The sequence below is a fragment of the Narcine bancroftii genome, chromosome 2, assembly GCF_036971445.1.
Source record: "Narcine bancroftii isolate sNarBan1 chromosome 2, sNarBan1.hap1, whole genome shotgun sequence".
NCBI lineage: Eukaryota > Metazoa > Chordata > Chondrichthyes > Torpediniformes > Narcinidae > Narcine > Narcine bancroftii.
Genome location: NC_091470.1, coordinates 176,299,603 through 176,575,200, shown reverse-complemented (window position 1 = coordinate 176,575,200; position 275,598 = coordinate 176,299,603). Strand labels below are relative to the sequence as shown.

General features: G+C 44.0%; 7 protein-coding genes across 7 annotated transcripts; 6 read left to right on the top strand and 1 right to left on the bottom strand.

The window, feature by feature from the left end:
• The first annotated feature begins 13,296 nt into the window (after positions 1–13,296).
• Positions 13,297–57,126, top strand: LOC138754640 (microtubule-actin cross-linking factor 1-like). The gene is made up of 8 exons (XM_069919188.1): positions 13,297–13,656; positions 26,064–26,273; positions 29,409–29,637; positions 29,870–30,186; positions 31,044–31,211; positions 33,886–34,009; positions 35,539–35,634; positions 51,514–57,126. The coding sequence occupies exons 1-8, from the start codon at positions 13,459–13,461 to the stop codon at positions 51,519–51,521; spliced, it is 1,350 nt and encodes a 449-aa protein (XP_069775289.1). The 5' UTR covers positions 13,297–13,458; the 3' UTR covers positions 51,522–57,126.
• A 184-nt stretch (positions 57,127–57,310) lies between these two features.
• On the top strand, positions 57,311–64,626 carry LOC138754639 (uncharacterized). Its single transcript, XM_069919187.1, has 2 exons — positions 57,311–63,921; positions 64,027–64,626. The coding sequence occupies exon 1, from the start codon at positions 63,193–63,195 to the stop codon at positions 63,733–63,735; it is 543 nt and encodes a 180-aa protein (XP_069775288.1). The 5' UTR covers positions 57,311–63,192; the 3' UTR covers positions 63,736–63,921; positions 64,027–64,626.
• Positions 64,627–79,702: 15,076 nt separating this feature from the next.
• LOC138754638 (microtubule-actin cross-linking factor 1-like) lies at positions 79,703–125,860 on the top strand. Its single transcript, XM_069919186.1, has 8 exons — positions 79,703–80,062; positions 92,525–92,734; positions 96,587–96,815; positions 97,048–97,364; positions 98,222–98,389; positions 101,068–101,191; positions 102,722–102,817; positions 120,244–125,860. The coding sequence occupies exons 1-8, from the start codon at positions 79,865–79,867 to the stop codon at positions 120,249–120,251; spliced, it is 1,350 nt and encodes a 449-aa protein (XP_069775287.1). The 5' UTR covers positions 79,703–79,864; the 3' UTR covers positions 120,252–125,860.
• A 258-nt stretch (positions 125,861–126,118) lies between these two features.
• On the top strand, positions 126,119–133,316 carry LOC138754636 (uncharacterized). Its single transcript, XM_069919185.1, has 2 exons — positions 126,119–132,726; positions 132,832–133,316. Exon 1 carries the CDS (start codon positions 131,998–132,000, stop codon positions 132,538–132,540), a length of 543 nt encoding a protein of 180 aa, XP_069775286.1. The 5' UTR covers positions 126,119–131,997; the 3' UTR covers positions 132,541–132,726; positions 132,832–133,316.
• A 14,768-nt stretch (positions 133,317–148,084) lies between these two features.
• Positions 148,085–190,390, top strand: LOC138754635 (microtubule-actin cross-linking factor 1-like). The gene is made up of 8 exons (XM_069919184.1): positions 148,085–148,421; positions 161,075–161,284; positions 165,065–165,293; positions 165,526–165,842; positions 166,700–166,867; positions 169,543–169,666; positions 171,196–171,291; positions 186,027–190,390. The coding sequence occupies exons 1-8, from the start codon at positions 148,224–148,226 to the stop codon at positions 186,032–186,034; spliced, it is 1,350 nt and encodes a 449-aa protein (XP_069775285.1). The 5' UTR covers positions 148,085–148,223; the 3' UTR covers positions 186,035–190,390.
• A 1,462-nt stretch (positions 190,391–191,852) lies between these two features.
• Positions 191,853–199,084, top strand: LOC138754634 (uncharacterized). Its single transcript, XM_069919183.1, has 2 exons — positions 191,853–198,486; positions 198,592–199,084. The coding sequence occupies exon 1, from the start codon at positions 197,757–197,759 to the stop codon at positions 198,297–198,299; it is 543 nt and encodes a 180-aa protein (XP_069775284.1). The 5' UTR covers positions 191,853–197,756; the 3' UTR covers positions 198,300–198,486; positions 198,592–199,084.
• A 31,889-nt stretch (positions 199,085–230,973) lies between these two features.
• LOC138754633 (uncharacterized) lies at positions 230,974–240,170 on the bottom strand. The gene is made up of 4 exons (XM_069919182.1): positions 239,159–240,170; positions 236,467–236,751; positions 235,351–235,806; positions 230,974–235,001 (listed from the first exon to the last, which is right to left on the bottom strand). Exon 4 carries the CDS (start codon positions 232,672–232,674, stop codon positions 231,952–231,954), a length of 723 nt encoding a protein of 240 aa, XP_069775283.1. The 5' UTR covers positions 232,675–235,001; positions 235,351–235,806; positions 236,467–236,751; positions 239,159–240,170; the 3' UTR covers positions 230,974–231,951.
• Between the last annotated feature and the right edge of the window lie 35,428 nt (positions 240,171–275,598).

Below are 275,598 nucleotides of genomic sequence, written 5' to 3'. Positions count from 1 at the left end.
GTGCTTTTTCTGAGAGTTCCTGTTTCTGGCTCATTCCTTGAAGAAGGGCTCAGCATTGAAATGTTGGGAATATATCTTGATCTCCTATGGACACTGAAAAGCCGGGTTGAGCTCCTCCAGCTTAACGGTGGTTTTTACCACAACATATAGATGCACATCTTGAAACCAGGCCACTACGATGTGCCACCTGGGGCAACTGAATAACAGGGGCATCTTGTGGTTCCACTTGGCTCTTTCTTACATTATTTGGCCAGGACTTTCTTTCTTTGCAAAATTCCCAACACCTATTCTGTGTTTTCTCCAACCTGTCAATTCAAATATACTGGTTTTCTTACTTTTCCAGTTCTTGGTTTCTCTGCTTTTAGACCTGTTTTACAAGCAGTTTTGTATAACTTATATTCCAGCAGTTGCTGTGGTTGAAATTTTACTGATTTAATGAGTTGTTTTCATCATAATCGAAATGTGCTTGAGTCCACGGACAGCCATGTAAGCAAGGGAATGGGATAGGGCATTGAAATGGGTGGCCATTGGGAGATCAACCCTGTTGCAGCGGAAGAGCTGAGGTGCTGAACAAAAGCACCTCCTGGCCACTGATTATATATGCTTCCTTCTGCTCGCTTTTATTGAAGAAGGTTTGTATTGTTCATTGGTTTCCAGAAAAGTTAAGCTGACCTTTGAGCTCAACTTTGTAAGAAGTGCTTTGCTTTTGAAGAGGTGAAGTTTTGGTACTTTCAGGAATAATTTTATCCACAAGGTCCTTAGCAAAAAAGAATGGCGTGAACCTCGATCGACTGCAGACACTGTAATTGTAGTCAAAAGAGCAAAATGCTGTAGGAACTCAGCTGGTCTTTTCAGCATCCATAGGAGACAAAGATATATCGCCGACATTTCGGGCATGAGCCGTTCATCATGAAAAAGAATTAAATTTAAACACGAGACTGTGCCGCCCAATTTACAGCCCATTAACCTACGGTATGTTTTGAATAGCCCCTGAAGAAAACCCGTATAGATACAGGGAGAACATACAAGCTCCTTACAGACAGGACAGGACTTGAACCCTGCTCTGCTACTGATCACTGGCGCTGTCAAGGTGTTATGCTAAGCACCACATCAACTGTACTGCCCTAGTTTTGGCAGGATTGAGTGGAATACTTTTTGTATGGTGTCATTACATTTCTGCAAAACCTTTCTCTGTCCACGTGGCCAACAAAAGGCAGGCATAGTTGGGGCCCATGCGGATGCTCATGGCTACCCCTTCGTTTTGGAGAAAGAGGGATGAATGAAAGGAGAAGTTGTTGGGGGTGAGGTCAAGTTCTGAGTTCTGCCACATAGAGGGGGGTGGTGGTGGAGGGGGACTGGTTGGGTCTGTTGTCGAAAAAGTAACAAAGGGATTTGGGGCCTCTGGTGTGGGGGATGAAGCTGGATAGTGAATGGATATCTATGGTAAAGGTGAAGCTGTTGAGTTCAGGAAACAGGAAGTTGTGGAAGTGATGGAGGGCATGGTGGACAAATCATCAGGGCCTGAAAAGATATTGCCTTGGATCTTGAGGGAGGCTCATGTACAAATAACAGGGGCCCTGGCAGATATGTTTAAAATATTCACAGCCAGTGAAATCAACCAGGGTGCTAGTGTTCCCCTCAGCAGTGTGGGTACAGGAAGAGGTGATGACACCTAGTAGAGGCAACATGACCCGAGGCCTCTGCACAGTGTGAAGAGAGGTTTGGGAGTTATGATTGATCAGGTAAGAGACAGTGGGATATCAATCAGGACTCCTCCAGCATGTTTAAATTGCTTATTAACCCTTCGTCACCCAACTCCTCTCCTACAGCTACATTAAAATCATAGAAACATAGAAGATAGGAGCAGGAGTAGGTAATTCGGCCCTTTGAGCCTGCTCCACCATTCAATGAGATCATGGCTGATCTTAAAGTTGTACCCCGTCTCCGCCTTCTCTCCGTAACCCCTAATTCCCTTAGACTGAAGAAATATATCTAATTCTCTCTTAAATATTTTCAATGAAGCTGCCTCTACTGCTCTCTATGACAATGAATTCCACAGATTTGTGACCCTCTGGGTAAAGAAATTCCTCCTCATTTAGGTTCTAAATGGTTTGCCTATTATCCTCGAACCATGGCCCCTGGTTCTAGACTCCCCCATCATCGGAAACATCCCTTCCACATCCATTCTGTCCTGTCCTGCCAGAATTTTATATGTTTCTATGAGATCCCCTCTCAATCTTCTAAACTCCAGCGAGTACAATCCCAATTGGTGCAATCTTTCCTCATAAGTTATTCCTGCCATTCCAGGTATCAGCCTGGTGAATCGCCTTTGCACTCCCTCCATTGCAAGAACATCCTTCCTCTGATAAGGTGACCAAAACTGCACACAATACTTCAGATGTGGTCTCACCAGGGCTTTGTACAACTGCAGTAAGGTATCCTTATTCCTATACTAAAATCCTCTTGATATGAAGGCCAACATACCATTTGCCTTTTAAACCACCTGTTGTACCTGCATGCTCGCCTTCAGTGACTGGTGCACAAGAATCCCTCGGTCTCTCTGCACTTCCCCATCTCCCAATCTATTGCCATTCAAATAGTAATCTGCCCTCCGGTTTGTATTACAAAAGTGGATAATCTCACATTTATCCTCATTGTAGTGCATTTGCCATGTATCTGCCCAGGCCCCCAATTTATCCAAATCACACTGGAGCTTCCTGACCCCCTCTTCAGTGCACACAACCCCTCCTAGCTTAGTGTCATCTGCAAATTTGGAGATATTACATCCAATCTCCTCATCTAGATCATTTTTTAATTTTTAAAAATTTTTCACACTATGAACCACACTGACCAAAATACATACCGACATTTTTCTCTTGAATATATACAGCGTCATTTTCTCCCATTTCCCCCCTCGTTCCCTCCCTCCCCCTCCCCATTTATTCAAAGTTCAATCTATATGTTACATTAAACCCGTTAAACAATATCGTCACAAAATAAAAATAAACAAGAAATTTGTATCTATTACTTTTACATACTGGGTCAGTTCATAACGTTGTCTTCTCCTTCTGTCATCTTAGGTGGTGGAGGTCTGCGTAGGATTTCTCTATTGTGTTTCGTGAATGGTTCCCATATTTGTTCGAATATTGTGATGTTATTTCTTAAATTTTATGTTATTTTTTCTAATGGAGTACATTTATTTATTTCTAGGTCCCATTGTTGTATTCTCGAGTTGTCTTCTAATTTCCAGGTTGACATAATACATTTTTGTGCTACAGCTAGGGCTATCATAATAAATCTATTTTGTGCTCCATCCAAATCGAGTCCAAATTCTTTATTTCTTATATTACTTAGAAGGAAGATCTTTGGGTTTTTTTGGTATATTGCTTTTTGTGATTTTATTTCATATCTGGTTTAAATCTTCCCAAAATTTTTTCACTTTCTCACATGCCCAAATTGCATGTATTGTTGTTCCCATTTCCTTTTTTACAGTGAAAATATCTCTCTGATACTGTTGGGTCCCATTTATTTAACTTTTGGGGTGTGAAGTATAGCCTGTGTAACCAATTATATTGTATCACACGTAACCTCATGTTTATTGCATTTCTTATAGTTCCGGAGCATAGCTTTTCCCATGTTTCATTCTTTATCTTGATCTTGAGATCTTGTTCCCATTTTTGTTTAGGATTACAGCTTGTTTCCTTGTTCTCCTTTTCTTGCAGTTTGATGTACATGTTTGTTATACATTTTTAAATTATCATTGTGTCTGTAATCACATCTTCAAAATTGCTTCCTTCTGGTAACCTCAGACTGATTCCCAATTTGTCCTTCAAGTAGGTTTTCAGTTGGTGGTATGCAAACATTGTATCATGAATTATATTATATTTGTCCTTCATTTGTTCAAAAGATAATAATTTATTTCCCAAGAAACAATTTTCTATTCTTTTGATCCCTTTTCTCTCCCCTTCTCTGAAGGAAAGGTTATCTCTTGTGAAAGCCATTAGTTGATTTTCTGTCAATATTAATTTTGGTAATTGATAATTTATTTTATTCCTTTCTACATGAATCTTCTTCCAAATATTGAGCAGATGGTGCAATACTGGTGAATTCCTATGTTGCACCAATTTTTCATCCCACTTATATAGTATATGTTCAAATATCTTCTCCCTTATTTTATCTAGTTCTAATCTGGTCCAATCTGGTTTTTCCCTTCTTTGTTCAAAAGCTGATAGGTATCTTAATTGTGCTGCTCTATAATAATTCTTAAAGTTTTGTAGTTGTAAGCCTCCTTGTTTGTACCATTCTTTAATTTATCTAGTGTAATCCTTGGTTTTCCCCCCTTTGCATAAGAATTTCCTTATTATTTTCTTTAGCTCCTTGAAGAATTTCTCTGTTAGGTGAATTAGTACTGATTGAAATAGGTATTGTATCCTTGGGAAGATCTTCATTTTAATACAGTTTATCCTTCCTATCAGTGTTAGTGGTAAGTCTTTCCAGTGCTCTAAGTCGTCTTGTAATTTTTCATTAATGTATGATAATTTAGTTTGCATAGATGGCCAAGATTATTATTTAGTTGTATACCTAGGTATTGAATTGCTTGTGTTTGCCATCTAAATGGTGATTCTTTCTTAAACTTTGTGAAATCCGCATTATTCATTGGCATTGCTTCACTTTTATTTGCGTTAAACTTGTATCCCGATACTTCTCCATATTCCTTCAATTTCTTATGTAATTCTTTTATTGATATTTCTGGTTCTGCTAAGTATATTTTTACATCATCTGCAAATAGACTGATTTTATATTCTTTCTCTTTTATTTTTATCCCTCCTTTATTTTCTGTTCTTATCAGTTCCACTAGTGGTTCAATAGCTGACGCGAACAGTGAGGGAGATAGTGGACATCCCTGCCTTGTTGATCTGCTTAATTTAAATTGATTTGATATATATCCATTTACTGTCACTTTCGCCAATGGTCCCTTACATAATACTTTAATTCAATTAATATATTTCTCTGGTAGGTTGAATTTTTGTCATACTTTGAATTAATAATTCCATTCTACTTTGTCAAAGGCCTTCTCTGCGTCTAAAGCAACCGCCACTGTTGGAGTTTTGTTTCCCTGTGCTGCATGGATTAAGTTAATTAATTTACAGATATTGTAAATTCATCTGTTTTTAATAAATCCAATTTGATCTAGTTTTACTATTTTTGGTACACAGTCAGCCAATCTGTTTGCTAATAGTTTAGCTATTATCTTATAATCTGTGTTAAGTAGAGATATTGGTCTATATGATGTTGGTGCAAGTGGATCTTTCCCCATCTTTGGTATTACTGTAGTTATTGCTGTTTTGCATGAATCTGGTATGTTTTGTGTTTTTTCAATCTGGTTGATTAATTCCAGGAGAGGAAAAATTAATAAGTCTTTAAATGTTTTATAGAATTCTATTGGAAGTCCATCCTCTCCCGATGTTTTATTGTTCGGTAGGTTTTTTTAATAACTCCTGTAATTGGTTTTTGTTGTGGCTGTGGTTTAGGGGCTAATGTTCTGTGTGCCCTTTCTCTTTCCATTCCTTCCTGTAATACTGGCATTGCTCGGACCCTGGGGATCCATTCTTTTATAAATTCTTTCATATTTTTGCCTTCTTCATCTCCCTTAAAGCCCACTATCTTTATATTGTTTCTCCTATTAGAGTTTTCCATTATCTCCATCTTCTGAGCTAACAGCTCCTGTGTTTCTTTAACTTTTTAATCAGATTCTTCTAATTTCTTTTTTAAGTCATCTACCTCCATTTCTCTGGCTGTTTCTCATTCTTCCACCTTGTCTACTCTTTTTCCTATATCTGTCATGACCATCTCTAATCTATTCACTTTTTCTTCTGTACCTTTTATTCTTTTTTTTATTTCACTGAATTCTTGTGTCAGCCTTTCTTTTAACGTTTCTATATATTTTTGAATTTTTTTTTATCCATGTACTTTCCCTTCCCTTCATGTTCCATTTCTCTGTGTAGGGTTTGATGTTCTCCCTCCTCTTCTTCTGAGTCCACTCCAGGATCTGTGTCCTTTACCTGATTTTCTTGTTGGGTTGTTTATTTTATTTTGTTGGGTATTTTTGTTTTATTATTTTTATTAAATGTGTCTTGGTGTTCGTCTTCTTCCTCTGGGTTGGTCATTTGCTGTTTTTCTGATTTCCTTTCTTTATTCTCTTCCTTCTTGTTCCCGTTATTTTCTATTTTCTCTGTTTTCCTGTTCAGAGTCTTGCTGTCATGTTATCCTTGTGTATGCGCGGTTGCGCACTTTTGTTTGGCTCCGTGAGCCATCTTTTTTTCTGACGTCTTTCCTTCTTCTTTTCTTCCTGTTGTTTTTGGTTTTTCTGTCTTTGCTGCCATTTTCTCCACACTTTTATTTTTAATTTTTTATGGTTTCTGTGTTTGTGGCTTTGCTTTTCCTTTCCTTTTTTTTAAACTTTTTTGGAGCGGATTGGTATTTTCTTACCGGTCACTACTCCATCACGTGACTTCCCCCTCATCTAGATCATTAATGTAAATTGTGAGCAGCTGGGGTCCCAGTACAGATCCCTGTGGCACCCCACTGGTTTCCGGCTGCCACTCAGAAAATGAGCGGTTTATCCCAACTCTCTGTCTTTTATCTGCCAGCCAATTCTCAATCCACATCAATAACTTGCACCCAATCCCATGAGCCTTGATTTTGCATGCCAGTCATTTCTGTGGAACCTTATCGAAGGCCTTTTGGAAATCCAGCTACACCACATCCACTGGCTCTCCCCCATCTATTTTACCTGTTACCATCTCAAAGAATTCCAATAGATTTGTCAAGCTCAATTTACCTTTTGTAAATCCATGTTGACTCTGTCCGATCCCTTCTCTGCTGGTCATATGCTCTGCTACTCAACCAGTTTACCTATCTCGGCTGCACCATTTCATCGGATGCAAGGATCGACAACGAGATAGACAACAGACTCGCCAAGGCAAATAGCGCCTTTGGAAGACTACACAAAAGAGTCTGGAAAACAACCAACTGAAAAGCCTCACAAAGATTAGCGTATACAGAGCCGTTGTCATACCCATACTCCTGTTCGGCTCCAAATCATGGGTCCTCTACCAGCATCACCTATGGCTCCTAGAACGCTTCCACCAGCGTTGTCTCCACTCCATCCTCAACAATCATTGGAGCGACTTCATCAACAACATCGACAGCATCGAATCCACGCTGTTGAAGATCCAACTGCGCTGGGTAGGTCACGTCACCAGAATGGAGGACCATCGCCTTCCCAAGATCGTGTTCTATGGTGAGCTCTCTACTGGCCACCGAGACAGAGGTGCACCAAAGAAGAGGTACAAGGACTGCCTAAAGAAATCTCTTGGTGCCTGCCACATTGACCACCGCCAGTGGACTGATATCGCCTCCAACCGTGCATCTTGGTGCCCCACAGATCGCCGGGCAGCAACCTCCTTTGAAGAAGACCGTAGAGCCCACCTCACTGACAAAAGGCAAAGGAGGAAAAACCCAATACCCAACCCCAACCAACCAATTTTCCGTTGCAACCGCTGCAACCGTGTCTGCTTGTCCCGCATCGGACTTGTCAGCCACAAACGTGCCTGCAGCTGACGTGGACATTTCGACTCCATAAGTCTTCATCCACGAAGCCAAGCCAAAGAGAAACATCCTTAATAATGGATTCCATCATTTTGCCCACTACTGATGTAAGGCTCACCAGCCTATAATTCCCCACTTTTTAAATAGTGGGGTAACATTAGCTACCCTCCAATCCATGGGTACTGATCCTGAGTCTGTCGAGTTCTGGAAAATAATTTTTAAAGCATCTGCTATCTGAATGCCCACTTCTTTAAGTACCCTTGGATGTAGATTATCAGGCCCTTGGGATTTATCGGCCTTCAATCCCATCAATTTCCCCAAGACAACGTCCTTAGAGATACTGATTTCTTTCAGCTCCTCCCTGACATTAGTCTCTATGTTTCCCAACATCCTTGGGAGGTTATTTGTATCCTCTCTTGTGAAAACAGAACTAAAGTAAGAATTTAATTGGTCTGCCATTTCCTTATTCCCCATGATATATTCCAAAGATTCTGACTGCAAAGGACCTACTCTGGATTTCATTAATCTTTTCCTCTTGACATATCTATAAAAGATTTTGCACTTGGTTTTTATGTTTGCCGCAAGCTTACTTTCATAATTTATTTTTGCCCTCTTGATTAATCCCTTTGTCCTCCTTTGCTGCATCTTGAATTGTACCCAGTCTTCGGATTTGGTACTTTTTTTGGCCAATACATATGCTCTCACTTTGGACCTAATGCTGTCTCTAATTTCACTTGTTATCCACGGTTGAGTCACCTTTTTTGGTTTATTTTTATGCCAAACCGGTATAAACAATTTCTGCAATTCTTCCATGAGATCTTTGAATGCTTCCCATTGTCTATCCACCATCAACCCCCCCATAAACATCACCCAATCAATCTTACTCTACTCCCGTCTCATACCATCATAATTCCCTTTATTTAAATTCAGGACCTTAGTCTCGGTTTTAATTTCTTCACTCTCCATGTCAAGTGAGAATTCGATCATATTGTGATCGCTCCTACCCAAAGGGCCTCGTACAACAAGATTCCTGATTAGCCCCTTTTCATTGCATAATATCCCGTCCAAAATGGCCTGCTCCCGAGTTGGTTCCTTGACATATTGGTCTAGATAACTGTCCAGTAAACATTCAAGGAATCCCTCCTCCTCAGTATTTTTACTAATTTGGCTAGTCCAATCTGTATGTAAATTAAATTCTCCCATGATGACAGCTGTTCCCTTATTGTACGCTTCTCCCTCATTATGCCTTCCCTCACCTCTACATTACTATTTGGAAGCCTATATACACCACCCCCACCAACGTTTTCTGCCCCTTGCTATTCCTCAGTTCTACCCATAGAGATTCCGCATCTTCCGAGTTGATATCCTTTCTGTCAATCGTGTCGGTCCCTTCAATACTACCCCACCACCTTTTCTTTCTTGCCGATCCCTCCTAAATATCGTATATCCCGGGATGTTAAATTCCCAGGCTTGCCCACCTTGCAGCCATGTTTCTGTAATCCCAATTAAATCGTATTTGTTTGACTCAATTTCCACAGCCAATTCATCTACCTTTTTTTCGAATGCTTCTTGCATTAAGATATAAAGCCTTCAGATTTGCTTTTTTCACCCTCCTTGCTCTTTCTGATTTTTTACTTTCGCTGCCTAACCCAACTTTTCCTATTTTATCTTTCCTGTCCTTTGCCCCATCATACAGGTTCCCATCCCAATGCCAAATTGGGGAACAGCTGGGGAATAGAGGGATAAATGGGGAACAGTGCGAAACAGGTGGGGAACAGTGTGGAACAGTGGGGAACACTGAAGAAAAATGGAGAATGGAGGGGAATATTGTGGAACAAGGGGAACAGATGGGGAACTGGTGGGGAATACTGGAGAACTTCAGGTAACAGGTGGGAAACTGCTGGGAAATAGTAGGGATTGGTGGGGAACAATTGGGGAAAAGCATAAGAACAGTGGGGTACAATGAAAAACTGTGGGAACAATGGAAACATAGAGTCACAGTGGCCAACAGTGAAGAACTGTGGTAAACACTGGGGAACAGTTGAGGACAGTGGGAACAGTGGTTAATTCTGGGCCATGGAGAACCATAAAGCACAGTTGGTAACAGTTGGGATCTGTGGGGAACAGTGGGGAAGAGATGTGGAACAGTAGGGAAAAGTAGGAGAAATGGAGAACAGTAGGGAACAGAGGGTAACAGTGGGGAACAGTTCGGTAACAGCTGGAGAAAAGTGGGGAACAGTGAAGAACTGTGGGGAACAGAGGGTAACAGGGGAGAGCAATGGGGAAGAAAAGGCGAACATTGGAGAATGTGTGGAACATTGGTCAAAAGTGTGTGACGGGTGGGGAACAGTGAGGAACAGTGGGGAACAGTTGGGGTACAATGGTGTATTGAGGGCAACAGCGGGGAAAATTGATGAATGGATGGAAGAGATGGGGAAAAGTGGGGATCACTGAGGAACAGTGGAGAACAGAGGTGAATAGTGGGGAGCAGTGGGGGACAGATAGCGAACTGTGGAGAATGGGGGAACAGTAGGGAACAGATTGGGAAATGAGTGGAACAGTGGGGAAGCATGGGGAAAAGTGGGGAACTGGTGGGAAATAGCTGAGGAACAGTGGGGAATAGCAAACACCTTTAACGCTGATGTATGGCGCACTGAGACAGAAACTGTGACACTGGATTCAAATCAATGATAAGGATTATCAGTGATGAACGATAAATTGTGTCAGATACAGTGAAAACCAGGTTCACACTGGGGAGGTTCATCAGTGGTTCAAAATAAATTCTGGCATATATTGTTATACCGGGTTCATAGTGGGTAGAAGGATTAACAGTGAGGTATGGTAGGCTGAGATGGATACTGTGAAACTGGGTTCACATTAGTGAGATGGTTTAACATAGAGGTTCAATGAACTGTGGCAGGTACTGTGACACCAGGTTCACAGTGGGAAGGTGGTTTAACGGTTTTATACGATACACTGTTGCAGAATCAGTGATACGGTTAAACAGTAGTGAGAAGGTTTAACAGTGACGTACGATAAACTGTAGCAGGTTCTGTGACACCAGGTGCACAGTGGGGATAAGGTTTAACATTGATTTACTGTAGACTGAGACCCATAGTGTGACACCAGGTTCACAGCAGTGAGAAAGGTAATGTATGATAAACTGTGTCAGATACTGTGAAACTGGGTTAACAATCGGTTGAAGGTTTATCAATGCTGTATAATTAACTGTGGAAGATATTGTGACCCCAGATTCACAGTGGGGGAAGGTTTAACGCTGATGTACGGTTGACTGAGGCAGATACTGTGAAACCAGGTTCACAGGGGGAGAAGCTTAAACGATGATGTACGTTAGACTGAGACTGTGACACTAGGTTCACAGCAGTGAGAAAGTTTAACAGTAATGTACGAGAAACTGTGTCAGATACTGTGACATCAGGTTCACAATCTGAAGAAGGTTTAACAGTGATGTATGGTAATTTAAGATAGATACTGTGACACTAGGTCCACAGTGGGGATAAGGTTTAATGGTGATGTACGGTAGACTGAAGCAGATACTGTGACACCGTGTTCATGGTGGGGAGAATGTTTAATGATGATGTACGGTAGACTAAGGCAGATACTGTGACACCAGGTGCACAGTGGGGATAAGGTTTAATGGTGATGTACGGTAGACTGAAGCAGAATCTGTGACACCGTGTTCATGGTGGGGAGAATGTTTAATGATGATGTACGGTAGACTAAGGCAGATACTGTGACACCAGGTGCACAGTGGGAGAAGGTTAAATGATAGTGTACAGGAGACTGAGACCGATACTGTGACACTGGGTTCATAGCAGTGAGAAAGGTAATGTACGATAAACTGTGTCAGATACTGTGACACCAGGTTCACAGTGGGGAGAATGTTTGAAGGATAAATGGTGGTAGATACAGTGACAACGGTTTCACAGTTGAGAGAAGGTTTAATGGTGATGTTCGGTAGACTGAGGCATATACTGTGACTCCGGGTACACAGTGGGTAGAAGGTTCAACGGTGATTTACGGATGTCTGAGTCACATACCGTCACACCAGGTCATAATGGGAAAAAGTTTATAGGATGATGAAAAATAAGCTGTGGCAGATAAACTGACACCAGGTTCACAGTGGTGAGTGGTTTAATGGTGATGTACGGGAGACAGAGGCTGAAACTGTGAAACCGGATTCACAATGAAGAGAAGGTTTTTCAGTGATGACCAATAAAGTGTGGAAGATACTGTGACCGCAGGGTCACAGTTGGGAGAAGGTTTAACTATGGTGTACGGTAGACTCAGGCAGATACTGTGACACTAGGTACACAGCGGGTGGAGGATAAAGAATGATGTACGGTAAACTGTGGCAGATAAAGTTACACCAGGTTCACAGTAGGGAGTGGTTTAATGCACGATGGAAGCAGATTCTGTGACACCTGGTTGACAGTGGGGTGAATGTTTAACAGTGCTGTACAATAAACTGTGGCAGATAAAGTGACATTTGTTTCACTGTTGGGAGAATGTTTAATGGTACATAGGAACATAGGAACATAGGAAGTAGGAACAGGAGTAGGCCAAAAATGGCCCATCGAGCCTGCTCTGCCATTCAATACGATCATGGCTGATACAATAGACGGAGGCAGATACTCTGACACCAGCTTCACAGTGGGTAGATTGTTCAACGGTGATGTACGATAGACTGAGATAGATACTAAGACAATGGGTTCACAGTAGGAAAAAGGTTTAACAATAATGTACGATAACCTGTTTCAGATACTGTGACAGCAGGTTCACATTGGGTAGAATGTTTAAGGGTGATGTACGGTAGACTGTGGCAGATACTGTGACACCGAGTTCACAGTGGGGAGAAAGTTTAAGAGTGATGTTCAAGAAACTGTGGCAGATACTCTGACACTAGGTTCACAGTGGGGAGAAGGTTTAACCGTAATGTATGATAAACTATGTCAGATACTGTGACCCCAGGTTCACAGATGGGAGAAGATTTAATGATGGTGTACGGTAGACTGAAGCAGAAACTGTGACACATGGTTCACAGCAGTGAGAAAAGTAATGGACAATAAACTATGTCAGATACTGTGACACCAGGTTCGCATTGGGGAGAAGGTTTATCAGTGATTTATTGTAAATTGAGATAGATACAGTGACCCCAGGTTCACAGGGGGACAAGCTTAAATGATGATGTACGATAGACTGAGACTGTGACACTAGGTTCACAGCAAGGAGAAGGTTTAACAGTAATGTACGATAAACTGTGTCAGATCCTGTGACACCAGGTTTACAGTGGGGTTAAGGTTTAACAGTGATGTACAGTAGACTGACGTCTTATCACACCCCCTTATAGAGGAGGATATCAATCACTTCCCCTAACCCTAACCCGATCCAGGTGGGTGCAGACTACCTGGGAGGGAGGGGCAATGACAAGAGGAGTCCACCTGGTTGCCCCGACAACAATGGTTGGCGGGAGACGCTCAAATATTAACTGCCCCTTGAGTACATTCATTCCGAGAATATGGGGGGAGTTGGGGTCTCATTGTGACATGAGAGTGAGAGAGTAAATATTAGGAGGTTGCCATGGTTTCACTGGTCTTTCTGTATTATTGTGTAACAATGAACCCATTGGTGACATCACGCAGCCAGCAAACCCAGTTGCTGAGACTGCAGTCGTGTTCATTGTGAGGGTTGCACGTGGTGCGAGTGCGTGGCACAGTCTTTGCCGAATACCAGGGCTCTTTGGGCAAGTGAGGCTCACGGTGGTGACGTATTTGAATTACTACATCATACGTCACTGAAAACACCTGGCGTGTGACTTGCAGGAGAATGGGCAACGCCTTGGGCTGTCTACGAGTGTCACGAGTGGCTGGGGAAGAGGAGCAGAGTAGGAGATCCCTCACTCCTCGGAAAAGAATGACGTGTAACTGCTGCAAGAAGATCAGAGGCAGATGGTTACATTCCCGAGTTGCTGCGGAGGAATCGTCAGACTTCAATGTCGACCGCAGGGAAGAAAACACGCAGCAGGTACTCTCGGTCACGTGTGAAACCTTTTAAGAAACAATGTAGAGATGAACATAAGTTGTACTGTGTGTCCAAGGTTCATTACTCACGTAAACATCAGACACTCATCATATAAGGAGAGATTTGTGTTTCGCAGCTAATTATCTCCAATTCAGTGTTGGTAAATCATTTATGCTTTGTCTTGTCTTTTCCCAAAGCATGTACAGATTGGGTGCCTCATTTATTCTGAAACTTAAACAAGGTCATCAACAAGTGAATCCTACTTGGAATTTATACATTCCTACTTTATAAATGGGTCCAGATAGTCTTATTTTTGTAAATTAAAATGAAAAACATTCACAGCCCAAAGGAACCCCAAGGTTGAAAGTGTAAATGATAAAACTGGAATTACTGGATATTTCAATAAAAACTGAAAAGGCTGTAAACTCCCAGCAAGTCAGTATGTGTCCAACCTGCTGACTATTTCCAACATTTTCTGTTGTTACATTTGAAGTATAATTATTTTTAATATTTCTTCTGGGAACAATTGGCTGTCAAAAACAGGAATAAAATTCTCTTTATTGTTTCGGGGTAGGGAGAGTTTAGTGCTTTTTTTAGTAAGGAATATATGGGTTGGCACAACATCAAGGGCTGAAGGGCCTGTACTGTGCTGCAGTGTTCTATGTTCTAAGTTTCTGCGTGGTGATTTAAGAGTAAATATTAACCAAGGATCCCCAGAAAAACGTGCCCTTTACTTTGGTTTCTGCCCTGGAATGAGATGAGATGAAAGACGGGAGACCTGTTTTTGTGGATGAATCCAAATCAAGAGTGTTCTTCGTAAAGATGCACCAAGATGCACCAAGAATCAAATTCAAGTCAGAGGCCTCAGCCTTGAGTGTATTGTCCATAGGTGTGAAATCTGAATGTCTCTGGGGATTGACCCTGTGCCATGTGTTCAGTTGCAATGCCTTCAGCAACCCTCGAACCAATGTTCATTGGACCAATCCTGTAAGGTGTTTGCCTTGCTTTTTCCAGATACTTTTGTTCTGTTGACTGCCATGGTTCACATGATGAAGATAATGCTTTGCAGTGGATTTGAAAATAGTCATTAAGTTTTAACTGTGCTTTTTACCTGCAAGACCACATGCTTGTTCTTTGTAAAATGTTTTTATTGAGTTTAACATATAAGCATGCATACAGAAATCTGAAAACCACGTAACAATTCATTCATTTACAAGTGAGGACACGCGAAGAAAACAAATTCCATGAAACTACATTGAGGATTACTTGTTAATCTTCAAAACAATTACACTACAACTCCAAACATCCAAAATCAAATTCCCTGAAATCCTCATTTATCCAAAATTTAAAAATAAAATCAGATAAATGAGGCTATCCGAAACAAATCAGAAATCCTCATTTATTTGAAATATTTTCAGAGACAAACTAACCTCTCAGGTTGAAAAAAAATTCATTGCACGTGAAATTAGAACAAGGATTGTTCTTGTTTCAGGTAACTCCCTCCCCTCTCTTTTTCTATTCCTTCTTTACCTTCCCCTATTGACTTTTCTCTCCAACTCTCCCATCAAACTGCGCACCACTGACTCCCAGCAAGTGGTTGGAAGAATCCCTTGTCCTGTCGTCATCCAAGAGAGCGGCCTCTCGGCAGTAGCCGGTCGGTCACCGGCCTTTCAAATAATCGGAGTTGTATTGTAATAAGATATAATCTATATGGTAAACCCATATATTGAAATAAATTGTACAAAACAAAAGAATAAAAAGAAAAAGAAAAAAACTCAAAAAATAAAATCTAAAAAAGACATCTAATCTAACCCCTCTCATAAACAAGGTTACCTTGTAGACAGAGTGGAATGGGGATTTTTGTTTAAGGTATTGGAAAAATTTAAATTTGGGCCACTCTTTATTGGTTGGGTGAAGGCCTTATATAAAAATTCATTGGCTAGAGTGGTGACAAATGGACAAGTATCTTCTTCCTTTATCTTATCCAGATCAACTCGACAGGGGTGTCCTTTGTCACCAGCTTTATTTGCTTTGGTTATTGAATGGTTAGCGCAAATGATTAGACAAGATAGTGATATTAAAGATATTAAGGCAAATGAAGAAGAGTATAAAATGAATTGATTTGCCGATGATGTTTTGATATATTTAACAAATCCTACGCAGTCATTAGGAAGGTTACATGCAAGGTTGGAACAGTATGGTGTGTTACCAGGATATAAGGTTAATTGGGATAAGAGTGAAATGATGCCTTTGACAAGATTGGATTATGCATATTGTAGAGATATTGTCAAATTTAAGTGGTTGGATAAAATTAAGTATTTCAGAAAAATGTAGATGATAATTATAATATGAGTTGAATTATACAGCATTATTGCATAAAATTAAATTAGATTTAAATAGGTGGAAAGATTTACCGATAACTTTAATACAGCGTTGTGGCGGCACAGTCTCTCATGGCGTGTAACGCCACATGGCGGAGCAGCCATGGGAAGATGGTGCTGTCAAGCTTTTCTCCCTGCCTCAAGTCGCCTGCCCAGCGCACGCCTGGGGCAACGATTCTGATGTCACAATGCACGAGGTGACTGAGCTGATGCTGCACTTAAAAGGGTGCGCGCTGAATTTGAATAAAAAACATCATTAATGGCTTTCAATATGGTGGCTGAGTCTTTCTTGGTTGTGTCCAGCATGACAGTGTTTTAAAATGAATGTTTTCCCCCCGTATTCAGTATTTTTGTCAATCAATTCCATGTTGGAATCCTAAAAAGTTTTAAAAGGATTTCCATGTACTGGGATGATCTTTATTATGGAAAGGTAAATTGGCAAGTGTGTCTGTACAAAAATTGACGGAGTTTTATAATTACCACATTTTCAGAATTATTATGAAGCGGCACAATTCAAGTTTATTAATAGAATGGTTGGATCACAACAATCTTTACGTTGGGCTAAAATCCAAATGGCTCGATTCATGAACAAAGAATGAAACAGTTTATTTATAAATGGAATGCTCAACTTTTCCAAAATTATCCTTTACTGGTGTTAAAACATTTGATGGAATTATGGTATCGGACCAACGTTGCTATTGGTGCTGAGGGTAAAATTTTGGCTAAAAACCGTTTGTATTATAATAAGCTTTATTTTCTTTTTTAATAAATCATGTATTCCTGAATATTTTGGAAAAGAAAGATATTATATTTGTCGAAGATTGTTACGAAGTTGGAAATTTTGTTTCATATCAATGATTGAAGGAAAAATATGGAATTCCTTCAAATGCATTGTTTACTTACGATCAGGTCCATACTTTGTTACTGGATAATTTTGGACACAGTTTGAGATTACCTAGAAGGATGAAATTTGAATGTTTAATTATTGAAGGAGGGAAAAAGGGATTGATTACAGAAATGTATGCTTTATTACAAAATAAGGTGTCTAAGTCAGATATTTATAAAGCGAGAAGTAAGAGGAAGGAGGATTTGTCGGTTTGAATTTCTCAGGATGTTTGGATGACAATATGTGAGGACAGTGTGACTAAGCCAGTAAACGTAATATATAGATTCGTTCATGATAATTTTATTCATCAACTTTACTTAACTCCTGAGAAGTTGAAGAGATATGGATTTATCTCTTCGGATATGTGTTTTCAATGTGGGGAAGATATAGGGTCTTTTTTACATTCAATATGGTTATGTGAGAAGGCGAAACTCTTTTGGAATGGAATTCTGGAATTTTTGCTGTGGTTGTTTAAATTTAAGCTTTCATTAGAGCCGTTAGCATTTTTATTGGGACATATTAAATAAAATGGAGTTTGGAAATGAAATTGGATTAATTTCAAATTGCATTTATTCGGTTGGCATTGGCAGTAACGAGAAAATGTAAAGCTATAACCTGGAAAGATGAAATTGAATTAAGTATTCAGAGATGGTATATGGAATTGCAATCATGTACTCCATTTGAAAAGATAACTTACAATTTACTCCATCATTCTACCTTTTTTGTTAATGTGTGGGGACCCTCTGTGAAATGTATGGGTCTAAATATGTCATGGTTGATTGGTGACATCAAACACGACAATGAAGGCTTGGTTTTTTAGTTTGAGGTTGTAGGGGATGGGAGGGAGCTAAGAGAGGGGGTGGGAGGGGGTATATATGGGGGAAATTTTTGTATGTTAATATAAAGTATTTTATTGTGGATTTTGAGTTTCATTTTAAATAAAGAATACAAAAAGAAGGTTACTTTGTAGACCACGTGCTAATAGTTCTTTTCATTGTTGTTCAATAACAACTGATCCTTTCCTGCTTCTAAACTGTATTTCTGTGAAATCTCCACACAGCGGCTTCTCTGTGTATTTGCGGCACAACCTGATCCAATGCACTAATTCATAAGGTGGTGTCTGCAGCCTATCTTAAGGAAGGCTGAGTCGAGCACAGATCGCTTGTGATTGTTGTTCACTTTCAAGCAGAATTTTGAAAGTTGGCTCGGCCAAGGGTTCTTCTCAGATCTCTGAATTTGCAGTGTGACAAGAGTTTTCGAGGTGGATTGGAATGAATTACTAGAGCACCTTGCACACACACATTTGAAAACCCAGAAGTTTAGCAGGACTTTTGCATCCTGCTCTTTGCAGAGGAGAAACAAAGTATCAACATACAGCTCACCTAGGAGAGCATGTGACTTTAGCAGGGAGAGTCAGAACAGCTTTGCTCTCAGAGAGGGAGGGAGTGAGAGAGAAGGAGTCAGAGAAATCAGTTGCAGAGGGACAAGCTGCCAAACTTTGGAAGGCTGCCTGGTCAAAGGAGAAGACTGGTGGTCTGAAAGATGATCTGAAAGAAGGAGGATCATCCGGAGAACCCTGAAGGGGGCAAGTTTTGTCAGAAAGACTGATTGAGAAGGAATCAGTTGCAGATGCTCTGGAAATGGAATCTCTCTCTCTGAAAACCAGCAAGAACCCTCCTGAGTGGTAACCATTTGCCTGTAAAACACCAAAGCCTGGTGAACTTTGTTAATGCTAACTTCTGTGCACAGTACAAGAATTGCCTGCAACCAGTGCGATTGGACTGTGATCCAAAGAACTTTTCTAGTCTTCAATACACATTACACACACCTGCACTTAGTATTTGAAGGCAGATTAAGTGGGTTAGGTAGGTTAAGCAATAAGTTAAAGTTCAATTCTGTTTTCTTGTTCAAATATAATTCTAAACCACTTTTGTTGAAATAACCCAGTGTTGTGGTGCATATCTCCTGCTGCTGTTTTTGGGGTCGTCTGGATTCCGTTACATTTTATGGGGGCTCATCCTTTAGCATTTGAACATTGCAGTTTTATGATTTATTAGTTGATTGGGTTGTTTTTGCAAGTGATTTTTGCAAGCTAACTTAAAGCTTGTATCTGGAAAAACAGCTGCAATGGATGTTGATACATTTTTGTTCAAACCATCACCTACAGAACTGCACAAGGTGAGAAAATAGGAACTGATGGGTATTTCTAAGGCATTAAAAATTGTTGAAGTTAAACATTGGATGAGAAAAGTACAAACGTAGCGGATTATAATAGTGAAATATTATATAAGTGAAGGAAAATTTGTTCAGGAAGACATCAAAAATTTTCCAGAGAATAGATCTTTTGAATTGCAATTAGAATTGGAGAAATCAAGGGTGCAAGATGACCAGGATAAACCTAATTTTGAATTGCAGAGACAACAATATGAAGCAGTCCAAGCTGGAAAGCAAAGAGAAGAGGCCAAAAATCCTAGGAAATATGAGTGAGAGGAAATTGAAAATGACAGACAGTTTCAATTAGATAAGTTCAAAATGGAGATGGAGAGAAGTAAGAGGATTGAGGCTGTAACTCCTGGGGAGAGGTTGTTGGCGAATGGAGAGGTAAATCGAGGGCCTCCTTTTGAAAAGGTTGCTGAGAGCTCAAGAGGTTGAAATAAAAGTGGCCACTCATGCTTCAGGGTGTATTGAAGGGAAAAGCACAAATTGCATCCTGGAGCTTGACTGCAGAGCAAGTGGCAGATTATGATACTGTTAAACAAGCAGTAGTGAAAGCTTGTTGGTTCCGGAAGCTTATAGACAAAAATTTAGGAGTTTGGTGAAATCACGAAATCAATCTTCTATGGAGTTTGCTCTGAAAACATTCTGTGTGTTTTGACCGTTGGTGGACACCAAAAGGAATAAACAATGATTTTATCAGATTGAGAGAATTAATATTAATAGAGGAAATTAAAAGGTGTATCCCAGAGGTGATTAAATTACACCTGGGTGAGAGAAACGTGGGGACGTGACAACAGGTAGCTAGAATTAGCAGGAGAATTTGCTTTGATTCACAAAAATACATTGCAGAATAAAAGGCATTTTCAGAGAGCTGATGTGGACCAGATTAATAAACCTATTCATAAGGTTAGGATGGAGCAGGATAGTAGGCCTGAAATAAAGTCTGGAGAAAATGTTAAGAGAAAAGATGAAGGAAAGGTAGGAAAGGACAGAACTTCTGCATTTATATGCCATTTTGGTAAGAAAGCTGGTCATGTGACTGTGAATTATCTAGTCTTGAAAAAGAAAAGAGAAAAACAGGTTTAACCAGAAGTATGTATATACAAACAGTAGAATTTAAAGAGAGCAGAGGTGCATAAACTGGTAAGGAGGTTATGGATGTTTTCAAGCCTTTTGTGTCAGAGGGCTTTGTCTCAATAAAGGAGGGAGAACCACAGGTTCCAGTTAAAATTCTTAGAGATACTGAGGATGCTCAGTCATTGTTGTTAGAGAGCGTTTTAACCGTGGATCAAAGGACTGACACAGGAGAAACCACTTTGATTAAAGGTGTTGGAGGTGAGGTAGAGTCAATATTGCTTTACAAGATTGTGCTAAATTCAGAATTAGTCAAAGCACCTGTTGTAGTAGGAGTTACCCATTTAAGGTGTCTTGTTTTTGTTGCGGAATGATTTGGCAGAGAATAAAGTTGGGTCAGTTTTAAGATTGACAAATTGGCCTAGAAAGGATGTGGTTAGAGAGGATGGTGAGATGTATCCTGCATGTGCGGTAACTAGGGCTGTGACTAAGAAAATGATGACAGCTGAAGATGATCCAGTTACTAGAGATTTGCCCAGTAGTTCTGAAGTATTTTTGAAAGAGCAGGGTCATTGTGAGAGTGAGGATTTCTCTTTGTCAAGGAAAGAGTTAATTCAGCAATAGAAAATAGATGCAGATCTTGTTAGCTTAAGGGAGAAAGCAGTAACTGAACAGGAGGGTAAAGAAATGGCTTGTGGATATTACTTAAATGGTGAAGTGTTGATGAGAAAATGAAGACCTCTTGATATTCCTGCTAGTGAGGAGTGGGGAGTGATCCATCAGGTGGTTTTTCCTAGAAATTACCAGAAGGCAATATGAGATCTAGCCCACAGTACACCTTTGGGTGGTTATCTTGTTGTAAAAATAAACATGAATAAAATTTTGAAACAATTTTTCTGGCCTGGTTAGAGGAAGGATGTTATAAATTGGTGCTGGACACGTCATGTTTGTCAGGTAGTGGGGAAACCTAACCAGGGTCCTCCAGTGGCTCCATTACAATCTGTTCCTGTAGTTGGGGGACCTTTCACTAGGGTTATTGTAGATTGTGTAGGTCCCCTGCTGAAAACTAAGTCTGGTAATCAGTACATTAACAATTATGCGTGTAGTGTTGAGATTTCCAGAGGCCATACCACTGAGAAATATTAATGAGGATGTCCAGTTGAATTTTCTAGATTATGTTTCTAAATTTAAGGATAGCATACAAAAAGTGTGGACTTTGGCTCAAGAGAACGTAGAAATTGCTCAAGGTAAAAGGAAGCATTTATTTGACAGGAAAACTCAGGTGAGAAATTTTAAGACAGGAGATAAAGTTTTGATTTTATTTCCAACACATGACAATCCTATGAAAACTAGATTTTCTGCACCATACACAATTAAATCAAACCTGAATGATGTTAACTCTGTTGTTAACACTCCAGGCAGAAGAAATAAAATTTAGGTTTGTCACATAAATATGTTGAAACCTTCTTACGAGAATAAGGGTAGTGGAGAACAATCTGTCTCAGAGGTCTTGGCTGTTTACAGAGTGGAGGAAGTGGAAGATTATAAGATTATGGAAACAGAATCTTTTGATGGTAACCTTAAAGAAACCATGGTTCCTGTGCACCTGTCAAACTCAGCAATTTTGGAAAATTTGGAGGAAAAGTTATAAGAGCAGTTGCAGTTGAAAGAATTACTTTTGAATAACACAAATTTGTTCCCTGATGTTCCAAAAAAAGACATCAGTGATTTACCATGATGTAGATGTAGGAGAAGCAAATCCCATAAAACAGCCCCCATATTGAATAAACATTCAGAATAAAATCATAGATCAGGAGGTGGAATATAGGATGATGAATGACATTATTAGACCTTCGAACTCAGTTTGGAATTGTCCTTGTATTCTGGTATGAAATACAGATGGAACTGTTAGGTTCTGTTCAGATTGTAGGAAGGTCAATTCAGTAACTAAAACAGATACTAATCCTATTCCGAGAATAAATGACTGTATTGATAAAATTGGCAAAGCTAAATTTCTTACTAAGTTGCATTTGTTGAAGGGTTATTTATTGGTGTGTGCCTTTAACTGAGAGAGGAAAGAATATTTCAGCTTTTGTAACTCCAATGGTTTATACGAGTAAAATGTGTTACCTTTTGGCATGAAAAAGGCCCCCTGCCACATTCCAGAGGATTATTAATCCTGTAATCCAAGGGTTGACTCACACAGATGCTTATATTGATGACTTGGTCACAAAAAGTGACACATGGGAAGAACATCTAAGAGAATTGGACAAATTGTTTGCAAGATTATCTAAAACAAACTTAACTGTTAATTTAGCAAAGAGTCCATTTGCAAATGCCACGGTAACATATTTGGTTTATGTAGTTGGTCGTGGCAAAGTTACACCTATTCAAGCTAAGGTGAATGCAATTTTGGAGTTTCCTACTCCCAATGGCAAGAAAGCAGTGAGAAGGTTTTGAGGAATGGCAGGATGTTAATGGAAATTTGGCTCAGGTTGCTCTTCCTTTAACCAATCTTTTGAAGAAAGGGGAGAAATTGGTGTGGACTAAAGATTGTCAGACAGCTTTAGAAAATTCAAAGGAGATGCTATGCCATTGCCCTCTGTTAAAATCTCCTGATTTTGACAGACCATTTTCTGTAGCAGTGGATGCCAGTGAGGGAGCAGCAGGTGCAGTTTTATTGCAAAAACAGAATGAAAGGTGACCTGAAAGAAAGAGGATCATCTGAAGAACCCTGAAGGGGGCAGGTTTCATCAGCAAGACTGATTGAGAAGGAATCAGTTGCAGATGTCCTGGGAAAGGAATCTCTCTGAAAACCTGCAAGAACCCTCCTGGGTGGTTTTTGGAACATTTGTCTTCTCCGCACCAAAAACTGGTGAACTTTGTTAATGCTGGGCACAGTACAAGAGTTGCATGCAACATGAGAGATTGGATTTTGATCCAAACAATTTTTCTAATCTTAAATACATGTTATATACACCTTCTCTTTGTATTAGAGGGGGGATTAAATGGGTTAGGTAGGTTATGTAAGTAGGTTAACTAATAAGTTAAAGTTTAATTCTGTTTTCTTGTTCAAATATCATTAAAAACTACTTTTGTTTAAATAACCCTGTCCAGAACAGCAGTGAAAGCTTTTTTGTCTCTACAAGTCACAGTTTCTGAATTTCGAATTGGCTGCAGGATGCAACAATTTTCTTTCCATCTTGCATGAATTAGGAAGTTGGTTGGGGATAAGAGGGAGGCCTATGCTCAATATAAGAAACAAAAAATTGATGAGATGTATGATCCTTACTTAGATTGCAGAAAGAACCTTAAGTGGGAAATTAGAAAGGGAAAAATAAGGTATGAGGTGTCCAGAGCTAATAAGGTGAAAGTGAATGGTGAGGGTTTTTAAAGGTACATGAATAGTAAAAGGAGGGTTAAGGATAGAGTAGGTCCACTGGAAAATGGGAACGGTGGACGATGTGAGGAACCGTATGAGATGGGGGAGATATTAAATGATTTTTTTCTCATCTGTATTCAGGAGGGAAAGGGACATTGGACTATGTGAGATAAGTGAGGCAAATGGCTTAGTTATGGAAAGGATAGAGGGTTTTGGAGCTCCTGGTCCTGGTGGGATTTTTCCCAGGATGTTCAGGGAGGTCAGGGAGTAAAATCTGACAGTGATTTTAAATGATCACTGGAGAAGGGTGTGGTGCTGCAGGATTGGAGGGTTGCAAATGTAGTTCAATTGATTAAAAAAATGGCACAAGGTGCAGGCCAAGTAACTATCAGCCAGTAAGTTTGACTTCGGTGGTAATGAAAGTTATCGATAGTGTGTACAAATATCTGGATAGACATGGATGGATCAAGGACACCCGGCAGAGGTTTGTGAAGGGAAAGTCATGTTTGACGAATTTTGTTGAGTTTCTTGAAGAGGTAACAAGGAAAGTGGATGATGGTAGGGTGGTTGATGTGATCTATTTGGATTTTAGTAAGGCTTTTGATAAGGTTATTAAGGAAGGTTCAGTCACTAGGGATTAATAAAGAGATGGGTTCAGAGGTGGCTGGAAGATAGGCACCAGAGAGTCATGGTGGACAACTGTCTGTCAGCATGGAAGTCTGTGACAATCGGTGTGCCTCAGGGATCAGTGCTAGGTCCCCTGTTGTTTATCATTTATATTAATGATTTGGATGAGGGGATGGTTAACTGGGTAAGCAAATATGCAGAAAATACGAAAATAAGGGGAGTGGTGGATAGTGAGGATGGTTTTCTTAGATTTCAGAAGGATTTGGTTTGTTTGGAAAACTGGGCTGAAAGATGACAGATAGAATTTAATGCAGACAAGTGTGAGGTGCTGCATTTTGGAAAACAAATAACCAAAATAGGACATATCTATTCCCTTCATAATTGTAAATACATCTACCAAATCCCCTCTCAACCGTCTACATTCCAATGAATAAAGTCCCAGTCTCCTTAATCATTCTCTGTACCCTAGATGTTAAGGAAAGAGCATTGAGCAATGCAGAGAAACAGAGGGATCTTGGAGTTATGGTACAGAGTTCCTTGAAGGTGGATTCCCATGTAGAAAGGGTAGTTCAGAAAGCATATGGTATGCTGGCCTTCATAAATCATAGCATAGGAGCTGGGAAGTGATGCTGTGACTGTTTAAGGTATTGGTGAGGCCAGGTTTGGAGTATTGTGTTCAGTCCTGGTCTCCAAATTATAGGAAGGAAATAGATAAGGTGGAGAGGGTGCAGAGAAGATTTACAAAAATGTTGCCTGGCTTACAACATCTCGAGTGCAGAGAATGATTCAGGAGGCGGGGATTTTAGTCATTGGAGTGTAGACGGTTGAGAGGGGATTTGATAGAGCTATTTAAAATTATGAAGGGAATAGATAGACTAGACTTAAGTAGACTCTTTCCCTAAGGGCAGGGGAGGTTGGAACAAGAGGGCATAAGTTGAGGGTAAGGGGGCGAAACTTTAGGAGAAATGTTAGAGGATGCTTCTTCACTAAGAGAGTGGTGGCAGAATGGAATAATCTTCCAGAGGAGATGCAGCAGGGTCCTTTCTGTCATTTAATAAAAGGTTTGATGTGTATAAGGATATGAGGGGGTTGGAGGGTTATGGGCAGAGAATAGGAGGGGGGCAACTAGTGGAGGTGTTGAAGTGAACCGGCATAGACACAAAGGGCCGTTATTGCCTGTTTCCTTGCTGTCAATTGTCATATGGATATATGTGACTGAAGATTTTTCCAACATTTTCTGGGAGACAGTCATGTCTCACAGATTTTGGGAACAAATCTCACAGATGTTGGGAACAAGCGGCTTGAGGAGTGGAGTCGTTGTAAGAGTGATTGCAATGAGGGAGTAAACCTGAAGGGGGTGGTGAGAGTGGTCTCGCACTAGAAGAATTCTGGGCAAGTGGGAAGACAGCCTATTACGATGGTAAGGAAGGAGCTAAGCGGAGAGAGAGTCAAGTGAAAGGGGAGGGATTAGACAAAGGGGCCCGAGAAATGAAGGCAGTGTTAGGGAGACATGAGCAGAGAAATGACGAAGCGGAATTCTGTCGATACCAGTGTGTGTTCGGTTAAAGAGAGTCGGTGGGCCTGTCAGTGTACATGAGGCTGGTCTTTAGTATTTTCCATCCTTTTCCTATTGATCCAAGACTGGGCAAGACCATGTGTTGCCCATCTGCATAGTCCTATGAAATGGTGTGGAATGGCCACTGTTTATAAACAGGCATCTTCTACTCAAGTGGTTTCGCATCCTCCTCTATCTCAAGGGTTTGCAAATAGATGAGGGAATATGGAATTGCTGCCAGGAAAAGTACAACATGTCTTCAAACTAACAGGATTTTGCAATTTGTAGGCAACAACAGAGGAGAACCTACAAAAACATCAGAAGGAAGTAGGTGATCTTCTGAAATGGTTGGCAGTCGAGGGTCACTATGGAGTTCACATCACCGAAGACGAATTCTATGCTTTAGGTGATGGTTTCCAGCTGGAAGAAGAGGACGATGCGATGTGGTCATTTGCTGAGATGGGCGAAAGACTGAATGACCACCAGCAAGGCCTGAAGGTATGAACAGTTCCAGGTGTTTTGGATAAGTGCATGTTCGAAAAATTGTAGAAATATTTTGGATTGGACTTTTCATCAGAACCTCTGATCAGTACAGATTTGATGAAAGGTGACTGACTTAATTTACCTTAAATAGTGACTGACACAATTTCCAAATAAGGTTGAATTGAATTTTAACGGTCTTCTCCAAATCATATGCAAAGGTCTACATAATCCTCTTTCAAACTCAGTCCTACTTTCTGTTCTTTGCTCTGGCCCAGTCATGCACGTGATGAGAGATGATGGGAATATGATTAACTCACTAGAGAAGGGACAGTGATTGACGATGGTCACAGAGTCCCTGCACTAACAATCTCAGCATGGCAGCATCTTAACCAAAACTCTTCACCTCAGTAATGCTGTTTTCACATATAATGTGCACATTGATGTTGTAAAGAGATGAACCACCTCTCCTATTTTGATAACTCCAGGCACCCACTCATGTGATTAACTCTTTATAACCCATTGAATTGGCCATGCAAGCTATTCAGAACCAAAAGGGGATGAGAAAGCATACACCAACGGAATGAATTCTGACGTAGCAACATCACTTTTCATCCACTCAACCAGGCCAGATCCTGTTGTTGAAGCATCTGTTGGTGACAGCAGGAGCAGAAAGATCCGTCCCATGTTACTCCAATGGCTCCCTCAATTCTGGTGTGTGGTAGCACCATTGTGCCAAATGGGCTAGATTCAGAATAAATTGACAGCTGGAATCACAGTGGCCATAAGGTACGATGGGCCTTTAACATTTGCAGCAGGAAAGTGTTACTTACCATCATTAGTTCTCCCATTACAACCAAGCCAAGTCATCACATGAGGTGCCAGACTGATAATTTTACAATACTGGACAATGGGCCTGCAAAGCAGAAAAAAAACCATTCCAGTGACAAAATGAACCTCAGATGAGATTTGAGCTCTGTAGTCCTTCCGGCTGGGTCATGAACAGTAAACAGGAAAAGAGGGACCAAGGGTCTCCTCATTCTCAGTGGAGGAAGGCCTCAGCTTCTGAATAACAAAGTTGGGGTTAAGACACTTTCTAGCATGTTCCATCAGGTTCTTCCGACACCATCACAGAAATCCCCTTCACCCCATTTGATTTCCTCAGGAACACCAAGTGCAGTAGAGAAATAGGACCAGACTCCATCACATTCGAAGTACTGAAGAAGTTCAGTCTAGATTTTCTTGCACCTCTTGTCACAGTCGATCCACTGACATCCTTCTGACAAAGTGGCAAATTCTTCAGGTATATGGTCCATCTACCAAAAGCAGGACAAAGCCATACTTTATTTACTCAGCTGCCCAATGGAAAGTGTGGCCCACACAATGTGTCATAAAGTGGCATTGTTCACCAATAACCTGCATAATGGTACTTCAATTGGGTTTTGTCACATGACTCCAGGTCTCCTTCTCACTGTGGTCCTAACATGGACCAGCCACTTTGAGTACCGTGATAACCAAAGCAGATCAGAGGCTACCTGTCAAGCAGTAGGTGGCGAACCATTGCTCCGCACTTGACTGGATGAGCACAATTTCCAAAGGGCCCAAGGAACTCAACAGCAGAGCAAATCAGTTGGCTTGAATGGCTTGATGTTGAACAAAATAGTAAAGATAAATACAACAAAGTCACTGTTATGTCTCTGTGTGGGAGGCTTCTGAAATAACTTGGAAATGCAAGATTCAAAGAGCAGAAGAGATTTTACTTATTGATGCTTTCCACCATGCAAGGAAATGTTCATACTCACATAGACATGCACCCCACAGCGGTGCACGACAGTTACGACAGTGAGAAGGGTGTATTATCTCATCAGGATCATGTGAACACTTTTGTAACTTCCTAGGAATACACCCTTCTCACTGTCGTAACTCGTAGATTGATTGGAAGTCACTGAAATGTGAAGGGGAAGAAGAGAAAAGGTATACCTGAAAATGAATGACTGGTGCAACAGCAGTTCACCCAGTGATGGACGGGGAGGCTGAAGACATTGTTGAATCGTAGAAAATGTTTGAGCAGAAGTGCAATTTAGCATTCAAAAGCTATTTTATAAATGCAACAGCAGAGGAGAAGGTTAGTTATATACATGTCTGGACAGGGGAGCGAGGCCGAGACTTATATAATAGCTGAGAGCTTACGGAGTGGAGAAAAATGATCCAGAGCAGATGTTTGCAGAGTTTGTTTCTCTACGTGAACTCAGCTCTAATCCGAGACTTGAATGCAATGAATTTCAAGGTTTTGTGTAAGAGACTGATGAGACTGTTACTAACTTCCTTACTACACTAAAAACTAATGCTGCAAAATGCAGATGGAAGGATATAGATGAAAAATTAGCTGATCCACTAATAGGCCTATCCTGAAGTGCAAAAGTCTCTTATGGGGAAGGATAGCTTGAAACTGGCCAAAGACTCTGATACAGCCAGAGTCTTCGAAGCCACAAGGACACAAATGAAATCCCTATCAATGCAGACCCACCCACAGCAAAGAGAAGGAAGGGTTGATGCTATAAAAAATACAATCAGAAAAGTGCCACCTCCAGGACCTGTAGGAAGGGCAGAAGACAACACCGCTCCGTGACAGATACAAAATAGTTCACATTCTCCTGACTAGATCACAGTCACTTCTAGATTTCACGTGTTCTCTTTTACATCATGAAAGAATATTAAATCCCTGAATGGAAAGATAAGGATGAGATCATTCAGATGACAAAAGTTTAATGTGCTTAAGTTTAAATAAAAGCAAGTCTGTTTGACGGGGAAGGGACTGTGTACAAATACTGTAGGAGAGGATTTATTTTCTTGTCAGTCAAATTAAATATGGAATATATTCTATTCCATCTCAGCAGCATTCATCCTTTGACACAAGCAAATAATTGTAGATCAAGGTAGTTGATTAAACCTCCGAAAGGATAAAACCATTTAGGTTTCTAGACTTGAAATACGTTTCCTGTGTGTATTTAAGGGTGTTTTGGTGCACTGATTTTTAATAAATTGGGAAACCTGAATATTTTATTTCAATTGCAAATTCAATAAATAGAATCCTTACCTCCCCCAACACAACTTGGAGCAATAAAAATGAACCTAGGATTGTTTCTTTTCTAGGAACATCGCCAAAAGTTGTCCCAGAAAGAGCAAGAGTTGGTTTTGGCCACAGAGGCAGCTCAGACTTTCCTGGAACAAAATGTCCAGGACCCTTTGCAAGACGAGGAAGTTGTACTGCAGGAGAACTTGAATGTCTTGATGGAGGAGTACGAATCTGCTTTATCAAGTGCAGATTCTCAATTAAATGTGATTGAGGATCTGCATATAGAATTGCAGAAGTTCCGAAAAGGTGAGAGAAAGTATTCATTTATTTTCCAGATTACTATAAAATACTATTTCCTGAGAGTTGAAAAGAATTCTAAGTAAGACAACAGAAAGCTACATGTGGTTTGGAATAACCCCAACTTGTAATTATTACAGGATCCTGTCAATGTGTCAAAGTCTATATAATCTGGTATTTTTTGACCATTTTGAATGCTTGAAAACTTTTAAATATTTGACCATTATATTCCTTTGAACAGATCACGATGAATTTGAAACATTTATGATTCATTTCGAGAAGGAACTAACAAAGATTAAAGCTGGGGAATTTGACTCCAAGTCTTTGACATTCAAACTGAAGAAGCAACAATTCCTCTTCAAAGATCTTCAATTTCACAAAGGGGATCTAAGACACCTCAGACGATCTTGGAAAAGTGTCTTCGATGCTGCCTTTCACTTTGAAATCAGGAATGCAATTGAAAGCTACAAGATCCAAATTGATCCTGATGACATAAGCCAACGTGTGGAGGAGACGGTTGAAAGCGCCGATGCTCGCTTCAACACACTTCGATCAGAAGTATGACATATCTCCATTTTTTTTAGGCTAATAGCATTTAAACTCCAATTTTACTGAAGATCAGTAACTTGAGAGCATTTTGATAGACTGAGCAACTTGTGTAAGTTTTAGTCTTATAAGAGTGGCTCTGGAAAATGTTTGCGGCTGTGATTAATAATACCCATGAAGAACAGGAACAATGATCAAATCTTTCCAGTATTGTGGAGCTCTCTTGGTGGCTGCACTCACTCGAGTTCGACAGAGACCATTGCAGAAAATAAGTCGTGATCTCATTTCCTTTTAATAAAATCAAATGTCGAACAGATCGTAACTGGTGAAGATTTTCCAGACTGCCCTCCCACGTGCATTTGTCACTGAACAAGGTGCAATGTGTCCAATCCACCAAGGTCACCTCGCTGGCTCAGTATGTCCTAAACCCAAGGGTGAAGCTTGAATGGCATAACAGAAATGCAGAGAGTTCGGCTGGAACAATCCCAGCCCAAAGAAATTCTGTCAAATCTTCACTGACACTCTAAAGTTGTGAAGGTTTTCAATGCTTCTGATATATTCCTGACCATCAGTTTATTTTAAAGCAAACTCAAAATAGTAATTTTGATTTATTGACTTAACAAGAACATGGAACAGTATGGCAGGGTAACAGGCATTCCACCTTTGGTGAGGAGTGAACATTGCCTTTTTGTCTGTGACCCTCAAAAAACTTGTTGCAGGAAACAAAAAAATGATAGTTGGCATAAGTAATGGACAAGTAATGTATCGCTTGACCCATTTTGGATCGATTGGACACTTGATATTTGATAGCATCACAAAATCGTACATTTTAAAAATCCACATACTCATTCATTTCTTTCACTCTCTAGTGCATTGGACTTGGATCCCGTCTTGGCACAAAATTATTTAAACAATGGCAAGAGAAGGCAGTTGAGCTGCGTTTGTGGCTCGAATGTGAAGAAACAGAGAGAAGAATGGTTCAGGTGGAGGCCATCTCTAATCCAGAAATCTTGCAGCAAGAACTTGAAAATATCATGGTAAATTAAAGTTGTTATTTCATAAATCACTGTATAATGTTGCTTATTCTAATTTACGTGTAGAAAGATGAATGCTTTGAAATAATGTTAATGTGCACATCCAATAACAGTGGTTAAGGCCACATGGGAGGTTTGTAAGTTTGGCACCTGAAATAGGAAGTTGGGCTCCATCCATTCCAACTTGATCAGGTTTTAATGGGGGCCTGATGAAGATCCAACAGCCAATTTGCTTCCAGATGGTGAGGGCGAGATTGGAAACTGTAACAAAGAAGACAAACAGTTCTGCTCTCATTGTGTGTCTGTTTTCAGTATGGGTTTCCTCAGACCTTATGTTGCCTGTATCCATGTTTAATGGGGGCCTGTTGACTAAGGATATGGTGGCAGAATTTTGGACGACCTCCAAGATTATAACAGCAGAGCAAAGAAAGTCAGCAAATCATTAATGGGATCATCAAGGACAGAGACGATAACTCCATAGATGGGGGTTTCAGGAACAGGTGAAGGGTGGTGGGAGGAAAGTGGTGATTTGGAGCACATTTTGAGGGAAGATTTGTTTGCAAGGTTGCAGAGATTGATTTATTCCAAAGTATTCGAACCATAGAAACTTACAATATTACAGAACAGACACAGGCCCCTTTGGTCCTTCTAGTCTGTTCCGAACCCTTTTTCTGCCGAGCCCCTCCGACACCCAGTCCATAGCCCTCCATACCTCTCCCAACCATGTACGTCCAAATTCTTTTCAAATTTAAAATTGAGCCCACAGTCACCACTTCAGCTGACAGCTTGTTCCACTCTCCCACCTCTTCACTCTGTGTGAAGACGTTCTCCCTCACCTTACCCCTACATTAATCCCCTTCACCCTTATCCCATGTCCTCTGGTTTGTACTTCACCTGCTCTCAGTGGAACAAGCCGACCTATATTTACTCTGTCCCCCACATCGCTTTAAATATCTCTCTTAAATCTTCCCTCATTCTAGACTCCAGGGAATAAAATCATAACCTGTTTAACCTTTTCCTACAACTCTGCTCCTGAAGTCCAGGCCCCATCCAAGTCAATCTCTGCACAAATGCCATCCTTCCTGCAGTTAGGTGATCAAAACTGCACACAATAATCCAAATTGGGTCTCACCAATGTCAATTCTACTTTATACTTTGATTGATCAAAGTCAATGTGCCAAAAGTTCTCTTTTCAACCCTATCCACATGTGATACCACTTTCAGAGAATGAGGTATCTGTATTTCCAGATCCCTCTGTTCTGTCGTTCTCCTCAGTGCCCTACTGGTTACCATGTATGTCCTTTCTTGGCATGTCCTTCCAAAATGCCACACCTCACACTCATCTGCATTAAATTCTATCTTCCATTTTTCAGCCCATGTTTCCAGCTGGTCCAGATCCCTCTGCAAGCTTTGAAAACCTTCTTTGCTGTCCACAACATCTCCTATCCTAGTGTCACCTGCAAACTTGCTGATCCAATTTACCGCATTATCATCCAGATAGCCTTACTGGTTTCTTTCTTGAGGTTTTTTTTTGCATTTTCTATACTCTTCAAGCACCTCATTTGCTCTGTGATGTCTATACGTGCTGCTGACCTCTCTTCTTCCAAACCAGATTTCTGAGCCTGCTTATCTTGACAGGAATATGCAAAGTCTGTACTCTCCAAATTTCACCTTTGTAGGTCTTCCACTGACACCGCACATACTTTTCCAGGTCAACACCTTCTCAATCCTTTCTCATTTCCTCAAAATTGGCCTTTCTCCAATTTAGAATCTCAAGCCGAGTCCCAGACCTATCCTTTTCCATCATTGACGAAACTAATGGCATCATGTTCACTGGAGTTGATGTTTGAGGTATTGGAATTTGCATCAGAAAGACAAACCACTAGTTCCCATTTTGCTTTATTGAGGTGGAGGGCATTTCTCCTCATGCAGTCAGAGAAAAGTCGGACCATTTATTGCAGTAAATGGCCTGGGATTGATGGTCATGGAGAAAAGCTGTGGGCCATTAAGTGCTCGTGGGGATAGGAGTTGCAAACGGGTTGGATTGCTGAGGGAGAACACATTTTTACCTTTGAAGGATGATGGATTGGGGAGAGGGGTCATCCGGAGTAAAAGTAGACGGGCAGAAAAATGATAATACAGAATAACCCTCTGCAGCCAAATCTATGTCCATTAGTAGTGAAGAGCCAAATTAGTTCTTCAGCATTATTTTACCAATACTGATGCAAATCTAAGCTTCAATTACTGCATCAGAACATTTCTACACATTTTCTTGTGACCTTGATTGTTTGCAAGGGGACTTCAGGGCTGGTCAAGAGATGTAGACAAGTTAAAGATGATGAGCTCAACAGCATCAGAAAATGCTCAAACATCAGGCATATTAAATACCTCAAAGCATTAATAAGTAATGGTCAATAGAAAGTTTGATCTGGTTGTTTGAGAAAATCCCAATATCCTGTGGTTATTGGATCCTTGAAAATGTTCGCCTCCTCACCCCAAAGCAGGCCAGTGAGTTGTTGGTATTTATGATCATTTATAGAATCGTCTTCACAGGCTGTTTATCTCCTTGACACCAAGACAATATCGAAATTAACCAAGGCATCGGCGAATCTAAGATATACAGAAAGAAATATTAATTTTATTGTGAATGAGTCATTGTGTCATTTTGAAATCACAGGTCCTTCAGGGAGAAATTTCTGAACATGAAGATGCTGTCGAAAAGTTACAGGAGGCAGCAAAGTGCCTGCTGTCCTTGAGCAATGACGTTGTTCCAAATGTACTCCAGCTTCGAAAGACCACAGGTACCCTTTCAACATTTGCTGCTTAGATCAAAAAGTGGGTCTGTAATTCCAACAAATACAAGTGATGCTTCCAGCTGGTAAATTAGACATTTTCAATATCTGCAAATTACCAGTGGGGACCCACCAACCTCTTTGAACCATTCTAAACTATTTCTTGCAATTGATTGGATTTCAGATGTTGAATCATCTTTACCTAGCACATCATAAATATGCTATCATTTCATAAACAGCTCTGAAAACTCTAAAATAAATGGAATGACCATTTACTAAAGAATTGTGCACACTTAAATAAATGTTTGAATAAAATGCAGTTTTTAAGTAAGTTCCATAGAACTTTCTCTACTGAATTGTGGTAAGTGATTCAGACTCGTATGCCAGAATCGCAATAGTATTGCAAAATGTGTGTTTATTGAATGAAATTTCTGCTCGAGTGATGCATCTTAGAAGTGTTGGGCCTTATAAAATTGTTTCATTAATGGTACTGAATTAAGACCATATTTGGAGAACTGGAAATTAAAATGGCAGCAAATGGGAATTCTTGCAGTGAATTCGTTGAAAATGATGCTCTGCCATTAATTTAATAAAGCAGCCAGGCTCCAGTCATGCCAGACTTGTTCGTGGCTCATCAATTGAAGAGGAGATTGATTGATTGGAAACCAGACAACTTCCAATCATAGAAAGAAGACTGGAAATGGGAAACAAATGTTAAAATATTCCAGCAGGACAGTGAAGTCACGAGTTGCACCGAAATGTTAATGTTGCTTTTCTTTTTTCCAGATGCTCTATCAGCTCCTTTATTTTTCTACATTTTTGTTTTCTTTCCTAAATCTCAGAAATTCTATTTTTTCTGAAGAGTGCGTTTGTCTTGTTGATCAGTTATTAATAGAAATAGAGGGTATGTGGAAATGGTAGAGGGTTAAGCAGCGGGAATTTGCCAAGTGTGAACATATGGCAAACATGCAGCCAAGGAAGTGTTTAGGGCTGTGATGGCTCAAAGACCCCCAATGAGAGGGGATTTCTCGTGCTGTGCTGCGACGGCACTGAAGATCCATGCATCTGAGCACCCGAAGGGCTGGATGCCGTTCTGGTGAGCACGGTTGCTCTCAGTGTCTTCTCTATTCACCAGAGTATTCTTTGTTGTTCCTGCTCCTCCCCGGCCCCAGGTCCCCCCACTTCACCTGCTCCTCTCGATGAGGAAAAGGCCTTGAAGTCAACATGTTTTCAACAAAGAGTTGCACAACTGTCCCTCTCTTTCTCTCTCCATTTCCTTTTGCAAATGTCCCTTCCTTTTCACTGTTCTTCATATCACTCGTCTGCTATTTCATGCTGATTCCCTCCAAACTTGTTTCATTCCTTGCTCACCTTTTTGCCCCTACTTTTCCCTTGTCATCTTCTGTTCTGCATTGCTTTAAATATTACTAAACCCACAGTTCTCCTGTGTTTGTTGGGCTGAAAACACCGGAACCTTGTGGTAAATCTTTGAAGACACTTTTAAATGTATGTGTAACAGAACCTTGTGTTCCTTTTAGCTACCATTGAACAGAGATTCCAGCGTTTGCGTCAGGAGGCATCAGAAAAGAAGAGGAAGTTGGAACGGTCAAATGTTCAAGAGGAAGATCTCGAAGGTTTACTTTTACCTGTCACTTCTCACAACTGCGATTTCGGAAATATTTTATTTCTGGATTGATGAAGCAGGGTCGTTCATGTAGTTGAGAAACATTGTTATTTTACACACATAACTGGTCCCTAAAAGCAATGCAAGAATGACCAGATAATGTTGATTGCAAGATAAATCTTGGCTTGGAGAATTACAGTCCGGATACAGGACATCTCGGCCCCTCTAGTCCACACCGATTTAAGTGAGCTCCTCTCGACCCACTTACTGGCTCCCTGTCTGTAGCTCTCCAATACCTTCACATCCATGCAGCTATCCAACTTGTTCTGAAATGACATGAAAAGTTACATCCCAGACCCTGGCACCAGTGAGGCAAACTACCAATCTGTTTCCTTAATCGTATCCACAGAATCCCCGATCTGTCCTCCTGACCATCGAATTCCCTATAACTATTACCCTCCTCTTCCTTTCCCTACCCTTTTGGGCAACAGATGCTGACCTTGTGCCAGAGACACAGCACTGATTCCTTCCCCAGCCTGAATGCTCCTCAAGGAGGAGTACCAATTATTGAGTGCTTCAGTCACAGGGGCCCCCTCCTGTATCTGTCTCTTCCCTTTTCCCCCACCTAACTGTAACCCACTGATCCTCCTCCTGTAGCCCTGTTGAGACCACCTGGCTATAGCTCCTATCTATGACGGCCTCACTCTCACTGACCAGGTCGAGGTCATTGAGTATGGTGGGTGGGTTGGAGAGGCAGCAGTGTGACTCAGATGTGTGGGGGGTGAGACAGCAGCACGACTCACGTGGGCAAGGAGAGAGATTGACGGCAGCGCAACTCGGGTGGATTGGAGAATGGTAAATGTAGTCCCCTTGTTTAAAAAATGTAATAGGGAGAATCCTGAGAATTAGGGTTAGTCTGACATTATTGGTGAGTAAACTAATGGAAGAGATTCTTAAGGATGGGATCTATGAATATCTGGAGAAATACACACTACTCAAGGATAGTCAGCATGTCTTTGTGAAGGCAAACATGGGCCTCACAAATCTAACTAAGTGTTTGGAGGAGTTTACAAAAGAAATTAATGAGGGTAGGGTGATAGATGTGGTCTACGTGGATTTTAGCAAGGCATCTGACAATGTCGACCACAAGAGACTCCTTCAGAAAATCATGAGTCGTGGGATGAGTGAAAAATTACCTGCATGAAATAAAAGCTGTCATGTCAGAAGAAAGCAGAGAGTCGTAGTGGAAAGAAAGTATTCTGCCTGGAGGTTGGTGACTAGTGGAGTGCTGCAGGGATCTGTTCTGGGACCCCTGCTCTTTGTGATTTTCATAAGTGACCTGGATGAAGAGGCGGATGGATAGGTCAGTAAGTTTGCGGATGGCACGGAGGTTGGATTGGAGGAGTTGTGGATGGAGATGAAGGCTGTTGAAGGTTGCAAAATGATGAAGGTGGGATGCAGAGTTAGGCAGAAAAGTGGTAGATGGATTTCAATCCGGATAAGTGAGAGTTGATGCATTTTGGAAGAACAAACCAGAAGGCTGAGTCCAGACTCAATGGTCGGTTGTTTAAGAGTGTGGATGAACAGAGGAACCTTGGGTTCCAAATCTACACATCTCTCAAGGTTGCCACACAGTTTGATAGGAGAGTTAAGAAGGCTTATGGTATGCTGAGATTCCTTCATAGGGGGTTTGAATTCAGGAGTAGAGAGGCCATGTTGCAACTCTACAAATCTTTGGTATGACTCACTTTGAATATTATGTTCAGTTCTGGTCACCTCATTATAGGAACGATGTGGAAGCTATGGAGAGGGGACGGAGGAGATTTACCAGGATGCTGCCTGGATTGGGAAACAATTCTTATGAGGCAAGGTTCGCAGAGCTGGAGTGTAGAAGGATTAGAGGACACGTGGTAGAGGTCCACAAGATTAAGAGAGGCACCAGTAGGGTGGACATACCAGCTCTGTACATGGATAGCCATTAATTCTACATTCTGTCCATGTCAATATTTCCCTCATTATATATTTATCAAATTTATTCCTGAAGGTTGGTTCACAGGCAGTGAATTCAAATTTTGAACCTCAGAGTAGAAACATCTTTTCTTTTGATCATAATTTACTCTTTTCCCCTTTGTGACTCAGGACTTACTGATCCCTCAAGCAGCACGAACAGGCTCTCGTCCATTTTGGAAAAACCCGCATTCTTTGATGCAAATTTCGATATTGTTGCGTCTACTTCCAAATCTAGATTTAAAAAATCAATGAGTCCAACAATGAATCCTCAAGGAATACAGTATTTCCCATCTTTTCATCCATAAAACCATTATCTGAAGCCACCACTCGAGCATGCATGTCGACAGTCATCCAAAGATATTGCTTGCATTCTTATATTCTTCCCTCAGCAAAAACAATTCAATCCAAACCTCTTCAATCTCAGCAACTTCCTGGTAACGTCTTCTGAATCCTCAACAATGCTTCGCCATCCTTCCGTGAATTCAGGGACAGGAACACTACATAATGTTCCAAATGCAGCCGACCCAAAATTGACTTGACTCACCAACTTTTACAATCAGTGCCCCAAATCACAACGTCCAGCAGGCTGGATGCTTCTTTACCATCCTCTCCACCACGTTGTGTCTTTCAGGGAGCAATGAACGATCAGCTCCAAATCCTTCTCTCCATCAATGCTAGGAAAGGTGTATTGTCTAATTTCCTCTTGCATTTGACCCCACCAAAATCCAGCACCTCATTCAGGGAAGGGGGAGGTGAAGAGGAGAGAGAGAGCGAAGAATAGGAAGGGAGAGTTGTCGAGGAAGGGGGAGGGATAGTGGGAAAGGGTAAGGAGATGGAGGGAGCGTTGTCAAGGAAGGGGAGGAATAGAGGGTGAGGGGAAGGAGAGGGAGAAGGAGGGACAGTTGTCGAGGAAGGGGAGGAATATATGGAGAGGGAGGAATATATGGAGAGGGGAAGAGGAGAAGGAGAGGGAGAGGAAAGGGGAGGGGGAGAGTTGTCGAGGAAGGGGGAAGGAAATAGGGAGAAGGTGAGGGGAAGAAGAGAAAGAGAGGGAGTGGGGAAGGAGTGGGAGGGAGAGTATTCAAGGAAGGGGAGGGATAGATGGTGAGGAGAAGGACAGGGTGAGGGGAAGGAGAAGGATAGGGGAAGGAGAGAAGGTTGTCCAGGAGGGGGAGGGATAGAAGGTGAGGGGAAGGATAGGGAGAGGGGAGGGAGAGGGAAGGAGAGGGAGATGGAAAGAGAGGGAGTTGTCGAGGAAGTGGGAGGGATGGTTGGAGAGGGAGACGGAAGGAGAGGGAGTTTTTGAGGAATTGGGAGGGATATTGGGAGAGGGGAAGAGGAGAGGGAGAGGGTGGGAGAGTTGTCGAGGAAGCGGGAGGGGTATGAGCGGATGAGGGGAAGATGAGATGGAGAGGGAAGGAGAGGGAGATGGAAGGAGTGGGAGGGAGAGTTGTTGAGAAAGTGGGAGGGATATAGGGAGAGAGTTAGGGGAAGAGGAGAATGAGCGGAGAGGGGAAGGAGAGAGAGTGGAAAGGAGAGGGAGGGAGAGTTTTTGAGGAACTGGAGTTAAAGAGGGAGAGAGGGACGAGCAGAGGAGGGAGAGGGATGGAGAGTTGTTAAGGAAGGGGGAGGAAGGGAGAGGGTGAGTGGAAGAGGAGAGTGAGAGGGGAGGGAGAGGGAGGGGGGGGATAGTTGTCGCTGAAGGCGGAGGGTTATAAGAAGATTGTGAGGGGAAGGGGAAGGAGACAGAAGGAGTGATGTAATGGAATGTTCGGGGATAGTGGGAGAGAGGGAAAGGGGAGGAAGAGGAGAAGGAAAGGGAGAGGAAAAGGGAGTGAGGGAGAGTTGTTGAGGAAGGAGGTGGGATAGAGGGAGATGTTGAGGGGAAGTGGAGAAGGAGAGGGTGAGGGGATAGAGAGGGAGAGGGAGGGAGAGTTGTCGAGGAAGGGAGAGGGATATAGGGATAGGGTGATGGGAAGAGGTGAATGAGAGGTAGAGGGGAAGGAGAGGGAAAGGAAATGAGAGGGAGGGAGAGTTGTCGTGGAAGGGTGAGGTATAGAGGGAGAGGGTGAGGAGAAGAGGAGTATAAGAGGGAGATGGGAAGGAAGTGGAAAGGAAAGGAGAGGGAGGGCGAGGTGTTGAGTAACGGGACGGATAGAGGAAGAGGGTGATTGGCAGAGGGAGAGCAGAGGTGGTAGGGAGAGTTGTGGAGGAATGGGGAGGGAAAGAGGGAGAGGGTGAGGAGCAGAGGAGAGGGAGAGGGAGGGAGAGATGTCGAGGAAGGGGCCAGGATATAGGAAGAGAGTAGGGGAAGAGAAGAAGGAGAGGGAGAGGGGAAGGAGAGGGAAAGGAAAGGAGCGGAAGGGAGAGTTGTGGAGAAAGGGGAGGGATAGAGGGAGAGGGTGAGGAGAAAAGAAGAAGTAGAGGGAAAAGAGGTGGAGAGAGAGGAAGAGTGGGAGGGATATAGGGAGAGGGTTAGGGGAAGAGAAGAATGAGCAGAGAGGGTAAGGAGTGAGAGAGGAAAGGAGAGGGAGGGTGAGTGGTTGAGGAAGGGTTGGGAAAGAGTGAGGGAGAGAAGCAGAGGAGGGAGAGGGAGGGAGAGTTGTCGAGGAAGGGGGTGAGATATACGGAGTGATGGGGAGAGTGAGAGGGAAAGGAGAGGGAGAGGGAGGGAGAGGAGTTATCAAATGGGGAGGGAGAGAGAGCATGAGTGGAAGAGGAGACTGATTGGGGAAGGTGAGGGAGAGGGAGGGAGAGTTGAAGAGGAAGGCAGAGGGGAAGGAGAGTGAGATAAAAGAGGGAGAGTTTTTGAGAAAAAGGGAGGGACTGTGAGGGGTGGTGGAGGAGGAGTGGGAGAGGGGAAGGAGAGGAATGCAGATGGAGGGAGAGTTGTCGATGAAGGGGAGGGATATTGGGAGGGGGAGGGAGAGTTGTTGAGGAAGGAAGAGGGCTATAGGGAGTGTGTGAGGAGGGATAGGGTGTGGTGGAGGGAGAGCTGTCAAGAAAGGGGAGGGAATAGAGGGTGAGGGGAAGGATAAGGAGAGGGGAAGGAGAGGGAGAGGAAAGGAGGTAGGGAGACTTGTTGAGGAAGTGGGAGGGGGTGATTGGGAGAGGGAGAGGGGTAGGAGAGGGAGAGGAAATGAGGTAGGGAGAGTTATTGAGGAATGGGGAGGGAAAGAGGGAGAGGGTGAGGAGGAGAGGAGAAGGAGAGGGAGAGGGATAGAGAGATGTTTTGGAAGGGGCGGGATATAGGGAGAGGGTGAGGGGAAGAGGAAAATGAGAGGGAGAGGGAAAGGAGAGGAGCGTTGTTGAGGAAGGGGATGCATAGAGGGAGAGGGTGAGGAGAAGAAGAGGTCAAGGAAGAAGTGATGGAGTGAGAGAGGAAAGGAGAGGCAGGGAGAGTTGTCGTGGAAGGGGACGGATATAGTGTGGGGGTAAGGGGTAGAGGCGAAGGAGAGGGGAAGCAGAGGGAGGGAGAGTTGTCGAGGACGTGGGAGGGATATCGGGAGAGGGTTAGGGGTTAGAGGAGAATGAGCGGAGAGGGGTTGGAGAGAGAGAGGGAAGGAAAGGGAGGGCGAGTGGTTGAGGAAGTGGGGGGGAAAGAGAGAGGGGAGGAGCAGAGGAGGGAGAGGGAGGGAGAGTTGTCGAGGAAGGGTGTGGGTCATATGGAGTGATGGGATAAAGAGAGGAAGAGGGAAAAGAGAGGGAGAGGGAGGGAGTGTTGTGGAAGGGAGAGGGGGAGGGAGAGGGTGAGTGGAAGAGGAGAGTGAATGGGGAAGGTGAGGGATAGGGAGGGATAGTTGACGAGGAAGACGGAGGGTTATAGGAAGATTGTGAGGGGAAGGGGAAGGAAAGGGAAGGAGTGATATCATGGAATGGTGTGGGATAGAGGGAGAGAGGGAGAGGGGAGGATGAATAGAAGGTATGTGAGAGGAAAGGGGAGTGTGGGAGAGTTGTTGAGGAATGGGGAGGGATTGAGGGAGATGGTGAGGGGAAGTGGAGAGTGAGTGGAGAAGGAGAGGGTGGGAGAGTTGTCAAGGAACAGGGAGGGATAGAGGGTCAGGAGAAAGAGAGGGTGAGGGGAAAGAGAGGAAGAGGGTAAGGAGAGGGAGGGAGTGTTGTTGAGAAAGGTGGAGGGATAGTGGGTGAGGGGAAGGATAAGAAGGGAGGGAAAGGGAAGTAGAGGGAGACAGAAGGATTGGGAGGGAGAGTTTTCGAGGAAGTGGGAGGGATGTAGGGAGAGGGTTAGAGGAAGAGGTTAATGAGTGGAGAGGGGAAGGAGAGAGAGGAAAGTAGGGGGAGAGAGAGTGGTTGAGGAAGGGGTAGGGAATGAGGGAGAGGGGAGGAGCAGAGGAGGGAGAGGGAGGAAGAGTTGTCGAGGAAGAAGGTGGGATATACGGAGAGGGTGATGGGAAGAGGAGATTGAGAGGGCAAGGAGAGGGAGGGAGAGTTGTTGTGGAAGGAGACGGAGGGAGAGGGTGAGTAGAAGAGGAGAGTGAATGGGGAAGGAGAGGGAGAGGGAGGGATAGTTGTCGAGGAAGGCAGAGGGTTACAGGAAGATTGTGAGTGGAAGGAGAGGGAAAGAGTGATGTGGAATAGAGAGGGAGAAGGAAAGGGAGGGGAAAGGGTAGTGAAGGAGAGTTGTTGAGGAAGTGGGAGGGATAGAGGGAGATAGTGAGGTGAAGTGGAGAAAGAGAGCAAGAGGGAGGGAGAGTTGATGAGGAAGTGGAGGGATATTGGGAGAGGGTTGGGGAAGAGGAGAACAAGCGGAGTGGGGAAGGAGAGAGAGAGGAAAGGAGAGGTATTGAGAGTTGTTGAAGGGGGAGGGAAAGAGGGAGAAGATGAGGAGTGGAGGAGGGAGAGGGAGGGAGAGTTGTCAAGGAAGGGGGAGGGAAGGAGTGTGAGGGGAAGATGAGGAGTGGAGGAGGGAGAGGGAGGGAGAGTTGTCGAGGAAGGGGGAGGGAAGGAGTGTGAGGGGAAGATGAGGAGTGGGAGAGGGGAAGGAGAGGTAGAGGAAAGAAGAGGGAGGTTGTTGAAGAAGGGGTAGTGATAAAGGGAGGGTGAGGGGAAGAGGAGAATGACATGGAAAGGAGAGGGAGAGTGAGGGAGAGTTGTTAAGGAAGGGGAGGGATGGAGAGGGTGAGGGGAAGAGGAGGAGTGGGCAGGCGAAGGAGATGGAGGAAAGCAGAGGGAGGTTGTTGAGGAAGGAGGAGTAATAGAAGGTGAAGGGGAGAGGATGAGTAAAGGAGAGGGAAGGAGTTGTCGTGGAAATGGGAGGGACAGAGTGTGAGGGGAAGAGGAAGAATGGGAGAGGGGAAGAAGAGGTAGAGGGAATCAGAGGGAAGTTTTTCAGGAAGTGGGAGTGATAAAGGGAGGGTGAGTGGAAGAGGGAGAGGGGAAGGAGGATGAGAGTAGTTGTCGAAGAAGGCGAAGGGTTATCTGGAGATTGTGAGGGGAAGAGAGGGAGGGGGATGGAAAGTTGTCGAGGAAGGGGGAGGGATATAGGAAGAGGATGGTGGGAAGAGGAGAGGGAATGGAAAGGAGGGAGTATTGTCGAGGAAAGGGGAGGGATATAGTGAGAGGGTGAGGGGAAGAGGAGAGGGAGTGGAAAGAATAGGGAGGGAGTATTGTCGAGGAAAGAGGAGGGATATAGTGAGAGGGTGTGGGGAAAAGAAGAAAGAGAGGGAGTGGGGAAGGAGTGGGAGGGAGGATTGTCGATGAAGGGGGAGGAATAGAGGTTAAGGAGAAGGAGAGGTGGGGGGAAGGAGGGGGAGAGTTTTTGAGAAAGGGGAAGTGATAGAGGGTGAAGGGAAAGATAGGGAGAGGTAGGGGAGAGGGAAGGAGAGGGAGACGGAAGGAGTGAGACGGAGCGTTGACGTGGAAGTGGGAGGGATATTGGGAGGGGAAGAGGTGAGGGAGGGACAGTTGTTGAGGAAGGCAGAGGGGAAGGAGAGCGAGATAAAGGAGAGGGTTTTTGAGAAAAAGGGAGGGACAGAGTGTGAGGGGTGGAGGAGGAGGAGTGGGAGAGGGGAAGGAGTGGGAGAGGGGGAGAGGGAGAGGAATGCAGAGGGAGGGAGTGTTGTCGATGAAGGGGAGGGATATTGGGAGGGGGATGGAGAGTTTTTGAGGAAGGCAGAGGGATATAGGGAGTGTGTGAGGAGGGAGATGTAAAGGAAGGGTGAGGGACATAGGAAGAGGGTGAGGGGCAGAAGAGAAGGGAAGGAGAGCCAGAGGAACGGAGAGAGAGGGAGAATTGTCGAAGAAAGCTGAGGGATGCAGGGGGATGGTGAGGGGAAGAGGAGTGGGAGAGGCTGGGAGAGTTGTCAAAGAAGGGAAGGGATAGGGGAGAGGGTGTGAGGAAGAGGAGATGGATAGGGGAAGGAGACGAAGAATGAAGGAGAGGGAGGGAGAGTTTTCGAGGAAGGGGGAGCAATAGAGGGTGAAGGGGAGGTGGTGAGTAAAGCAGAGGGAGGGAGAGTTGTCGAGGAAATGGGAGGGAAGGAGTGAGGGGAAGAGGAGGAGTGGGAGAGGGGAAGGAGAGGTAGAGGAAAGAAGAGGGAGGTTGTTGAAGAAGGGGTAGTGATATGGGGAGGGTGAGGGGAAGAGGAGAATGAAATGGAAAGGAGAGGGAGAGTGAGGGAGAGTTGTTAAGGAGGGGGAGGGATGGAGAGTGTGAGGGTGAGGGGAAGAGGAGAGTGAGTGTGGAAGAAGTGGTAGAGGGAGGGATAGTTGTCGAGGAGGTCGGATGGTTATAGGGAGATTGTGAGGGGAAAAGGAGAGAGTGAGGGAAAGTTGTCGAAGAAGGGGGACGGAGGTAAGAAGAGGGTGTGGGGAACAGAAGAGCGAGTGGAAAGGAGAGGGAGGGAGTATTGTTGAGGAAAGAGGAAGGATATAATGAGAGGGTGAGGGGAAGAGGAGAGGGAGTGGAAAGGAGAGAGAGGGAGTATTGTTGAGGAAAGGGGAAGGATATAGTGAGAGGGTGAAGGGAAGAGGAGAAAGAGGGAGTGGGGAAGGAATGGGAGGGAGGGTTGTCGAGGAAGGGGGAGGAATAGAATTAAGGAGAAGGAGAGGTAAGGAGATGGAGGGGGGAGAGTTGTTGAGAAAGGGGGAGTGATGGAGGGTGAAAGGAAAGATAGGGAGAGGTAAGGAAGACGGAAGGAGAGGCAGACGGAAGGAGTGGGAGGGAGAGTTGAAGCAGAGGTGGGAGGGATATTGGGCGGGGAAGAGGAGACGGAGGGAGAGTTGTTGAGGAAGGCAGAGGGGAAGGAGAGCGAGAGTAAAGGAGAGAAAGAGTTTTTGAGTAAAAAGGAGGAACAGAGTTTGAGGGGTGGAATAGGAGGAGTGGGAGAGGCGAGGGAGAGGAATGCAGAGGGAGGGAGAGTTGTCCATGAAGGGGAGGGATATTTGGAGGGAGTTGTAAAGGAAGAGGGAGGGACATAGGAAGAGGGTGAGGGGCAGAAGAGTGGGGAAAGAGGCAGAGGATCGGAGAGAGAGGGAGAGTTGTCGAAGAAGGCTGAGGGATGGAGGGGGAGGGTGAGGGGAAGAGGAATGGGAGAGGCTGAGAGAGTTGTCAAAGAAGGGAAGGGATAGGGGGAGAGGGTGTGAGGAAGAGGAGAAGGATAGGGGAAGGAGAGGACGAATAAAGGAGAGGGAGGGAGAGTTGTCGAGGAAGGGGTAGCAATATAGGGAGAGGGTTAGGGGAAGAGGTGAGGGAGAGTGGAAGGAGAAGAAGAGGAGTGTTGTCGAAGAAGGGGGAGTAATAGAAGGTGAAGGGGAGAGGGTGAGTAAAGGAGAGGGAGGGATTTGTTGAGGAAATGAGAGAGACAGAGTGTGAGGGGAAGAGGAGGAGTAGGAGAGGGGAAGGAGAGGTAGAGGAATGCAGAGGGAGGTTGTTCAGGAAGGGGGAGTGATAAAGGGAGGGTGAGTGGAAGTGGGAGAGGGGAAGATGAGGGTAGTTGTCGAGGAAGGCGGAGGGTTATCTGGAGATTGTGAGGGGAAGAGAGGGAGGGTGAGGAAACGTTGTCGAGGAAGGGGAGGGATATAGGAAGAGGGTGAGGGGAAGAGGAGAGAGAGTGGAAAGGATAGGGAGGGAGTATTGTCGAGGAAAGAGGAGGGATATAGTGAGGGTGAAGGGAAGAGGAGAAAGGGGTGGGGAAGGAGTGGGAGGGAGGATTGTCAATGAAGGGGGAGGAATAGAGGTTAAGGAGAAGGACAGGTGAGGGGAAGGAGGGGGAGAGTTTTTGAGAAAGGGGGAGTGATAGAGGGTGAAGGGAAAGATAGGGAGAGTTAAGGGAGAGGGAAGGAGACGGAAACGGAAGGAGTGGGAGGGTGAGTTGACGCGGAAGTAGGAGGGATATTGGGAGGGGAAGAGGAGTGGGAGGGAGAGATGTTGAGGAAGGCGGAGGGGAAGGAGAGCGAGATAAAGGAGAGGGAGAGTTTTTGAGAGAAAAGGAGGGACAGAGTGTGAGTGGTGGAGGAGGAGGAGTGGGAGAGGGGAAGGACAGGGAGAGTAATGCAGAGGGTGGGAGAGTTGTCGATGAAGGGGAGGGATATTGGGAGGGGAAGGGAGAGTTTTTGAGGAAGGCAGTGTGATATAGGGAGTGTGTGAGGAGGGAGAGGGAGTGGGGAAGGAGAGGGTTATGGAGGGAGATGTAAAGGAAGGGTGAGGGACATAGGAAGAGGGTGAGGGGCAGAAGAGAGGGGAAGGAGAGCCAGAGGAATGGAGGGAGAGGGAGAATAGTCGAAGAAAGCTGAGGGATGGAGGGGGATGGAGGGGGAGGGAGAGGGGGAGTGGGAGAGGGTGGGGGAGTTGTCAAAGAAGGGAAGGGATAGGGGAGAGCGTGTGAGGAAGAGGAGTTGGATAGGGGAAGGAGAGGAAGAATGAAGGAGACGGAGGGAGCATTGTCAAGGAAGGGGGAGGGATATAGGGAGAGAGTGAGGGGAAGGAGAGGGAAAGAGAGGGAGATGGGAGGGGGGGTTGTCGAGGAAGTGGGAGGGATATAGGGAAAGGGTTGGGGAAGAGGAAAGGAGAGGGAGGGAGAGTTGTTGAGGAAGGTGGAGGGATAGAGGGAGAGGCTGATGGGGAGAGGGAAATGGGAGGGAGAGGAAATAAGGTAGGGTGGGTTGTTGAGAAAGGGGAAGGGTTAGAGGGAGAGGTTGAGGGGAAGTGCAGAAGGAGAGGGAGAGGGAGGGAGAGTAGTCAAGGAAGGGGGAGGGATATAGTGAGAGGTTTCGGGGAAGAGGAGAACGAGTGGAGAGGGAGGGGAGTTGTTGAGGAAGAAAAGGGAAAGAGGGAGAGGGTGAGAAACGGAGGAGGGAGAGGGAGGGAGAGTAGTCAAGGAAGGGGGAGGGATATAGTGAGAGGTTTCGGGGAAGAGGAGAACGAGTGGAGAGGGAGAGGAAAGGAGAGGGAGGGGAGTTGTTGAGGAAGAAAAGGGAAAGAGGGAGAGGGTGAGAAACGGAGGAGGGAGAGGGAGGGAGAGTTGTCGAAGAAGGGGTGGGATATAGGTAGAGGGTGTCGGAAAGAGAATGAGAGGGAGAGGGGAAGGAGAGGGAAAGGAAAGGAGAGTGAGGGAGAGTGGTTGAGGAAGGGGAGGGATAGAGGGAGAGGGTGATGGTGAAAGGGAGAGGGGAAGGTGAGGGAGAGTAAAGGAGGTAGGGAGACTTGTTGAGAATGGGGAGGGAAAGAGGGAGAGGGAGAGGAGTGGAGGAGAAGGAGAGGGAGGGAGAGCTGTTGAGCAAGGGGGTGGGATATAGGGAGAGGGTGAGGGGAAGAGGAAAAGGAGATGGAGAGGGCAAGGAAAGGGAAAGGAAGAGTGGGAGGGAGAGTTGTCGAGGAAGGGGGAGGGATAGAGGGAGAGGGTGATGGGGAGAGGGAGAGGAGTAGGAGAGGGAGAAGAAAGGACGTAGTGAGAGTTGTTGTGAAATGGGGAGGGAAAGAGGGAGAGGGTGAGGAGCAGAGGAGAAGGAAAGGGAGAGGGAGGGAGAGATGTTGAGTAAGGCGGCGGGATTTAGGGAGTGGGTGAGTGGAAGAGGAGAAAGAGAGAGGGAGTGGGGAAGGAGTGGGAGGGTGAGTTGTCAAGGAAGGGTGAGGGATAGAGGTTGAGGAGAAGGAGAGTGAGGTGAAGGAGAGGGAGACAGAAGGAATGGGAGGGAGAGTTGTCGAAGAAGGGGGAGGGATATAGGGATAGGGTGAGGGGAGGAAGTGAGTGAGGAGAGGGAGAGATGGAGGGAGAGTTGTCAATGAAGGGGGAGGGATAGATGGAGAGGGTGAGGGGAAGAAGATAAGGAGAGGAAGAGGGGATAGATGGAGGGAGGGAGAGTTCTCGAGGAAGGGGCAGGCATATAGGGAGAGGGCTAGGGGAAGAGATCGAGCGGAGATGGGAAGGAGTGGAAGAGTAAAGGAGAGGGAGGGAGAGTTATCGAGGAAAGTGGAGGGATATAGTGAGATGGTGAGTGGAAGAGAAGGAGAGAAGAGGGAATTATATATGTCAAGGAAGGGGGAGGGGGAGGGATAGAGAGAGGGGAGGGAGAGGGAAGGGGAGGGAGAGGGAAGGATAGGGAGAGGAACAGAGAGGGAGGGAGAGCTGTAGAAGAAGGGAGAGGGATAGAGGGGGAGGGGAAGAGGAGAAGGAGAGGGAGGGAGAGTTGTCAAAGAAGGAAATGGAAGGAAGGAGAGTGTGTGAGGAAGAGGAGGTAGATGGATAGAGGAAGGAGAGGAAGAGTGAAGGAGAGGGAGGGAGAGTTGTCAAGGAAGAGGGAGTGATATAGGGAAAGGGTGAGGGGAGGGAGAGTGTGGGAGAGTTGGTGAAGGGGCAGGATTAGAGGGAGAGGGTGAGGGGAAGTGGATAAGGAGAGGGAGAGTGGATAGAGAGAGCGGGAATTTTTTTGAAAAATGCTGAGGGATGGAGGGGGAGGGGGAGGGGAAGAGGAGTGGGAGAGGCTGGGAGAGTTGTCAAAGAAGGGAAGGGATAGGGGAGAGGGTGTCAGGCAGAGGAGGGATAGGGGAAGGAGAGGAAGAATGAAGGAGAGGGAGGGAGAGTTGTCGAGGAAGGGGGTGGGATATAGGGAGAGGGTGATGGAAGAAGAATGTGATGGAAAGGAGAGGGAGAGGGAGGGAGAGATGTTGAGGAAGGGGGTAGGAATGGAGAGGGTGAGGGGAAGAGGTGAGGGAATGTGGAAGGAGAGGTAGAGGGAGGGATAGTTGGTGAGGAATGCAGAGGTTTATAGGGAGATTCAGATGGGAAGGGGAAGGAGAGAGAAGGAGTAACGGAAGGGTGAGGGGTAGAGGGAGAGAGTGAGAGGGAGAGGAAGAGGAGTAGGAGTGGGAGAGGAAAGGGGAGGGAGGGAGAGTTGTTGATGAAGGGGAGGGTTAGAAGGGGAGGGTGAGGGGAAAAGGAGAAGGAGAGTGAGAGGAAAGGGGAGGGAGGGAGAGGGTGTGTGGAAAAGGAGAAGGTCGGGGAGAGTGTGAGGAAAGGGAAGGAGAATTGTAGAGGAAGGGGAGGGAAATAGGGAGAGGCTGATGGCAAGGAGAAAGAGAGGGAGTGGGGAAGTAGTGGGAGGGAGATTTGTCAAGGAGGGGTAGGGATAGATTTTAAGGAGAGGGTGAGGGGAAGTTGGAGGTGAGGGGATGGAGTGGGAGGGAGATTTGATAAGAAAGTGGGAGGGATAGAGGGTGAGGAGAAGGATAGAGAGAGGGGAGGGAGAGGGAAGGACAGGGAGACAGAAGGAGAGGTATGGAGAGTTGTCAAGGAAGTGGGAGGGATATTGGGAGAGGGAAGAGGAGAAGGAAAGGGAGAGGGAGGGAGAGTTGTTGAGGATGGCAGAGGGATAGAGGGAGAAGGTGAGTGGAAGGGGAGAAGGAGAGGGAGAGGGGAATGAGAGGAAAGGAGAGTTGTCGAGGAAGGTGGAGTGTTAGAGGGAGAGGGTCAGGGGAAGTAGAGAAGGAGAGGGAGAGGGGATAGATAGGGAGAGTTGGCGAGGAAGGGGGAGGGATATAGGGGAGGGTTAGGGGAAGAGTAGAATGAGCAGAAAGGGGAAGGAGAGGGAGAGTAAAAGAGAGGGAGGGAGAGTTGTTGAGGAAAAGGGAGGGACAGAGTGTGAGTGGTAGAGGAGGAGGAGTGGAAGAGGGGAAGGAGAGGGAGAGGAATGCAGAGGGAGGGAGAGTTGTCGATGAAGGGGGAGTGACAGAGAGTGAGGGGAAGAGGAGGAGGAGTGGAAGAGGGGATGGCGAGGGAGAGGAATGCAGAGGGAGGGAGAGTTGTCGAGGAACGGGGTGTAATAAGGGAGAGGGGAAGGACGATGAGGGTTAGTTGTGGAAGGCGGAGGGTTATACGGAGGTTGTGAGGGGAAGAGGGGAAGGAGAGGGAGGGAATGTTGTCAAGGAAGGGGGAGGGATATAGGGAGAGGGTGAGGAGAAGGAGAGAGAGGGAAAGTTGTCAATGAAGGGGGAAGGATAGAGGGAGGGTGAGGGGAAGAAGAGAAGAAGAGGGGATAGAGAGGGAGGGAGAGTTGTTGAGGAAGGGGGAGGGAAAGGGAGAGGGTGAGGATCAGAGGAGGGAGAGGGAGGGAGGGTTGTCAAGGAAGGGGATGGGATGTAGGGAGAGGGTGATGGAAAGAGGAGAATGAGAGGGAAAAGAAAGGGAGAGTTGTTGAGGAAGGGGGAGGGATAGAGGGAATGGGTGGAGAGGGAGAGGGGAAGGAGAGGGATAGAAAAGGAGGGAGGGAGAGTTGTTGAGGAAGGGGTTTGATAGAGTGTGAGGAGAAGAGGAGGAGCAGTGGGAGAGGGGAAGGAGATGAAGAGGAAAGCAAAGGGAGGGAGAGCTGTTGAGGAAGGGGGAGTGATAAAGGGAGGGTCAGGGGAAGAGGGAGCGGGTAAGGAGGATGAGGGATAGTTGTCGAGGAAGGTGGAGGGTTATAGGGAGATTATGAGGGGAAGAGGGGAAGGAGAGGGAGGTAAAGTTGTCGAGGAAGTGGGAGGGATATAGGGAGAGGGTGAGGGTAAGAGGAGAGGGAGAGGAAAGGAGAGGGTGGGAGAGTTGTCGAGGAAAGGGGAGGGATATAGTGAGAGGGTGAGGGGAAGTGAAGGGGAGGAGGTATAGTTGTCGAGGAAGTTGTAGGGTTATAGCAAGATTGTGAGGGGGAAGTAGAGGGAAGGAGTAATGTCATGGAATGGTAAAGGATAGAGGGAGAGAGTGAAATGGAGAGGGGTAGGAGAGGAAGAGGAGGGAGAGGAAAGAGCAGGGAGGGAGAATTATTGAGGAAAGTGGAGGAATAGAGGGAGAGGGTGAGGGGAAATGGAGAATGTAAGGGAGAGGGGTAGGAGAGGGAGAGGAAAGGAGAGGGAGGGAGAGTTGTCGAAGAAGGGGAAGGGATAGAGGAGGAGGATGAGGGGAAAAGTAGATGGATAGGGGAAGGAGAGGAAGAATGAAGAGGGAGGGAGAGTTGTCGAGGAAGGCGTAGGGATATAGGGAGAGGGTGAGGGGAAGGAGAGGGAGAGGGGAAGGAGAGAGAGGGTGAGTTGTCAGAGGGATATAGGGAGAGGGTGAGGGTAAGAGAAGGAGAGGAAGAGGGGATAGAGAGAGAGAGGGAAGGATGTTGAGGAAGGGGGAGGGATATAGGCAGGGTGAGGTGAAGAGGAGAGGGAGGGAGTGTTGTCAAGGAAGGGGGAGGTATATAGGGAGAGAGTGAGGGCAAGGGGAGGGAGAGGGAGAGGGGAAGGATAGAGGGAGATGGAATTAAAGGGTTTCTATTGTCTCTGAATCTAGAGGAAAACGTGAAGATGATTTTGAGCTAAAAACCATTGGTCGTCTTCGCGTGATCTTCCTCAACTCTCTCTTCATCTCTTCCCTTGAATGACTTTTGTTTTCTTTGCTTGTAGATTCGTGAAGCGCAGAAGGGAGGACAACAACTTGTACTGGAAGTCGACAACAGTCAATAAGGCAGCGACACTTGGAAAGACAATCAACATGTTCAGGTATTTTTACATCCAGTCCTGGAGGATCTCAACAAAGTTCAAGCAAGATTTGTGCCAACACCTAAAAATTCGACAACTCCAAGGAAAATGTAGTGAACAGATCCAACCTTTGTACACGTCATTCATCACCTACACCAATGCCTTTAACTCTGCATGAAGGAAACTACTATGGGACGCCCCTTCTAGTATTAGATGAACTGAAAAGTACGTACGGATCCTGAGACTCTTCAACAAAGGCATATGACCACAGTCATCTTCAACAAGAGTACGTGGGAACCTTTTTGCATGGTGAAGAGTAAACAAGGATCCGTGTCAGGTCACTCGCCTGAGTGCTACTGGTACCATGTAACCCAGTACGACCTGTTGCATGGTCGAGTGGTCGGCGACTAAACCGGCTCCCCCACCGGGCTTGCCCGGTGAGGAGGGTGACTAGACACCCTGCAGGATGAAAAACAAGACCTGTCAAAGGGCGGATGAACCATGGATAGGTAGGTCTGGCAAACCATCATCTGAGAGGGAACAACAACCATCGAAGCCAGCAGATGTGCAGAAATAGAAGATGAGAGGAGAGGCCATACCAACCCAAGCCTGATCTGCCATCTGGAACAACCTGTCCTGAATGCAGAATAACTTTCAAAGGCAAGATTCGTCACAGAAGCCACTTGATAGCAACGAGGATGAAAAAATTATGACAGACAGTGCAGAATTCAAACTGAGGTCCAGTCCTGACCACTGGCCATGTAAAGGCATTGCCCTAACCAATAAGCCAACCATGACACCCTGTCGCCTCAGAGAAGCCGGCTGGAATCTCGAGCGTCTGGAGGATCGACAGTGTCAGGCAGCAGTGGGGAGGGGTCGGGGATCAGCATCGGCAGTGGGAAGGACTCAGGGATCAGCAGCGGCTCCTCCCACACACCCCCACACGCAACCCCTGACACATATACGCCCCCCACACACACTCTTCCACACTTATTCTTTGAAAAACTTTATTGAATATTTTCAAATTACATAAATTAAATCAAATACACATAAAATAACTATAAACTGAATCCTCTCCCCCTTACTAATACAATAAAAACCAAAAAAATTAAAAAATAACCAAGATAAAGAAAAAAAAACAACCTCCTCTCCCACAAAACCTTAGAGAAATGTATCAAATATTGCCTGATTGGTGTGTCAACCTTTCAACAGTGATTTAATTTCTATAGCCATCTGTTTCAAGTATAAACCCCACATATCAATAAAAATGAGTAATTACTTCTTAAATTATATGTTAATTTTTCTAAATATAGACAAGACTTCAATCCATTTTGCCATCTTTGCAAGTTTATATTCTTCCATTCGACAGCTATACATTTTCTCGCTTCTGCTAACCCTAATCTTAAAAAAGCCAAATATGGTTTAGGCATTTTTGAATCAACAAATGGAACATTAACATAACCCAACAAACACATTTTTGGATCCATCGAATATCCCTTTTAAACAAATCCCTCAAAAATTTTATAATTCCCTCCCAAAAATGCTTAATTTTCTTGCACAACCAAACTGAATGTACAAAAGTAACTTTTTGCTTTTTACATCTAAAACATAAATCTGTTAAACTGAATCCATATCTCTTCAATTTCTCAGAGGTTAAATATAAATGACGCAAAAAATTCAAATTGACCATACTTTATACCTCACATTAATTCACTTGGTAACACTGTCAACACACATTTTTGACCATTCCTCCCATGTGAAAACAATATTTAACTCTTTTCTCATTTCTCCTTTACCAATTTCTCCTGCAACAACCTATACATATCAGAAATAAAGCCTTTTTCACATTTATCTGCAATTAAAAATTCAAATTTCTTTTGACCTGATAAATTTATTTCCTTACCATAATTCCTCTTTAAAAAATCTCAAAGTTGGTAATAAACAAAGAATCTGATGCAATACCTTATCTTTCCTGCAACCTTTTAAATGAACAAAACCTCCCTGCTTCAAAACAATCTATAACATTCACTCTTCCTGTAATTTCCCAATCTTTTAAGTAAGGATTCTATCATGAAAAGGGAATTAATTTATGCTGACATAATGGTGATCTTATCAAAACTATTCAGAGAGAATCTAGAATTAAATTGCGATTGTACCAATTGTTCATTATATGTCAAAAAATGGATAATTTAAATTCTTGTAACAATAAAGAATTCCATTTATAAATCAAATGATTAATATTTTCCAAGATCTGACCCATCTCTATCTTTGCCAACCTAGGAGATTGTTCAATATCAAATAACCAATTAATAAACTTCATCGGTGTCACCTCATAATACTTAAAAACAATGTAATTGCAAACCACCCAATTCATAATGCCAAGTCAATTTTTGGAAAGAAACCCTCGATAATTTACCTTTCCATAAGAATAACCCAACTATGCAAGGAATAGATTGATAAAAGTATTAGACTCAAGGATAAATGTTCATCTTTCTGCAATTCACTCTTCCCATTAAGGTCAATGGTAAATCTTTCCACTTATCTAAATCAATTTTAACCTTATTTAATAAAGGGACATAATAAAAAATAAATAATTCATGATCATTTTTATTTACAACTACTCCTAGATATTTAATTTTATTTGACCATCTAAATTTAGTAATTTTCATAATTTTTTAAAATTCATCAGTAATATCTCGTTTATATAATTTCTCCATTCTTCCTAATAGCATTAATTGTCCTTGATACTTGCTCAGTTTTAAGTGGCCATGCCAAAACCTTATGCACTCTTTCTCCCAATTGATAATAACATTGTTTAGACTGCAAAATCATTTTCTCTTATTTATATGTTTGTATGTTATTATTACGTAATTTCAATTTAGATAATTTTAGCTTATCATCGTCTGTACAATTTTTTTGTAATTTTTTAATCCAAGCCTTCGATTTCCTTTTCTAAATTTAAACTTTTGAATAAATACTGTTTTTCTATCTTAGTTGGATAGCTAATAATTTGTCCCCTCAAATATGCTTTTAAAGCATCCCACAAAATAAATTGACTTTGAACTGAATTTTCTTTCATTTGTAAATAAAAAATAATTTGATCTCTCATATACTTAGTGAAATCTGGTCTTTTGAATAACTTTTCATTAAACCTCCATCGATAAACTGTCTCAGTTAATTCAGATCCTAAGCATTGAACCAATAATAACGAATGATATGAGAATAACCTACTTTTATATTCTGCAAAATTAAATCTTCCTTGTAAATGCGCAGAAATCAAAAATACATTTATCTCGAGAAAGAATTTAGCCGAGATGAACAAAGTGAATAATCTTTCTCAGTTGGGTTTAATTTCCTCCAAATTTCCACTAAATTTAAATCCTTCATCATCTTAAGCTGTCTTTTTACCATTTTAGTTCTTTTAACAACTTTTGGAGAATTTGTCCAACAAGGAATCCAAACAACAGTTAAAATCTCCTCTGACTAACACATTCCCTTCTGCCTGATTCAAATTTTAAAATGTCCCTGAAATAAATGTCTGATCATCTTCATTTGGTGCATAAACATTCATTAAAGTCCAACTTTCAGAACAAAATCTTGCAGTTAACTATCAGTACTCTTCCAGCATTAGCAAAAGAAGAATCCACAGCAACGGATATTTTTTTATTAACTAATATCGCCACCCCTCAAGTTTTCGAGTTTAATGAAGGCGAAATTACATGTCCTACCCAATCTCTCTTCAACTTCAAATGTTCTTTTTCGGTCAAATGAGTTCCTTGCAAAAATACAATATCTACTTTTAGCTTCTTAATATAATCTATAACACGTTTCCTATTTATTGGGTGATTTAAACCCTTAACATTAACAATTGCAAAACTTAAATTACTTATTACAACTTACACAATGGCACCCAATCTTTCACAATTAACAAACAAAAACCTTCAACAAACAATAAAAAAAGACTTAAACCACCCCCCCAAAAAAACTGCAATACCCATACACACTCCAGACACATACCCCAACGCATCCCCCCACAATCATACTCCTCCCATACACACACCCTACACTCAACCCCCAATACATACACCCCAAACAATCACTTCACATATACAAGCCCCGACTCACACCTTCCACAATCACACACCTCCTACATGCAAACCCCACACACACATACACATCCAGGAACACACCATCACACTCACAAACTCCCACACATACACTCTGCACACACACACACAACACACACACACACACACACACACACACACACATCCCCCATACACATACTCCCCCACACACAACCTCTGACAGATATACACACACCCTCCCACACTCACGCACACTCCACAAACAACACCCAATGCACCCACAGTCCCCCTCCCACACACTGCTCACCTACACATATACCCCGACAAACAACCCAGAAAAACCGCCCACATACACCCCTCACACACACCTTCAAACATGACCACCTCCCACACAGAACTCATACAAAATCATCACCCAGCCACACACACCACACATACATGCACACTCACACTCACCCGATACAACCCCTAGACAGATAAACCTACCACACACATAGCCCCACATACACACCCAGCACATGGATGCCCCTCCAAATATGCACCACCGCACTCATACCCCTGCACTCACATCCACACACTCGCACCCCCCCACACTTGCAACCCCCACATTCTCACCCCAGCACACACCCCCCACACACACCCTCACTCACAACACATTCCCAATCATGCCCCCTACACACTCCCTCCCTCAGTTACACTGCCACACTTATTTCTCCACACACACACCCTTGACACAAACATTGCCAGACAAATCCCACCATGCACACCCGCTAATGCGACCCAGCACAAACACCTTCCCACACAAGTCCCTCACGCATGCACTCCCACTCACATGGCCCTACACACACATCCTGACCCACATACCCCTGCACACACACCCCATAAACACACCCACACACACACACACTCCCTCATACAACCCCCACACACACAAACCCGCAAATCCACCCACCCACAACACCCCACACATATTCCCCCACACTCATGCGCTCACACAGACATACACATATTCCCTCCACATATATCCCACACACACACCAACCCTCCATATGAAAATCTCACACAAACCAATATCCCAAACCCACACACACACCCTCTATATGCAAACCCCACACACACACAAACCCCACACACAAACACCACACAAGCACAAACACCCCCAACACACAATCCCATGCACAAAAACACCACACAAACACAAACAACCCCCACACTCAAATTCACCCCACACATAAATCTCCCCCACACAAACCCACCACACACACACAAACCACCCACACATAAACACCATACTCGCATCCCCACACACCAGAGGCTTACCCAAATCCCCCACACACACAAATCCCCCCCAACACCCAAAGCCAAAATAGCGCCCATGGGGGAAGTGAAGGTGTTGGTGCAGTCGCTGACCCAGGGGGAGGGGGGGTTGATGCCATCGCTGATGCACGAAGGGGGGTTGGTGCCGTTGCTGATGGAGGGAGGGGGGGTTGGTGTCATCGCTGATGGAGGGAGGGGGGTTGGTGTCATCGCTGATCGAGGATGGGGGGTTGGTGCCGTCGCTTATGGAGGGAGGGGGGTTGGTGTCATCGCTGATGGAGGGAGGGGGGGTTGGTGTCATCGCTGATCGAGGATGGGGGGGTTGGTGCCGTCGCTGATGTGTCAAGTGGGGCGAGATGACATCGTCATTGACAAGGATGGGGATGGAAGCAGCGCTGACAAGCGGTGTGGGGGCGCACGTAATGCCTGCCATGCCCTATATACATTGGTGCCCCACACAGACACTGTCACACACACTCACCCCCCCATGCACATCCACACACTAACACACACCCCTCACACACACACACCCCTCACACACACAATACACATAAGCCCCACACACATGCCTCATACCTACCCACACACATGCCCACCCCCATACACATCCCTCATACATACCGACACACACGCCCACCCCCACACACAAACCAACACACCCACTAACACACACCCATCCCTCACACACACCCCACACTAACATACCATACACACACCCACCCCCCACTCACCCCACTCCACACACACCCAAGCCCCACAAACACATGCCCCTCACAAACTCACACCACACATAACCCACACACACTTTTAATACGCACACCCACACACACACCCCACTACACACACCCCTCCACACCACCCATCCCACACACATTCTCACCCACACACTCAGACACCACTACACAACCCACTACACTCATCCTCAAATACAACATACACGCACCCCCCACACACACACTTATACTTACACAAACTTCCCACACATACCCCCCACACTCCCACTTACACACACACCCCACACACCCACTTCCCACACACACACACCCCACACATACCCCCAAGCACTCATCCACACACAGTCACCTCCCATACTGACCCCCTGCCCTCACACACACATCCAAACTCCAATAGAATCTATTTCCTCCCTCTCCCCTTAATCCGTCTCCGAGCCGGATTCTCGAATTAAAAGTAGACTTTGTTCCTGGATGAATATAATATAGGTCTGGAAGTCGGGTTTTAGAATGAAAGGTTCTGAAAATCATTCAGGAAAGATCCCCCCAACTATTTTGCCACAAATTGGAAGATGGGCTTTTATATCAGCGACATGTTCTATCAGTGAGATAATTTTGTCAAGTTCCTTCCATTTGATGTCAATGTTGTGCTTTGTACCAATGTTCTGTATATATTTGTTCGTAGATGATATATTTGTACATGTTTGTTCGCTCTTCTGTATATATTGTATATATTCTGTATATACCTTTTCACTGTAAACAAAATCCCCACAAACGTGCACACACACACACGCTCCCACACAAACACGCCTACACACACTACCACACACACCCACACACATTCCCACACAAACCCACAAACATACAGACGCACACACACACACAAAAACACACCCTCCCTCACACACCAAACACACGCCCACACACATACCCACCAAGCACCCACGCACATATACCCCACACACATCCACCACACAATCCCACCCACACACACCACACACATCCCCTCACACATTCCCTCAAACACCCCAATACCCCAACATGCAGCCCCCAAGCACACACCCCAATCCCACACAACTCCACACACACACCCCAACACACACACACAGCCCCAACTATTTTGTGGCAAATTGGTTGATGAGCTTTTATATCAGGCACGTATTCCATAAGTCAGATAATTTTGTCGAGCTCCTTCCATTTGACGTCGATGTTGTGTTTTGTACAAATGTTCTGTATATATTTGTTCGTTGATGATATATTTGTATATATTTTTTCACTGTTCTGTATATATATTCTGTATATATTGTATATATTCTGTATATACTTTTTCACTGTAAAAAAAAGCCCCGTATACATGCACACACACACACTCTCCCATACACACATGTACACACACGTACACACACACCCAAATACCGACAGACACTCCCACACCCTCACACAAACACACACACATTCCCTCCCTCACATTCCTTCTTTCACACACCCACACACATACACACCTACAAGCAACCACGCACATATACCCCACACACATCCACCACACATTCCCACCCACACACACCACACACATCCTCTCACACGTTCCTTCCAACACCCCAATACCCCAACATGCAGCCCCCAAACACACACCCCAATCTCACACAACTCCACACACATACCCCCACACCCACACACAACCCCAACTAATTCGGGGCAAATTGGAAGATGTGCTTTTATATCAGGGACGTATTCGATAAGTGAGATAATTTTGTCGAGTTCCTTCCATTTGACGTTGATGTTGTGTTTTGTACAAATGTTCTGTATATATTTGTTCGTAGATATATTTGTATATATTTGTTCACTCTTCTGTATATATTGTATATATTCTGTATATACATTTTCACTGTAAACAAAACCCCCGCATACATGCACACACACACACACACACACTCTCACACATGCACACACACCACACACACCCAAATACCGACAGACACTCTCACACCCTCACACACACACACACCATCCTTCACACCCCTTTTTACACACGCCCACACACACACCCACCCACAGGAACCCACGCACTGTATATATTTCTGTATATATTTCTTCGTTGATATATTTGTATATAGTTGTTCACTCTTCTGTATATATTCTGTATATACTTTTTCACTGTAAACAAAACCACCACATGCACACACCCACACACACACACAGACATACACACACACACACGCACGCACGCACGCACGCACACACACACACACACACACATACACACACACACTCTTCCACAAACACACCCACACAATGTTCTGGGTCCATCCAAGAGGGCCAGTACAGGCAACTCAATATTCTGGGTCCCTCGAAGTGGAGCAGGACAGGGAGGTCAATGTTCTGGGTCCCGATAAGAGGGGCAGGACAGGCAACTCAATGTTCTAGGACCCTCCAAGAGGTGCAGGACCGGCAGGTCAATGTTCCGGGTCCCACCAAGAGGAGCAGAACAGGGAGCTCAATGTTCTGGGTCCCTCCAAGTGTAGCGGGACAGGGAGGTCAGTTCTAGGTCCTACCAAGAGGAGTAGGACTGGCAACTGAATGTTCTGTGTCCCTCCAAGAGGAGCAGGACTGGCAGCTGATTGTTTTGGGTTCGATTGTTTCAGTGGGGAGGGGGGAAGAATGAGGGTTGGTTACATTGCAAGTCAAGGAAAATATCCCAGCTTTCCTCAGTCAGGATAAATTAGTGGGCTCCACTGCTGAGGATTTGTGGTTGGAGACAAGGAATGGAAACGGGATGACCACATTAATGTGATAGGAAGGGAAAATTGGAGGAGCAAATTTGCAGAGAGACAGAAGCATCTGTAGCAAAGCAAATTCTGGCAATTGGTGGGTTAAATTTTCCCCATACTGACTGTCCTCCCATACTGTAAGAGGGCTGGATGAGTTAGAATTTGTCAGATGAACGTTTTATAAATCAATATAGAGGTCGGAACTCGAGAAAGTACAATATTATATCTCCTATGAAGGAATAAGACAGGATGGCCCCTTACAGCAGTCACTCTTTGCGAGCAGCTCTGAGAAGAATAATCAAATATTCCCATTTAGAGCTCCTAAAAAATCAAACCAAAAATGAGAAACATTAAATCAGACTGACCCAACAGGACGGAGGGCCTAAGGTCGCTTGGAATCAGCAGAAGCGATAGAATAGGCAATCTCCGTCAGGCTGAGGGACCTTGAAACACTTCACGCTAGTACAAAGTAAACTGGATGAGAGGGTCCTTGCAGAGTAATGGATTGGAGTCAATCCACAGGACCATCAGAGCAACAGAGAGGATCACTGGAGTCTCCCTCTTCCCCATCAGTGTGATCTAGCAGGATCCTTGTCTGAAGAGGACATGCCAAATCCTGGAGACGCCCTTTGACCCTGCCCACAGCATCTCTCAGCTGCTCCTTTCAGGGAAGAGAAAGGAGGATCAGAGCCAACAGCACCAGGATGAGGAACAGCTTCTCTGTAGGGGTCGTGAGAAGGTTGAACCACCAGAGGAACTGATCCCACTCACCATCCGAGGCTCTCACTGGGACAAAACAAGACTTACTGATCTATTTTTATGGATGAAATCCTTGTCCTGCATATGGATTGCCTTATGTCCAGTTGTGTGTCTGCGGGTTTTGCTCTTTCCATGGGTTGCCCTTGTACAATCAGATGCCAATAAACTTGACTTTTCATGCTCATCCCCAGCAGCAGAATCACAGAGGTCTCTCTGATCGATGGGCTTTTCCTGGAGATACACCCACAGGCTGACATCCAGAACAGCTGGAAAAACCATCATTTCCGTCTTTGGTCTGCCCGAAACTTTTGGCGTCTTTTAACACCCCAAGATGTCAGTGAGGGATCGCTGCTAACTGACACATTCCAGACTGCAGGGGGACATGCTGAGCGATGCACTGAGGCTTAGTTCAACCGATGCGAGTAGGTGATGGGGAAGGACTGCAGTCCACTGTGCATTGAGGATCTGAGACGAAGGGAAAGCCCCACATAAAACAGAGGAGGAGGAGCGACAAGGTGACAAGGGTGCAAATAAAGAGCGCATGTAAAATGTTCAATGATGGAAATGTATGGACATGATATGAAGGGCTGAAAGAGACTTGGAACGGGGTTCTTTCTTGTCGATCATTTATTGCGAATAAAGTCTTACACAAAAGGCCCAGAAGCAGCTAAGGTTCTTCTTTCCACACAGATCTACTCTTTCAGTCCTCTTATTCTATAGGCACTGTCGCAGGGTTGTAGCTCCCAGTTGTTGGATAGGGTGACACCAAGTGGTAGCTCCAGGTACTAATGAGGATGCCATCAGGTGGTTCCCCTCACCAGCGCCAACATCAGTTCTTTGTAACACAAATAAAGATGAGTGAAACACAGAAGTCTGCAGACGCTGTGATTATAGTTAAAAACACACTGACATGCTAAGGAAGTCAGCTATTCTTTCCAGCATTCAGGCTGAGCCCTTCTTCAAAGAATAAATAGAATAAGCCAGAAGCAGGAAATCTCAGAAAGGCTCAGAATTCTGGCTAGGTGACTAATCCAGCCCAACAAAAGGTGTTAATTGGATGTGATAAGGGATGAGGTTTTTCATAGCAGGCCGATCGACCACGGTCAGGTGGGCCGAATCACTGTCCCAGTCAGTTGGTAGAAGATGGCGCAGGCCCCCCTTCCCTTCTCAGGAGAAGCATGCGTTTGGCAACACACGTTGCCTGGGAGATGTCGCCACATCCTGTTTGCACGTCGCTGGGTAGGCAGCGACTCCGCAACACACTGACATCACTCCCCTAGACCAGCGCACCCCAGAGAGGAATGAGGTCGTCCCCTAAAAGCAATCGAGAGGTTCACATAAAGTCAGTTACTGGTTCAGCTCATGCTGTGTGGAGGTGCTTCATTTTAGGAGCACCACCATTCTCAGCCACTACAAGACCATGAACAGGCTGGCAGCAAGAGAATGGGATGGGGAATTGAAGCAGGTGGCCACTGAGAGATCCCCGCTCTTGCGACGGACATGGAGAAGTTTGTGTTTATAGGATAGCTATAAAGCTCGATGAAAATGCAACCAGTAGAGGTTTGACTTACCCACAGGCTTCCAGAGAACAGATTGGGAGAGAAAATACAAGTCTTTAGGCTAGCAAATCTTCCAGACAGGGATCAATGATCAATTCTTCCCAACAGGGTCCCAGGCCCCAAAATCTGTGAGGCCTTCCTTGATATTTTTAACACAGTAGCGCTAACTGATACCGATCGAGTCAATGAGCTGCCGAAAGGCAGCCCATTCATAAATTGGTTTCCCACCCAAACACAGCTGATTGAGATGTGAATTGTCAAAAACTATCGTAAGCATTCAGTAACCTTAACAGCACCAGCCCAGTGCCAGTTTGACATTGTTTCTGCCCGGAGTTTTCGCCCACCATTGTTCACAGACGAAGGCGAATGCTGCTTCTCAGTCATGGTGACACATGGGTCTCTCTGGTGGTTGAACAGATCCCAGGGCGCTGAGTTCTGGAGTAATGACCTCACCAAATTTGATGATGATGAATGGAGGAAATGCTTTCGTATGTCGCGTGGCACCTTTCACTTCGTGCTGGAACACTTAGAACCTCACCTGAAGTCGCATAGACCAGGCGCAGTGACCATGGAGCCAGGATTTCGATCAGCTGTGGCCCTGTGCTGGTATGGCACCCCTTGTGTGTATCGATGCATCAGTACCATCTTTGGAATAGGCATCAGCACCGTGTGCATGGTGGTGCAGGAGGTGATGGCCGCCTTGAGGAAGTTCCTAGGTAAACGTCTCATCTCCCTACCAATGGGAACACGTTTCCAGGAGACCAATGACAGCTTTGCGCAAAGGGGATACGCAATGTGTGTTGGTGCCATTGATAGATCATATATTCCCATTATTTCCCCCAGCGTGCAAGCTGTAGCCTACTACAATTGCAAAGGGTGGCATTCGGTGGTTCTGCAAGCGGTGGTCGACCACAGATTCTGGTGAGCTAATCCCTTATTGGTCTTTATCACATCACATCTCAATGTTTATAACTTCACTGTGCTTTCCATTCATGTTGCAGCTTCTCAGATGTGTTTGTTGGCCGAGCAGTACCCATGATGCCCGAGTGCTTGCCAACTCTCCTCTATATAGAAAGGCAGAGGACCAGGGCGGATACCTATTCCCTTTGACGTGAGTGTTCATCCTACAAAGCTCCATGTGTCAACCTTATGAATACTTATTGTGTCAATGTTCAGATGTATGAATTAACGACATTCTGCATTGTTGTGCCTGTAGGTGTCCAAGGATGTTAATGGAGTGGAGGTTCCTGCGCATCTTCTGGGTGATCTGGCATATCCCCTATGAACCTGGCTGATGAAGGGGTTCACACAGCACTGAGTACTGGATCTGGATCAGCTAAGATGTAACAAGGCCCTTAATTCTGCAAGGATAGTGGTGGAAAACGCGTTTTGCCGTGTAAATGGCTGCTGGTGGTGCCTGTCCAAGCATCTGGATATCTCTACCACCTTAGTCCCAGATGTTGTGTTTGCCTGCTGTGTACTGCACAATATATGTGAGATTAACAAGGAAGACTTCCTGTCAGAGTGGACATTGGTTGAAGCAGATGGTCCTGCACGCATTAGCACAGATTGTCACGATCTGCAGGTCCATGGGCACCAGGCCATCCATTCTGCCATTTTGTCCATCCTGTAAGGGTATGTCCCTGCCACCCAGCTCCCTAATTTCCACAACTTGTTCCCCCCTCCACCCTCCCCACCCAATGCGGCGACATGACCCTGCTGCCTGGCATGTTATGTGTTCTCGTGAAGTAACGGTTGCATATAAATGAGACTTGTGTGCTTGTCAAAATGTAATTAAAAAACGTTTTTTGAGAAATCTTATTGCTTCATAAATATCTGAGGTAGATATCACAATGTAAACATTTCACATTATGCTTAAACTAGATGGAAACCATGGAATGGACAAATCACAGTGTAAATCCACTCCACACTTGAAAAACGCAGAACAAAAACGGTAAACACAACAAACACCTCACGTGGCACCACTGCATCTCTGTGCTGCACTGATTATTCCTCTCGGAGGAGGGTTACCAAGTTCGCATCCTGCACATTCAGGTGGCCTCCCGACATCCCATATTGCCATAAAATGCGGCTTTACAAGCGAGGCATTTGGTCACCTAAAAGTGCCTTTTCTGAGAGTTCCTGTTTCTGGCTCATTCCTTGAAGAAGGGCTCAGCATTGAAATGTTGGGAATATATCTTGATCTCCTATGGACACTGAAAAGCCGGGCTGAGCTCCTCCAGCTTAACGGTGGGTTTTACCACAACATACAGATGCACATCTTGAGACCAGGTCACTACGATGTGCCACCTGGGGTAACTGAATAACAGGGTCATCTTGTGGTTCCACTTGGCTGTTTCTTACATTATTTGCCCAGGACTTTCTTTCTTTGCAAAATTCCCAACACTTATTCTGTGTTTTCTCCAACCTGTCAATTCAAATATACTGGTTTTCTTACTTTTCCAGTTCTTGGTTTCTCTGCTTTTAGACCTGTTTTACGAGCAGTTTTCTATAACTTATATTCCAGCAGTTGCTGTGGTTGAAATTTTACTGATTTAATGAGTTGTTTTCATCAGAATCGAAATGTGCTTGAGTCCACGGACAGCCATGTAAGCAAGGGAATGGGATAGGGCATTGAAATGGGTGGCCATTGGGAGATCAACACTGTTGCAGCGGAAGAGCTGAGGTGCTGAACAAAAGCACCTCCTGGCTACTGATTATATATGCTTCCTTCTGGTCGCTTTTATTGAAGAAGGTCTGTATTGTTCATTAGTTTCCAGAAAAGTTAAGCTAACCTTTGTGCTCAACCTTGTAAGAAGTGCTTTGCTTTTGAAGAGGTGAAGTTTTGCTACTTTCAGAAAAAATTTTATCCACAAGGTCCTTGGCAAAAAAGAATGGCGTGAACCTCGATCGACTGAAGATACTGTGATTGTAGTCAAGAGCAAAATGCTGAAGGAACTCACTGGTCTTTTCAGCATCCGTAGGAGACAAAGATATATCGCCGACGTTTCGGGCCTGAGCCCTTCATCATGAAAAATAATTAAATTTAAACACGAGACTGTTCCGCCCAATTTACAGCCCATTAATCTACGATATGTTTTGAATAGCCCCTAAAGAAAACCCATATAGATACAGGGAGAACATACACGCTCCTTACAGACAGGACAGGATTTGAACCCTGCTCTGCTACTGATCACTGGCGCTGTCAAGGCGTTATGCTGAGCACCACATCAACTGTGCTGCCCTAGTTTTGGCAGGATTGAGTGGAATACTTTTTGTATGGTGTCATTACATTTCTGCAAAACCTTTCTCTGTCCACGTGGCCAACAAAAGGCAGGCATAGTTGGGGCCCATGCGGATGCTCATGGCTACCCCTTCGCCTTGGAGAAAGAGGGATGAATGAAAGGAGAAGTTGTTGAGGGTGAGGTCAAGTTCTGAGTTCTGCCACATAGAGGGGGGTAGTGGTGGAGGGGGACTGGTTGGGTCTGTTGTCGAAAAAGTAACAAAGGAATTTGGGGCCTCTGGTGTGGGGGATGAAGCTGGATAGTGAATGGATATCTATGGTAAAGGTGAGGCTGTTGAGTTCAGGGAACGGGAAGTTGTGGAAGTGATGGAGGGCATGGTGGACAAATCATCAGAGCCTGAAAAGATATTGCCTTGGATCTTGAGGGAGGCTCATGTACAAATAACAGGGGCCCTGGCAGATATGTTTAAAATATTCACAGCCAGTGAAATCAACCAGGGTGCTAGTGTTCCCCTCAGCAGTGTGGGTACAGGAAGAGGTGATGACACCTAGTAGAGGCAACATGACCCGAGGCCTCTGCACAGTGTGAAGAGGGGTTTGGGAGTTATGATTGATCAGGTAAGAGACAGTGGGATATCAATCAGGACTCCTCCAGCATGTTTAAATTGCTTATTAACCCTTCGTCACCCAACTCCTCTCCTACAGCTACATTAAAATCATAGAAACATAGAAGACAGGAGCAGGAGTAGGTAATTCGGCCCTTCGAGCCTGCTCCACCATTCAATGAGATCATGGCTGATCTTAAAGTTGTACCCCGTCTCCGCCTTCTCTCCGTAACCCCTAATTCCCTTATACTGAAGAAATATATCTAATTCTCTCTTAAATATTTTCAATGAAGCTGCCTCTACTGCTCTCTATGGCAATGAATTCCACAGATTTGCGACCCTCTGGGTCAAGAAATTCCTCCTCATTTAGGTTCTAAATGGTTTGCCTATTATCCTCGAACCATGGCCCCTGGTTCTGAACTCCTCCATCATCGGAAACATCCCTTCTGCATCCATTCTGTCTAGTCCTGCCAGAATTTTATATGTCTCTATGAGATTCCCTCTCAATCTTCAAAACTCCAGCGAGTACAATCCAAATTTGCGCAATCTTTCCTCATAAGTTATTTCTGCCATTCCAGATATCAGCCTGGTGAATCGCCTTTGCACTCCCTCCATTGCAAGAACATCCTTCCTCTGATAAGGTGACCAAAACTGCACAAAATACTTCAGATGTGGTCTCACCAGGGCTCTGTACAACTGTATCCTTATTCCTATACTAAAATCCTCTTGATATGAAGGCCAACATACCATTTGCCTTTTAAACCACCTGCTGTTCCTGCATGCTCGCCTTCAGAGACTGGTGCACAAGAATCCCTAGGTCTCTCTGCACTTCCCCATCTCCCAATCTATTGCCATTCAAATAGTAATCTGCCCTCCGGTTTGTATTACCAAAGTGGATAATCTCACATTTATCCACATTGTAGTGCATTTGCCATGTATCTGCCAAGTCCCCCAATTTATCCAAATCACACTGGAGCTTCCTGACCCCCTCTTCAGTGCACACAAGCCCTCCTAGCTTAGTGTCATCTGCAAATTTGGAGATATTACATCCAATCCCCTCATCTAGAGCATTTTTTAATTTTTCTAAATTTTTCACACTATGAACCACACTGACCAAAATACATACTGACATTTTTCTCTTGAATATATACAGTGTCATTTTCTCTCTTCCCCCCCCCTCCCTTCCCTCCCTCCCCCTCCCCATTTATTCAAAGTTCAGTCTATATGTTACATTAAACCCGTTAAACAATGTCGTCACGAAATAAAAATAAACAAGAAATTTGTATCTTTTACTTTTACATACTTGGTCAGTTCATAACGTTGTCTTCTCCTTCTGTCATTTTAGGTGGTGGAGGTCCGTGGTAGGATTTCTCTATTGTGTTTCATGTATGCTTCCCATATTTGTTCGAATATTGTGATGTTATTTCTTAAATTTTATGTTATTTTTTCTAATGGAGTACATTTATTTATTTCTAGGTACCATTGTTGTATTCTCGAGTTGTCTTCTAATTTCCAGGCTGACATAATACATTTTTGTGCTACAGCTCGGGCTATCATAATAAATCTATTTTGTGCTCCATCCAAATCGAGTCCAAATTCTTTATTTCTTATACTACTTAGAAGGAAGATCTTTGGGTCTTTTGGTATATTGCTTTTTGTGATTTTATTTCATATCTGGTTTAGATCTTCCCAAAATTTTTCACTTTCTCACATGCCCAAATTGCATGTATTGTTGTTCCCATTTCCTTTTTTTACAGTGAAAATAAATGAGTCCCATTTATTTAACTTTTGGGGTGTGAAGTATAGCCTGTGTAACCAATTATATTGTATCACACGTAACCTCATGTTTATTGTATTTCTCATAGTTCTGGAGCATAGCTTTTCCCATGTTTCACCCTTTATCTTTATGTTTAGATCTTGTTCCCATTTTTGTTTAGGATTACAGCTTGTTTCCTTGTTCTCCTTTTCTTGCAGTTTGATGTACAGGTTTGTTATAAATCTTTTAGTTATCATTGTATCTGTAATCACATATTCAAAATTGCTTCCTTCTGGTAACCTCAGACTGTTTCCCAATTTGTCCTTCAAGTAGGTTTTCAGTTGGTGGTATGCAAACATTGTATCATGAATTATATTATATTTGTCCTTCATTTGTTCAAAAGATAATAATTTATTTCTCAAAAAACAATTTTCTATTCTTTTGATCCCTTTTCTCTCCCCTTCTCTGAAGGAAAGGTTATCTCTTGTGAAAGGGATTAGTTGATTTTGTGTCAATATTAATTTTGGTAATTGATAATTTATTTTATTCCTTTCTACGTGAATCTTCTTCCAAATATTGAGCAGATGGTGCAATACTGGTGAATTCCTATGTTGCACCAATTTTTCATCCCACTCATATAGTATATGTTCAAGTATCTTCTCCCTTATTTTATCTAGTTCTAATCTGGTCCAAACTGGTTTTTCCCTTCTTTGTTCAAAAGCTGATAGGTATCTTAATAATATCTATAATAATTCTTAAAGTTTGGTAGTTGTAAGCCTCCTTGTTTGTACCATTCTGTCAATTTATCTAGTGTAATCCTTGGTTTCCCCCATTTCCATAAGAATTTCCTTATTATTTTCTTTAGCTCCTTGAAGAATTTCTCTGTTAGGTGAATTAGTACTGATTGAAATAGGTATTGTATCCTTGGGAAGATCTTCATTTTAATACAGTTTATCCTTCCTATCAGTGTTAGTGGTAAGTCTTTCCAGTGCTCTAAGTCGTCTTGTAATTTTTTCATTAATGTATGATAATTTAGTTTGTATAGATGGCCAAGTTTATTATTTAGTTGTATACCTAGGTATCGAATTGCTTGTGTTTGCCATCTTAATGGTGATTCTTTCTTAAATTTTGTGAAATCCGCATTATTCATTGGCATTGCTTCACTTTTATTTGCGTTGAACTTGTACCCCGATACTTCTCCATATTCCTTCAATTTCTCATGTAATTCTTTTATTGATATTTCTGATTCTGTTAAGTATATTATAACATCATCTGCAAATATTTTATTTTTATCCCTCTTATTTTATTTTCTGTTCTTATCAGTTCTGCTAGTGGTTCTATAGCTGACGCGAACAGTGAGGGAGATAGTGGACATCCCTGCCTTGTTGATCTGCTTAATTTAAATTGATTTGATATATATCCATTTACTGTCACTTTCGCCAATGGTCCCTTATATAATGCTTTAATCCAATTAATATATTTTTCTGGTAGGTTGAAATTTTGTTGTACTTTGAATTAATAATTCCATTCTACTTTGTCAAAAGCTTTCTCTGCGTCTAAAGCAACCGCCACTGTTGGAGTTTTGTTTCCTTGTATTGCATGGATTAAGTTAATGAATTTAGAGATATTGTAAATTCATCTTTTTTTAATAAATCCAATTTGATCTAGTTTTTCTATTTTTGGTACACAGTCAGACAATCTGTTTGCTAATAGTTTGGCTATTATCTTATAATCTGTGTTAAGTAGAGATATTGGTCTATACGATGCTGGTGCAAGTGGATCTTTCCCCGTCTTTGGTATTACTGTAATTATTGCTGTTTTGCATGAATCTGGTATGTTTTGTGTTTTCTCAATCTGGTTCATTACTTCCAGGAGAGGAGGAATTAATAAGTCTTTAAATGTTTTAAAGAATTCTATTGGAAGTCCATCCTCTCCCGATGTTTTATTGTTCGGTAGTTTTTTTTAATATCTCCTGTATTTCTTCTATTTCAAATGGTTTAATTAATTTATTTTGCTACTCTGTTTGCAATTTCGATAGTTCAATTTTAGTTAGAAATTCATCTATTTTGTCTTCTTTCCCTTCGTTTTCAGTTTGATATAGTTGTTCGTAGAATTCCCTGAAGTTTTTATTGATCTCTGTTTGGTTATACGTAATTGTTTGTCCTTTTTTCTTGTTGACAATACCTTTCTTTTAGTTTGTTCTGTCTTAAGCTGCCACGCTAGTATTTTGTGTGTTTTATTCTCCTAGCTCATAATACTTCTGATTTGTCTTCATTATGTTCTTCTCCACCTTATATGTTTGTAGTGTTTCATATTTTATTTTTTTGTCTGTCAATTCTCTTCTTTTAGTTGTATCTTCCTTTATTACTAATTCTTTTTCTGTATTTGTTATTTCCCTTTTCAACTGTTCTATTTCTTGATTGTAGTCCTTCTTCATCTTAGTTACATAACTTATTATTTGCCCTCTGATGAATGCTTTCATTGCATCACATAGTATAAACTTATCTTTCACTGATTCTGTATTTATTTCAAAGTACATTTTAATTTGTCATTCAATGAATTCTCTAAAATCCTGTCTTTTATGTCGCATGGAGTCTAATCTCCATTTATACATTCTCGGTGGGATGTCCTCCATCTCTATTGCCAATAACGAGGGTGAGTGAGCCGATGACAATCTAGCTTTATATTCTGTTTTCTTAACTCTTCCTTGAATGTGGGCTGATAACAGGAATAGGTCTATCCTTGAGAATGTTTTATGTCTACCCGAATAATATGAGTATTCTTTCTCCTTTGGGTGTAGTTTCCTCCATATATCCAAAAGTTGCATTTCCTGCATCAATATAATTATAAATTTGGTTACTTTGTTCTTTCTGTTAGTCTTTTTTCCAGTTTTATGCATGTATGAGTCCAAATTAAGGTTAAAATCCCTTCCTATTAGTATATTCCCTTGCGTATCTGTGATCTTCAAAAAGATACCTTGCATAAATTTTTGATTTTCTTCATTAGGTGCATATAGATTCAGTAAATTCCAAAATACTGAATATATCTGACATTTTATCATTACATACCTCCCTGCTGGATCTATTATTTCCTCCTCTATTTTGATTGGTACATTTTTATTGATTAATATAGCTACTCCTAAGGCTTTTGAATTATATGATGCTGCTGTTACATGTCCTATCCAATCTCTCTTTAATTTCTTGTGATCCACTTCAGTTAGATGTGTTTCTTGCACAAATGCTATGTCAATTTTTTCTTTCTTCAGTAAATTTAACAGCTTCTTCCTTTGGATTTGGTTATGTATCCATTAATATTTAAAGTCATATAGTTCAACATGGCCATTTCATACTTTGTTTATCTTTCCTTTCAGTTTCCTCATCACCACCTTCCTTTCTTTTCCATTTCTGTTTTATTTTTTTGAACACATTGTAAGACAACATTTCTGAAACATAAAATATTTCCATTATTTTCATATCTAAAATTCCTTTAACCCCAATAGTCCCTCCCCTATCTGAGTTGCAGTTTGGCCCTTGTCGGGCAACCACATCTCCCCTCTCCATTTGGATTGCGAACCCGCCCGCAAACGTCAACTGATTTCGCAGTGACTGTTATTCTTCCCCACCCAGCACCCCCGAAAAGATTTTAATCTTCACATATAACAAAGCTCACTCTCTTAATTCCCTCCTTATATTCTTTCTTCCCTTTCTCTTCCTTCTTAGTTCTTACTTATACTTTATTCTTCTTTATATATAGTTTGTTGTCATTTTTGTTCTTGTTACATCTCTTCATCTCTCTGTCTGTGTTGTAAGTGTTCTGCAAATTTTCGTGCTTTTTCTGGATCCGAGAACAGTTTGCTTTACTGCCCCGGCATAACTATTTTAAGCACCGCTGGATATTTTAGCATAAATTTATAACCTTTTTTCCATAGGGTCGATTTTGCTGCGTTAAACTCCTTCTTCTTCAGGAGTTCAAACTTATGTCTGTGTAGAAAGAAAATTTTTGACCTTTGTATTCCAGTGGTTTTTCGTCTTCTCTTATTTTTTTCATTGCCTTCTCCAATACATTTTCTCTTGTCATATATCTTAGGAATTTTACTAGAATGGATCTTGGTTTTTGTTGTGGCTGTGGTTTAGGGGCTAATGTTCTGTGTGCCCTTTCTCTTTCCATTCCTTCCTGTAATACTGGCATTGCTAGGACCCTGGGGATCCATTCTTTTATAAATTCTTTCATATTTTTGCTTTCTTCATCTTCCTTAAAGCCCACTATCTTTATATTGTTTCTCCTATTAGAGTTTTCCATTATCTCCATCATCTGAGCTAACAGTGTTTCTTTAACTTTTTTATCAGATTCTTCTAATTTCTTTTTTAAGTCATCTACCTCCATTTCTCTGGCTGTTTCTCATTCTTCCACCTTGTCTACTCTATTTCCTATATCTGTCATGACCATCTCTAATCTATTCACTTTTTCTTCTGTACCTTTTATTCTTCTTTTTATTTCACTGAATTCTTGTGTCAGCCTTCCTTTTAACGTTTCTATATATTTTTGAATTTTTTTTTATCCATGTACTTTCGCTTCCCTTCATCTTCCATTTCTCTGTGTAGCGTTTGATGTTCTCCCTCCTCTTCTTCTGAGTCCACTCCAGGATCTGTGTCCTTTACCTGATTTTCTTGTTGGGTTGTTTATTTTATTTTGTTGGGTATTTTTGTTTTATTATTTTTATTAAAGGTGTCTTGGAGTTGGTCTTCTTCCTCTGGGTTGGTCATTTGCTGTTTTTCTGATTTCCTTTCTTTATTCTCTTCCTTCTTGTTCCCGTTATTTTCTATTTTCTCTGTTTTCCTGTTGAGAGTCTTGCTGTCGCTCTATCCTTGTGCATGCGCGGTTGCGCACTTTTGTTTGGCTCCGTGAGCCATCTTTTCTTCTGATGTCTTTCCTTCTTCTTTTCTTCCTGTTGTTTTTGGTTTTTCTTTCTTTGCTGCCATTTTCTCCACACTTTTATTTTTAATTTGTTATGGTTTCTGAGTTTGTGACTTTGCTTTTCCTTACCTTTTTTTAAAACATTTTTGGAGAGGGCTAGTATTTTCTTACCGGTCACTACTCCATCACGTGACTTCCCCCTCATCTAGATCATTAATATAAATTGTGAGCAGCTGGGGTCCCAGGACAGATCCCTGTGGCACCCCACTGGTTACCGCCTGCCACTCAGAAAATGAGCGGTTTATCCCAACTCTCTGTCTTTTATCTGCCAGCCAGTTCTCAATCCAAATCAATAACTTGCCCCCAATCCCATGAGCTTTGATTTTGCATGCCAGTCATTTCTGTGTAACCTTATCGAAGGCCTTTTGGAAATCCAGCTACACCACATCCACTGGCTCTCCCCCATCTATTTTTCCTGTTACCATCTCAAAGAATTCCAATAGATTTGTCAAGCAAAATTTACCTTTTGTAAATCCATGTTGACTCTGTCCGATCCCTTCTCTGATAGTGATATGCTCTGCTACTCAACCAGTTTACCTATCTCGGCTGCACCATTTCATCGGATGCAAGGATCGACAACGAGATAGACAACAGACTCGCCAAGGCAAATAGCGCCTTTGGAAGTCTACACAAAAACAACCAATTGAAAAACCTCACAAAGATTAGCGTATACAGAGCCGTTGTCATACCCACACTCCTGTTCGGCTCCAAATCATGGGTCCTATACCGGCATCACCTACGGCTCCTAGAATGCTTCCACCAGCGTTGTCTCCACTCCATCCTCAACATTCATTGGAGCGACTTCATCACCAACATCGAAGTACTCGAGATGGAAGAGGCTGACAGCGTCGAATCCACACTGTTGAAGATCCAACTGCGCTGGGTAGGTCACGTCTCCTGAATGGAGGGACATCGCCTTCCCAAGATCGTGTTCTCTGGTGAGCTCTCCACTGGCCACCGAGACAGAGGTGCACCAAAGAAGAGGTACCAGGACTTCCTAAAGAAATCTCTTGGTGCCTGCCACATTGACCACCGCCAGTGGATTGATATCGCCTCCAACCGTGCATCTTGGCGCCCCACAGTTCGGCGGGCAGCAACCTCCTTTGAAGAAGACCGCAGAGCCCACCTCACTGACAAAAGACAAAGGAGGAAAAACCCAACACCCAACCCCAACCAACCAATTTTCCCTTGCAACCGCTGCAACCGTGTCTGCCTGTCCCGAATCGGACTTGTCAGCCACAAACGAGCCTGCAGCTGGCGTGGATATTACCACTCCATAAATATTCATCCATGAAGCCAAGCCAAAGAGAAACATCCTAAATAATGGATTCCATCATTTTGCCCACTACTGATTTAAGGCTCACCGGCCTATAATTCCCCACTTTTTCTCTACCCCCCTTTTTAAATAGTGGGGTAACATTAGCTACCCTCCAATTCATGGGTACTGATCCTGAGTTTGTCGAGTTCTGGAAAATAATTTTTAAAGCATCTGCTATCTGAATGCCCACTTCTTTAAGTACCCTGGGATGTAGATTATCAGGCCCTTGGGATTTATCGGCCTTCAATCCCATCAATTTCCCCAAGACCATGTCCTTAGAGATACTGATTTCTTTCAGCTCCTCCCTGACATTAGTCTCTATGTTTCCCAACATCCTTGGGAGGTTATTTGTATCCTCTCTTGTGAAAACAGAACTAAAGTAAGAATTTAATTGGTCTGCCATTTCCTTATTCCCCATGATATATTCCAAAGATTCTGACTGCAAAGGACCTACTCTGGATTTCATTAATCTTTTCCTCTTGACATATCTATAAAAGATTTTGCACTTGGTTTTTATGTTTGCCGCAAGCTTACTTTCATAATTTATTTTTGCCCTCTTGATTAATCCCTTTGTCCTCCTTTGCTGCATCTTGAATTGTACCCAGTCTTCGGATTTGGTACTTTTTTTGGCCAATACATATGCTCTCACTTTGGACCTAATGCTGTCTCTAATTTCACTTGTTATCCACGGTTGAGTCACCTTTTTTGGTTTATTTTTATGCCAAACCGGTATAAACGATTTCTGCAATTCTTCCATGAGATCTTTGAATGCTTCCCATTGTCTATCCACCATCAACCCCCCCATAAACACCACCCAATCAATCTTACTCAACTCCCGTCTCATACCATCATAATTCCCTTTATTTAAATTCAGGACCTTAGTCTCGGTTTTAATTTCTTCACTCTCCATGTCAAGTGAGAATTCGATCATATTGTGATTGCTCCTACCCAAAGGGCCTCATACAACAAGATTCCTGATTAGCCCCTTTTCATTGCATAATATCCCGTCCAAAATGGCCTGCTCCCGAGTTGGTTCCTTGACATATTGGTCTAGATAACTGTCCAGTAAACATTCAAGGAATCCCTCCTCCTCAGTATTTTTACTAATTTGGCTAGTCCAATCTGTATGTAAATTAAATTCTCCCATGATGACAGCTGTTCCCTTATTGTACGCTTCTCCCTCATTATGCCTTCCCTCACCTCTACATTACTATTTGGAAACCTATATACACCACCCCCACCAACGTTTTCCGCCCCTTGCTATTCCTCAGTTCTACCCATAGAGATTCCGCATCTTCCGAGTTGATATCCTTTCTGTCAATCGTGTCGGTCCCTTCAATACTACCCCACCACCTTTTCTTTCTTGCCGATCCCTCCTAAATATCGTATATCCCGGGATGTTAAATTCCCAGGCTTGCCCACCTTGCAGCCATGTTTCTGTAATCCCAATTCAATCGTATTTGTTTGACTCAATTTCCACAGCCAATTCATCTACCTTTTTTTCGAATGCTTCTTGCATTAAGATATAAAGCCTTCAGATTTGCTTTTTTCACCCTTCTTGCTCTTTCTGATTTTTTACTTTCGCTGCCTAACCCAACTTTTCCTATTTTATCTTTCCTGTCCTTTGCCCCATCATACAGGTTCCCATCCCAATGCCAAATTGGGGAACAGCTGGGGAATAGAGGGATAAATGGGGAACAGTGCGAAACAGGTGGGGAACAGTGTGGAACAGTGGGGAACACTGAAGAAAAATGGAGAATGGAGGGGAATATTGTGGAACAAGGGGAACAGATGGGGAACTGGTGGGGAATACTGGAGAACTTCAGGTAACAGGTGGGAAACTGCTGGGAAATAGTAGGGATTGGTGGGGAACAATTGGGGAAAAGCATAAGAACAGTGGGGTACAATGAAAAACTGTGGGAACAATGGAAACATAGAGTCACAGTGGCCAACAGTGAAGAACTGTGGTAAACACTAGGGAACAGTTGAGGACAGTGGGAATAGTGGTTAATTCTGGGCCATGGAGAACCATGAAGCACAGTTGGTAACAGTTGGGATCTGTGGGGAACAGTGGGGAAGAGATGTGGAACAGTAGGGAAAAGTAGGAGAAATGGAGAACAGTAGGGAACAGAGGGTAACAGTGGGGAACAGTTTGGTAACAGCTGGAGAAAAGTGGGGAACAGTGAAGAACTGTGGGGAACAGAGGGTAACAGGGGAGAGCAATGGGGAAGAAAAGGCGAACATTGGAGAATGTGTGGAACATTGGTCAAAAGTGTGTGACGGGTGGGGAACAGTGAGGAACAGTGGGGAACAGTTGGGGAACAATGGTGTATTGAGGGCAACAGCGGGGAAAATTGGTGAATGGATGGAAGAGATGGGGAAAAGTGGGGATCACTGAGGAACAGTGGAGAACAGAGGTGAATAGTGGGGAGCAGTGGGGGACAGATAGCGAACTGTGGAGAATGGGGCAACAGTAGGGAACAGATTGGGAAATGAGTGGAACAGTGGGGAAGCATGGGGAAAAGTGGGGAACTGGTGGGAAATAGCTGAGGAACAGTGGGGAATAGCAAACACCTTTAACGCTGATGTATGGCGCACTGAGACAGAAACTGTGACACTGGATTCAAATCAATGATAAGGATTATCAGTGATGAACGATAAATTGTGTCAGATACAGTGAAAACCAGGTTCACACTGGGGAGGTTTATCAGTGGTTCAAAATAAATTCTGGCATATATTGTTATACCGGGTTCACAGTGGGTAGAAGGATTAACAGTGAGGTATGGTAGGCTGAGATGGATACTGTGAAACTGGGTTCACATTAGTGAGATGGTTTAACATAGAGGTTCAATGAACTGTGGCAGGTACTGTGACACCAGGTTCACAGTCTGAAGAAGGTTTAAAAGCGATGTATGGTAATTTAAGATAGATACTGTGACACTAGGTCCACAGTGGGGATAAGGTTTAACGGTGATGTACGGTAGACTGAAGCAGATACTGTGACACCGTGTTCATGGTGGGGAGAATGTTTAATGATGATGTACGGTAGACTAAGGCAGATACTGTGACACCAGGTGCACAGTGGGAGAAGGTTAAATGATAGTGTACAGGAGACTGAGACCGATACTGTGACACTGGGTTCATAGCAGTGAGAAAGGTAATGTACGATAAACTGTGTCAGATACTGTGACACCAGGTTCACAGTGGGGAGAATGTTTGAAGGATAAATGGTGGTAGATACAGTGACAACGGTTTCACAGTTGAGAGAAGGTTTAATGGTGATGTTCGGTAGACTGAGGCATATACTGTGACTCCGGGTACACAGTGGGTAGAAGGTTCAACGGTGATTTACGGATGTCTGAGTCACATACCGTCACACCAGGTCATAATGGGAAAAAGTTTATAGGATGATGAAAAATAAGCTGTGGCAGATAAACTGACACCAGGTTCACAGTGGTGAGTGGTTTAATGGTGATGTACGGGAGACAGAGGCTGAAACTGTGAAACCGGATTCACAATGAAGAGAAGGTTTTTCAGTGATGACCAATAAAGTGTGGAAGATACTGTGACCGCAGGGTCACAGTTGGGAGAAGGTTTAACTATGGTGTACGGTAGACTCAGGCAGATACTGTGACACTAGGTACACAGCGGGTGGAGGATAAAGAATGATGTACGGTAAACTGTGGCAGATAAAGTTACACCAGGTTCACAGTAGGGAGTGGTTTAATGCACGATGGAAGCAGATTCTGTGACACCTGGTTGACAGTGGGGTGAATGTTTAACAGTGCTGTACAATAAACTGTGGCAGATAAAGTGACATTTGTTTCACTGTTGGGAGAATGTTTAATGGTACATAGGAACATAGGAACATAGGAAGTAGGAACAGGAGTAGGCCAAAAATGGCCCATCGAGCCTGCTCTGCCATTCAATACGATCATGGCTGATACAATAGACGGAGGCAGATACTCTGACACCAGCTTCACAGTGGGTAGATTGTTCAACGGTGATGTACGATAGACTGAGATAGATACTAAGACAATGGGTTCACAGTAGGAAAAAGGTTTAACAATAATGTACGATAACCTGTTTCAGATACTGTGACAGCAGGTTCACATTGGGTAGAATGTTTAAGGGTGATGTACGGTAGACTGTGGCAGATACTGTGACACCGAGTTCACAGTGGGGAGAAAGTTTAAGAGTGATGTTCAAGAAACTGTGGCAGATACTGTGACACTAGGTTCACAGTGGGGAGAAGGTTTAACCGTAATGTATGATAAACTATGTCAGATACTGTGACCCCAGGTTCACAGATGGGAGAAGATTTAATGATGGTGTACGGTAGACTGAAGCAGAAACTGTGACACATGGTTCACAGCAGTGAGAAAAGTAATGGACAATAAAGTATGTCAGATACTGTGACACCAGGTTCGCATTGGGGAGAAGGTTTATCAGTGATTTACTGTAAATTGAGATAGATACAGTGACCCCAGGTTCACAGGGGGAGAAGCTTAAATGATGATGTACGATAGACTGAGACTGTGACACTAGGTTCACAGCAAGGAGAAGGTCTAACAGTAATGTACGATAAACTGTGTCAGATCCTGTGACACCAGGTTTACAGTGGCGTTAAGGTTTAACAGTGATGTACAGTAGACTGAAGTCTTATCATACCCCCTTATAGAGGAGGGTATCAATCACTTCCCCTAACCCTAACCTGATCCAGGTGGGTGCAGACTACCTGGGAGGGAGGGGCAATGACAAGAGGAGTCCACCTGGTTGCCCCGACAACAATGGTTGGCGGGAGACGCTCAAATATTAACTGCCCCTTGAGTACATTCATTCCGAGAATGTGGGGGGAGTTGGGGTCTCATTGTGACATCAGAGTGAGAGAGTAAATATTAGGAGGTTGCCATGGTTTCACTGGTCTTTCTGTATTATTGTGTAACAATGAACCCATTGGTGACATCACGCAGCCAGCAAACCCAGTTGCTGAGACTGCAGTCGTGTTCATTGTGAGGGTTGCACGTGGTGCGAGTGCGTGGCACAGTCTTTGCCGAATACCAGGGCTCTTTGGGCAAGTGAGGCTCACGGTGGTGACGTATTTGAATTACTACATCATACGTCACTGAAAACACCTGGCGTGTGACTTGCAGGAGAATGGGCAACGCCTTGGGCTGTCTACGAGTGTCACGAGTGGCTGGGGAAGAGGAGCAGAGTAGGAGATCCCTCACTCCTCGGAAAAGAATGACGTGTAACTGCTGCAAGAAGATCAGAGGCAGATGGTTACATTCCCGAGTTGCTGCGGAGGAATCGTCAGACTTCAATGTCGACCGCAGGGAAGAAAACACGCAGCAGGTACTCTCGGTCACGTGTGAAACCTTTTAAGAAACAATGTAGAGATGAACATAAGTTGTACTGTGTGTCCAAGGTTCATTACTCACGTAAACATCAGACACTCATCATATAAGGAGAGATTTGTGTTTCGCAGCTAATTATCTCCAATTCAGTGTTGGTAAATCATTTATGCTTTGTCTTGTCTTTTCCCAAAGCATGTACAGATTGGGTGCCTCATTTATTCTGAAACTTAAACAAGGTCATCAACAAGTGAATCCTACTTGGAATTTATACATTCCTACTTTATAAATGGGTCCAGATAGTCTTATTTTTGTAAATTAAAATGAAAAACATTCACAGCCCAAAGGAACCCCAAGGTTGAAAGTGTAAATGATAAAACTGGAATTACTGGATATTTCAATAAAAACTGAAAAGGCTGTAAACTCCCAGCAAGTCAGTATGTGTCCAACCTGCTGACTATTTCCAACATTTTCTGTTGTTACATTTGAAGTATAATTATTTTTAATATTTCTTCTGGGAACAATTGGCTGTCAAAAACAGGAATAAAATTCTCTTTATTGTTTCGGGGTAGGGAGAGTTTAGTGCTTTTTTTAGTAAGGAATATATGGGTTAGCACAACATCAAGGGCTGAAGGGCCTGTACTGTGCTGCAGTGTTCTATGTTCTAAGTTTCTGCGTGGTGATTTAAGAGTAAATATTAACCAATGACCCCCAGAAGAATGTGCCCTTACTTTGGTTTCTGCCCTGGAATGAGATGAGATGAAAGACAGGAGTCCTGGTTTTGTGGATGAATCCAAATCAAGAGTGTTCTTCGTCTAGGTGTACCAAGAATCCATGGTTTGCCTTTCATGAAATTCAAGTCAGAGGCCTCAGCCTTGAGTGTATTGTCCATAGGTGTGAAATCTGAATGTCTCTGGGGATTGACCCTGTGCCATGTGTTCAGTTGCAATGCCTTCAGCAACCCTCGAACTGATGTTCATTGGGCCAATCCTGTAAGGTGTTTGCCTTGCTTTTTCCAGATACTTTTGTTCTGTTGACTGCCATGGTTCACATGATGAAGATAATGCTTTGTAGTGGATTTGAAAATAGTCATTAAATTTTAACTGTGCTTTTTACCTGCAAGACCACATACTTGTTCTTTGTAAAATGTTTTTATTGAGTTTAACATATAAGCATGCATACAGAAATCTGAAAATCACGTAACAATTCATTCATTTACGAGAAAGGACGCGCGAAGAAAACAAATTCCATGAAACTACATTGAGGATTACTTGTTAATCTTCAAAACAATTACACTACACCTCCAATCATCCAAAATCAGATTCTCTGAAATCCTCATTTATCCAAAATTTTTTAAAAAATCAGATAAATGAGGATATCCGAAACAAATCAGAAATCCTCATTTATCTGAAATATTTTCAGAGACAAACTAACCTCTCAGGTTGAAAAAAAATTAATTGCACGTGAAATTAGAACAAGGATTGTTCTTGTTTCAGGTAACTCCCTCCCCTCTCTTTTTCTATTCCTTCTTTACCTTCCCCTATTGACTTTTCTCTCCAACTCTCCCATCAAACTGCGCACCACTGACTCCCAGCAAGTGGTTGGAAGAATCCCTTGTCCTGTCGTCATCCAAGAGAGCGGCCTCTCGGCAGTAGCCGGTCTGTCACAGGCCTTTCAAATAATCGGAATTGTATTGTAATAAGATATAATCTATATGGTAAACCCATATATTGAAATAAATTGTACAAAACAAAAGAATAAAAAGAAAAAGAAAAAAAACCAAAAAATAAAATCTAAAAAAGACATCTAATCTAACCCCTCTCTCTAAACAAGGTTACCTTGTAGACAGAGTGGAATGGGGATTTTTGTTTAAGGTATTGGAAAAATTTAAATTTGGGCCACTCTTTATTGGTTGGGTGAAGGCCTTATATAAAAATCCATTGGCTAGAGTGGTGACAAATGGACAAGTATCTTCTTCCTTTATCTTGTCTAGATCAACTCGACAGGGGTGTCCTTTGTCACCAGCTTTATTTGCTTTGGTTATTGAATGGTTAGCGCAAATGATTAGACAAGATAGTGATATTAAAGATATTAAGGCAAATGAAGAAGAGTATAAAATGAATTTATTTGCCGATGATGTTTTGATATATTTAACAAATCCTACGCAGTCGTTAGGAAGGTTACATGCAAGGTTGGAACAGTATGGTGTGTTACCAGGATATAAGGTTAATTGAGATAAGAGTGAAATGATGCCTTTGACAAGGTTGGATTATGCATATTGTAGAGATATTGTCAAATTTAAGTGGTTGGATAAAATTAAGTATTTCAGAAAATTGTAGATGATAATTATAATCATTTATATGAGTTGAATTATACACCATTATTGCATAAAATTAAATTAGATTTAAATAGGTGGAAAGATTTACCAATAATGTTAATAGGGCGTTGTGCGGCACAGTCTCTCATGACGTGTAACGCCGCATAGCGGAGCAGCCATGGGAAGATGGTGCTGTCAAAGTTTTCTCCCTGCCTCAAGTCGCCTGCCCAGCGAACGCCTGGGGCAGCGATTCTGATGTGAGAGGTGACTGAGCTGATGCTGCCCTTAAAAGTGCGTGCGCTGAATTTAAATAAAAAGGTCATTAATGGCTTTCAATGTGATGGCTGAGTCTTTCTTGGTTGTGTCCAGCACGACAGTGTTTTAAAATGAATGTTTTCCCCTCGTATTCAGTATTTTTGTCATCGATTCCATGTTGGATTGCTAAAAAGTTTTATAAGGATTTCCATGTACTGGGATGATCTTTATTATGGAAAGGTAAATTGGCAAGTGTGTCTGTACAAAAATTGACTTGGAGTTTTATAATTACCACATTTTCAGAATTATTATGAAGCGGCACAATTCAAGTTTATTAATAGAATGGTTGGATCACAACAATCTTTACGTTGGGCTAAAATCCAAATGGCTCAGATTCATGAACAAAGAATGAAACAGTTTATTTATAAATGGAATGCTCAACTTTTCCAAAATTATCCTTTACTGATGTTAAAACATTTGATGGAATTATGGTATCGGACCAACGTTGCTATTGGTGCTGAGGGTAAAATTTCGGGTAAAACCTGTTTGTATTATAATAAGCTTTATTTTCTTTTTCAATAAATCATGTATTCCTGAATATTTTGGAAAAGAAAGATGTTATATTTGTCGAAGATTGTTACGAAGTTGGAAATTTTGTTTCATATCAATGATTGAAGAAAAAATATGGAATTCCTTCAAATGCATTGTTTACTTACGATCAGGTCCATGCTTTGTTACTGGATAATTTTGGACAGTTTCAGAGTACCTAAAAGGATGAAATTTGAATGTTTAATTATTGAAGGAGGGAAAAAGGGATTGATTACAGAAATGTATGCTTTATTACCAAATAAGGTGTCTAAGTCGGATATTTATAAAGCGAGAAGGAAGAGGAAAGAGGATTTGTCGGTTTCAATTTCTCAGGATGTTTGGATGACAATATGTGAGGACAGTGTGACTAAGCCAGTAAACGTAATATATAGATTCGTTCATGATAATTTTATTCATCAACTTTACTTAACTCCTGAGAAGTTGAAGAGATATGGATTTATCTCTTCGGATATGTGTTTTCAATGCGGGGAAGAGATAGGGTCTTTTTTACATTCAATATGGTTATGTGAGAAGGTGAAACCCTTTTGGAATGGAATTGTGGAATTTTTGCAGGGGTTGTTTAAATTTAAGCTTTCATTAGAGCCGTTAGCATTTTTATTGGGACATATTAAATAAAATGGAGTTTGGAAATGAAATTGGATTAATTTCAAATTGCGTTTATTCGGTTGGCATTGGCAGTAGCGTGAAAATGTAAAGCTATAACCTGGAAAGATGAAATTGAATTAAGTATTCAGAGATGGTATATGGAATTGCAATCATGTACTCCATTGGAAAAGATAACTTACAATTTACGCCATCATTCTACCTTTTTTGTTAATATGTGGGGACCCTCTGTGAAATGTATGGGTCTAAATATGTCATGGTTGATTGGTGACATCAAACACAACTATGATGGCTTGTTTTTTTAGTTTGAGGTTGTAGGGGATGGGAGGGAGCTAAGAGAGGGAGTGGGAGGGGGTATATATGGGGGAAATTTTTGTATGTTAATATAATGTATTTTATTGTGGATTTTGAATTTCATTTTAAATAAAGTATACAAAAAGAAGGTTACTTTGTAGACCACGTGCTAATAGTTCTTTTCATTGTTGTTCAATAACAACTGATCCTTTCCTGCTTCTAAACTGTATTTCTGTGAAATCTCCACACAGCGGCTTCTCTGTGTATTTGCGGCACAACCTGATCCAATGCACTACTTCATAAGGTGGTGTCTGCAGCCTATCTTAAGGAAGGCTGAGTCGAGCACAGATTGCTTGTGATTGTTGTTTACTTTCAAGCAGAATTTTGAAAGTTGGCTCGGCCAAGGGTTCTTCTCAGATCTCTGAATGTGCAGTGTGACAAGAGTTTTCGAGGTGGCTTGGAATGAATTACTAGAGCAACTTGCACACACACATTTGATAACCCAGAAGTTTAGCAGGACTTTTGCATCCTGCTCTTTGCAGAGGAGAAACAAAGTATCCACCTACAGCTCACCTAGGAGAGCATGTAACTTTAGCAGGGAGAGTCAGAACAGCTTTGCTCTCAGAGAGGGAGGGAGTGAGAGAGAAGGAGTCAGAGAAATCAGTTGCAGAGGGACAAGCTGCCAAACTTTGGAAGGCTGCCTGGTCAAAGGAGAAGACTGGCGGTCTGAAAGATGAATTGAAAGAAGGAGGATCATCCGGAGAACCCTGAAGGAGGCAAGATTTGTCAGAAAGACTGATTGAGAAGGAATCAGTTGCAGATGCTCTGTAAATGGAATCTCTCTCTCTGAAAACCAGCAAGAACCCTCCTGAGTGGTAACCATTTGCCTGTAAAACACCAAAGCCTGGTGAACTTTGTTAATGCTAATTTATGTGCACAGTACAAGAATTGCCTGCAACCAGTGAGATTGGACTGTGATCCAAAGAACTTTTCTAGTCTTCAATACACATTACACACACCTGCACTTAGTATTTGAGGACTGATTAAGTGGGTTACGTAGGTTAAGTAATAAGTTAAAGTTCAATTCTGTTTTCTTGTTCAAATATAATTCTAAACCACTTTTGTTGAAATAACCCAGTGTTGTGGTGCATATCTCTTGCTGCTGTTTTTGGGGTCGTCTGAATTCCGTTACATTTTATGGGTGCTCATCCTTTAGCATTTGAACATTGCAGTTTTATGATTTATTAGTTGATTGGGTTGTTTTTGCAAGTGATTTTTGCAAGCTAACTTAAAGCTTGTATCTGGAAAAACAGCTGCAATGGATGTTGATACATTTTTGTTCAAACCATCACCTGCAGAACTGCACAAGGTGAGAAAATAGGAACTGATGGGTATTTCTAAGGCATTAAAAATTGTTGAAGTTAAACATTGGATGAGAAAAGTACAAACGTAGAGGATTATAATAGTGAAATATTATATAAGTGAAGGAAAATTTGTTCAGGAAGACCTCAAAAAATTTCCAGAGAATAGATCTTTTGAATTGCAATTAGAATTGGAGAAATCAAGGGTGCAAGATGACCAGGATAAACCTAATTTTGAATTGCAGAGACAACAATATGAAGCAGTCCAAGCTGGAAAGCAAAGAGAAGAAGCTAAAAAGCAAAGAGAAGAGGCTAAAAAACAGAGGAAATATGAGTGAGAGGAAATTGAAAATGACAGACAGTTTCAATTAGAGAAGTTCAAAATGGAGATGGAGAGAAGTAAGAGGATTGAGGCTGTAACTCCTGGGGAGAGGTTGTTGGCGAATGGAGAGGTAAATCGAGGGCCTCCTTTTGAAAAGGTTGCTGAGAGCTCAAGAGGTTGAAATAAAAGTGGCCACTCATGCTTCAGGGTGTATTGAAGGGAAAAGCACAAATTGCATCCTGGAGCTTGACTGCAGAGCAAGTGGCAGATTATGATACTGTTAAACAAGCAGTAGTGAAAGCTTGTTGGTTCCGGAAGCTTATAGACAAAAATTTAGGAGTTTGGTGAAATCACGAAATCAATCTTCTATGGAGATTGCTCTGAAAACAATCTGTGTGTTTTGACCGTTGGTGGACACCAAAAGGAATAAACAATGATTTTATCAGATTGAGAGAATTAATATTAATAGAGGAAATTAAAAGGTGTATCCCAGAGGTGATTAAATTACAGCTGGGTGAGAGAAACGTGGGGACGTGGCAACAGGTGGCTAGAGTTAGCAGGAGAATTTGCTTTGATTCACCAAAATACATTGCAGAATAATAGGCATTTTCAGAGAGCTGATGTGGACCAGATTAATAAACCTGTTCATAAGGTTAGGATGGAGCAGGATAGTAGGCCTGAAATAAAGTCTGGAGAAAATGTTAAGAGAAAAGATGAAGGAAAGGTAGGAAAGGACAGAACTTCTGCATTTATATGCCATTTTTGTAAGAAAGCTGGTCATGGGACTGTGAATTATCTAGTCTTGAAAAACAAAAGAGAAAAACAGGTTTAACCAGAAGTATGTATATACAAACAGTAGTATTTAAAGAGAGCAGAGGTGCATAACCTGGTAAGGAGGTCATGGATGTTTTCAAGCCTTTTGTGTCAGAGGGCTTTGTCTCAATAAAGGAGGGAGAACCACAGGTTCCAGTTAAAATTCTTAGAGATACTGAGGATGCTCAGTCATTGTTGTTAGAAAGCGTTTTAACCGTGGATAAAAGGACAGACACAGGAGAGACCACTTTGATTAAAGGTGTTGGAGGTGAGGTAGAGTCAATATTGCTTTACAAGATTGTGCTAAATTCAGAATTAGTCAAAGGACCTGTTGTAGTAGGAGTTACCCATTCAAGGTGTCTTGTTTTTGATGCGGAATGATTTGGCAGAGAATAAAGTTGGGTCAGTTTTAAGATTGACAAATTGGACTAGTAAGGATGTGGTTAGAGAGGATGGTGAGATGTATCCTGCATGTGCGGTAACTAGGGCTGTGACTAAGAAAATGATGACAGCTGAAGATGATCCAGTTACTAGAGATTTGCCCAGTAGTTCTGAAGTATTTTTGAAAGAGCAGGGTCATTGTGAGAGTGAGGATTTCTCTTTGTCAAGGAAAGAGTTAATTCAGCAATAGAAAATAGATGCAGATCTTGTTAGCTTAAGGGAGAAAGCACTAACTGAATTGGAGAATAAAGAAATGGCTTGTGGATATTACTTAAGTGGTGAAGTGTTGATGAGAAAATGAAGACCTCTTGATATTCCTGCTAGTGAGGAGTGGGGAGTGATCCATCAGGTGGTTGTTCCTAGAAATTACCGGAAGGCAATATGAGATCTAGCCCACAGTACACCTTTGGGTGGTTATCTTGTTGTAAAAATAAACATGAATAACATTTTGAAACAATTTTTCTGGCCTGGTTTGAGGAAGGATGTTGTAAATTGGTGCTGGACACGTCATGTTTGTCAGGTAGTGGGGAAACCTAACCAGGGTCCTCCAGTGGCTCCATTACAATCTGTTCCTGTAGTTGGGGGACCTTTCACTAGGGTTATTGTAGATTGTGTAGGTCCCCTGCCGAAAACTAAGTCTGGTAATCAGTACATTAACAATTATGCGTGTAGTGTCGAGATTTCCAGAGGCCATACCACTGAGAAATATTAATGAGGATGTCCAGTTGAATTTTCTAGATTATGTTTCTAAATTTAAGGATAGCATACAAAAAGTGTGGACTTTAGCTCAAGAGAACGTAGAAATTGCTCAAGGTAAAAGGAAGCATTTATTTGACAGGAAAACTCAGGTGAGAAATTTTAAGACAGGAGATAAAGTTTTGATTTTATTTCCAACACATGACAATCCTATGAAAACTAGATTTTCTGCACCATACACAATTGAATCAAACCTGAATGATGTTAACTATGTTGTTAACACTCCAGGCAGAAGGAATAAAACTTAGGTTTGTCACATAAATATGTTGAAACCTTCTTACGAGAATAAGGGTAGTGGAGAACAACCTGTCTCAGAGGTCTTGGCTGTTTACAGAGTGGAGGAAGTGGAAGATTATAAGATTATGGAAACAGAATCTTGTGAGGGTAACCTTAAAGAAACCATGGTTCCTGTGCACCTGTCATACTCAGCAATTTTGGAAAATTTGGAGGAAAAGTTACAAGAGCAGTTGCAGTTGAAAGAATTACTTTTGAATAACACAAATTTGTTCCCTGATGTTCCAAAAAAAGACATCAGTGATTTACCATGATGTAGATGTAGGAGAAGCAAATCCCATGAAACAGCCCCCATATTGAATAAACATTCAGAATAAAATCATGGATCAGGAGGTGGAATATAGGATGATGAATGACATTATTAGACCTTTGAACTCAGTTTGGAATTGTCCTTGTATTCTGGTATGAAATCCAGATGGAACTGTTAGGTTCTGTTCAGATTGTAGGAAGGTCAATTCAGTAACTAAAACAGAAACTAATCCTATTCCGAGAATAAATGACTGTATTCATAAAATTGGCAAAGCTAAATTTCTTACTAAGTTGCATTTGTTGAAGGGTTATTTATTGGTGTGTGCCTTTAACTGAGAGAGGAAAGAATATTTCAGCTTTTGTAACTCCAATGGTTTATATGAGTAAAATGTGTTACCTTTTGGCATGAAAAAGGCCCCCTGCCACATTCCAGAGGATTATTAATCCTGTAATCCAAGGGTTGACTCACACAGATGCTTATATTGATGACTTGGTCACAAAAAGTGACACATGGGAAGAACATCTAAGAGAATTGGACAAATTGTTTGCAAGATTATCTAAAACAAACTTAACTGTTAATTTAGCAAAGAGTCCATTTGCAAATGCCACGGTAACATATTTGGTTTATGTAGTTGGTCGTGGCAAAGTTACACCTATTCAAGCTAAGGTGAATGCAATTTTGGTTTCCAACTCCCAATGGCAGGAAAGCAGTGAGAAGGTTTTGAGGAATGGCAGGATGTTAATGGAAATTTGGCTCAGGTTGCTCTTACTTTAACCAATCTTTTGAAGAAAGGGGAGAAATTGGTGTGGACTAAAGATTGTCAGACAGCTTTAGAAAATTCAAAGGAGATGCTATGCCATTGCCCTGTGTTAAAATCTCCTGATTTTGACAGACCATTTTCTGTAGCAGTGGATGCCAGTGAGGGAGCAGCAGGTGCAGTTTTATTGCAAAAACAGAATGAAAGGTGACCTGAAAGAAAGAGGATCATCTGAAGAACCCTGAAGGGGGCAGGTTTCATCAGCAAGACTGATTGAGAAGGAATCAGTTGCAGATGTCCTGGGAAAGGAATCTCTCTGAAAACCAGCAAGAACCCTCCTGGGTGGTTTTTGGAACATTTGTCTTCTCCGCACCAAAAACTGGTGAACTTTGTTAATGCTAATCTCTGGGCACAATACAAGAGTTGCCTGCAACATGAGAGATTGGATTTTGATCCAAACAATTTTTCTAATCTTAAATACATGTTATACACACCTTCTCTTTGTATTAGAGGGGGGATTAAATGGGTTAGGTAGGTTAAGTAAGTAGGTTAACTAATAAGTTAAAGTTTAATTCTGTTTTCTTGTTCAAATATCATTAAAAACTACTTTTGTTTAAATAACCCTGTCCAGAACAGCAGTGAAAGCTTTTTTGTCTCTACAAGTCACAGTTTCTAGATTTCGAATTGGCTGCAGGATGCAACAATTTTCTTTCCATCTTGCCATCTTGCATAAATTAGGAAGTTGGTTGGGGATAAGAGGGAGGCCTATGCTCAATATAAGAAACAAAAGATTGATGAGATGTATGATCCTTACTTAGATTGCAGAATGAACCTTAAGTGGGAAATTAGAAAGGGAAAAATAAGGTATAAGGTGTCCATAGCTAATAACGTGAAAGTGAATGGTGAGGGTTTTTAAAGGTACATGAATAGTAAAAGGAGGGTTAAGGAAAGAGTAGGTCCACTGGAAAATGGGAACGGTGGACGATGTGAGGAACCGTATGAGATGGGGGAGATATTGAATGATTTTTTTCTCATCTGTATTCAGGAGGGAAAGGGACATTGGACTATGTGAGATAAGTGAGGCAAATGGCTTAGTTATGGAAAGGATAGAGGGTTTTGGAGCTCCTGGTCCTGGTGGGATTTTTCCCAGGATGTTCAGGGAGGTCAGGGAGTAAATAGTGGGGGCTCTGACAGTGATTTTAAATGATCACTGGAGAAGGGTGTGGTGCTGCAGGATTGAAGGGTTGCAAATGTAGTTCAATTGATTTAAAAAATGGCACAAGGTGCAGGCCAAGTAACTATCGGCCAGTAAGTTTGACTTCGGTGGTAATGAAAGTTATGGATAGTATGTACAAATATCTGGATAGACATGGATGGATCAAGGACACCCGGCAGAGGTTTGTGAAGGGAAAGTCATGTTTGACGAATTTTGTTGAGTTTCTTGAAGAGGTAACAAGAAAAGTGGATGATGGTAGGGTGGTTGATGTGATCTATTTGGATTTTAGTAAGGCTTTTGATAAGGTTAGTAAGGAAGGTTCAGTCACTATGGATTAATAAAGAGATGGGTTCAGAGGTGGCTGGAAGATAGGCACCAGAGAGTCATGGTGGACAACTGTCTGTCAGCATGGAAGTCTGTGACAATCGGTGTGCCTCAGTGATCAGTGCTAGGTCCCCTGTTGTTTATCATTTATATTACTGATTTGGATGAGGGGATGGTTAACTGGGTAAGCAAATATGCAGACAATACGAAAATAAGGGGAGTGGTGGATAGTGAGGATGGTTTTCTTAGATTACAGAAGGATTTGGTTTGTTTGGAAAACTGGGCTGAAAGATGACAGATAGAATTTAATGTAGACAAGTGTGAGGTGCTGCATTTTGGAAAACAAATAACCAAAATAGGACATATCTATTCCCTTCATAATTGTAAATACATCTACCAAATCCCCTCTCAACCGTCTACATTCCAATGAATAAAGTCCCAGTCTCCTTAATCATTCTCTGTAACCTAGATGTTAAGGAAAGAGCATTGAGCAATGCAGAGAAACAGAGGGATCTTGGAGTTATGATACAGAGTTCCTTGAAGGTGGATTCCCATGTAGAAAGGGTAGTTCAGAAAGCATATGGTATGCTGGCCTTCATAAATCATAGCATAGTGTATAGGAGCTGGGAAGTGATGCTGTGACTGTTTAAGGCGTTGGTGAGGCCAGGTTTGGAGTATTGTGTTCAGTCCTGGTCTCCAAATTATAGGAAGGAAATAGATAAGGTGGAGAGGGTGCAGGGAAGATTTACAAAAATGTTGCCTGGCTTACAACATCTCGAGTGCAGAGAATGATTCAGGAGGCGGGGATTTTAGTCATTGGAGCGTAGACGATTGAGAGGGGATTTGATAGAGCTATTTAAAATTATGAAGGGAATAGATAGACTAGACTTAAGTAGACTCTTTCCCTAAGGGCAGGGGAGGTTAGAACAAGAGGGCATAAGTTGAGGGTAAGGGGGCGAAACATTAGGAGAAATGTTAGAGGATGCTTCTTCACTCAGAGAGTGGTGGCAGAATGGAATAATCTTCCAGAGGAGATGCAGCAGGGTCCTTTCTGTCATTTAAGAAAAGGTTTGATGTGTATATGGATATGAGGGGGTTGGAGGGTTATGGGCAGAGAATAGGAGTGGGGGAACTAGTGGAGGTGTTGAAGTGAACCGGCATAGACACAAAGGGCCGTTATGGCCTGTTTCCTTGCTGTCAATTGTCATATGGATATATGTGACTGAAGATTTTTCCAACATTTTCTGGGAGACAGTCATGTCTCACAGATTTTGGGAATAAATCTCACAGATTTTGGGAACATGCGGCTTGAGGAGTGGAGTCGTTGTAAGAGTGATTGGCAATGAGGGAGCAAACCTGAAGAGGGTGGTGAGAGTGGTCTCGCACGAGAAGAATTCTGGGCAAGTGGGAAGACAGCCTATTACGATGGTAAGGAAGGAGCTAAGCGGAGAGAGAGTCAAGTGAAAGGGGAGGGATTGGACAAAGGGGCCCGAGAAATGAAGGCAGTGTTAGGGAGACATGTGCAGAGAAATGACGAAGCGGAATTCTGTCGATGCCCGTGTGTGTTCGGTTAAAGAGAGTCAGTGGGCCTGTCAGTGTATATGAGGCTGGTCATTAGTATTTCCCATCCTTTTCCTATTGATCCAAGACTGGGCAAGACCATGTGTTGCCCATCTACATAGTCCTATGAAATGGTGTGGAATGGCCACTCTTTATAAACAGGCATCTTCCACTCAAGTGGTTTCGCATCCTCTTCTATCTCAAGTGTTTGCAAATAGATGAGGGAATATGGAATTGCTGCCAGGAAAAGTACAACATGTCTTCAAACTAACAGGATTTTGCAATTTGTAGGCAACAACAGAGGAGAACCTACAAAAACATCAGAAGGAAGTAGGTGATCTTCTGAAATGGTTGGCAGTCGAGGGTCACTATGGAGTTCACATCACCGAAGACGAATTCTATGCTTTAGGTGATGGTTTCCAGCTGGAAGAAGAGGACGATGCGATGTGGTCATTTGCTGAGATGGGCGAAAGACTGAATGACCACCAGCAAGGCCTGAAGGTATGAACAGTTCCAGGTGTTTTGGATAAGTGCATGTTCGAACAATTGTAGAAATATTTTGGATTGGACTTTTCATCAGAACCTCTGATCAGTACAGATTTGATGAAAGGTGACTGACTTAATTTACCTTAAATAGTGACTGACACAATTTCCAAATAAGGTTGAATTGAATTTTAACGGTCTTCTCCAAATCATATGCAAAGGTCTACATAATCCTCTTTCAAACTCAGTCCTACTTTCTGTTCTTTGCTCTGGCCCAGTCATGCACGTGATGAGAGATGATGGGAATATGATTAACTCACTAGAGAAGGGACAGTGATTGACGATGGTCACAGAGTCCCTGCACTAACAATCTCAGCATGGCAGCATCTTAACCAAAACTCTTCACCTCAGTAATGCTGTTTTCACATATAATGTGCACATTGATGTTGTAAAGAGATGAACCACCTCTCCTATTTTGATAACTCCAGGCACCCACTCATGTGATTAACTCTTTATAACCCATTGAATTGGCCATGCAAGCTATTCAGAACCAAAAGGGGATGAGAAAGCCTACACCAACGGAATGAATTCTGACGTAGCAACATCACTTTTCATCCACTCAACCAGGCCAGATCCTTGTGCCGATCTGGGGATTGGTTTGGAAAAGAGAGTGAGTAAGGCTACACCCCCTCTCTACCACAATTTACCTGTTGTTGAAGCATCTGTTGGTGACAGCAGGAGCAGAAAGATCCGTCCCATGTTACTCCAAGGGCTCCCTCAATTCTGGTGTGTGGTAGCACCATTGTGCCAAATGGGCTAGATTCAGAATAAATTGACAGCTGGAATCACAGTGGCCATAAGGTACGATGGGCCTTTAACATTTGCAGCAGGAAAGTGTTACTTACCATCATTAGTTCTCCCATTACAACCAAGCCAAGTCATCACATGAGGTGCCAGACTGATAATTTTACAACACTGGACAATGGGCATGCAAAGCAGAAAAAAAACCATTCCAGTGACAAAATGAACCGCAGATGAAATTTGAGCTCTGTAGTCCTTCCGGCTGGGTCATGAACAGTAAACAGGAAAAGAGGGACCAAGGGTCTCCTCATTCTCAGTGGAGGAAGGCCTCAGCTTCTGAATAACAAAGTTGGGGTTAAGACACTTTCTAGCATGTTCCATCAGGTTCTTCCGACACCATCACAGAAATCCCCTTCACCCCATTTGATTTCCTCAGGAACACCAAGTGCAGTAGAGAAATAGGACCAGACTCCATCACATTCGAAGTACTGAAGAAGTTCAGTCTAGATTTTCTTGCACCTCTTGTCACAGTCGATCCACTGACATCCTTCTGACAAAGTGGCAAATTCTTCAGGTATATGGTTCATCTACCAAAAGCAGGACAAAGCCATACTTTATTTACTCAGCTGCCCAATGGAAAGTGTGGCCCACACAATGTGTCATAAAGTGGCATTGTTCACCAATAACCTGCATAATGGTACTTCAATTGGGTTTTGTCACATGACTCCAGGTCTCCTTCTCACTGTGGTCCTAACATGGACCAGCCACTTTGAGTACCGTGATAACCAAAGCAGATCAGAGGCTACCTGTCAAGCAGTAGGTGGCGAACCATTGCTCCGCACTTGACTGGATGAGCACAATTTCCAAAGGGCCCAAGGAACTCAACAGCAGAGCAAAGCAGTTGGCTTGAATGGCCTTCCATTCATCATCCGAAACATTCATTCTCTCCACTGAGGTGGTCTTGTACCCTATCAATGGAGTGAATGATATGTACTCGACTCCAACAATATGTCCAAAGAGGTGCCATCTGACATGGAGATGGACGTGCGGTAGGTCTGTAGGAACACGACTACCTGCTGTTCCCCTCCACACGCCTCTCCCTTCTAACTGGGAAAGATATTGCCATTCGTTCTCTATCTCAGGGGCTAAATTCAGAACTCCCAACCATACAACTTTGTAGAAGGACCTTGACAAGTAGCATGACAGCTATTCAAGAAGGTGGTCCATGATGACATTGCCAGCAGTGAGGCAGAACTAATCAGTTTGGGCCCTGGCAGGGACACCTGCATCTTGAAGCACTAATGTGAAAATGATAATTACCCGGAATGTTTTCACTAAAATAGGGATAGATTTTCATGTTTGTCATTCCATAATATGCAGTGCTGAAGTCAGATTTTCATAGTTAAAAAAGAGCAAAGTTCTTTAGACATTTGCCAATTGGTGTTATCTTCTTTTAGTAAAGCATTCTTTACCATGTATGCAAATTATTGCCCTGTGTGTGCTTGACAGTCTGTTTTGTTTTGGAATAAGGCTACTTGAATAAAGTCTTGTAAAGACCAAAGGATGTTGAACAAAATAGTAAAGATAAATACAACAAAGTCACTGTTATGTCTCTGTGTGGGAGGCTTCTGAAATAACTTGGAAATGCAAGATTCAAAGAGCAGAAGAGATTTTACTTATTGATGCTTTCCACCATGCAAGGAAATGTTCATACTCACATAGACATGCACCCCACAGCGGTGCACGACAGTTACGACAGTGAGAAGGGTGTATTATCTCATCAGGATCATGTGAACACTTTTGTAACTTCCTAGGAATACACCCTTCTCACTGTCGTAACTCGTAGATTGATTGGAAGTCACTGAAATGTGAAGGGGAAGAAGAGAAAAGGTATACCTGAAAATGAATGACTGGTGCAACAGCAGTTCACCCAGTGATGGACGGGGAGGCTGAAGACATTGTTGAATCGTAGAAAATGTTTGAGCAGAAGTGCAATTTAGCATTCAAAAGCTATTTTATAAATGTAACAGCAGAGGAGAAGGTTAGTCATATACATGTCTGGACAGGGGAGCGAGGCCGTGACTTATATAATAGCTGAGAGCTTACGGGGTGGAGAAAAATGATCCAGAGCAGATATTTGCAGAGTGTGTTTCTCTCCGTGAACTCAGCTCTAATCCTAGACTTGAATGCAATGAATTTCAAGGTTTTGTGTAAGAGACTGATGAGACTGTTACTAACTTCCTTGCTACACTAAAAACTAATGCTGCAAAATGCAGATGGAAGGATATAGATGAAAAATGAGCTGATCCACTAATAGGCCCATCCTGAAGTGCAAAAGTCTCTTATAGGGAAGGATAGCTTGAAACTGGCCAAAGACTCTGACACAGCCAGAGTCTTCGAAGCCACGAGGACACAAATGAAATCCCTATCAATGCAGACCCACCCACAGCAAAGAGAAGGAAGGGTTGATGCTATAAAAAATACAATCAGAAGAGTGCCACCCCCAGGACCTGTAGGAAGGGCAGAAGACAACACCGCTCCGTGACAGTTACAAAATAGTTCACATTCTCCTGACTAGATCACAGTCACTTCTAGATTTCACGTGTTCTCTTTTACATCATGAAAGAATATTAAATCCCTGAATGGAAAGATAAGGATGATTTCATTCAGATGACAAAAGTTTAATGTGCTTAAGTTTAAATAAAAGCAAGTCTGTTTGACGGGGAAGGGACTGTGTACAAATACTGTAGGAGAGGATTTATTTTCTTGTCAGTCAAATTAAATATGGAATATATTCTATTCCATCTCAGCAGCATTCATCCTTTGACACAAGCAAATAATTGTAGATCAAGGTAGTTGATTAAACCTCCGAAAGGATAAAACCATTTAGGTTTCTAGACTTGAAATACGTTTCCTGTGTGTATTTAAGGGTGTTTTGGTGCACTGATTTTTAATAAATTGGGAAACCTGAATATTTTATTTCAATTGCAAATTCAATAAATAGAATCCTTACCTCCCCCAACTCAACTTGGAGCAATAAAAATGAACCTAGGATTGTTTCTTTTCTAGGAACATCGCCAAAAGTTGACCCAGAAAGAGCAAGAGTTGGTTTTGGCCACAGAGGCAGCTCAGACTTTCCTGGAACAAAATGTCCAGGACCCTTTGCAAGACGAGGAAGTTGTACTGCAGGAGAACTTGAATGTCTTGATGGAGGAGTACGAATCCGCTTTATCAAGTGCAGATTCTCAATTAAATGTGATTGAGGATCTGCATATAGAATTGCAGAAGTTCCGAAAAGGTGAGAGAAAGTATTCATTTATTTTCCAGATTACTATAAAATACTATTTCCTGAGTGTTGAAAAGAATTCTAAGTAAGACAACAGAAATCTACATGTGGTTTGGAATAACCCCAACTTGTAATTATTACAGGATCCTGTCAATGTGTCAAAGTCTATATAATCTGGTATTTTTTGACCATTTTGAATGCTTGAAAACTTTTAAATATTTGACCATTATATTCCTTTGAACAGATCACGATGAATTTGAAACATTCATGATTCATTTCGAGAAGGAACTAACAAAGATTAAAGCTGGGGAATTTGACTCCAAGTCTTTGACATTCAAACTGAAGAAGCAACAATTCCTCTTCAAAGATCTTCAATTTCACAAAGGGGATCTAAGACACCTCAGACGATCTTGGAAAAGTGTCTTCGATGCTGCCTTTCACTTTGAAATCAGGAATGCAATTGAAAGCTACAAGATCCAAATTGATCCTGATGACATAAGCCAACGTGTGGAGGAGACGGTTGAAAGCGCCGATGCTCGCTTCAACACACTTCGATCAGAAGTATGACATATCTCCATTTTTTTTAGGCTAATAGCATTTAAACTCCAATTTTACTGAAGATCAGTAACTTGAGAGCATTTTGATAGACTGAGCAACTTGTGTAAGTTTTAGTCTTATAAGAGTGGCTCTGGAAAATGTTTGCGGCTGTGATTAATAATACCCATGAAGAACAGGAACAATGATCAAATCTTTCCAGTATTGTGGAGCTCTCTTGGTGGCAGAACTGACTCGAGTTGGACAGAGACCATTGCAGAAAATAAGTTGTGATCTTATTTCCTTTTAATAAAATCAAATGTCGAAGAGATCGTAACTGGTGAAGATTTTCCAGACTGCCCTCCCACGTGCATTTGTCACTGAACAAGGTGCAATGTGTCCAATCCACAAAGGTCACCTCGCTGGCTCAGTATGTCCTAAACCCAAGGGTGAAGCTTGAATGGCATAACAGAAATGCAGAGAGTTCGGCTGGAACAAGCCCAGCCCAAAGAAATTCTGTCAAATCTTCACTGACACTCTAAAGTTGTGAAGGTTTTCAATGCTTCTGATATATTCCTGACCATCAGTTTATTTTAAAGCAAACTCAAAATAGTAATTTTGATTTATTGACATAACAAGAACATGGAACAGTATGGCAGGGTAACAGGCATTCCACCTTTGGTGAGGAGTGAACATTGCCTTTTTGTCTGTGACCCTCAAAAAACTTGTTGCAGGAAACAAAAAAATGATAGTTGGCATAAGTAATGGACAAGTAATGTATCGCTTGACTCATTTTGGATCAATTGGACACTCGATATTTGATAGCCTCACAAAATCGTACATTTTAAAAATCCACATACTCATTCATTTCTTTCACTCTCTAGTGCATTGGACTTGGATCCCGTCTTGGCACAAAATTATTTAAACAATGGCAAGAGAAGGCAGTTGAGCTGCGTTTGTGGCTCGAATGTGAAGAAACAGAGAGAAGAATGGTTCAGGTGGAGGCCATCTCTAATCCAGAAATCTTGCAGCAAGAACTTGAAAATATCATGGTAAATTAAAGTTGTTATTTCATAAATCACTGTATAATGTTGCTTATTCTAATTTACGTGTAGAAAGATGAATGCTTTGAAATAATGTTAATGTGCACATCCAATAACAGTGGTTAAGGCCACATGGGAGGTTTGTAAGTTTGGCACCTGAAATAGGAAGTTGGGCTCCATCCATTCCACCTTGATCAGGTTTTAATGGGAGCCTGATGAAGATCCAACAGCCAATTTGCTTCCAGATGGTGAGGGCGAGATTGGAAACTGTAACAAAGAAGCCAAACAGTTCTGCTCTTATTGTGTGTCTATTTTCAGTATGGGTTTCCTCAGACCTTATGTTGCCTGTAGCCATGTTTAATGGGGGCCTGGTGACTAAGGATATGGTGGCAAAATTTTGGACGACCTCAAAGATTATAACAGCAGAGCAAAGAAAGTCTACAAATCATTAATGGGATCATCAAGGACAGAGACGATAACTCCATAGATGGGGGTTTCAGGAACAGGTGAAGGGAGGTGGGAGGAAAGTGGTGATTTGGAGCACATTTTGAGGGAAGATTTGTTTGCAAGGTTGCAGAGATTGATTTATTCCAAAGAAGTATTCGAACCATAGAACCTTACAATATTACAGAACAGACACAGGCCCCTTTGGTCCTTCTAGTCTGTTCCGAACACTTTTTCTACCGAGCCCCTCCGACACCCAGACCATAGCCCTCCATACCTCTCCCATCCATGTACGTCCAAATTCTTTTCAAATTGAAAATTGAGCCCACAATCACCACTTCAGCTGACAGCTTGTTCCATTCTCCCACCTCTTCACTCTGTGTGAAGACGTTCTCCCTCACCTTACCCCTACATTTATCCCCTTCACCCTTATCCCATGTCCTCTGGTTTGTACTTCACCTGCTCTCAGTGGAACAAGCCTACCTATATTTACTCTGTCCCCCACATCGCTTTAAATATCTCGCTCAAATCTTCCCTCATTCTAGACTTCAGGGAATAAAATCATAACCTGTTTAACCTTTTCCTACAACTCTGCTCCTGAAGTCCAGGCCCCATCCAAGTCAATCTCTGCACCATTGCCATCCTTCCTGCAGTTAGGTGATCAAAACTGCACACAATAATCCAAATTGGGTCTCACCAATGTCAATTCTACTTTATACTTTGATTGATCAAGGTCAATGTGCCAAAAGTTCTCTTTGCAACCCTATCCACATGTGATACCACTTTCAGAGAATGAGGTATCTGTATTCCCAGATCCCTCTGTTCTGTCGTTCTCCTCAGTGCCCTACTGGTTACCATGTATGTCCTTTCTTGGCATGTCCTTCCAAAATGCCACACCTCACACTCATCTGCATTAAATTCTATCTTCCATTTTTCAGCCCATGTTTCCAGCTGGTTCAGATCCCTGTGCAAGCTTTGAAAACCTTCTTTGCTGTCCACAACACCTCCTATCCTAGTGTCACCTGCAAACTTGCTGATCCAATTTACCGCATTATCATCCAGATAGCCTTACTGGTTTCTTTCTTGAGGTTTTTTTTTTGCATTTTCTATACTCTTCAAGCACCTCATTTGCTCTGTGATGTCTATACGTGCTGCACACCTCTCTTCTTCCAAACCAGATTCCTGAGCCTGCTAATCTTGACAGGAATATGCAAAGTCTGTACTCTCCAAATTTCACCTTTGTAGGTCTTCCACTGACACCGCACATAATTTTCCAGGTCAACACCTTCTCAATCCTTTCTCATTTCCTCAAAATTGGCCTTTCTCCAATTTAGAATCTCAAGCCGAGTCCCAGACCTATCCTTTTCCATCATTGACGAAACTAATGGCATCATGTTCACTGGAGTTGATGTTTGAGGTATTGGAATTTGCATCAGAAAGACAAACCACTAGTTCCCATTTTGCTTTATTGAGGTGGAGGGCATTTCTCCTCATGCAGTCAGAGAAAAGTCGGACCATTTATTGCAGTAAATGGCCTGGGATTGATGGTCATGGAGAAAAGCTGTGGGCCATTAAGTGCTCGTGGGGATAGGAGTTGCAAACGGGTTGGATTGCTGAGGGAGAACACATATTTACCTTTGAAGGATGATGGATTGGGGAGAGGGGTCATCCGGAGTAAAAGTAGATGGGCAGAAAAATGATAATACAGAATAACCCTTTGCAGCCAAATCTATGTCCATTAGTAGTGAAAAGCCAAATGAGTTCTTCAGCATTATTTTACCAATACTGATGCAAATCTAAGCTTCAATTACTGCATCAGAACATTTTTACACATTTTCTTGTGACCTTGATTGTTTGCAAGGGGACTTCAGGGCTGGTCAAGAGATGTAGACAAGATAAAGATGATGAGCTCAACAGCATCAGAAATAGCTCAAACATCAGGCATATTAAATACCTCGAAGCATTAATAAGTAATGGTCAATAGAAAGTTTGATCTGGTTGTTTGAGAAAATCCCAATATCCTGTGGTTACTGGGTCCTTGAAAATGTTCGCCTCCTCACCCCAAAGCAGGCCAGAGAGTTGTTGGTATTTATGATCATTTATAGAATCGTCTTCACAGGCTGTTTATCTCCTTGACACCAAGACAATATCGAAATTAACCAAGGCATCGGTGAATCTCAGATATACAGAAAGAAATATTAATTTTATTGTGAATGAGTCATTGTGTCATTTTGAAATCACAGGTCCTTCAGGGAGAAATTTCTGAACATGAAGATGCTGTCGAAAAGTTACAGGAGGCAGCAAAGTGCCTGCTGTCCTTGAGCAATGACGTTGTTCCAAATGTACTCCAGCTTCGAAAGACCACAGGTACCATTTCAACATTTGCTGCTTAGATCAAAAAGTGGTTCTGTAATTCCAACAAATACAAGTGATGCTTCCAGCTGGTAAATTAGACATTTTCAATATCTGTAAATTACCAGTGGGGACCCACCTACCTCTTTGAACCATTCTAAACTATTTCTTGCAATTGATTGGATTTCAGATGTTGAATCATCTTTACCTAGCACGTCATAAATATGCTATCATTTCATAAACAGCTCTGAAAACTCTAAAATAAATGGAATGACCATTTACTAAAGAATTGTGCACACTTAAATAAATGTTTGAATAAAATGCAGTTTTTAAGCAAGTTCTATAGAACTTTCTCTACTGAATTGTGGTCAGTGATTCAGACTCGTATGCCAGAATCGCAATAGTATTGCAAAATGTGTGTTTATTGAATGAAATTTCTGCTCGAGTGATGCATCTTAGAAGTGTTGGGCCTTATAAAATTGTTGCATTAGTGGTACTGAATTAAGAACCATATTTGGAGAATTGGAAATTAAAATGGCAGCAAATGGGAATTCTTCCAGTGAATTCGTTGAAAGTGATGCTCTGCCATTAATTTAATTAAGCAGCCAGGCTCCAGTCATGCCAGACTTGTTCGTGGCTCATCAATTGAAGAGGAGATTGATTGATTGGAAACCAGACAACTTCCAATCATAGAAAGAAGACTGGAAATGGGAAACAAATGTTAAAATATTCCAGCAGTACAGTGAAGTCACAAGTTGCACCGAAATGTTAATGTTGCTTTTCTTTTTTCCAGATGCTTTATCAGCTCCTTTATTTTTCTACATTTTTGTTTTCTTTCCTAAATCTCAGAAATTCTATTTTTTCTGAAGAGTGCGTTTGTCTTGTTGATCAGTTATTAATAGAAATAGAGGGTATGTGGAAATGGTAGAGGGTTAAGCAGTGGGAATTTGCCAAGTGTGAACATCTGGCAAACATGCAGCCAAGGAAGTGTTTAGGGCTGTGATGGCTCAAAGACCCCCAATGTGAGGGGATTTCTCGTGCTGGGCTGCGACGGCACTGAAGATCCATGCATCTGAGCACCCGAAGGGCTGGATGCCGTTCTGGTGAGCACAGTTGCTCTCAGTGTCTTCTCTATTCACCAGAGTATTCTTTGTTGTTCCTGCTCCTCCCCGGCCCCAGGTCCCCCCACTTCACCTGCTCCTCTCGATGAGGAAAAGGCCTTGAAGTCAACATGTTTTCAACAAAGAGTTGCACAACTGTCCCTCTCTTTCTCTCTCCATTTCCTTTTGCAAATGTCCCTTCCTTTTCACTGTTCTTCATATCACTCGTCTGCTATTTCATGCTGACTCCCTCCAAACTTGTTTCATTCCTTGCTCACCTTTTTGCCCCTACTTTTCCCTTGTCATCTTCTGTTCTGCATTGCTTTAAATATTACTAAACCCACAGTTCTCCTGTGTTTGTTGAGCTGAAAATACTGGAACCTTGTGGTAAATCTTTGAAGACACTTTTAAATGTATGTGTAACAGAACCTTGTGTTCCTTTTAGCTATCATTGAACAGAGATTCCAGCATTTGCGTCAGGAAGCATCAGAAAAGAAGATGAAGTTGGAACGGTCAAATGTCCAAGAGGAAGATCTCGAAGGTTTACTTTTACCTGTCACTTCTCACAACTGCGATTTCGGAAATATTTTATTTCTGGATTGATGAAGCAGAGTCGTTGATGTAGTTGAGAAACATTGCTATTTTACACACATAACTGGTCCCTAAAAGCAATGCAAGAATGACCAGATAATGTTGATTGCAAGATAAATCTTGGCTTGGAGAATTACAGTCCGGATACAGGACATCTCGGCCCCTCTAGTCCACACCGATTTAAGTGAGCTCCTCTCGCCCCACTTACCGGCTCCCTGTCTGTAACCCTCCAAAACCTTCACATCCATGCAGCTATCCAACTTGTTCTGAAATGACACGAAAAGTTACATCCCAGACCCTGGCAGCAGGGAGGCAAACTACCAATCTCTTTCCTTAATCGTATCCACAGAATCCCCGATCTGTCCTCCTAACCACCGAATTCCCTATAACTATTACCCTCCTCTTCCTTTCCCTACTCTTTTGGGCAACAGATCCTGACCTTGTGCCAGAGACACAGCACTGATTCCTTCCCCAGCCTAAATGCTCCTCAAGGAGGAGTACCAATTGTTGAGTGCTTCAGTCACAGGGGCCCCCTCCTGTATCTGTCTCTTCCCTTTTCCCCCACCTAACTGTAACCCACTGATCCTCCTCCTGTGGCCCTGTTGAGACCACCTAGCTATAGCTCCTATCTATGATGGCCTCACTCTCACTGACCAGGTCGAGGTCATTGAGTATGGTGGGTGGGTTGGAGAGGCAGCAGTGTGACTCAGATGTGTGGGGGGTGAGACAGCAGCACGACTCACGTGGGCAAGGAGAGAGATTGACGGCAGCGCAACTCGGGTGGATTGGAGAATGGTAAATGTATTCCCCTTGTTTAAAAAATGTAATAGGGAGAATCCTGAGAATTAGGGTTAGTCTGACATTATTGGTGAGTAAACTAATGGAAGAGATTCTTAAGGATGGGATCTATGAATATCTGGAGAAATACACACTACTCAAGGATAGTCAGCATGTCTTTGTGAAGGCAAACATGGGCCTCACAAATCTAACTAAGTGTTTGGAGGAGTTTACAAAAGAAATTAATGAGGGTAGGGTGATAGATGTGGTCTACGTGGATTTTAGCAAGGCATCTGACAATGTCGACCACAAGTGACTCCTTCAGAAAATCATGAGTCGTGGGATGAGTGAAAAATTACCTGCATGAAATAAAAGCTGTCATGTCAGAAGAAAGCAGAGAGTCGTAGTGGAAAGAAAGTATTCTGCCTGGAGGTTGGTGACTAGTGGAGTGCTGCAGGGATCTGTTCTGGGATCCCTGCTCTTTGTGATTTTCATAAGTGACCTGGATGAAGAGGCGGATGGATAGGTCAGTAAGTTTGCGGATGACACAGAGGTTGGATTGGAGGAGTTGTGGATGGAGATGAAGGCTGTTGAAGGTTGCAAAATGATGAAGGTGGGATGCAGAGTTAGGCAGAAAAGTGGTAGATGGATTTCAATCCGGATAAGTGAGAGTTGATGCATTTTGGAAGAACAAACCAGAAGGCTGAGTCCAGACTCAATGGTCGGTTATTTAAGAGTGTGGATGAACAGAGGAACCTTGGGTTCCAAATCTACACATCTCTCAAGGTTGCCACACAGTTTGATAGGAGAGTTAAGAAGGCTTATGGTATGCTGAGATTCCTTCATAGGGGGTTTGAATTCAGGAGTAGAGAGGCCATGTTGCAACTCTACAAATCTTTGGTATGACTCACTTTGAATATTATGTTCAGTTCTGGTCACCTCATTATAGGAAGGATATGGAAGCTATGGAGAGGGGACGGAGGAGATTTACCAGGATGCTGCCTGGATTGGGAAACAATTCTTATGAGGCAATGTTCGCAGAGCTGGAGTGTAGAAGGATTAGAGGAGACGTGGTAGAGGTCGACAAGATTAAGAGAGGCACCAATAGGGTGGACATACCAGCTCTGTACATGGATAGCCATTAATTCTACATTCTGTTCATGTCAATATTTCCCTCATTATATATTTATCAAATTTATTCCTGAAGGTTGGTTCACAGGCAGTGAATTCAAATTTTGAACCTCAGAGTAGAAACATCTTTTCTTTTGATCATAATTTACTCTTTTCCCCTTTGTGACTCAGGACTTACTGATCCCTCAAGCAGCACGAACAGGCTCTCATCCATTTTGGAAAAACCCGCACTCTTTGATGCAAATTTCGATATTGTTGCGTCTACTTCCAAATCTAGATTTAAAAAATCAAATGAGTCCAACACTGAATCCTCAAGGAATACAGTATTTCCCATCTTTTCATCCATAAAACCATTATCTGAAGCCACCACTCGAGCATGCATGTCGACAGTCATCCAAAGATATTGCTTGCAATCTTATATTCTTCCCTCAGCAAAAACAATTCAATCCAAACCTCTTCAATCTCAGCAACTTCCTGGTAACGTCTTCTGAATCCTCAACAATGCTTCGCCATCCTTCAGGGACAGGAACACTACATAATGTTCCAAATGCAGCCGACCCGAAATTGACTTGACTCACCAACTTTTACAATCAGTGCCCCAAATCTCGACGTCCAGCAGGCTGGATGCTTCTTTACCATCCTCTCCACCACGTTGTGTCTTTCAGGGAGCAATGAACGTTCAGCTCCAAATCCTTCTCTCCATCAATGCTAGAAAAGGTGTATTGTATAATTTCCTCTTGTATTTGACCCCACCAAAATCCAGCACCTCATTCAGGGAAGGGGGAGGTGAAGAGGAGAGAGAGAGCGAAGGATAGGAAGGGAGAGTTGTCGAGGAAGGGGGAGGGATAGTGGGAAAGGGTAAGGAGATGGAGGGAGCATTGTCAAGGAAGGGGAGGAATAGAGGGTGAGGGGAAGGAGAGGGAGAAGGAGGGACAGATGTCGAGGAAGGGGAGGAATATATGGAGAGGGAGGAATATATGGAGAGGGGAAGAGGAGAAGGAGAGGGAGAGGAAAGGGGAGGGGGAGAGTTGTCGAGGAAGAGGGAAGGAAATAGGGAGATGGTGAGGGGAAGAAGAGAAAGAGAGGGAGTGGGGAAGGAGTGGGAGGGAGAGTATTCAAGGAAGGGGAGGGATAGATGGTGAGGAGAAGGACAGGGTGAGGGGAAGGAGAAGGATAGGGGAAGGAGAGAAGGTTGTCCAGGAGGGGGAGGGATAGAAGGTGAGGGGAAGGATAGGGAGAGGGGAGGGAGAGGGAAGGAGAGGGAGATGGAAAGAGAGGGAGTTTTTGAGGAATTGGGAGGGATATTGGGAGAGGGGAAGAGGAGAGGGAGAGGATGGGAGAGTTGTCGAGGAAGGGGGAGGGGTATGAGCGGATGAGGGGAAGAGGAGATGGAGAGGGAAGGAGAGGGAGATGGAAGGAGTGGGAGGGAGAGTTGTTGAGGAAGTGGGAGGGATATAGGGAGAGGGTTAGGGGAAGAGGAGAATGAGCGGAGAGGGGAAGGAGAGAGAGTGGAAAGAAGAGGGAGGGAGAGTTGTTGAGGAACTGGAGTTAAAGAGGGAGAGAGGGACGAGCAGAGGAGGGAGAGGGATGGAGAGTTGTTAAGGAAGGGGGAGGAAGGGAGAGGGTGAGTGGAAGAGGAGAGTGAGAGGGGAGGGAGAGGGAGAGGGGGGATAGTTGTCGCTGAAGGCGAGGGTTATGGGGGGAAGGGGAAGGAGACAGAAGGAGTGATGTAATGGAATGTTCGGGGATAGTGGGAGAGAGGGAAAGGGGAGGAAGAGGAGAAGGAAAGGGAGAGGAAAGGGGAGTGAGGGAGAGTTGTTGAGGAAGGAGGTGGGATAGAGGGAGATGTTGAGGGGAAGTGGAGAAGGAGAGGGTGAGGGGATAGAGAGGGAGAGGGAGGGAGAGTTGTAGAGGAAGGGAGAGGGATATAGGGATAGGGTGATGGGAAGAGGAGAATGAGAGGTAGAGGGGAAGGAGAGGGAAAGGAAATGAGAGGGAGGGAGAGTTGTCGTGGAAGGGTGAGGTATAGAGGGAGAGGGTGAGGAGAAGAGGAGTATAAGAGGGAGATGGGAAGGAAGTGGAAAGGAAAGGAGAGGGAGGGCGAGGTGTTGAGTAACGGGACGGATAGAGGAAGAGGGTGATTTGCAGAGGGAGAGCAGAGGTGGTAGGGAGGGTTGTGGAGAAATGGGGAGGGAAAGAGGGAGATGGTGAGGAGCAGAGGAGAGGGAGAGGGAGGGAGAGATGTCGAGGAAGGGGCCAGGATATAGGAAGAGAGTAGGGGAAGAGAAGAAGGAGAGGGAGAGGGGAAGGAGAGGGAAAGGAAAGGAGCGGAAGGGAGAGTTGTGGAGAAAGGGGAGGGATAGAGGGAGAGGGTGAGGAGAAAAGAAGTAGAGGGAAAAGGGGTGGAGAGAGAGGAAGAGAGGGAGGGAGAGTTGTAGTGGAAGGGGAGGGACAGAGTGTGAGGGGAAGAGGAGGATGAGTGGGAGAGGGAAAGGAGAGTGAGATGAAAGGCGAGGGAGTGAGAGTTGTTGAGGAAGGGGGAGTAATAAAGGGAGAGGGTGAGAGGGAGAGGGGATGGAGGATGAGGGATAGTTGTCGAGGAAGGCGGAGGGTTATAGCGAGATTGGGAGGAGAGGTAAAGAGATGGAAAGTTGTCGAGAAAGGGGGAGGAATAGAGGGTGAGGGGAAGGATAGGGAGATGGGAGAGGGAGACGGAAGGAGAGGTAGGTAGAGTTGTTGAGGAAGATGGAGGGATATTGGGAGAAGGGAAGAGGAGAAGTAGAGGAAGAGGGAGGAAGTGTTGTCTTCGAATTCGGAGGGATAGAGGGAGAGGGTCAGTGGAAGAGGAGAAAGAGTGGGAGAGGGAGGGAGAGTTGTTGAGGAAAGGGGTGGGATATAGGGAGAGGATGGGGGAGAGGGAGAGGAAAGGAGAATGAGGGAGAATTGTCTATGAAATGGGAGGGATATAGTGAGAGTGTGAGGGGAAGAGGAGAGGAGAGGATAGTTCTCGAGGAAGGCTGAGGGCTATAGGAAGATTGTGAAGGGAAGGTGAAGGAGAGGGATGTCGTGGAAGGGTGAGGAATAGAGGATGAGAGGGAGAGGGGAAGGAGAGGAAGAGAAGGAGAGGGAGAGGAAATAGAGGGAGGCTGAATTGTTGAGGAAGGGGAGGGATAGAGGGAGAGGGTGAGGGGAAGAGGAGATATTGAGGGAGTGGGGAAGGTGTAAGAGGGAGATTTGTCAAGGAAGGGGGAGGGGTAAAAGGTCAGGAGAAGGAGTGGGTGAGGGGAAGGAGAAGGAGAGGGGATGGAGAGGGAGGGAGAGTTGTCTAGGAAGGAGGAGGGATAGAGGGTGAGGGGAAGGATAGGGAGATGGAAGGAGAGGGAGACAGAAGGAGTGGGAGGGAAAGTTGTCGAAGAAGTGGGAGGGATATAGGGAGAGCGTTGGGGAAGAGGAGAATTAGGGGAGATGGGAAAGAGAGAGAGGAAAGGAGAGGGAGGGAGAGTTGTTGAGGAAGGGGCAGGAAAAGAGGGAGAGTGGGATGAGCAGAGGAGGGAGAGGGAGGGAGAGTTGTCGAGAAAGGGTGTGGTATATGCCGAGAGTGATGGGAAGAGGAGAGTGAGTGGGGAACGCGATGGAGAGGGAGGGATAGTTGTCGAGGAAGGCAGAGGGTTATAAGAAGATTGTGAGAGGAAGGGGAAGGAGACTGAAGGAGTGATGTCGTGGAATGGTGAGGGATAGAGGGAGAGTGGGGGAGGGGATGAAGAGAAGGAAAGGGAGAGGAAAGGGGAGTTAGGGAGAGTTGTTGAGGAAGGGGGAGGGATAGAGGGAGATGGTGAGGGGAAGTGGAGAAGGAGAGGGAGGGAGAGTTGTTGAGGAAGGGGGAGGTATAGAGGGAGAGAGTGAATGGGAGAGGAAGGGGATGGAGAGGGAGAGGAAAGGTAGGTTGTTGATGAATGGGGAGGAAAAGAGGGAGAGGGTGAGGAGCAAAGGAGAAGTGGAGGAGTGGGAGGGAGAGATGTCGAGGAATAGAGTGGGCTATAGCGAGAGAGTGAGGCGAAGAGGAGAGGGAGAGGAAAGGAGAAGGTGGGAGAATTGTTGAGGAAATGGGAGGGGTATAGTCAGAGTGTGAGGGGAAGAGGAGAGGAAAAGGAGGGATAGTTGTCGAGGAAGGCGGAGATTTATAGGAAGATTGTGAGGGGAAGGTGAAGGAGAGGGAAGGAGTGATGTCGTGGAAGGGTGAGGAATAGAGGGTTAGAGGGAGAGGGGAAGGAGAGGAAGACAAGAGGGAGAGGAAAGGGGATGGTAGGAAAGTTGTTGCGGAAGGGGGGAGGGATAAGAGGGAGTGAGTGAGGGGAAAAGTAGGAGGTCAGGGAGAGGGGAAGGAGAGGGAGAGGAAAGGAGAGGAAGGGAGAGTTGTCAAGGAAGGGGGAGGGATAGAGGGTCTGGAGAAGGAGAGTGTGAGGGGAAGGAGAGGGAGTGGGGATGGAGAGGGAGGGAGAGTTGTCTAGGAAGGAGGAGGGATAGAGGGTGAGGGGAAGGATATGGAGGGGAAGGAGATGGAAGGAGAGGGAGATGGAAGGAGAGGCAGAGAAAGTTGTTGAAGTGGGAGGGATGTAGGGAGAGGGTTAGGGGAAGAGGAAAATTAGGGAAGAGGAGAAAGAGTGAGAAGAAAGGAGTGGAAGGGAGAGTTGTTGTGGAAGGGGGACGGATATAGGGTGAGGGGAAGATGTGAGGGAGAGGAGAAGGAGAGGAAGTGGATAGGCAGGGAGAGTTGTCGAGAGAGGGACAGAGTGTGAATGGAAGAGGTGGAGGAGTGGGAGAAGGAAAGGAGAGGGTGATGATAGGCGAGGGAGGGAGAGTTGTTGAGGAATGGGAAGTGATAAAGGGAGAGGGTGAGTGGAAGAGGGAGAGGGGAAGGAGGATGAGGGATAGTTGTCGAGGTAGGTGGAGGGTTATAGCGAGATTGTGAGGGGAAGGAGAGGGAGGGAGAAATGTCGAGGAAGAGGGAGGGATGTTGGGAGAGTGAGGAGAAGGAGAGGGAGTGTGTAAGGAGAGGGAGGGGAAAGGATAGGAAGGGAGAGTTGTAAAGGAAGGGGAGTGAGGAAGGGTTAAGGGCAGAGGAGGGAAAGGGAGTGGGAGGGAGAGGAAAGGTAGGGAGAGTTGTTGAGGAATGCAGAGGGAAAGAGGGAGAGGGTGAGGAGCAGAGGAGAAGTTGAGGGAGTGGGAGGGAGAGTTGTCGAGGAAGGAGGTGGGATATGGGGAGAGGGTGATGGGTAGAGGAGAATGAGAGGGAGGGAGAGTTGTTGAGGAAGGGGAGGTATAGAGGGAGAGAGTGAATGGGAGAGGAAGGGGATGGAGAGGGAGAGGAAAGGTAGGTTATTGATGAATGGGGAGGAAAAGAGGGAGCGGGTGAGGAGCAGAGGACAAGTGGAGGAGTGGGAGGGAGAGATGTCGAGGAAGAGGGCAGGATATAGCGAGAGGGTAAGGCAGAGAGGGAGTAAAGGGAGAGGAAAGGAGAGGGAGGGAGGGAAAATTGTTGAGGAAGGGGGAGGAATAGAGGGAGTGATTGAGGGGAAAAGGAGAAGGTCAGGGAGAGGGGGTGGGGAAGGAGAGGGAGGGAGAGCTGTCAAGAAAGGGGCATGGATAGAGTGTGAGGGGAAGGATAAGGAGAGGGGAGGGAGAGGGAGAGGGAAGGAGTGGGACGGATATAGGGAGAGTGTTAGGGGAAGAGAAGAATGAGCAGAGAGGGTAAGGAGTGAGAGAGGAAAGGAGAGGGAGGGAGAGTGGTTGAGGAAGGGGAGGGAAAGAGAGAGGGGAGAAGCAGAGGAGGGAGAGGGAGGGAGAGTTGTCGAGGAAGGGGGTGAGATATACGGAGTGATGGGAAGAGGAGAGTGAGAGGGAAAGGAGAGGGAGAGGGAGGGAGAGGAGTTATCAAATGGGGAGGAAGAGAGAGCGTGAGTGGAAGAGGAGACTGATTGGGGAAGGTGAGGGAGAGTTGAAGAGGAAGGCAGAGGGGAAGGAGAGTGAGATAAAAGAGGGAGAGTTTTTGAGAAAAAGGGAGGGACAGTGTGAGGGGTGGTGGAGGAGGAGTGGGAGAGGGGAAGGAGAGGAATGAAGATGGAGGGAGAGTTGTCGATGAAGGGGAGGGATATTGGGAGGGGGAGGGAGAGTTGTTGAGGAAGGAAGAGGGCTATAGGGAGTGTGTGAGGAGGGATAGGGTGTGGTGGAGGGAGAGCTGTCATGAAAGGGGAGGGAATAGAGGGTGAGGGGAAGGATAAGGAGAGGGGAAGGAGAGGGAGAGGATAGGAGGTAGGGAGACTTGTTGAGGAAGTGGGAGGGGGTGATTGGGAGAGGGAGAGGGGTGGGAGAGGGAGAGGAAATGAGGTAGGGAGAGTTATTGAGGAATGGGGAGGGAAAGAGGGAGAGGGTGAGGAGGAGAGGAGAAGGAGAGGGAGAGGGATGGAGAGATGTTTTGGAAGGGGCGGGATATAGGGAGAGGGTGAGGGAAAGGAGAGGAGCATTGTTGAGGAAGGGGGAGGCATAGAGGGAGAGGGTGAGGAGAAGAAGAGGTCAAGGAAGAAGTGATGGAGAGAGAGAGGAAAGGAGAGGCAGGGAGAGTTGTTGTGGAAGGGGACGGATATAGGATGGGGGTAAGGGGAAGAGGCGAAGGAGAGGGGAAGCAGAGGGAGGGAGAGTTGTCGAGGACGTGGGAGGGATATCGGGAGAGGGTGAGGGGTTAGAGGAGAATGAGCGGAGAGGGGTTGGAGAGAGAGAGGGAAGGAAAGGGAGGGCGAGTGGTTGAGGAAGTGGGGGGGAAAGAGAGAGGTAGGAGCAGAGGAGGGAGAGGGAGGGCGAGTTGTCGAGGAAGGGGGTGGGTCATATGGAGTGATGGGATAAAGAGAGGAAGAGGGAAAAGAGAGGGAGAGGGAGGGAGTGTTGTGGAAGGGAGAGGGGGAGAGAGAGGGTGAGTGGAAGAGGAGAGTGAATGGGGAAGGTGAGGGATAGGGAGGGATAGTTGACGAGGAAGACGGAGGGTTATAGGAAGATTGTGAGGGGAAGGGGAAGGAGAGGGAAGGAGTGATATCATGGAATGGTGTGGGATAGAGGGAGAGAGGGAGAGGGGAGGAAGAATAGAAGGTATGTGAGAGGAAAGGGGAGTGTGGGAGAGTTGTTGAGGAATGGGGAGGGATTGAGGGAGATGGTGAGGGGAAGTGGAGAGTGAGTGGGGAAGGAGAGGGTGGGAGAGTTGTCAAGGAACAGGGAGGGATAGAGGGTCAGGAGAAAGAGAGGGTGAGGGGAAAGAGGAAGAGGGTAAGGAGAGGGAGGGAGTGTTGTCGAGAAAGGGGGAGGGATAGTGGGTGAAGGGAAGGATAAGAAGGGAGGGAAAGGGAAGTAGAGGGAGACAGAAGGATTGGGAGGGAGAGTTTTTGAGGAAGTGGGAGGGATGTAGGGAGAGGGTTAGAGGAAGAGGTTAATGAGTGGAGAGGGGAAGGAGAGAGAGGAAAGTAGGGGGAGAGAGAGTGGTTGAGGAAGGGGTAAGGAATGAGGAGAGGGGAGGAGCAGAGGAGGGAGAGGGAGGAAGAGTTGTCGAGGAAGAAGGTGGGATATACGGAGAGGGTGATGGGAAGAGGAGATTGAGAGGGCAAGGAGAGGGAGGGAGAGTTGTTGTGGAAGGAGAGGGAGGGAGAGGGTGAGTGGAAGAGGAGAGTGAATGAGGAAGGAGAGGGAGAGGGAGGGATAGTTGTCGAGGAAGGCAGAGGGTTACAGGAAGATTGTGAGTGGAAGGAGAGGGAAAGAGTGATGTGGAATAGAGAGGGAGAAGGAAAGGGAGGGGAAAGGGTAGTGAAGGAGAGTTGTTGAGGAAGTGGGAGGGATAGAGGGAGATAGTGAGGTGAAGTGGAGAAAGAGAGCAAGAGGGAGGGAGAGTTGATGAGGAAGTGGAGGGATATTGGGAGAGGGTTGGGGAAGAGGAGAACAAGCGGAGTGGGGAAGGAGAGAGAGAGGAAAGGAGAGGTATTGAGAGTTGTTGAAGGGGTGGGAAAGAGGGAGAGGGTGAGGAGTGGAGGAGGGAGAGGGAGGGAGAGTTGTCAAGGAAGGGGGAGGGAAGGAGTGTGAGGGGAAGATGAGGAGTGGGAGAGGGGAAGGAGAGGTAGAGGAAAGAAGAGGGAGGTTGTTGAAAAAGGGGTAGTGATAAAGGGAGGGTGAGGGGAAGAGGAGAATGACATGGAAAGGAGAGGGAGAGTGAGGGAGAGTTGTTAAGGAAGGGGAGGGATGGAGAGGGTGAGGGGAAGAGGAGGAGTGGGCAGGTGAAGGAGACGGAGGAAAGCAGAGGGAGGTTGTTGGGGAAGGGGGAGTAATAGAAGGTGAAGGGGTGAGTAAAGGAGAGGGAAGGAGTTGTCATGGAAATGGGAGGGACAGAGTGTGAGGGGAAGAGGAGGAATGGGAGAGGGGAAGAAGAGGTAGAGGGAAGCAGAGGGAAGTTTTTCAGGAAGGGGGAGTGATAAAGGGAGGGTGAGTGGAAGAGGGAGAGGGGAAGGAGGATGAGAGTAGTTGTCGAAGAAGGCGAAGGGTTATCTGGAAATTGTGAGGGGAAGAGAGGGAGGGGGATGGAAAGTTGTCGAGGAAGGGGGAGGGATATAGGAAGAGGGTGAGGGGCAGAAGAGTGGGGAAAAAGGCAGAGGAACGGAGAGAGAGGGAGAGTTGTCGAAGAAGGCTGAGGGATGGAGGAGGAGGGTGAGGGGAAGAGGAATGGGAGAGGCTGAGAGAATTGTCAAAGAAGGGAAGGGATGGGGGAGAGGTTGTGAGGAAGAGAAGAAGGATAGGGAAGGAGAAAACGAATAAAGGAGAGGGAGGGAGAGTTGTCGAGGAAGGGTGAGGGATAGAGGTTGAGGAGAAGGAGAGGGAGGTGAAGGAGAGGGAAGGAGAGGGAGGTGGAAGAAATGGGAGGGAGAGTTGTCCAAGAAGGGGGAGGGATATAGGGAGAGGGTGAGGGGACGGAGAGTGTGAAGAGAGGGAGAGATGGAGGGAGAGTGTAAATGAAGGGGGAGAGATAGATGGAGAGGGTGAGGGGAAGAAGTTAAGGAGAGGAAGAGGGGATAGATGAGGGAGGGAGAGTTCTCGAGGAAGGGGCAGGCATATAGGGAGAGGGTTAGGGGAAGAGATCAAGTGGAGAGGGGAAGGAGTAAGAGAGTAAAGGAAAGGGAGGGAGAGTTATGGACAAAAGTGGAGGAATATAGTGAGATGGTGAGGGGAAGAGAAGGAGTGAAGAGGGAGTTATATATGTCGAGGAAGGGGGAGGGATAGAGGGTGAGGGAAGGATAGAGAGAAGGGAGGGAGAGGGAAGGGGAGAGGGAAGGATAGGGAGAGGAACAGAGTGGGAGGGAGAGTTGTCGAAGAAGGGAGAGGGATAGAGGGGGAGGGGAAGAGGAGAGGGAGAGGGAGGGAGAGTTGTCAAAGAAGGGAATGGATAGAAGGAGAGGGTGTGAGGAAGAGGAGAAGTAGATGGATAGGGGAAGGTGAGGGTGAAGAAGAGGGAGGGAGACTTGTTGAGGAAGGGGGAGGGATATAGGGAGAGGGTGAAGGGAAGGAGAGCGAGAGGGAGAGTGGAAGAAGAGGGATAGGGAGGGAGTTGTGAATGAAGGGGTGGGACATAGGAAGAGGATGAGGGGGCTAAAGAGTGGGGAAAGAGAGGCAGAGGAAAGGATAGAGAGGTAGAATTGTCGAAGAAAGCTGAGGAACAGAGGGGAAGGGTGAGAGGAAGAGGAGTGGGAGAGGCTGGAAGAGTTATCAAAGAAGGAAAGGAATGGAGGAGTGGTGTGAGGAAGAGGAGATGGATAGAGGAAGAAGAGGAAGAATGAAGGAGAGGGAGGGAGAGTTGTCGAGGAAGGGGAAGCGATATAGGGAGAGGGTGAGGGGAAGAGGCAAGGGAGAGGGGAAGAAGAGGAGAGTTGTCGAAGAAGGGGGTGTAATAGAAGGTGAAGGGGAGAGGGTGAGTAAAGGAGAGGGAGGGAGTTGTCGAGGAAATGGGAGGGACAGAGTGTGAGGGGAAGAGGAGGAATGGGAGAGGGGAAGGAGAGGTAGAGGAAAGCAGAGGGAGGTTGTTCAGGAAGGTGGAGTGATAAAGGGAGGGTGAGTGGAAGAGGGAGATGAGAAGGAGGATGATGGTAGTTGTCGAGGAAGGCGGAGGGTTATCTGGAGATTGTGAGGGGAAGAGAGGGAGGGGGTGGGAAAGTTGTCGAGGAAGGGGGAGGGATATAGGAAGAGGGTGTTGGGAAGAAGACAGGGAATGGAAAGGAGAGGGAGGGAGTATTGTCGAGGAAAGGGGAGGGATATAATGAGAGGGTGAGGGGAAGGAGAGGGAGATGGAAGGAGTGGGAGGGGGAGTTGTCGAGGAAGTGGGAGGGATATAGGGAAAGGGTTGGGGAAGAGGAAAGGAGAGGGAGGGAGAGTTGTTGAGGAAGGCGGAGGGATAGAGGGAGAGGCTGATGGGGAGAGGGGAATGGGAGGGAGATGAAATAAGGTAGGGTGAGTTGTTGAGGAAGGGGAAGGGTTAGAGGGAGAGGTTGAGGGGAAGTGCAGAAGGAGAGGGAGAGGGAGGGAGAGTAGTCAAGGAAGGGGGAAGGATATAGTGAGAGGTTTCGGGGAAGAGGAGAACGAGTGGAGAGGGAGAGGAAAGGAGAGGGAGGGGAGTTGTTGAGGAAGAAAAGGGAAAGAAGGAGAGGGTGAGAAACGGAGGAGGGAGAGGGAGGGAGAGTTGTCGAAGAAGGGGTGGGATATAGGTAGAGGGTGTCGGAAAGAGAATGAGAGGGAGAGGGGAAGGAGAGGGAAAGGAAAGGAGAGTGAGGGAGAGTGGTTGAGGAAGGGGAGGGATAGAGGGAGAGGGTGATGGTGAAAGGGAGAGGGGAAGGTGAGGGAGAGTAAAGGAGGTAGGGAGACTTGTTGAGAATGGGGAGGGAAAGAGGGAGAGGGAGAGGAGTGGAGGAGAAGGAGATGGAAGGAGAGCTGTCGAGCAAGGGGGTGGGATATAGGGAGAGGGTGAGGGGAAGAGGAAAAGGAGATGGAGAGGGCAAGGAGAGGGAAAGGAAGAGTGGGAGGGAGAGTTGTCGAGGAAGGGGGAGGGATAGAGGGAGAGGGTGATGGGGAGAGGGAGAGGAGTAGGAGAGGGAGAAGAAAGGACGTAGGGAGAGTTGTTGTGAAATGGGGAGGGAAAGAGGGAGAGGGTGAGGAGCAGAGGAGAAGGAAAGGGAGAGGGATGGAGAGATGTTGAGTAAGGCGGCGGGATTTAGGGAGTGGGTGAGTGGAAGAGGAGAAAGAGAGGGAGTGGGGAAGGAGTGGGAGGGTGAGGGATAGAGGTTGAGGAGAAGGAGAGTGAGGAGAAGGAGAGGGAGACGGAAGGAATGGGAGGGAGAGTTGTTGAAGAAGGGGGAGGGATATAGGGATAGGGTGAGGGGAGGAAGTGAGTGAGGAGAGGGAGAGATGGAGGGAGAGTTGTCAATGAAGGGGGAGGGATAGATGGAGAGGGTGAGGGGAAGAAGATAAGGAGAGGAAGAGGGGATAGATGGAGGGAGGGAGAGTTCTCGAGGAAGGGGCAGGCATATAGGGAGAGGGTTAGGGGAAGAGATCGAGCGGAGATGGGAAGGAGTGGGAGAGTAAAGGAGAGGGAGGGAGAGTTATCGAGGAAAGTGGAGGGATATAGTGAGATGGTGAGTGGAAGAGAAGGAGAGAAGAGGGAATTATATATGTCAAGGAAGGGGGAGGGGGAGGGATAGAGAGAGGGGAGGGAGAGGGAAGGATAGGGAGAGGAACAGAGAGGGAGGGAGAGTTGTAGAAGAAGGGAGAGGGATAGAGGGGGAGGGGAAGAGGAGAGGGAGAGGGAGGGAGAGTTGTCAAAGAAGGAAATGGATGGAAGGAGAGTGTGTGAGGAAGAGGAGGTAGATGGATAGAGGAAGGAGAGGAAGAGTGAAGGAGAGGGAGGGAGAGTTGTCAAGGAAGAGGGAGTGATATAGGGAGAGGGTGAGGGGAAGGAGAGTGTGGGAGAGTTGGTGAAGGGGCAGGGTTAGAGGGAGAGGGTGAGGGGAAGTGGATAAGGAGAGGGAGAGTGGATAGAGAGAGAGGGAATTTTTTTGAAAAATGCTGAGGGATGGAGGGGGAGGGGGAGGGGAAGAGGAGTGGGAGAGGCTGGGAGAGTTGTCAAAGAAGGGAAGGGATAGGGGAGAGGGTGTGAGGCAGAGGAGGGATAGGGGAAGGAGAGGAAGAATGAAGGAGAGGGAGGGAGAGTTGTCGAGGAAGGGGGTGGGATATAGGGAGAGGGTGATGGAAGAAGAATGAGATGGAAAGGAGAGGGAGAGGGAGGGAGAGATGTTGAGGAAGGGGGTAGGAATGGAGAGGGTGAGGGGAAGAGGTGAGGGAATGTGGAAGGAGAGGTAGAGGGAGGGATAGTTGGTGAGGAATGCGGAGGTTTATAGGGAGATTCAGATGGGAAGCGGAAGGAGAGAGAAGGAGTAACGGAAGGGTGAGGGGTAGAGGGAGAGAGTGAGAGGGAGAGGAAGAGGAGTAGGAGTGGGAGAGGAAAGGGGAGGGAGGGAGAGTTGTTGATGAAGGGGAGGGTTAGAAGGAGAGGGTGAGGGGAAAAGGAGAAGGAGAGTGAGAGGAAAGGGGAGGGAGGGAGAGGGTGTGTGGAAAAGGAGAAGGTCGGGGAGAGTGTGAGGAAAGGGAAGGAGAATTGTAGAGGAAGGGGAGGGAAATAGGGAGAGGCTGATGGCAAGGAAAAAGAGAGGGAGTGGGGAAGTAGTGGGAGGGAGATTTGTCAAGGAAGGGTAGGGATAGATTGTAAGGAGAGGGTGAGGGGAAGTTGGAGGTGAGGGGATGGAGAGGGAGGGAGATTTGATAAGAAAGTGGGAGGGATAGAGGGTGAGGAGAAGGATAGAGAGAGGGGAGGGAGAGGGAAGGACAGGGAGACAGAAGGAGAGGTATGGAGAGTTGTCAAAGAAGTGGGAGGGATATTGGGAGAGGGAAGAGGAGAAGGAAAGGGAGAGGGAGGGAGAGTTGTTGAGGATGGCAGAGGGATAGAGGGAGAAGGTGAGTGGAAGGGGAGAAGGAGAGGGAGAGGGGAATGAGAGGAAAGGAGAGTTGTCGAGGAAGGTGGAGTGTTAGAGGGAGAGGGTCAGGGGAAGTAGAGAAGGAGAGGGAGAGGGGATAGATAGGGAGAGTTGGCGAGGAAGGGGGAGGGATATAGGGGGAGGGTTAGGGGAAGAGTAGAATGAGCAAAAAGGGGAAGGAGAGGGAGAGTAAAGGAGAGGGAGGGAGAGTTGTTGAGGAAAAGGGAGGGACAGAGTGTGAGTGGTAGAGGAGGAGGAGTGGAAGAGGGGAAGGAGAGGGAGAGGAATGTAGAGGGAGGGAGAGTTGTCGATGAAGGGGGAGTGACAGAGAGTGAGGGGAAGAGGAGGAGGAGTGGAAGAGGGGATGGCGAGGGAGAGGAATGCAGAGGGAGGGAGAGTTGTCGAGGAACGGGGTGTAATAAGGGAGAGGGGAAGGACGATGAGGGTTAGTTGTGGAAGGCAGAGGGTTATACGGAGGTTGTGAGGGAGGGAATGTTGTCAAGGAAGGGGGAGGGATATAGGGAGAGGGTGAGGAGAAGTAGAGGGAGGGAAAGTTGTCAATGAAGGGGGAAGGATAGAGGGAGGGTGAGGGGAAGAAGAGAAGAAGAGGGGATAGAGAGGGAGGGAGAGTTGTTGAGGAAGGGGGAGGGAAAGGGAGAGGGTGAGGATCAGAGGAGGGAGAGGGAGGGAGGGTTGTCAAGGAAGGGGATGGGATGTAGGGAGAGGGTGATGGAAAGATGAGAATGAGAGGGAAAAGAAAGGGAGAGTTGTTGAGGAAGGGGGAGGGATAGAGGGAGTGGGTGGAGAGGGAGAGGGGAAGGAGAGGGATAGAAAAGGAGGGAGGGAGAGTTTTTGAGGAAGGGGTTGGATAGAGTGTGAGGAGAAGAGGAGGAGCAGTGGGAGAGGGGAAGGAGATGAAGAGGAAAGCAGAGGGAGGGAGAGCTGTCGAGGAAGGGGGAATGATAAAGGGAGGGTCAGGGGAAGAGGGAGCGGGTAAGGAGGATGAGGGATAGTTGTCGAGGAAGGTGGAGGGTTATAGGGAGATTGTGAGGGGAAGAGGGGAAGGAGAGGGAGGTAAAGTTGTCGAGGAAGTGGGAGGGATATAGGGAGAGGGTGAGGGTAAGAGGAGAGGGAGAGGAAAGGAGAGGGTGGGAGAGTTGTCGAGGAAAGGGGAGGGATATAGTGAGAGGGTGAGGGGAAGTGAAGGGGAGGAGGTATAGTTGTCGAGGAAGTTGTAGGGTTATAGCAAGATTGTGAGGGGGAAGTAGAGGGAAGGAGTAATGTCATGGAATGGTAAAGGATAGAGGGAGAGAGTGAAATGGAGAGGGGTAGGAGAGGAAGAGGAGGGAGAGGAAAGAGCAGGGAGGGAGAATTATTGAGGAAAGTGGAGGAATAGAGGGAGAGGGTGAGGGGAAATGGAGAATGTAAGGGAGAGGGGTAGGAGAGGGAGAGGAAAGGAGAGGGAGGGAGAGTTGTCAAGGAAGGGGGAGGGAAATATGTAGAGTGTGAGGGGAAGTGGAGAAAGAGAGGGAGTGGGGAAGGAGTTGGAGGGAGAGTTGTCGAGAAAGGGGGAGTGATAGAGGGTGACGGGAAGGAGAGGGATTGAAGGAGAGGGAGGGTGATTTGTTGAAGAAGTGGGAGGAATATTGGGAGGGGAAGAAGAGAGAGGGAGGAAGAGTTTTTGAGGAAAGCGGAGGTATATAGGGACTGTGTGAGCAGGGAGAGTGGGAAAGGAGAGGAATGGATAAGGAGTGAATTGTAAAGGAAGGGGTAGGGATATAGGGAGATGGTGAGGGGCAGAGGAGAGGGGAAGGAGAGGGAGAGGAACTGAGAGGGAGGGAGAATTGTCGAAGAAGGGGAAGGGATAGAGGAGGAGGGTGAGGGGAAAAGTAGATGGATAGGGGAAGGAGAGGAAGAATGAAGAGGGAGGGAGAGTTGTCGAGGAAGGCGTAGGGATATAGGGAGAGGGTGAGGGGAAGGAGAGGGAGAGGGGAAGGAGAGAGAGGGTGAGTTGTCGGAGGGATATAGGGAGAGGGTGAGGGTAAGAGAAGGAGAGGAAGAGGGGATAGAGAGAGAGAGGGAAGGATGTTGAGGAAGGGGGAGGGATATAGGCAGGGTGAGGTGAAGAGGAGAGGGAGGGAGTGTTGTCAAGGAAGGGGGAGGTATATAGGGAGAGAGTGAGGGCAAGGGGAGGGAGAGGGAGAGGGGAAGGATAGAGGGAGATGGAATTAAAGGGTTTCTATTGTCTCTGAATCTAGAGGAAAACGTGAAGATGATTTTGAGCTAAAAACCATTGGTCGTCTTCGCGTGATCTTCCTCAACTCTCTCTTCATCTCTTCCCTTGAATGACTTTTGTTTTCTTTGCTTGTAGATTCGTGAAGTGCAGAAGGGAGGACAACAACTTGTACTGGAAGTCGACAACAGTCAATAAGGCAGCGACACTTGGAAAGACAATCAACATGTTCAGGTATTTTTACATCCAGTCCTGGAGGATCTCAACAAAGTTCAAGCAAGATTTGTGCCAACACCTAAAAATTCGACAACTCCAAGGAAAATGTAGTGAACAGATCCAACCTTTGTACACGTCATTCATCACCTACACCAATGCCTTTAACTCTGCATGAAGGAAACTACTATGGGACGCCCCTTCTAGTATTAGATGAACTGAAAAGTACGTACGGATCCTGAGACTCTTCAACAAAGGCATATGACCACAGTCATCTTCAACAAGAGTACGTGGGAACCTTTTTGCATGGTGAAGAGTAAACAAGGATCCGTGTCAGGTCACTCGCCTGAGTGCTACTGGTACCATGTAACCCAGTACGACCTGTTGCATGGTCGAGTGGTCGGCGACTAAACCGGCTCCCCCACCGGGCTTGCCTGGTGAGGAGGGTGGCTAGACACCCTGCAGGATGAAAAACAAGACCTGTCAAAGGGCGGATGAACCATGGATAGGCAGGTCTAGCAAACCATCATCTGAGAGGGAACAACAACCATCGAAGCCAGCAGATGTGCAGAAATAGAAGATGAGAGGAGAGGCCATACCAACCCAAGCCTGATCTGCCATCTGGAACAACCTGTCCTGAATGCAGAATAACTTTCAAAGGCAAGATTCGTCACAGAAGCCACTTGATAGCAACGAGGATGCAAAAATTATGACAGACAGTGCAGAATTCAAACTGAGGTCCAGTCCTGACCACTGGCCATGTAAAGGCATTGCCCTAACCAATAAGCCAACCATGACACCCTGTCGCCTCAGAGAAGCCGGCTGGAATCTCGAGCGTCTGGAGGAATCGACAGTGTCAGGCAGCAGTGGGGAGGGGTCGGGGATCGGAATCGGCAGTGGGAAGGACTCAGGGATCAGCAGCGGCTCCTCCCACACACCCCCACACGCAACCCCCGACACACATACGCCCCCCCCACACACTCATCCACACTTATTCTTTGAAAAACTTTATTGAATATTTTCAAATTACATAAATTAAATCAAATACACATAAAATAAGTATAAACTGAATCCTCTCTCCCTTACTAATACAATAAAAACCAAAAAAAAAAAAAAATAACCAAGATAAAAAAAAAAACAACCTCCTCTCCCACAAAACCTTAGAGAAATGTATCAAATATTCCCAGATTGGTGTGCCAACCTTTCAACAGTGATTTAATTTCTATAGCCATGTGTTTCAAGTATAAACCCCACATATCAATAAAAATGAGTAATTACTTCTTAAATTATATGTTAATTTTTCTAAATATAGACAAGACTTCAATCCATTTTGCCATCTTTGCAAGTTTATATTCTTCCATTCGACAGCTATACATTTTCTCGCTTCTGCTAACCCTAATCTTAAAAAAGCCAAATATGGTTTAGGCATTTTTGAATCAACAAATGGAACATTAACATAACCCAACAAACACATTATTGGATCCATCGAATATCCCTTTTAAACAAATCCCTCAAAAATTTTATAATTCCCTCCCAAAAATGCTTAATTTTCTTGCACAACCAAACTGAATGTACAAAAGTAACTTTTTGCTTTTTACATCTAAAACATAAATCTGTTAAACTGAATCCATATCTCTTCAATTTCTCAGAGGTTAAATATAAATGACGCAAAAAATTCAAATTGACCATACTTTATACCTCACATTAATTCACTTGGTAACACTGTCAACACACATTTTTGACCATTCCTCCCATGTGAAAACAATATTTAACTCTTTTCTCATTTCTCCTTTACCAATTTCTCCTGCAACAACCTATACATATCAGAAATAAAGCCTTTTTCACATTTATCTGCAATTAAAAATTCAAATTTCTTTTGACCTGATAAATTTATTTCCTTACCATAATTCCTCTTTAAAAAATCTCAAAGTTGGTAATAAACAAAGAATCTGATGCAATACCTTATCTTTCCTGCAACCTTTTAAATGAACAAAACCTCCCTGCTTCAAAACAATCTATAACATTCACTCTTCCTGTAATTTCCCAATCTTTTAAGTAAGGATTCTATCATGAAAAGGGAATTAATTTATGCTGACATAATGGTGATCTTATCAAAACTATTCAGAGAGAATCTAGAATTAAATTGCGATTGTACCAATTGTTCATTATATGTCAAAAAATGGATAATTTAAATTCTTGTAACAATAAAGAATTCCATTTATAAATCAAATGATTAATATTTTCCAAGATCTGACCCATCTCTATCTTTGCCAACCTAGGAGATTGTTCAATATCAAATAACCAATTAATAAACTTCATCGGTGTCACCTCATAATACTTATAAAAACAATGTAATTGCAAACCACCCAATTCATAATGCCAAGTCAATTTTTGGAAAGAAACCCTCGATAATTTACCTTTCCATAAGAATAACCAAACTATGCAAGGAATAGATTGATAAAAGTATTAGACTCAAGGATAAATGTTCATCTTTCTGCAATTCACTCTTCCCATTAAGGTCAATGGTAAATCTTTCCACTTATCTAAATCAATTTTAACCTTATTTAATAAAGGGACATAATAAAAAATAAATAATTCATGATCATTTTTATTTACAACTACTCCTAGATATTTAATTTTATTTGACCATCTAAATTTAGTAATTTTCATAATTTTTTAAAATTCATCAGTAATATCTCGTTTATATAATTTCTCCATTCTTCCTAATAGCATTAATTGTCCTTGATACTTGCTCAGTTTTAAGTGGCCATGCCAAAACCTTATGCACTCTTTCTCCCAATTGATAATAACATTGTTTAGACTGCAAAATCATTTTCTCTTATTTATATGTTTGTATGTTATTATTACGTAATTTCAATTTAGATAATTTTAGCTTATCATCGTCTGTACAATTTTTTTGTAATTTTTTAATCCAAGCCTTCGATTTCCTTTTCTAAATTTAAACTTTTGAATAAATACTGTTTTTCTATCTTAGTTGGATAGCTAATAATTTGTCCCCTCAAATATGCTTTTAAAGCATCCCACAAAATAAATTGACTTTGAACTGAATTTTCTTTCATTTGTAAATAAAAAATAATTTGATCTCTCATATACTTAGTGAAATCTGGTCTTTTGAATAACTTTTCATTAAACCTCCATCGATAAACTGTCTCAGTTAATTCAATCCCTAAGCATTGAACCAATAATAACGAATGATATGAGAATAACCTACTTTTATATTCTGCAAAATTAAATCTTCCTTGTAAATGCGCAGAAATCAAAAATACATTTATCTCGAGAAAGAATTTAGCCGAGATGAACAAAGTGAATAATCTTTCTCAGTTGGGTTTAATTTCCTCCAAATTTCCACTAAATTTAAATCGTTCATCATCTTAAGCAGTCTTTTTACCATTTTAGTTCTTTTAACAACTTTTGGAGAATTTGTCCAACAAGGAATCCAAACAACAGTCAAAATCTCCTCTGACTAACACATTCCCATCTGCCTGATTCAAATTTTAAAATGTCCCTGAAATAAATGTCTGATCATCTTCATTTGGTGCATAAACATTTATTAAAGTCCAACTTTCAGAACAAAATCTTGCAGTTAACTATCAGTACTCTTCCAGCATTAGCAAAAAAAGAATCCACAGCGACAGGTATTTTTTTATTAACTAATATCGCCACCCCTCTAGTTTTCAACTTTAATGAAGACGAAATTACATGTCCTACCCAATCTCTCTTCAACTTCAAATGTTCTTTTTCGGTCAAATGAGTTCCTTGTAAAAATACAATATCTACTTTTAGCTTCTTAATATAATCTATAACACGTTTCCTTTTTATTGGGTGATTTAAACCCTTAACATTAACAATTGCAAAACTTAAATTACTTATTACAACTTACACAATGGCACCCAATCTTTCACAATTAACAAACAAAAACCTTCAACAAACAATAAAAAAAGACTTAACCCACCCCCCCAAAAAAACTGCAACACCCATACACACTCCAGACACATACCCCAACACATCCCCCCACAATCACACCCCTCCCATACACACACCCTACAATCAACCCCCAATACATACACCCCAAACAATCACTTCACATATACAAGCCTCGACTCACACCCTCCACAATCACACACCTCCTACATGAAAACCCCACACACACATACACATCCCAGGAACACACCATCACACTCACAAACTCCCACACATACACTCTGCACACACACACACACACACACACACACATCCCCAACACACATGCTCCCCCACACACAACCTCTGACAGATATACACACACCCTCCCACACTCACAAACACCTTCAACACTCCACAAACAACACCCAATGCACCCACACTCCCCCTCCCACACACTGCTCACCTATACATATACCTCGACACACAACCCAGAAAAACCGCCCACATACACCCCTCACACACACCTTCAAACATGACCACCTACCACACACAACTCACACAAAATCATCACCCAGCCACACACACCACACATACATGCACACTAACACTCACCCGATACAACCCCTAGACAGATAAACCTCCCACACACATAGCCCCACATACACACCCAGCACATGGATGCCCCTCCAAATATGCACCACCGCACTCATACCCCTGCACTCACATCCACACACTCGCACCCCCCCCCACACTTGCAACCCCCACATTCTCACCCCTGCACACACCCCCCACACACACCTTCACTCACAACACACTCACAATCATGCCCCCTACACACTCCCTCCCTCACATACACTGCCACACTTATTTCTCCACACACACCCTTGACACAAACATTGCCAGACAAATCCCACCATGCACACCCGCTAATGCGACCCAGCACAAACACCTTCCCACACAAGTCCCTCACGCATGCTCTCCCACTCACATGGCCCTACACACACATCCTGACCCACATACTCCTACACACACACACCCCATAAACACACCCACACACACACACACACTCCCTCATACAACCCCCACACACACAAACCCGCAAATCCACCCACCCACACCACCCCACACATATTCCCCCACACTCATGCGCTCACACAGACATACACATATTCCCTCCACATACATCCCGCACACACACCAACCCTCCATATGCAAACCCCAGACAAACCAATATCCCAAACCCACATACACACCCTCTATATGCAAACCCCCCACACACACAACCCCACTCACAAACACTACACAAGTACAAACCCCCCCAACACACAATCCCATGCACAAAACCACCACACAAACAGAAACAACCCCCACACTCAAATCCACCCCACACATAAATCCCCCCCACACAAACCCACCACACACACACAAACCCCCCACACATAAACACCATACTCGCATCCCCACACATCAGAGGCTTACCCAAATCCCCCACACACACAAATCCCCCCCAACACCCAAAGCCAAAATAGCGCCCATGGGGGAAGTGAGGGTGTTGGTGCAGTCGCTGACCCAGGGGGAGTGGGGGTTGATGCCATCGCTGATGCACGAAGGGGGTTTGGTGCCGTTGCTGATGGAGTGAGGGGGGGTTGGTGTCATCGCTTATGGTGGGAGGGGGGTTGGTGTCATCGCTTATGGAGGGAGAGGGGTTGGTGTCATCGCTTATGGAGGGAGGGGGGGTTGGTGTCATCGCTGATTGAGGATGGGGGGGTTAGTGCCGTCGCTGATGGAGAGAGGGGGGTTGGTGTCATCGCTGATGGAGGGAGGGGTGGTTGGTGTCATCGCTGATCGAGGATGGGGGGTTTGGTGCCGTCGCTGATGTGTCAAGGGGGGCGAGATGACATCGTCATTGACAAGGATGGGGATGGAAGCAGCGCTGACAAGCGGTGTGGGGGCGCACGTAATGCCTGCCATGCCCTAATACGTTGGTGCCCCACACAGACACTGACACACACACTCACCCCCCCATGCACAATCACACACTAACACACACCCCTCACAGACACACACCCCTCACACACACAATACACATAAGCCCCACACACATCCCTCATACCTACCCACACACATGCCCACCCCCATACACATCCCTCATACATACCCACACACACGCCCGCCCCCACACACAAACCAACACACCCACTTACACACACCCATCCCTCACACACACCCCACACTAACATACCATACACACACCCACCCCCCACTCACCCCACTCCACACACACCCAAGCCCCACAAACACATGCCCCTCACAAACTCACACCACACATAACCCACACACACCTTTAATACACACACCCACACACACACCCCACTACACACACCCCTCCACACCACCCATCCCACACACATTCTCACCCACACACTCAGACACCACTACACAACCCACTACACTCATCCTCAAATACAACATACACACACCCCCCACACACACACTTATACTTACACACACTTCCCACACATAACCCCCACACTCCCACTTACACACACACCCCACACACCCACTTCCCACACACACACACCCCACACACACCCCCAAGCACTCATCCACACACAGTCACCTCCCATACTGACCCCCTGCCCTCACACACACATCCACACTCCAATAGAATCTATTTCCTCCCTCTCCCCTTAATCCGTCTCCGAGCCGGATTCTCGAATTAAAAGTAGACTTTGTTCCTGGAAGAATATAATATACGTCTGGAAGTCGGGTTTTAGAATGAAAGGTTCTGAAAATCATTCAGGAAAGATCCCCCCAACTATTTTGCCACAAATTGGAAGATGGGCTTTTATATCAGCGACATGTTCTATCAATGAGATAATTTTGTCGAGTTCCTTCCATTTGATGTCGATGTTGTGCTTTGTACCAATGTTCTGTATATATTTGTTCACAGGTGATATATTTGTACATGTTTGTTCGCTCTTCTGTATATATTGTATATATTCTGTATATACCTTTTCACTGTAAACAAAATCCCCACAAACGTGCACACACACACACGCTCCCACACAAACACGCCTACACACACTACCACACACACCCACACACATTCCCACACAAACCCACAAACATACAGACGCACACACACACACACACACACAAAAACACACCCTCCCTCACACCCCAAACACACGCCCACACACATACCCACCAAGCACCCATGCACATATACCCCACACACATCCACCACACAATCCCACCCACACACACCACACACATCCCCTCACACATTCCCTCCAACACCCCAATACCCCAACATGCAGCCCCCAAGCACACACCCCAATCCTACACAACTCCACACACACAACCCAACACACACACACACAGCCCGAACTATTTTGTGGCAAATTGGATGATGAGTTTTATATCAGGCACGTATTCCATAAGTCAGATAATTTTGTCGAGCTCCTTCCATTTGATGTCGATGTTGTGTTTTGTACAAATGTTCTGTATATATTTATTCGTTGATGATATATTTGTATACATTTTTTCACTGTTCTGTATATATTCTGTATCTATTGTATATATTCTGTATATACTTTTTCACTGTAAACAAAAGCCCCGCATATATGCACACACACACACTCTCCCATACACACATGTAGACACACGTACACACACACACACCCAAATACCGACAGACACTCCCACACCCTCACACAAACACACACACATTCCCTCCCTCACATCCCTTCTTTCAAACACCCACACACATACACACCTACAAGCAACCACGCACATATACCCCACACACATCCTCTCACACATTCCCTCCAACACCCCTATACCCCAACATGCAGCCCCCAAACACACACCCCAATCCCACACAACTCCACACACATACCCCCACACCCACATACAACCCCAACTAATTCGGGGCAAATTGGAAGATGTGCTTTTATATAAGGGACGTATTCGATAAGTGAGATAATTTTGTCGAGTTCCTTCCATTTGACGTTGATGTTGTGTTTTGTACAAATGTTCTGTATATATTAGTTCGTAGATATATTTGTATATATTTGTTCACTCTTCTGTATATATTGTATATATTCTGTATATACATTTTCACTGTAAACAAAACCCCCGCATACATGCACACACTCAAACACACACTCTCACACATACACACACACCACACACACCCAAATACCGACAGACACACCCACACCCTCACACACACACACACACCATCCTTCACACCCCTTCTTACACACGCCCACACACACACCTACCCACTGGCACCCACGCACTGTATATATTTCTGTATATATTTCTTCGTTGATGATATATTTGTATATAGTTGTTCACTCTTCTGTATATATTCTGTATATACTTTTTCACTGTAAACAAAACCCCCACATGCACACACCCACACACACACACAGACATACACATACACACACACGCACACACACACGCACACACACACGCACACACACACACACATACACACTCTTCCACAAACACACCCACACAATGTTCTGGGTCCATCCAAGAGGGCCAGTACAGGCAACTCAATATTCTGGGTCCCTCCAAGTGGAGCAGGACAGGGAGGTCAATGTTCTGGGTCCCTACAAGAGGGGCAGGACAGGCAACTCAATGTTCTGGGACCCTCCAAGAGGGGCAGGACCGGCAGGTCAATGTTCCGGGTCCCTCCAAGTGGGGAGGACAGGGAGGTCAATGTTCTGGATCCCACCAAGAGGAGCAGAACAGGGAGCTTAATGTTGTGGGTCCCTCCAAGGGGAGCGGGACAGGGAGGTCAGTTCTGGGTCCTACCAAGAGGAGTAGGACTGGAAACTGAATGTTCTGTGTCCCTCCAAGAGGAGCAGGACTGGCAGCTGATTGTTTTGGGTTCGATTGTTTCAGTGGGGAGGGGGGAAGAATGAGGGTTGGTTACATTGCAAGTCAAGGAAAATATCCCAGCTTTCCTCAGTCAGGATAAATTAGTGGGCTCCACTGCTGAGGATTTGTGGTTGGAGACAAGGAATGGAAACGGGATGACCACATTAATGTGATAGGAAGGGAAAATTGGAGGAGCAAATTTGCAGAGAGACAGAAGCATCTGTAGCAAAGCAAATTCTGGCAATTGGTGGGTTAAATTTTCCCCATACTGACTGTCCTCCCACACTGTTAGAGGGCTGGATGAGTTAGAATTTGTCAGATGAAAGTTTTATAAATCAATATAGAGGTCGGAACTCGAGAAAGTACAATATTATATCTCCTATGAAGGAATAAGACAGGATGGCCCCTTACAGCAGTCACTCTTTGCGAGCAGCTCTGAGAAGAATAATCAAATATTCCCATTTAGAGCTCCTAAAAAATCAAACCAAAAATGAGAAACATTAAATCAGACTGACCCAACAGGACGGAGGGCCTAAGGTCGCTTGGAATCAGCAGAAGCGATAGAATAGGCAATCTCCGTCAGGCTGAGGGACCTTGAAACACTTCACGCTAGTACAAAGTAAACTGGATGAGAGGGTCCTTGCAGAGTAATGGATTGGAGTCAATCCACAGGACCATCAGAGCAACAGAGAGGATCACTGGAGTCTCCCTCTTCCCCATCAGTGTGATCTAGCAGGATCCTTGTCTGAAGAGGACATGCCAAATCCTGGAGACGCCCTTTGACCCTGCCCACAGCATCTCTCAGCTGCTCCTTTCAGGGAAGAGAAAGGAGGATCAGAGCCAACAGCACCAGGATGAGGAACAGCTTCTCTGCAGGGGTCGTGAGAAGGTTGAACCACCAGAGGAACTGATCCCACTCACCATCCGAGGCTCTCACTGGGACAAAACAAGACTTACTGATCTATTTTTATGGATGAAATCCTTGTCCTGCATATGGATTGCCTTATGTCCAGTTGTGTGTCTGCGGGTTTTGCTCTTTCCATGGGTTGCCCTTGTACAATCAGATGCCAATAAACTTGACTTTTCATGCTCATCCCCAGCAGCAGAATCACAGAGGTCTCTCTGATCGATGGGCTTTTCCTGGAGATACACCCACAGGCTGACATCCAGAACAGCTGGAAAAACCATCATTTCCGTCTTTGGTCTGCCCGAAACTTTTGGCGTCTTTTAACACCCCAAGATGTCAGTGAGGGATCGCTGCTGACTGACACATTCCAGGCTGAAGGGGGACATGCTGAGCGATGCACTGAGGCTTAGTTCAACCGATGCGAGTAGGTGATGGGGAAGGACTGCAGTCCACTATGCATTGATGATCTGAGACGAAGGGAAAGCCCCACATAAAACAGAGGAGGAGGAGCGACAAGGTGACAAGGGTGCAAACAAAGAACACATGTAAAATGTTCAATGATGGAAATGTATGGACATGATACGAAGGGCTGAAAGAGACTTGGAACGGGGTTCTTTCTTGTCGATCATTTATTGCGAATAAAGTCTTACACAAAAGGCCGAGAAGCAGCTAAGGTTCTTCTTTCCACACAGATCTACTCTTTCAGTCCTCTAATTCTATGGGCACTGTCGCAGGGTTGTAGCTCCCAGTTGTTGGATAGGGTGACACCAAGTGGTAGCTCCAGGTACTAATGAGGATGCCATCAGGTGGTTCCCCTCACCAGCGCCAACATCAGTTCTTTGTAACACAAATAATGATGAGTGAAACACAGAAGTCTGCAGACGCTGTGATTATAGTTAAAAACACACTGACATGCTGAAGGAACTCAGCTATTCTTTCCAGCATTCAGGCTGAGCCCTTCTTCAAAGAATAAATAGAGTAAGACAGAAGCAGGAAATCTCAGAAAGGCTCAGAATTCTGGCTAGGGGACTAATCCAGCCCAACAAAAGGTGTTAATTGGATGTAATAAGAGATGAGGTTTTTCATAGCATGCCGAGCGACCACGTGGTAAGGCGGGCCGAATCACTGTCCCAGTCAGTTGGTAGAAGATGGCGCAGGCCCCCCTTCCCTTCTCAGGAGAAGCATGCGTTTGGCAACACACGTTGCCTGGGAGATGTCGCCACATTCTGTTTGCACGTCGCTGGGTAGGCAGCGACTCCGCAACACACTGACATCACTCCCCTAGACCAGCGCACCCCAGAGAGGAATGAGGTCGTCCCCTAAAAGCAATCGAGAGGTTCACATAAAGTCAGTTACTGGTTCAGCTCATGCTGTGTGGAGGTGCTTCATTTTAGGAGCACCACCATTCTCAGCCACTACAAGACCATGAACAGGCTGGCAGCAAGAGAATGGGATGGGGAATTGAAGCAGGTGGCCACTGAGAGATCCCCGCTCTTGCGGCGGACATGGAGAAGTTTGTGTTTATAGGATAGCTATAAAGCTCGATGAAAATGCAACCAGTAGAGGTTTGACTTACCCACAGGCTTCCAGAGAACAGATTGGGAGAGAAAATACAAGTCTTTAGGCTAGCAAATCTTCCAGACAGGGATCAATGATCAATTCTTCCCAACAGGGTCCCAGGCCCCAAAATCTGTGAGGCCTTCCTTGATATTTTTAACACAGTAGCGCTAACTGATACCGATCGAGTCAATGAGCTGCCGAAAGGCAGCCCATTCATAAATTGGTTTCCCACCCAAACACAGCTGATTGAGATGTGAATTGTCAAAAACTATCGTAAGCATTCAGTAACCTTAACAGCACCAGCCCAGTGCCAGTTTGACATTGTTTCTGCCCGGAGTTTTCGCCCACCATTGTTCACAGACGAAGGCGAATGCTGCTTCTCAGTCATGGTGACACATGGGTCTCTCTGGTGGTTGAACAGATCCCAGGGCGCTGAGTTCTGGAGTAATGACCTCACCAAATTTGATGATGATGAATGGAGGAAATGCTTTCGTATGTCGCGTGGCACCTTTCACTTCGTGCTGGAACACTTAGAACCTCACCTGAAGTCGCATAGACCAGGCGCAGTGACCATGGAGCCAGGATTTCGATCAGCTGTGGCCCTGTGCTGGTATGGCACCCCTTGTGTGTATCGATGCATCAGTACCATCTTTGGAATAGGCATCAGCACCGTGTGCATGGTGGTGCAGGAGGTGATGGCCGCCTTGAGGAAGTTCCTAGGTAAACGTCTCATCTCCCTACCAATGGGAACACGTTTCCAGGAGACCAATGACAGCTTTGCGCAAAGGGGATACGCAATGTGTGTTGGTGCCATTGATAGATCATATATTCCCATTATTTCCCCCAGCGTGCAAGCTGTAGCCTACTACAATTGCAAAGGGTGGCATTCGGTGGTTCTGCAAGCGGTGGTCGACCACAGATTCTGGTGAGCTAATCCCTTATTGGTCTTTATCACATCACATCTCAATGTTTATAACTTCACTGTGCTTTCCATTCATGTTGCAGCTTCTCAGATGTGTTTGTTGGCCGAGCAGTACCCATGATGCCCGAGTGCTTGCCAACTCTCCTCTATATAGAAAGGCAGAGGACCAGGGCGGATACCTATTCCCTTTGACGTGAGTGTTCATCCTACAAAGCTCCATGTGTCAACCTTATGAATACTTATTGTGTCAATGTTCAGATGTATGAATTAACGACATTCTGCATTGTTGTGCCTGTAGGTGTCCAAGGATGTTAATGGAGTGGAGGTTCCTGCGCATCTTCTGGGTGATCTGGCATATCCCCTATGAACCTGGCTGATGAAGGGGTTCACACAGCACTGAGTACTGGATCTGGATCAGCTAAGATGTAACAAGGCCCTTAATTCTGCAAGGATAGTGGTGGAAAACGCGTTTTGCCGTGTAAATGGCTGCTGGTGGTGCCTGTCCAAGCATCTGGATATCTCTACCACCTTAGTCCCAGATGTTGTGTTTGCCTGCTGTGTACTGCACAATATATGTGAGATTAACAAGGAAGACTTCCTGTCAGAGTGGACATTGGTTGAAGCAGATGGTCCTGCACACATTAGCCAAGATTGTCACGATCTGCAGGCCCATGGGCACCAGGCCATCCATTCTGCTATTTTATCCATCCTGTAAGGGTATGTCCCTGCCACCCAGCTCCCCAATTTCCACAACTTGTTATGTGTTCTCGTGAAGGAATGGTTGCATATAAATGAGACTTGTGTGCTTGTCAAAATGTAATAAAAAACGTTTTTTTAGAAATCTTATTGCTTCATAAATATCTGAGGTAGATATCGCGATGTAAGCATTTCACATTATGCTTAAACTAGATGGAAACCATGGAATGGACAAATCACAGTGTAAATCCACTTCACACTTGAACAATGCAGAACATAAACAAAAACGGTAAACACAACAAACACCTCCACCCAGCACCACAGCATCTCTGTGCTGCGCTGATTATTCCTCTCGGAGGAGGGTTACCAAGTTCACTTGGCAGACGCATCCTGCGCATTCAGGTGGCCACCCGACAGCCCATATTGCCATAAAATGCAGCTTTACAGGCAAGGCATTTGACCACCTAAAAGTGCTTTTTCTGAGAGTTCCTGTTTCTGGCTCATTCCTTGAAGAAGGGCTCAGCATTGAAATGATGGGAATATATCTTGATCTCCTATGGACACTGAAAAGCCGGGCTGAGCTCCTCCAGCTTAACGGTGGTTTTTACCACAACATATAGATGCACATCTTGAGACCAGGTCACTATGATGTGCCACCTGGGGCAACTGAATAACAGGGGCATCTTGTAGTTCCACTTGGCTGTTTCTTACATTATTTGCCCAGGACTTTCTTTCTTTGCAAAATTCCCAACACTTATTCTGTGTTTTCTCCAACCTGTCAATTCAAATATACTGGTTTTCTTACTTTTCCAGTTCTTGGTTTCTCTGCTTTTAGACCTGTTTTACGAGCAGTTTTCTATAACTTATATTCCAGCAGTTGCTGTGGTTGAAATTTTACTGATTTAATGAGTTGTTTTCATCAGAATCGAAATGTGCTTGAGTCCACGGACAGCCATGTAAGCAAGGGAATGGGATAGGGCATTGAAATGCGTGGCCATTGGGAGATCAACCCTGTTGCAGCGGAAGAGCTGAGGTGCTGAACAAAAGCACCTCCTGGCTACTGAATATATATGCTTCCTTCTGGTCGCTTTTATTGAAGAAGGTCTGTATTGTTCATTAGTTTCCAGAAAAGTTAAGCTAACCTTTGTGCTCAACCTTGTAAGAAGTGCTTTGCTTTTGAAGAGGTGAAGTTTTGCTACTTTCAGAAAAAATTTTATCCACAAGGTCCTTGGCAAAAAAGAATGACGTGATCCTCGATCGACTGAAGATACTGTGATTGTAGTCAAGAGCAAAATGCTGTAGGAACTCACTGGTCTTTTCAGCATCCACAGGAGACAAAGATATATCGCCGACGTTTCGGGCCTGAGCCCTACATCATGAAAAAGAATTAAATTTAAACACGAGACTGTTCCGCCCAATTTACAGCCCATTAACCTATGGTATGTTTTGAATAGCCCCTGAAGAAAACCCATATAGATACAGGGAGAACATACAAGCTCCTGACAGACAGGACAGGCTTGAACCCTGCTCTGCTACTGATCACTGGCGCTGTCAAGGCGTTATTCTAAGCACCACATCAAATGTGCTGCCCTAGTTTTGGCAGGATTGAGTGGAATACTTTTTGTATGGTGTCATTACATTTCTGCAAAACCTTTCTCTGTCCACGTGTCCAACAAAAGGCAGGCATAGTTGGGGCTCATGCTGATGCTCATGGCTACCCCTTCGACTTGGAGAAAGAGGGATGAATGAAAGGAGAAGTTGTTGAGGGTGAGGTCAAGTTCTGAGTTCTGCCACACAGAGGGGGGTGGTGGTGGAGGGGGACTGGTTGGGTCTGTTGTCGAAAAAGTAACAAAGGGATTTGGGGCCTCTGGTGTGGGGGATGAAGCTGGATAGTGAATTGATATCTATGGTAAAGGTGAGGCTGTTGAGTTCAGGGAACAGGAAGTTGTGGAAGTGATGGAGGGCATGGTGGACAAATCATCAGGGCCTGAAAAGATATTGCCTTGGATCTTGAGGGAGGCTCCTGTACAAATAACAGGGGCCCTGGCAGATATGTTTAAAATATTCACAGCCAGTGAAATCAACCAGGGTGCTAGTGTTCCCCTCAGCAGTGTGGGTACAGGAAGAGGTGATGACACCTAGTAGAGGCAACATGACCCGAGGCCTCTGCACAGTGTGAAGAGGGGTTTGGGGGTTATGATTGATCAGGTAAGAGACAGTGGGACATCAATCAGGACCCCTCCAGCATGTTTAAATTGCTCATTAACCCTTCGTCACCCAACTCCTCTCCTACAGCTACATTAAAATCATAGAAACATAGAAGATAGGAGCAGGAGTAGGTAATTCGGCCCTTCGAGCCTGCTCCACCATTCAATGAGATCATGGCTGATCTTAAATTTGTACCCTGTCCCCACCTTCTCTCTGTAACCCCTAATTCTCTTATACTGAAGAAATATATCTAATTCCCTCTTAAATATTTTCAATGAAGCTGCCTCTACTGCTCTCTATGGCAATGAATTCCACAGATTTGCGAACCTCTGGGTAAAGAAATTCCTCCTCATTTAGGTTCTAAATGGTTTGCCTATTATCCTCGAACCATGGCCCCGGGTTCTGGACTCCCCCATCATCGGCAACATCCCTTCCGCATCCATTCTGTCTAGTCCTGCCAGAATTTTATATGTCTCTATGAGATTCCCTCTCAATCTTCAAAACTCCAGCGAGTACAATCCCAATTTGCGCAATCTTTCCTCATAAGTTATTTCTGCCATTCCAGGTATCAGCCTGGTGAATCGCCTTTGCACTCCCTCCATTGCAAGAACATCCTTCCTCTGATAAGGTGACCAAAACTGCACACAATACTTCAGATGTGGTCTCACCAGGGCTCTGGACAACTGTATCCTTATTCCTATACTAAAATCCTCTTGATATGAAGGCCAACATACCATTTGCCTTTTAAACCACCTGCTGTTCCTGCATGCTCGCCTTCAGTGACTGGTGCACAAGAATCCCTAGGTCTCTCTGCATTTCCCCATCTCCCAATCTATTGCCATTCAAATAGTAATCTGCCCTCCGGTTTGTATTACCAAAGTGGATAATCTCACATTTATCCACATTGTAGTGCATTTGCCATGTATCTGCCCAGGTCCCCAATTTATCCAAATCACACTGGAGCTTCCTGACCCCCTCTTCAGTGCACACAACCCCTCCTAGCTTAGTGTCATCTGCAAATTTGGAGATATTACATCCAATCTCCTCATCTAGATCATTTTTAAATTTTTCTAAATGTTTCACACTATGAACCACACTGACCAAAATACATACCGACATTTTTCTCTTGAATATATAGTGTCATTTTCTCCCTTCCCCCCCCTCCCTTCCCTCCCTCACCCTCCCCATTTATTCAAAGTTCAATCTATATGTTACATTAAACCCATTAAACTATGTCGTCACGAAATAAAAATAAACAAGAAATTTGTATCTTTTACTTTTACATACTGGGTCAGTTCATAACGTTGTCTTCTTCTTCTGTCATTTTAGGTGGTGGAGGTCCGTGGTAGGATTTCTCTATTGTGTTTCATGTATGCTTCCCATATTTGTTCGAATATTGTGATGTTATTTCTTAAATTTTATGTTATTTTTTCTAATGGAGTACATTTATTTATTTCTAGGTACCATTGTTGTATTCTCGAGTTGTCTTCTAATTTCCAGGCTGACTTAATACATTTTTGTGCTACAGCTAGGGCTATCATAATAAATCTATTTTGTGCTCCATCCAAATCGAGTCCAAATACTTTATTTCTTATACTACTTAGAAGGAAGATCTTTGGGTATTTTGGTATATTGCTTTTTGTGATTTTATTTCATATCTGGTTTAGATCTTCCCAAATTTTTCACTTTCTCACATGCCCAAATTGCATGTATTGTTGTTCCCATTTCCTTTTTTTACAGTGAAAATAAATGGGTCCCATTTATTTAACTTTTGGGGTGTGAAGTATAGCCTGTGTAACCAATTATATTGTATCACACGTAACCTCATGTTTATTGTATTTCTCATAGTTCTGGTGCATAGCTTTTCCCATGTTTCACCCTTTATCTTTATGTTTTGATCTTGTTCCCATTTTTGTTTAGGATTACAGCTTGTTTCCTTGTTCTCCTTTTCTTGCAGTTTGATGTACAGGTTTTTTATAAATCTTTTAGTTATCATTGTGTCTGTAATCACATATTCAAAATTGCTTCCTTCTGGTAACCTCAGACTGTTTCCCAATTTGTCCTTCAAGTAGGTTTTCAGTTGGTGGTATGCAAACATTGTATCATGAATTATATTATATTTGTCCTTCATTTGTTCAAAAGATAATAATTTATTTCTCAAAAAACAATTTTCTATTCTTTTGATCCCTTTTCTCTCCCCTTCTCTGAAGGAAAGGTTATCTCTTGTGAAAGGGATTAGTTGATTTTGTGTCAATATTAATTTTGGTAATTGGTAATTTATTTTATTCCTTTCTACGTGAATCTTCTTCCAAATATTGAGCAGATGGTGCAATACTGGTGAATTCCTATGTTGCACCAATTTTTCATCCCACTCATATAGTATATGTTCAAGTATCTTCTCCCTTATTTTATCTAGTTCTAATCTGGTCCAAACTGGTTTTTCCCTTCTTTGTTCAAAAGCTGATAGGTATCTTAATAATATCTATAATAATTCTTAAAGTTTGGTAGTTGTAAGCCTCCTTGTTTGTACCATTCTGTCAATTTATCTAGTGTAATCCTCGGTTTCCCCCATTTCCATAAGAATTTCCTTATTATTTTCTTTAGCTCCTTGAAGAATTTCTCTGTTAGGTGAATTAGTACTGATTGAAATAGGTATTGTATCCTTGGGAAGATCTTCATTTTAATACAGTTTATCCTTCCTATCAGTGTTAGTGGTAAGTCTTTCCAGTGCTCTAAGTCGTCTTGTAATTTTTTCATTAATGTATGATAATTTAGTTTGTATAGATGGCCAAGTTTATTATTTAGTTGTATACCTAGGTATCGAATTGCTTGTGTTTGCCATCTTAATGGTGATTCTTTCTTAAATTTTGTGAAATCCGCATTATTCATTGGCATTGCTTCACTTTTATTTGCGTTGAACTTGTACCCCGATACTTCTCCATATTCCTTCAATTTCTCATGTAATTCTTTTATTGATATTTCTGGTTCTGTTAAGTATATTATAACATCATCTGCAAATAGACTGATTTTATATTCTTTCTCTTTTATTTTTATCCCTCTTATTTTATTTTCTGTTCTTATCAGTTCTGCTAGTGGTTCTATAGCTGACGCGAACAGTGAGGGAGATAGTGGACATCCCTGCCTTGTTGATCTGCTTAATTTAAATTGATTTGATATATATCCATTTACTGTCACTTTCGCCAATGGTCCCTTATATAATGCTTTAATCCAATTAATATATTTTTCTGGTAGGTTGAAATTTTGTTGTACTTTGAATTAATAATTCCATTCTACTTTGTCAAAGGCTTTCTCTGCGTCTAAAGCAACCGCCACTGTTGGAGTTTTGTTTCCTTGTATTGCATGGATTAAGTTAATGAATTTAGAGATATTGTAAATTCATCTTTTTTTAATAAATCCAATTTGATCTAGTTTTTCTATTTTTGGTACACAGTCAGACAATCTGTTTGCTAATAGTTTGGCTATTATCTTATAATCTGTGTTAAGTAGAGATATTGGTCTATACGATGCTGGTGCAAGTGGATCTTTCCCCGTCTTTGGTATTACTGTAATTATTGCTGTTTTGCATGAATCTGGTATGTTTTGTGTTTTCTCAATCTGGTTCATTACTTCCGGGAGAGGAGGAATTAATAAGTCTTTAAATGTTTTAAAGAATTCTATTGGAAGTCCATCCTCTCCCGATGTTTTATTGTTCGGTAGTTTTTTTTAATATCTCCTGTATTTCTTCTATTTCAAATGGTTTAATTAATTTATTTTGCTACTCTGTTTGCAATTTCGATAGTTCAATTTTAGTTAGAAATTCATCTATTTTGTCTTCTTTCCCTTCGTTTTCAGTTTGATATAGTTGTTCGTAGAATTCCCTGAAGTTTTTATTGATCTCCGTTTGGTTATACGTAATTGTTTGTCCTTTTTTCTTGTTGACAATACCTTTCTTTTAGTTTGTTCTGTCTTAAGCTGCCACGCTAGTATTTTGTGTGTTTTATTCTCCTAGCTCATAATACTTCTGTTTTGTCTTCATTATGTTCTTCTCCACCTTATATGTTTGTAGTGTTTCATATTTTATTTTTTTGTCTGTCAATTCTCTTCTTTTAGTTGTATCTTCCTTTATTACTAATTCTTTTTCTGTATTTGTTATTTCCCTTTTCAACTGTTCTATTTCGTGATTGTAGTCCTTCTTCATCTTAGTTACATAACTTATTATTTGCCCTCTGATGAATGCTTTCATTGCATCACATAGTATAAACTTATTTTTCACTGATTCCGTATTTATTTCAAAGTACATTTTAATTTGTCATTCAATGAATTCTCTAAAATCCTGTCTTTTATGTCGCATGGAGTCTAATCTCCATTTATACATTCTCGGTGGGATGTCCTCCATCTCTATTGCCAATAACGAGGGTGAGTGAGCCGATCACAATCTAGCTTTATATTCTGTTTTCTTAACTCTTCCTTGAATGTGGGCTGATAACAGGAATAGGTCTATCCTTGAGTATGTTTTATGTCTACCCGAATAATATGAGTATTCTTTCTCCTTTGGGTGTAGTTTCCTCCATATATCCAAAAGTTGCGTTTCCTGCATCAATATAATTATAAATTTGGTTACTTTGTTCTTTCTGTTAGTCTGTTTTCCAGTTTTATCCATGTTTGAGTCCAAATTAAGGTTAAAATCCCTTCCTATTAGTATATTCCCTTGCGTATCTGTGATCTTCAAAAAGAAACCTTGCATAAATTTTTTATTTTCTTCATTAGGTGCATATAGATTCAGTAAATTCCAAAATACTGAATATATCTGACATTTTATCATTACATACCTCCCTGATGGATCTATTATTTCCTCCTCTATTTTGATTGGTACATTTTTATTGATTAATATAGCTACTCCTAAGGCTTTTGAATTATATGATGCTGCTGTTACATGTCCTATCCAATCTCTCTTTAATTTCTTGTGATCCACTTCAGTTAGATGTGTTTCTTGCACAAATGCTATGTCAATTTTTTTCTTTCTTCAGTAAATTTAACAGCTTCTTCCTTTTGATTTGGTTATGTATTCCATTAATATTTAAAGTCATATAGTTCAACATGGCCATTTCATACTTTGTTTATCTTTCCTTTCAGTTTCCTCATCACCACCTTCCTTTCTTTTCCATTTCTGTTTTATTTTTTTGAACACATTGTAAGACAACATTTCTGAAACATAAAATATTTCCATTATTTTCATATCTAAAATTTCTTTAACCCCAATAGTCCCTCCCCTATCTGAGTTGCACTTTGGCCCTTGTCGGGCAACCACATCTCCCCTCTCCATTTGGATTGCGAACCCGCCCGCAAACGTCAACTGATTTCGCAGTGACTGTTATTCTTCCCCACCCAGCACCCCCGAAAAGATTTTAATCTTCACATATATCAAAGCTCTTAATTCCCTCCTTATATTCTTTCTTCCCTTTCTCTTCCTTCTTAGTTCTTACTTATACTTTATTCTTCTTTATATATAGTTTGTTGTCATTTTTGTTCTTGTTACATCTCTTCATCTCTCTGTCTGTGTTGTAAGTGTTCTGTAAATTTTCGTGCTTTTTCTGGATCCGAGAACAGTTTGCTTTGCTGCCCCAGCATAACTATTTTAAGCACCGCTGGATATTTTAACATAAATTTATAACCTTTTTTCCATAGGGTCGATTTTGCTGCGTTAAACTCCTTCCTCTTCTTCAGGAGTTCAAACTTATGTCTGGGTAGAAAGAAAATTTTTGACCTTTGTATTCCAGTGGTTTTTCGTCTTCTCTTATTTTTTTCATTGCCTTCTCCAATACATTTTCTCTTGTCATATATCTTAGGAATTTTACTAGAATGGATCTTGGTTTTTGTTGTGGCTGTGGTTTAGGGGCTAATGTTCTGTGTGCCCTTTCTCTTTCCATTCCTTCCTGTAATACTGGCATTGCTAGGACCCTGGGGATCCATTCTTTTATAAATTCTTTCATATTTTTGCTTTCTTCATCTTCCTTAAAGCCCACTATCTTTATATTGTTTCTCCTATTAGAGTTTTCCATTATCTCCATCATCTGAGCTAACAGCTCCTGTGTTTCTTTAACATTTTTATCAGATTCTTCTAATTTCTTTTTTAAGTCATCTACCTCCATTTCTCTGGCTGTTTCTCATTCTTCCACCTTGTCTACTCTTTTTCCTATATCTGTCATGACCATCTCTAATCTATTCACTTTTTCTTCTGTACCTTTTATTCTTCTTTTTATTTCACTGAATTCTTGTGTCAGCCTTTCTTTTAACGTTTCTATATATTTTTGAATTTTTTTTATCCATGTACTTTCGCTTCCCTTCATCTTCCATTTCTTTGTGTAGAGTTTGATGTTCTCCCTCCTCTTCTTCTGAGTCCACTCCAGGATCTGTGTCCTTTACCTGATTTTCTTGTTGGGTTGTTTATTTTATTTTGTTGGGTATTTTTGTTTTATTATTTTTATTAAAGGTGTCTTGGTGTTGGTCTTCTTCCTCTGGGTTGGTCATTTGCTGTTTTTCTGATTTCCTTTCTTTATTCTCTTCCTTCTTGTTCCCGTTATTTTCTATTTTCTCTGTTTTCCTGTTGAGAGTCTTGCTGTCGTTCTATCCTTGTGCATGCGCGGTTGCGCACTTTTGTTTGGCTCCGTGAGCCATCTTTTCTTCTGATGTCTTTCCTTCTTCTTTTCTTCCTGTTGTTTTTGGTTTTTCTTTCTTTGCTGCCATTTTCTCCACACTTTTATTTTTAATTTGTTATGGTTTCTGTGTTTGTGACTTTGCTTTTCCTTACCTTTTTTTAAAACATTTTTGGAGAGGGCTAGTATTTTCTTACCGGTCACTACTCCATCACGTGACTTCCCCGTCATCTAGATCATTAATGTAAATTGTGAGCAGCTGGGGTCCCAGTACAGATCCCTGTGGCACCCCACTGGTTACCGCCTGCCACTCAGAAAATGAGCGGTTTATCCCAACTCTCTGTCTTTTATCTGCCAGCCAGTTCTTAATCCACATCAATAACTTGCCCCCAATCCCATGAGCCTTGATTTTGCATGCCAGTCATTTCTGTGTAACCTTATCGAAGGCCTTTTGGAAATCCAGCTACACCACATCCACTGGCTCTCCCCCATCTATTTTTCCTGTTACCATCTCAAAGAATTCCAATAGATTTGTCAAGCACAATTTACCCTTTGTAAATCCATGTTGACTCTGTCCTATCCCTTCTCTGCTAGTCATATGCTCTGCTACTTAACCAGTTTACCTATCTCGGCTGCACCATTTCATCGGATGCAAGGATCGACAACGAGATAGACAACAGACTCGCCAAGGCAAATAGCGCCTTTGGAAGACTACACAAAAACAACCAATTGAAAAACCTCACAAAGATTAGCGTATACAGAGCCGTTGTCATACCCACACTCCTGTTCGGCTCCAAATCATGGGTCCTATACCGGCATCACCTACGGCTCCTAGAATGCTTCCACCAGCGTTGTCTCCACTCCATCCTCAACATTCATTGGAGCGACTTCATCACCAACATCGAAGTACTCGAGATGGCAGAGGCTGACAGCGTCGAATCCACACTGTTGAAGATCCAAATGCGCTGGGTAGGTCACGTCTCCAGAATGGAGGGCCATCGCCTTCCCAAGATCGTGTTCTCTGGTGAGCTCTCCACTGGCCACCGAGACAGAGGTGCACCAAAGAAGAGGTACCAGGACTTCCTAAAGAAATCTCTTGGTGTCTGCCACATTGACCACCGCCAGTGGATTGATATCGCCTCCAACCGTGCATCTTGGCGCCCCACAGTTCGGCGGGCAGCAACCTCCTTTGAAGACGACCGCAGAGCCCACCTCACTGACAAAAGACAAAGGAGGAAAAACCCAACACCCAACCCCAACCAACCAATTTTCCCTTGCAACCGCTGCAACCGTGTCTGCCTGTCCCGAATCGGACTTGTCAGCCACAAACGAGCCTGCAGCTGGCGTGGATATTACCACTCCATAAATATTCATCCACGAAGCCAAGCCAAAGAGAAACATCCTAAATAATGGATTCCATCATTTTGCCCACTACTGATGTAAGGCTCACCGGCCTATAATTCCCCACTTTTTCTCTACCCCCCTTTTTAAATAGTGGGGTAACATTAGCTACCCTCCAATTCATGGGTACTGATCCTGAGTCTGTCGAGTTCTGGAAAATAATTTTTAAAGCATCTGCTATCTGAATGCCCACTTCTTTAAGTACCCTGGGATGTAGATTATCAGGCCCTTGGGATTTATCGGCCTTCAACCCCTTCAATTTCCACAAGACCATGTCCTTAGAGATACTGATTTCTTTCAGCTCCTCCCTGACATTAGTCTTTATGTTTCCCAATTTACTTGGGAGGTTATTTGTTTCTTCTCTTGTGAAATCAGAACTAAAGTAAGAATTTAATTGGTCTGCCATTTCCTTATTCCCCATTATATATTCCCAAGATTCTGACTGCAAAGGACCTACTCTGGATTTCATTAATCTTTTCCTCTTGACATATTTATAAAAGATTTTGCAGTCGGTTTTTATGTTTGCCGCAAGCTTACTTTCATAATTTATTTTTGCCCTCTTGATTAATCCCTTTGTCCTCCTTTGCTGCATCTTGAACTGTTCCCAGTCTTCGGATTTGGTACTTTTTTTGGCCAATACATGTGCTCTCCCTTTGGACCTAATGCTGTCTCTAATTTCACTTGTTATCCACGGTTGAGTCACCTTTTTTGGTTTATTTTTATGCCAAACCGGTATAAACGATTTCTGGAATTCTTCCATGAGATCTTTGAATGCTTTCTGTTGTCTATCCACCATCAACCCCCCCCCACCCCATAAACATCACCCAATCAATCTTACTCTACTCCCGTCTCATACCATCATAATTCCCTTTATCAGTGATGAACGATAAACTGTGTCAGATACTGTGAAACCGTGTTCACAGTGGGGTGAAGGTTTATCAGTGATACAAAATAAACTCTGCCATAAACAATTAAACAGGGTTTACAGTGGGTAGAAGGCTTAACAGTGATGTACGGTAGATTGAGGCAGACACTGTGACACGGTGTTCACAGATGGGAGAAGTTTTAACTGTGATGTACGATAAACTGTGGCAGAAACACTGACAAATGGTTCACTTTGGGGAGAAGGTTTAACAATGGTGAATGGTAGACTGAGCCAGATACTGTGACACATGGTTCACAGCAGTGAGAAAATTAATGGATGATAAACTATGTCAGATACAGTGACACGAAGTGCACAGTGGGGATAAGGCTCAACAGTGATGTATGATAAACTGTGGCAGAAACAGTGACAAATGGTTCACATTGGGGAGAAGGTTTAACTGTGATGTATGGTAGACTGAGGCAGATTCTGTGACTGGGTTTACAGTAGTGAGAAGTTTTAAAAGTGATGTCCGATAAACTGTGGCAGATAAAGTGACACCAGATTCACAGTGGAGAGAGGATTAATGCTGATGTTTAAGACTGATTCAGATTCTTTGAGACCGGGTTCACAATAGGGAGAAGGTTTATCAGTGATGTACGATCAACTGTGAAAGATACTGTGACACCAGGTTGACAGTGGTGAGAAGGTTTAATGGTGATGTATGGGAGTCTGAGGCAGATAGAATCACACCAGTTTCACAGTGGGGAGAAACCTTGATGGTGATGTACCGTGCACTGAGACAGAAACTGTGTCACTGGGTTCAGAGCAATGAGAAGGTTTAACAATGATGTAAGATAAACTATGTCAGATACTGTGACACCAGGTCCACAGTGGGGAGAAGGTTTAACGGTGATGTACGTTAAATTGAAATAGATACATTGAGACCAGTTGGACAGTGGGGATAAGTTTAAGTGATGTACAGTAGATTGGGGCAGATACTGTTACACCGTGTTCACAGTGGGGAGAAGGTTTAACGGTGATGTACGATAAATGGTGGCAGAAACAGTGACATATGGTTCACATTGGGAAGAATGTTTAACGTGCTGTACGGTGACTTTGGCAGATATTGTGACACCGAGGTCACAGTAGTGAGAAGGTCGTTTAACAGCGATGTACGCTAGACTGGGGCAGTACTGTGACACCAGGTTGACAGTGGGGAGAAGGCTTAACGGTTATGTACGGTAGACGTTGGCAGATACAATAACACCGGCCTCACAGTGGGGAGAAGGTTTACTGGTGATGTAGGGGAAACTGAGGCAGATTCTGTAACACCGGGTTCACAGTGGGGAGAATGTATAACAGTGCTGTACAAAAAACTGGGGCAGACAAATTGACAGTGGTTTCACGATTGGGAGAATGTTTGATGGTGATGTACATTAGATGTATGCAGATACTCAGACACCTGCTTCAAAGTGGCGAGAAAGTTTAACGGTGATGTACGGTTGACTGAGGCAGATACTGTGAAACCAGGTTCACAGGGGGAGATGCTTAAACGATGATGTACGTTAGACTGAGACTGTGACACTAGGTTCACAGCAGTGAGAAGGTTTAACAGTAATGTACGAGAAACTGTGTCAGATATTGTGACATAAGGTTCACAATCTGAAGAAGGTTTAACGGTGATGTATGGTAATTTAAGATAGATACTGTGACACTAGGTCCACAGTGGGGATAAGGTTTAACGGTGATGTACGGTAGACTGAAGCAGATACTGTGACACCGTGTTCATGGCGGGGAGACTGTTTAATGATGATGTACGGTAGACTGAGGCAGATACTGTGACACCAGGTGCACAGTGGGAGAAGGTTAAATGATAGTGTACAGGAGACTGAGACAGATACTGTGACACTGGGTTCACAGCAGTGAGAAAGATAATGTACGATAAATTGTGTCAGATACTGTGACACCTGGTTCACAGTGGGGAGAATGTTTGAAGGATAAATGGTGGTAGATACAGTGACAACGGTTTCACAGTTGAGAGAAGGTTTAATGGTGATGTTCGGTAGACTGAAGCATATACTGTGACTCCGGGTACACAGTGGGTAGAAGGTTCAACGGTGATTTACGGAAGTCTGAGTCACATACCGTCACATCAGGTTCACAATGGGAAAAAGTTTATAGGGTGATGAAAAATAAGCTGTGGCAGATAAACTGACACCGGGTTCACAGTGGTGAGTGGTTTAATGGTGATGTACGGGAGACAGAGACTGAAACTGTGAAACCAGATTCACAATGAGGAGAAGGTTTTTCAGTGATGTACAATAAAGTGTGGAAGATACTGTGACCGCAGGGTCACAGTTGGGAGAAGGTTTAACTATGGTGTACGGTAGACTCAGGCAGATACTGTGACACTAGGTACACAGCGGGTGGAGGATAAAGAATGATGTTCGGTAAACTGTGGCAGATAAAGTGACACCAAGTTCACAGTAGGGAGTGGTTTAATGCAAGATGGAAGCAGATACTGTGACACCTGGTTGTCAGTGGGGTGAATGTTTAACAGTGTTGTACAATAAACTGTGGCAGATAAAGTGACATTTGTTTCACTGTTGGGAGAATGTTTAATGGTACATAGGAACATAGGAACAAAGGAAGTAAGAACAGGAGTAGGCCAAAAATGGCCCATCGAGCCTGCTCTGCCATTCAATACGATCATGGCTGATACAATAGATGGAGGTAGATACTCTGACACCAGCTTCACAGTGGGTAGATTGTTCAACAGTGATGTACGATAGTCTGAGATAGATACTAAGACAATGGGTTCACAGTAGGAAAAAGGTTTAACAATAATGTACGATAACCTGTTTCAGATACTGTGACAGCAGGTTCACATTGGGTAGAATGTTTAAGGGTGATGTACGGTAGACTGTGGCAGATACTGTGACACTGAGTTCACAGTGGAGAGAAGGTTTAACCGTAATGTATGATAAACTGTGTCAGATACTGTGACCCCAGGTTCACAGATGGGAGAAGATTTAATGATGGTGTACGGTAGACTGAAGCAGAAACTGTGATACATGGTTCACAGCAGTGAGAAAAGTAATGGACAATAAAGTATGTCAGATACTGTGACACCAGGTTCGCATTGGGGAGAAGGTTTATCAGTGATTTACTGTAAATTGAGATAGATACAGTGACCCCAGGTTCACAGGGGGAGAAGCTTAAATGATGATGTACGATAGACTGAGACTGTGACACTAGGTTCACAGCAAGGAGAAGGTCTAACAGTAATGTACGATAAACTGTGTCAGATCCTGTGACACCAGGTTTACAGTGGCGTTAAGGTTTAACAGTGATGTACAGTAGACTGAAGTCTTATCATACCCCCTTATAGAGGAGGGTATCAATCACTTCCCCTAACCCTAACCTGATCCAGGTGGGTGCAGACTACCTGGGAGGGAGGGGCAATGACAAGAGGAGTCCACCTGGTTGCCCCGACAACAATGGTTGGCGGGAGACGCTCAAATATTAACTGCCGCTTGAGTACATTCATTCCGAGAATGTGGGGGGAGTTGGGGTCTCATTGTGACATGAGAGTGAGAGAGTAAATATTAGGAGGTTGCCATGGTTTCACTGGTCTTTCTGTATTATTGTGTAACAATGAACCCATTGGTGACATCACGCAGCCAGCAAACCCAGTTGCTGAGACTGCAGTCGTGTTCATTGTGAGGGTTGCACGTGGTGCGAGTGCGTGGCACAGTCTTTGCCGAATACCAGGGCTCTTTGTGCAAGTGAGGCTCACGGTGGTGACGTATTTGAATTACTACATCATACGTCACTGAAAACACCTGGCGTGTGACTTGCAGGAGAATGGGCAACGCCTTGGGCTGTCTACGAGTGTCACGAGTGGCTGGGGAAGAGGAGCAGAGTAGGAGATCCCTCACTCCTCGGAAAAGAATGACGTGTAACTGCTGCAAGAAGATCAGAGGCAGATGGTTACATTCCCGAGTTGCTGCGGAGGAATCGTCAGACTTCAATGTCGACCGCAGGGAAGAAAACACGCAGCAGGTACTCTCGGTCACGTGTGAAACCTTTTAAGAAACAATGTAGAGATGAACATAAGTTGTACTGTGTGTCCAAGGTTCATTACTCAAGTAAACATCAGACACTCATCATATAAGGAGAGATTTGTGTTTCGCAGCTAATTATCTCCAATTCAGTGTTGGTAAATCATTTATGCTTTGTCTTGTCTTTTCCCAAAGCATGTACAGATTGGGTGCCTCATTTATTCTGAAACTTAAACAAGGTCATCAACAAGTGAATCCTACTTGGAATTTATACATTCCTACTTTATAAATGGGTCCAGATAGTCTTATTTTTGTAAATTAAAATGAAAAACATTCACAGCCCAAAGGAACCTCAAGGTTGAAAGTGGAAATGATAAAACTGGAATTACTGGATATTTCAATAAAAACTGAAAAGGCTGTAAACTCCCAGCAAGTCAGTATGTGTCCAACCTGCTGACTATTTCCAACATTTTCTGTTGTTACATTTGAAGTATAATTATTTTTAATATTTCTTCTGGGAACAATTGGCTGTCAAAAACAGGAATAAAATTCTCTTTATTGTTTCGGGGTAGGGAGAGTTTAGTGCTTTTTTTAGTAAGGAATATATGGGTTGGCACAACGTCAAGAGCTGAAGGGCCTGTACTGTGCTGCGGTGTTCTATGTTCTAAGTTTCTGCGTGGTGATTTAAGAGTAAATATTAACCAATGACCCCCCAGAAGAATGTGCCCTTACTTTGGTTTCTGCCCTGGAATGAGATGAGATGAAAGACGGGAGTCCTGGTTTTGTGGATGAATCCAAATCAAGAGTGTTCTTCGTCTAGGTGTACCAAGAATCCGTGGTTTGCCTTTCATGAAATTCAAGTCAAAGGCCTCAGCCTTGAGTGTATTGTCCATAGGTGTGAAATCTGAATGTCTCTGGGGATTGACCCTGTGCCATGTGTTCAGTTGCAATGCCTTCAGCAACCCTCGAACCGATGTTCATTGGGCCAATCCTGTTATGTGTTTGCCTTGCTTTTTCCAGATACTTTTGTTCTGTTGACTGCCATGGTTCACATGATGAAGATAATGCTTTGTAGTGGATTTGAAAATAGTCATTAAATTTTAACTGTGCTTTTTACCTGCAAGACCACATACTTGCTCTTTGTAAAATGTTTTTATTGAATTTAACATATAAGCATGCACACAGAAATCTGAAAACCACGTAACAATTCATTCATTTATATGAGGACACACGAAGAAAACAAATTACATGAAACTACATTGAGGATTACTTGTTAATCTTCAAAACAATTACACTACAACTCCAATCATCCAAAATCAGATTCTCTGAAATCCTCATTTATCCAAAATTTAAAAATAAAATCAGATAAATGAGGATATCCGAAACAAATCAGGATTCCTCATTTATCTGAAATATTTTTCAAAGACAAACTGACTTCTCAGGTTGAAAAAAAATTAATTGCACGTGAAATTAGAACAATTGTTCTTGTTTCGGGTAACTCCCTCCCCTCTCTTTTTCTATTCCTTCTTTACTTTCCCCCATTGACTTTTCTCCCCAACTTTCCCATCAAACTCCGCACCACTGACTCCCAGCATGTGGTTGGAAGAATCCCTTGTCCTGCCATCATCCATGAGTGCAGCCTCTCGGCAGCAGCCGGTCAGTCACAGGCCTTTCAGATAATTGGAGTTGTATTGTAATAAGATATAATCTATATGATTAACCCATTTATGAAATAAATTGTACAAAACAAAAGAATAGAAAGAAAAAGAAAAAAACTCAAAAAATAAAATCTAAAAAAGACCTAATCTAACCCCTCTCTCTAATCAAGGTTACCTTGTAGACAGAGTGGAATTGGGATCTTTGTTTAAGGTATTGGAAAAATTTAAATTTGGGCCACTCTTTATTGGTTGGATGAAGGCCTTATATAAAAATCCATTGGCTTGACTGGTGACAAATGGAAAAGTATCTTCTTGCTTTATATTATCTAGATCAACTCAACAGGGTGTCCTTTGTCACCAGCTTTATTTGCTTTGGTTATTTAATGGTTAGCGCAAATGATTAGACAAGATGGCGATATTAAAGATATTAAGGCAAATGAAGAAGAGTATAAAATGAATTTATTTGCCGATGATGTTTTGATATATTTAACAAATCCTACGCAGTCGTTAGGAAGGTTACATGCAAGGTTGTAACAGTATGGTGCGTTACCAGGATATAAAGTTAATTGGGATAAGAGTGAAATGATGCCTTTGACAAGATTGGATTATGCATATTGTAGAGATATTGTCAAATTTAAGTGGCTGGATAAAATTAAGTATTTTGGAAAAATGAAGATGATAATTATAATCATTTATATGAGTTGAATTATATGCAATTATTGCATAAAATTAAATTAGATTTAAATAGGTGGAAAGATTTACCAATAACTTTAACAGGGTGTTGTGGTGGCACAGTCTCTCATGGCGTGTAACGCCGCATGGCGGAGCAGCCATGGGAAGATGGTGCTGTCAAAGTTTTCTCCCTGCCTCAAGTCGCCTGCCCAGCGCACGCCTGGGGCACCAATTTTGATGTCACAATGCACGAGGTGACTGACCTCATGCTGCCATTAAAAGGGCGCGCGCTGAACTTGATATATTTAACAAATCCTACGCAGTCGTTAGGAAGGTTACATGCGTGGAACAGTATGGTGTGTTACCAGGATATAAGGTTAATTGGGATAAGAGTGAAATGATGCCTTTGACAAGATTGGATTATGCAAACTGTAGAGATATTGTCAAATTTAAGTGGTTGGATAAAAAGAGGCAGCTCATGCTGCCCTTAAAAAGGCGCGCGCTGAATTTGAATAAAAAGGTCATTAATGGCTTTCAATGTGATGGTTGAGACTTTCTTGGTTGTGTCCAGCACGACAGTGTTTTAAAATGAATGTTTCCCCCCGTATTCAGTATTTTTGTCAATCGATTCCATGTTGGATTCCTAAAAAGTTTTATAAGGATTTCCATGTACTGGGATGATCTTTATTATGGAAAGGTAAATTGGCAAGTGTGTCTGTACAAAAATTGATGGAGTTTTATAATTACCACATTTTCAGAATTATTATGAAGCGGCACAATTCAAGTTTATTAATAGAATGGTTGGATCACAACAATCTTTACGTTGGGCTAAAATCCAAATGGCTTGATTCATGAACAAAGAATGAAACAGTTTATTTATAAATGGAATGCTCAACTTTTCCAAAATTATCCTTTACTAGTGTTAAAACATTTGATGGAATTATGGTATCGGACCAACGTTGCTATTGGTGCTGAGGGTAAAATTTCGGCTAAAACCCGTTTGTATTATAATAAGCTTTATTTTCTTTTTCAATAAATCATGTATTCCTGAATATTTTGGAAAAGAAAGATATTATATTTGTCAAAGATTGTTACGAAGTTGGAAATTTTGTTTCATATCAATGATTGAAGGAAAAATATGGAATTCCTTCAAATGCATTGTTTACTTACGATCAGGTCCATGCTCTGTTACTGGATAATTTTGGACACAGTTTGAGATTACCTAGAAGGATGAAATTTGAATGTTTAATTATTGAAGGAGGGAAAAAGGGATTGATTACAGAAATGTATGCTTTATTACAAAATAAGGTGTCTAAGTCGGAAATTTATAAAGCGAGAAGTAAGAGGAAGGAGGATTTGTTGGTTTCAATTTCTCAGGATGTTTGGATGACAATATGTGAGGACAGTGTGACTAAGCCAGTAAACGTAATATATAGATTTGTTCATGATAATTTTATTCATCAACTTCACTTAACTCCTGAGAAGTTGAAGAGATATGGATTTATCTCTTTGGATATGTGTTTTCAATGTGGGGAAGAGATAGGGTCTTTTTTACATTCAATATGGTTATGTGAGAAGGTGAAACCCTTTTGGAATGGAATTCTGGAATTTTTGCAGGGGTTGTTTAAATTTAAGCTTTAATTAGAGCCGTTAGCATTTTTATTGGGACATATTAAATAAAATGGAGTTTGGAAATGAAATTGGATTAATTTCAAATTGCATTTATTCGGTTGGCATTGGCAGTAGCGATAAAATGTAAAGCTATAACCTGGAAAGATGAAATTGAATTAAGTATTCAGAGATGGTATATGGAATTGCAATCATGTACTCCATTGGAAAAGATAACTTACAATTTACGCCATCATTCTACCTTTTTTGTTAATGTGTGGGGACCCTCTGTGAAATGTATGGGTCTAATATGTCATGGTTAATTGGTGACATCAAACACGACTATGATGGCTTGTTTTTTTAGTTTGAGGTTGTAGGGGATGGGGGGGAGCTAAGAGAGGGGGTGGGAGGGGGTATATATGGGGGAAATTTTTGTATGTTAATATAATGTATTTTATTGTGGATTTTGAATTTGATTTTAAATAAAGTATACAAAAAGAAGGTTACTTTGTAGACCACGTGCTAATAGTTCTTTTCATTGCTGTTCAATAACAACTGATCCTTTCCTGCTTCTAAACTGTATTTCTGTGAAATCTCCACTCAGCGGCTTCTCTGCGTATTTGCGGCACAACCTGATCCAACGCACTAATTCATAAGGTGGTGTCTGCAGCCTATCTTAAGGAAGGCTGAGTCGAGCACAGATTGCTTGTGATTGTTGTTCACTTTCAAGCAGAATTTTGAAAGTTGGCTCGGCCAAGGGTACTTCTCAGATTTCTGAATGTGCAATGTGACAAGAGTTTTCGAGGTGGCTTGGAATGAATTACTAGAGCACCTTGCACACACACATTTGAAAACCCAGAAGTTTAGCAGGAGTTTTGCATCCTGCTCTTTGCAGAGGAGAAACAAAGTATCCACATACAGCTCACCTAGGAGAGCATGTGACTTGAGCAGGGAGAGTCTGAACAGCTTTGCTCTCAGAGAGGGAGGGAGTGAGAGAGAAGGAGTCAGAGAAATCAGTTGCAGAGGGACAAGCTGCCAAACTTTGGAATGCTGCCTGGTCAAAGGAGAAGACTGGCGGTCTGAAAGATGACCTGAAAGAAGGAGGATCATCCGGAGAACCCTGAAGGGGGCAAGTTTTATCAGAAAGACTGATTGAGAAGGAATCAGTTGCAGATGCTCTGGAAATGGAATCTCTCTCTCTGAAAACCAGCAAGAACCCTCCTGAGTGGTAACCATTTGCCTGTAAAACACCAAAGCCTGGTGAACTTTGTTAATGCTAATTTATGTGTACAGTACAAGAATTGCCTGCAACCAGTGAGATTGGACTGTGATCCAAAGAACTTTTCTAGTCTTCAATACACATTACACACACCTGCACTTAGTATTTGAGGGCTGATTAAGTGGGTTAGGTAGGTTAAGCAATAAGTTAAAGTTCAATTCTGTTTTCTTGTTCAAATATAATTCTAAACCACTTTTGTTGAAATAACCCAGTGTTGTGGTGCATATCTCTTGCTGCTGTTTTTGGGGTCGTCTGGATTCCGTTACATTTTATGGGGGCTCATCCTTTAGCATTTGAACATTGCAGTTTTATGATTAATTAGTTGATTGGGTTGTTTTTGCAAGTAATTTTTGCAAGCTAACTTAAAGCTTGTATCTGGAAAAACAGCTGCAATGGATGTTGATACATTTTTGTTCAAACCATCACCTGCAGAACTGCACAAGGTGAGAAAATAGGAACTGATGGGTATTTCTAAGGCATTAAAAATTGTTGAAGTTAAACATTGGATGAGAAAAGCACAAATAGTGAAATATTATATAAGTGAAGGAAAATTTGTTCAGGAAGACGTCAAAAATTTTCCAGAGAATAGATGTTTTGAATTGCAATTAGAATTGGAGAAATCAAGGGTGTAAGATGACCAGGATAAACCTAATTTTGAATTGCAGAGACCACAATATGAAGCAGTCCAAGCTGGAAAGCAAAGAGAAGAAGCTAAAAAGCAAAGAGAAGAGGCTAAAAAACAGAGGAAATATGAGTGAGAGGAAATTGAAAATGACAGACAGTTTCAATTAGAGAAGTTCAAAATGGAGATGGAGAGAAGTAAGAGGATTGAGGCTGTAACTCCTGGGCAGAGGTTTTTGGGGAATGGAGATGTAAATCGAGGGCCTCCTTTTGAAAAGGTTGCTGAGAGCTCAAGAGGTTGAAATAAAAGTGGCCACTCATGCTTCAGGGTGTATTGAAGGGAAAAGCACAAATTGCATCCTGGAGCTTGACTGCAGAGCAAGTGGCAGATTATGAGACTGTTAAACAAGCAGTAGTGAAAGCTTGTTGGTTCCGGAAGCTTATGGACAAAAATATAAGAGTTTGGTGAAATCACAAAATCAATCTTCTATGGAGTTTGCTCTGAAAACAATCTGTGTGTTTTGACCATTGGTGGACACCAAAAGGAATAAACAATGATTTTGTCAGATTGAGAGAATTAATATTAATAGAGGAAATTAAAAGGTGTATCCCAGAGGTGATTAAATTACAGCTGGGTGAGAGAAACGTGGGGACGTGGCAACAGGTGGCTAGAGTTAGCAGGAGAATTTGCTTTGATTCACCAAAATACATTCCAGAATAATAGGCATTTTCAGAGAACTGATGTGGACCAGATTAATAAACCTGTTCATAAGGTTAGGATGGAGCAGGATAGTAGGCCTGAAATAAAGTCTGGAGAAAATGTTAAGAGAAAAGATGAAGGAAAGATAGGAAAGGACAGAACTTCTGCATTTATATGCCATTTTTGTAAGAAAGCTGGTCATGGGACTGTGAATTATCTAGTCTTGAAAAACAAAAGAGTAAAACAGGTTTAACCAGAAGTATGTATATACAAACAGTAGAATTTAAAGAGAGCAGAGGTGCATAACCTGGTAAGGAGGTCATGAATGTTTTCAAGCCTTTTGTGTCAGAGGGCTTTGTCTCAATAAAGGAGGGAAAACCACAGGTTCCAGTTAACATTCTTAGAGATACTGAGGATGCTCTGTCATTGTTGTTAGAAAGCGTTTTAACCGTGGATCAAAGGACAGACACAGGAGAGACCACTTTGATTAAAGGTGTTGGAGGTGAGGTAGAGTCAATATTGCTTTACAAGATTGTGCTAAGTTCAGAATTAGTCAAAGGACCTGTTGTAGTAGGAGTTACCCATTCAAGGTGTCTTGTTTTTGTTGCGGAATGATTTGGCAGAGAATAAAGTTGGGTCAGTTTTAAGATTGACAAATTGGCCTAGTAAGGATGTGGTTAGAGAGGATGGTGAGATGTATCCTGCATGTGCGGTAACTAGGGCTGTGACTAAGAAAATGATGACTTCTGAAGATGATCCATTAACTCGAGATTTGCCCAGTAGTTCTGAAGTATTTTTGAAAGAGCAGGGTCATTGTGAGAGTGAGGATTTCTCTTTGTGAAGGAAAGAGTTAATTCAGCAATAGAAAATAGATGCAGATCTTGTTAGCTTAAGGGAGAAAGCAGTAACTGAACAGGAGAGTAAAGAAATGGCTTGTGGATATTACTTAAATGGTGAAGTGTTGATGAGAAAATGAAGACCTCTTGGTATTCCTGCTAGTGAGGAGTGGGGAGTGATCCATCAGGTGGTTGTTCCTAGAAATTACCGGAAGGCAATATGAGATCTAGCCCACAGTACACATTTGGGTGGTTATCTTGTTGTAAAAATAAACATGAATAACATTTTGAAACAATTTTTCTTGCCTGGTTTGAGAGAGGATGTTGTAAATTGGTGCTGGACACGTCATGTTTGTCAGGTAGTGGGGAAACCTCACCAGGGTCCTCCAGTGGCTCCATTACAATCTGTTCCTGTAGCTGGGGGACCTTTCACTAGGGTTAGTGTAGATTGTGTAGGTCCCCTGCCGAAAACTAAGTCTGGTAAACAGTACATTAACAATTATGCGTGTAGTGTCGAGATTTCCAGAGGCCATACCACCGAGAAATATTAATGAGGATGTCCAGTTGAATTTGCTGGATTATGTTTCTAAATTTAAGGATATAGGATACAAAAAGTGTGGACTTTGGCTCAAGAGAACTTAGAAATTGCTCAAGGTAAAATGAAGCATTTATTTGACAGGAAAGCTCAGGTGAGGAATTTTAAGACAGGAGATACAGTTTTGATTTTATTTCCAACACATGACAATCCTATGAAAACTAGATTTTCTGCACCATACACAACTGAATCTAACCGGAATGATGTTAACTATTTTGTTAACACTCCAGGCAGAAGGAATAAAACTTAGGTTTGTCACATAAATATGTTGAAACCTTCTTACGAGAATAAGGGGCGTGGGGAACAATCTGTCTCAGAGGTCTTGGCTGTTTACAGAGTGGAGGAAGTGGAAGATTATAAGATTATGGAAACAGAATCTTGTGAGGGTAACCTTAAAGAAACCATGGTTCCTGTGCACCTGTCAAACTCAGCAATTTTGGAAAATTTGGAGGAAAAGTTACAAGAGCAGTTGCAGTTGAAAGAATTACTTTTGAATAACACAAATTTGTTCCCTGATGTTCCAAAAAAGACATCAGTGATTTGCCATGATGTAGATGTAGGAGAAGCAAATCCCATAAAACATCCCCCACATTGAATAAACATTCAGAATAAAATCATGGATCAGGAGGTGGAATATAGGATGATGAATGACATTATTAGATCTTCGAACTCAGTTTGGAGTTGTCCTTGTATTCTGGTATGAAATCCAGATGGAACTGTTAGGTTCTGTTCAGATTGTAGGAAGGTCAATTCAGTAACTAAAACAGATACTAAACCTATTTCGAGAATAAATGACTGTATTGATAGAATTGGCAAAGCTAAATTTCTTACTAAGTTGCATTTGTTGAAGGGTTATTTATTGGTGTGTGCCTTTAACTGAGAGAGGAAAGAATATTTCAGCTTTTGTAACTCCAATGGTTTATACGAGTAAAATGTGTTACCTTTTGGCATGAAAAAGGCCCCCTGCCACATTCCAGAGGATTATTAATCCTGTAATCCAAGGGTTGACTCACATAGATGCTTATATTGATGACTTGGTCACAAAAAGTGACACATGGGAAGAACATCTAAAAGAATTGGACAAATTGTTTGCAAGATTATCTAAAACAAACTTCACTGTTAATTTAGCAAAGAGTCCATTTGCAAATGCCACGGTAACATATTTGGTTTATGTAGTTGGTCGTGGCAAAGTTGCAGCTATTCAAGCTAAGGTGAATGCAATTTTGGAGTTTCCTACTCCCAATAGCAAGAAAGCAATGAGAATGTTTTGAGGAATGGCAGGATGTTAATGGAAATTTGGCTCAGGTTGCTCTTCTTTTAACCAATCTTTTGAAGAAAGGGGAGAAATTGGTGTGGTCTAAAGATTGTCAGACAGCTTTAGAAGATTCAAAGGAGATGCTATGCCATTGCCCTGTGTTAAAATCTCCTGATTTTGACAGACCATTTTCTGTAGCAGTGGATGCCAGTGAGGGAGCAGCAGGTGCAGTTTTATTGCAAAAACAGAATGAAAGGTGACCTGAAAGAAAGAGGATCATCTGAAGAACCCTGAAGGGGGCAGGTTTCATCAGCAAGACTGATTGAGAAGGAATCAGTTGCAGATGTCCTGGGAAAGGAATCTCTCTGAAAACCAGCAAGAACCCACCTGGATGGTTTTTGGAACATTTGTCTTCTCCGCACCAAAAACTGGTGAACTTTGTTAATGCTAACTTCTGGGCACAGTACAAGAGTTGCCTGCAACATGAGAGATTGGATTTTGATCCAAACAATTTTTCTAATCTTAAATACATGTTATACACACCTTCTCTTTGTATTAGAGGGGGGATTAAATGGGTTAGGTAGGTTAAGTAAGTAAGTTAACTAATAAGTTAAAGTTTAATTCTGTTTTCTTGTTCAAATATCATTAAAAACTACTTTTGTTTAAATAACCCTGTCCAGAACAGCAGTGAAAGCTTTTTTGTCTCTACAAGTCACAGTTTCTGGATTTCGAATTGGCTGCAGGATGCAACAATTTTCTTTCCATCTTGCATGAATTAGGAAGTTGGTTGGGGATAAGAGGGAGGCCTATGCTAAATATAAGAAACAAAAGATTGATGAGATGTATGAACCTTACTTAGATTGCAGAAAGAACCTTAAGTGGGAAATTAGAAAGGGAAAAATAGGTATGAGGTGTCCATAGCTAATAAGGTGAAAGTGAATGGTGAGGGTTTTTAAAGGTACATGAATAGTAAAAGGAGGGTTAAGGATAGAGTAGGTCCACTGGAAAATGGGAACGATGGACGATGTGAGGAACCGTATGAGATGGGGGAGATATTGAATGATATTTTTCTCATCTGCATTCAGGAGGGAAAGGGACATTGGACTATGTGAGATAAGTGAGGCAAATGGCTTAGTTATGGAAAGGATAGAGGGTTTTGGAGCTCCTGGTCCTGGTGGGATATTTCCCAGGATGTTCAGGGAGGTCAGGGAGTAAATAGTGGGGGCTCTAACACTGATTTTAAATGATCACTGGAGAAGGGTGTGGTGCTGCAGGATTGGAGGGTTGCAAATGTAGTTCAATTGATTTAAAAAATGGCACAAGGTGCAGGCCAAGTAACTATCGGCCAGTAAGTTTTTCTTGGGTGGTAATGAAAGTTATGGATAGTATGTACAAATATCTGGATAGACATGGATGGATCAAGGACACCCGGCAGAGGTTTGTGAAGGGAAAGTCATGTTTGATGAATTTTGTTGAGTTTCTTGAAGAGGTAACAAGAATAGTGGATGATGGTAGGGTGGTTGATGTGATCTATTTGGATTTTAGTAAGGCTTTTGATAAGGTTATTAAGGAAGGTTCAGTCACTAGGGATTAATAAAGAGATGGGTTCAGAGGTGGCTGGAAGATAGGCACCAGAGAGTCATGGTGGACAACTGTCTGTCAGCATGGAAGTCTGTGACAATCGGTGTGCCTCAGGGATCAGTGCTAGGTCCCCTGTTATTTATCATTTATATTAATGATTTGGATGAGGGGATGGTTAACTGGGTAAGCAAATATGCAGAAAATACGAAAATAAGGGGAGTGGTGGATAGTGAGGATGGTTTTCTTAGATTACAGAAGGATTTGGTTTGTTTGGAAAACTGGGCTGAAAGATGACAGATAGAATTTAATGTAGACAAGTGTGAGGTGCTGCATTTTGGAAAACAAATAACCAAAATAGGACATATCTATTCCCTTCATAATTGTAAATACATCTACCAAATCCCCTCTCAACCGTCTACATTCCAATGAATAAAGTCCCAGTCTCCTTAATCATTCTCTGTAACCTAGATGTTAAGGAAAGAGCATTGAGCAATGCAGAGAAACAGAGGGATCTTGGAGTTATGGTACAGAGTTCCTTGAAGGTGGATTCCCATGTAGAAAGGGTAGTTCAGAAAGCATATGGTATGCTGGCCTTCATAAATCATAGCATAGTGTATAGGAGCTGGGAAGTGATGCTGTGACTGTTTAAGGAATTGGTGAGGCCAGGTTTGGAGTATTGTGTTCAGTCCTGGTCTCCAAATTATAGGAAGGAAATAGATAAGGTGGAGAGGGTGCAGAGAAGATTTACAAAAATGTTGCCTGGCTTACAACATCTCGAGTGCAGAGAATGATTCAGGAGGCGGGGATTTTAGTCATTGGAGCGTAGACGGTTGAGAGGGGATTTGATAGAGCTATTTAAAATTATGAAGGGAATAGATAGACTAGACTTAAGTAGACTCTTTCCCTAAGGGCAGGGGAGGTTGGAACAAGAGGGCATAAGTTGAGGGTAAGGGGGCGAAACTTTAGGAGAAATGTTAGAGGATGTTTCTTCACTCAGAGAGTGGTGGCAGAATGGAATAATCTTCCAGAGGAGATGCAGCAGGGTCCTTTCTGTCATTTAAGAAAAGGTTTGATGTGTATATGGATATGAGGGGGTTGGAGGGTTATGGGCAGAGAATAGGAGGGGGGGAACTAGTGGAGGTGTTGAAGTGAACCGGCATAGACATAAAGGGCCGTTATGGCCTGTTTCCTTGCTGTCAATTGTCATATGGATATATGTGACTGAAGATTTTTCCATCATTTTCTGGGAGACAGTCATGTCTCACAGATTTTGGGAACAAATCTCACAGATGTTGGGAACAAGCGGCTTGAGGAGTGGAGTCGTTGTAAGAGTGATTGCAATGAGGGAGTAAACCTGAAGAGGGTGGTGAGAGTGGTCTCGCACGAGAAGAATTCTGGGCAAGTGGGAAGACAGCCTATTACGATGGTAAGGAAGGAGCTAAGCGGAGAGAGAGTCAAGTGAAAGGGGAAGGATCAGACAAAGGGGCCCGAGAAATGAAGGCAGTGTTAGGGAGACATGAGCAGAGAAATGACGAAGCGGAATTCTGTCGATGCCCGTGTGTGTTCGGTTAAAGAGAGTCAGTGGGCCTGTCAGTGTATATGAGGCTGGTCATTAGTATTTCCCATCCTTTTCCTATTGATCCAAGACTGGGCAAGACCATGTGTTGCCCATCTGCATAGTCCTATGAAATGGTGTGGAATGGCCACTGTTTATAAACAGGCATCTTCCACTCAAGTGGTTTCGCATCCTCTTCTATCTCAAGTGTTTGCAAATAGATGAGGGAATATGGAATTGCTGCCAGGAAAAGTACAACATGTCTTCAAACTAACAGGATTTTGCAATTTGTAGGCAACAACAGAGGAGAACCTACAAAAACATCAGAAGGAAGTAGGTGATCTTCTGAAATGGTTGGCAGTCGAGGGTCACTATGGAGTTCACATCACCGAAGACGAATTCTATGCTTTAGGTGATGGTTTCCAGCTGGAAGAAGAGGACGATGCGATGTGGTCATTTGCTGAGATGGGCGAAAGACTGAATGACCACCAGCAAGGCCTGAAGGTATGAACAGTTCCAGGTGTTTTGGATAAGTGCATGTTCGAACAATTGTAGAAATATTTTGGATTGGACTTTTCATCAGAACCTCTGATCAGTACAGATTTGATGAAAGGTGACTGACTTAATTTAACTTAAATAGTGACTGACACAATTTCCAAATAAGGTTGAATTGAATTTTAACGGTCTTCTCCAAATCATATGCAAAGGTCTACATAATCCTCTTTCAAACTCAGTCCTACTTTCTGTTCTTTGCTCTGGCCCAGTCATGCACGTGATGAGAGATGATGGGAATATGATTAACTCACTAGAGAAGGGACAGTGATTGACGATGGTCACAGAGTCCCTGCACTAACAATCTCAGCATGGCAGCATCTTAACCAAAACTCTTCACCTCAGTAATGCTGTTTTCACATATAATGTGCACATTGATGTTGTAAAGAGATGAACCACCTCTCCTATTTTGATAACTCCAGGCACCCACTCATGTGATTAACTCTTTATAACCCATTGAATTGGCCATGCAAGCTATTCAGAACCAAAAGGGGATGAGAAAGCCTACACCAACGGAATGAATTCTGACGTAGCAACATCACTTTTCATCCACTCAACCAGGCCAGATCCTGTTGTTGAAGCATCTGTTGGTGACAGCAGGAGCAGAAAGATCCGTCCCATGTTACTCCAATGGCTCCCTCAATTCTGGTGTGTGGTAGCACCATTGTGCCAAATGGGCTAGATTCAGAATAAATTGACAGCTGGAATCACAGTGGCCATAAGGTACGATGGGCCTTTAACATTTGCAGCAGGAAAGTGTTACTTACCATCATTAGTTCTCCCATTACAACCAAGCCAAGTCATCACATGAGGTGCCAGACTGATAATTTTACAATACTGGACAATGGGCCTGCAAAGCAGAAAAAAAACCATTCCAGTGACAAAATGAACCGCAGATGAGATTTGAGCTCTGTAGTCCTTCCGGCTGGGTCATGAACAGTAAACAGGAAAAGAGGGACCAAGGGTCTCCTCATTCTCAGTGGAGGAAGGCCTCAGCTTCTGAATAACAAAGTTGGGGTTAAGACACTTTCTAGCATGTTCCATCAGGTTCTTCCGACACCATCATAGAAATCCCCTTCACCCCATTTGATTTCCTCAGGAACACCAAGTGCAGTAGAGAAATAGGACCAGACTCCATCACATTCGAAGTACTGAAGAAGTTCAGTCTAGATTTTCTTGCACCTCTTGTCACAGTCGATCCACTGACATCCTTCTGACAAAGTGGCAAATTCTTCAGGTATATGGTCCATCTACCAAAAGCAGGACAAAGCCATACTTTATTTACTCAGCTGCCCAATGGAAAGTGTGGCCCACACAATGTGTCATAAAGTGGCATTGTTCACCAATAACCTGCATAATGGTACTTCAATTGGGTTTTGTCACATGACTCCAGGTCTCCTTCTCACTGTGGTCCTAACATGGACCAGCCACTTTGAGTACCGTGATAACCAAAGCAGATCAGAGGCTACCTGTCAAGCAGTAGGTGGCGAACCATTGCTCCGCACTTGACTGGATGAGCACAATTTCCAAAGGGCCCAAGGAACTCAACAGCAGAGCAAAGCAGTTGGCTTGAATGGCCTTCCATTCATCATCCGAAACATTCATTCTCTCCACTGAGGTGGTCTTGTACCCTATCAATGGAGTGAATGATATGTACTCGACTCCAACAATATGTCCAAAGAGGTGCCATCTGACATGGAGATGGACGTGCGGTAGGTCTGTAGGAACACGACTACCTGCTGTTCCCCTCCACACGCCTCTCCCTTCTAACTGGGAAAGATATTGCCATTCGTTCTCCATCTCAGGGGCTAAATTCAGAACTCCCAACCATACAACTTTGTAGAAGGACCTTGACAAGTAGCATGACAGCTATTCAAGAAGGTGGTCCATGATGACATTGCCAGCAGTGAGGCAGAACTAATCAGTTTGGGCCCTGGCAGGGACACCTGCATCTTGAAGCACTAATGTGAAAATGATAATTACCCGGAATGTTTTCACTAAAATAGGGATAGATTTTCATGTTTGTCATTCCATAATATGCAGTGCTGAAGTCAGATTTTCATAGTTAAAAAAGAGCAAAGTTCTTTAGACATTTGCCAATTGGTGTTATCTTCTTTTAGTAAAGCATTCTTTAACATGTATGCAAATTATTGCCCTGTGTGTGCTTGACAGTCTGTTTTGTTTTGGAATAAGGCTACTTGAATAAAGTCTTGTAAAGACCAAAGGATGTTGAACAAAATAGTAAAGATAAATACAACAAAGTCACTGTTATGTCTCTGTGTGGGAGGCTTCTGAAATAACTTGGAAATGCAAGATTCAAAGAGCAGAAGAGATTTTACTTATTGATGCTTTCCACCATGCAAGGAAATGTTCATACTCACATAGACATGCACCCCACAGCGGTGCACGACAGTTACGACAGTGAGAAGGGTGTATTATCTCATCAGGATCATGTGAACACTTTTGTAACTTCCTAGGAATACACCCTTCTCACTGTCGTAACTCGTAGATTGATTGGAAGTCACTGAAATGTGAAGGGGAAGAAGAGAAAAGGTATACCTGAAAATGAATGACTGGTGCAACAGTAGTTCACCCAGTGATGGACGGGGAGGCTGAAGATATTGTTGAATCGTAGAAAATGTTTGAGCAGAAGTGCAATTTAGCATTCAAAAGCTATTTTATAAATGTAACAGCAGAGGAGAAGGTTAGTCATATACATGTCTGGACAGGGGAGCGAGGCCGTGACTTATATAATAGCTGAGAGCTTACGGAGTGGAGAAAAATGATCCAGAGCAGATATTTGCAGAGTGTGTTTCTCTCCGTGAACTCAGCTCTAATCCTAGACTTGAATGCAATGAATTTCAAGGTTTTGTGTAAGAGACTGATGAGACTGTTACTAACTTCCTTACTACACTAAAAACTAATGCTGCAAAATGCAGATGGAAGGATATAGATGAAAAATTAGCTGATCCACTAATAGGCCCATCCTGAAGTGCAAAAGTCTCTTATAGGGAAGGATAGCTTGAAACTGGCCAAAGACTCTGACACAGCCAGAGTCTTCGAAGCCACGAGGACACAAATGAAATCCCTATCAATGCAGACCCACCCACAGCAAAGAGAAGGAAGGGTTGATGCTATAAAAAATACAATCAGAAAAGTGCCACCCCCAGGACCTGTAGGAAGGGCAGAAGACAACACCGCTCCGTGACAGTTACAAAATAGTTCACATTCTCCTGACTAGATCACAGTCACTTCTAGATTTCACGTGTTCTCTTTTACATCATGAAAGAATATTAAATCCCTGAATGGAAAGATAAGGATGAGATCATTCAGATGACAAAAGTTTAATGTGCTTAAGTTTAAATAAAAGCAAGTCTGTTTGATGGGGAAGGGACTGTGTACAAATACTGTAGGAGAGGATTTATTTTCTTGTCAGTCAAATTTAATATGGAATATATTCTATTCCATCTCAGCAGCATTCATCCTTTGACACAAGCAAATAATTGTAGATCAAGGTAGTTGATTAAACCTCCGAAAGGATAAAACCATTTAGGTTTCTAGACTTGAAATACGTTTCCTGTGTGTATTTAAGGGTGTTTTGGTGCACTGATTTTTAATAAATTGGGAAACCTGAATATTTTATTTCAATTGCAAATTCAATAAATAGAATCCTTACCTCCCCCAACACAACTTGGAGCAATAAAAATGAACCTAGGATTGTTTCTTTTCTAGGAACATCGCCAAAAGTTGTCCCAGAAAGAGCAAGAGTTGGTTTTGGCCACAGAGGCAGCTCAGACTTTCCTGGAACAAAATGTCCAGGACCCTTTGCAAGACGAGGAAGTTGTACTGCAGGAGAACTTGAATGTCTTGATGGAGGAGTACGAATCTGCTTTATCAAGTGCAGATTCTCAATTAAATGTGATTGAGGATCTGCATATAGAATTGCAGAAGTTCCGAAAAGGTGAGAGAAAGTATTCATTTATTTTCCAGATTACTATAAAATACTATTTCCTGAGAGTTGAAAAGAATTCTAAGTAAGACAACAGAAAGCTACATGTGGTTTGGAATAACCCCAACTTGTAATTATTACAGGATCCTGTCAATGTGTCAAAGTCTATATAATCTGGTATTTTTTGACCATTTTGAATGCTTGAAAACTTTTAAATATTTGACCATTATATTCCTTTGAACAGATCACGATGAATTTGAAACATTCATGATTCATTTCGAGAAGGAACTAACAAAGATTAAAGCTGGGGAATTTGACTCCAAGTCTTTGACATTCAAACTGAAGAAGCAACAATTCCTCTTCAAAGATCTTCAATTTCACAAAGGGGATCTAAGACACCTCAGACGATCTTGGAAAAGTGTCTTCGATGCTGCCTTTCACTTTGAAATCAGGAATGCAATTGAAAGCTACAAGATCCAAATTGATCCTGATGACATAAGCCAACGTGTGGAGGAGACGGTTGAAAGCGCCGATGCTCGCTTCAACACACTTCGATCAGAAGTATGACATATCTCCATTTTTTTTAGGCTAATAGCATTTAAACTCCAATTTTACTGAAGATCAGTAACTTGAGAGCATTTTGATAGACTGAGCAACTTGTGTAAGTTTTAGTCTTATAAGAGTGGCTCTGGAAAATGTTTGCGGCTGTGATTAATAATACCCATGAAGAACAGGAACAATGATCAAATCTTTCCAGTATTGTGGAGCTCTCTTGGTGGCAGAACTGACTCGAGTTGGACAGAGACCATTGCAGAAAATAAGTTGTGATCTTATTTCCTTTTAATAAAATCAAATGTCGAAGAGATCGTAACTGGTGAAGATTTTCCAGACTGCCCTCCCACGTGCATTTGTCACTGAACAAGGTGCAATGTGTCCAATCCACCAAGGTCACCTCACTGGCTCAGTATGTCCTAAACCCAAGGGTGAAGCTTGAATGGCATAACAGAAATGCAGAGAGTTCGGCTGGAACAATCCGAGCCCAAAGAAATTCTGTCAAATCTTCACTGACACTCTAAAGTTGTGAAGGTTTTCAATGCTTCTGATATATTCCTGACCATCAGTTTATTTTAAAGCAAACTCAAAATAGTAATTTTGATTTATTGACATAACAAGAACATGGAACAGTATGGCAGGGTAACAGGCATTCCACCTTTGGTGAGGAGTGAACATTGCCTTTTTGTCTGTGACCCTCAAAAAACTTGTTGCAGGAAACAAAAAAATGATAGTTGGCATAAGTAATGGACAAGTAATGTATCGCTTGACCCATTTTGGATCGATTGGACACTCGATATTTGATAGCCTCACAAAATCGTACATTTTAAAAATCCACATACTCATTCATTTCTTTCACTCTCTAGTGCATTGGACTTGGATCCCGTCTTGGCACAAAATTATTTAAACAATGGCAAGAGAAGGCAGTTGAGCTGCGTTTGTGGCTCGAATGTGAAGAAACAGAGAGAAGAATGGTTCAGGTGGAGGCCATCTCTAATCCAGAAATCTTGCAGCAAGAACTTGAAAATATCATGGTAAATTAAAGTTGTTATTTCACAAATCACTGTATAATGTTGCTTATTCTAATTTACGTGTAGAAAGATGAATGCTTTGAAATAATGTTAATGTGCACATCCAATAACAGTGGTTAAGGCCACATGGGAGGTTTGTAAGTTTGGCACCTGAAATAGGAAGTTGGGCTCCATCCATTCCACCTTGATCAGGTTTTAATGGGAGCCTGATGAAGATCCAACAGCCAATTTGCTTCCAGATGGTGAGGGCGAGATTGGAAACTGTAACAAAGAAGCCAAACAGTTCTGCTCTCATTGTGTGTCTATTTTCAGTATGGGTTTCCTCAGACCTTATGTTGCCTGTAGCCATGTTTAATGGGGGCCTGGTGACTAAGGATATGGTGGCAGAATTTTGGACGACCTCCAAGATTATAACAGCAGAGCAAAGAAAGTCAGCAAATCATTAATGGGATCATCAAGGACAGAGACGATAACTCCAGAGATGGGGGTTTCAGGAACAGGTGAAGGGAGGTGGGAGGAAAGTGGTGATTTAGAGCACATTTGGAGGGAAGATTTGTTTGCAAGGTTGCAGAGATTGATTTATTCCAAAGTATTCGAACCATAGAAACTTACAATATTACAGAACAGACACAGGCCCCTTTGGTCCTTCTAGTCTGTTCCGAACCCTTTTTCTGCCGAGCCCCTCCGACACCCAGTCCATAGCCCTCCATACCTCTCCCAACCATGTACGTCCAAATTCTTTTCAAATTTAAAATTGAGCCCACAGTCACCACTTCAGCTGACAGCTTGTTCCACTCTCCCACCTCTTCACTCTGTGTGAAGACGTTCTCCCTCACCTTACCCCTACATTAATCCCCTTCACCCTTATCCCATGTCCTCTGGTTTGTACTTCACCTGCTCTCAGTGGAACAAGCCGACCTATATTTACTCTGTCCCCCACATCGCTTTAAATATCTCTCTTAAATCTTCCCTCATTCTAGAATCCAGGGAATAAAATCATAACCTGTTTAACCTTTTCCTACAACTCTGCTCCTGAAGTCCAGGCCCCATCCAAGTCAATCTCTGCACAAATGCCATCCTTCCTGCAGTTAGGTGATCAAAACTGCACACAATAATCCAAATTGGGTCTCACCAATGTCAATTCTACTTTATACTTTGATTGATCAAGGTCAATGTGCCAAAAGTTCTCTTTTCAACCCTATCCACATGTGATACCACTTTCAGAGAATGAGGTATCTGTATTCCCAGATCCCTCTGTTCTGTCGTTCTCCTCAGTGCCCTACTGGTTACCATGTATGTCCTTTCTTGGCTTGTCCTTCCAAAATGCCACACCTCACACTCATCTGCATTAAATTCTATCTTCCATTTTTCAGCCCATGTTTCCAGCTGGTTCAGATCCCTGTGCAAGCTTTGAAAACCTTCTTTGCTGTCCACAACATCTCCTATCCTAGTGTCACCTGCAAACTTGCTGATCCAATTTACCGCATTATCATCCAGATAGCCTTACTGGTTTCTTTCTTGAGGTTTTTTTTTTGCATTTTCTATACTCTTCAAGCACCTCATTTGCTCTGTGATGTCTATACCTGCTGCAGACCTCTCTTCTTCCAAACCAGATTTCTGAGCCTGCTAATCTTGACAGGAATATGCAAAGTCTGTACTCTCCAAATTTCACCTTTGTAGGTCTTCCACTGACACCGCACATACTTTTCCAGGTCAACACCTTCTCAATCCTTTCTCATTTCCTCAAAATTGGCCTTTCTCCAATTTAGAATCTCAAGCCGAGTCCCAGACCTATCCTTTTCCATCATTGACGAAACTAATGGCATCATGTTCACTGGAGTTGATGTTTGAGGTATTGGAATTTGCATCAGAAAGACAAACCACTAGTTCCCATTTTGCTTTATTGAGGTGGAGGGCATTTCTCCTCATGCAGTCAGAGAAAAGTCGGACTATTTATTGCAGTAAATGGCCTGGGATTGATGGTCATGGAGAAAAGCTGTGGGCCATTAAGTGCTCGTGGGGATAGGAGTTGCAAACGGGTTGGATTGCTGAGGGAGAACACATATTTACCTTTGAAGGATGATGGATTGGGGAGAGGGGTCATCCGGAGTAAAAGTAGACGGGCAGAAAAATTATAATGCAGAATAACCCTTTGCAGCCAAATCTATGTCCATTAGTAGTGAAAAGCCAAATGAGTTCTTCAGCATTATTTTACCAATACTGATGCAAATCTAAGCTTCAATTACTGCATCAGAACATTTTTACACATTTTCTTGTGACCTTGATTGTTTGCAAGGGGACTTCAGGGCTGGTCAAGAGATGTAGACAAGATAAAGATGATGAGCTCAACAGCATCAGAAAATGCTCAAACATCAGGCATATTAAATACCTCAAAGCATTAATAAGTAATGGTCAATAGAAAGTTTGATCTGGTTGTTTGAGAAAATCCCAATATCCTGTGGTTATTGGGTCCTTGAAAATGTTCGCCTCCTCACCCCAAAGCAGGCCAGAGAGTTGTTGGTATTTATGATCATTTATAGAATCGTCTTCACAGGCTGTTTATCTCCTTGACACCAAGACAATATCGAAATTAACCAAGGCATCGGCGAATCTAAGATATACAGAAATAAATATTAATTTTATTGTGAATGAGTCATTGTGTCATTTTGAAATCACAGGTCCTTCAGGGAGAAATTTCTGAACATGAAGATGCTGTCGAAAAGTTACAGGAGGCAGCAAAGTGCCTGCTGTCCTTGAGCAATGACGTTGTTCCAAATGTACTCCAGCTTCGAAAGACCACAGGTACCATTTCAACATTTGCTGCTTAGATCAAAAAGTGGTTCTGTAATTCCAACAAATACAAGTGATGCTTCCAGCTGGTAAATTAGACATTTTCAATATCTGCAAATTACCAGTGGGGACCCATCTACCTCTTTGAACCATTCTGAACTATTTCTTGCAATTGATTGGATTTCAGATGTTGAATCATCTTTACCTAGCACGTCATAAATATGCTATCATTTCATAAACAGCTCTGAAAACTCTAAAATAAATGGAATGACCATTTACTAAAGAATTGTGCACACTTAAATAAATGTTTGAATAAAATGCAGTTTTTAAGCAAGTTCCATAGAACTTTCTCTACTGAATTGTGGTCAGTGATTCAGACTCGTATGCCAGAATCGCAATAGTATTGCAAAATGTGTGTTTATTGAATGAAATTTCTGCTCGAGTGATGCATCTTAGAAGTGTTGGGCCTTATAAAATTGTTGCATTAGTGGTACTGAATTAAGAACCATATTTGGAGAATTGGAAATTAAAATGGCAGCAAATGGGAATTCTTCCAGTGAATTCGTTGAAAGTGATGCTCTGCCATTAATTTAATTAAGCAGCCAGGCTCCAGTCATGCCAGACTTGTTCGTGGCTCATCAATTGAAGAGGAGATTGATTGATTGGAAACCAGACAACTTCCAATCATAGAAAGAAGACTGGAAATGGGAAACAAATGTTAAAATATTCCAGCAGTACAGTGAAGTCACAAGTTGCACCGAAATGTTAATGTTGCTTTTCTTTTTTCCAGATGCTTTATCAGCTCCTTTATTTTTCTACATTTTTGTTTTCTTTCCTAAATCTCAGAAATTCTATTTTTTCTGAAGAGTGCGTTTGTCTTGTTGATCAGTTATTAATAGAAATAGAGGGTATGTGGAAATGGTAGAGGGTTAAGCAGCGGGAATTTGCCAAGTGTGAACATCTGGCAAACATGCAGCCAAGGAAGTGTTTAGGGCTGTGATGGCTCAAAGACCCCCAATGTGAGGGGATTTCTCGTGCTGTGCTGCGACGGCACTGAAGATCCATGCATCTGAGCACCCGAAGGGCTGGATGCCGTTCTGGTGAGCACGGTTGCTCTCAGTGTCTTCTCTATTCACCAGAGTATTCTTTGTTGTTCCTGCTCCTCCCTGGCCCCAGGTCCCCCCACTTCACCTGCTCCTCTCGATGAGGAAAAGGCCTTGAAGTCAACATGTTTTCAACAAAGAGTTGCACAACTGTCCCTCTCTTTCTCTCTCCATTTCCTTTTGCAAATGTCCCTTCCTTTTCACTGTTCTTCATATCACTCATCTGCTATTTCATGCTGATTCCCTCCAAACTTGTTTCATTCCTTGCTCACCTTTTTCCCCTACTTTTCCCTTGTCATCTTCTGTTCTGCATTGCTTTAAATATTACTAAACCCACAGTTCTCCTGTGTTTGTTGAGCTGAAAATACCGGAACCTTGTGGTAAATCTTTGAAGACACTTTTAAATGTATGTGTAACAGAACCTTGTGTTCCTTTTAGCTATCATTGAACAGAGATTCCAGCGTTTGCGTCAGGAGGCATCAGAAAAGAAGTTGAAATTGGAACGGTCAAATGTCCAAGAGGAAGATCTCGAAGGTTTACTTTTACCTGTCACTTCTCACAACTGCGATTTCGGAAATATTTTATTTCTGGATTGATGAAGCAGAGTCGTTGATGTAGTTGAGAAACATTGCTATTTTACACACATAACTGGTCCCTAAAAGCAATGCAAGAATGACCAGATAATGTTGATTGCAAGATAAATCTTGGCTTGGAGAATTACAGTCCGGATACAGGACATCTCGACCCCTCTAGTCCACACCGATTTAAGTGAGCTCCTCTCGACCCACTTACCGGCTCCCTGTCTGTAGCTCTCCAATACCTTCACATCCATGCAGCTATCCAACTTGTTCTGAAATGACATGAAAAGTTACATCCCAGACCCTGGCAGCAGGGAGGCAAACTACCAATCTGTTTCCTTAATCGTATCCACAGAATCCCCGATCTGTCCTCCTGACCATCGAATTCCCTATAACTATTACCCTCCTCTTCCTTTCCCTACCCTTTTGGGCAACAGATGCTGACCTTGTGCCAGAGACACAGCACTGATTCCTTCCCCAGCCTGAATGCTCCTCAAGGAGGAGTACCAATTGTTGAGTGCTTCAGTCACAGGGGCCCCCTCCTGTATCTGTCTCTTCCCTTTTCCCCCACCTAACTGTAACCCACTGATCCTCCTCCTGTGGCCCTGTTGAGACCACCTGGCTATAGCTCCTATCTATGACGGCCTCACTCTCACTGACCAGGTCGAGGTCATTGAGTATGGTGGGTGGGTTGGAGAGGCAGCAGTGTGACTCAGATGTGTGGCGGGTGAGACAGCAGCACGACTCACGTGGGCAAGGAGAGAGATTGACGGCAGCGCAACTCGGGTGGATTGGAGAATGGTAAATGTAGTCCCCTTGTTTAAAAAATGTAATAGGGAGAATCCTGAGAATTAGGGTTAGTCTGACATTATTGGTGAGTAAACTAATGGAAGAGATTCTTAAGGATGGGATCTATGAATATCTGGAGAAATACACACTACTCAAGGATAGTCAGCATGTCTTTGTGAAGGCAAACATGGGCCTCACAAATCTAACGAAGTGTTTGGAGGAGTTTACAAAAGAAATTAATGAGGGTAGGGTGATAGATGTGGTCTACGTGGATTTTAGCAAGGCATCTGACAATGTCGACCACAAGAGACTCCTTCAGAAAATCATGAGTCGTGGGATGAGTGAAAAATTACCTGCATGAAATAAAAGCTGTCATGTCAGAAGAAAGCAGAGAATCGTAGTGGAAAGAAAGTATTCTGCCTGGAGGTTGGTGACTAGTGGAGTGCTGCAGGGATCTGTTCTGGGACCCCTGCTCTTTGTGATTTTCATAAGTGACTTGGATGAAGAGGCGGATGGATAGGTCAGTAAGTTTGCGGATAACACGGAGGTTGGATTGGAGGAGTTGTGGATGGAGATGAAGGCTGTTGAAGGTTGCAAAATGATGAAGGTGGGATGCAGAGTTAGGCAGAAAAGTGGTAGATGGATTTCAATCCGGATAAGTGAGAGTTGATGCATTTTGGAAGAACAAACCAGAAGGCTGAGTCCAGACTCAATGGTCGGTTATTTAAGAGTGTGGATGAACAGAGGAACCTTGGGTTCCAAATCTACACATCTCTCAAGGTTGCCACACAGTTTGATAGGAGAGTTAAGAAGGCTTATGGTATGCTGAGATTCCTTCATAGGGGTTTTGAATTCAGGAGTAGAGAGGCCATGTTGCAACTCTACAAATCTTTGGTATGACTCACTTTGAATATTATGTTCAGTTCTGGTCACCTCATTATAGGAAGGATGTGGAAGCTATGGAGAGGGGACGGAGGAGATTTACCAGGATGCTGCCTGGATTGGGAAACAATTCTTATGAGGCAAGGTTCGCAGAGCTGGAGTGTAGAAGGATTAGAGGACACGTGGTAGAGGTCCACAAGATTAAGAGAGGCACCAATAGGGTGGACATACCAGCTCTGTACATGGATAGCCATTAATTCTACATTCTGTTCATGTCAATATTTCCCTCATTATATATTTATCAAATTTATTCCTGAAGGTTGGTTCACAGGCAGTGAATTCAAATTTTGAACCTCAGAGTAGAAACATCTTTTCTTTTGATCATAATTTACTCTTTTCCCCTTTGTGACTCAGGACTTACTGATCCCTCAAGCAGCACGAACAGGCTTTCATCCATTTTGGAAAAACCCGCACTCTTTGATGCAAATTTCGATATTGTTGCGTCTACTTCCAAATCTAGATTTAAAAAATCAATGAGTCCAACACTGAATCCTCAAGGAATACAGTATTTCCCATCTTTTCATCCATAAAACCATTATCTGAAGCCACCACTCGAGCATGCATGTCGACAGTCATCCAAAGATATTGCTTGCATTCTTATATTCTTCCCTCAGCAAAAACAATTCAATCCAAACCTCTTCAATCTCAGCAACTTCCTGGTAACGTCTTCTGAATCCTCAACAATGCTTCGCCATCCTTCCGTGAATTCAGGGACAGGAACACTACATAATGTTCCAAATGCAGCCGACACGAAATTGACTTGACTCACCAACTTTTACAATCAGTGCCCCAAATCTCGACGTCCAGCAGGCTGGATGCTTCTTTACCATCCTCTCCACCACGTTGTGTCTTTCAGGGAGCAATGAACGTTCAGCTCCAAATCCTTCTCTCCATCAATGCTAGAAAAGGTGTATTGTATAATTTCCTCTTGTATTTGACCCCACCAAAATCCAGCACCTCATTCAGGGAAGGGGGAGGTGAAGAGGAGAGAGAGAGCGAAGGATAGGAAGGGAGAGTTGTCGAGGAAGGGGGAGGGATAGTGGGAAAGGGTAAGGAGATGGAGGGAGCATTGTCAAGGAAGGGGAGGAATAGAGGGTGAGGGGAAGGAGAGGGAGAAGGAGGGACAGTTGTCGAGGAAGGGGAGGAATATATGGAGAGGGAGGAATATATGGAGAGGGGAAGAGGAGAAGGAGAGGGAGAGGAAAGGGGAGGGGGAGAGTTGTCAAGGAAGAGGGAAGGAAATAGGGAGATGGTGAGGGGAAGAAGAGAAAGAGAGGGAGTGGGGAAGGAGTGGGAGGGAGAGTATTCAAGGAAGGGGAGGGATAGATGGTGAGGAGAAGGACAGGGTGAGGGGAAGGAGAAGGATAGGGGAAGGAGAGAAGGTTGTCCAGGAGGGGGAGGGATAGAAGGTGAGGGGAAGGATAGGGAGAGGGGAGGGAGAGGGCAGGAGAGGGAGATGGAAAGAGAGGGAGTTGTCGAGGAATTGGGACGGATGGTGGGAGAGGGAGACGGAAGGAGAGGGAGTTTTTGAGGAATTGGGAGGGATATTGGGAGAGGGGAAGAGGAGAGGGAGAGGGTGGGAGAGTTGTCGAGGAAGGGGGAGGGGTATGAGCGGATGAGGGGAAGAGGAGATGGAGAGGGAAGGAGAGGGAGATGGAAGGAGTGGGAGGGAGAGTTGTTGAGGAAGTGGGAGGGATATAGGGAGAGGGTAAGGGGAAGAGGAGAATGAGCGGAGAGGGGAAGGAGAGAGAGTGGAAAGGAGAGGGAGGGAGAGTTGTTGAGGAACTGGAGTTAAAGAGGGAGAGAGGGACGAGCAGAGGAGGGAGAGGGATGGAGAGTTGTTAAGGAAGGGGGAGGAAGGGAGAGGGTGAGTGGAAGAGGAGAGTGAGAGGGGAGGGAGAGGGTGGGAGAGTTGTCCAGGAAGGGAGCGGGGTATGAGCGGATGAGGGGAAGAGGAGAGGGAGAGGGAAGGAGAGGGAGATGGAAGGAGTGGGAGGGAGAGTTGTTGAGGAAGTGGGAGGGATATAGGGAGAGGGTTAGGGGAAGAGGAGAATGAGCGGAGAGGGGAAGGAGAGAGAGTGGAAAGGAGAGGGAGGGAGAGTTGTTGAGGAACTGGAGTTAAAGAGGGAGAGAGGGACGAGCAGAGGAGGAAGAGGGATGGAGAGTTGTTAAGGAAGGGGGAGGAAGGGAGAGGGTGAGTGGAAGAGGAGAGTGAGAGGGGAGGGAGAGGGAGGGGGGGATAGTTGTCGCTGAAGGCGGAGGGTTATAAGAAGATTGTGAGGGGAAGGGGAAGGAGACAGAAGGAGTGATGTAATGGAATGTTCAGGGATAGTGGGAGAAAGGGAGAGGGGAGGAAGAGGAGAATGAAAGGGAGAGGAAAGGGGAGTGAGGGAGAGTTGTTGAGGAAGGAGGTGGGATAGAGGGAGATGTTGAGGGGAAGTGGAGAAGGAGAGGGAGAGAGGATAGAGAGGGAGAGGGAGGGAGAGTTGTCAAGGAAGGGGGAGGGATAGAGGGTCTGGAGAAGGAGAGTGTGAGGGGAAGGAGAGGGAGTGGGGATGGAGAGGGAGGGAGAGTTGTCTAGGAAGGAGGAGGGGTAGAGGGTGAGGGGAAGGATATGGTGAGGGGAGGGAGATGGAAGGAGAGGCAGAGAAAGTTGTTGAAGTGGGAGGGATGTAGGGAGAGGGTTAGGGGAAGAGGAAAATTAGGGAAGATGAGAAAGAGTGAGAAGAAAGGAGATGGAGGGAGAGTTGTTGAGGAAGAGGCAGGGAAAGAGGGAGAGTGGGATGAGCAGAGGAGGGACAGGGAGGGAGAGTTGTCAAGGAAGGGGGTGTGATGATCCGAGAGTGATGGGAAGAGGAGAGTGTGTGGGGAAGGCGAGGGTGAGGGAGGGATAGTTGTCGAGGAAGGCGGAGGGTTATAGGAAGATTGTGAGAGGAAGGGGAAGAAGACGGAAGGAGTGATGTCGTGGAATGGTGAGGGTAAAGGGAGAGAGCAGGAGGTGAGGAAGAGGAGAAGGTGAGGGAGAGGGAGGATGTTGATGAAGGGGGGATATATGGAGAAGGTGAGGGGAAGAGGAGAAGGAGAGAGATAGGGGAAGTTGAGGTAAAGGAAAGGAGAGGGAGAGTTGTTGAGGAAGGGGAGGGATAGAGGGAGAGAGTGAGGAGAAAAGGAGAAGTAGAGGAAGAAGAGTTGGAGAGAGAGGAAAGGAGAGGGAGGGAGAGTTGTTGTGGAAGGGGGACGGATATAGGGTGAGTGGAAGATGTGAGGGAGAGGAGAAGGAGAGGAAGTGGATAGGCAGGGAGAGTTGTTGAGAGAGGGACAGAGTGTGAATGGAAGAGGTGGAGGAGTGGGAGAAGGAAAGGAGAGGGAGATGATAGGCGAGGGAGGGAGAGTTGTTGAGGAATGGGAAGTGATAAAGGGAGAGGGTGAGTGGAAGAGGGAGAGGGGAAGGAGGATGAGCAATAGTTGTCGAGGTAGGTGGAGGGTTATAGCGAGATTGTGAGGGGAAGGAGAGGGAGGGAGAAATGTTGAGGAAGAGGGAGGGATGTTGGAAGAGTGTGAGGAGAAGGAGAGGGAGTGTGTAAGGAGAGGGAGAGGAAAGGATAGGAAGGGAGAGTTGTAAAGGAAGGGGAGTGAGGAAGGGTTAGGGGCAGAGGAGGGAAAGGGAGTGGGAGGGAGAGGAAAGGTAGGGAGCGTTGTTGAGGAATGCAGAGGGAAAGAGGGAGAGGGTGAAGAGCAGAGGGGAAGTTGAGGGAGTGGGAGGGAGAGTTGTCGAGGAAGGAGGTGGGATATGGGGAGAGGGTGATGGGAAGAGGAGAATGAGAGGGAGGGAGAGTTGTTGAGGAAGGGGGAGGTATAGAGGGAGAGAGTGAATGGGAGAGGAAGGGGATGGAGAGGGAGAGGAAAGGTAGGTTGTTGATGAATGGGGAGGAAAAGAGGGAGCGGGTGAGGAGCAGAGGACAAGTGGAGGAGTGGGAGGGAGAGATGTCGAGGAAGAGGGCAGGATATAGCGAGAGGGTGAGGTGGAGAGGGAGGAAAGGGAGAGGAAAGGAGAGGGAGGGAGGGTTGTCCAGGAAGGATATAGTGAGAGGATGAGGGGAAGAGGAGAGGGAGAGGAAAGGAGAAGGTGGGAGAGTTGTCGAGGAAATAGTAGGGTTATAGTGAGAGTGTGAGGGGAAGAGGAGAGGAAAGGGAGGGACAGTGGTCGAGGAAGGTGGAGGGTTATAGGAAGATTTTGAGGGGAAGGTGAAGGAGAGGGAAGGAGTGATGTTGTGGAAGGGTGAGGAATATAGGGTGAGAGGGAGAGGGGAAGGAGAGGAAGAGGAGAGGGAGAGGAAAGAGGAGGGAGGGAAAATTGTTGAGGAAGGGGGGAGGAATAGAGGGAGTGAGTGAGGGGAAAAGGAGAAGGTCAGGGGGAGGGGGTGGGAAGGAGAGGGAGGGAGAGCTGTCAAGAAAGGGCCATGGATAGAGTGTGAGGGGAAGGATAAGGAGAGGGGAGGGAGAGGGAGTGGGAAGGAGTGGGAGGGATATAGGGAGAGGGTTAGGGAAAGAGAAGAATGAGCAGAGAGGGTAAGGAGTGAGAGAGGAAAGGAGAGGGAGGGCGAGTGGTTGAGGAAATGGGAGGGAAAGGGAGAGGGGGAGAAGCAGAGGAGGGAGAGTGGTTGAGGAAGGGGAGGGAAAGAGAGTGGGGGAGAAGCAGAGGAGGGAGATGGAGGGAGAGTTGTCGAGGAATGGGGTGAGATATACGGAGTGATGGGAAGAGGAGAGTGAGAGGGAAAGGAGAGGGAGAGGGAGGGAGAGGAGTTATCAAATGGTGAGGGAGAGAGAGCGTGAGTGGAAGAGGAGACTGATTGGGGAAGGTGAGGGAGAGTTGAAGAGGAAGGCAGAGGGGAAGGAGAGTTAGATAAAAGAGGGAGAGTTTTTGAGAAAAACGGAGGGACAGTGTGAGGGGTGGAGGAGGAGGAGTGGGAGAGGGGAAGGAGAGGAATGCAGACGGAGGGAGAGTTGTCGATGAAGGGGAGGGATATTGGGAGGGGGAGGGAGAGTTGTTGAGGAAGGAAGAGGGCTATAGGGAGTGTGTGAGGAGGGATAGGGTGTGGTGGAGGGAGAGCTATCAAGATAGGGGGAGGGAATAGAGGGTGAGGGGAAGGATAAGGAGAGGGGAAGGAGAGGAAAGGAGGTAGGGAGACTTGTTGAGGAAGTGGGAGGGGGATTGGGAGAGGGAGAGGGGTAGGAGAGGGAGAGGAAATGAGGTAGGGAGAGTTATTGAGGAATGGGGTAGGAAAGAGGGTGAGGAGGAGAGGAGAAGGAGAGGCAGAGGGATGGAGAGATGTTTTGGAAGGGGCGGGATATAGGGAGAGGGTGAGGGGAAGAGGAAAATGAGAGGGAGAGGGAAAGGAGAGGAGCGTTGTTGAGGAAGAGGGAGGCATAGAGGGAGAGGGTGAGGAGAAGAAAAGAAGTCAAGGAAGAAGTGATGGAGAGAGAGGAAAGGAGAGGCAGGGAGAGTTGTGGAAGGGGACGGATATAGGAAGGGGGTAAGCGGAAGAGGCAAAGGAGAGGGGAAGCAGAGGGAGGGAGAGTGTTCGAGGACGTGGGAGGGATATCGGGAGAGGGTTAGGGGTTAGAGGAGAATGAGCAGAGAGGGGTTGGAGAGAGAGAGGAAAGGAAAGGGAGGGCGAGTGGTTGAGGAAATGGCGGGGAAAGAGAGAGGGGAGGAGCAGAGGAGGGAGAGGGAGGGAGAGTTGTCGAGGAAGGGGGTGGGTCATATGGAGTGATGGGATAAAGAGAGGAAGAGGGAAAAGAGAGGTAGAGGGAGGGAGTGTTGTGGAAGGGAGAGGGGGAGAGAGAGGGTGAGTGGAAGAGGAGAGTGAATGGGGAAGGTGAGGGATAGGGAGGGATAGTTGACGAGGAAGACGGAGGGTTATAGGAAGATTGTGAGGGGAAGGAGAGGGAAGGAGTGATGTCATGGAATGGTGTGGGATAGAGGGAGAGAGGGAGAGGGAAGGAAAAATAAGGAATGTGAGAGGAAAGGGGAGTGTGGGAGAGTTGTTGAGGAATGGGGAGGGATTGAGGGAGATGGTGAGGGGAAGTGGAGAAAGAGAGCAAGAGGGAGGGAGTGTTGATGAGGAAGTGGAGGGGTATTGGGAGAGGGTTGGGGAAGAGGAGAACAAGCAGAGTGGGGAAGGAGAGAGAGAGGAAAGGAGAGGTATTGAGAGTTGTTGAAGGGGAGGGAAAGAGGAGGAGGGTGAGGAGTGGAGGAGGGAGAGGGAGGGAGAGTTGTCGAGGAAGGGAGAGCAATAGAGGGTGAAGGGGAGGGGGTGAGTAAAGGAGAGGGAGGGAGAATTGTCGAGGAAATGGAAGGGAAGGAGTGTGAGGGGAAGAGGAGGAGTGGGAGAGGGGAAGGAGAGGTAGAGGAAAGAAGAGGGAGGTTGTTGAAGAAGGGGTACTGATAAAGGGAGGGTGAGGGGAAGAGGAGAATGACATGGAAAGGAGAGGGAGAGTGAGGGAGAGTTGTTAAGGAAGGGGAGGGATGGAGAGGGTGAGGGGAAGAGGAGGAGTGGGCAGGCGAAGGAGATGGAGGAAAGCAGAGGGTGGTTGTTGAGGAAGGGGGAGCATATAGGGAGAGGGTGAGGGGAAGAGGCGATTAGAGGGTAAGGAGAAGAAGAGGAGAGTTGTCGAAGAAGGGGGAGTAATTGAAGGTGAGAGGGTGAGTTAAGGAGAGGGAAGGAGTTGTCGAGGAAATGGGAGGGACAGAGTGTGAGGGGAAGAGGAGGAATGGGAGAGGGGAAGAAGAGGTAGAGGGAAGCAGAGGGAGGTTTTTCAGGAAGGGGGAGTGATAAAGGGAGGGTGAGTGGAAGAGGGAGAGGGGAAGGAGGATGAGGGTAGTTGTCGAAGAAGGCGGAGGGTTATCTGGAGATTGTGAGGGGAAGGGAGGGGGAGGGAAAGTTGTCGAGGAAGGGGGAGGGATATAGGAAGAGGATGCTGGGAAGAGGAGAGGGAATGGAAGAAGAGGGAGGGAGTATTGTCGAGGAAAGGGGAGGGATATAGTGAGAGGGTGAGGGGAAGAGGAGAGGGAGTGGAAAGGATAGGGAGGGAGTATTGTTGAGGAAAGAGGAGGGATATAGTGAGAGGGTGAGGGGAAGAGGAGAAAGAGAGGGAGTGGGGAAGGAGTGGGAGGGAGGATTGTCGATGAAGGGGGAGGAATAGAGGTTAAGGAGAAGGAGAGGTGAGGGGAAGGAGGGGAAGAGTTTTTGAGAAAGGGGAAGTGATAGAGGGTGAAGGGAAAGATAGGGAGAGGTAGGGGAGAGGGAAGGAGAGGGAGACGGAAGGAGTGAGAGGGAGAGTTGACGTGGAAGTGGGAGGGATATTGGGAGGGGAAGAGGTGAGGGAGGGACAGTTGTTGAGGAAGGCAGAGGGGAAGGAGAGCGAGATAAAGGATAGTGTTTTTGAGAAAAAGGGAGGGACAGAGTGTGAGGGGTGGAGGAGGAGGAGTGGGAGAGGGGAAGGAGAGAGAGAGGGAGAGGGAGAGGAATGCAGAGGGAGGGAGTGTTGTCGATGAAGGGGAGGGATATTGGGAGGGGGATGGAGAGTTTTTGAGGAAGGCAGAGGGATATAGGGAGTGTGTGAGGAGGGAGAGGTTGTGGGGAAGGAGAGGGATATGGAGGGAGATGTAAAGGAAGGGTGAGGGACATAGGAAGAGGGTGAGGGGCAGAAGAGAAGGGAAGGTGAGCTAGAGGAACGGAGAGAGAGGGAGAGTTGTCGAAGAAAGCTGAGGGATGCAGGGGGATGGTGAGGGGAAGAGGAGTGGGAGAGGGTGGGAGAGTTGTCAAAGAAGGGAAGGGATAGGGGAGAGGGTGTGAGGAAGAGGAGATGGATAGGGGAAGGAGATGAAGAATGAAGGAGAGGGAGGGAGAGATTTCAAGGAAGGGGGAGCAATAGAGGGTGAAGGGGAGGTGGTGAGTAAAGCAGAGGGAGGGAGAGTTGTCGAGGAAATGGGAGGGAAGGAGTGAGGGGAAGAGGAGGAGTGGGAGAGGGGAAGGAGAGGTAGAGGAAAGAAGAGGGAGTTTGTTGAAGAAGGGGTAGTGGTATGGGGAGGGTGAGGGGAAGAGGAGAATGAGATGGAAAGGAGAGGGAGAGTGAGGGAGAGTTGTTAAGGAGGGGGAGGGATTGAGAGTGTGAGGGTGAGGGGAAGAGGAGAGTGAGTGTGGAAGAAGTGGTAGAGGGAGGGATAGTTGTCGAGGAGGTTGGATGGTTATAGGGAGATTGTGAGGGGAAAAGGAGAGAGGGAGGGAAAGTTGTCAAGGAAGGGGGACGGAGATAAGAAGAGGGTGTGGGGAACAGAAGAGCGAGTGGAAAGGAAAGGGAGGGAGTATTGTCGAGGAAAGAGGAAGGATATAATGAGAGGGTGAGTGGAAGAGGAGAGGGAGTGGAAAGGAGAGAGAGGGAGTATTGTTGAAGAAAGGGGAAGGATATAGTGAGAGAGTAAAGGGAAGAGGAGAAAGAGGGAGTGGGGAAGGAGTGGGAGGGAGGGTTGTCGAGGAAGGGGGAGGAATATAAGTTAAGGAGAAGGAGAGGTAAGGAGAAGGAGGGGGGAGAGTTGTTGAGAAAGGGGGAGTGATAGAGGGTGAAGGGAAAGATAGGGAGAGGTAAGGAAGAGGGAAGGAGAGGGAGACAGAAGGAGTGGGAGGGAGAGTTGAAGCAGAGGTGGGAGGGATATTGGGCGGGGAAGAGGAGAGGGAGGGAGAGTTGTTGAGGAAGGCAGAGGGGAAGGAGAGCGAGAGTAAAGGAGAGGGAGAGTTTTTGAGTAAAAAGGAGGGACAGAGTTTGAGGGGTGGAATAGGAGGAGTGGGAGAGGCAAAGGAGAGGGAGAGGAATGCAGAGGGAGGGAGAGTTGTCGATGAAGGGAGGGATATTGGGAGGGAGTTGTAAAGGAAGAGGGAGGGACATAGGAAGAGGGTGAGGGGCAGAAGAGTGGGGAAAGAGGCAGAGGAACGGAGAGAGAGGGAGAGTTGTCGAAGAAGGCTGAGGGATGGAGGGGGAGGGTGAGGGGAAGAGGAATGGGAGAGGCTGAGAGAGTTGTCAAAGAAGGGAAGGGATAGGGGGAGAGGGTGTGAGGAAGAGGAGAAGGATAGGGGAAGGAGAGGACGAATAAAGGAGAGGGAGGGAGAGTTGTCGAGGGAGCGATATAGGGAGAGGGTGAGGGGAAGAGGCGAGGGAGAGTGGAAGGAGAAGAAGAGGAGTGTTGTCAAAGAAGGGGGAGTAATAGAAGGTGAAGGGGAGAGGGTGAGTAAAGGAGAGGGAGGGAGATGTCGAGGAAATGGGAGAGAGAGAGTGTGAGGGGAAGAGGAGGAGTGGGAGAGGGGAAGGAGAGGTAGAGGAATGCAGAGGGAGGTTGTTCAGCAAGGGGGAGTGATAAAGGGAGGGTGAGTGGAAGTGGGAGAGGGGAAGATGAGGGTAGTTGTCGAGGAAGGCAGAGGGTTATCTGGAGATTGTGAGGGAAAGAGAGGGAGGGTGAGGGATAGTTGTCGAGGAAGGGGACGGATATAGGAAGAGGGTGTTGGGAAGAATAGAGAGAATGGAAAGGAGAGGGAGGGAGTATTGTCGAGGAAAGGGGAGGGATATAATGAGAGGGTGAGGGGAAGAAGAGAGGGAGTGGAAAGTATAGGGAGGGAGTATTGTCGAGGAAAGAGGAGGGATATAGTGAGGGTGTGGGGAAGAGGAGAAAGAGAGGGAGTGAGGAAGGAGTTGGAGGGAGGATTGTCAATGACGGGGGAGGAATAGAGGTTAAGGAGAAGGACAGGTGAGGGGAAGGAGGGGGAGAGTTTTTGAGAAAGGGGGAGTGATAGAGGGTGAAGGGAAAGATAGGGAGAGGTAAGAGAGGGAAGGAGACGGAGACGGAAGGTGTGGGAGGGAGAGTTGATGCGTAAGTAGGAGGGATATTGGGAGGGGAAGAGGAGAGGGAGGGAGAGATGTTGAGGAAGGCAGAGGGGAAGGAGAGCGAGATAAAGGAGAGGGAGAGTTTTTGAGAGAAAAGGAGGGACAGAGTGTGAGTGGTGGAAGAGGAGGAGTGGGAAAGGGGAAGGAGAGGGAGAGGGGAAGGAGAGGGAGAGTAATGCAGAGGGCGATGAAGGGGAGGGATATTGGGAGGGGAAGGGAGAGTTTTTGAGGAAGGCAGTGGGATATATGGAGTGTGTGAGGAGGGAGAGGGAGTGGGGAAGGAGAGGGTTATGGAGGGAGATGTAAAGGAAGGGTGAGGGACATAGGAAGAGGGTGAGGGGCAGAAGAGAGGGTAAGGAGAGCCGGAGGGAGAGGGAGTGTAGTCGAAGAAAGATGAGGGATGGAGGGGAAGGGAGAGGGGAAGAGGAGTGGGAGAGGGTGGGAGAGTTGTCAAAGAAGGGAAGGGATAGGGGGAGAGCGTGTGAGGAAGAGGAGATGGATAGGGGAAGGAGAGGAAGAATGAAGGAGATGGAGGGAGGATTGTCGAGGAAGGGGGAGGGATATAGGGAGAGAGTGAGGGGAAGGAGAAGGAAAGAGAGGGAGATGGAAGGAGTGGGAGGGGGAGTTGTCGAGGAAGTGGGAGGGATATAGGGAAATGGTTGGGGAAGAGGAGAATGAGCAGAGAGGAGAAGAGGAAAGGAGAGTGAGGGTGAGTTGTTGAGGAAGGGGGAGGGATAGAGGGAGAGGCTGATGGGGATGTGGAGAACGAGCAGAGAGGGAGAGGAAAGGATTGGAAGGGGGAGTTGAGGAAGAAAAGGGAAAAAGGGAGAGGGTGAGAAAAGGAGAAGGGAGAGGGAGGGAGAGTTGTCGAAGAAGGGGTGGGTTAGAGGGAGAGGTGATGGCGAAAGGGAGAGGGGAAGGCGAGGGAAAGGAGAGGGAGGGAGAGTGGTTGAGGAAGGGGAGGGATAGAGGGAGAGTGTGATGGCGAAAGGGAGAGGTGAAGGCAAGGGGGAGTAAAGGAGGTAGGGAAACTTGTTGAGAATGGGGAGGGAAAGAGGGAGAGGGTGAGGAGTGGAGGAGAAGGAGAGGGAGGGAGAGTTGTTGAGGATGGCAGAGGGATAGAGGGACAAGGTGAGTGGAAGGGGAGAAGGAGAGGGAGAGGGGAATAAGAGGGAAGGAGAGTTGTCGAGGAAGGTGGAGTGTTAGAGGGAGAGGGTCAGGGGAAGTAGAGAGGGAGAGGGGATAGATAGGGAGAGTTGGCGAGGAAGGGGGAGGGATATAGGAGGAGGGTTAGGGGAAGAGTAGAATGAGCAGAAAGGGGAAGGAGAGGGAGAGTAAATGAGAGGGAGGGAGAGTTGTTGAGGAAGGGGGAGGGAAAGATGGAGAGGGTGAGGATCAGAGGAGGGAGAGGGAGGGAGGATTGTCAAGGAAGGGGATGGGATGTAGGGAGAGGGTGATGGAAAGAGGAGAATGAGAGGGAAAAGAAAGGGAGAGTTGTTGAGGAAGGGGGAGGGATAGAAGGAGTGGGTGGAGAGGGAGAGGGGAAGGAGATGAAGAGGAAAGCAGAGGGAGGGAGAGTTGTCGAGGAAGGGGGAGTGATAAAGGGAGGGTCAGGGGAAGAGGGAGCGGGGAAGGAGGATGAGGGATAGTTGTCGAGGAAGGTGGAGGGTTATAGGGCGATTGTGAGGGGAAGAGGGGAAGGAGAGGGAGGTAAAGTTGTCGAGAAAGGGGAGGGATATAGTGAGAGGGTGAGGGGAAGAGAAGGGGAGGAGGTATAATTGTCGAGGAAGTTGTAGGGTTATAGCAAGATTGTGAGGGGGAAGTAGAGGGAAGGAGTAATGTCGTGGAATGGTAAAGGATAGAGGGAGAGAGTGAAATGGAGAGGGGTAGGAGAGGAAGAGGAGGGAGAGGAAAGAGCAGGGAGGGAGAATTATTGAGGAAAGTGGAGGAATAGAGGGAGAGGGTGAGGGGAAATGGAGAATGTAAGGGAGAGGGGTAGGAGAGGGAGAGGTAAGGAGAGGGAGGGAGAGTTGTCAAGGAAGGGGGAGGGAAATATGTAGAGTGTGAGGGGAAGTGGAGAAAGAGAGGGAGTGGGGAAGGAGTGGGAGGGAGAGTTGTCGAGAAAGGGGGAGTGATAGAGGGTGACGGGAAGGAGAAGGATTGATGGAGAGGGAGGGAGATTTGTCTAAGAAGTGGGAGGAATATTGGGAGGGGAAGAAGAGAGAGGGAGGAAGAGTTTTTGAGGAAAGCGGAGGTATATAGGGACTGTGTGAGCAGGGAGACTGGGAAAGGATAGGAATGGATAAGGAGTGAATTGTAAAGGAAGGGGTAGGGATATAGGGAGATGGTGAGGGGCAGAGGAGAGGGGAAGGAGAGGGAGAGGAATGGAGAGGGAGGGAGAATTGTCGAAGAAGGGGAAGGGATAGAGGAGGAGGGTGAGGGGAAAAGTAGATGGATAGGGAAGGAGAGGAAGAATGAAGAGGGAGGGAGAGTTGTCGAGGAAGGCGTAGGGATATAGGGAGAGGGTGAGGGGAAGGAGAGGGAGAGGGGAAGGAGAGGGAGAGGGGAAGGAGAGGGAGAGGGGAAGGAGAGGGAGAGGGGAAGGAGAGGGAGAGGGGAAGGAGAGGGGAAGGAGAGGGAGAGGGGAAGGAGAGAGAGGGTGAGTTGTCGGTGGGATATAGGGAGAGGGTGAGGGTAAGAGAAGGAGAGGAAGAGGGGATAGAGAGAGAGAGGGAAGGTTGTTTAGGAAGGGGGAGGGATATAGGCAGGGTGAGATGAAGAGGAGAGGGAGGGAGTGTTGTCAAGGAAGGGGGAGGTATATAGGGAGAGATTGAGGGCAAGGGGAGGGAGAAGGAGAGGGGAAGGATAGAGGGAGATGGAATTAAAGGGTTTCTATTGTCTCTGAATCTAGAGGAAAACGTGAAGATGATTTTGAGCTAAAAACCATTGGTCGTCTTCGCGTGATCTTCCTCAACTCTCTATTCATCTCTTCCCTTGAATGACTTTTGTTTCCTTTGCTTGTAGATTCGTGAAGCGCAGAAGGGAGGACAACAACTTGTGCTGGAAGTCGAGCTGGAAGCAGGACCAACAGTCAATAAGGCAGCGACACTTGGAAAGACAATCAACATGTTCAGGTATTTCTACATCCAGTCCTGGAGGATCTCAACAAAGTTCAAGCAAGATTTGTGCCAACACCTAAAAATTCAACAACTCCAAGGAAAATGTAGTGAACAGATCCAACCTTTGTACACGTCATTCATCACCTACACCAATGCCTTTAACTCTGCATGAAGGAAACTACTATGGGACGCCCCTTCTAGTATTAGATGAACTGAAAAGTACGTACGGATCCTGAGACTCTTCAACAAAGGCATATGACCACAGTCATCTTCAACAAGAGTACGTGGGAACCTTTTTGCATGGTGAAGAGTAAACAAGGATCCGTGTCAGGTCACTCGCCTGAGTGCTACTGGTACCATGTAACCCAGTACGACCTGTTGCATGGTCGAGTGGTCGGCGACTAAACCGGCTCCCCCACCGGGCTTGCCTGGTGAGGAGGGTGGCTAGACACCCTGCAGGATGAAAAACAAGACCTGTCAAAGGGCGGATGAACCATGGATAGGCAGGTCTGGCAAACCATCATCTGAGAGGGAACAACAACCACCGAAGCCAGCAGATGTGCAGAAATAGAAGATGAGAGGAGAGGCCATACCAACCCAAGCCTGATCTGCCATCTGGAACAACCTGTCATGAATGCAGAAGAACTTTCAAAGGCAAGATTGGTCACAGAATCCACTTGATAGCAACGAAGATGAAAAAATTATGACAGACAGCGCAGAATTCAAACTGAGGTCCAGTCCTGACCACTGGCCATGTAAAGGCATTGCCCTAACCAATAAGCCAACCATGACACCCTGTCGCCTCAGAGAAGATGGCTGGAATCTCGAGCGTCTGGAGGAATCGACGGTGTCAGGCAGCAGTGGGGAGGGGTCGGGGATCAGCAGCGGCAGTGGGAAGGACTCAGGGATCAGCAGCGGCTCCTCCCACACACCCCCACACGCAACCCCCGACACACATACGCCCCCCACACACACTCGTCCACACTTATTCTTTGAAAAACTTTATTGAATATTTTCAAATTACATAAATTAAATCAAATACATATAAAATAACTATAAACTGAATCCTCTCCCCGTTACTAATACAATAAATACCAAAAAAATAAAAAAAATAACCAAGATAAAGAAAAAAAAAACACCACCCCCCCCACAAAACCTTAGAGAAATGTATCAAATATTCCCAGATTGGTGTGCCAACCTTTCAACATTGATTTAATTTCTAGAGCCATGTGTTTCAAGTATAAACCCCACATATCAATAAAAATGAGTAATTACTTCTTAAATTATATGTTAATTTTTCTAAATATAGACAAGACTTCAATCCATTTTGCCATCTTTGCAAGTTTATATTCTTCCATTCGACAGCTATACATTTTCTCGCTTCTGCTAACCCTAATCTTAAAAAAGCCAAATATGGTTTAGGCATTTTTGAATCAACAAATGGAACATTAACATAACCCAACAAACACATTTTTGGATCCATCGAATATCCCTTTTAAACAAATCCCTCAAAAATTTTATAATTCCCTCCCAAAAATGCTTAATTTTCTTGCACAACCAAACTGAATGTACAAAAGTAACTTTTTGCTTTTTACATCTAAAACATAAATCTGTTAAACTGAATCCATATCTCTTCAATTTCTCAGAGGTTAAATATAAATGACGCAAAAAATTCAAATTGACCATACTTTATACCTCACATTAATTCACTTGGTAACACTGTCAACACACATTTTTGACCATTCCTCCCATGTGAAAACAATATTTAACTCTTTTCTCATTTCTCCTTTACCAATTTCTCCTGCAACAACCTATACATATCAGAAATAAAGCCTTTTTCACATTTATCTGCAATTAAAAATTCAAATTTCTTTTGACCTGATAAATTTATTTCCTTACCATAATTCCTCTTTAAAAAATCTCAAAGTTGGTAATAAACAAAGAATCTGATGCAATACCTTATCTTTCCTGCAACCTTTTAAATGAACAAAACCTCCCTGCTTCAAAACAATCTATAACATTCACTCTTCCTGTAATTTCCCAATCTTTTAAGTAAGGATTCTATCATGAAAAGGGAATTAATTTATGCTGACATAATGGTGATCTTATCAAAACTATTCAGAGAGAATCTAGAATTAAATTGCGATTGTACCAATTGTTCATTATATGTCAAAAAATGGATAATTTAAATTCTTGTAACAATAAAGAATTCCATTTATAAATCAAATGATTAATATTTTCCAAGATCTGACCCATCTCTATCTTTGCCAATCTAGGAGATTGTTCAATATCAAATAACCAATTAATAAACTTCATCGGTGTCACCTCATAATACTTATAAAAACAATGTAATTGCAAACCACCCAATTCATAATGCCAAGTCAATTTTTGGAAAGAAACCCTCGATAATTTACCTTTCCATAAGAATAACCCAACTATGCAAGGAATAGATTGATAAAAGTATTAGACTCAAGGATAAATGTTCATCTTTCTGCAATTCACTCTTCCCATTAAGGTCAATGGTAAATCTTTCCACTTATCTAAATCAATTTTAACCTTATTTAATAAAGGGACATAATAAAAAATAAATAATTCATGATCATTTTTATTTACAACTACTCCTAGATATTTAATTTTATTTGACCATCTAAATTTAGTAATTTTCATAATTTTTTAAAATTCATCAGTAATATCTCGTTTATATAATTTCTCCATTCTTCCTAATAGCATTAATTGTCCTTGATACTTGCTCAGTTTTAAGTGGCCATGCCAAAACCTTATGCACTCTTTCTCCCAATTGATAATAACATTGTTTAGACTGCAAAATCATTTTCTCTTATTTATATGTTTGTATGTTATTATTACGTAATTTCAATTTAGATAATTTTAGCTTATCATCGTCTGTACAATTTTTTTGTAATTTTTTAATCCAAGCCTTCGATTTCCTTTTCTAAATTTAAACTTTTGAATAAATACTGTTTTTCTATCTTAGTTGGATAGCTAATAATTTGTCCCCTCAAATATGCTTTTAAAGCATCCCACAAAATAAATTGACTTTGAACTGAATTTTCTTTCATTTGTAAATAAAAAATAATTTGATCTCTCATATACTTAGTGAAATCTGGTCTTTTGAATAACTTTTCATTAAACCTCCATCGATAAACTGTCTCAGTTAATTCAGATCCTAAGCATTGAACCAATAATAACGAATGATATGAGAATAACCTACTTTTATATTCTGCAAAATTAAATCTTCCTTGTAAATGCGCAGAAATCAAAAATACATTTATCTCGAGAAAGAATTTAGCCGAGATGAACAAAGTGAATAATCTTTCTCAGTTGGGTTTAATTTCCTCCAAATTTCCACTAAATTTAAATCCTTCATCATCTTAAGCTGTCTTTTTACCATTTTAGTTCTTTTAACAACTTTTGGAGAATTTGTCCAACAAGGAATCCAAACAACAGTTAAAATCTCCTCTGACTAACACATTCCCTTCTGCCTGATTCAAATTTTAAAATGTCCCTGAAATAAATGTCTGATCATCTTCATTTGGTGCATAAACATTCATTAAAGTCCAACTTTCAGAACAAAATCTTGCAGTTAACTATCAGTACTCTTCCAGCATTAGCAAAAAAAGAATCCACAGCAACGGATATTTTTTTATTAACTAATATCGCCACCCCTCTAGTTTTCGAGTTTAATGAAGACGAAATTACATGTCCTACCCAATCTCTCTTCAACTTCAAATGTTCTTTTTCGGTCAAATGAGTTCCTTGCAAAAATACAATATCTACTTTTAGCTTCTTAATATAATCTATAACACGTTTCCTATTTATTGGGTGATTTAAACCCTTAACATTAACAATTGCAAAACTTAAATTACTTATTACAACTTACACAATGGCACCCAATCTTTCACAATTAACAAACAAAAACCTTCAACAAACAATAAAAAAAGACTTAAACCACCCCCCCAAAAAAACTGCAACACCCATACACACTCCAGACACATACCCCAACGCATCCCCCCACAATCATACTCCTCCCATACACACACCCTACACTCAACCCCCAATACATACACCCCAAACAATCACTTCACATATACAAGCCCCGACTCACACCCTCCACAATCACACACCTCCTACATGCAAACCCCACACACACATACACATCCAGGAACACACCATCACACTCACAAACTCCCACACATACACTCTGCACACACACACACAACACACACACACACACACACACACACACACACACATCCCCCATACACATACTCCCCCACACACAACCTCTGACAGATATACACACACCCTCCCACACTCACACACACCTTCAACACACACACTCTACAAACAACACCCAATGCACCCACAGTCCCCCCCCCACACACTGCTCACCTACACATATACCCCGACACACAACCCAGAAAAACCGCCCACATACACCCCTCACACACACCTTCTAACATGACCACCTCCCACACACAACTCACACAAAATCATCACCCAGCCACACACACCACACATACATGCACACTCACACTCACCCGATACAACCCCTAGACAGATAAACCTCCAACACACATAGCCCCACATACACACCCAGCACATGGATGCTCCTCCAAATATGCACCACCGCACTCATACCCCTGCACTCACATCCACACACTCGCACCCCCCCCACACTTGCAACCCCCACATTCTCACCCCAGCACACACCCCCCACACACACCCTCACTCACAACACACTCCCAATCATGCCCCTACACACTCCTTCCCTCACATACACTGCCACACTTATTTCTCCACACAGACACCCTTGACACAAACATTGCCAGAAAAATCCCACCATGCACACCCGCTAATGCGACCCAGCACAAACACCTTCCCACACAAGTCCCTCACGCATGCACTCCCACTCACATGGCCCTACACACACATCCTGACCCACATACCCCTACACACACACACCCCATAAACACACCCACACACACACACACTCCCTCATACAACCCCCACACACACAAACCCGCAAATCCACCCACCCACACCACCCCACACTTATTCCCCCACACTCATGCGCTCACACAGACATACACATATTCCCTCCACATATATCCCACACACACACCAACCCTCCATATGCAAACCCCACACAAACCAATATTCCAAACCCACACACACACCCTCTATATGCAAACCCCACACACACACAAACCCCACTCACAAACACCACACAAGCACAAACCCCCCAACACACAATCCCATGCACAGAAACACCACACAAACACAAACAACCCCCACACTCAAATCCACCCCACACATAAATCCCCCCTACACAAACCCACCACACACACACAAACCCCCCACACATAAACACCATACTCGCATCCCCACACACAGAGGCTTACCCAAATCCCTCACACACACAAATCCCCCCCCAACACCCAAAGCCAAAATAGCGCACATGGGGGAAGTGAGGGTGTTGGTGCAGTCGCTGACCCAGGGGGAGGGGGGGTTGATGCCATCGCTGATGCACGGAGGGGGGTTGGTGCCGTTGCTGATGGAGGGAGGGGGGGTTGGTGTCATCGCTGATAGAGGGAGGGGGGTTGGTGCCGTCGCTGATGGAGGGTGGGGGGTTGGTGTCATCGCTGATGGAGGGAGGGGGGGTTGGTGTCATCGCTGATCGAGGATGGGGGGTTGGTGCCGTCGCTGATGTGTCAAGGGGGGGGCGAGATGACATCGTCATTGACAAGGATGGGGATGGAAGCAGCGCTGATAAGCGGTGTGGGGGCGCACGTAATGCCTGCCATGCCCTATATACGTTGGTGCCGCACACAGACACTGACACACACACTCACCCCCCATGCACAATCACACACTAACACACACCCCTCACACACACACCCCTCACACACACAACACACATAACCCCCACACACATCCCTCATACATATCCACACACACGCCCACCCCCACACACAAACCAACACACCCACTTACACACACCCATCCCTCACACACACCCCACACTAACATACCATAAACACACCCACCCACCACTCACCCCACTCCACACACACCCAAGCCCCACAAACACATGCCCCTCACAAACTCACACCACACATAACCCACACACACCCTTTATACACACACCCACACACACACCCCACTACACACACCCCTCCACACCACCCATCCCACACACATTCTCACCCACACACTCAGACACCACTACACAACCCACTACACTCATCCTCAAATACAACATACACACACCCCCCACACACATTTATACTTACACACACTTCCCACACATACCCCCCACACTCCCACTTACACACACACCCCACACACCCACTTCCCACACACACACACCCCACACAAACCCCCAAGCACTCATCCACACACACACACCCCACACAAACCCCCAAGCACTCATCCACACACACACACCCCACACAAACCCCCAAGCACTCATCCACACACAGTCACCTCCCATACTGACCCCCTGCCCTCACACTCACATCCACACTCCAATAGAATCTATTTCCTCCCTCTCCCCTTAATCCGTCTCCGAGCCGGATTCTCGAAATAAAAGTAGACTTTGTTCCTGGATGAATATAATATACGTCTGGAAGTCGGGTTTTAGAATGAATGGTTCTGAAAATCATTCAGGAAAGATGCCCCCCAACTATTTTGCCACAAATTGGAAGATGGGCTTTTATATCAGCGACATGTTCTATCAGTGAGATAATTTTGTCGAGTTCCTTCCATTTGATGTCGATGTTGTGCTTTGTACCAATGTTCTGTATATATTTGTTCGTAGATGATATATTTGTACATGTTTGTTCTCTCTTCTGTATATATTGAATATATTCTGTATATACCTTTTCACTGTAAAGAAAATCCCCACAAACGTGCACACACACACACGCTCACACACAAACACGCCTACACACACTACCACACACACCCACACACATTCCCACACAAACCCACAAACATACAGATGCACACACACGCACACAAAAAAAAACACACCCTCCCTCACACCCCAAACACATGCCCACACACATACCCACCAAGCACCCACGCACATATACCCCACACACATCCACCACACAATCCCACCCACACACACCACACACATCCCCTCACACATTCCCTCCAACACCCCAATACCCCAACATGCAGCCCCCAAGCACACACCCCAATCCCACACAACTCCACACACACACCCCAACACACATACACAGCCCCAACTATTTTGTGGCAAATTGGATGATGAGCTTTTATATCAGGCACGTATTCCATAAGTCAGATAATTTTGTCGAGCTCCTTCCATTTGATGTTGATGTTGTGTTTTGTACTAATGTTCTGTATATATTTGTTCGTTGATGATATATTTGTATATATTTTTTCACTGTTCTGTATATATTCTGTATATATTGTATATATTCTGTATGTACTTTTTCACTGTAAACAAAAGCCCCGCATATATGCACACACACACTCTCCCATACACACATGTACGCACACACACACACCCAAATACCGACAGACACTCCCACACCCTCACACAAACACACACACATTCCCTCCCTCACATCCCTTCTTTCACACACCCACACACATACACACCTACAAGCAACCACGCACATATACCCTACACACATCCACCACACATTCCCACCCACACACACCACACACATCCTCTCACACATTCCCTCCAATACCCCAATACCCTAACATGCAGCCCCCAAACACACACCCCAATCCCACACAACTCCACACACATACCCCCACACCCACATACAACCCCAACTAATTCGGGGCAAATTGGAAGATGTGCTTTAATATAAGGGACGTATTCGATAAGTGAGATAATTTTGTCGAGTTCCTTCCATTTGACGTTGATGTTGTGTTTTGTACAAATGTTCTGTATATATTTGTTCGTAGATATATTTGTATATATTTGTTCACTTTTCTGTATATATTGTACATATTCTGTATATACATTTTCACTGTAAACAAAACCCCCGCATACATGCACACACACACACACCACACACACCCCACACACCCAAATACCGACAGACACTCCCACACCCTCACACACACACACACCATCCTTCACACCCCTTCTTACACACGCCCACACACACACCCACCCACAGGCACCCACGCACTGCATTTATTTCTGTATATATTTCTTCATTGATGATATATTTGTATATAGTTGTTCACTCTTCTGTATATATTCTGTATATACTTTTTCACTGTAAACAAAACCCCCACATGCACACACCCACACACACACACAGACATACACACACACACACGCACACACACACACACACACACGCACACGCACACACACACACACACTCTTCCACAAACACACCCACACAATGTTCTGGGTCCATGCAAGAGGGCCAGTACAGGCAACTCAATATTCTGGGTCCCTCCAAGTGGAGCAGGACAGGGAGGTCAATGTTCTGGGTCCCTACAAGAGGGGCAGGACAGGCAACTCAATGTTCTGGGACCCTCCAAGAGGGGCAGGACCGGCAGGTCAATGTTCTGGGTCCCTCCAAGTGGGGAGGACAGGGAGGTCAATGTTCTGGATCCCACCAAGAGGAGCAGAACAGGGAGCTCAATGTTCTGGGTCCCTCCAAGTGGAGCGGGACAGGGAGGTCAGTTCTGGGTCCTACCAAGAGGAGTAGGACTGGCAACTGAATGTTCTGTGTCCCTCCAAGAGGAGCAGGACTGGCAGCTGATTGTTTTGGGTTCGATTGTTTCAGTGGGGAGGGGGGAAGAATGAGGGTTGGTTACATTGCAAGTCAAGGAAAATATCCCAGCTTTCCTCAGTCAGGATAAATTAGTGGGCTCCACTGCTGAGGATTTGTGGTTGGAGACAAGGAATGGAAACGGGATGACCACATTAATGTGATAGGAAGGGAAAATTGGAGGAGCAAATTTGCAGAGAGACAGAAGCATCTGTAGCAAAGCAAATTCTGGCAATTGGTGGGTTAAATTTTCCCCATACTGACTGTCCTCCCATACTGTAAGAGGGCTGGATGAGTTAGAATTTGTCAGATGAAAGTTTTATAAATCAGTATACAGGTCGGAACTCGAGAAAGTACAATATTATATCTCCTATGAAGGAATAAGACAGGATGGCCCCTTACAGCAGTCACTCTTTGCGAGCAGCTCTGAGAAGAATAATCAAATATTCCCATTTAGAGCTCCTAAAAAATCAAACCAAAAATGAGAAACATTAAATCAGACTGACCCAACAGGACGGAGGGCCTAAGGTCGCTTGGAATCAGCAGAAGCGATAGAATCGGCAATCTCCGTCAGGCTGAGGGACCTTGAAACACTTCACCTTGAAACAAAGTAAACTGGATGAGAGGGTCCTTGCAGAGTAATGGATTGGAGTCAATCCACAGGACCATCAGAGCAACAGAGAGGATCACTGGAGTCTCCCTCTTCCCCATCAGTGTGATCTAGCAGGATCCTTGTCTGAAGAGGACATGCCAAATCCTGGAGACGCCCTTTGACCCTGCCCACAGCATCTCTCAGCTGCTCCTTTCAGGGAAGAGAAAGGAGGATCAGAGCCAACAGCACCAGGATGAGGAACAGCTTCTCTGCAGGGGTCGTGAGAAGGTTGAACCACCAGAGGAACTGATCCCACTCACCATCCGAGGCTCTCACTGGGACAAAACAAGACTTACTGATCTATTTTTATGGATGAAATCCTTGTCCTGCATATGGATTGCTTTATGTCCAGTTGTGTGTCTGCGGGTTTTTCTCTTTCCATGGGTTGCCCTTGTACAATCAGATGACAATCAACTTGACTTTTCATGCTCATCCCCAGCAGCAGAATCACAGAGGTCTCTCTGATCGATGGGCTTTTCCTGGAGATACACCCACAGGCAGACATCCAGAACAGCTGGAAAAACCATCATTTCTGTCTTTGGTCTGCCCGAAACTTTTGGCGTCTTTTAACACCCCAAGATGTCAGTGAGGGATCGCTGCTGACTGACACATTCCAGGCTGCAGGCTGAGCGATGAACTGAGGCTTAGTTCAGCCGATGCGAATAGGTGATGAGGAAGGACTGCAGTCCACTGTGCATTGATGATCTGAGACGAAGGGAAAGCCCCACATAAAACAGAGGAGGAGGAGCGACAAGGTGACAAGGGTGCAAACAAAGAGCGCATGTAAAATGTTCAATGATGGAAATGTATGGACATGATATGAAGGGCTGAAAGAGACGGAACGGGGTTCTTTCTTGTCGATCATTTATTGCGAATAAAGTCTTACACAAAAGGCCGAGAAGCAGCTAAGGTTCTTCTTTCCACACAGATCTACTCTTTCAGTCCTCTAATTCTATGGGCACTGTCGCAGGGTTGTAGCTCCCAGTTGTTGGATAGGGTGACACCAAGTGGTAGCTCCAGGTACTAATGAGGATGCCATCAGGTGGTTCCCCTCACCAGCGCCAACATCAGTTCTTTGTAACACAAATAGAGATGAGTGAAACACAGAAGTCTGCAGACGCTGTGATTATAGTTAAAAACACACTGACATGCTGAAGGATCTCAGCTATTCTTTCCAGCATTCAGGCTGAGCCCTTCTTCAAAGAATAAATAGAATAAGCCAGAAGCAGGAAATCTCAGAAAGGCTCAGAATTCAGGCTAGGGGACTAATCCAGCCCAACAAAAGGTGTTAATTGGATGTGATAAGGGATGAGGTTTTTCATAGCAAGCCGAGCAACCACGTGGTCAGGCGGGCCGAATCACTGTCCCAGTCAGTTGGTAGAAGATGGCGCAGGCCCCCCTTCCCTTCTCAGGAGAAGCATGCGTTTGGCGACACACGTTGCCTGGGAGATATCGCCACATCCTGTTTGCACATCGCTGGGTAGGCAGCGACTCCGCAACACACTGACATCACTCCCCTAGACTAGCGCACCCCAGAGTGGAATGACGTCGTCCCCTAAAAGCAATCGAGAGGTTCACATAAAGTCAGTTACTGGTTCAGCTCATGCTGTGTGGAGGTGCTTCATTTTAGGAGCACCACCATTATCAGCCACTACAAGACCATGAACAGGCTGGCAGCAAGAGAATGGGATGGGGAATTGAAGCAGGTGGCCACTGGGAGATCCCCGCTCTTGCGGCGGACATGGAGAAGTTTGTGTTTATAGGATAGCTATAAAGCTCAATGAAAATGCAACCAGTAGAGGTTTTACTTACCCACAGGCTTCCAGAGAACAGATTGGGAGAGAAAATACAAGTCTTTAGGCCAGCAAATCTTCCAGACAGGGATCAATGATCAATTCTTCCCAACAGGGTCCCAGCCCCCAAAATCTGTGAGGCCTTCCTTGATATTTTTAACGCAGTAGCGCTAACTGATACCGATCGAGTCAATGAGCTGCCGAAAGGCAGCCCATTCATAAATTGGTTTCCTGCCCAAACACAGCTGATTGAGATGTGAATTGTCAAAAGCTATCGTAAGCATTCAGTAACCTTAACAGCACCAGCCCAGTGCCAGTTTGACATTGTTTCTGCCCAGAGGTTTCGCCCACCATTGTTCATAGACGAAGGCGAATGCTGCTTGTCAGTCATGGTGACACATGGGTCTCTTTGGTGGTGGAACCGATCCCAGGGTGCAGAGTTCTGGAGTAATGACCTCACCCAATTTGATGATGCTGAATGGAGGAAATGCTTTCGTATGTCGCGTGGCACCTTTCACTTCGTGCTGGAACTCTTAGAACCTCACCTGAAGTCGCATAGACCAGGCGCAGTGACCATGGAGCCAGGATTTCGATCAGCTGTGGCCCTGTGCTGGTATGGCACCCCTTGTGTGTATCGATCCATCAGTACCATCTTTGGAATAGGCATCAGCACCGTGTGCATTGTGGTGCAGGAGGTGATGGCCACCTTGAGGAAGTTCCTAGGTAAACGTCTCATCTCCCTGCCAATGGAAACACGTTTCCAGGAGACCAATGACAGCTTTGCGCAAAGGGGATACCCAATGTGTGTTGGTGCCATTGATAGATCATATATTCCCATTATTTCCCCCAGCGTGCAAGCTGTAGCCTACTACAATTGCAAAGGGTGGCATTCGGTGGTTCTGCAAGCAATGGTCGACCACAGATTCTGGTGAGCTAATCCCTTATTGGTCTTTATCACATCACATCTCAATGTTTATAACTTCACTCTGCTTTCCATTCATGTTGCAGCTTCTCAGATGTGTTTGTTGGCCGAGCAGTACCCATGATGCCCGAGTGCTTGCCAACTCTCCTCTATATAGAAAGGCAGAGGACCAAGGCGGATACGTATTCCCACGTGACGTGAGTGTTCACCCTACAAAGCTCCGTGTGTCAATCTTATGAATACTTTTTGTGTCAATGTTAAGGTGTATGAATTAACGACATCCTGCATTGTTGTGCCTGTAGGTGTCCAAGAATGTTAATGGAGTGGAGGTTCCTGCGCATCTTGTGGGTGATCTGTCATATCCCCTATGAACCTGGCTGATGAAGCACCGAGTACTGGATCCGGATCAGCTAAGATGTAACAAGGCCCTTAATTCTGCAAGGATAGTGGTGGAACATGCGTTTTGCCATCTAAATGGCTGCTGGTCATGCCTGTCCAAGCATCTGGATATCTCTACCACCTTAGTCCCAGATGTTGTGTTTGCCTGCTGTGTACTGCACAATATATGTGAGATTAACAAGGAAGACTTCCTGTCAGAGTGGACATTGGTTGAAGCAGATGGTCCTGCACACATTAGCCAAGATTGTCACGATCTGCAGGCCCATGGGCACCAGGCCATCCATTCTGCTATTTTATCCATCCTGTAAGGGTATGTCCCTGCCACCCAGCTCCCCAATTTCCACAACTTGTTATGTGTTCTCGTGAAGGAACGGTTGCATGTAAATGAGACTTGTGTGCTTGTCAAAATGTAATAAAAAATGTTTTTTGAGAAATCTTATTGCTTCATAAATATCTGAGGTAGATATCGCGATGTAAACATTTCACATTATGCTTAAACTAGATGGAAACCATGGAATGGACAAATCACAGTGTAAATCCACTTCACACTTGAACAACGCAGAACAAAAACAAAAGCGGTAAACACAACAAACACCTCCACCCAGCACCACAGCATCTCTGTGCTGCGCTGATTATTCCTCTCGGAGGAGGGTTACCAAGTTCACTTGGCAGACGCATCCTGCGCATTCAGGTGGCCACCCGACATCCCATATTGCCATAAAATGCGGCTTTACAGGCAAGGCATTTGACCACCTAAAAGTGCGTTTTCTGAGAGTTCCTGTTTCTGGCTCATTCCTTGAAGAAGGGCTCAGCATTGAAATGTTGGGAATATATCTTGATCTCCTATGGACACATTAAAAAGCCGGGCTGAGCTCCTCCAGCTTAACGGTGGTTTTTACCACAACATATAGATGCACATCTTGAGACCAGGCCACTACGATGTGCCACCTGGGGCAACTGAATAACAGGGGCATCTTATGGTTCCACTTGGCTCTTTCTTACATTATTTGGCCAGGAATTTCTTTCTTTGCAAAATTCCCAAAACCTATTCTGTGTTTTCTCCAACCTGTCAATTCAAATATACTGGTTTTCTTACTTTTCCAGTTCTTGGTTTCTCTGCTTTCAGGCCTGTTTTTTCCAGCAGATTTGAATAACCTTTCTTCCAGCAGTTGCTGTGGTTGAAATTTTACTGATTTAATGAGCTGTTTTCATCAGAATCGAAATGTGCTTGAGTCCACGGACAGCCATGTAAGCAAGGGAATGGGATAGGGCATTGAAATGCGTGGCCATTGGGAGATCAACCCTGTTGCAGCGGAAGAGCTGAGGTGCTGAACAAAAGCACCTCCTGGCCACTGATTATATATGCTTCCTTCTGCTCACTTTTATTGAAGAAGGTCTGTATTGTTCATTAGTTTCCAGAAAAGTTAAGCTGACCTTTGAGCTCAACCTTGTAAGAAGTGCTTTGCTTTTGAAGAGGTGAAGTTTTGGTACTTTCAGAAATAATTTTATCCACAAGGTCCTTGGCAAAAAAGAATGGCATGAACCTCGATCGACTGAAGACACTGTGATTGTAGTCAAAAGAGCAAAATGCTGTAGGAACTCAGCTGGTCTTTTCAGCATCCATAGGAGACAAAGCTATATCGCCGACGTTTCGGGCCTGAGCCCTTCATCATGAAAAAGAATTAAATTTAAACACGAGACTGTGCCGCCCAATTTACAGCCCATTAACCTACGGTATATTTTGAATAGCCCCTGAAGAAAACCCATATAGATACAGGGAGAACATACACGCTCCTTACAGATAGGACAGGACTTGAACCCTGCTCTGCTACTGATCACTGGCGCTGTCAAGGCGTTATGCTAAGCACCACATCAACTGTGCTGTCCTAGTTTTGGCAGGATTGAGTGGAATACTTTTTGTATGGTGTCATTACATTTCTGCAAAGCCTTTCTCTGTCCACGTGGCCAACAAAAGGCAGGCATAGTTGGGGCCCATGCGGATGCTCATGGCTACCCCTTCGACTTGGAGAAAGAGGGATGAATGAAAGGAGAAGTTGTTGAGGGTGAGGTCAAGTTCTGAGTTCTGCCACACAGAGGGGGGTGGTGGTGGAGGGGGACTGGTTGGGTCTGTTGTCGAAAAAGTGACAAAGGGATTTGTGGCCTATGGTGTGGGGGATGAAGCTGGATAGTGAATGGATATCTATGGTAAAGGTGAGGCTGTTGAGTTCAGGGAACGGGAAGTTGTGGAAGTGATGGGGGGCATGGTGGACAAATCATCAGGGCCTGAAAAGATATTGCCTTGGATCTTGAGGGAGGCTCATGTACAAATAACAGGGGCCCTGGCAGATATGTTTAAAATATTCACAGCCAGTGAAATCACACAGGGTGCTAGTGATCCCCTCAGCAGTGTAGGTACAGGGAGAGGTGATGGCACCCAGTAGAGGCAACATGACCCGAAGCCTCTGCACAGTGTGAAGAGGGGTTTGGGGGTTATGATTGATCAGGTAAGAGACAGTGGGACATCAATCAGGACCCCTCCAGCATGTTTTAATTGCTCATTAACCCTTCATCACCCAAATCCTCTCCTACAGCTAGAATAGAATCATAGAAACATAGATAGGAGCAGAGGTAGGTCATTCGGCCCTTCGAGCCTGCTCTGCCATTCAATGAGATCATGGCTGATCTTAAAGTTGTACCCCATCTCCGCCTTCTCTCCGTAACCCCTAATTCCCTTATACTGAAGAAATATATCCAATTCCCTCTTAAATATATTCAATGAACCTGCCTCTACTGCCCTCTACGGCAATGAATTCCACAGATTCGCCACCCTCTGGGTAAAGAAATTCCTCCTCATCTCGGTTCTAAATGGTTTGCCTATTATCCTCGAACCATGGCCCCCGGTTCTGAACTCCCCCATCATTGGAAACATCCCTTCCGCATCCATTCTGTCTAGTCCTGCCAGAATTTTAAATGTCTCTATGAGATTCCCTCTCAATCTTCAAAATTCCAGCGAGTACAATCCCAATTTGCGCAATCTTTCCTCCTAAGTTATTTCTGCCATTCCAGGTATTAGCCTGGTGAATCGCCTTTGCACTCCCTCTATTGCAAGAACATCCTTCCTCTGATAAGGTGACCAAAACTACACACAATACTTCAGATGTGGTCTCACCAGGGCTCTGTACAACTGCAGTAATGTATCCTTATTCCTATACTAAAATCCTCTTGATATGGAGGCCAACATACCATTTGCCTTTTAAACCACCTGCTGTTCCTGCATGCTCGCCTTCAGTGACTGGTGCACAAGAATCCCTAGGTCTCTCTGCACTTCCCCATCTCCCAATCTATTGCCATTCAAATAGTAATCTGCCCTCCGGTTTGTATTACCAAAGTGGATAATCTCACATTTATCCTCATTGTAGTGCATTTGCCATGTATCTGCCCAGGCCCCCAATTTATCCAAATCACACTGGAGCTTCCTGACCCCCTCTTCAGTGCACACAAGCCCTCCTAGCTTAGTGTCATCTGCAAATTTGGAGATATTACATCCAATCTCCTCATCTAGATCATTTTTAAATTTTTTAAAAATTTTTCACACTATGAACCACACTGACCAAAATACATACCGTCATTTTTCTCTTGAAAATTACAGTGTCATTTTCTCCCCTTTTTCCCCACTCCCTTCCCTCCCTCCCCCTCCCCATTTATTCAAAGTTCAATCTATATGATACATTAAACGCTTTAAACAATGTCGTCACTTAATAAAAATAAACAAGAAATTTGTGTCTTTTACTTTTACATACTGAGTCAGTTCATTACGTTGTCTTCTCCTTCTGTCATTTTAGGTGGTGGAGGTAGGATTTCTCTATTGTATTTCATGTATGGTTCTGATATTTGTTCGAATACTGTGATGTTATTTTTTAAATTATATGTTATTTTTTCTAATGGAATATATTTATTCATTTCTATGTACCATTGTTGTATTCTCAAGTTGTCTTCTAATTTCCAGGTTGACATAATACATTTTTTTGCTACAGCTAGGGCTATCATAATAAATCTATTTTGTGCTCCATCAAAATCGAGTCCAAATTCTTTATTTCTTATATTACTTAGGAGGAAGATCTCTGGGTCTTTTGGTATATTGCTTTTTGTGATTTTATTTCATATCTGGTTTAGATCTTCTCAAAATTTTTTCACTTTCTCACATGCCCAAATTGCATGTATTGTTGTTCACGTTTCCTTTTTACAGCAAAAACATCTGTCTGATACTGTTGGGTCCCATTTATTTAACTTTTGGGGTGTAATGTATAGCCTGCGTAACCAATTATATTGTTTGATGCGTAACCTCGTGTTTATTGTATTTCTCATAGTTCCGGAGCTTAGCTTTTCCCATGTTTCATTCTTTATCTTTAAGTTCAGATCCTGTTCCCATTTTTGTTTAGGTTTACAGTTTGTTTCCTCATTCTCCTTTTCTTGCAGTTTGATGTACATGTTTGTTATAAATTTTTTAATTATCATTGTGTCTGTAATCACATATTCAAAATTGCTTCCTTCTGGTAACATCAGACTGTTTCCCAATTTGTCCTTCAAGTAGGTTTTCAGTTGGTGGTGTGCAAACATTGTATTGTGAGTTATATTATATTTGTCTTTCATTTGTTCAAAAGATTATAATTTATTTCCCAAAAACAATTTTCTATTCTTTGATCCCTTTTCTCTCCCATTCTCTGAAGGAAAGGTTATCTATTGTGAAAGGGATTAGTTGATTTTGTGTCAATATTAATTTTGATAGTTGATAATTTATTTTATTCCTTTCTACGTGAATCTTCTTCCAAATGTTGAGCAGATGGTACAATACTGGTGAATTCCTAGTTGCACCTATTTTTCATCCCACTTATATAGTATATGTTCAGGTATCTTCTCCCTTATTTTATCTAGTTCTAATCTGGTCCAATCTGGTTTTTCCCTTGTTTGATAAAAATCTGATAGGTATCTTAATTGTGCTGCTCTATAATAATTCTTAAAGTTTGGTAGTTGTAAGCCTCCTTGTTTGTACCATTCTGTTAATTTATCTAATGTTATCCTCAGTTTCCCCCCCCCCACTTTCCATAAAAAATTCCTTATTATTTTCTTTAGCTCCTTGAAGAATTTCTCTGTTAGATGAATTGGTAATGACTGAAATAGGTATTGTATCCTTAGGAAGATGTTCATTTTAATACAGTTTATCCTTCCTATCAGTGTTAGTGGTAAGTCTTTCCAGTGCTCTAAGTCGTCTTGTAATTTTTTCAATAATGTATGATAATTTAGTTTGTATAGATGGCCAAGATTATTATTTAGTTGTATACCTAGGTATCAAATTGCTTGTGTTTGCCATCTAAATGGTGATTCTTTCTTAAACTTTGTGAAATGCACATTATTCATTGGCATTGTTTCACTTTTATTTGCGTTAATCTTGTATCCCGATACTTCTCCATATTCCTTCAATTTCTTATGTAATTCTTTTATTGATATTTCTGATTCTGTTAAGTATATTATAATGTCATCTGAAAATAGACTGATTTTATATTCTTTCTCTTTTATTTTTATCCCTCTTATTTTATTTTCTGTTCTTATCAGTTCTGCTAGTGGTTCTATAGCTGATGCGAACAGTGAGGGAGATAGTGGACATCTCTGCCTTGTTGATCTGCTTAATTTAAATTGATTTGATATATATCCATTTACTGTCACTTTCGCCAATGGCCCCTTATATAATGCTTTAATCCAATTAATATATTTCTCTGGTAGGCTGAATTTTTGTCGTTCTTTGAATAAATAATTCCATTCTACTTTTCAAAGGCCTTCTCTGCGTCTAAAGCAACCACCGCTGTTGGAGTTTTGTTTCCTTGTGCTGCATGGATTAAGTTAATGAATTTACAGATATAGTCCATTGTTTGTCTTTTTTTAATAAATCCAATTTGGTCTAGTTTTACTATTTTTGGTACACAGTCGGCCAATCTGTTTGCTAATAGTTTAGCTATTATCTTATAATCTGTGTTAAGTAGAGATATTGGTCTATACAATGCTGGTGCGAGTGGATCTTTCCCCGTTTTTGGTATTACTGGAATTATTGCTGTTTTGCATGAATCTGATATGTTTTGTGTTTTTTCAATCTGGTTCATTACTTCCAGGAGAGGAGGAATTAATAAGTCTTTAAATGTTTTATAGAATTCTATTGGAAGTAGAATTCCATCCTCGCCCGGTATTTTATTGTTCGGTAGTTTTTTTTTTAATATCTCCTGTATTTCTTCTATTTCAAATGGTTTTATTAATTTATTTTGCTCCTCTGTTTGCAATTTCGGTAGTTCAGTTTTAGTTAGAAATTCCTCTATTTTGTCTTCTTTCCCTTCGTTTTCAGTTTGATATAGTTGTTCGTAGAATTCCCTGAAATCTTTGTTGATCTCCGTTGGGTTATAGGTAATTGTTTGTCCTTTTTCCTTGATGCCAATACCGTTCTTTTAATTTGTTCTGTCTTAAGCTGCCACGCTAGTATTTTGTGTGTTTTTTTCTCCTAGCTCATAATATTTCTGTTTTGTCTTCATTATGTTCTTCTCCACCTTATATGTTTGTAGTGTTTCATATTTTATTTTCTTGTCTGTCAATTCTCTTCTTTTAGTTGTATCTTCCTTTATTACTAATTCTTTTTCTGTATTTGTTATTTCCCTTTCTAACAGTTCTGTTTCCTGATTGTAGACCTTCTTCATCTTAGTTACATAACTTATTATTTGCCCTCTGATGAATGCTTTCATTGCATCCCATAGTATAAACTTATCTTTCATTGATTCCGTATTTATTTCAAAGTACATTTTAATTTGTCACTCAATTAATTCTCTAAAATCCTGTCGTTTATGTCGCATGGAGTCTAATCTCCATTTATACATTCTCGGTGGGATGTCCTCCATCTCTATTGCCAATATCGAGGGTGAATGATCCGATCACAATCTAGCTTTATATTCTGTTTTCTTAACTTTTCCTTGATTGTGGGCTGATAACAGGAATGGGTCTATCCTTGAGTATGTTTTATGTCTACCCGAATAATATGAGTATTCTTTCTCCTTTGGGTGTAGTTTCCTCCATATATCCAAAAGTTGCATTTCCTGCATCAATATAATTATAAATTTGGTTACTTTGTTCTTTCTGTTAGTCTTTTTTCCAGTTTTATGCATGTATGAGTCCAAATTAAGGTTAAAATCCCTTCCTATTAGTATATTCCCTTGCGTATCTGTGATCTTCAAAGAGATACCTTGCATAAATTTTTGATTTTCTTCATTAGGTGCATATAGATTCAGTAAATTCCAAAATACTGAATATATCTGACATTTTATCCTTACATACCTCCCTGCTGGATCTATTATTTCCTCCTCTATTTTGATTGGTACATTTTTATTGATTAATATAGCTACTCCTATGGCTTTTGAATTATATGATGCTGCTGTTACATGTCCTATCCAATCTCTCTTTAATTTCTTGTGATCCACTTCAGTTAGATATGTTTCTTGCACAAATGCTATGTCAATTTTTTCCTTCTTCAGTAAATTTAACAGCTTCTTCCTTTTGATTTGGTTATGTATTCCATTAATATTTAAAGTCATATAGTTCAACATGGCCATTTCATACTTTGTTTATCTTTCCTTTCCATTTCCTCTTCACCACCTTCCCTTCTTATCCATTTCTGTTTCCTTTTTTAGAACACATTGTAAGACAACATTTCTAAAACATAAAATATTTCCATTATTCCCATACCTAAATTTCCTTTAACCCCAATAGTCCCTCCCCTCTCTGAGTTGCCCTTTGTCCCTTGTCGGGCAACCACATCTCCCCTCTCCATTTGGATTGCAAACCCGCTCGCAAGCGTTAACTGATTTCGCAGTGACTGTTATTCTTCCACACCCAGCCCCCCCCAGAAAAGATTTTAATCTTCACATATAACAAAGCTGACTCTCTTAATTCCCTCCTTATTTTCTCTCTTCCCTTTCTCTCCCTTCTTAGTTCTTACTTATACTTTATTCTTCTTCTTTACATATAGTTTGTTGTCATTTTGTTCTTGTTACATCTCTTCATCTCTCTGCCTGTTTTGTAAGTGTTCTGCAAATTTTCGTGCTTTTTCTGGATCCGAGAACAGTTTGCTTTGCTGCCCCGGGATAACTATTTTAAGCACCTCTGGATATTTTAACATAAATTTATAACCTTTTTTTCCATAGGGTCAATTTTGCTGCATTAAACTCCTTCCTCTTCTTCAGGAGTTCAAACTTATGTTTGGGTAGAAAGAAAATTTTTGACCCTAGTATTCCAGTGTTTTTTTTTCTTCTCTTGTTTTTTCATTGCCTTCTCCAATATATTTTCTCTTGTTGTATATTTTACTAGAATGGATCTTGGTTTTTGTTGTGGTTGTGGTTTAGGGGCTAATGTTCTGTGTGCCCTTTCTATTTCCATTCCTTCCTGTAATTCTGGTCTTCCTAGGACCCTGGGGATCCATTCTTTTATAAATTCTTTCATATCTTTGCCTTCTTCATCTTCCTTAAGGCCCACTATCTTTATATTGTTTCTCCTATTAGAGTTTTCCATTATCTCCATCTTCTGAGCTAACAGCTCCTGTGTCTCTTTAACTTTTTTATCAGATTCTTCCAATTTCTTTTTTAAGTCGTCTACCTCCATTTCTCTGGCTGCTTCTCGTTCTTCCACCTTGTCTACTCTTTTTCCTATATCTGTCATGATCATCTCTAATCTATTCACTTTTTCTTCTGTACTTTTTATTCTTCATTTGATTTCACTGAATTCTTGTGTCTGCCATTCTTTTAACGTTTCCATATATTCCTGAAAAAATTATCCATGTACTGTCCCTTCCCTTCATCTTCCATTTCTCTGTGTAGAGTTTGATGTTCTCCCTCCTCTTCTTCTGAGTCCACTCCAGGATCTGTGTCCTTTACCTGATTTTCTTGTTGGGTTGTTTATTTTATTTTGTTGGGTATTTTTGTTTTTATTAATTTTATTAAAGGTTTCTTGCTGTTGGTCGGCTTCCTCTGGGTTGGTCATCTGTTGTTTTTCTGATTTCCTTTCTTTATTCTCTTCTTTCTTGTTACTGTTATTTTCTACTTTCTCTGTTTTCCTGTTGGGAGTCTTTGTGTCGTGTTATCCTTATGCATGCGCAGTTGCGCACTTTTGTTTGGCTCCGTGAGCCATCTTTGTAGTCCTGAGCTTGGGGTTTCCACTGACCTCAGGGAGCGGGTTTCTCTCTCCACGGTGGGCCTCCACGTACAGGTAAGGCCTTCACCTTTCTCTTTCAAAGTCTTTCCTTCTTCTTTTCTTCCCGTTGTTTTTGGTTTTTCTTTCTTTGCTGCCATTTTCTCCACACTTTTATTTTTAATTTGTTATGGTTTCTGTGTTTGTGGCTTTGCTTTTTCATTACTTTATTTTAACTTTTTTGGAGAGGGCTGGTATTTTCTTACCGGTCACTACTCCATCACGTGATTTCCCCCTCATCTAGATCATTAATGTAAATTGTGAGCAGCTGGGGTCCCAGTACAAATCCCTGTGGCACCCCACTGGTTACCGCCTGCCACTCAGAAAATGAGCAGTTTTTCCCAACTCTCTGTCTTCTATCTGCCAGCCAGTTCTCAATCCACATCAATACCTTGCCCCTAATCGCATGAGCCTTGATTTTGCATGCCAGTCGTTTCTGTGGAACCTTATTGAAGGCCTTTTGGAAATCCAGGTACACCACACCCACTGGCTCTCCCCCATCTATTTTACCTGTTACCATCTCAAAGAATTCCAATAGATTTCTCAAGCACGATTTACCTTTTGTAAATTCATGTTGACTCTGTCTGATCCCTTCTCTGCTAGTCATATGCTCTGCTATTACATCCTTAATAATGGATTCCATCATTTTGCCCACTGCTGATGTAAGGCTCACCGGCCTATAATTCCCCACTTTTTCTCTATCCCCCTTTTTAAATAGTGGGGTAAAATTATCTACCCTCCAATCCATGGGTACTGATCCTGAGTCTGTCGAGTTCTGGAAAATAATTTTTAAAGCATGTCCACTTCTTTAAGTACCCTAGGATGTAGATCCCTTGGGATTTATCGGCCTTCAATCATTTCAATTTCCCCAAGACCATGTCCTTAGAGATACTGATTTCTTTCAGCTCCTCCCTTGCATTATTCTCTATGTTTCCCAACATCCTTGGGAGGTTATTTGTTTCCTCTCTTGTGAAAACAGAACTAAAGTAAGAATTTAATTGGTCTGCCATTTCCTTATTCCCCATTATATATTCCCCTGATTCTGGCGACAAGGGACCTACTCTGGATTTCACCAATCTTTTCCTCTTGACATATCTATAAAAGCTTTTGCTGCTGGTTTTTATGTTTGCCGCAAGCTTACTTTCGTAATTTATTTTTGCCCTTTGTCCTCCTTTGCTGCATCTTGAACTGTTCCCAGTCTTCGGATTTGTTACATTTTTTGCCCAATTGATATGCTCTCCCTTTGGACCTAATGTGTCTCTAATTTCCCTTGTTAGCCACATTTGAGTCACCTTTTTTGGTTTATTTTTTTTTGCCAAACTGGTATGAACAATTTCTGCAATTCTTCCATTAGATCTTTGAATGCTTCCCATTGTCTATCCACCATCAACCCCACCATAAACACCACCCAATCTATCTTATTCGACTCCCGTCTCATACCATCCTAATTCCCTTTATTTAAATTCAGGACCTTAGTCTCGGTTTTAATTTCTTCACTCTCCATGTCGAGTGAGAATTCGATCATATTGTGATCGCTCCTACCCAAAGGGCCTCGAACAACAAGATTGCTGATTAGCCCCTTTTCATTGCATAATACCCAGTCTAAAATGGCCTGCTCCTGACATGGTTCCTCGATATATTGGTCTAGATAACCGTCCCGTAAACATTCAAGGAATTCCTCCTCTTCAGTATTGTTACTAATTTGGCTAGTCCAATCTATATCTAAATTAAAGTCTCCCATGATGACAGCTGTTCCCTTATTGCACGCTTCTCTAATTTCTCTTATTATGCCTTCCCTCACCTCTGCATCTCTATTTGGAGGCCTATATACCACCCCCATTAACGTTTTCCGCCCCTTGCTATTTCTCAGTTCTACCCATATAGATTCCACATCTTCCGAGTTCATATCCTTCCTGTCAATCATGTCAGTCCCTTCTTTCACCATCAATGCTACTCCACCACCTTTTCCTTCTTGCCGATCCCTCCTAAATATTGTATACCCCGGGATGTTGTTCCCAGGCTTGCCAACCTTGCAGCCATGTTTCTGTAATCCCAATCAAATCATATTTGTTTGACTCAATTTCCACAGCCAATTCATCTACCTTGTTCCGAATGCTTCTTGCATTAAGATATAAAGCCTTCAGATTTGCTTTTTTCACCCTCCTTGCTCTTTCTGATTTTTAACTTTCGCTGCCTAACCCAACTTTTCCTATTTTATCTTTCCTGTCCTTTGCCCTATCATACAGGTTCCCATCCCAGTGCCAAATTAGTTTAAACCACATCCAATGACTGCACCAAATCTAGCTGCCAATATATTGACCCCTTTTGGGTTTAGGTGTAACCCATCCTTTTTGTTAAGGTAATGCCTTCCCCAAAAGAGACTCCAATGGTCCAAGAAGCCAAAACTCTGTCTTTTACACCAGTCCCTCAGCCACACATTCATTTCTCTTAACCTTCCATTTTTGTCCTCAGTTGCACTTGGCAGAACAGATGCAGAACAGTGGGGAAAAGTAGGGAACAGTGTGGAACAGGGGGGACAGCTGGAGAACTGTGGGGACAGATGAGGAACAGTGGGAAACAGATTGGAAACAGAGTGGACCCATGGGGAACAGTGGGGAACAATGCTGAACATTTGGAAGAGTGAGGCACAGTGGAGAACAGTGAAGAACAGTGGGGAACAGAGGAGAATAATGAGGATCAGTGGAGAACAGAGGGGAACAGTTGGGAAACAGCTGGGGAACTGTTGGGGAACAGAGGGATAAATGGGGAACAGTGCAGAACAATATGGAACCGTGGGGAACACTGCAGAAAAAAATGGGGAATGGAGGGGAATATTGTGGAGCAGGGGGAACAGATGGGGAACTGGTGGGGAATACTGGAGAACCTAGGGTAACAGGTGGGAAATTGCTGGGAAATAGTAGGGATTGGTGGGGAAAAATTGGGGAACTGCATAAGAACAGTGGGGTACAATGAAGAACTGTGGGAACAATGGGGAACATAGAGTCACAGTGGCAAACAGTGAGGAACTGTGGAACTGGGGAACTGGGGAACAGTTGAGGACAGTGGGGACAGTGGGTAATTCTGGGGAACAGTGGGGAACAGATGTTGAACAGTGGAGAACTGTGGGAAAAAGTGTGGAAAAATGGGGCACAGATTGGAAACAGAGGAACATCTGATGGGCAACAATGGGGAACCATGGGGTACAATTGGTAACAGTTGGGATCTGTGGGGAACAGTGGGGAAGAGATGTGGAACAGTAGGAGAAATGGAGAACAGTAGGGAACAGAGGGTAACAGTGGGGAACAGTTCAGGAACAGCTGGAGAAAAGTGGGGAACAGTGAAGATCTGTGGGGAACAGAGGGGAACACAGGGTAACAGGGGAGAGCAATGGGGAACAAAAGGCGAACATTGGAGAATGTTTGGAACATTGGTCAAAAGTGTGTGACAGGTGGTGAACAGTGAGGAACAGTGGGGAACTGTTGGGGAACAATGGTGTATTGAGGGCAACAGCAGGGGAAATTAATGAATGGATGGAAGAGATGGGGAAAAGTGGGGATCACTGAGGAACAGTGGAGAACAGAGGTGAATAGTGGGGAGCAGTGGGAAACAGATAGCGAACTGTGGAGAATGGGGGAACAGTAGGGAACAGATTGGGAAATAAGTGGAACAGTGGGGAACCATGGGAAAAAGTGGGGAACCTGTGGGAAATAGCTGAGGAACAGTGGGGAATAGCAACAGCTTTAACGGTGATGTATGGTGCACTGAGACAGAAACTGTGACACTGGATTCAGATCAATGAGAAGGTTTATCAGTGATGAACGATAAACTGTGTCAGATACTGTGAAAACCAGGTTCACAATTGGGAGGTTTATCAGTGACACAAAATAAACTCTGGCATATATTGGTATACCAGGTTCACAGTGGGTAGAAGGTTTAACAGTGAGGTACGGTAGGCTGTGATGGATACTGTGAAACTGGGTTTACATTAGTGAGATGGTTTAACATAGAGGTTCAATGAACTGTGGCAGGTACTGTGACACCAGGTTCACAGTGTGGAGGAGGTTTAAAGGTGAAATGCAATACATTGTTGCAGATACAGTGACACAGAGTTAACAGTGGGGAGAAATTTTAATGGTGATTTTCGGGAGACTGAGGGAGATATTATTTCACAAGGTGATGTATGATTGACTGAGGTAGATACTGTGACACCATTTTAATAGTGGGGAGAAGGTTTAATGCTGATATTTGGTAGACTGAGGCTCATACTGTGACACCGGGTACACAGTAGGGAGAAGATTTCACGGTGTTTTACGGGAGACTGAGGTAAATACTGTTACACCAGATTCATAGTGTGGAGGTTCATCAGTGACGCACGATAAACTGTCAGATACTGTGACACCAAGTTCACAGTGGGAAGGAAGTTTAACCGTTTTATACAATACACTGTTGCAGAATCAGTGATACCAGTTATACAGTAGTGAGAAGGTTTAACAGTGATGTATGATAAACTGTGGCAGGTACTGTGACACCAGGTTCACAGTGGGAAGGAGGTTTAACAGTTTTATACGATATACTGTTGCAGAATCAATGATACTGTTTTTACAGTAGCGAGAAGGTTTAACAGTGACGTACGATAAACTGTAGCAGGTTCTGTGACACCAAGTGCACAGTGGGGATAAGGTTTAACATTGATTTACTGTAGACTGAGACCCATACTGTGACACCGGGTTCACAGCAGTGAGAAAGGTAATGTACAATAAACTGTGTCAGATACTGTGAAACCAGGTTCACAATGGGGTGAAGGTTTATCAGTGCTGTACTATAAACTGTGGAAGATATTGTGACCCCAGATTTACAGTGGGGGAAGGTTTAACGATGATGTACGGTAGACAGAGGCAAATACTGTGATACTGGGTTCACAGCAGTGAGAAGGTTTAATGGTTATGTTCGATAAACTGTATCAGATACTGTGACACCAGTTTCACAGTGGGGAGAAGCTTTGACGGTGATGTATGGTGCACTGAGACAGAAACTGTGACACCAGATTCAAATCAATGAGAAGGTTTATCACTGATGAACAATAAACTATGTCAGATACTGTGAAACCGTGTTCACAGTGGGGTGAAGGTTTATCAGTGATACAAAATAAACTCTGGCATAAACTGTTATAACGGGTTCACAGTGGGTAGAAGGTTTAACGGTGATGTATGGTAGACTGAGACCGATACTGTGAAACTGGTTTACATTAGTGGGATGGTTTAACGTTGAGCTTCAATGAACTGTGGCAGGTACTGTGACACCAGGTTCACAGTGAGGAGGAGGTTTAAAGGTGAAATGCAATACATTGTTGCAGATACAGTGACACAGAGTTAACAGTGGGGAGAAATTTTAATGGTGATTTTCAGGAGGCTGAGGGAGATATTATTTCACTGGGTTCACAGTATGGAGAAGGTTTAATGGAGATGTATGTTTGACTGAGGCAGAAATTGTGACACCATTTTCATAGTGGGGAGAAGGTTTAATGCTGGTATTTGGTAGACTGAGGCTTATACTCTGACACCGGGTACACAGTGGGGAGAAGATTTCACATTGTTTTACGGGAGTCTGAGGCAGATACTGTTACACCACATTCATAGTGGGGAGGTTCATCAGTGACGCACGATAAACTGTCAGATACTGTGGCACCAGGTTCACAGTGGGAAGGAGGTTTAACAGTTTTATACGATACACTGTTGCAGAATCAGTGATACTGGTTATACAGTAGGGAGAAGGTTTAACAGTGATGTATGATAAACTGTAGCAGGTACTGTGACACCAGGTGCACAGTGGGGATAAGGTTTAACGGTTTTATACGATACACTGTTGCAGAATCAGTGATACGGTTAAACAGTAGTGAGAAGGTTTAACAGTGACGTACAATAAACTGTAGCAGGTTCTGTGACACCAGGTGCACAGTGGGGATAAGGTTTAACATTGATTTGCTGTAGACTGAGACCGATACTGTGACATTGGGTTCACAGCAGTGAGAAAGGTAATGTACAATAAATTGTGTCAGATACTGTGAAACCGTGTTCACAGTGGGGTGAAGGTTTATCAGTGATACAAAATAAACTCTGGCATAAACTGTCATACCGGGTTCACAGTGGGTAGAAGGTTTAACAGTGATGTATGGTAGACTGAGACAGATACTGTGAAACTGGGTTCACATTAGTGAGATGGTTTAACATTGAGGTTCGATGAACTGTGATAGGTACTGTGACACCAGGTTCACAGTGAGAAAGGTTTAAAAGTGTCACGAGATACATTGTTGCAGATGCAGTGACAGAGAGTTAACAGTGGGGAGAAATTTTAATGGTGATTTTCGGAAGACTGAGGCAGATATTATTTCACCAGGTTCACAGTATGCAGAAGGTTTAACAGTGATGTACGGTAGACTGAGCCAGATACTGTGACACATGGTTCACAGCAGTGAGAAAATTAATGGACGATAAACTATGTCAGATACAGTGACACCAAGTGCACAGTGGGGATAAGGTTTAACAGTGATGTATGATAAACTGTGGCAGAAACAGTGACAAATGGTTCACATTGGGGAGAAGGTTTAACGGTGATGTATGGGAGTCTGAGGCAGATAGAATCACACCAGTTTCACAGTGGGGAGAAACCTTGATGGTGATGTACCGTGCACTGAGACAGAAACTGTGTCACTGGGTTCAGAGCAATGAGAAGGTTTAACAATGATGTAAGATAAACTATGTCAGATACTGTGACACCAGGTCCACAGTGGGGAGAAGGTTTAACGGTGATGTACGGTAAATTGAAATAGATACAGTGAGACCAGTTAGACGGTGGGGATAAGTTTAAGTGATGTACAGTAGATTGGGGCAGATACTGTTACACCGTGTTCACAGTGGGGAGAAGGTTTAACGGTGATGTACGGTAAATGGTGGCAGAAACAGTGACATATGATTCACATTGGGAAGAATGTTTAACGTGCTGTACGGTAGACTTTGGCAGATATTGTGACATCAAGGTCACAGTAGTGAGAAGGTGATTTAACAGTGACGTACGCTAGACTGAGGCAGTACTGTGACACCAGGTTGACAGTGAGTAGATTGTTCAACAGTGATGTACGATAGTCTGAGATAGATACTAAGACAATGGGTTCACAGTAGGAAAAAGTTTTAACAATAATGTATGATAACCTGTGTCGGATACTGTGTCAGCAGGTTCACATTGGGTAGAATGTTTAAGGGTTATGTACAGCACACTGTGGCAGATACTGTGACACTGAGTTCACAGCAGTTATAAGGTTTAACAGAGCTGTACAATAAACTGTGGGAGATACTGTGACAGTAGGTTCACAGTGGGGAGAAGGTTTAACGGTTATGTACGGTAGACGTTGGCAGATACAATAACACCGGCCTCACAGTGGGGAGAAGGTTTACTGGTGATGTAGGGGAAACAGAGGCAGATTCTGTAACATTGGGTTCACAGTGGGGAGAATGTATAACAGTGCTGTATAAAAAAACTGGGGCAGACAAAGTGACAGTGGTTTCACGGTTGGGAAAATGTTTGATGGTGATGTACATTAGATGTATGCAGATACTCAGACACCTGCTTCAAAGTGGGGAGAAAGTTTAACGGTGATGTACGGTTGACTGAGGCAGATACTGTGAAACCAGGTTCACAGGGGGAGAAGCTTAAACGATGATGTACGTTAGACTGAGACTGTGACACTAGGTTCACAGCAGTGAGAAGGTTTAACAGTAATGTACTAGAAACTGTGTCAGATACTGTGACATCAGGTTCACAGTCTGAAGAAGGTTGAATGGCGATGTATGGTAATTTGAGATAGATACCGTGACACTAGGTCCACAGTGGGGATAAGGTTTAACGGTGATGTACGGTAGACTGAAGCAGATACTGTGACACCATTGTTCATGGTGGGGAGAATGTTTAACAATGATGTACGGTAGACTGAGGCAGATACTTTGACACCAGGTACACAGTGGGAGAAGGTTAAACGATAGTGTACAGGAGACTGAGGCAGATACTGTAACTCATGGTTCACAGGGGGAGAAAGGTAATGTACGATAAATTGTGTCAGATACTGTGACACCAGGTTCACAGTGAGGAGAAGGTTTAACAGTGATGAAGGATAAATGGTGGCAGATACAGTGACACCAGTTTCACAGTTGAGAGAAGGTTTAATGGTGATGTTCAGTAGACTGAGGCATATACTGTGACTCCGGGTACACAGTGGGTAGAAGGTTCAACGGTGATTTACGGGAGTCTGAGGCAGATACCGTGACACCGGGTTCACAATGGGAGAAAGTTTATAGGGTATGAAAAATAAGCTGTGGCAGATAAACTGACACCGGGTTCACAGTGGTGAGTGGTTTAATGGTGATGTACGGGAGACAGAGGCAGAAACTGTGAAACCAGATTTACAATGAGGAGAAGGTTTTTCAGTGATGTACAATAAAGTGTGGAAGATACTGTGACCCCAGGGTCACAGTTGGGAGAGGGTTTAACTATGGTGTACGGTAGACTGAGGCAGATACTGTGACACTAGGTACACAGGGGGTGGAGGATAAACAATGATGTACGATAAACTGTGGCAGATAAAGTGACACCAGGTTCACAGTAGGGAGTGATTTAACGCAAGATGGAAGCAGATACTGTGACACCGGGTTGACAGTGGGGAGGTTGTTTAACAGTGCTGTACAATAAACTGTGGCAGATAAAGTTACATTTGTTTCACTGTTGGGAGAATGTTTAATGGTACATCGGAACATAGGAACATAGGAAGTAGGAACAGGAATAGGCCAAATATGGCCCATCGAGCCTGCTCTGCCATTCAATATGATCATGGCTGATACAATAGATGGAGGCAGATACTCTGACACCAGCTTCAGAGTGGGTAGATTGTTCAACGGTGATGTACGATAGACTGAGATAGATACTAAGACAATGGGTTCACAGTAGGAAAAAGTTTTAACAATAATGTATGATAACCTGTGTCGGATACTGTGTCAGCAGGTTCACATTGGGTAGAATGTTTAAGGGTGATGTGCAGCAGACTGTGGCAGATACTGTGACACCGAGTTCACAGCAGTTAGAAGGTTTAACAGTGCTGTACAATAAACTGTGGCAGATACTGTGGCAGTAGGTTCACAGTGGGGAGAAGGTTTAACAGTAATATATGATAAACTGTGTCAGATACTGTGACACCATGTTTACAGTAGGGTTAAGGTTTAACGGTGATGTACAGTAGACTGAAGCAAATAATGTTGCACAGCGTTCACAGTTGGTAGAAGGTTTAACGGTGATTTACGGGAGTCTGAGGCAGATACTGCGACACCGAGTTCACAATGTGTATAAATTTAAAAGGTGAAATAAGCTGTGGCAGATAAAGTGACACCTGGTTCACAGTGGTGAGTGGTTTCATGGTGATGTATGGAAGACAGAGGCAGATACTGTGACACCGGATTCACAATGAGCAGAAGGTTTATCAGTGTTGTACAATAAAATGTGGAAGATACTGTGACCCCAGATTCACAGTTGGGAGAAGATTTAATGATGATGTATGGTAGACTGAGGCAGAAACTGTGACATATGATTCGCAGCAGTGAGAAAAGTAATGGACAATAAACTATGTCAGATACTGTGACACCAGGTTCACAGTGGGGAGAAGGTTTAACAGTGATGTACGGTAGACTGATGCGGATACTGTTACACCGTGTTCATAGAGGGTAGAATGTTTAACGGATGTAATGTAAACTGTGGGATAAACAGTGACAAATGGTTCACTTTGGGGAGAAGGTTTAATGATGGTGTACGGTAGACTGAGGCAGATACTGTGACACATGTTTCACAGCAGTGAGAAAGTAATTGATGCTAAACTATGTCAGATACTGTGACACCTGGTTCACAGTGGGGAAAAGGGTTAACAGTGATTTACTGTAAATTGAGATAGATACAGTGGCACCAGGTTCACAGGGGGAGAAGCTTAAACGATGATGTACAATAGACTGAGACTGTGACACTAGGTTCACAGCAAGGAGAAGGTTTAACAGTAATGTATGATAAACTGTCAGATCCTGTGACACCAGGTTCACAGTGTGGAGGTTTATTGGCAATGTACGGTAATTTGAGATAGATACCGTGACACTAGGTTCACAGTGGGGATAAAGTTTAACAGTGATGTATGGTAAACTGAGGCAGAAACTGTGACACCGTGTTCACAGTGGGGAGAATATTTAATGGATGTACAATAAACTGTGGCAGATACTGTATGTAACACTAGGCTCTCAGTGGGTAGAATGTTTACTGGTGATGTTAGGTAGACTTTATCAGACAGTGTAACACCAAATTCACAGTAGTGAAAAGCTTTAACAGTGATGTACGATAAACTGTGGAAGATACAGTGACACCAATTTCTCAGTTGGGGAAATGTTTTACAGTGATGTACAGTAGACTGAGGCAGATACAGTGAAACCGAGTTCACAGTGGGGAGAAGGAATAACAGTGATGTACGATAATTTTTGCCGAATACAGTGACACCAGGTTCAGAGTGGGGAGAAGGTTTACTGGTGGTGTTGGGGAAACTGAGGCAGATAGTGACACCGGGTTGACAATGGGGAGAATGTTTAACAGTGCTGTACAATAAACTGTGGCAGATAGAGTGACACCTGTTTCACTGCTGGGAGAATGTTTAATGGTGATAGACGATAGACCAACGCAGATACTCTGACACCAACTTCAGAGTGGGGAGAATGTTTAATGGTGATGTACGGTAGACTGAGGCAGATACTATGACACCAGTTTCACAGGGGAGAAGGTTAATCAAGGATGTATGGTACAATGAGACATATACTGTGACACTGAGTTCACAGCAGTGAGAAGGTATAACAGTAATGTTCAATAAACTGTCAGATACTGTGACACCAGTTTCACAGTGGGGAGAAGATTTAACGCTGATGTACGGTAGACTGAGGCAGATACTTTGACATCAAGCTCATCTTGGGGAGAAGGTTTAACGGTGATGTACGTTAGAGTGAGGCAGACACTGTGACACCAGGCTCATTGTATTGTTCATTTCTTTTATTTACAACATCTAATTTATATGCTCCATTTTTTTTGTGGCAACTTCCAAACATTCCATAAACTTCTATTCTAATCATATTTTGTTCATTTAAATAGGTCTCTTAAGTACGCTGCACAAAATTAAATTCTTTACTTGGGTTTGGTTCAATGGCACTTCAGTCTGCTTCCCTCGTTTTGTGCTTTTTGCTTTGCCCAGCAGATTCGCCAAATGGGCATCCAACTCTCTCTTCTCAGCTTGACCCAACGTCTCCTCTGTAAACTTAAGCAAACCAAGGAGACCAAAGTTAAAATTTTCACATTTGCATTTTCAAAAACATAGATGGCGCTGTGACTTGTAGTTTCACATCATATTCCCACTTGCTAAATGCAAGCAACTGTAAAGCATCCTACAGCTAGAAAATTGCAATAGAACTGCTTGGTTAAAGCAAAGATTCCACCCAGTCACCCCATTAAAGGCCTCCAAGTTAACAACAGGTAGCAACCCGAAAGTTAAATATAAAGATCTGTATCAGGAAAATTAAAGGGCTTTTTAAAAAAAAATCATTTCCACTATTGAAAGAAAACTCAGCAGGGAACATCAGGCTCTTGTTGAACAATTCCTGTTGTATTCCTTAAAATGGTTTGAATCTTGATTTCAGGCAGAGTCATTTGGTGAGATTGTTGGTCCAGAACAAACCCTGCCCACACACTTCCTTAAATACCTGCAACCAGTGAAGTCCTGGTTCAGCTCTGCTCCATGCTAAAGGTATCAGAGATTTTCTGAAGAGATAACGGACTTCAGATGCTGGTACGTTGAGTCAAAAACACCCTAATACTTCCCTGAACAACACACCTCTCTCTCTGAAAACCAACAAGAACCTTCCTGAACTGTAATCATTTACCTTTAGAGCACCAAAGCCTGGTGAACTTTATATGTGTTAAATTCTGTGCACAATATAAGAATGGCCTGCAACCAGTGAACTTGGAGGAATGAGAAGTGAGATTGGACTGTGAACCAAAGAACTTTTCTGAACTTACACACACATTACACACATGTGCACTTAGAATTAGAAGGGGGTAAGTTAGATAAAGTAAGGTTAAAGTAGTAAAATAGTGATAAGTTAACGTGTAATTCCATTTTCATGTTTAAAGATAATTAAAATCAACTTTTGTTTAAGTAAACATTTGTCTTGGTGAATATCTATTGCTGCTAGGTTTTGAGATCCTCTGGTCTCGTAACACAGCACCAAGCTTCTGAACAACCCTAATTTTTTAGGTTATGATAATAGTCCATTAATGGGTCCCGGCATCTTTTGAAAGTTATTAATTTACTCTTCAATAATTTTTTGTAAGTATCAACAAGACATAATATCATTTAACTGCTGTGTATGTGTTGTTGGAGAATTCCTTTCCATTCAATCAGAATTAGAGTTTTGGGTGCCGTATTTGAGAAAAGATGTGCTGGTGTTGGAGAGGGTTCAGAGATGATTTACTGGAATTATATCAGGAATAAAAGGGTTAGTGTATGAGGAACAATTGTCGACTCATCGACTGTACTAGTTGGAGTACAGAAGGATAAGGGGGACCTCAGAGGCATTTCAAATGCTGGATGGCCTGGGCAGAGTACATATGGCAAAGATGTTTCCCATGGTAGGGGATTCTAGGACAAGAGAGCATAATTTGAGGATAAAAGGGTGTTAATTTAAAACAGATGTGGAAAAATTGATTTTGTCAATGGGTTGTGAATCTGTGGAACTGAGGTCATTGGGTGTATTTAAGGCAGAGGTTGGCAGGTATTTGATTAGTCAAGGAATCAAGGGTTAAGGGGAGAAAGCTGGGCAGTGGGGCTGAGTGGAAGAATGGTGGAACAAACTCAATGGGCCTACTTCTGCTCCTATATCTTGTGATCTATATTCTACTGGAGACTTAGACATCCTTCTTCTTGTATTCCATTCTTGGAAAACAGTCTGCATCATGGTTTATGTCATGTGAACCCATTTCCGATTGAACCCATGTTATAAGTGGCCCACACTTCCCATGGTAGGGGATTCAAGGACAAGAGAGCATAATTTGAGGATAAAAGGGTGTTAATTTAAAACAGATGTGGAAAAATTGATTTTGTCAATGGGTTGTGAATCTGTGGAACTGAGGTCATTTCAAATGCTGAATGGCCTGGGCAGAGTACATATGGCAAAGATGTTTCCTATGGTAGGGGATTCTAGGACAAGAGATGAGGAGGGAGGGGTTGGTGGGGAGGGAGGGGGTGCTGGGTAGGGAGGGGTTGGTGGGTACGGAGGGAGTACTGGGTTGGGAGAGGTTGGTGTGGAGACATGGGGATGGAGGATGTGCTGGGTATGGAGGGGTTGGTTGGTTGGGAGGGAGAAATGATTTGGAGGGAGGGGTAATGTTTCTCAAGGGTTTGAGTGGAGTTAGGGATGATGGGGAGGGAAGCGTTGCGGGAGCGATGGGGTGATGAGGAGGGATGGGTGATGGGTAGGGAGTGTTGGTGGGTGGGGAAGGGTTCGTGGGCAGGGAGCAGTGATGAGGTGGGAGGGGGTGCTGAGTAGGGAGGGGACACTGGGGAGAGATGGAGTGATGGGAGGGAAGTGATGATGGGGAAGGAAGGGCTGGTGGGGAAGCAGTGGTTGCTCGGGAGGGAGGATTTGGTGGTGAGGTTGGGGTTGGTTAGACAGAATGGGGTGCTGGGGAGGGAGTGGTTGGTTGGGAGGGAGGGTGATGGGGAAGAAGGGTGTGCAGGATGGGAAAGGGTTGGTGGGGAGGCAGTGGGTGATGGGGAGTTGGGATGATGAGGAGGGAGTAATGGGTAGGGAGCAGTGATGGGGTGGAATGGGATGGTAGGGAAGGACTGGTGATGGGGACAGAATGGTTTCTAGATGGGGAGGAGGTGAGGGGAGGGAGGGGTTTGTGGTGAGGTAGGGGTGATGGGGAGTGAGTGGGTTGGTGAGGATGCAAGGGCTCATGGGGAGGGAGGTGTGATGGGGTGGGAGGGGATGGTGGGGAAGGACAGGTGATGCGGACAGAATGGGTGCTAGATAGGGAGGAGGTGAGGGAAGGGACAAGGTTGTGGTGAGGTAGGGGTGATAGGGAGTGAGTGAGTTGGTGAGGAGGGAGTTTTTCATGAGGAGGGAGTTGCTGGGGAGGGAGGGGTGATGGAGATGGAAGGGGTGCTAGGTAGGGAGGGGTTGAGGGGAGGGTGGGGTTCATGGGGAGGGAAGGGTTGGTGGGGAGGGAGGGGTACTTGGTAGGGAAGTGTTGGTGGGGAGGCATGGTGAGGGTGGGTCTGCTGAGTAGGGAGGTGTTGGTGGGGAGGGTGGCGTGATGGGGAGGGAGGGGTGATGTTTTTCGAGGGTTTGGGTGGAGTCAGGGGTGCAGGGGAGGGAGGTGTTGGGGGAGTAATGGGGTGATGGGGAGGGATGGTTAATGGGTAGGGAGGGTTGGTGGGTAGGGAGGGATTGGTGGGGAGGGAGCGGTGATGGGGACAGAATGGGTGCTTGGTAGGGATGGGGTGAGGGGAGGGAGTAGTTTGTGGGGAGCTAGGGGTGATGTGGAGCGAGTGGATGGTGAGGAGGGTGGGTTCATGGGGAGGGAGGTGTGATGGGGAGGGAGGGGATGGTGGGGAAGGATGGGTGATGGGGACAGAATGGGTGCTAGATAGGGAGGAGAAGAGGGGAGGGAAGGGTTTGTGGTGAGATAGGGATGATGGGGATGAAGTGGGTTGGTGAGGAGGGAAGGGCACATGGGGAGGTGTGATGGGGAGGGAAATGTGATGGGGACAGAAGGGGTGCTAGGCAGGGAGGGAGTGTGAGGATGGAGGGGTGATGGGGAGGGAGGGGTTGGTGGGGAGGGTGGGGTGATGGGGACGGAAGGGTTGCTAGATATGGAGCGGTTGAGGGGAGGGAGGTGTTCATGGGGAGGGAGGGGTGATGGGGATAGAATGGGTGTTGAGGAGGGAGTGGGTGCTGGGAGGGAGGGGTTGGTAGGGTGGGAGGGTGTGCTTGGTAGTGTTTTTTTTGGGGAGGGATGGGAAATTGTGTAGGGAGAGTTTGGTTGGGAGGCATGGTGATGGAGGGGTTACTGGGTAGGGAGATGTTGGTGGGGAGGCATAGGGTCTGCTGGGTAAGGAGGTGTTGGTGTGGAGGACAGGATGATGTGGAGGGAGGGGTGATATTTATCGAGGGTTTGGGTCGAGTTGGGCAATGGGGGAGGGGTTGGGGGAATGATGGGGTGGTGGAGAGGGAGGGCTGATGGGTAGGGAGGGGTTGGTGGGGAGGAGCGGTGGTGAGGTGGGAAGGGTTGGTGAGTAGTGAGGGGGTGATGGATAGGGAGGGGTGCTGGGGTGGGAGTTGTTGGTAGGGAGGGAGATTTGGTTTGGAAGGAGGGGTTGGTATTGAGGGGGGGGAGATAGGTAAGAAGGGGTTGGTGAGGATGAAGAAGTCGTGGGGAGGGAGGGTGATGGGGAGGAAGGGGATGCTGGGTAGGGAATGGTTGGTGGGGAAGGACACGTGGGGAAGGGTGGATGATGAGTGAGTAATGGGTAGGGAGGAATGGGGTGGGAGGGGTGATGGGGACAGAGTGGGTGATTTGTAGGGTTGGGAAGAGGGGGGGGAGTTTGTGATGAGGGAGGGGTGATGGGGAAGGAAGGTTGATGGGGACAGAAGGGGTGCTAGGTAGGGAGGGTGGGGTGGGAGGGATTCGTGGGGAGTGAGGGGTGATGGGGAGGGAGAGGTTGATGGGGAGGGAGGGTGTGCTGGGTAGGGAATTGTTGGTGGGAAGGGAGGTGGTACTGGGTAGGGAGAGGTTGGTGGGAAGGCATGGGAGAGAGGGGTTACTGGTTAGGGAGAGGTTGGTGGGGAGGGAGCAATGATGAGATGGGAAGGGGTGCTGAGTAGGGAGGGGGTAATGGGGAGGGAGGTGGTGCTGGGGAGGGACCAGATGTTTGGGTGGGAGAGTTGATTAGGAGAGAGGAGTTGGTGTTGAGGGAAGTGGTGCTGGGTAGGGAGGGGTTGGTGGGTAGTGAGGGAGTACTGGGTTGGGAGAGGTTGGTGGGAGGCATAGGGATGGAGGGTGTGCTGGGAATGGAGGGGTTTTTTGGTTGGGAGGGAGTGGTGATGGGGAGGCAGGGGTAATGTTTCTCGAGGGTTTGGGTGGAGTTAGGGGTGATAGGGAGGGATCGGTGATGGGTAGGGAATGTTGGTGGGAAGGGAGGGGTTGGTGGGGAAGGAGCAGTGATGAGGTGGGAGGGGGTGCTGAGTAGGGAGGGTGTGATGGGGAGGGAGGGGACCCTGGGGAGAGATGGAGTGATGGGGAGGGAGGTGGTAATGGGGAGGGAAGGGCTGGTGGGGAGGCAGTGGTTGCTCGGGAGGGAGGATTTGGTGGTGAGTTCGGGGTTGGTTAGTAGGGATGGGGTGCTGGGGAGGGAGTGGTTGGTTGGGAGGGAGGGTTGGTTAGGAGGGAGAGGTTGGTGTTGAGGGAGGGGGGAATGTGTAAGAAGGAGTTGGTGGGGAGGGAGAAGTGTTGGGGAGGGAGGGTGATTAGGAAGAAGGGGGTGCTGGATTGGAAAGGGTTGGTGGGGAGGGAGTGGGTGATAGGGAGTTGCGATGATGAGGAGGGAGTAATGGGTAGGGAGAGATGATGGGGAGGTGCAGGATGGTGGGGAGGGAGGGGTGATGGGGTGCATGGGTGGTGAGGAGGGAGCCGCTCATGGGGAGGGAGGTATGATGGGGAGGGGAGGGGTTGGTGGGAAGGAGGGGTGATTGGGACAGAATGGTTTCTAGATAGGGAGGAGGTGAGGGGGAGGAGGGGTTTGTCGAGGTAGGGGTGATGGGTAGTGAGTGGATTGGTGAAGAGGGAGGGGCTCATGGGAAGGGAGGTGTGATGGGGAGGGAGGGTTGCTGGGAACAGAAGTGGTGCTAGGTAGGGAGGGAGTGTGGAGAGGGAGGGGTGATGGGGAGGGAGGAATTGATGGGGTGGAAGGTGTGATGGGGATGGAAGGAGTGCAAGGTAGGGAGGGGTTGAGGGAAGAGAGGGGTTCATGGGGAGGGAGGGGTTGGTGGGGAGGGAGGGGGTACTTGGTAGGGAATTGTTGGTGGGGAGGGATGGGAAACTTGGTCGGGAGAGTTTGGTGGGGAGGCGTGGCTCATAGGGTGTATTGGGTAGGGAGAGGTTGGTGGGGTGGCATGGGAAGGGAGAGTCTGCTGGGTAGGGATGTGTTGGTGGGGAGGGCGGGGTGATGGGGAGGGAGGCATTGGGGGAGCAATGGCGTGATGAGGAGGGATGGTTTTTTCTTCATTGGTGATTGAAGCAGCAACAGTCTTCGTGAATGCAGCAGGTCAAGTGTTGCTCCACATTGCCTGTAAAGGATTAGAAACATTGAACCCTAGAACATTACAGCACAGCAACATGTCCTTTGGCCCATCTAATGTGTGCTGAAATGTTTTTCTGCCTCTTCCCATTAACCTGGACCCAGTCCATAGCTCTTCCATCCATGTAACTGTCCAAATTGTTCTTAGATATAAAGACATTGAGCCAGAATCCATAGTTTCAGATGGAAGTTCCAAACTCCCACCACTCTCTGTGTGAAGAAGTTCCCCCTAATCATTCCCCCAACGTTTTCCCCTTTACGCTTAATCCATGTTCTCTGGTTTGCATCTCATCTTTACTCCATGGAAAAGGCCTATCTACATTTAGTCTCTAAATACTTCACTATTTTAAATTCCTCTATCAAATCTCCCCACAATCTTCTATGTTCCAGGGAATAAAATCCTAAGCTATTTATCAGTTCCCTGTAACTCAGTTCCTGACGTCTGGGAAACTTCCTAATAAGTCTTATCTGCTTTCATGCTATATTATTGATATTTTCCCTGGTGTAACACGATTGAAACTATACACAATCCTCCATATTTGGCCTCACTAATGTCTTTGACAATTTTACCAAAACATCCACACTCCTACACTCAGTACTTTAATTTTTGAAGGCTATCTACCTGTGACACCCACTTTCAGGGAAATACATACCTGTATTCCTAGATCCCTCTGTTCTACATCACTCCTCAGAGCCCAATCATTTACCATGTATGTCTTTTATTTGGTTTGTCCTTCCAAATTACAACATCTTTACTTGTTTGCATGAAATTCCATGTGCCATTTTTCAAGGCACATCACCTGTATTTATCGTCAAAACACTCAGATGTATCCAGCAAGAGTCCACGGTACCCTATCCACAAATGTTCTCGGGATTCAGGATTGTGATGGCTTGGGGAAATAAACTGTTGTCCAATCTGGACGTAAGGGCCAAAGTGCTGCAGTACCTCCTACCAGATGGCAGAAGGGAGACCAGTTTACATAAAGGCTCTGTGGAGTCCTTCACAATGTTTATTGCCTTTCGCCTGCATTGAGTGTTGTAGATGTTGTTCATGTTAAGAAGAGAGCCCTAACAATATTTTCCGCTGCCTTCACTATCCTCTGCAGGGTCTTGCGTTCCGAGGATTCCAAACTAGGCAGTGATACAGTTGCCCAGGATTCCGTGAGGATGGAGGTTGGAGATGGAATTCTCTCAGCCTTCGCAGTATGTAAAGGGAATGCTGGGCTTTCTTGGCTATGGAGCAGGTGTTAATAGACCAGGTGAGATTCACTCCAAGGAACTTAATACTCTTGACAACCTCAATGGTGGAGCCATCAATGGTCAGTGGAGCATTGTTCCCCCAGGGCCTTCTGAAGTCAACAATCAGTCCGTTAATGATTGCACTTCATCTCTGTATGGCGACTCGCCAATTTTTACAGCTGCAAGCTTTGAAAGTCTTCCTCTCTGTTCAAAAAGTCTCCAATCATTTTGTAATCTGTGAAGGTGTTAATCAATTGACAACATCTCTTCCACATAAATAATATATGTGACCAATGAACCAGAACCCTGGGGAGCCTTTCCATTCCTCAGCTCCAACATTACAGAAGACTTCGCAAGTCTGTCCCACTCGTACACAATTTTGATATTTTCTCTAATGAGCAATAATACTCCTCTCATTTCCTCTACCCTCCCCTCCCCACCCCCACCCCCCACTGCTCTATGACATTGAAACAAAGGAACCATGGAAAATTGAGCTGCCAGTCCTATTCCTACTGCAAACAAGTTTCACTAATGGGCACAATGTCATATTTTCACGTGATAAAAGCTTTCCTGCTTTTCGTATAATATTATTGGCAATGAAATAGATTCATTTGAGAAGAATATTTCCACCACGCACAACCAATTGCTTCTACCTCCTCCTCTCCGGAACTGTTTCCAATCACTCTGCCAATCTTGATTTACCCTCACGAGGAAACCATCCCACAAGGATTTTAGTTCCGTTCCAGATCAGATAGAAACCATCTCAATGGGAGAGGTCCCTCCTTCTCTGGAAGAGAAATCTGAAGCTCTCTGTAAACACGCTTTGAGCTGAATGATCTCCCCATTTATCACTTCACCAACATGTGGCATGGGTGGCAATCCTCTGGTGGCTTTAATGTAGCTCTTAAAGTCATGAACAATCTTTGAATGGGCTTATCACACTTTAAAACCACGTCATAATCCCTACATAGACCAGATCATCTGGATGTTCACTCTCCTCTCAAGAATGCTGTTAAATTTTATTTCCCCAAGACATCACAATCCTGAATTCCCATAACATCCTGAACCCTAGATCTCTTCCACAGAACCCATCGTCATTGAATCCCCCATAACAATATCACAGTTCTTCTTACCATGCCACAGGGCTAGACTCTGTGCCACTGTGGCCTTTCCCTGATAGGTCTTACCCCTTAGCATTATCCAAAAAAGTACATGTGCTATTGAGGGAAATGGCCACCAGAGTACCCTGTACTGCCTGCCCTTTCTATTTTCCCCTCCTGACCCTTATCCAGCTACTCGCTCCTGCCTTCTCAATATAATAGATTCCCATTTTTGTCTGTCTGTCACATCCTTAGGCTCCTGAATAATCCGAAATTCATCCAACTTCAACTCCAATTCCCTAACACGATCTGTTAGGAGCTGGAGCTGGATGCACTTCTCATATATGAAGTCGTCAGGCATAGCTTTGGTTTCCTTGACAAACCCTATTCAGCAATAGGCGTATTTCCTTGCCCTGCCTCTCATTTCCAGAAATGTTAGTAAACCCGTCCTTACCTGTGCCACCTTGCTGAATTCTTTTGTTCCTCTACAGAGCAGTCCTAACCTTCCCTCAACTCCTGCACCACCACCTCTTTCTCTGCCCGCGTGCCCACTCATGACAAAGACTTGAAATTTCACTTCAGCTCTGGCCCTTCTACACTAAACCAGTGACTCTCAACCTTTCCCTTTCCACTCATAAACCACTTTAAGTAGTCCCTATGCCATAGATGCTCCGTGATTAGTAAAGGATTGCTTAAGGGTATGTAGGTGGAAAGAAAAAGTTTGAAAGCCACTGTTTTAATTGTACCTCATTGATTTGTTGTGTGCACAGTTTCATAACTCCAAAGGAAATGGGCCAATGACAATTTTTCTCAAGCAAAATATTTTAGTAATAATTAGGTCTAGAGCAGTGATTCTCAACCTTTCCTTCCCACTCACAGACCACCTTAAGCAATCCCTTACTAATCACAGAGCACCAATGGCATAGGGAATACTTAAAGTGGTATGTGAGTGGTGTTACGAGCCCAGAGGACCACAAAACCCAGCAACAATAGATAATCACAAAGAAAAAAGGTTACCTAAACAAAAATTGCTTTTAATTATATTTAAACATGAATCACACTTTAACTTAACTAACCTAACTTAACCCCCTTCTAATTCTAATCGCACGTGTGTGTAATGTGTGTGTAAGTTCCAAAAAGTTATGTGGTTCACAGTCAATCTCACTTCTCATTCCTCCAAGTTCACTGGTTGCAGGCCATTCTTATACTGTGCACAGAATTTAACATTTATAAAATTCACCAGCCTTTAGTGCTTGAAAGGTAAATGGTTACTGCTCGGGAAGAATCTTGGCGGTTTTCAGAGAGAGATGTGTTGTTCCAGGACACCCACACCTGATTCCTTTTTAATCACCCACTCCAGGGTCTTGATGACAAAACTTGCCCCTTCAGGGTTCTCCAGATGATAGCCTCTTTCTTTCAAGTCACCACAGATCTTATATAAATGTATAAAATTATGAATGGCATAGATCAGTAAGTTGCTTTCACTGGGGGGAAGACTAGAATGAGGGGATATAGGCTCAAGATTCAGGGGAATTGATTTGGGATGGAAATGAGGAGGAATTGCTTTTCCTAGAGAGTGGTGAATCTGTGGACTTCACTACCCATTGAAAGAGTGGAGGCAACCTCATTAAATATATTTAAGCTAAGGTGGTATCAATTTTTACATCGTAAGGGAATGAAGGGATATGGGGAAAAAGCAGGTAGGTGGAGATGAGCCCATCATCAGATCAACCATGAACTCATTGACTAGCAGAGTAGGCTTGACAAGCCGAACATTCGGGACGGGTCTCCCTCATCATCTAACCATTTGCTGAAGTAGAAAATGGATATTAGTAAGAGGCACCTTTTGAAGTTAATGAATTACAATCCTCTCAACCTCTTCAAAACAAGAATGAAATTGCACCAAAGTACCAGGAGAACTCAATACAATGTGCAGCGTCCATGGACAGCGACAGGATCATTCCTGATGAAGGGCTCAGGCCCGAGACATCACCTGCCCATTTCCTTCCATGATATAATGATAAATGACCAATGGTTCAGGCCTGAGCCCTTCAAGGTATAAGCAAAGAACAGGACGGCTGGGGGTGGGGGGGGGGGGGGGGGGGGAGGGGCAGGGTCTGGACTAACAAAAGATAATTGAATATGATAAGAGGAAAGTTAAGAATTGATTTTGGCTCTGAGAAAGGAAACAGAGGCATAAGGGATGGGCAAGAGAGAGAGAGAGAACTGGAGGAAAGGAGATAGGGGTAAATTGGAGAAGTCACATTTAATGCCACCCGCTTACAGGATGTGCAGACAGAATATGAGATGTAGTTTCTCCAATTTGCAGGTGATTTCAGTCTGGCAGTGCATGACACCATGGACAGATAGGTCAGCAAGGGATGGGATGGGGAATTGAAATGGGTGGTCACTGGGAGATCCACACTATTGTGCTGAGGTGCTCAACAAAGTGATCTCCTAGTCTGTGCCCAGTCTCTCTGATGTAGAGGAGATCACAATGGGAACACTGGACGCAGTAGACGATCCCTGCAGATTCACAAGAGAAATATTGCTTCACTTGGAAGGACTAGTTGGCACCCTAAATGGTGGTGAGGGAGGACGAGTGGGCACAAGTGGGGCATCTCCTGTGGTCACGGGGTTAGGTGTCAAGGGGAGGCACGGAGAGAGTGGTCCCTGCGGAAGGCAGAGAGGGGAATATGGGTGTAGTAGATGGTGGAAATGGCAGGGGAGGATATTTTGGACATGGAGGCTGATGGAGTGGTAGGTAAGAACAAGGTGAATCCTGTCCTTGTTGTGCATGGGGGTAGGGGCAGCCAGGATAATGGAAAATATGGAGGCAAGGACTGAATTGATGACGGTAGAGGGAAGACCACACTGTCTGAAGAAGGAGGATATCTCTGATCATCTGGCATATGGATGCATCCCTAGGCTTTTCTGAAAATCTCTCCCCAGAGAAATAATTGAAAGGGGACATTGGAGAACATGAAATAGGAGACCATGGGCACAGTGAGAATGTGGTGCTGAGGCCAAGATTAGATCAGCAGCCACAATCTTATTCAATAGTCATAACATGCTTGAGTGTCAACGAGATATACTCCTGCTGCAGAGTTGCTTTAGTGATCTCTGTCCACGGCTGCTGCTGCGCCATGTGCTGGCCCAATCTCCACAGTTGTGGCCCGCTTCATGACACTTTCCCCCCCCCCCCCCCCCCCCCAGAACCATTACAGTCTATTGTATCCGTAGGTTTAGTTGCCAAAGTCTTTTGTGGTCTGCCTCTGCATCGAGGTGTTGGTGTCTCCATGGGTTCTGCTGGGTCTGTGTGGGCAGGCTTGAGTATATCTGTAGTGAATGCCTTTGGTTCCCCAGCGATGTCCAGCTCGAAGGTGGCTCCATTGTTCTGGATGACTTTAATGGGACTTATGTATGACTTTTGCAATGGTGAACGGTGGGCCCATCTGCAAACAAACACGTACTCCCTTCCCCCAATGTTCAAACTGAATGTTTTACCTGAGTGTTTCAGGACTTTATAGGGACCCTTGTAAGATGGTTGGATGGGTGCAGGGTGCAGGCCGCCCTGGATGAAACCAAAGTCTATTTTAGCCAGCTCCATGGGGGTGAAACTTTGGCGGCTGCCATGGTGGGTCAGTGGCGGGGGTGCAAGTGAGGCGAGCTTGCCCCACAAGTCTGCCATGAGGGCCTTGCTTGGGCTGAAGAACTCCTTAGGCAGTGACAATGGTGCGCTGTAGACCAGTTCTGCAGATGATACCTGTAGGTCTTCCTTTGGGGCTGTTCTGATGCCAAGTAGGACCCAGGGCAATTTGTCCATCCAGTTGGGGCCAGTGAGGTGTGCCATGACAGATGACAAGGTTCCAGTGAAAGTGCTCTACCAGTCTGTTGGCCTAAGGATAATAAGCGGTAATCTTTGGCTTGGCTTCGCGGACGAAGATTTATGGAGGGGGTAAATGTCCACGTCAGCTGCAGGCTCGTTTGTGGCTGACAAGTCCGATGCGGGTCAGGCAGACACGGTTGCAGCGGTTGCAGGGGAAAATTGGTTGGTTGGGGTTAGGTGTTGGGTTTTTCCTCCTTTGCCTTTTGTCAGTGAGGCGGTAATATGGTGAAGCTAAATCCCCAGGAGGTTCACCAGACTCGACCAGAGGGCAGATGTGAACTGAGTGCCCCTGTCACTTGTCATGTGTGCTGGGATGCCGAACTTGGCGATCCAGTGGGCAAGCAGAGTTCTGGCGCAGGACTCGGCAGAAGTGTCTTTTAGTGGGATGGCTTCCGGCCACCTCGTCGTGCAGTCGATCATAGTCAATAAGTAGCGGACATCCTTGGTAGGGGCCCGCAATATCAATATGAGTCTGCTCAAACCTCTTGGCTGGGGGTTCGAATTGCTGCACTGGAGCTTTAACATGGTGCTGGACCTTAGAGGTTTGGCATGGTGTGCAGTTCCTCGCCATCTGTGCCACTTGCTTTTTGAGGCCGTGCCGCACAAAATGTTCCACCACCGTGTGCACTGAGGCCTTGATAGAGAGGTGAGCCAAGTTGTGGACCATCTTGAAGGCCTGCGGTCTCCATTGCGGTGGGACTACCGGGTGCGATGAGCTGGTGGAGACGTCGCAGAGTAGCGTTTCGGGGTTATCGGCTTTAGATCCTCGAGGCGGAGGCCTGTTATGGCGGTGTGGAAGGCCTGCATTTTCTTGTTCTCTTTTTGTGCCTGCAGGAGCTCCATTCCAGATCTGGAAACCAGTAGGAGGCCTATTCCACATCTGGTAGGAGGCCCATTCCATATTCAGCAGCCGGTTCATTTCACATCTGGCAGGAGATCTATTCCAGATCTGGCAGGAAACACATTGCATATCCAGCACGGGGCATTCCACATCTAGCAGGGGCTCATTCCACATCTAGCAGGAGACCAAATCCACATCCGACATCTGGCAAGGGACCAATTCCATCTCCAGCAGGAGGCCCATTCCACATCCAAGAGGAGGACCATTCAACATCTGGCATCTGTCAGGAGGCTCATTCCACATCCGGCACAAGGACCATTTGACATCCGGCAGGAGGTCCATTCCAAATCCAGAAGGAGGCTCATTCGACATCTGACATCAGGCAGGAGATCCAGTGGAGGCTCATTCCACATCCAGAATTCGGAGAGTGGTTAATTTCACATTAGGCAGGAGATTATTCCACCTCCAGCAGGAGGCTAATTCCACATCCGGCAGGAAATCCATTCCAGATCTGGCAGCAAACTCATTCAACATCTGGCATCTGACAGGTACCTCATTCTACATCTGGCAGGAGGCCCATTCTACATAGGGCAGGATGTCCATTTCACAACCAGCAGAAAGCACTTTCATCATTCACAAGAGGCCTAATCCATATCTGCAGGAAGCCCACTCCACATCTGGCAGCAAGCTCATTCAACATCTAGCATCCGGCAGGAGGAACATTCCAGATCTGCAACAAACGCACTCAACAACTGCCATCTGGCAGGAGGCTCATTCTACATCTGACTGGAGGTCCATTCCACATACGGCAGGAAGCCCGTTCTACATCTGGTAGGAGGTCCATTCCACATCCAGCAGGAGGTTCATTCGACATCTGACATCTGGTAGGAGACCAATTCTATATCCAGTGGAGGCCCATTCCACATCCAGAATCCCAAAAGTGGTTAATTTCACATTGGGAAGGATGCTCATTCCACATACAGCAGGAAGCCTGTTCCACAACTGGCAGGAGGCCCATTCCACATGCACCAGGAAGACCATTCCAGATCTGGCAGCAAACGCATTTAACATCTGCCATCCAGAAGGAGGTTCATTCTACATCTGACTGGGTGTCCATTCCATGTACAGCAGGAAGGCCATTCCACATCCAGCAGGAGGCTCATTCAACATCCGTCATCTGGCAGGAGACCGATTCTATATCCAGTGGAGGTCCATTCCACATCCAGCATCTGGAAAGTGGTTAATTTCACATCAGCCAGGTGGCTCATTCCACATATGGCAGGAGATCCATTCCAGATCTGGCAGCAAACTCATTCAACATCTTCCATCTGGCAGGAGGCTCATTCTACATCTGACTGGAGGCCCATTCCACATACAGCAGGAGGTCCATTACACATCCTGCAGGAAGCTCATTCAACATCCGGGATTCACAAGAGGCCCTTTCCATATCTGCAGGAAGCTCATTCCACATCTGTCATCCGGCAAGAGGCTCATTCTACATCTGTCTTGAGGCCATTTCCACACACGGCAGGAAGCCTGTTCAACATCTGGCAGGAGGCTCATTGCACAACTGGCAGGAGACGCATTCCACATCAGGCAGGAGCTCATTCCACATCCAACAAGAGGCTCATTCCACATCCAGCAGGAAGTCCATTACAGATCTGGCAACCAGCAGGAGGTCCATTACAGATCTGGCAACCGGCAGGAGGCCTATTCCAAATCTGGTAGGAGGCACAATTCACATCCGACACCTGACAGGAGACCAATTCCATATCCAATGAGAGGTCCATTCTATATCAGGCAACCGGCAAGAGGCCTATTAAACATCTGGTAAGAGGCCCAATCCACATCCAGCTTCCGGAAACTGGTTAATTTCACTTCCGGCAGGAAGCCCATTTCACATCCAGCAGGAGGCTCATTCCACATCTGGTAGCAAGCACATTCCACATCTGGCATCTGGCAGGAGGCTCATTTACATCTGGTAGGAGGCCCATTTCACATTTGACATCTGGTCCATCTGCATTCAACATGTGGTAAGAGGCTAATTCCACATCCGGCATGTGGCAGGAGACCATTTTCACATCTAGAAGGAGGCTCTTTTCACATCTGGCAGGAGGCCCATTCAACTTCTGGCAGTAGGCCCATCCCATATCTTTTTACTGCATGTGCAATATATTATCAGGTGTTTGAATTATATTTATATGTTTTACTTAAAAATAAAAGTATACCAGTGGTTTTATTTTTATTTTAAACACACATCACCATTACCTAGAGCCCCTGTAACCCCACTACCCAGAGCCACCGTAACCCCACTACGCAGAGCTGCCATAACCCCACCCTGTGCAGAGCCCTTTTTAGTTGGAACGTGTCTTTGTTTTGAGTGATTTGAAAACAGCTTAAAAGTACTTATAAATACCACAGTTACTATTATTCTATGTTCTAAAAAATTCCAAATTCTGAAAAGTGTCTGGTCCACAGGATGTAGGATAATGATTGAGCACCTGTATGCAGAAAAAAGAAAAAGTTACGGAAGAGACATAAAACTATTATATCTAAACACAATATCGTAACAATAAAATGACAGAAAGGTAGTAAAGACTTCAACAATTTTGACATATGGCTAATTGAAAAAGGTAAAAAAAATCATATAATACGACAAATTCTATCCACATCCCTTCTGAAGTTCTCTGATAAGTACATATAATTTAACTACCATTGAAGGAAAACACAAACTAACAAAACGTTCAAGTGATCTTATAAGTTAGGAAAATATTGAGTAAAAGGATCCCATATAAAGAGAAAGGTTTAATGCAATCAAGGTAGAAGAACATCAGAAGTTTCCCAAAGTACCTTTTTTTTAGGAGGCCCTCTCCACATCTGGAAGAAGGACAATTACACAGCCAACATTCATCAAAAGGTCCATCGAACAGGAAACCCATCACACATTCAGCATCTGGCAGTCGGACCAATCCACATCTGGCATCTGGTAGGTGGATCATTCCACATCCGGCATCTGGTAGGTGGACCATTCCACCCAGCATCTTGCAGGAGTACCATTCCACATCCATCATCTGGCAGGAGGATCTTTCAAAATCCGGCATCTGATAGGCGAACCATTCCACATCCGGCATGTGGCAGGAGGACCATTCGACATCCGGCATCTCACAGGAGGATTATTCCACATCTTGCAGAGGGCACAGTTCACATCCAGACACCAGAGGCCCTTTCCACATCAAGCAGGAGGCCCATTCCATAAAAGGCACGAGGCTCATTTTTTTACATTCCTTTTTCAATATTTTCATTGACCTTTACAGAAGCAGGAAACAAACAGAACCCATTAATCAAAGGTAATACATAAAAAGGAATATTCAGATAAAATACAGTTGTATAATAAAAATAAATTTATCATGTGTAACCACTATACCACAACAGTCAATAGAAATAAAGGTGATAAACATTTAAACAATTATAACATATGGCTAATAGAAAATGTTTGAAAAAAGTAAATATTATGCTATACTCCAAATTCCTTCCCCTTCCCTTCTGAATTTCTTTAGGAAGTACATATAGTTTCACTACAATAAAAAGAAAATAGAAACTCATAAAGCAAGGTCCAGGTGATCTTATGTTATGAAAATATTGAATAAAAGGACCCCATGAATATAGAATCTTTAAATGTGATACAGTGGAAGAACATCTGATCATTTCAAAGTTAGGCTGGCTCAATAAATGAGTGTGTTAAGGAGGGTCAGCATCTTTCCATCTCATCAACATTGAACGTCTAGCAACAAGGGAGGCAAAAGAGACCACATGGGATTGAGACATAGTTAAATTCAAATAGATAGTCTCTGTTGATACAAAAATGGGAAATTATAGGATTAAATATCAGATTGACCCTGCTCTTCCTCGACTACAGCTCGTCCTTCAAAACTACTATTACCTCAGAGCTAGTCAAGAAATAAAAACCTCTAGCCCTATGTACTCCACGCTGCAATTGGATCCTTGACTTTCTCATCCAAAAACAACAACCAGCATCTGGCAGGAGGTCCATTCCTCAACCGGCATCTGGCAGGAGGCCCATTTCACATCCGGCATCCAGCAGGAGGCCCATTCCTCATCCGGCAGGAGGCCCATTCCTCATCCGGCATCCGGCAGGAGGCTCATTCCACATCTGGCATCCGGCAGGAGGGCTATTCCACAAACTGCAGGAGGCCAATTTTTTTATGTTTCTTTTTCAATATTTTCTTTGCCCTTTACAGAAACAGGAATCAAATAGAAGCTATTAATGGTAATATATAAAAAGTTGTGTAATAAAAATAAATCTATTATGTATAAGCACAATATTATAACATTCAAACAGAAATCAAGGAGGGAACCTCTTAAACAATTATAACCTACAGTTAATTGAAAAATATTTTTAAAAATAAATGTTATATTCCAAATTCCATCCCCTTCCCTTTTGAAATTCTCCAGTAAGTACATATTATTTCACTACCTTTAAAAGTAGGCACAAACTCACAAAGCAAGGTTCAAGTGATATAATAAGTTACAAAAATAATGAATTAAAGGACCCTATTAAAAATAAAAAGTTTAAATGAGAAACAGTGGAACTAAATCTGGTTTTATACAAAGTTAGGCATACCACCACAGCACAGAGTAATTGAATATTTTAAGGAGGGACAGCATCTTTCCATCTCCTCAACATTGCGCATGTAACAACAAGGGAGGTAGAAGGGATCACATGAGATTGGGACATAGTTACGTTCAAATAGGTAGTCTCTGTTGATCCAAAAAGGGAAATTATAGGATTAAACATCAGATTGACCCTAAAGGCTGCTCTTCATCGAACAGCTCGTCCTTCAAAACTACTATTGCCTCAGAGCTGGTCAAGAAACAAAACTCTATCCCTCTGTCACCCACGCTGCAATTGGATCCTTGACTTTTTCCTCCAAAGACTACAGTCAGTACGAATTAGAAACATCTCTTCCCCACTGATTATCAACACAGGTGCGCTCTAAGGATGTGTGCTTAGCCCCCTGTTCTACTCAATATAAACCCATGACCGTGCTACCTACAGGTTGGCAGATGACACCACAATTGTCAGCAAACGAAATGACAAGGAGGGACATAGATCAGCTTGATTACTGCATAACAACAACAACCTTTCGCTCAATGTCACCAAAACAAAGGAGATGATAATGGATATCAGGGGGAAGTCTGCAGACCACGATTCGATCTTCATGGAGGGCTCAGGAGTGGACATTTTCAAGAACTTGAAATGCCTAGGTGTAAACATCTCTGAAGATCTGTTCTGGAGCCTCCATGTTGATGCATTCAGAAAGAAGGCTCGCCAGCGGCTATACTTTCTGAGGTGTCTTAGGTGATTTGGTATTTAATCGAAGTCACTCGTTAACCTCCATAGGTGTACTGTTGTTACAAGATCAAACCAGCCACCACAAGGAAGGCATATCACACAGGGGTAAAGATGAACAATTACTTTATTAACAAAATGTCACCTTCAAACTTTAATTCAAAATTCCCCCCCCCCTTTTATAACAATGCCGTCTAGTTAATATACAAATTTTTATGACAGTGTAAAATTAATACATTCCCAGGCCTAAATAGAACATATATAATCAAAGTCTAAGTTATATTCCCAACCAGGCCACAGAAAAAAACATAAACACAAAACAAACACAAATCACACAAGACTCACAAAACTTTGATTACAATCAAAGTAAAGATCGTAAACAAAATTCAGTTTGTTTGGTAAACTGAAGCCAAAAGATCTTTTAGAAAGAGAGAGAGAGAGAGCACAAATTTGAAGTGGTCTTCTTGTGGTGCTTGCAGAGAGAGAAGAAAAAAACGGCTGGAACTTCTGGCTGCCTTCGGAATCTTCACCCCTTTTATAATGCTCAACATTCCAAACTGCCTCCTTGACAATGACTCTGCTTGGGCCTTGTTCCACTCCACTGTGGCTTGTCTTCCAAGTCCAGAAATCTCTAGATCATCTTTTGCACATGCCCAGTCTGTCTCCCACTCTCTCTCTCTCACCCTCAGTCCACCTTCACCTTGGCTCTCAAAGGCAAACTGTCACTTTTTAACATAAAACCACACAACACATAGGTCAATACACAACAGAACTCTGTAATACCTGTGGAGAGCATTCTGGCTGGTTACTTCACTGTCAACTTTCCAGAAAATGATAACCTCTGGAGGGTTGTTAATTCACCCTGCAACATTATAGGCAGCAGAATTCACTCCATCGAGAACATCTACATGAGGTGCTATATTAAAAAAGAATCCTCTATCATCCAAGACCCCCTCCACCTAGACCATAACCTCTTCACTCTGCTACCATTAAGTGAAAGGTACTGGAGCCTGAGGATGAGCAGTCAATGACACAAGGACAACTTCTTCCCTGACACCATCAGCTTCTTGAATAATCAATGAACCAAAGAACTGCCTTGCTTTTTGATGCACTGTTAATTTTATTTTTTTATGGTAATGTGGTAACATGGTTATGCTGCCCTCATTCACTGAATTTCATAACTTGTATTTGACCATATATTCTGATTCTAAATCTGAAAACATATGAAAGACATCTTAACTAAAAAGGAGAGAGATGAACGAGACAAAAAAAAATGTAAAAAAGTACCTTGTTTATTAGGTGCCCGTTACACATCCAGTAGGAGAACTATTCCACATCCAGCATCCAGCAGGAAGACCATTACACATACGGCAGGAGGTTCATTCCACATCCGGCAGGAGAACTATTCCACATCCGGCATCTGGCAGAAGGACCATTACACATCAGGCAGGAGGTCCATTCCACATCCAGTAGGAGAACTATTCCACATCCGGCATCTGGCAGGAGGTCCATTACACATCTGGTAGGAGAACTATTCCACATCTGGCTTCTGGCAGGAGGTCCATTCCACAACCAGCAGGAGAACTATTCCACATCAGGCATGCGGCAGGAGGACCATTCCACATCCGGCAAGAGAACTATTCCACATCCAGCATCCGGCAGGAGGACCATTACAGATCCAGTAGGAGAACTATTCCACATCCAGCATCCGGCAGGAGGACCATTACAGATCCAGTAGGAGAACTATTCCACATCTGGCATCCGGCAGGAGGACCATTACACATCAGGTAGGAGAACTATTCCATATCCGGCATCTGGCAGGAGGACCATTACACATCTGGTAGGAGAACTATTCCACATCCAGCATCCGGCAGGAGGACCATTACACATCCGGTAGGAGAACTATTCCACATCTGGCATCCGGCAGGAGGACCATTACACATCCGGTAGGAGAACTATTCCACATCTGGCATCCGGCAGGAGGACCATTACACATCCGGTAGGAGAACTATTCCACATCCAGCATCCGGCAGGAGGACCATTACATATCCAGCAGGAGGTCCATTCCACATCCGGTAGGACAACTATTCCACATCCGGCATCCGGCAGGAGGACCATTACACATCCGGTAGGAGAACTATTCCACATCCGGCATCCGGCAGGAGGACCATTACACATCCGGCATCCGGCAGGAGGACCATTACACATCCAGCAGGAGAACTATTCCACGTCCGGCATCTGGAAGGAAGTCCATTAAACATCCGGTAGGAGAACTATTCCACATCCGGCATCTGGCAGGACGTCCATTCCACAACCGGCTGGAGAACTATTCCACATCTGGCATCCGGCAGGTGGACCATTACACATCCGGTAGGAGAACTATTCCACATCCGTTATCCGGCAGGAGGACCATTCCACATCAGGCAGGAGAACTATTCCACATCCGTCATCTGGCAGGAGGTTCATTATACATCCGGTAGGAGAACTATTCCACATCTGGCATCAGGCAGGAGGACCATTACACATCTGGTAGGAGAACTATTCCACATCTGACATCTGGCAGGAGGTCCATTCCACATCCGGCAGGAGAACTGTTCCACATCCAGCATCTGGCAGGAGGACCATTACACATTCGGTAGGAGAACTATTCCACATCCGGCATCTGGCAGGAGGTCCATTCCACATCTGGCAGGAGAACTATTCCATATCCAGCATCCGGCAGGAGGACCATTCCACATGCAGTAGGAGAACTATTCCACATCCAGCATCCGGCAGGAGGTCCATTCCACAACCGGCAGGTGAACTATTACACATCCGGCATCCAGCAGGAAGTCCATTCCACATCCGGCAGGAGTATCCTTCATTTTATGTTTCTTTATCAATACTTTTATTGGCCTTTACAGAAACAGGAACCAATTAATCAATGGTAACATATAAAAAGGAATATGCAGATAAAAACCAGTGGTATAGCAAAAATAAATTTATTATGTATAAGCACAATATCATAACGTGCAAACAGAAATAAAGGAGGGAAACATTCAAACAACTATAACACATGGTAATTGCAAAATATTTTAAAAAGTAAACATTATATTCCAAATTCTATCCCCTTCCCTTCTGAAGATCTCTGGTAAGTACATATAATTTCACTACCATTAAAAGAAAACACAAACTCATAAAGCTCCCAGTCGAAAGCGCTGTACTTAATCTCCAGCGGGCGCAGCTGTTTGCTAAAGAAGGCCAGTGGGCTCCATTGTCCATTGAGCCACTGCTCGAGTAAGTGCCTCCTCCGACCAGGTCAGGACTTTCTCCTTACCGGCAATCAACGCGAACAGTGGTCGCTTGGTGCAGGCGGCGCCGGGGATGAACTGATGAAAAAATTCACCATTTCATAACAATTACAGCACGGAAACAGGCCATTAGGCCCTTCTAGTCCGCACCGAACCAAACACCCCTTTCTAGTCCCACCTCCCTGCACAATTCCCATAACCCTCCATCTTCTTCTCATCCATATACCTGTCCAACCTTTTCTTAAATAATACAATTGACTCCGCCGCCACTATTTCTCCCGGAAGATCATTCCACACGGCTACCACTCTCTGAGTAAAGAAGTTCCCCCTCATGTTACCTCTAAACCTCTGCCCCTTAATTCTTAACTCATGTCCTCTTGTTTTAATCTTTCCTCCTCTCAACGGAAATAGTCTATCCACATCCACTCTGTCTATCCCTTTCATAATCTTAAATACTTCTATCAAATCCCCTCTCAACCTTCTACGCTCCAAAGAATAAAGACCTAATCTGTCCAATCTCTCCCTATACTCTAGATGCTTAAACCCAGGTAACATTCTGGTAAACCTACTCTGCACTCTCTCCACTCTGTTTATATCCTTCCTATAATTAGGCGACCAGAACTGCACACAGAACTCCAAATTAGGCGGCACCAACGTCTTATACAATCTCAACATCACCTCCCAACTCCTATATTCCAAGAACTCCTGCAGGCCCTTGAGTGTGGTTAGCTTGGAGAACTGCTGAATGGCCGCGACCTTCTCTGGCTCCAGGGCAGCCCCTGCTGCTGAGATGGTGTACCCCAGGAACTGCAGCATCTACTTGCTGAACTGACAGTTGGCCACGTTGACTGTGAGGCCAAACTCCGCCAGTAGGGCAAACAGGGTATGGAGGTGGGCCTTGTGCTCTTTGTGATTGCGGCTGGCGATAAGGATATCATCCAGGTAGATAAACACAAAGTCTAAGTGCCTACCCACTACGTCCATGAAGTGCTGAAAAGTCTGGGCCGCGTTCTTGAGGCCAAAGGGTGTGATGATTGCCGTCTTGCTGATGTTCTCAGGGTGGACCGGGATTTAATGATACCCCCGCACCAGATCGAACTTGGAGAAGACTTGCGCGCCGTGGAAATTGGCTGAGAAATCTTGAATATGGGGAAACAGGTATCTGTCCAGTGTGGTTGCGTCATTCAAATACCGGTAATCACCACAGAGTCTCCATCCCCCAGAGGGTTTGGGAACCATGTGGACGGGGGGTGCCCAGACACTGTCTGAGCGACGGACGATCCCTAACTCCTCCAATCGGGAAAACTGCTCCTTTGCCAGTTGCAGCTTCTTGGGCAGAAGTCGTCTCAGCTTGGCGTGCAGTGGAGGGCCCTGCGTGGAGATATGGTGGTATACCCCATGCTGAGGTAAGGTGGTGCTGAATCTTGCTTGTAGGATGGTGGGAAACCTATGGAGTATGCTTGAATACTTGTCCCTGGAAGTGGCAATGGCGGTGATCTTGAGCTTGCAGGTGTCCATGACGTCCAGGCGCACTGAATGGAAGGTACGAGTGTTGACCAGCCTCTTACCCTTCATGTCAACCAAAAGGCCATGTGACCTCATTAATTCGGCCCCCAACAACACAACACAATACCCACTGAGGCTAACACGAACTTCCAGCGGAATTTCTCTTTCCCGATCTGGATCTGCGCCCTGCAGGTATCGAAGGTCTTGATGGTGGAACTGTTGGCTGCCTGCAATGTGGGACCATGAGATCAGGTGCATGTCTCGAGGGCAGTTAGGGGCAGGACGCTCAGCTTCGCTTCTGTGTCCACCAGGAAATACTGGCCAGTGGACTTGTCGGTAATGTGAAGGAGACTGTCCACATGGCCAGCCGTCGCAGCCATCAATGATGGCTGGCTGGGTCTTTTCCCCTGGTACTCACACAATTGTCGGCACTTACGAGCTTGCGCTCCCCAGCACTGATGGTAAAAGCACCAGGTGGAATGGTGCTCCTCCGGCTTGTGCTTGGGGGAGTGTTGCGGCTGGCTGGCTTTTGGTTGCGAAACCTAACTGAGGGCTGTTTGATTCTCCATCTTGGTGTGCCAGAGGGTGTCCGCTCAGGCTGCAACTCGTCGTGGATCCGTGAAGTCCTCATCCGCCATGTGTAGTTGGATGTCCCCGGGCATCTCCTTGAGGAAGATCTGACAGAATAGGAAACAAGATTTGTGATCCTCCGCCAGTGCCTGCATCTCATCTATGAGGGTCGACGGTGTGCAGTCCCCAAGCCCGTCGAGGTGTAGGAGCCTGGAGGCATGCTGCTGAGGAGAGAGCCTGAAAGAGCCAAAGAGCAAGTTCTTGAGGGCAGGATATTTACCCTCGGCCAGTGGGTTGTGTATTAGATCATCCACTCTGGCTGCCGTTTCTTCGTCCAGCACGCTCATGATGTGGTAGAACATTGTGGCATCTGCTGAAATGCTCCTCAGTTCACGTACGCGGGTGATGGGCCCAGAAGGGGGGCAGTTTGATGGCAACAGCGTTGATCTCTGGCGGATCCATGTTCTTGAGGTCAGAGAGGCATCTGGACTCAATGGGGTCACCAATGTAGAGCTGGCTACAGCCAAGAAAGACAGAGCCACCACGATGAATGTCATTAATGACTGTTTTTATTCAAATTCAGTGCGCCCCCCTTTAACGGAAGCGTGAGCTCAGTCACTGCATGCATGGTGACATCATAATCGCTGGTCCAGGTGTGCGCTGGGCAGGAGATTTGAGGGAGGGAGAAACCATGACAGCGCCATCTTCCCATGGCTGTCCCATTACATGTGGGGCTGGTTCGCCATGAGAGAGTGCGTCACCACAGGCGCTCGCTTCTTCTTTATCTGTTCTTAGGAAAAAAAGGTCTGTTGGCCCAGACACCTCTGCTCAAATTTTCCATTCACAAAATACAACCAGGTGATTGGGTTGTGGTTAAGACGTAGAAGGACGCCAAGCTTCAGCCAAGTTGGGAGGGACCATTTCTAACCCTCCTGACCGCTGAGACAGCGATAACAACTGCAGAAAAAGAGTGGACACATCACACCAGAGTGAAAGGACCAGTGGGGACCCCTACGGAGCCGCCGACTTGGCATATACATCCCACCAAAGACCTGCTCAAGATCCAGTTGAAACCACATTGATGGTCATTAGACCAGGACTTTGAATAGTTTGTGAAATGTTAAATACCGATGTACAAACCTCCTCCTTCGGTGGTGGTGGATATGCTGGACAGGGTTAGTAATTGGAAACCAGTAGGTTATCCCAGTAGGGAGAGGATTAGTATCCACTGTCAAGCCCCCAAGGCCAGTCAAGTTCACCATTACCAACCCCGAGAGTTCTAAACCGCAGGTGATACGGTTCAATGCTGATCGTTAAATAAAATGTGGAGGGTTTGAGAGTCAGAGATGATATAGTGTTCAGGAGAAATAAATGTGTCTTAATAGATACTGCCCCTATTGGAGTGATGTATGGTGGACCACCCAGACCCAGGGCTGGACGGCTAGTACAAGATCCCATATAAAATGTCAGCTATCAATCTGGAGGGGACCTTTTGTCACTAACTGCAGGAACAAAGAGTGTAATCCTGTCTATATGACCATTAAATGAACCTCGTGGATTGAGGAAATAAATGGAAAAACCTACTTGAAGGGGGTAAATGTGGAAAAATTTGGAATGGGGATAAACATCAGTGGAAAGGACCCATTGGTGTGTTGTTTTAGAATAATTGTAAAAGGATCCAAGACTAATCCAACTGACAATACTTCACTATAATGCCCAATGTGAAACCACATACTCCACCCAATGATCCAAAAATAGATGATTGAGATTGAGACAGGGTATGGGGATATAAATGCCTGGGTAGAATGGGTAAAATTTATGGTGAAGAGTTTAAACAAGAACAATTGCTATGCATGCACTTCTGGATATCCGATAGCACAGGTGTTTCCATTTATGTTGGGTTGGGGTAAAGATGGTCAAGGAATGAGGTGCATGATGGCCTTGTATTAGGATAAAAATGCCTGGGGTAACCAGACCTGTAAATCTCTGTCCCTGATGCTCCTTCCTCTGAAGAAAAAGGATGTCCAGATTCCGCTGGCATTCTGGGCTGTGTCAGGAAATCACACGAGACAAGGAAGACAGTTCATGAGTAGCCTAGGAAAGCTACAACTATGCACAAAGGTATGAGACGTGCAGAGAAGAGGGGAGGGAAGTACTCAGCCTTGAATATACGTTGAGCGGATCTATGGTGGTTTTGCGGAGGCAGGATCCTTAGACTGATTCTTCCTCCCACTGGAAGGGCACCTGTGCAATCATTCAATTGGCCATACCCATCACCTTGGCAATGGAACGGGAGAAGGTAATAGGAATAAAGAGAAGTAAGAGGGAGTTCCTGGGAACATCTTTTGAAAACCAAATTTATATTGATTCAATTGGGGTGCCAAGGGGAGTACCTGATGAATTTAAGGCACGCAATCAGATAGCAGCAGGGTTTGAGTCAACTATCTTTTGGTGGGCAACTATTAATAAAAATGTGGATTGGATAAACTATATTTACAACAAAGGTTTATAAGTAGCAATCATGAGGAACAGAGTGATCTACTGCTGTTTCCTGTGTCCATATATTCTTGTTATGAAATGTTTGGGAACGTGGTGGCATCAGACTGACGGATTTTCTGTATCAGTGGATGTTAGTCTTATTAATAGACTCATAATTGTATTTTGCTTTTTATTTAGTAAATTTCCAGTGAACCTAGTAAGTTCAATGAGAGCAGGAGGAACAGTCGGATCAGATTTTATTCTATACGAACTACTTTGTTCAAGTTTGTGCGCGCACGGCTTAGCGGGAACAATGTTGAGAATCTGCTCTGACTATGTTCTGGGCGGACTGGCCATTCTAACCCAGACAGGCTCGGTGGGAATGAACCTCCTCCCTCCAGACATCTTCATATGATCACATTGAAATCATTAAACATTTAATTTGAAGTCTAGTGATTAGATGAATGGATGTATCTCCCTCCCAAAACAACACCTTCAGCAAACAGCTGCAGCTCATCTCTGCTAACTCCTGGGTTAGGAACACTGATCACACCAGCAATGTTCACACCTCCAAAAGAGATGATTTCCATAAGTCGGCAGCTTTTACATTCTTTATTTGCAGTGCAGTAAAATCCCTGTTATCCCGAATTCAAGCAATTGGCACCCTCAAGCAACCAGCAAAAAAATTCTGCAGAAAATAAATAGGTAAAAAATACGAATGTTTAAAATTGCCGCAGGAAACGCGTCCTCAGCAAGCCCGAGATGTAGAAGGTGCTGAACCGTTGGGATTTCAAAGTTGTTCAGCTCCAGATCATCATGGTTTGACTCCATTAGTTGAAGTTTGGGCAGTGAGGAAAGATATCTGAGATTACAAGGTCTAGATCAGTTGGGAAGATGCATCAAGGAAGGGGAAATGGAATTTAACTCCATCGTGCCAGCATAAGACTTAAATAGTAAAAGACAGGGCCCTGGAGAATATGGCATGACAGAGGTCTTGGTGCATAGATCCATGACATTGGAGAGAGTGCTGAAGAAGGCACGTGGCATTGGGTGAGGTATTGGGAACAAATGTTGGGACGTCATCCTACAGCTGTACAAGCTGTTGGTGTGACCACATGCAGCAACCTCTTAGGGGAAATGGTACCCTCTATGGCGGGCAAATGTCTGTCCTGAAATGAGTCCGAGGACTTTACACACTCTGTACCCTAGGATGGGTGGGATGTTCCAGTCTACGATGTAGAACTTCTGGGTGGTTGATTTATTCTTGTAGCTTCCTACCAGGCTGCAGTAGCTGTTCGCTTTCAGCGGATGCCCACCCCTCCTTAGCCAAGTAGGTTACGTTTGTCAGTCATTAGTGGTGTGCTGGGCATGAGCCTGTAAAAGTCTTTTGCAGGTATCACACTTGTTTATGCTCCAGTATCCAATTTGAATGTTTTTTTTAATTCTGTAGTCCCAGACCTACGCCTACATACACACTAGCCTCATCTTCCTTCTCTGATGTAACAGTGTCCACAAACAGCTTTGAGTCAAAATCTTCATTCCCCTTTTCATCAGTGTGTACATCTCTGTGTCCTTTTCTGCTTGGAATATGGGACTTTGATTGACATGCTCTTGCAAGATAGTTGAGTTTTTGACACTTTAAGCGCTGTTTTCCCTTTGCTGGGCATTCTTCTAGCTTGTTGTGGTGTCCTCCACATGCACTACATGCTTTATTAAATGTTTTCAGGCTTTTGTTTTGCCTGCTGGCATTCCTTGCAGTGCCTGGCTTTCCTACCTTGTGGTGTATTGCATGTCCTTCATTGCTGTCACTAGCCATGGCCTTGAGCTGCACCTGCGCTAACTCGTAGGAGCGGGCTATATCGATTGCCTTATCTAGAGTGAGCTCCAGTCCCTGACTAAGCAACTTCTCCCTTACTCTAGGTGAGTTGGTAACGAATACTATACGATCCCTGACCATTTCTTCACGATTTGCATAGTTGCAGTCTTTAACAAGCAGTTTGAGCTCAGTCACAAAATGCTCGAATGACTCACCACTCCCTTGTGTTTTCTCGTGGAATTCGTACCTGGCGATTACGAGATTCGCTTTTGACGTGAGATATACTGAAAATACGTCATAATATGTTTTTAGCACTTTTGCATCGCCCTCACTCACTGTTCAAGCGTTGCTTATGTCCCGTCCTTTGTCCCCGATCCATAGCAGGAGGTAACTGCATTTCTCCTCCTCCGTTCTCCCTCTAAGTGGCCCTGCGAACATGAGCTCGGCATGCTGCTTGAATCGCCGCCAAGCATCAGGTAGGTTAGGTGATTCCCAGTCCAACCTTGGGGTAAGGACACCGAAGGCTTCCATTATTTTCTATCTTTTTTCCAAGTGGGTTCCTTATCCCACTTCTGACATCATGTTGTGGCTTTCACACAGTTTTCTGGGAGCTTCAGCACTGTCTATTCATGATTTCACGGTCCGCATGTATGGTTCTGCATCCATCATTACACACACATCACATAGGGGCCCAGCCTCACTCTGGGTTCAGTGTCCCAATGTTTCAACATAAAAGCCCTCGAGCACTCTTCTAGTGGTATCAAAATAAAAGACCTGCTAATAGCAGCATTAAACATTACACCCAGTGGCCACCCATTTCAATTCCCCACCCCATTCCATTGCTGATGTGCCTGTCCACGGTCTCATGCACTGAGATCACCCGCAAATTGGAGGAACAACAGCTCTTTTTCCATCTGGGCACCCAGATGGCATTAACCGCAACCTCTCTTGTTTTCATTAAACCCCCCCCCTCCCACTTCCCACCCTCATTTCCCAGTCTCCTTTCCTCTAGAACTTCCCTTTCCCCTCTGTCTCCTTTCATGGAGCCAAAATCAATTTTTTCTCACCCTTATCATATCCAATTAACACCTTTTGTTTGTTGAGACTCCTCCCTTCCCCCCCATTCTTCCACCTTTCTCTTCCAGACTTTATTCAGACCCCTGCCTGCATTTTGTTTGTACCTTGAATAAGGTCTCAGGCCCGAAAAGTCAGTCACGCATGGACGCTGTGACGCTGGCTGAGTTCCTCCAGCATTTCTGTGTGTTCTGGCACAAAGGAGAGCAACCTTGGTGTGTTCGTCACAGAGCAATTTCCACGATCAGTGACAACTCGTATTTCAATTGGGGCCCCATCTATTGCCTTCAGAAAGTAGCGTCATTCAACGATTATCATCAAGGATATTGTGTGAATTAGCCACACATGTGGCAAATTCCTGAGCACAAAACAAAGAATGTGAAGTGCCACGTACAATTCGCTTATAAATAAAACTGCAAGCAGGAAATTGGATATATTAACATATCATTTTTTTCCCCAACCTCAATGGTCTCCTCATCAGTCTGACATCACAAGATGTCAGAGCCACCAGCAAAAACAGCACATCCAAGCTCTCCCTGTACACCCTGTCGAGACTGCAGTGAGTGGCTGTGCAGCCGGCCTATAGAGCAAGTGTGGCTCCTGATATGTTCATCAAACAAATACTAAAGCCACTTTCCTCGACAGTGGGCGGCGTTTATAACTGAAGCGAAGTGGAGCGGAGCCAACTGGGAGTGTCTTTCTTCCTGCTGTTTCTCTTGCACCCACTGCAAAGCACTTGGGGAAGGGGATCTTAGCCTACCATTCACTCGGGCATTTAAGGGAAAACACGAAAGTCTGCAGACAGCATGATTAAATTAAACCCCCAACGCCCAACGCTGGAGAAACTCAGCAGGTCTAATTGTGTACTTTATATGGCAAAGATAAAGATACATAACACATAACCAATGTTTTGAGCTTGAGCCCTTCACCAAGGTATGAAGGGCTCAAGCCCGAAACGTTGGTTATGTATCTATCTTTGCTGTATAAAGTACTCTGTTTGACCTGCTGAGCTTCTCCAGCGTTGGGTTTTTACTTGGTGATGTGCCAATCACTTTTCCTGATAGGTTGTTGCAATGCGGCCTGTAACCCAGCCACGTCCAGGGATAAGCGTCCTGAACTTCAATATGTAGCTTTGTTCAAATTGACCCACCATGTGGGCAGTCTTCATAGTCCTTTGAATTTGAGCTATGAATTTGAACATGACCCTCAATCTATCACCAAATTGACCAGAATATTGCTCTGCAGCTGTTTTCACATCGAAGGCACTGACATGCTGGTGTCAATCCATCAAGAACTTAAGACAACAGTGGAGGGAAAATTCAGTTGACGATAGAATATAATTGTTTTTGATCTTGTGGGCAGCAGAAACATCAGTCAACACATGCATAGAGAGAGAGGAAGTAGGAGAGGTCGGGAATGGGGAAAAAGGAAGGAGGGATGGGGTGAGGGAGAAAGAGGGATGGAAGGATGAAAGAGGGATGGGAGAGACTGACAATAACCACCAATCAAACACCAGCAGTGTGAGTATAAGACAGCTTTAATAAACTAATATGGACACTAAGAGGTCTTGTCTCTCTGCAAGACGAACCTGGAAGGCTAGACTGCAACTCTGGACTGCTTTATATACAAGGTCACCGGGATGCCCCCTGGTGACCTAGTGGTGTAATTACATATCTCCACAGTAGTGAAGGACAGAAGGAGAATGGGGGGATAAGGAAGGTGAGAGAGAGAGAGAGAGAGAGAGAGAGAGAGAGAGAGTGAAGGAGGCAGAAAGAGGGAGGGTGTGGGAAGAAAGTAGAGAGGAGAGGGAGGAGATGGAGGGAGAGGAAGGAAAAGTCAAAAGGAGAGAGGGACAAAGGGAATAGAAGAAGAATAAAAGGATGGAAAAGTAAAAAGCTCCCGATGGCTGTGGAGTTTCCTTCCCCGTCCACCTTGATGGTTCTGTGTCAATATTTTGACATCATTTACATTTTATTTCAAAATTTAAATGCATAAAAACTACTCAAAAATGTAGAAATAATGCATTGATTTAACAACATGCTCGAATTTAATCCAAAATATTGTGAAGAAGTAACACCAAAAAAAAATGGCAAAACCTGGAGAAGGTGCAGTATAGACAACCCCTTGGCTCAGTACCTGTAGGGCTGATCCCCTGGGCTCAGCACTGAGTCCAGCTGTGTGGTGAACGACATCTCATGCCCTAGTTCTGGGGTAGGACACAGGGATTATCTGCCTTCTACTGCGGAGTCATCAGCTGAAGGACAGCCTGACTCAGGCTAACCTTTCAGTTCGATGATATCCCATCAGAATTCTTTCCAATTACACCAGACAACAAATTGTTTCAAATGGTTTGCTGCCTGAATAAAATGGGGATTATGATAGACAACAGCGGACTCACCACAAAGATAATTGCAGATTTACTGTTTCACATTGGAGAAACATTAAATTACCTTTTATTGAATTTAGCATGTTTAATCACATAATGAAGTTGACTCATTGTGTTAATTCAACTAACCTAAAAACATTTTGCCACTGATTTTCATTTGTACTCAGCATCTGATGCCTCTCATGTCAGTGCCCAACAATAGCCGGTCAACATTGATGGATTCCAGTTGCCCTGATAACCCTTCCCATGGTCACAATATCCTGGTGAAATATTTCACCCTGTTCATCACTGACTGCACCAAGGTCAGCAGAGAAGGAGTCCAAGTCCGAATGCAGACAATGTTGCTCATCATTTTGTTCGCTTGGAGCAGACTTAAACTACCAATGACAAGAATCACAAAGATAGGTTATATCTACAAAATGCTGTGTGACAGGAAAATGTTACGGTAATTTTTGTGATCAGCAGCCCAAAATCCATAAAATATACCCAAAAGTGTTCAGGAAGCGAAATCTTCATTGTCCAGTGTAATTGGAAGGTCCCATCCAGGAAATCAAAACACAAAGTAAAGGCGGAAGGAACTCAGCTGGTCTCTCTCACTTCTTGAAGGAGGGCTCAGGCCCGAAAAGTCACTAACCTATCTTTACCTCCTAATGACACTGCAAGACCAGCTGAATTCTTCCAGCATTTATTGCATGTTTTGACCATAATCACATTGTCTGCAGACTTCCAAGTTTCACCACATCCATCAGGAAATAGTCACTCAAAATTCTGCATAAAGGCATATTTAGGCCATCATGTCTGTGCTAGCTCGTCCCCTTTGCCTTTTGAAAGTTGCCGTTGAATCTCCTTAAAATGCACAACCGCGCTGGGAAAACTCAGTAGGCCATGGAGCTTCTTAGCCTGTGCTCCTCTGCCTTCCCCATCCTTCCTCCTCTCCCCTCTCCCCCCCCACCCCCCCGCCACCTTTTTATTCATTCATCTACATGTTATTCCTGGTGAAGAGCTCAGGACCGAAACTTTGGATGCTGCGTGACCTACTGAGTAACCCCAGCGTGTTTGTGTACTGCAGCATTTACAGCTTATATTGTTTAAATGAATCTCCTTCTTTGCTCTCGCAGTCAAGATATCACTTCTTGCCCGATCGTTTTTGTCAAATATCCTCTCACTTTTGCATGCAGGAAAGTGCACGGTTACCATTAACACAAAAGATTCCCCCCATTCCCTGAATCACTGAGAATCTAACAGCAGTGAAAAGGGCTTCAGGTTTTGACTGATTACATCTTTCTTGAAGTCAATGGATATAGGGTACACCGTAAAGCCAGCATCCTATCTGACCTCACAGGTATCCCCAACAAGCCAGATAAATCCAAGGATCCAAAGTTTGACTGGACCTCATGTTATTAAATATATCAAAAGTAGATGGCCTTCAACCATTCATGGGTCAGGCTGGCAGCCACAAACATCCCTTTTGAAATGGGTTCATGATTAATCAATTAAAATTCTGCTCTCATCTGAATTTTGACACAAGAGCCTGAAGGGGTGGTCTCATTCCATGTATGAAGACAGGAAAAAGAGGAGGGTGAATGGATTCAATTCAGAGCCGGGGGGGGGGGGGGGTGGGGGGGGGGGGCTCCATTTCCTCGGTCCAATGGTGCAAGAGCTCCCCCTGCAGCCATTTCTCTTCAGTACACTATCTGAAAGGCTTCCCCAGAAACAACTTCCCAAAAATAAATAATTGAGCTCCAGGCTTTATCAGTCCTTTGTCCAAAGGTAAAGGCGGGTGTTCAAAATGAGACATAGGGTGTTTTTGTGGAGGCCCTCCATGGCAGAGAAAAATCTGCACTTACCTTTTAATAGACCAGCAAGGCTGCTCCAGCATTCCTTTTATGCGGAGCAGTGCATCTTCTGGAGCAACTGTTGCCGAGGCACTGCCCATCAACACGACGGCATAAGTACGTGGCAAGCAATGGCCATCGTCATCACCCATAATCCCCCACACAGCTGGAATTGTTCGGAGAATTCCACCTTTACAGTCGCATTTATTTACTCTATGGAAGGGCCTATAAAGGGGAGAAATAATTCAACGTGTCATCTGCACTTACAAGGTTTAACATATAATCAGAGCCTTGATTCCAATTCAATCTGTCCAAGATTGGCTTATGGAACCTCTCAGACATGGAACATTCTATTCATAGATGTTGCTGCTTGACTGTGGTGTCCCGTGACAAAGGGGAAAAACCCAAACGTACAAAGCAAAGGTAAGGAGGAGCTGTCAATGAAGTGGCTAACGTACTCGGACGAAGGGACTACACAAAGATGGTGATGATCTTTCCCCATCCCACTCATATCTGCTAAATTAATTTTTAAGAATGTTTTCACTTCGAGTGAAGATATACTCCTTCTGTCCTTCCACTGCTTCTAACTTAATATAGGCTAGGTTTGGAAATCTATTGCCAACAATACTTCAGAGCTCAAAAGGTAATAACAAAATCGGTTTGGCACGTGAAACCTTATCACCGCAAAAGAAAAGGCTTTCCAAGTGAAGCAACATTTCATTTGTGGATCTTCAGGGGCCATCTACTGCATCTGGCCCTTCCGTTGTGATCTCCTGTACTTCAGAGAGCAATAGCGTGGATCTCTGAGTGGTCACCCATTTCAATTCCCCACCCCGATTTCCTCCCACTTACCAAAGATTGGCTGGTATGTAGGTGGGTGGTAAAATTGATGGTAATGTGGGGGAGAAAAGAATAGAATTTAATGGCATTTGGTGGTCAATACAGATCGCCCAAAGGGTCTGTTTCTATGGCCCATTGTCACGAGGTCTGGGCCAGGTCAATGCAATGGTCGAACACTGCCAGAGGTGGGTGATGAATGGAATCATCCCCTGCCTGCTCTTCCAATCAGACAGGACAAAAGCAAGCTTGTCACCCTTGGGCGAGAGCTTTGAAAGAGCTTTCAATTACTTCCCTTCCGCTTGATCTTTCCCCACAGTCCTGCAAATTCTTAAGGAAGAATCCAGGTATAAATCCAACTCTTTTTTTTCTGGGTGGAGCTTGTATTCCAGAGGTATAGCCATTTCAGCCATCAATATATCTGTGGTGGTACACCACTGGCCTACTTCAGGGGGCAACCTCTGTACCTGCAGAAGAGCATGGGGACAAGACAACACCTGGGTGGCTGTCAATCAGCCAACCTGAATAGACCAAGCCCCACCTGGTCGGGTGTCAATCACCCTCCGGGATATAAACCTGAGCCGGCCCTTCGAAGTCACTCAGAGTTTACAACAGCACAATCTCACAGCTGGCTCTGTGGAAGTTTCCATCAAATAAAGCCTGTTGTACAGTCTTTTGGTTTTGTGTGTTTGCTTCTGACTGACAGCACACCACAATTTATTCAACGTCAATTCTTAAAGCTGCTATGGAAAAGCTCCTGAGTGCCGGGAGATTCAAAATTGACCCACGCCACCCGGAAACACAAACACACTTCGAGATCTGGAAGCACATGATCGAAACAATCATCGAGGTTCAAGCCGACAACATCCCGGACTCCGATCAAAAGAGGCTTAATCTTACTCCGATCAAAGCTGGGTCCCCGAGCCTTCCAGGCTCTAAAAGACTGCACCAGGTACTCGGAAGTGATGAACACCTTCGAGACAATGCATAAACCTCCCACGAATGTGATATTTGCAAGGTACCACCTGCGTATCTATGCCCAACTACCCAGGGAAGCGGCCAAGTCTTACCTGGGAGCCCTGCGTGAGTTGGCCCGACCTTGTCTGGCTGAACCTGGGGTAAATGAAAGGGAGGTTAAGAAGCTGACAAACATTACCTAAGTTGATGGAAGGAGAAGGAAAGAAAAGAATGGACTCTGTAGAATTTCTGGTGTATTTTTGTTGAATGACAACATTGTCTGACTGAATTAATGCAACCTAGATTGTATACCTAAAATGGATGAGAGGGGGGGGGGGTGGGGGGTGGCTTGGGAGGAGGGAGGTGGGGGGAGAAAAGGTCACTGTAAATGTGTGAAAAAGAAAAAGTGTATATCATGGCTATTGTGATTTATGGTGTGAAAAATAAAAAATATAAAAAAAAAGAAGCTGATCAGAGATGCCTACGTCCGAGGGCTACACGTGAAGCTGTTAGGCAGAAGCTGCTAGAGGACAATATCTACTCACTGGCCAAAACAGTGGGGGTAGTCTGAACCCTGGAGGCAGCAGCCCTGCACACCGAAGCCTTCAACTCCAGGCTCCCTCAGGCCCTTCTTGGTCAGCACATTCGGCTGCTGTGGCCCTGGATCAAGCTGGGGAAGAAAACATCACTGCTGCAGGCACCCAATGCCCCTGTAAGTACTGTGGGTCCCGGTGTGGATCTGATCCTCGATCACACCAAAACTGCCCAGCCAAAAACCAGTATTGCTCAAGACGTGGCAAGAAAGGCCACTTCGCCAAAGTATTCCTTCCAAAGCCAGCCGGCAGCTCAGCGGCCCTCTACAACCTGAGTCCCTGCTACATGCGATTGCCAGGTGATGCCATTGCCCCCGCAGCCACTTCCGGCCTCCCCACCCATGGCGGCCCAACTTCTGACCTCACTGGCAACGATCGCCGCTTGCGCACCATGTGCCTGGACAAGCTCTCGGTCTCACTAGCGCTGCCTCTCGAAGACTACAACGACGCTACTTCTGGTCTATGGAATGACGTCACTTCCGCCGACCATGATGATGTCACCCTCCCCGACAGCCAGCAGCGTGACATCACTTTCCCCAGTGCAATGAGCGTAGCTGGGGAAGAAGGCCAGCCATGCCTCACCCTCCCACAGCGCACTGCCATCTTGGCCCAGACAGATGTAGATGCCACCGTCACTGAGGTCCTCCCAGGCCTCCAACATTGACAACATGGTCAACACGGGCACTGACTAGGCCACCCTACCGATACACCCCACGCCTCTGGTCACCGCTAACTACCGCACACCTCACCCCACGACTACGAGAGCACCACCGGTCGACACTCACCTCTCATGATGTCTGCAGATGACGCTGACGACCACACCTCGCCTCCACCATAGGGGAATGACGTCTTGGACCCTGGTATGGTCCTAGCAGCCACCACCCTTACCAGGAATGTTCCCCATGACCTCGGGCACGCCATGATGGACATAAAAATCAGTGGACAGGTAACAAAGTGCCTAATCTACAGTGGCAGCACCGAGAGTTTCATTCACCCGAGCGTGGCCCACTCACTAAAGCTAAAAATCCACCCCACTACCTTCTCTGTTGCCTTCGTCGCAAAGGACTGTAAAGGACTGGCCAATCTGACTGTGGGGGGAGGGGTGACATACACCAGGTTCAGGCTCCTGGTCATGCCTAAACTCTGTGCCCCAGTCCTCCTGGGCCTAGACTTCCAATGCCACCTGCAGAGCGTCACCCTCACCTCCACAGTGCACCTTCCAACCAGCCCCGGCCAACCTGTGACCTCTCCATGCTGCACCTCACATCACACCCCCTGCACTCTTCTCACACCACATGCCAGACTGCAAGCCGATAGCTGCCAGATGTAGGCGCTATTGTGCTGCGGACAGAGACTTCATCAGGGCGGAGGTGCGGCGGCTTCTAGTAGAAGGTGTCATAGAGCCCAGCAACAGCCCTTGGAGAGCCCAAATCCTAGTGGTCAAAGGGGAAAGCAAGCTGAGGATGGTCATGGACTACAGCCAGACCATCAACCGGTACACCCAGCTAGACGCCTATCCCTTTCCAAGGATAGCTGACATGGTCAACAAGATAGCCTACTACCGTGACTTCTCCATGATTGACCTGAAGTTGGCCTATCACCAAATGCCCATCCACCCACAGGACAAGCCTTACACCACCTTCGAGGTGGACAGGTGCCTCTACCAGTTCCGCCGAGTTCCATTTGGGGTCACAAACAGTGTCTCCGTCTTCCAGCGGGAGATGGATCGGATGGTAGACCGGCACAAGTTAAGTGTGACTCTCCCGTACCTGGATAATGTCACCATCTGTGGCCACGACCAGCAGGACCATGATGTCAACCTGGAGAAATTTCTCCGGACAGCTGAGGAGCTGAACCTCACTGACAACAAAGAGAAGTGTGTGTTCAGCACCACCCGCCTTGCAATGTACATTGTGGCACATGGTGTCATCAGCCCAGATCCATAAAGGATGCACCCATTAATGGAGCTGCCCCTCCCCTCTATGCTCAAAGCACTCCGCAGGTGCCTTGGCTTATTCTCTTATTACTTCCAGAAGGTTCCCCGCTTTTTGGACAAGGTCCCCCCCCACTGGCCCAGGCCACAACATTTCTGCTCCCACCCGAGGCACAGGTGGCATTCATACACATCAGGCAGGATTTTGCAGATGCCACGATGCTTGCCGTAGATGAGGACTCCCCCTTCCAGGTGGAGAGCGATGCCTCCAATGTAGCCCTCACCGATACTCTCAACCAAGGGGGTTGCCCGGTCATCTTCTTCTCCAAGACCCTCCATGGCTCTGAGCTAGCGCACTCTGCCATTGAAAAGGAGGCCCAGGCGATCATGGAAGCAGTCCATCACTGGTGCCACTACCTGGCCAGCAGGAGGTTTGCCCTCCTCACTGACTAGGGGGCAGTGGCATTCATGTTCAACACTACATACAGGGACAAGATTAAGAACAACAAGATCTTGCGCTGGAGAGTCAAGCTGGCAACATACAGCTACGACATCTAGAATCATCTCGGGAAGTTTAATGACTCCTCCAACGCCCTCTCCAGAACCTGCGCATCACTCCACGATGACCAGCTGCAGGCACTGCATGGGTCCCTCTGCCACCCAGGCATCACCCCCTTATACCATTTTATCAAGTCCCAGAACCTCCCGTACACCATTAGGGATGTCAGGACCTGTAATAGATATATAATGTACAGCTATATAATGGTCCGATTTTAAAACATTTGTTAGAGATTTAGAATAAAAGGAACCATGATAAGTATGAAAGGTAAAATATCATTTCAAACTCCATTATATTAAAATAAATTGATCCCTTTTTCGTTGAATAATAGATTTTTAAAGGAATGGCAGATTTAATGTATAAAAGTGTTGGAGGATTGTTTTGAGGAAGGTAAATTTCTTTCTTTCAATCAACAGGGTAAAATGTGGAATTTCAGCAAACTCTTTATTTGTGTATGATCAAGTTAGAGCATTAGTGAAAGATAATTCTGGAAGATAGATGAAAATTCCTAAGTTAATGAAATTAGAATCTTTGATTTCCCATTCATTAAATAAGGGTTTTATTTCAGCTATGTATACATTGTTGCAAGACACTATGGATAAAGTAAATTTAGATAAATCTAGGATTAAATGGGAAGGAGATCTAATTTATAATATTGATCAGGATTGACTGGGAGATTATGTGCCATGATGGGTTGACTAAATTGCTTAATGTAAGATATAGTGTAGTATAACCATATAACCATATAACCACTTACAGCACAGAACAGGCCAGTTCGGCCCTACTTGTCCATGCCGTAACAAATCCCCACCCTCCTAGTCCCACTGACCAGCACCCGGTCCATACCCCTCCAGTCCTCTCCTCTCCATGTAACTATCCAGTCTTTCCTTAAATGTAACCAATGATCCCGCCTCAACCACATCTGCCGGGAGCTCATTCCACATCCCCACCACCCTTTGCGTAAAGAAATTTACCCTCATGTTCCCCTTATAATTTTCCCCCTTCAATCTTAAGCCATGCCCTCTAGTTTGAATCTCCCCCACTCTTAATTGAAAAAGCCCATCCACATTTACTCTGTCTGTCCCTTTTAAAATCTTAATCACCTCTATAAAGTCCCCCCTCAATCTTCTACGCTCCAGAGAAAAAAGCCCTAGTCTGCACAACCTTTCCCTATAACTCAAACCTTGAAATCCTGTCAACATTCTCGTGAACCTTCTCTGCACTCTCTCTATTTTGTTTATATCTTTCCTATAATTTGGTGACCAAAACTGTACACAGTACTCCAAATTTAGCCTCACCAATGCCTTGTACAATTTCATCATAACCTCCATACTCTTGAATTCAATACTCTGATTTATGAAGGCCAACATTCCAAATGCCTTCTTCACCACACATCTACCTGAGTATCAGCCTTGAGGGTACTATTTACCATCACTCCTAAATCCCTTTGTTGCTCTGCACATCTCAATAGCCTACCATTTAATGCATATGACCTATTTAGATTTGCCTTTCCAAAATGTAACACCTCACGCTTATCTGTATTAAATTCCATCAGCCATTTCTCAGCCCACACCTCCAGCCTTCCTAAATCACCTTTTAATCTACGGTAATCTTCCTCACTGTCCACAACACCACCAATCTTTGTATCATCCGCAAACTTGCTTATCCAATTCTCCACCCCTACTTCCAGATTGTTAATATATATAACAAACAATAGTGGACCCAAGACCAATCCCTGAGGAACTCCACTAGTCACTGGCCTCCAATTGGACAAACAATTTTCTACCACTACTCTCTGACACCTCCCATCCAACCATTGCTGAATCCATTTCACTACCTCCTTATTTACACCTAATGCTTCCACCTTTTTTCCTAACCTCCTATGGGGAACTTTGTTAAAAGCTTTACTAAAGTCTAAATAGACAACATCCACAGCTTTCCCTTCATCAACCTTTTTTGTAACCCCCTCGAAAAACTCAATCAGGTTTGTCAAGCATGATCTACCCCCGACAAAACCATGCTGATTACTCCCTATCAATCCCTGTACCTCCAAATATTTGTAAATACCATCCCTCAGAACACTTTCCATCAACTTACCCACCACAGACGTCAGACTCACGGGCTGTAGCGTGTAAATGTGTGGCAATTTCTTGGAAGGATAGAAGTGGATATAGCTCATTGGCATAATGAGTTGAGATCTTGTATTTATATGGAAAAAAATAACATAATTTACATGATAATTATAATTTTTTTTCTGATGTGGTCGCCTTATATGAAATGTATGGGTTTAGTAATATCTTAAATCATTATATGTTTTATATACTATGTTTTTTTTATGCTCCCCTTGTGGGGTTTGCTAAGGGTGGGGGGTGGGTGGGTTGGGGGTGGGTGGGTTGGGGTTATTTATAGTTCTTTTTATAATCTTTATTCTATGTATTTGTTGATAAGTATTTTGAAAAATTTTAAATTAAGTTTGAAAAAGAAGGAATGCCGGGACCATGACCGAGGCGAGCCAGGTCTGGGCAGAACGCAAACCTCATTTTTTCCGCCCACCCAAGGCTCATGTCGTGAAGACCACTCAGCGCCCTTTGATCGCCTTGGCATGGACTTAAAGGGGCCCCTGCCTTCCACAAATCGCAATGTTTATTTCCTCATGGTCATAGACGAATACTCCTGCTTCCTTTTTGCCATCCCTTGCCCAGACACCTCCACGGCCACCGTCATCAGGGCACTGACACAGATCTTCACCATGTTTAGCTACCCCGCATTTATCCTCAGTGACTGGGGGTCTAGCTTCATGAGTGAGAAACTACGCCAGTACCTGATAGCAAGGGGCGACTAGTCATACGACTAGTTATAACCCGAGAGGTAATGGGCAAATGGACCTGGAAGGCAGTCCTTCTGGCCCTTAAGTCAAAAGGGTGGTCTGTAGAATACAGGCAGGATGCACTTCCTGAGGTGCTCCACGCCATTTGATTACTTCTGTGCACGGCTACCAACGAGACCCCTCACCAACGCCTGATTTTGTTCCCCAGGAGATCAGCGAGGGGAACGTCTCTCCCAGCATGGCTCATGTCTCTGGGATCAGTGCTCCTGCGGGTGCGCAAGGCCGAATCCTTGGTCGAACAGGTGTTCCACCTACATACAAACCACAACTATGATTACATTAGGTTTGGCAGCAGCAGGGAAGACACCATCTCAACCAGGGACCTGGCACCAGCAGGAGCATCCACCACAGGACAGCATCCTACAGCCCAAGACTGCCAGCCTGACACACACCCCCGACCCCAAACAGCTATGGGGCACTCAAGACCTCCTTGGGCACCAAGGAATTGCTACAACCGTGGGGAACAAACCCGCCCCCCTGTCCATCCAATGCAATACACACAACTTAACTCCAGGCCCCCCCCGGCCACTCCTCCATGCTGCACCATGCCAGCTGCTCCAGCCCCTGCCCCCAGCCCCCCCACACCCTGACCGATCAGTGACCAGGAGCCAGTCCTGCGACGGTCACAGAGCCTCCGACGGCTGCTGAACCATCTTAATCTGTAAATATTGTGTATATGTTTTGCGGCTTTACTTCAAACCCCCCCCCCCCACCCCAGGATCAATTTTAAAGAATGGGGTGAATGTGGTGGTACACCACTGGCCTACTGTAGGGGGAAACATCTGTACCTGCAGAAGAGCATGGGGACAAGACAACACCTGGCTGGCTGTCAATCAGCCGACCTGAATGGACCAAGCCCCACCCACTCGGGAGATAATCACCCTCCGGGATATAACCTTGAGCCGGCCTTTCGAAGTCACTCTCAGAGTTTACAACAGCACAATCTCACAGATGGCTCTGTGGAAGTTTCCGTCAAATAAAGCCTGTGGTATAGTCTTTTGGTTTTGTGTGTTTGCTTCTGACTGACAGCACACCACAGAAACGCATTACCTCTTGAAGAATATCATCTTGGTTCGTTGCTTTTCAGACTCTTTCTGCTGTAACCAGTAGTGAGTTAATAATAACTTTGAATACCTGGTTGACTTCTGCATCTACCAAGAGTTCAGCGACAAGAATATCTTTCGACTCTGTTTCCTGTTCACTAATGAGTTGTAACAATGCATCAGCTTGTCCAATACTTGTAATCGACAGGTATTAAGTTTGAAATTATATCCAAGAAGCATGGTCGCTCATCTTTGCAGTCAGTTTGTCGTGTAAGCTGGAATTCCTTTCTTTGAACCAAATACTGCCAATAGCGGTTTGTGATCTGTCAGAAGAGTGAATTGCTGTCCGTGGAACATTTTATGGAATTTCTTCACCGCAAAAACAATTGCTAGAGCCTCCTTTTCAATTTCCTTTTAGAGAAAGTACTGTGTGTACAATTGCCTTCTGATTCCCATCTGGGAATATGTTAGAAATAACTGAACAGACTGTGATGAATGTGAAGCTATGACAATCTCCAAGTTTGGATCACAGATCGTCAAAAGAAGGTTCGAATTTAACATTGTCTTAACTCGATTAAATAACTCTCGACATTTTGAAGTCCAATTCTATTTCCTACCCTGTGTAAGAAGCTTGTTGAGTGGATCACGGAGTTTATGCATCTCCAGCAGGAATGAACTATAACGACTCATAGACCCAAGAACGTAGTGTGATCACATCTGTGGGTGCAGGGATGTGCCTGATAGCATCAGTGATTTGTGGATCTGGTCGCTGTCCATCTTCGTCAATGATGAAACCCAAATATTTCACTGATTTCATGAAAAATATGCATATTTCTAGACACACTTGAAAACTATAGTCTCTGAAGCAGGACAAAATGCAATCGAGACAATCAAACAATTCTCGAGCATGTACTCCCATCACCAGGATATCATTTGCAACTCCCGGAACTCCATTCAGCATTTTCTCCAAGACAATCAAACAATTCTCAAGCATGTACTCCCATCACCAGGGTATCATCTGCAACTCCCGCAACTCCATTCAGCATTTTCTCCAAGACAATCAAACAATTCTCGAGCATGTACTCCCATCACCAGGATATCATTTGCAACTCCCGGAACTCCATTCAGCATTTTCTCCAAGACAATCAAACAATTCTCGAGCATGTACTCCCATCACCAGGGTATCATCTGCAACTCCCGCAACCCCATTCAGCATTTTCTCCAAGACAATCAAACAATTCTCGAGCATGTACTCCCATCACCAGGGTATCATCTGCAACTCCCGCAACCCCATTCAGCATTTTCTCCAAGACAATCAAACAATTCTCGAGCATGTACTCCCATCACCAGGATATCATTTGCAACTCCTGGAACTCCATTCAGCATTTTCTCCAAGACAATCAAACAATTCTCAAGCATGTATTCCCATCACCAGGGTATCATCTGCAACTCCCGCAACTCCATTCAGCATTTTCTCCAAGACAATCAAACAATTCTCAAACATGTATTCCCATCACCAGGGTATCATTTTCAACTCCCGGAACACCATTCACCAATGTCTCTACGATCTATTGAAAGATAGTTGGAGCAGCCTTCACTCCAAATGGTAGATGTGTGTATCTGAACCGTCCTCGATGAGTGTTGATGGTCAGCAATTATCTGGATTCAGCATCAACCTCCACCTGTAGATAAGCTCTGCTGAGATAATCTTTGCAAAGCATTTTCCCCCATTCAGCTTCGCGAGAAGGTCATTCGGCAATGGCAGTGGGTACTGATGGGTGTCCAATGCTGCATTCAAACCAGTTGAAAAATCAGCCCACAGATGTATGGAGCCATTCAAATTTTTCCCCACCATGATAGGTGCAGCCCATCAAATAGTCGATTGGTTCAATCACTCCTTCATGTTGCAGCTGTTCCAATTCATGCTCCCCTTCTCGCAGTGCTGGTAATGGGACAGTTTGTTTCATCTTGAAAGTTGGTTTCACATTGGGCAAAAGACATAATTTCACCTTTGGAAAATACCTGTGCATGGCATGGCTTTAACTCTACCAGCAACGCTTGTGCTGTATTTGCTGCTGTTTGGGTATGTACCACTTCCAACTTTTGACAAATAACATTAAGTGGATGGTCCAGAAGGATCAACCTTTCAATCCAGTCGAGGCCCATGAGATTGAGGGGAGGACATTATACTAGATAACAGGATCCATTCCCTTTTGCTCCGTTTAAGCTTTACCTAGCAACTCCAGGATCCTCCCAGAAGTGTTCCGTGCCGTGTTTTTGGTTGGAGTCACCTCAGGCTGACCAATCCGTTTCCACGTTTTCTTTGATATTAGGGTAATGTCAGACCCTGTATCAACTTGAAGCTTACTGGGATGCCATTAATGTGCATTTTCAAATATTTCCTGCATTTGGCATTTGCCACCTTGAAAGTCACTTTGATTGATTTCACTCTTGTGTGTGAAGCTAACTTTTCAGGTGTTTTCTATCTGCCAGACCTACAGCTTTATGTCCCTGACGCTTGTATTTACTGCAGCGCTGCCGTCTGAATGGGCAGTCACGAGTGTAGTGCCACTCATTGCAGTTCCAACAGGTGCTGGGTGGTTTGGCAGGGTGGGTCACGCTTTTATTTGGTCTAGCAGGGTTTGCTGACTTGACTGTCTGGACACCACTTGAAGATGGGTTAGGATGAGGGTCATGTTTTAAATTAATTAAGCGTTGGCATTCGGCGGTTAATTCTCGAAGGGTCATGTCAGACTCCTGTTCAATCTTTGCCAGTGTGACAGAGTATATAGGGGTGTTTGGGTGATAAATTGGGAAGCATTTGTTAGAGCAGGTCACACACAAACAATTTAAAACAGAATTTTTGGAGGAGTTCTGCAGGGCGCTCAGAGCCTTCAAAGATGGACTGTTATTTGCAAAAGCCAACAATGTAGCAATGTTCAACAGCAGCTTTGTCTGGAAAACAGGTTGCTGTCTGGAAGAGCAGGTGATCTTTGCAGGCAGAGGCAGAACAGCTTTGCTCTCAAAGCAGGAGGAAGTGAGAGAGAGGAGAGAGACAGACTTCGGTTCCAGAGGGACAAGTGGCAAGCTTTGCAGGATGGCCTGGTCAAAGGAGAGGACTGGCTGTCTGGTGTTTCCCTTAGAATAGGAGAAACAGAAAGGAACTCTGTGGTGACCTGAAAGAAAGAGATTATCATCTGGAGAACCCTGAAAGGGGGCAAGTTTCATCAACAAGACACTGGAGTGGCTGATAAAAAGGGATCCGTTGTGGATGTCCTGGACCAAGAAAACTCTCTCTTTGAAAACCAACAAGAACCCTCTTGAGTGGTAACCATTTACTTGTTAAGCATCAAAGCCTGGTGAACTTTATTAATGTTAACTTCAGTGCACAGTTTAAGCATTGCCTGCAACCAGTGAGATTGGACTGTGAACCAGAGAACCTTGCTGAACTTATATACACATTACACATACATGTGTTTAGCATTAGAAGGAGGTTAAATAAGATAATAGCGATAAGTTAAAGTTTGATTCTGTTTTCATGTTCAAAAATAAATAAAAGCATCTTTTGTTTAGGTAACCCTTTGTATTGGTGCATATCTATTGCTGTTGGGTTTTGGGTTCCTCTGGACTCGTAATACCAGCAACCGCATTCGGAAGTCTGCATCTTGGTGCGACTGCATTCCCGCTACAAAGACCAGACATGGTCTGGTCTTCAGTCAGCGTAGAGGCTTTAAAATGCTTGCACTGTCGATTTACCATACACACATATGCTACGAAATCTTCGATATCTCTCTTGGTAATTTTTAAACACTGATACCGAATGTTGAACAAGTCTTCATAATTTTTGGACCAATTTTCCAAAGTGCATGACTCTGAGTCATAATTAAACTCAGTGATAGAGTTCATTAATGCGTCTGCAGAATTTATTTTAACTGCAGGCTCACCCTCCTCAATGATTGAAGCTCCAACAGACATTTTTGCTGCCAGCTGGTCCATTAGCTTCGCTTGTGTCAGTTCAAAGCTCTCTTGCTGTTGTTCAAGGACAGCCTTAAGCTGTTCAATTGTTATTGACACTTTTTATTTATTTTTCACACTATGAACCATATTAATCAAAATACACACAAACATTTCCCTCTTAAATATACACAGTGTCATTTTCTCCCCTTTTTCCCCCCTACCTTCCCTCCCCCTTCCCACCCCTCCAAACCCATTAAACGTTCAACATATACAATACAATAAACCCATTAAACAATGTTATCACACAATGAAAATAAACAAGAAAATTGTGTTGTCTACTTTTACACACTGGATCAAGTCATTTTGTCTTCTTATCATTTTAGGGGGTGGAGGTCCGCGGTAAGCCATCTCTGTTGTGTTCCATGTATGGTTCCCAAATTTGTTCAAATAATGTGACTTTATATTTTAAATTATATAATTTTTTAAAATGGGATACATTTATTCATTTCCATGTACCATTGCTGTATTCTCATGCTCTCTTTTGATTTCCAAGTTGACATTATACATTTTTTTGCTACAGTTAAGGCTAATATAATAAATCTTTTTTTGCTTCATCCAGTTTGACGCCTAATTCTTTACTTATTATATTACTTAGAAGAAAGATCTCTGGATTTTTTGATATGTTGCTTACCTGATTTAGACCTTCCCAAAACTTTTCCACTTTCTCACATGCCCAAATTGCATGTACTGTTGTTCCCATTTCCTTCTTACAGCGAAAACATCTATCTGATACTGTTCGGTCCCACTTTTTTTAACTTTTGGGATGTAATATATAACCTGTGTAACCAATTATATTGTATCATGTGTAACCTTGTGTTTATTATATTCTTCATAGTTCCAGAGCACAACTTTTCCCATATTTCATTTTTTATCTTTATGTTTAAATCTTTTTCCCACTTTTGTTTGGGTTTATAGTTTATTTCCTCATTCTCTTTCTCTTGCAGCTTGATGTACATGTTCGTTATAAATCTTTTAATTATCATTGTGTCTGTAATCATGTATTCAAAGCTGCTTCCTTCTGGTAATCTCAGTCTGCTTCCCAATTTATCCTTCAAGTAGGTTTTCAGTTGGTGGTATGCAAACATTGTACCGTGAGTTATTCCATATTTGTACTTCATTTGTTTAAATGATAATAAATTATTTCCCAAAAAACAATTTTCTATTCTTTTAATCCCTTTTCTCTCCTATTCTCTAAAGGAAAGGTTATCTATTGTGAAAGGGATTAGTTGATTTTGAGTCAATAATAATTTTGGTAGTTGGTAATTTGCTTTTTTCCTTTCTATGTGAATCTTCTTCCAAATGTTGAGCAGATGGTGCAGTACTGGTGAACTTCTATATTGCACCAATTTTTCATCCCACTTATAAAATATATGTTCTGATACCTTCTCCCCTATTTTATCTAGTTCTCTTAGTCCAATCTGGTTTTTCCCTTGTTTGATAAAAATCTGATAGATACCTTAATTGTGCTGCTCTATAATAATTTTTTAAAGTTTGGTAACTGAAAGCTCCCTTGTTTGTACCATTCTGTTAATTTACCTAGCGCTGTCCTCGGTTTCCCCTTTTCCATAAGAATTTACTTATTATTCTCTTTAGTTCATTGAAGAATTTCTCTGTTAAGGGAATTGGTAACAATTGAAATAGGTATTGTATCCTTGGGAAGATATTAATTTTAATGCAACTTACCCTCCCTATCAGTGTTAGTGGCAATTCTTTCCAATGTTCTAAATCATCCTGTAATTTATTCATTAATGGCTGATAATTTAATTGGTACAGGTGGCCTAAATTATTATCTAATCTAATACCTAGGTATCGGATTGCTTGTGTTTGCCATTTAAATGGTGATTCTTTTTTAAACTCTGTGTAATACGCATTATTCTTAGGGATCGCTTCACTTCTATTTGTGTTCATCTTGTACCCCAATATTTCTCCATATTCCTTCAATTTCTTATGTAGTTCTTTTATTGATATTTCTGGTTCTGTTAAGTATACTATGATGTCATCTGCAATTAAACTGATTTTATATTCCTCCTTTATTTTTATCCCTTTTATTTTATTTTCTGTTATCAGTGCTGCCAATGGTTCTATTGCTAAAGCGAACAGTGAGGGAGATAGTGGACATCCCTGCCTAGTTGACCTACTTAATTTAAATTGGTTTGATATATATCTATTTACTGTCACCTTTGCTAATGGTCCCTTATATAATGCTTTAATCCAATTAATGTATTTTTCTGGTAGGTTGAACCTCTGTAATATGAATAAACAATTCCATTCTTCCCTGACAAAGGCTTTCTTTGCATCTAGAGCAACAGCCACGGTTGGTATCTTATTTCCTTGTACTGCATGGGTTAAGTTAATGAACTTACAGACATTGTCCATTGTTTGTCTTTTCTTAATAAATCCAGTTTGATCTAGTTTTACTATTTTTGGTACACAGTCGGCCAATCTGTTTGAAACATAGAAACATAGAAGATAGGAGCAGGAGTAGGTCATTCGGCCCTTCAAGTCTGCTCCGCCATTCAATGAGATCATGGCTGATCTTAAAGTTCAGTATCCCATCCCCACTTTCTCTCTGTAACCCCTAATTCCCTTATACTGAAGAAATATATCTAATTCCCTCTTAAATATATTCAATGAACCTGCCTCTATTTCTCTCTGTGACAATGAATTCCACAGATTCACCACCCTCTGGATAAAGAAGTTCCTCCTCATTTCGGTTCTAAATGGTTTGCCTATTATCCTCGAACCGTGGCCCTGGGTTCTCCCCCACCATTGGAAACATCCTTTCCGTATCCATTCTGTCCAGTCCTGCCAGAATTTTGTATGTCTCTATGAGATCCCCTCTCAATCGTCTAAACTCCAGCGAGTACAATCCCAATTTGCGCAATCTTTCCTCATAAGTTATTCCTGCCATTCCAGGTATCAGCCTGGTGAATCGCCTTTGCACTCCCTCCATTGCAAGAACATCCTTCCTCAGATAAGGCGACCTAAACTGCACACAATACTCCAGGTGTGGTCTCACCAAGGCTCTGTACAGCTGCAGTAAGGTATCCTTGTTCCTATACTCAAACCCTCTTGATATGAAGGCCAACATACCATTTGCCTTTTTAACCGCCTGCTCTACCTACTTGCTCTCCTTCAGTGATTGGTGCACAAGAACCCCTAGGTCTCTCTGCACTTCCCATCTCCCAATCTATTGCAATTCAAATAGTAATCTTACCCCCGGTTTGTATTACCAAATTGGATAACCTCACATTTATCCACATTGTAGTGCATTTGCCATGTATCTTCCCAGTCCCCCAATTTATCCAAATCACACTGGAGCTACCTGACCCCCTCTTCAGTGCACACAGTCCCTCTTAGCTTAGTGTTGTCTGCAAATTTGGAGATATTACATCCAATCCCCTCATCTAGATCATTAATGTAAATTGTGAACAGCTGGGGTCCCAGTACAGATCCCTTGTGCACCCCACTGGTCACCTCCTGCCACTCAGAAATTGAGCCGTTTATCCCAACTCTCTGTCTTCTATCTGCCAGCCAGTTCTCAATCCACATCAATACCTTGCCCCCAATCCCATGAGCCTTGATTTTGCATGCCAGTCATTTATGTGGGACCTTATCGAAGGCCTTTTGGAAATCCAGGTACACCACATGCACTGGCTCTTCCCCCATCTATTTTACCTGTCATCATCTCAAAGAATTCCTATTGATTTGTCAAGCATGATTTACCTTTTGTAAATCCATGTTGACTCTGTCCGATCCCTTCTCTGCTAGTCATATGCTCCGCTATTACATCCTTAATAATGGATTCCATCATTTTGCCCATTACTGATGTAAGGCTCACCGGCCTATAATTCCCTGCTTTTTCTATAGTTAATAGTTTTGCTATTATCTTGTAATCTGAATTAAGTAGAGATATTGGTCGATACAATGCTGGTGTTAGTGGATCTTTCCCCGTCTTTGGTATTACTGTAATTATTGCTGTTTTACATGAATCTGGCATGTTTTGTGTTTCTTCTATCTGGTTCATTACGTCCAGGAGAGGAGGAATTAATAACTCTTTAAATGTTTTATAGAATTCTATTGGGAATCCATCCTCTCCAGGCGTTTTATTGTTCGGTAGCTTTTTTAAATATATTCTGTAGTTCCTCTATTTCAAATGGTTTTATCAATTTGTTTTGCTCCTCTTCTTGCAATTTAGGTAGTTCAATTTTAGCTATAAACTCATCTATTTTGTCTTCTTTCCCTTCGTTCTCAGTTCGGTATAATTGTTCATAGAATTCCTTAAAGTTTTCATTGATCTCTGTTGGGTTATATGTAATTTGTTTGTCCTTTTTCCTTGATGCTAATACAATTCTTTTAACTTGTTCTGTTTTAAGTTGCCAGGCTAGTATTTTGTGCATTTTTTCTCCTAGCTCGTAATACTTATGCTTTATTTTCATTCTGTTCTCCACCTTATACATTTGTAATGTTTTGTATTTTATTTTTTTGTCCGCCAATTCTCTTCTTTTTTGTTGTATCTTCCCTTGTTGCTAGTTCTTTTTCTGTACTTACTATTTCCCTTTCCAACTATTCTATTTCCTGATTGTAGTCCTTTTTCATCTTAGTTACAGAACTTATTATCTGCCCTCTTTCATTGCATCCCATTATATAAATTTGTCTTTCACTGATTCTGTATCTATTTCGAAGTACATTTTAATTTGGCACTCAATAAATTGTCTAAATTCCTGTCTTTTAAGTAGCATGGAGTTTAATGTCCATCTCTCCATTCTTGGTGGGATGTCCTCCAGTTCTATTGCTAACAATAGGGGTAAATGATCAGGTAACAATCTAGCTTTATATTCCATTTTCCTAACACTCCCTTGGATATGGGCTGACAACAGGAACAGGTCAATCCTTGAGTATGTTTTATGTCTACTCGAACACTATTAACTATAGAAAATGATGAATTATTTGGCCTACTCCTGTTCCTACTTCCTATGTTCTATAATATGAGTATTCCTTCTCCTTTGGGTGTTGCCTCCTTCATATATCCAATGGTTGCAATTCCTCCATTGATTTAACCATAAATTTGGTCACTTTACTCTTTTTGCTAGTTTTTTGTCCAGTTTTATCCAACATTGGATCCAAATTAAGGTTAAAATCCCCTCCTATCACTATATTCCCCTGCTTATCTACAATCTTCAAAAAATATCTTGCATAAACTTTTGATCCTCTTCATTAGGTGCATATACATTGAGCAAATTCCAGAATTCTGAATATATCTGACATTTTATCATCAGATATTTCCCTGCTGGATCTATTATTTCCTCCTCTATTTTGATTGGTACATTTTTATTGATTAATATAGCTACACCTCTGGCTTTTGAATTATATGTTGCTGCCGTTACGTGCCCTACTCAGTCTCTCCTTAATTTATTGTGTTCCACTTCAGTTCGATGAATTTCCTGCACGAATGCTATATCAATTTTTTCTTTTTTTTTCAGTAAATTTAATAGCCTCTTCCTTTTGATTTGGTTATGTATTCCATTAATATTTATAGACATATAGTTCAACATGGCCATCTCATTGTTTACACCTCATTTGCGCTTCCTCACCACCACCTTTCCCCTTTTCCCCATTTTCATCTCTCAGTTTTCCTTTTCTGAACTCATTGTATGACAACACTTCTAAAACATAAAATACTTCAACCATTCCCACATCTAAAATTCCCTTAACCCCAAGTGTCTCCCCCCTCTCTGAGTTGCCCCTTGTCCCTTGCCGGGCAACCACAACTCCCCTCTCCATTCGGATTGCAAACCCGTTCGCAAGCGTCAACTAATTTCAAAGTGACTGTTATTCTCTCCCACCCAACCCCCTCCAGAAAAGACTTCTATCTTCACATTAGAACAAAGCTCCCCCTCTTTTCTTCTCTTTCCCCCCCCCTCCCTTACTTCCCTTTTCTTCCCTTCTTAAGTTATTACTTATACATTATTTTTAATTCTTTATATGAAGTTTGTCATCATTCTTTGTTCTTGTTACATCTCTTCATCTCTCTTTCTGTCCTGCAGGCGTTCTGCAAATTCTTGTGCTTTCTCCGGATCCGAGAACAGACTGTTTTGCTCCCCCGGGATAACTATTTTAAGTACCGCTAGATATCTTAACATAAATTTATAGCCTTTTTTCCATAGGATCGATTTTGCTGTGTTAAACTCCTTCCTCTTCTTTAGGAGTTCAAAACTTATGTCTGGGTTGAAATAAAATCTTTGACCCTTGTACTCCAATGGTTTTTTTTTGTCTTCTCTAATTTTATTCCTTGCCTTCTCCAATATATTTTCTCTTGTCATGTGTCTCAGAAATTCTACTAAAACGGCTCTTGGTTTTTGTTGTGACTGTGGTTTTGGGGCTAATGTTCTGTGTTCCCTTTCTATTTCCATTCCTTCCTGCATTTCTGGCATTCCTAGGACTTTTGGGATCCATTCTTTTATAAATTCTTTAATAGTTGTGCCTTCTTCATCTTCCTTTAGGCCCATTATCTTTATATTGTTTCATCTACTATAGTTTTCCATTATATCCATCTTCTGAACTAACAACTCCTGTGACTCTTTAACTTTTGTGTCACTTTCTTCCAATTTTCTTTTTAAGTCGTTCACTTCCATTTCTACCGCCATTACACGTTCTTCCACATTTTCTAATCTTTTCCCTATTTCTGTCATGACCAGCTCTATTCTACTCACTTTTTTTTCTGTACTTTTCATTTTTCTTTTCATTTCACTAAATTCTAGTGTCAGCCATTCTTTTAATGCTTTCATTTGTTCTTGGAATTATTTTTATCTATGTACTGTCCATCTATTTTACCTTCTATTCCTCTGTGTACAGCTTGGTGTTCTTCTTCTTCTTCTGTGTCTGCTCTTTGGTTTGTGTCTTCTACTTCTCTTCCTTGTATCTGTGTCTCTTCTGACTTTCTTGTTGAGCTGTTTCCCTCAGTGTGTTGGGTGTTTTTTTTCATGGCTTCTTGATGTTCGTCCTCTTCTTCTGGGCTAGTTATCTGTTGGGCTTCCTGTTGCTGTTTTTTCTTTATCACTCCCTTTCCCGTTGCTTTCCTCTTCTTCCAGCTGAGAGCCCTGCTGTCAGATATCTCTCAGCTGATCATGCTGCGTAAGTTCACTCCACAGCTGGGCCCCCTTCCCGTCGGTGTTTTCCTTTTCCTTGTTGTGCGCATTGCGCATGCATGATTCCTCACACATGTGCAGTTGCGGACATCTGTTTGACTCAGTGAGCCATTTTTGCAGTCCCGCGGGGGACTCCACTAACGTCGGGGAGCGGGCTCCTCTGTCCACGGCAGGGCCCTGCTTGTTCATGCAGGTAAGGCCTTCTCCTTTCTCTTCCGGCGTCTTTCTTTCTTTTTTTCCCCTTGTTTTTCCTTCTTAGGTGCCATTTTCTTTCTTTTCTCCACACCTTTATCTTTTATTTGTTGTGTTTTGTGTTTCTTGAGCTTTGCATTTTCTTCACTTTATTTCTTTTCTGGAGAGGGCTGGCATTCTCTTACCGGCCATTACTCCATCACGTGACTCCCTCTCCATTGTTACTGACTGAAGAACGTCAAATGACTCAAAGTCTTGTTGACTCAAACCAAGGCTTTTATGACAAAAAGACTGGAGTCGAGGTTGACCAGTACAGACTGACCTGGGTCTGGTTAGCTGCAGTCCTTTATGACCTGGCCAGTAGGTGTGGCTACATGCTCTCAGCCAATCATTAACACTATATACAAATATATAAAGAGGTGATAGGATCCCATACTATCACATTTATCCCTTTTTTGAGAACTGACCGCGGGGTGACTAAAAAAAAAGGGGGGGGTGTTTGTTACAGAGTGGTGGTTTTTCTGAGTTCTTAATAGTTCTTAGTCTGAATGGAGGGGAATGGCAATGGTAAACCCTTTCTTTGGACTCCAAAACATGGGGAGGACAGCATGCAGGGGTTATGGGCTGTAACGGTCGGGTGGCCTGATTGTCTGACATGATCGCCGTGGCACCGGAATTGGAGTAGCTGGCAGGGGCGGTACATGTTCATTATTGGAGTCTCTGAGGGTCAGTGTGGGTACCCCTAGTCCACATTGTCATTAACTGTGTGCTGTTGCTGGTCCTGCTGGTCCTGCTGTAACCTGGGGAAGAGTTGGAGGAAGGTTGGGGAACGAATGTTACAATGTTAGATCTGTCTTGCGCCAGGTCCCTTACTGAGACCGTGTCCTCCCATCCGTTCGGATATTCGGTATAAGCATAGTGCGAGTTCGCGTGTAGCAGTGTTACCCAGTCCATTGAAGGAGGTCCCCTTTATCCACCTTGTTCATTACTTCTGCAGAGAATTCTATAAAAGTGATGAAATCGAGCATTAATTTCCTAAAATTACATTAAATGTGCCCAACTTTTCATTAGGATTAGGATTAGTGTTCTAGACGTGAGTAGACTCTTTCCCCTGAGGGCAGGGGAGGTTGGAACAAGAGGGCATAAGTTAAGGGTAAGGGGGCAAAATGTTAGAGGGTGCTTTTTCACTCAGAGAGTGGTGGCAGAATGGAATGATCTTCTAGAGGCAATAGTTGAAGCAGGGTCCTTCCTGTCATTTAAGAGAAGGTTGAATGTGGACATGGAAATGAGGCCGTTGGAGGGTTATGGGCAGAGAATGGGAGGGGGGAGCTAGTGGAGTTGTTCAAGTGAACCAGTGCGGACTCAAAGGGCCGATATGGCCTGTTTTTCCACTGAAAACAGTTATATGGTTATTAAAAACACATGAAATGCTGAAAGGACTCAGCCTGTCTTGCAGTGTCCATAAGAGGTGAAGAGTCGGATGGTCTCACAGCTCTAGGACCCAAAGATTGATAATATATCTTTACCTCCACTGGCACTGAGACACCAGCTGAGTTCCTCCAGCATATCTGCGATTTTACTACAATCACACTGTCTGCGGGCTTTCGTGTTTCACTCCAACTTTTCTTTAGTTCAAAGTTTGAGAAATAAAGATAGAAGAAATGGAGGAAGAGATTGGAGATAGAGGGGGAGAGAGAGAGGAAAAAAGGAGAAAATGATGCAGAAAGGGTCAAAATATGAGAAAGAGAGGAAAACGTATAGGAGAGAAAGATAGAGAGAGAAACAGACAAGGTGTGCACTAATGGGTGGGACAGAACTGTGGTGATACACCACCAGCCAACTTCAGGGGGCAATCTCTGTACTGCAGGAAGATCACCGGAGGACAGACCACACCTGGCCGGCTGTCAATCAGCTGACCTGAATAGACCTAACTCCACCCAGCTGGCTGTCAATCAACCGCCCGGGAATATAATCCTGAGCTGGCCCCTCCTGAGCCAGGCAGTACAGCTCCCACTGTAGCAGAGACTTTGAACTGAATAAAGCCTGTTATACAATCTTTCTCGAGTTTTGTGTCTGCTTCCTGCTGCAGCCGTGCATCACAATTTATTCAGTTAAAATTTAGACCTGCTATATATAACCATATAACAATTTACAGTACGGAAGGAGGCCATCTCGGTCCTTCTAGTCCGCTCCGATTTATGTGAAACTCCACTAGTTCAACCTACCCACTCCCATGCCCTTAACCCTCCAACCCCCTCACATCCATGTACTCATCTAACCTCCTCTTAAATGACAGAATTGACCTGCAACTACCTCTTCCAGAAGGTCATTCCACTCAGCCACCACTCTCTGAGTGAAGAAACATCCTCTTATATTAATCCTAAAGTTTTTCCCCCAACCCTTACCTTGTACCAATCTGCCCTACCCTCAGGGGAAAGAGCCTATCCATATCTACTCTATCTATTTCCTTCATAATTTTTTAATTACGTCTATCAAATCCCCTCTCAACTTCTACCCTCCAATGAATAAAGTCCCAGTCTACTCAATCTTTCTTTGTATTCTAGATACTGCAATCCAGGCAACATTTTTGTAAACCTTCTCTGCAC

What these genes read in the sequence shown, in the direction of transcription:
- LOC138754640 (XM_069919188.1), top strand. Translation starts at nt 13,459, where the DNA reads ATGGGCAACGCCTTGGGCTGTCTACGAGTGTCACGAGTGGCTGGGGAA. An exon ending in ACCACCAGCAAGGCCTGAAG is followed by an intron (nt 26,274 to 29,408) that starts GTATGAACAGTT and finishes TTTCTTTTCTAG; the next exon opens with GAACATCGCCAAAAGTTGTC. An exon ending in CCAGCTTCGAAAGACCACAG is followed by an intron (nt 34,010 to 35,538) that starts GTACCCTTTCAA and finishes TGTTCCTTTTAG; the next exon opens with CTACCATTGAACAGAGATTC.
- LOC138754633 (XM_069919182.1), bottom strand. Translation starts at nt 232,674, where the DNA reads ATGTGGAATGAGCCCCTGCTAGATGTGGAATGCCCCGTGCTGGATATG.
- LOC138754639 (XM_069919187.1), top strand. Translation starts at nt 63,193, where the DNA reads ATGGTGACACATGGGTCTCTCTGGTGGTTGAACAGATCCCAGGGCGCT.
- LOC138754638 (XM_069919186.1), top strand. Translation starts at nt 79,865, where the DNA reads ATGGGCAACGCCTTGGGCTGTCTACGAGTGTCACGAGTGGCTGGGGAA. An exon ending in AAGAACTTGAAAATATCATG is followed by an intron (nt 98,390 to 101,067) that starts GTAAATTAAAGT and finishes TTGAAATCACAG; the next exon opens with GTCCTTCAGGGAGAAATTTC. An exon ending in CCAGCTTCGAAAGACCACAG is followed by an intron (nt 101,192 to 102,721) that starts GTACCATTTCAA and finishes TGTTCCTTTTAG; the next exon opens with CTATCATTGAACAGAGATTC.
- LOC138754635 (XM_069919184.1), top strand. Translation starts at nt 148,224, where the DNA reads ATGGGCAACGCCTTGGGCTGTCTACGAGTGTCACGAGTGGCTGGGGAA. An exon ending in AAGAACTTGAAAATATCATG is followed by an intron (nt 166,868 to 169,542) that starts GTAAATTAAAGT and finishes TTGAAATCACAG; the next exon opens with GTCCTTCAGGGAGAAATTTC. An exon ending in CCAGCTTCGAAAGACCACAG is followed by an intron (nt 169,667 to 171,195) that starts GTACCATTTCAA and finishes TGTTCCTTTTAG; the next exon opens with CTATCATTGAACAGAGATTC.
- LOC138754634 (XM_069919183.1), top strand. Translation starts at nt 197,757, where the DNA reads ATGGTGACACATGGGTCTCTTTGGTGGTGGAACCGATCCCAGGGTGCA.
- LOC138754636 (XM_069919185.1), top strand. Translation starts at nt 131,998, where the DNA reads ATGGTGACACATGGGTCTCTCTGGTGGTTGAACAGATCCCAGGGCGCT.